At 47.8% G+C, this 270,992-nt stretch overlaps 12 protein-coding genes, 3 long non-coding RNA genes and 1 other non-coding gene across 39 annotated transcripts in view; 6 read left to right on the top strand and 10 right to left on the bottom strand.

Annotated features, from left to right (window-relative positions):
* Window positions 1-1,814: 1,814 nt before the first annotated feature.
* On the bottom strand, window positions 1,815-7,526 carry NPAS4 (neuronal PAS domain protein 4). The gene is made up of 8 exons (XM_028711162.2): window positions 7,188-7,526; window positions 6,620-6,771; window positions 6,171-6,273; window positions 5,259-5,508; window positions 4,934-5,043; window positions 4,678-4,816; window positions 2,575-3,896; window positions 1,815-1,949 (listed from the first exon to the last, which is right to left on the bottom strand). Exons 1-8 carry the CDS (start codon window positions 7,360-7,362, stop codon window positions 1,921-1,923), a joined length of 2,280 nt encoding a protein of 759 aa, XP_028566995.2. The 5' UTR covers window positions 7,363-7,526; the 3' UTR covers window positions 1,815-1,920.
* A 156-nt stretch (window positions 7,527-7,682) lies between these two features.
* LOC114587113 (uncharacterized) lies at window positions 7,683-22,896 on the top strand. The gene is made up of 3 exons (XR_003704220.2): window positions 7,683-8,177; window positions 8,486-8,571; window positions 22,735-22,896. It is a non-coding gene; the product is annotated as an uncharacterized LOC114587113 (long non-coding RNA).
* Window positions 22,897-26,543: 3,647 nt separating this feature from the next.
* Window positions 26,544-40,533, bottom strand: MRPL11 (mitochondrial ribosomal protein L11). 2 transcript variants are annotated; one of them, XM_028709959.2, is made up of 6 exons: window positions 40,430-40,533; window positions 38,035-38,183; window positions 29,735-29,830; window positions 29,245-29,338; window positions 28,235-28,394; window positions 26,544-26,914 (listed from the first exon to the last, which is right to left on the bottom strand). In XM_028709959.2, exons 2-6 carry the CDS (start codon window positions 38,158-38,160, stop codon window positions 26,809-26,811), a joined length of 582 nt encoding a protein of 193 aa, XP_028565792.2. In that variant the 5' UTR covers window positions 38,161-38,183; window positions 40,430-40,533; the 3' UTR covers window positions 26,544-26,808. The 2 variants fall into 2 exon arrangements, with proteins under 2 accessions (XP_028565792.2, XP_028565793.2); XM_028709960.2 differs by having other exon boundaries at window positions 40,441-40,522.
* Window positions 33,111-37,498, top strand: LOC114586468 (transmembrane protein 121-like). Its single transcript, XM_028709958.2, has 2 exons — window positions 33,111-34,243; window positions 35,060-37,498. The coding sequence occupies exons 1-2, from the start codon at window positions 34,162-34,164 to the stop codon at window positions 36,301-36,303; spliced, it is 1,326 nt and encodes a 441-aa protein (XP_028565791.2). The 5' UTR covers window positions 33,111-34,161; the 3' UTR covers window positions 36,304-37,498.
* Window positions 40,534-44,473: 3,940 nt separating the features above from the next.
* LOC144325831 (uncharacterized) lies at window positions 44,474-49,324 on the bottom strand. The gene is made up of 3 exons (XR_013391028.1): window positions 49,045-49,324; window positions 46,269-46,306; window positions 44,474-44,631 (listed from the first exon to the last, which is right to left on the bottom strand). It is a non-coding gene; the product is annotated as an uncharacterized LOC144325831 (long non-coding RNA).
* A 10,466-nt stretch (window positions 49,325-59,790) lies between these two features.
* Window positions 59,791-89,412, bottom strand: GAL3ST3 (galactose-3-O-sulfotransferase 3). 7 transcript variants are annotated; one of them, XM_077919980.1, is made up of 4 exons: window positions 86,859-87,548; window positions 63,999-64,160; window positions 62,865-63,096; window positions 59,791-61,817 (listed from the first exon to the last, which is right to left on the bottom strand). In XM_077919980.1, the coding sequence occupies exons 3-4, from the start codon at window positions 62,948-62,950 to the stop codon at window positions 60,662-60,664; spliced, it is 1,242 nt and encodes a 413-aa protein (XP_077776106.1). In that variant the 5' UTR covers window positions 62,951-63,096; window positions 63,999-64,160; window positions 86,859-87,548; the 3' UTR covers window positions 59,791-60,661. The 7 variants fall into 7 exon arrangements, with proteins under 7 accessions (XP_077776106.1, XP_077776108.1, XP_077776107.1 ...); XM_077919982.1 differs by having other exon boundaries at window positions 63,999-64,114; XM_077919981.1 differs by lacking the exon at window positions 86,859-87,548 and adding an exon at window positions 86,107-86,477.
* A 6,215-nt stretch (window positions 89,413-95,627) lies between these two features.
* On the bottom strand, window positions 95,628-114,746 carry SF3B2 (splicing factor 3b subunit 2). Its single transcript, XM_028709827.2, has 21 exons — window positions 114,552-114,746; window positions 112,325-112,371; window positions 111,921-111,998; window positions 110,680-110,928; window positions 109,759-109,867; window positions 109,054-109,139; window positions 107,651-107,756; window positions 106,728-106,816; window positions 105,292-105,516; window positions 104,772-104,906; window positions 104,347-104,427; window positions 103,116-103,343; window positions 101,939-102,088; window positions 101,443-101,532; window positions 100,304-100,411; window positions 99,689-99,796; window positions 99,400-99,542; window positions 98,766-98,867; window positions 98,369-98,468; window positions 96,688-96,873; window positions 95,628-95,877 (listed from the first exon to the last, which is right to left on the bottom strand). Exons 1-21 carry the CDS (start codon window positions 114,670-114,672, stop codon window positions 95,806-95,808), a joined length of 2,613 nt encoding a protein of 870 aa, XP_028565660.2. The 5' UTR covers window positions 114,673-114,746; the 3' UTR covers window positions 95,628-95,805.
* Window positions 114,747-115,672: 926 nt separating this feature from the next.
* CATSPER1 (cation channel sperm associated 1) lies at window positions 115,673-129,042 on the bottom strand. 4 transcript variants are annotated; one of them, XM_028709828.2, is made up of 12 exons: window positions 127,934-129,042; window positions 124,821-125,045; window positions 124,026-124,139; window positions 123,178-123,337; window positions 122,772-122,863; window positions 122,239-122,382; window positions 121,958-122,021; window positions 120,028-120,100; window positions 119,246-119,303; window positions 118,569-118,659; window positions 117,272-117,386; window positions 115,673-116,553 (listed from the first exon to the last, which is right to left on the bottom strand). In XM_028709828.2, exons 1-12 carry the CDS (start codon window positions 128,232-128,234, stop codon window positions 116,524-116,526), a joined length of 1,467 nt encoding a protein of 488 aa, XP_028565661.2. In that variant the 5' UTR covers window positions 128,235-129,042; the 3' UTR covers window positions 115,673-116,523. The 4 variants fall into 4 exon arrangements, with proteins under 4 accessions (XP_028565661.2, XP_028565662.2, XP_028565665.2 ...); XM_028709829.2 differs by having other exon boundaries at window positions 118,569-118,656; XM_028709832.2 differs by lacking the exon at window positions 127,934-129,042 and adding an exon at window positions 127,150-127,730 and having other exon boundaries at window positions 115,675-116,553.
* A 1,632-nt stretch (window positions 129,043-130,674) lies between these two features.
* TSGA10IP (testis specific 10 interacting protein) lies at window positions 130,675-144,433 on the bottom strand. Of its 2 annotated transcripts, XM_077920257.1 has the most exons (8): window positions 143,809-144,433; window positions 142,030-142,191; window positions 139,179-139,911; window positions 138,097-138,316; window positions 136,744-136,911; window positions 135,224-135,323; window positions 134,453-134,577; window positions 130,675-131,684 (listed from the first exon to the last, which is right to left on the bottom strand). In XM_077920257.1, exons 1-8 carry the CDS (start codon window positions 143,956-143,958, stop codon window positions 131,639-131,641), a joined length of 1,704 nt encoding a protein of 567 aa, XP_077776383.1. In that variant the 5' UTR covers window positions 143,959-144,433; the 3' UTR covers window positions 130,675-131,638. The 2 variants fall into 2 exon arrangements, with proteins under 2 accessions (XP_077776383.1, XP_077776384.1); XM_077920258.1 differs by lacking the exon at window positions 134,453-134,577 and having other exon boundaries at window positions 143,809-144,432.
* A 1,809-nt stretch (window positions 144,434-146,242) lies between these two features.
* Window positions 146,243-152,461, bottom strand: ZDHHC24 (zDHHC palmitoyltransferase 24). Its single transcript, XM_028710186.2, has 4 exons — window positions 152,154-152,461; window positions 150,141-150,418; window positions 148,766-149,078; window positions 146,243-147,789 (listed from the first exon to the last, which is right to left on the bottom strand). The coding sequence occupies exons 1-3, from the start codon at window positions 152,432-152,434 to the stop codon at window positions 148,768-148,770; spliced, it is 870 nt and encodes a 289-aa protein (XP_028566019.2). The 5' UTR covers window positions 152,435-152,461; the 3' UTR covers window positions 146,243-147,789; window positions 148,766-148,767.
* Window positions 152,462-152,883: 422 nt separating this feature from the next.
* On the top strand, window positions 152,884-175,671 carry LOC144325744 (uncharacterized). Its single transcript, XR_013390935.1, has 3 exons — window positions 152,884-153,868; window positions 172,144-172,185; window positions 173,464-175,671. It is a non-coding gene; the product is annotated as an uncharacterized LOC144325744 (long non-coding RNA).
* Window positions 159,363-204,208, bottom strand: CAPN1 (calpain 1). 2 transcript variants are annotated; one of them, XM_028709638.2, is made up of 22 exons: window positions 203,988-204,208; window positions 187,445-187,735; window positions 185,860-185,929; window positions 180,508-180,626; window positions 178,346-178,479; window positions 176,911-177,079; window positions 176,272-176,355; window positions 174,909-174,994; window positions 172,734-172,808; window positions 172,466-172,626; window positions 170,051-170,226; window positions 169,939-169,950; window positions 168,495-168,706; window positions 165,724-165,763; window positions 164,806-164,871; window positions 164,198-164,255; window positions 163,718-163,782; window positions 162,369-162,437; window positions 161,498-161,576; window positions 160,724-160,840; window positions 160,078-160,136; window positions 159,363-159,554 (listed from the first exon to the last, which is right to left on the bottom strand). In XM_028709638.2, exons 2-22 carry the CDS (start codon window positions 187,709-187,711, stop codon window positions 159,528-159,530), a joined length of 2,145 nt encoding a protein of 714 aa, XP_028565471.1. In that variant the 5' UTR covers window positions 187,712-187,735; window positions 203,988-204,208; the 3' UTR covers window positions 159,363-159,527. The 2 variants fall into 2 exon arrangements, with proteins under 2 accessions (XP_028565471.1, XP_028565470.1); XM_028709637.2 differs by lacking the exon at window positions 203,988-204,208 and adding an exon at window positions 190,901-190,989.
* A 2,885-nt stretch (window positions 204,209-207,093) lies between these two features.
* Window positions 207,094-218,343, bottom strand: LOC114586139 (speedy protein 1-A-like). 9 transcript variants are annotated; one of them, XM_077920248.1, is made up of 8 exons: window positions 218,119-218,343; window positions 217,009-217,087; window positions 214,544-214,803; window positions 213,053-213,111; window positions 211,079-211,164; window positions 210,072-210,243; window positions 208,595-208,880; window positions 207,094-207,321 (listed from the first exon to the last, which is right to left on the bottom strand). In XM_077920248.1, exons 3-8 carry the CDS (start codon window positions 214,761-214,763, stop codon window positions 207,248-207,250), a joined length of 897 nt encoding a protein of 298 aa, XP_077776374.1. In that variant the 5' UTR covers window positions 214,764-214,803; window positions 217,009-217,087; window positions 218,119-218,343; the 3' UTR covers window positions 207,094-207,247. The 9 variants fall into 9 exon arrangements, with proteins under 9 accessions (XP_077776374.1, XP_077776376.1, XP_028564983.2 ...); XM_077920250.1 differs by having other exon boundaries at window positions 218,196-218,343; XM_028709150.2 differs by having other exon boundaries at window positions 214,544-214,807; window positions 218,119-218,340.
* A 2,682-nt stretch (window positions 218,344-221,025) lies between these two features.
* SYVN1 (synoviolin 1) lies at window positions 221,026-251,694 on the top strand. 4 transcript variants are annotated; one of them, XM_028709147.2, is made up of 16 exons: window positions 221,026-221,237; window positions 227,913-228,068; window positions 230,603-230,695; window positions 231,907-232,059; window positions 233,512-233,560; window positions 235,910-236,013; window positions 237,638-237,764; window positions 238,731-238,830; window positions 239,921-239,986; window positions 240,181-240,297; window positions 240,906-241,072; window positions 241,331-241,483; window positions 241,678-241,800; window positions 242,603-242,789; window positions 245,075-245,238; window positions 246,589-251,694. In XM_028709147.2, exons 2-16 carry the CDS (start codon window positions 227,937-227,939, stop codon window positions 246,741-246,743), a joined length of 1,890 nt encoding a protein of 629 aa, XP_028564980.2. In that variant the 5' UTR covers window positions 221,026-221,237; window positions 227,913-227,936; the 3' UTR covers window positions 246,744-251,694. The 4 variants fall into 4 exon arrangements, with proteins under 4 accessions (XP_028564980.2, XP_028564981.2, XP_028564979.2 ...); XM_028709148.2 differs by lacking the exon at window positions 221,026-221,237 and adding an exon at window positions 221,246-221,356 and having other exon boundaries at window positions 241,681-241,800; XM_028709146.2 differs by lacking the exon at window positions 221,026-221,237 and adding an exon at window positions 221,246-221,356.
* TRNAE-CUC (transfer RNA glutamic acid (anticodon CUC)) lies at window positions 236,250-236,332 on the top strand. The gene has a single exon. It is a non-coding gene; the product is annotated as a tRNA-Glu (tRNA).
* A 2,087-nt stretch (window positions 251,695-253,781) lies between the features above and the next one.
* LOC114586806 (NACHT, LRR and PYD domains-containing protein 12-like) overlaps window positions 253,782-270,992 on the top strand; it is a 19,740-nt gene continuing 2,529 nt past the window's right edge. Inside the window, exons 1-8 of the mRNA XM_028710625.2 lie at window positions 253,782-253,867; window positions 260,598-260,672; window positions 261,584-261,750; window positions 262,354-262,528; window positions 263,402-263,467; window positions 265,830-267,570; window positions 269,308-269,394; window positions 270,644-270,814. Coding sequence (XP_028566458.2) covers window positions 260,636-260,672; window positions 261,584-261,750; window positions 262,354-262,528; window positions 263,402-263,467; window positions 265,830-267,570; window positions 269,308-269,394; window positions 270,644-270,814 — 2,444 coding nt within the window. The 5' untranslated portion in view covers window positions 253,782-253,867; window positions 260,598-260,635. The remainder of the gene's footprint in view (window positions 253,868-260,597; window positions 260,673-261,583; window positions 261,751-262,353; window positions 262,529-263,401; window positions 263,468-265,829; window positions 267,571-269,307; window positions 269,395-270,643; window positions 270,815-270,992) is intronic.

Raw genomic sequence — 270,992 nt, 5'->3', positions numbered from 1 at the left:
GATACTTAGTCGTAGACAATTCTACGTGGAGTGACAGCCCCACCTCCTATCAAACGATGGGGAAGTGGCACATTTTTAATTTGAAGAAGAAAGAAGAACGAGAAAGAGGAGGAGGAAGCACATATCTCCATGGCCTGACCAACCCATTCTTGTTCAGAACAAAGTCTGGGACAGGATTGTGGAGAAATGAGCAACCTCCCTTACAAAATCATTGGCTTTTTAAAGGAAAAAACAGCTAGATAGTGATCAGTATTTATATCTATAAACATTTATGTTCTGTACCATCATCTAGACCACTATGTCTCCTCTACCACAACACAGACGCTGTTGAAATATAGGACACTGCCTTATACCAAGTCCATCTAGCTTAGTATTGTCTACACTGACTGGCAGCAGACCCCCAGGGTTTCGGGCAGGGATTCTTTCTAATCCCTACCTGGAGATACCAGGAACTGAACCTGGGGCTTCCTGCATGCAAAGCAGATGCTCTACCACGGAGCTACAGCCCCTCCTCACTTGAGGGTGGTCAAAGGAAAGTTTGGGATTCTAAAAAAAATTATTCCAAATAGCTCACACTGTGATCATGTATATTATGGCAGATCCTGCTGTGACAGGAAATGCGTTGGTCCTACGAGAACGGATGGGATCATGTTATATGGGGGGTTGTTGTTGTTATTTTTAAACTGGAACAACAACCAAAGAAAGAATGAAAGAATGAATGAAAGAGGATTTTGCTGAAAGCCAGAAAGAAACATTTAGAGAGGACAGAGACCGTGAGACCCAGATTTCCAATAAAATGATTTAAAATGAATTCAGCTACAAACATCTGCTGCCATCCACAAGATCACCTCTGGATCAACAAGCCTGTACTACCAGGCTGCAAATTTTTAATTTGCCCCGTTGCTCTAGCTGAGAGCAAATAACACATTGTGGTACACAGATTCAGGAGAACAGCCATATTTCCTTCTTGGCAAGGCTCCCATCATCCCCAGCTGGTATACTCATGGATGATGGGAGTTGTGTTCCAGAACATCTGGAGGGCATCAGAGTTGTTTTCGTTATTATAATTTTATTATTATTATTATCAAATGCTACTTGATCTTTGCAATACAGGAAATCTCTGTCAGGTCTGAGACTCAGCCCAACCCGGGAAATGGATGAGATGGGTGCTTAACTGGTAGAGGTGGAACTAGAAATGGCTAGTTCTCTCTGGGCTGTTGCGAGAAACTTAGAAACCTAATAATATCAACAGTCAGAGCAGCAGCAAGAACAACAGCCCCTTTAGAACTGGGCTAGTTGAATTTGAATTTTAAGACTCCTCTGTGAACAGAAATGTGATTTGTAAGACAACAGGAGCGAAGAACAAACAAAGAAACAAAAAAGGAAGTAAAATGTCACATCACCAGCCATTGGCCCTTACTATAGTAGGTTCAAGTACCACCTACACGTTCTGTTCTCTGGGGTGGGGGCAGATTAGAAGAGGAGGAATCCCCATATCACGCGCAAACTGGCTCCGCAAGTGCTTCGTTCCAACTCTGCGTTGAATGGCGATTGGGAGCAGCCTGGCGCTAGGCCCCGCCTTGAATTTCTTAGTAAATTACATACAAGATTACTCACTACGAGTGAATACGGTAACGTATGTAAGTCCACTTACAATGGTCCTTCCCTTAGCTCTGATATCGGTTATCTTAGCTTCGATGTCTCAGAATCAATATATATATGTATATATGTATATTTGCTTTTGTTAATTTTTTTTTGTCAAAAAAACAACAAAAACAACAAAGTCTTTCTTCCAAAAACCCCATCCCGGGATGCTGGGTTGAATACATCCTCTTGCTTCATCATTACGGGTTTCGTCAGAAGAAGGTCCTTGGGATATGACAATATGCCATACTCGGAGAAGTAAGTCACAGACTTATTTCAAAACGAAGGGTCACTTTCGCTTCCATCTGTGGGAGAAGGGAACAAAGGAAAGAGGTGGTTGGTTAGTGGACAGGAAGACCTCCCTCAAGACTATCCTGACATACTTTCAGAATCCTATTTGAAAAGCCCAGGGGCTAGAAACCTGTTTTCAAAATATTCTCAGGGGATGGGATTTTGCACCAAAATAAAATTGTGTAACGTGGTCACAGAAGAACCAGAGTATTGACAGTGCTGACTCCCTGCCCGGCAATTATTGCTCAGTTGTGGCTTTACTTTATTTGACTTTTGCCACAATCTTAGGACTACAGGAAGAGGCCTTTGACATAGTCAAACCATTGGCCTATCATCTAAACCAGGTTTCCCCAAACTTCAATCTCCAGCTATTTTTGGATTACAGCCTCCATCATCCCTGACCACTGGTGCTGCTAGCTAGGGATGGTGGCTGTTGTAGTCCAAAAACAGCTGGAGACCCAAGTTTGGGAAACCCTGGAAACTGATTAGCAGCAGGTCTCCAGGGTTTCAGATGGGAGTCTTTCCAAACTCTACCAGAAGAGACCCCTTTTGCATGCAAAGAAGGTGCTCTGCCAGTGAACTGCAGCCTTTCCCTAAGCTACACAGTTGCCCCCTCCCAAGCCTGATCCCCAGTCTTACCTTCATGGAAGCCTTCTTGCATGTGGCTCTGGAGTTGATACAACTCATCTAACCCATCACAGGGAGAGTTTGAGGCACGTGTCTCAAAGGCTGTTTCATAGGAGGCCAGTTCTTCCAAAAAGCATCGCTCTTCTGGAGGTAGGTCCATGCTGGGAGAGGCAGCCAAGGCCCCTTGGTTACTATCTTCGGTGTCCAAGCCGATTGGACTACTGACATTCCCACCGCAGAACTGGTGGTGAGGGCACCTCACACCCGCCCCACCTTTCTCAAACAGAGAGGTGGACAGGTCTTGGAGAAGGGTCTCGAGAGCATCCTCTTCTAAGAGGTCTTCCTCTGGGCAGGCCAACAAGGAGAAGTCAATGCTCCTCCAGTTCTTGGAAGGCTGGAAGTCCAGGCACAGTTCGGGGCCGGCGCCCAGTGCAGAATCGCCGAGGGTGGCATGGCTGCTCTTGACGAGGTCTCTGGGAGCAACAGAGCTGAAAGCCTCAGCCAGGCTGCTGATCTGCTTTGCTAGCAATTCAATCTCACCCTTCTCTTTTTCAGAATATCTGAAGAATGTCTGTTTGATGGGCGAGGCCTCTGGAGTCAGGATCCCCTCGGGCACCATGGGCACATCGATATAGAGGGGACCTCTGATCTCAGGCAAGGTCATGACGGTACAGTCCCCATTACCAGGGCTGTCCGGGGTAGGTGGTAGCTTCTCATAGAGAGCACTGCATTGGTCCTGGGTGTAGAACAGCTCAGAGGTGGTGGTGGTAGGAACAGTAGTGGCAGGAGCGGCAGCGGGCGGGGTAGTGGTCACAGGAGGCAAGGCAGTAGGGATGGCGCTTGGAGCGTAAGTCTCCTGGGCTCCAAAGAGAAAGGCACAGCCCTGGTGTGGGGTATATGGAGGGGTGCAGGCAAAGTCTTTGGAGGAGGAGCCGCTAAGGTTGTCTCGTCTTAAGGTCTGTTCGTAGTCTGTCGGGAAGACCACGTAGCTGAATGCTGGGCCTTTGTCGAGTAGGCTGAGGCTGGAGCCTGGGGTGGGCTCCTCCACGGAGGAGATATTTCTAGGCTCCGCCACCTCCTGGGGCAGACTGGATGCGCTGGTCTCTGTGAAGGCAGAGGGGCATTCTGCTCCACCAGTGGTGCCGAAGTCAAATGACGGCGCAACAATGGTGCTGGTCGGGGTGCCAGCTACAGGTGTGAAGACTTGGTCAGGGCTGGAAAGTTGCCCCGGAGAGAGGAGGCCTTCCAGGAAAGCTGGTGCACTTCCGAGGACATAGGCCACCTGGGTTTCTTCTGCTGAGAGCTGCTGCTTGAGAGACCAGGCTTCAGAATCACTGTGTAAAGCAAAGGAAGGGGAAGTGAGATGAGCACCCAAGGGGACCCCAGCTTCAACAAAGCAGAGATAACTGCAAATAACTGCACTTGACACATTCACCCCTGTCTCTCTTTTCTTTCTTGCTTTTCTGCTTCTGAAACCCAATGAATTCCTAACGTACAAGTGACAATAACCTTTTAAAAACAAAGGCCTTATTCCCAGCCACCAATTCCTTCTGATCCTGTTTTGCTGCTTGATCCTGAGCACATTTTATTTATTCTACTCCTGTGGCTTATTTTTGTTACTATTCACCCAGAAGCAACTTCCATGGCTTGTACCCAATGTTCGCCATACTCAGAGCCTACCTATTAAAATTAATGGTGCTGAGTAATGTAGGGCCAGTCATTTAAATAGATGGCCTTTAAAAAAAATATAAAGGCAAATTCATTGGGTGCCATTAAGGGACACAAACAGATCGACCATGAGGCACCGTCCATCAGAGAAGCAGTGGCAGTGCTGAATACACCTTGCACTGTTGTGGCCTTTCTTATTCCCAACTTGCTGGGCTTAGTAAAGTCTTTTAACAATCCTAGGCACATCCCCCTTCCCGCCTGTGCTTCCTCGAGGACCAAAAGTTGCCCCTTAGATGGCACATGAACACTCCTGCTTGTGGCCTACAGAAGGCAAGAAGTGATGGAAGGGAAGTCTCAACATTTCTACCCACTACTAAATTGATTACGAAGCAAGGTAGGTCTCAGAGCCACCCACCTACAGCCGGAGACAAGTCTCTTGGTATTTACCTGATTATATAGTTGTGGGAAGTGATAGGAACATCAGCATTCTCCATATGGAGCAGTGAATAGGTCCATATCCAATCCTTGCCATCTTTGGTTTGGAGCCGAACGACCATTTCAGCTTGAGTTTCACTTGTGTCACCCACTGGGGAAAAGGAGCACATCAGAAAAGATTAGATCAATGGTCCCATCCAAGGAAACAGCTCTGCAAATCAGCAAATGTCGTGGGAAACTTGGGGAATAGAAGGGACAAGATACTTACACAGCCTGTAATGCTGGGTTGACGCATGGCTGAGATCTTCTGGATGAATCAGGCTATACCATGACTTGCAAAACAGCTCACTTTTCTCAAAGCCCAAATGGAAGATCACACTAGAAAACAGCAAAGTTGGGAAGAGAGAGATGAGCACTTTGGATTGTAATGGTTTATATTGCTCAACTAAAACAATTCACCACCACCCCTTGCTAGACAGGCAGCTCCCATTGTCAACATTGTGGCTCTCACTAGTCAATTAAAGGCCCTTCCTCAAACTTTTCCAATTCCCTCCAAGGTCCCAAGATTCCCTATTCCTAGAACACGTGCTCACCTTTCAGAGATGTCCACAATGGCCAAGTCTTTTGTGTGGCGACTCTCAAAATAAGTCAAGAAGAAAGAATTCTGGCTGATTCTGGGCTTGGGGTCCAGAGGAGTGCAGAAAGCAGTGAATACAGGATTAGTGGACCAGTAAGAGCCAGGTGGGGGCTGGTGGAACCTCCCTCGGATAAGGACCAGCTTGTTCCCAGAACTTTGCCGCCGGATTGTCTTGGATGTGTTGAAATGGCAGCGGAAAAGTCGGCCTGGAGTTTTTGTAAAAAGTAAAGAAAAGAGCATTGATGAGTTAGAGGAGCCACAGAAATATCCCCCAGTTGGCATAGTCACACTGTTAAGCCACTCTCAAGCCTAAAACATGAGACAGTTCTACTCTCATTGGCTCTGAGGTCCAGGCAAGTTATTGTCATTTCTACATGGCATTGCATTTCTAGGCTTCAATATTGAACTTTTGGGGGGAAGCAATGGGGTCTGAACATTTCTGGATCAAGCCCTGAGCCAGGGATGGGCAACCTGTAGCCCTCCAGTTCTTGATGAACTACAACTCCCATCATTCTCACCATTGGCCATGCTTCTTGAGGCTTATGGGAGTTTGAGTCCAGCAGCATTTGGGGGTGGGGCTTACAGGTTCCCTATCCCTCCTCTAAGACCCAAAGTGCAGGTGCTTGCTCAGCTACTATATGCTCAAAGGCACTCTCACTTCTGCTATTCTTTCACGTGCTCTAGGGCTAAGTGAATATTATGAAAAGAAGGTTTCTTGCTTGAATTAAGTCCTGCTGGGCATCATCTATTCTAGGACTTGCAGGCCAACTTTTAATCTGCCGTCTCTCTACTTTAGAGTCATTGCACAGCTACATTTCCTCCTCCTCCTCACATGTCACTGAGCACAGTTTCACAAAGGGATACCTACTTGTATCTATTGGAGAGGTCAATGCCAGCTGGTTCCTCATCACAAAGTGATCTGCTGGATCAATGATGTCATAGATGCTGTCTCCTTGGGCAACCAAATCCACCTGCAGGATAGAGAATCAGATGAGGTTTAGATATCCGGTTTCATATTAAGCACTATAAAATGCTGCTAGCACCACAAAGTTCCCAGTGTCCAACAGATATTCATGGTCAGATAAATAAGTGATACCATCACATCGGGGAATAATTATGAAGGCTAGAAATTATCAGTTTATACTAAAAAGGGCATAAGAGTAATTTTAGGGCTACCAAGACCTGAAGGAATTAAAAGGAATTTATGTAACTAAATGATTGTTGCTTAACTAAGTACCTATTCCAAGGATTATTCAATCTCCTCATTTTACAGCAAAGGCATTTCCCTTTCCACCCACAAGCTGGTCAGATACATACCATAGAGTGCCCCAGATGTTCAGCAACATTCTCCGACACATAGATGAGTTTGCCTTCTCCAGTGAATGCCAGAAGGAAGCCTGGAAGCGTCTGCATAAAATCTTCCAAGTCCTGGGAAGAAAGCAAGCTCTCCAAGCCTTCTAGAGTTGTTCCTGTTGAGGAAGAAGAGAAGGGAAAATCGGTTATTTTGGTAAGCACACACATAATTTTTATTTAAACAACAGCGACAACCCTTTTAGCTCTTTGCATCAGATTTTTAGCTGCGGCTGAGGCTAGGATTTCAGCACCGGGGACAGCAACTGTTGCTGCCCTGCCTCCGCAAAGCTCGCCCCGGCTGTTTCAGGACCACGGATAGCAGCTCCCCCGTATCTCTTCTCATAAGAGACATTAGTGCTTCAGCACCACGGAGAGGGACCTGTTGAGTCCTACCATCCCGAAGGGGGACGAAGGAAAGACGCTGGACCCAAGACCCAACTTCAGGTGTCCCCGCACCCACCCCGCATCTTTGCGCTTCCTGGATTCCCCCCGAACCTCGGGATCTTTCTGAATCTGTCAGGCAGTTAGTTACCTTTGGAGAAGAAGATGGACTTCCTCGTGTAGATGCACGCCAAGGACATGATGTGGAGGTACGATAGCCGCAGCTTATCCCCTTCCGCGATGGGCAACAGGTCTTTCAGGTTCCTGATCTCCGCATTGATCTGGTCCCGCCGCGCCTTGGAGGCTCCCTTCGTGGACCGATACATCTCGGCTGCCGAAGATCCTTGCGGCTAGCGCTCCTCCGTCTCCTCTCCTCCTCTTCTCTGGTCTCTCTCTCTCTCTGTCTCTCCGGTGTCTGCCTGTGGATCTGTTTGAGAACCACTGCCTGCCTCTCATCTTTTATAGGCTGTCGGGAGTGTGGGCACTGGCATGCTAAGGAAAGTGGGGCGGGAAGATTTGTTCAGATCAATGGAGGGACACGGCTGCAGAGTCCTCCCCCTCCCTTTCTTGGGCTTGGGGGAACCCTACGTCACTGGCTCCTGAATGACGCGGTGAGGAAGGGGGGGAGTGGGGGAGGCAGCCAAAGAAACGCTGCACCGAATTAGGAGATGAAGCAGAGACGTTTCTGTTGGAATCACACCTCGGCAGCGTCTGAGCCCAACGCCTTCTCTCCTCTGTTCCTCCCTTCCCTCCAGCTCAGACTTAGATATTCACTCTGGCGCTGGAGTCTCGCTTTTCTTTCTTCCCTTCTCACGAAAAGGACTTGCTGTCTCAACTCTTTCACAGGCTTTCATTTTATTCTGGCTTTCGAAACTTCCCTTCCATATTTTTTCCTTCCCTTTGTGTTTCTTTCTGGGTTTCCTTTCTCAAAACCATTTGCTATGTATTCTTTCCCCACTCACTCATTCATTGATTTGTTCATCCTTTCTTCCACCTTTCCCTTTTCACACATGCACAAAAAACCCCTCAATGTACCTTTCCAATCTCTTCACTGCTGATCTAAAACAGAAAACCAGGGAGAAAAAGTCAGGTCAAAATCGTGGGCTTAGACCTGAATTGCATGAAAAGCAAGTTCAAAAAGGTGTGTTTGGGTTGGGCTCTCAGCCTGATTGTCTTTCATCTCTCTGTGTGTGTGTGTGTATGTGTGTGTGTGTGTGCACGCACGCTTATTTCTCTGAGTGTGCATTTCGTTTTAGTGTCTTTAAGAAAATGTACCTTATGTGGTCTTTTACTAATTATAATGACAATAATAATACAAACATTGATCTGTGGGGGAATCATTTCAAGCTGTTTTTCTTTTCTTTTCTTGCTCCCCCTGACTTTTTTTTTTCTTTGCCTAACATAATTCTCACTGTTTCGTTTTGGTTTTCTTTCCCATTTTCTTTTTAGTAAAGAAACCTTGTGCTAAGCACACCTTTATATAGGATTTCTCTCCAGGAATTCTGGCTTCTCTCCCATACAGCAATCACTCGTGGGTGAGTTTCTTTTCCTTATCTTTTTTTTTGTTATAAAAAACTTCCTCAACAAATAAATAAGTCAGGTCTTAAATAACACCTTCTTATATGAAGGCCAAAAATAGACTTCGAGAAAGAAAAGAGAGTGGTGCCTTTTTTTGCTTCATGGTTGCCTGAGCAACGGACTGAAAAGTGACAGCTCTCTGTCTCCCATTTTGGGGTGGTTCTTTTTCTTTCTTTCTTTTCCTCCCCCACCCCAAGAGGTAACCTAAATTAGGTACCTTTCTTTTGCATAATCTCTCACTCCATATAAGGAAAAGAAGCTGATATGGTGGGCGGAGAGTAACTCTTTCTAGCCTGGATGCTTTTTCACCTGTTCTGCTCAGGGATAGCGCTTGCAAGCTGTCCTTCCTTGGGGCTGGGTCCTCTGCTTCAGGAAGAAAACCCATTGGGGCCGCGTCTCGAAGGGGTCCCTGTGTTTGTGTGTTTTGTTTAAATCTTCTTCGATTCCGTGCTTTTTGTTTAAAAAAGAGAGAGGAAAGCACAACTGAAACAGGCTCAGTCATGGTGGCTCCAGGAAACAGGATTTTCACTATTATGCAATGATAGCTTTCTGCAATGCAGACAGCCTGTTTATGCAATCCAGTTAACCAGAGACAACAACTCCTGAAAAGTTCTTTCAAACTCTGTTGGATTTTTACATGTTCAATGTATAGTGTGTCTGGAAGGGTGGAGGTGGAGGGTGCATGTTTAATCAGAGGCTGAAATGACCTGAAAGAAATTTCATAAGTATCAGCAAGATCAAAGACCCACTGGCTCCTTCCCTTCCCAGGATAAGTGATCACAGTAGTGATCACTTACCAGTAGATCATTTCCCAGGAGTGACAAGGGGCATTACTTCTCAACTGCAGAGCTGTCTGGAGGGCAGGGTTCCTTAGAGAGCCACGGTCACTTGCGGATAACTTAGGAAACTCCGCTCGCTTGACATTTTTTGGCTGCAAAACAGGAGCTGTTGGCTCGGGTTAGCAGCCCTGGGTGGAAAAATGCTGGATCCCTTGAAATCTGTATGGCAGGGCTGGGGAACCTTTTCCAGCCCAATTCCTTTTGTGTGGCCATATGCCAATGGGAAGCACCAGAGGCAAAATATGGCAGAGCAGCAAACATGAACTCTACCAGGGCACAGTAGACTACCTTCTCTCTACACAAACACACACGCACGCACATACTCCATTTGACACTCCATCCATCCATCCAGGCAGGCAAGAGGAATCAGTGCAAATTTAAGAACACATTACAGCCAGGCCAAAACTCACAAAGGGTGTGTGGAGCTTGATCAGTGAGTCATGTGACCTGGGGAAGGACTGTGACCCAGGGAAAACCCTGATGGCCAGACAGAGAGGACTGGAGGGTCACATTCAGCACCCCCACCTCTGGGCCTAAGGTTCCCCTCCCCTGCTGTATGAGGTGACTTCATCTCCATGGCAGCCTGGATCTCTCCAAGAGCCTTAAGGGCTAAGTATCAACAAGTGGGATGATAACCAGTGGCTTTAGGGCAGTGGCCCAGTAAAGTATATCCCGTGAGAATCATGAATAAAGCACACTTAGGCTTTACTAGGCTGTTGGGGGGGGGGACTCTTCATTCTTCCTTTAATTTGCTAATGTATATACCCAGAAAGTAAACAGCTGCCTTGTTTTGGGGTTGGCCTCATTTTGCTTCCAAACCAATAGGGCAATGTCAGGTGGACAAATGTCTAAGCAGGTACAACAATGGGGACCAGCAACAAAATGTGGCCACGTGAAGTGCTATTGTTTGGGGTTTCAGCCAGCCATGCCTCCTCCAGGTTACTCCATTCCATCCCTTCCCCCAATTCCCCATCCTCTACCCACTCCCTCAACCACCATTCTGTGCCCAGTAAGAGGACTCAGCCCTCTCACTGGGCTTTTGAGTCGTCCCCTTAGAAGGGGGTCCCCCATCTCAAGGAGAGGGGGTTGTCCTTCTGCAAACTTTGGTGTTCTCCCAAGCCTGCTTGAGACCCACGCCTGGAGAAGGAGTTTGCCATTAGTATTGTTGCATGCCACCCCAATGCCCAAGTGGTGCGAAATTCCAGGGGTTGCAGATGCTTACCCAGGGTTCATGTTTACTTTGGAATGAGGGATAGTGGAGACTGTGGTGTCTTTATGATATATGGTTTTCTTTACACATATATACAACCTGATTGAGGGGCTCACAGCATTAACACCCCAAAGGGTCTTGTTTCTTCCATTGCCGCAGCCCTGGATTCAAAGGGGGAAAGTCAAGAATGAAAGAGAAAGCGAGAAAGGAGAGAAAGAGGAGGGGGGAAACAAGGGAAGGGGAAAGCTTTTAAAAAATGGAAAGGAGGAAAGGATATAGGGTATGAATCCACTGTGTTCTTTCAACGTTCTTTTAGATGCATAGTGTTATAAATAGGCCCTGGGAGTCCCCGGCTTTTCACTGTGGGGGTTTTTCTGCCAGCATCCTGTTTCCTCAAGATGGGTCCTTTCCACAGCTCTACGGCTGGGATCCCCTCCTGACGCAGCCCTGAGCTTGAGTGGGAAGGACTTGGGAGAGCAGAGAGAGAGTCTGTGGATGCAGGCAAGGGTGTCAGAGCCCTGGATGAGAGGAAGCAGCGGCTGTCTGCGATGGAAAGGCATCTACTCCTGCAGGAGCAACTGAGCCTCCTGGGTGCTTAACCCACGAGGAATCTAAGGCTGCGCCTGCACACATTTAAAGCACATTCCCCACAAAATAATTATGAGAACTGTACTTTGTTAAGAGTGCTGGGAATTGTAGCTCTGTGGGGGATAAACGACAGTCCTCAGGATTCAGGGATGTGAGGGATGTGCTTTGAACGGATGTATGGTGCATATTCTGGCTGCATTCAGACAGATTTTTTTTTCCTTTTCCCCAATGTTTCCCTATCTGATCATTTCCACATTTTAAGTGATCTTTCATCTTTCACATGGTGCAAAAGTCATTTCTGTACCTATATATCTGCTTAAGCTGCATGTGCAAGTCATATTTGCAATAATTACCCGCATATTTTTTTTATGTAACTGGGCTGTAGGTGCAAGTTATAGGCGCAATAGTCACCTATCAGGTTGATCTCAGCTAACACACTTATGCATTCAGACGGAGCCACTGACTTAGCAGGTGTACCACAGCAGCTGATGGCCCTGAGATTTAACTTGCACCTTGAGACTTCCAAGAATGAGCCCCACAAATACTTTTTATTTTTATTCCCCTGCAATCTGTCCTAAATAGGATCATACCATATATTTCTATAATGCCATTGCAATACTGGCAGGTGTCTATTTTATCCTATTCCTATCAAATCCGTGCACGCTGGGTCAATGTTCAATATGTCCAGTCCATCATGACTCCAAAATCTCTTTCCTGGCTAGTTACCACCAATTCAAACCCCATCAGAGAAGTTGGGGGTCTTTGCTGCATGGTACATCACACTTATAGGGACGTGGGTGGCGCTGTGGGTAAAAGCCTCAGCGCCTAGGGCTTGTCGATCGAAAGGTCGGCGGTTCGAATCCCCGCGGCAGGGTGCGCTCCCGCTGCTCGGTCCCAGCGCCTGCCAACCTAGCAGTTTGAAAGCACCCCCGGGTGCAAGTAGATAAATAGGGATCGCTTACCAGCGGGAAGGTAAACGGCGTTCCGTGTGCTGCGCTGGCTCGCCAGATACAGCTTGTCACGCTGGCCACGTGGCCCGGAAGTGTCTGCGGACAGCGCTGGCCCCCGGCCTCTTGAGTGAGATGGGTGCACAACCCCAGAGTCTGTCAAGACTGGCCCATACAGGCAGGGGTACCTTTACCTTTACATCACACTTAGGAGGAATTCACTCTAGACATTTAAGGCAGAATGGGTATTATTTGTTCACTCACTTTCCACAGGACAGCATCATCCTATTTCTGTCACCCTGAAACTTCTTTCATCTTTTTTTCCTGACCTTCTCCAGTGGGCTCAATATTGACTGCACTGACTGGCAGCGTCTGTCAAGCAGGATCCTTTCAAAGACCTGCAGGGAGATGCCAGGGACTAAACTTGGGTGCTGTGGTTCAAGCCTCTCCAAGCCTTTGACCCAGAAGCCCTACCCTGGGCTGCACATACGAACTGGGTCAGGCGAGGAGGAGCCCCCTCACTGCATGCAAAAAAGGTCCCGGGTTCAACCCCTCCTATCTCCAGGGAGGACTGGGAAACAAAGACTCGGCCTGAAACTCTTGGGAGAGGCTGCCCATCTTCTTTTCCGCTGCTCCGGAGGGAAGGACATGAAGCAACGGATCCAAATCGCAAGAAAGGAAATTCTGCCTAAAGGCATGGCCAAACTTGGCCCTCCAGATGTTTTGGGATTACAATTCCCATCATCCCTGACCACTGGTCCTGTTAGCTAGGGATGATGGGAGTTGTAGTCCCAAAACATCTGGAGGGCCAAGTTTGGCCATGCCTGTAACCTTAGGAATATTGTAACGGTAAGAGATGTTTGACAGTGGGAACGGACTCCCTCGGAAGCCGGCGGACTCTCCTTCAATCGGCGGTTTTAAAGCAGAGGTTGGATGGCCATTTGTCATGGATGCTTTGGCTGAGATTCCTGCACTGCAGAAGGTTGGATTAGATGGCCCGTGGGGTCCCTTCCAGTCCTACAGTTCTATGATTCTACAAGTAGAGAATACTGAGTTAGATAGACCCAAGGGTCTGCTGCCTGGTGGCAAATGCTCCAGCAACCCAGACAGCTGCCCACTCTCACCCTGGCTTGCCTTCTTACTTGCAACCAGCCCAGGGAATGGTCCTGCCTGCCTGCCAGCTTCCTCCTCCTGGGTCTCAATTTCCCCTATTCTGAAATCAGCAGGGAGGAGGATAGGGACAAAGCCTCTCATTGGCTCTAGCGCCACCTACTGACGGGCTCCCTTCCTCCCAACCAGTCCACCACTAGCTCCGACTTTATATTAGGCCACTTCCTATGTTTTAATGCTACAAAGCCCCAAAGACGTATTTTTTTGGGGGGGGGGGATGGTGCTCATATATAACCAGGACTCGGCTTGAGCACAAATGCTGGGTGAAGTTATGCCCGGTGGCAGGGCTGTTTTTCTTTGTCCCCAACCCCAGTTCCGGGTGGGGGTGTGCGCGCGCGGCGGGGGAGGGGGAAAGGAAAGGGGGAAGTCCCAGCAAGGCGGCGGAGAGTCTGCCTAAAAGGGTGGCAGACAAGCAGTCCGATTTGCTAACAGCTTAGCCTAAATCTAAGTGAATCACATAGCATTGTGACAGTGACTCACTGCCCTGCTAGCATCCACTCTGTGGGGTTGGGGAGGGAAAGGGGAGAGGGGTTATGGTGAGGATTTGAGGTGGGGGGGCCGGTCTTACCGATGACTGCAGAGCCACTCACCACCCCATTGCTTGCCAAAGCCTCCCCTCCTCATTCTTTCCCCCCACCCCACATACCTCCCGAGCACCCCTGCTCAGGTCTCTTAAGAACCTTCCTGGGCCTCGCCCCTCCCACCCTTCACCTCTTTGCTGCTAATTTGAGTTCTGAATCAAGAAGCTAAAAACAGCAACCCAGCGGCTAAATATAGCCAGCCTGGAGTGCGCACACACGCTGGCGCTCCTTTGCTTTGCAATTCAGAGCCTGTAATGCACAGTCCCTCTGCTGCAGCGTGTGGGGGCGGCCAACAGCGTCGCTCATCATTGCGAAGACTGCAGTGGGGGGAGAGGGAGGAAGGAGAGAGAGAGAGAGCAAAAGCGGGGGCGGAGGCATCCAAGCTGTACTTTTACCCCAATAAGGGATGATATAAATATCTTTTGGCTCAGAGAGCTGTTTGTAACAGAAATGGCACAGAGGCATTCATATACCCTGCCACCTATAAAGCAGGGGGCGGGGGGGGGGGGGAGAGGTGCTGAGCATGTATGTAAAAGGCAGCCTGCACATCACAGAATCATAGAGTCAGAAGGGACACTGAGGATCATCTACTCCAACCCCTTTGCGATGCGGGAATGTTAAGCTGCCCCATAGGGGATTGCAACTGCAACCTTGGCATTATCGGCACCATGCTCTAACCAACTGAGCTATAGGGCCAAATCATGCTTTGACAGGCTGCACATATATCCTTTTCTTCTTCTTTCTTCTGTGATCACTTGTAGCCGAGTAAGATTGTCTTCCATAAACATGGTTTTAACAGTCAGTCCGTAAGTGACTGTGGAGGCCAATTCTGGATCCACACATCCTTCTACAGTGGGGACACTGGTTTCCAGGCGGGAGTTGATCACGGTGTGGATTTGCCAAGCGTGCCTTTGTCTTAGCATGTTTCTCCCTTGCGTCCTGAGTTCGAGTGTCTTCAAAGCCCATGACACCTTTGGTAAAGGCTGTTCTCCAACTGGAGCGCTCGCAGGCCAGTGTTTCCCATTTTCGGTTGTGCAGTTGTCCCAGTTGTGCAAGCTGTTGGCTGTAGGAGTGCCAGGGATGCTGTACCAGCACTGAACACTGCCCCCCACCACCACGTGCATAGGATTGTAATGCAACCCCAAAGTGTTGCCTTATGCCAAGTCTTGCTATTGGTCTATCTAGCTTAGTATTGCCGACACTGGCTGGCAGTGGACCTGGGGGATTCGGGCAGCAGGCGCTCCCAACACTACCTGGAAATGCCAAGGATCGATCCTGGGCCCCTCTGTGTGTATGCTGTGCTATGGTCTTTGCCCTAAGCAAAAGAAGAAGAAGTAAGTTTCTAGTCCTCAACATCCTGGATGAAGGTCTGATCCAGTTTGGTATTTTCTACTCTGACTGGCAGCGGCTGTTCAGGTTCTTAGGAAGAGAAAGTCTTCCCCACCAACCATTCCCTGACCATCTTTAAAAACAGGAGACGAGGACCGTCTGCATTGAAAGCAGGTGCTTCAGCAATGAACTAAAGACTGCAGTTTCCACTCATAATTTCCCTGCCAATGTTTGTGCCCTGCTCCCATTGGAATGGTCTGAGAGGTAATCCATGGGGGTTCTCCTCTCCCGGGGAGAGGGGCAGAGCGAGTCTGCTAGGAGTCCAGGAGAAGAGGCCTTTCCTTTCTCCAGTGGTGGCGACTGAGCCATTGTTGATACGCCACATTCTGGTGCTAGTCATTGCACAGGCGGTGACAGAGGAGGCCCATAGGGTCATATTATCTAATCCTCTGCCAGATCCTCCAGTGGAGGTTTTTAAGATGAGGATGAATGACCACCTGTCAGGGATTGTTTCGCTGCGATTTCTGCATTGCATGGGGTTGGATCAGAGAACCTTTGGGGTCTGTACAACTGCACAATTCTATGATTCTATGTAAAATCAAGGCTAGAGACATAGCCATGCATTCTCATTAGCTATTACTTAATGGGTTTTTGTTTTTTTTTAAATGTGGTGGTGCTCCCCTCCTTGCATAGCCAAGGAGAGTGTTCAAAACTTAAAATAAATTCAAAAGCAAACACTGTGAAAGGAGGCAGGAGGAGGAGGAGGAGGAGAGATTCCCAGGCCAAGAGTTCGAACCATGCATCCTTGCGCCCAAAGCTGCAGCTGAATATTTCGCTGACAAATTACTGGAGAGCACCAGGGCTTCTTTAATAGTAACAGCAAATGAATTGCCTCCTACCGTAGCACAATGGGGAATAAGAAAAGAAATCTCTCTGCTGAGTGTGTGTATGTGTGTTTGTGTGCCTTCCTTATGTGTGGGAATGGAAGGCAATATTAATTAACAGAAAGGGGATGGGAAGAGGAAAAAGTGGGAAGGCAGTGAAATTAATTATGAGGGGAAATGGGGGATAGAAATTGATTTATAAGCATGGAAGGGAATTGAACTTAGTTATGCAGGAAAGGGTTGTGCAAATGTGTTCTTATTGCTGCTTAGTGAATTGCACCAGTTACAAAGTGAGGAATAAATAATCAAGTTTCTTGGTGAATCATTAAAAGGGTTAATAATACAACTGAGTATAGTACAGAAAAGAGATACTTTTTCATTTCTCCCCTCTTTGGCCACACCCATTTTGACACGCAGCCGCTAGGGGGCTGCCTCTAGGTCCGTGCAACCCTTGAGCCCCCAAAAGGTTAGGCACAGAGTGAAGGTGTTTGAGTGCAACAAGGGCCTTTGCAGCCACAGACCTACATCCACCCATCACCGCAGGGTGGGAGCAGGGTGGAATCACTTCCTGCATATGTGGTGAGAAGCACCACATTGAAAGAAAAAATAACAGTCCCGGGGAATTTTGATAAAGAAAAGAGATTGAGTGAATACATATCATGAGTGTGAATTTGGTGTTAAAATTTGGTGCCCCCCCGAAGCCTGAGGGCCAAATGCAGCCCTCTAGACCTCTCTCTCAAAACTTTGCACAGGCTACATCTGCTCAGCCACATGTTCCCTCCCCAGGCTGCACCCCTCAACACCCCTTACTTTGCACCCTCCTTGAGTGGTTTTGCTGGCTTGAATATATACAAAATTCAAGGTGTGTGTGTGTGAATCCTGCAGGCATGTTAACTTGAATAGGACAATACCTTGGGGGGGGGGGGTTGCCTCCAGACTGTCGACATTTTGCAGGAATCAAGTGCACACTGTAAATTTAAAGTGGATTTATGCACTCTGTTTCTCTAAACCACAGAGCCTAGGGCTTGCCGATCAGAAGGTCGGCGGTTCGAATCCCTGCAACGGAGTGAGCTCCTGTTGCTCGGTCCCTGCCCACCTAGCAGTTTGAAAGCACATCAAAGTGCTGGTAGATAAATAGGTACCACTCCAGCGGGAAGGTAAACAGCGTTTCCGTGCACTGCTCTGGTTTGCCAGAAGTGGCTTAGTCATGCTGGCCACATGACCCAGAAGCTGTACGCCGGCTCCCTCGGCCAATAAAGCGAGATGAGCGCCGCAACCCCAGAGTCGGCCACGACTGGACCTAACGGTCAGGGGTCCCTTTACCTTTAATGCACTCTGTTTCTCTCCCTAATAAATTTACTTTAAACAACAACAACTCAGACTTTTTGCAGTTAGGAAAGTGGCAGAGAAATGCACTGCAAAATGTGGATGGATAAAAAGTGAAGAGGAAGATGTGTAACTACCATGCAAGCAAATGCAGGGCGGTTGCTCATTGTTGCATAAGTGCCCCGTCAATAAATCAGGACGAATGCTCACTAAAGAGCAGGCATCATCTAACCTCTGTGAAAAAGAAACCAGGATGAATAAGCTAGGGTTGCCGTATCCCCCAAAGTGAAAATCCGGACAAAGTTATTGAGCTTTTTTCTGGCAGCCTGTCTGTAGGAGTCTGGAGAGAGCGAGGGGAGCATCGGCAAGGCTGGCACCAAGGGTTGACAACACCGGGCGTCTGCTAGCGCCCATATCCCAATAATGGGCCCTTTGCCCTGGTACTTGGCCCTCTCAAGTTAGCAAACTAAGGAGGAGTAACCCCTGCATCCCCTGTCCATCCCACCCCCCTCTCTCCCTGGGAAGTGGGGTGGATTGGGCCCCAGAGAAATGGGACAGTGAACAGGCAGCAACAGCAGAGAGGAGGTAGAAGAGGCAAGCATCTCATTCCAGGGCCCTGAAAAAGATGGAACTGGCACCACGCACCACATTTACACTGTGGTCATTCTGCTGTGTCCAACACTGGAGAAGATTTTTGCACAGGAGTAGGGAACTTTTTCCAGACTGGGCAACTTTATGAAGCCTACATGCCAGTGGCGGGCAGAGCCAGGAATGCTAATATTAAAAAGGTAAAGGTGCCCCTGCCCTTTCGGGCCAGTCTTGTCAGACTCTGGGGTTGTGCGCCCATCTCACTTAAGAGGCCGGGGGCCAGCGCTGTCCGGAGACACTTCTGGGTCACGTGGCCAGCGTGACATCGCTGCTCTGGCGAGCCAGCGCAGCACACGGAAACGCCGTTTACCTTCCCGCTAGTAAGCGGTCCCTATTTATCTACTTGCACCCGGGAGTGCTTTCGAACTGCTAGGTTGGCAGGCGCTGGGACCGAGCAACGGGAGCACACCCCGCCGCGGGGATTCGAACCGCCGACCTTTCGATCGGCAAGCCCTAGGCGCTGAGGCTTTTACCCACAGCGCCACCCGCGTCCCTAATATTACCTTTATATAAAAGCAGGCTTCTCTACACCACTCACACGCCCCTCCCTGTTCTCCATCCCCACAAGCAAGAGGTGTTCTCAGAACATCCCGGCCAGCCAGGCACAAACATTTGGGGTGCAACATAGGGCCAGGTGAGCGGTGTGGCCTAGCAAAAGCCCCCAGGACCAGATGCAAAGACCTGGGTCCCCCTTTCCCTGCTGCCAGGGAGGAGTCCCCACTCAAGATTGAGCACATCACGCTGATCTTTTACCCTCGACCAGCCCTTAGCAATGGGAACCCAACACTGAAAATATATTTGTGTCTAAGTTATCAGCCTCCTTGCTGCACAGTGATTGGAAGCGGGGGGGGGGGGGGCACAGATCCTGCCACATCTCAAATTTTACACAGCTGCTTCAAGGTTTGAGAGACACCTGAGCAAAGTGTCCTCTCAGTTTATTTGTTTGTTGAGATATATTTCCTCTTTGTTTGGGGAGGAGCACAGGGGAAAGTGGGGGGGGGGGCAAGAGGCATGGCTTCCATCCTATATTGTACATCCCAGTTGCTGAATTGTTCGCTGTTGTTGGACCAATGTGTTTGACGGTGCTCCTCACTGCCTATTTTAATTTCATTATTATTACCGAAGAGGCAACAGCCCTTCTGATCCATTCTGGCAAAGCATCATCGCCGCTGTGCCAGCACTGAGGGAATTGGCTGCTGCAATGTGTATTAATTTAATCTAGGAAACGGGCTGCGGGGCAGGGAGAAAAGGAAATAATAAATTCAGTGATGGGCAAAGAGGAATAGAGGAGGAAGAGGAACATTCCAGGGGTTGACACCTTGTTACATAAAATAGCCCCCTCACTGTACGGCCTTTAATCTGTTGCTTTTAATAACCCAGGAGAACAAGCTATTTATATTCTTCCACCTAGCCAGGACAAAAAAAATATAATGTAAAGTGGAGGGATGGAAGCCATCTAGAAAAAAATATGTGTTTTTCAATCATGTTTTCAACAGGGAGATTGCATACAACATTTGGAGAGAGAAGCAGAGGAGAGAGAAACCAATTATCTGGGCCTATATTTGGGCCACTCGTATGTCCGGATGTGCAAATGGCTATCGTCATGGGGTCCTTTTGCCGAACTGTCTTTGCCCCTCACTACCGCTGGCCTGGTGACCCACATATGAAATCTGTGTCTGATATTGGGAGAAACTGTAAGGCTATCCAATCCAACCCTCTTCCAGAAATCAGGACAGTTCTTCTGTTAGGCCTCGTAACTGCCTAATTTCCAATATGATTTGGGCTCAAATCCCTGCAAGGTGTTGCTGTTGTTTCCCTAATACCAGCTATGTAGAAACCAGGCAGTGTTGCTCAGAAGAGACCGGTGGGGGTGGCATGGCACTCTGCACATGCTTAGTTCAATCCTGTTCTTTCCCATGATCCAATGCCGAGCTTTCGCACATGAAAGATAATAATAATCTGGCTGGATTTCCCAAGATGCAGATCTGATCATCACAATCCGGCCTACCATCAAAATGCACTTACGAGCTGAGTCAGATGAAATACAGGAATAACCCACCAACCCTATGGTCCACAGGAAAAGGCCCAAAAATGTTCCCATTTTTGTGTAGACCCCCCTGTCATGCCCCCTTGTACTTTGCTGTGGTTCTGAAATCTATTTATATTTCATCCCACCTACTCACTTCATTGCCTTCTCCCCCCCCCCCATCTCCTTTTGCAAGGTGGGGGCCAGAAAGAGTGTGAGGAGCGTATTGGAGCTTGATCCCCCGTCTTCATCGAAAATATCTCAGCCGTTGCCATGGTGACCCACCCACGGCTTCACCAAAAAGGACAAGGAGCTTCACAAGAGAGGGAGGGAGGGAGAAGCAGCTTTTTATAGAAAGAAGTATGTGTATCTGATGGGGTGGGGGAAGCAAACCTGGAGAGGGGGGGTTCAGCCCTCCCCCTCCCAAAAGAGTCCAGGGTTCACAGTGTTCCTGTCAACAAGGCCTGTGTATGTTCCCTGTGAGGGGAAAATTTGTGCCCACCGGTGCTGAAAATACACGGCTCCTCTCAACTGATGTAGAATTTTGCACAGAGACCGACTCCCCCCCCCCCAGCTGGGCTGTGGTAGCTTTCAACATCAGCACGGGACAGGCCGAAATCCAACAGGTGCTGCATCTTCCAACTCAGGGAGGAACGTCGCATGTTGCAGCTGCTACCTGTCACATCACTGTTCAGATGGGTTGCCAGTTTGCTGGCAGGTTTGACTTACGTAAGGTGCTTGTGCTAGTATTTGAAGGCCTAAATGACTTCGGGTCCAAATATCAGAAAGACGGCCTCCTTCCCTACAGACCCTGTTGGGTGCTGAGATAAACAAGGTCCCCTTCTTGGGAGCTCCACCACTCACAGAAGTTGGAGGGAAGGTGGCCACAGCCCAGCATTGTCTTGTGACATGTCCTATAGCCTGTGGACTTTAGGTCTTTTTCTCATCTAAAAGGGAAGGCGAACCTAAACAGCTGAGCATGCTCAACTAACTGACTTCTAAGAGAGAGGAAAACATAAAACCAGCAAGAAGAGAGGATATGCAATGGAGTATCTTGGGAAAGGGAATGACTGTCACACTTCTTGCCTCTAACAGTAGAGATGGTGGTCATTAAGTGGGTGCCATTTTTTCAGTACCACCACAGTTCTTTATTCAGGCTGGTTCCCACATCTTACCTTACTTATAGAGCACTCCTATGAAGGAGAGTTCTCCATCTTTCAAGGGAGTTTGTTGCTCTGTAGCTTTGATTACTCAACTAGCAGCTGAATGTATGAATAGCCTCCACTGAAGTTTGAGTTTGGGCTTGAAACCTGAATAAATGTTATTCAAGAGACTTATATCCTGCCTTTTTTCCTCCTTTGTAAATGATATCTAAAGCCGCTGGATTTAGGCTATGTACCCCCTACCCCTTTAAAACACATTCGAAGCACATTATTTCCCTCAAAGAATTCTGGGTACTGTAGTTTACCCGTCACAAACAACCCCTCACAAACTACAGTACCCAGAATTATTTGTGGGCAGAAATGTGCTTTTACGGTACAGCATGCTCACACTCTTAGCACGAAAAACAAATAGGAAGATAAACTATTAAATCATTAAGTCTATGCATTCAGCAGAATGAGTCCATTCAGAACGAACCTGTTCAGATAAAATAAATAAATGGATCCCAACATTGACAACAACAACAAATACTACTACTACTAATAATAATAATTTCAGATATTTAAAATCTAGCATTTTGGAAATAAAGCTCAGCTTTCAGCTCAGTCTTCTCCTCACTGTGCAAGTCTTCCACTAACAGGGAATACAGTACATAACACAGCTGTTATGCAGAGCAGGTGGTCAAAAAGATTATTCCCTTGTAGTCTTCTTTTTTAAATTTAAAATCTCAGGACGGATATACTGCTTTATGCTATCTCACACTCAATGCCCCTGCTTTGCACACCAAGTATTTTTGCCTGGATGGAATGTGTCCTTGAACTCCAATCGTTTTATTTTTATTTATTTTACACAATTTGTATACTACTTAATCGTCAGTACTTCTACTTGGCTTACATAAAATGCAATAATTATGCCATGCAATAATTATGCCTCTTAGCTGCCTGGATGGAGGATAGAGACAGGTATGTGAGTGAAAGTAGCCTACTGCACAAACGTAAAATTCATACCCATTACTCCTCCTACTTCTGCATCTGACCTCACCATTGGCCCCCAGCCAGCCCCCAGAAGGTTGCCAAGAAGGGTATGTGTCCCTCAGGTCCTAAAAGGGTTCTGCAACCCTGCACTACAGACTGCTCCAACCTGGTTTCATTGCAAAGTGAGTATATCTCTATTTTGAGTTCTGGGGCTGGGAGTGGAATAGCTTATATCACTGCAAAACCAACAATAATTGTTGCTTCCCCATCAGGGGAAGGTTCCTAAAACCGCAGCTATCCAACGGCACTGGAACAAATTTAGAAAAATTTCTGACCTCTTCGAATGGTTCCAAGTTCTCACTGCTCAGATAGACTGCTCCTGTTCAGAAGGTGCTGCCTGCTGTCCAATGCCACCTCTTCGATTTTCTCTTTCCCAGCATCCCTAATTGGCTGGTTGGAGCTTTACTGTGAAAGACTGCAAGCAAGGACTGATAAGAAGCTGCAACAAACCCATTCCACCTGGCCTGCTGCCCTTACTAAGCCTCTGAGCGAGCTAATAGCTTTTTCTCTCTCTCCTCGAAGACGTGGTTAATGGTTTCGTTCTGCTAAGAAATGTGATATTGTTTTCTATCAATTCTGAGAATGTCCAACTAAAACAAAAATATCATTAAAAATAAAACAAATGTCTAGTATATTCCAAGATCTCTACTGCCCATTTCATGCCCTCAACTTATGGCAAATGAGAAGCAAGCAAGAGATGGATGGGAATCAAAAGGGAAGAGGAACACAGGTGGAGGATTAGGCAATAAAAGGGAAGGTGATAAAAGACACAAAAAGACGAAATGAAAAATTCAGCAAAGCCTGAACACCATGAGTCTCCACCAAGCCAAATTTAGCCCTCCAACCCCGTATGGGTGAGATAAACATTCTGTTTTAGCCAGTGGAGTACAGTCCATTGGGGTGAATGGAGCAACCACCGACAGCCCCTGCCTTCGCACTTACAACCGGCCCAGGGGGTGCACCTGCATCAGCTTTTTGTTAATCAATTACGTAGGGTGGGGCTTCCCTGCCCTCCCTCCCTTCCCATATTTAATTCAAGTTGGCACCCTTGATCTGCTGCCTGATCCGTCATAACTAGAGGTGGCATGGGCTGAATCCAAGACTGTTTGCATCCGAAGCAGTTGAAATGTGGCCCCTCTCCCAGAAATCTGTACCTCTGTCTCACCCAGTGTGCATCATGCACACACACACAATAATTTGCCCACCTCCCCATCAACTCAAACACAAAAGCTTCTTTCTGTATGCAACTCTCCCTCTCTCCCTCTCTCCTGTTAAGATCCCAAGTTGACCATTCTGTTAGTCAACCCTTGATGACTGGCTCTTGAGTGTGTGGACCACTGTCTGACTCCACAGAGAAATGTTATATTTGACGTCGTCGCCTGGATCAGTGGGTGCCTCATCCATACATAGAACAACGTGCCCATTCATTACTTGATGCTGCAGTCATCAGATGATGGGCCAGGCGCATGGAGAGAGGACCACTTTCAGAGAGCACCCCAGAGAGCAATGATGTGTTGCGTTCATGTCTGATGGCTGGGCAGCCAGGTGGGTTGAGAGGCATTTGAAAGAGAAGCGTGTGTGTGTGTGTGTGTGTGTGTGTGTGTGTGTCCAGTCCTGGGGCCTGGATCAGAAGGTCGCTGGCTGCTGGGCTCTGCGCCTTTAAATCTGGTGGAGAGCTTGCGTGCCGGGAGGGGGAGAGGAGCTGACGCAGCTGCATTCTGCCTTTCGCTGCCAAAATAGGGAAAAGGGCTGAAAATCTTGAAAAGGAAAATAAGCACCACAAGGCAACCGAAGCTCTGGCGTCACTGCCTCTGCTCTTTCCCTCTCCCTCTCCACCGCGCCCCCCCCCCCCTTGCAGCCTGCCTCGCGTTGCCACAGCAACAGCACACAACCAGCATCCAGGGCTGGAAAGCTTTTGAGTGGCAGCTCAGGGATGGGAGGAGGGTTCCCAAGTTTGAATAGCATCCTGTCCTGCTCACTTTGCAATGGAGCTGAGAGAGGCAAGTGGAAAGGCTCCGCTGGAAGCCTGCTGTTTGAACCCGTCGCCAGCCCAAAAACTTCATAGGACCAAAGAAGATAAGACATTTGAGATTCCCTTTTCAGAATCTCAACTATTGCCCACTGTGGGAGCGAGTATGCCACTGAGTATCAGTTCCTTAAGAGTCCCAGGAAGAAAGAGGCTCTGCTACTGTTTTCCATTATTTTAATTCCTGGTGGGTTTGTTTCTTTTCATTCTGCTGTTCATAAAATGCTTATCCTTCATTATTGGTGGCCCCCACTTCTATTTTGCAAGCCACTCTGGATACTTATTGGTAGAAGAACAGGATATAGTTACAAAACAATTGTAGAATCATAGAATCTTAGAGCTAGAAGGCACCCGCAAATGTCATCTACTCCCCCCCCCCCTGCAATGCAGAAATCGCTCAAAGCGTCTTCCATTTCAGGAGGTTGGGGTCCTGTGGATGGGACCCTCTCTCCATTTCCCCAAGAAAGCCCCCAATTTGATCCACTGCCCCAAGCAATGATGCCTACACCTCTCTTTCCGGACACCCTCCTCTGATGCAATCCTCTGCCACCCAAGCAGCCCTAGTAACATGAAGGTGGTGCCCTGAGCAGTATCACTCGTTGCTATGGAAATTCTGGGTACCAGCGAGGGAGATGCAGCCCATCATTCCTGGATGCAAAACAACACAAATGTGTGTGGCTGTTGCAGGATGGCACCCTATTGGGGGGGGGGGCTGGGGCAGGAGCCTTAAAAAAATGCACTGTTCATTATTATTATTTTTAATATGAGAGGTGCTGAGATTTGTGGTAGTTTCCACATATCACCACAGAGGCCTGAATGAAGTGAGAGGGATGCTGGCATGGGTGAATTGAAAGGGCTCAAAAAAGATGAGGTACGGCTCAGCCCTGACACCTGCTGGATACTCTATATAGCAATTTTATTACAACAGTGTTAGGAGAATCCCTTTAAAACCATGGGGAGCAGCCATGGGAAAAGGGTAACTTTTGTTTGGGAAGAAGCCTTAAAGTTTCCAAGCACAATTCAAAATGTTGGTGCTGACCTTTAAAGCCCTAAATGGCCCAGTATACATGAAGGAGCATCTCCATCCCTATTGTTCAGCTGGGGGGTGATGGTCCAGCTCCGAGGGCCTTCTGGAGGTTTCCTCACTGTGAAAAGTGAGGTTATAATGAACCAGGAAGAGGGCTTTCTCGGTAGTGGCGCCCACCCTGTGGAACGCCCTCCAATCAGATGTCAAGCAAATAAACAACTTATGTGACTTTTAGAAGACACCTGAAAGCAGCCCTGTTCAGGGAAGTTTTTTAATGTTTGATGTATCACTCCTTCTTTGAATGACAAGTTATATGTGTCCACATAACCATTTCAACCTGTGGAACTGGCGCTTCTGCAAGTGCCGTGTAATGTTCATTCCCCATCTGCAGGGAATCAGCTCCTCACTATGACAGCACCTGCTCTCTGGAACTCCCTGCCAATTGATATTAGGAAGGCCCCTTTGCTATATTGTTTTCAACACCTGCTAAAAACTCTTTTCTGTAGGCAAGCCCGCCGAGATGTTTAACTTTAGCATGTGATTTTATTTTATTATGTATATTTGTTTTAGACTTTTGCCCCGATACGTTTCTTGATAAATTTTAGGTCAACTTGTTTCGTTCCATCTTCCAAGTTTATTTGTGTTTTTCAAATGAACCTAGATTCATTATTTTTAATGAGCATGTATTTACTCAGAGTTTTTCGTGATTAAGCAGGAAATAGGTCTTGTTACCGTATTTTTCGCCCTATAGAACGCACCTTTTCCCCTCCAAAAATGAAGGGGAAATGTGTGTGCGTCCTATGGGGCGAATGCAGGCTTTCGCTGAAGCCTGGAGAGTGAGAGGCATCGGTGCGCACCAACCCCTCTCGCTCTCCAGGCTTCAGGAAGCTATCCGCAAGCCTTGCGCGCCCAGTGGGAGGTCCCGCCGGGCTCGCAAGGCTTGCGGATAGCAGCCTGTTCTGGGGGCTGGGGTTGAGGGAAGCCTGGGGGGGGATAATTTTTTTTATTCATTTCCCCCCCAAAAAACGAGGTGCATCCTATGGGCCAGTGCGCCCTATAGGGCGAAAAATACGGTAAATAACTTTTCAGGGATCAGAAAGATAACACAGCACAGACATTCGAAGACACAGAAGGAAATTGTGAGATTATTTTTTAAAAAAGAAATCATTTACTGAAAAGGGACTGACAATAATTACAGTGGGAGTTCCAGAGTCAGACCAGCCCTGACCCTCTCGCCTTCCTCCCTGTCTTCTTAAGCAAGGCATCACCAAACCAGTCACTGGGCCGACTTAGCTCCCAGCGCACAGCAGACGGGACAAGTGAGAAGCCGGCGCCATTCGCACTCCAAGCACTCTGGGGATCTGAAGCTCAGTGTGCCCAAACGGAGGGAGGTGGTGCTCATTTCTTCTTTGCAGCTGCCAGTTCAGCTTCTTTTGCTTCGGCCTGAGCTGCCAATAACTCTTCGCGCTCCTTCAGGAAAGCAGCGTATTCCTCTGCATCGAGTCTGGAGGAGAGGGAAGAGGAAAGAGAATTGCACCTCCTTGCTTCACGTCAAGCCTATCTGCCCCATTTCCAGTTCTGCCCCACACCTTTCTCTGCTGCTTCACAGGGTTCGCTGGTCAGGTGGGGCTCACCAGGTGAGGCAGGGCTGCTCGACCAGCTTCCTGGGAGGCAGATCACTGTTGCTTACAGGGAGAGAGAAGGGTGAAGCAGCAGGGAGGTCAGTGCAATGTCCACCTCTCTGCTGCCTCGCCCCTCCTGGGTAAAAAACAGTGACCCACCTACTAGGAAACTCCATCCCACCTGGCAAATTACTTTGGCTGCCCGTTGTATCCTGGTTCCCACCAACAGCCTCTCCTTACGATGGCATCGAGGGTCACCTCCTCGGGACACCAAATTTCAGTTATTGTTTCCCCCCACAATACTCTCTCTTCCCACTACCACCTAAAAAAACCCCCAAAAAACAGGCCAGGAATCAGAGGCTACATTAACACGTGACCGTGATCCATACTTTCTGAATAAGCACCAGCCCATCTGAAGCCACCATTTGTTGTTGGCTTGCTATTTGTTTAGAAGATTGGTCAACCAATCGATCAGAGAGCTCTCCCACTGTAGCTCAAAAGGGGCCAAAATCCACAAACGAATTGAAAAATAAATAGGCACAAAACCATCGTCACCCAAACACAGATGAAATCAGTAAAACCTTTTGAAACAAATAGAGGTAGCTAAGCAAAATGCCTGGGTGGGCTTGCTGGAAAATGTTTGCAGCAGCCGTCCTACCTCACAGGGTTGTTGTGGGGATAAAACTGGGAGGACGAGGACCACGTCCTTGGAGAAAAGGTGAATTATAAATAGAGCAACGACAAAACAATATAGTGAGAGCAACCGCCTAATGTCAATAGGCGCAGAGTTCCACAGCAAATGTGCTGCCACACTAAAGGGTCAAATCCCTGCAAATGTGGACTGGGATGGTGTGGCTTTAGTCAAACTGCAAGTTCTGCAGATTAAAGTGATCCAACTAGGGTGGTGGGGAGATCCCTTAAGTAAACTGGTCCCAAGCTGTTAAGGAAGCAAGAAACTATGACCCCTCTTTTGGGCAGAGCAGGAAGCTGAAGCTTCTCATTTTCCTACTCCTGCCTGCCCCAAGGGTGGGGCAAACTGGGAAGATAACATGGACCAGCCCACTGCTCATTCAATAAACTGAGAAGCCTGGTTTATCATTGTATGCAAACTGCAACCAGAGTCTGCTTGTCTGCTGCCTCGTGGATTCTTCCCAAGGTTTGTGCTCTTCAGCCACTGATTCCCATGGGCACCAGTCACTTACTCTTTCACCACCTTGATGCCCAGCGACCGGGCAGTCCCCATGAGCGACAGGACGACCTTCTCGAGCGGCGTGTCACGGAGCACAAAGTTCGGGTCCTGAGACTTCACCAGGGCGATTTCGTACAAGTGCTTCAGGGTCACCATTCCTGCCACCTCGTGCCCTGCAGCACAGCATAGAGAGGGACTTAAAGCCAGGAAGAGCCAATTGGAGGCTTGCTACCAAAGCCCAAGAGGGGGAAATCCCAGCACTCCTCAAAACTCCCAACGTTTTTAGCCATGTGCGTTATCATGCACATGAGAGAGGGGGGGAAATTCATTTGAACTCAAAATATTCAAACTCCAAGGCTTATGCTTCCCCCCAACACAATTTTGAACCTGTTCTAATGTGGGGCATGTACTTAGTGGGAACTCCAGAGGCTGTGCTAGACTGTCACAGCAAAAACAACAAATGGAAAAAACATCCTGCAGAGCATTAGAAGACTTTATTTTTTAATGGCAGAGGTTTCTATGAAGTAGAACCCACTTCATCAGGTGCATCAACTGTCCCCAAAAGGTTATCCTGTAATAATAAATGTACTTTGGCTTCTTGGTCCCTTATACAGTGGTACCTTGGTTCTCAAACTTAATCTATTCCGGGAGTCCAATTGGCTCCCGAAACCATTCAAAAACCAAGGCGCGGCTTCCAATTGGCTGCAGGAGTTTCCGAAAAACATTTGCAAACCGGAACACTCACTTCTGGGTTTGCAGCGTTAGGGAGCCAATTTGTTCGGCAACTAAGCCATTCGGGAACCAAGGTTCCACTGTACTTAAGTGATTTGAGCCTTGACAAACAGGTGGGAAAACCAATCCCAACCCAGAAGCCACTGGTGACAACATTGCTGGGACGTGGGCTGCTGGTCCGCCCCCTCAGCTCTGGTGCTCAGATGGCTCCTTTCTGCCGTTCTCTCCCAGCACTTTGCCTCTGGACCCTCACCCTACCCAGCAGCTTCCCTCCCTGGTTGTGTCTCTCACCAGGATTTGTTGCTCCCTTTTCTATGCCAGCCGCCGACAGCAGAAAATACGTGGCTGTTGGCTTGTTTATCTGAAGCTCGTACGATCGGTCAGGCTGCAAAAAGGAGTACAGGGAAAAGGGAAGAGAGTTAAGCCAGCCATGCCTCAGAGATCTCTGGCAAAGGCGCAAACACAAAAATGAGGTGCAAACCAGGCGTGGGGCCCTCCAGATGTTCTGGACTACCACATCCATTACTATCAGCAACTCAGTGGTACAGCACATGGCTCAGGAGAGCTACCACCAGTCACTGTATACAACATGGGCCAAGGATCTGGCTCCGTGTAAGACGTCAAAAGTGGTTGGCACACGACCTGGGATCCTCCAGAGCAAGCTGCACACAGAAGTATTTGAACTCTGGGGCACAGGCACTCAAGGTTCAAGACAGACGTCCGCCTGCAAGATGTTTCCAGCCCTGCCTCTACATAAATAGGTAAATTATGTTCTTCTCACCCGTACAATGATGCGTGTGGGCAGAGGGATCCCTTCCTTGATGTCCTTTGTGCGCTCATTGAAATCCTTGCAGAATTGCCCAATGGAGATGCCTCTCTGGAGGGGGACAAGAGACAGGAATCACGCAAAGTGAGATTCAGAAGGAAATTCAGAGGGCAACTAGTCCAACACTTTGAGCAGTGCAGGATCGGGAAGAATTCAGGATGCAACCACAGCATTCCTGGGAGAAGGCGATCCGCTTTCAGCTGAATTGCCTCCTGGAAAGTAAGTGCCCACCATGTTCCCAGGTGGCCTGTTCCAGTACTGAATAGGCTGTATCACATGTAGCTGAAATCTGCTCCCTGGCATTCCCCCCCCCCCAATTGCTTCTAATCCTGCTGTCTGGACCAGAATCAAGTCTGTCCCAACTTGTGAGTGACAGCCCTTCAGCTATTTCAGACGCAGGTGGCGCTGTGGGTAAAACCTCAGCGCCTAGGACTTGCCGATCGCATGGTCGGTGGTTCGAATCCCCGCGGCGGGGTGCGCTCCAGTTGCTCGGTCCCAGCGCCTGCCAACCTAGCAGTTCGAAAGCACCCCCGGGTGCAAGTAGATAAATAGGGACCGCTTACTAGCGGGAAGGTAAACGGCGTTTCCGTGCGCGGCTCTGGCTCGCCAGAGCAGCTTCGTCACGCTGGCCACGTGACCCGGAAGTTTCTGCGGACAGCACTGGCTCCCGGCCTATAGAGTGAGATGAGCGCACAACCCTAGAGTCTGTCAAGACTGGCCCGTATGGGCAGGGGTACCTTTACCTTTACTATTGTGTCTCTACCCAATCTTCCTTTCTCTGGGTGCTAGAAGGATTCCAGGACTCCGCTCCCAAGCCTTTCCCCAGAAGGGGCAAACTCTCCTATAGCTGCCCTGTCTAAGCTTGGTGGGGGAGGTAACAGTGGGGGTGATGGTGGAGGAATCCCTTGTTCAGCCCAAGGGAATGCTTCCAGGGACCATGTGGCCAATAGTGGGCAGGCTCAGAGGGAAAAGAGAGTGGAGGGGGAGGGAATGCAAATTTCACCACTCTACAGTAGGCTAGTTTCTGCTCCAGCGCTGCTCCAGAAAAGAGGTGCAGCACAGCAGCCAATTTCTAAAGAGTGGTGCTGAGTCTCATGCTGCCTGGATGATAATTAACCCTTCTGGTTTGGAACCAGCTGCCTCCTTTAATCCTGGATGGACAGAGTCATTTCTTACACATCTATCCCACTCAAGCTGGCAAAGTTGGAGGGACGAGGGGGCTTTTTCTCAAGTGGCTTCCTCCTGCCTGGGTGCTGAGCACACCCAGACCTGTGGCTGAGTAAGTCACCTGCCCCTGGGACCGAAAAGGCACTCAGCATATGCTCAGAGGCACTCCCCCCCCTCGACGGTTACTTCAATTGTGCCAGACTTGAATGAAGGCTCAAATGAAAACCACTTGGAAACAGTCCCACAGCCCTGGCCCTTTGAATGGGCAAGAAAAACTGAATGACGGCGAAGGCGAATCGAGGGAGTTTTGTGTGTACGTGTGTGTTTAAATCCTCCGTCCAAGAGCAGGCGGGGGGTGGGGAGACGCACACACAGGGATCCTCCTCCTCCTTGAGGGAGAACAGACCGCCTCACCCTGTCTCTGCCTTGCTCTGAGCACATCGGGAGAGGTAGGTAGAAGCACACACTGCCGGATCCCTGCAGGTATTGGAAGAAGGGAGGAGGGGAGGATGCGCCAGAGATCCCCCACCCCCGCCCACGAGCAGTGGGGAGGGGGCCGAACCAGGATATCCTGTGTGCGTTTCCTTTGGCACAAGGAGCAACTGTAGAGCTGAGGAGGGGGAGGGGAGGGGGAGGATGTGAATGGCAAGGACTCAAGAGCCCACCCTCCCTCCCAGCGGCAAAAATAGGATGGCTGAGCAGGGACAGAGTCAAGCACACACACACACAAACAGCTACCATGCACTTGTCCGGCAAATAGGTCCCTCCCCTCGGCACCGACACCCCCAATCTAGAGGACGGAGATCCCTCCGGCATAATGCACAGACAGACACACAGAAACAGACACACACGCACATTTTCTACAAGGCTCCCCTGTCTAATAAAAATCCAAGAATCAGGATACCTCCCTGTTATCTCTGTACACAAAGTGGTTCCCAACTCCTTGGGTGGGTGAATTTCACTCACAACTGGGGAAGACCCCATTCCCTCCCAGTCCTGTCTGGTATGCACCTGAGGATATATGAGCAGCAGAAAGAGTGCCTCTGAGGATGTACAGAGCAGCTCTGTCTCTCTCCTCACTGGGCAAATGGTGCCTCCATGCAGGCCTTGGCTTCTGCACTCCTGCTTGTTCTGAAGCCTCTTCCTACAGCCTTCATGCTCCTGAAAACCTTGGTCTGAGCAAGTTGAGCAGGCAGAGGGGGTCCCAAATCCCAGTGCCTTGTCCTTTCAAGAAGGCTGAGGATTTGTAATTCAGGGGTGGGAGGGAAGAATGTCTCAGTTTTGTGGGGATTACTGGGGGGTGGGGGGAATGGACAGGGAACTGTGTCTGAACTGACCCAGAATAAGATCTTGGGGTTGTAGTGGATAGGTTTGTCTGACTGCAGAGAGGTTTAGTTTTGTGCATCCACTTCTGTTGCTCCACTTCTGCGCTGGTCCAGAGTTAGCATAAAACTGTCCATACTGAGTCATTGCTGTGCTGTGAAGATCTATGTGGTGGCTGTAACCCTGTGGGGAAGATTTGTGGGCCAGGTGTTGGGGGCAGGGTGCTCAAGCTGTCTGGATGCTATGCAGTCTGACCTGGAAATGCTCCCCCCCCCCCTCGTCCTAGATGTCTAAACACATACTCTGCACATGGGCAGGGGCAGCCTCTCCTTAATTGCAACTTCAGCCAGCTTTACTGCTGGCTCAAACTTAAGCCCGTTGGATGTGCTCAGCACAAAATCTCCATGCGGGCATCCAAGTGACAATAAAGTTAAGGAAGGGTTCATTATCAATATTAATTCATAAATAATGCTTCATGCCAGTACTGAAAGAGGCAAGTCCCACGGCTGTGATTACTGTATTAGGGAAAGGGCTGGAAGTAAGACTGATTGCACTGCAATGCCTTTACAGAAATCCATGGTGCAGCCACACGGGGAACAAAAAGGGATAATGCAGAGCTGGGAAAGGTGCAGAAAACAAGGGCAACAAAAATTATCAGGGAGCTGGACAGCAACTGCACTAGGAGGAGATGTTACAACATTTGAGGCTTTTTAGTTTGAAAAAAAGAAATGGTTAAGAGAAAGGTGAGCTGAGGTTTTTAAAAACTGTGACTCATGTGCAGTAGAAAGTTGGTGGAGCGGAATTTGCCTGTTTCACATTAAAACCTGGGATGATCCAGTAAAATTGATTAGCAGTAGATTCAGGACTAAAGAAAAACACACCTTTACACAAATGCAGAATTAACAGGTTGTACCTAATGCTAGTCAGAGACTGTGTCAGCCTGTTGCAGCAAAACCAACAAGTATTGTGGCACCTTAAGAGACCCAACAAATTTATTACAGCAAAGGTTTTCACAAACTCCAGTCCATGAAAGTTAGTGCAATCATAAATTTGTTAGTGTTTAACGTGCCACAATACTCTATTGTTGTTTCTGAATTCGTACTAGCCGCTTGCCACAGAAAGACTATCCAAGCCACTTGCAAAAACTTGAAGAGCATAACATACATTAACCATAAAATAAAAAAGAACAATGCATTACAGTGCAATTACAACAATCTATAAAACAGACCAATAAAACAGCAGCAAAACACATACCATAAATAGACAGCAAAATCTTCAAAAGCCATCAAATGTCTCGGAGAAAAGGTTAAGTTTTTACCTGATGGCGTAAGGATGTTAATGATTGCAGGGAGACCTTCAGAGGAGAAGGGGGAGGCATAATCGAAAAGGCCCCCTCTCAAGTGACATGTGCTCAGACTCTATTAATGTTGGCAGCACATATTATATAGCTTTTTAAAGAATACCCAAAGGGCGTTACACACATTGCCTGGTTGCATTTAATCCTTGCAACAACCCTGAAAAGTAGGCCTGCATTCTTATCCTCATATTGCAGACTGGTGGTGGTGGGGAGACTGAGAAGGGCTTCGCTAAGGCCGCCTAGGAAATTCATGGTCCAGACGTGTTTTGAAGGAGGGGCTTCCTAGTTCAAAGCCCAAACGTCTCAGGTCTGGTTTGGGATGAAGCAAAAGAAGAGGTGGGCTTTCAGGAGAACTGACCAGGGAAAAGGCGATTGGAGGTTTTAAACCAATGGGTCTTTGCAGGTCCCCCCCCCCCCCAACCCGGCTTCAAAGTCCACAGTCATGGAGTTTCCAGTGATCAGATGGGATCAGCAATCTGGCGTTTTAAGACAAAGGCGTTTGCTTCAGCCTTCCGATAACGGATACTGACAGGGCATGAAGAAGGCACCCCCAACTAGGCAGTTCAACTGCGCAGAAGCAAGAGTGACCTTTTCTACAGGCTGGCACGAGTCACAAAGTAAGTGGAGCAAGGCAAGTTTATTTATATGCCCCCTACCCCCATTGCTGTTCTTTGCAGCTCATGGGAATAGGCTTCAGCAACCACCCACAGCCCCAGCCTGACCGCGACACTGAAGCCAGAAGGCCCCTGCAAGCCCGGATGACGCTGGTTTTACCTACACATCCCTAGAAGATTTGCCTCTTCTCATGTATGCCTCCTCTATAGCCTTTTCAGTGGTTGCAAATACCTTTTTTTTTATTCACCTACAGGCTTTTTAATAGTGTTTTCAGTTTGAGCTTTTTTACGCTATCTCTATCATTAACAAAACTGCTGTTCATTTTTAACTGTGTTATTTTCCTCTTTCCTTTTTTTTTTTTTAGCATTGTTTTGTTTATATGCCACCAAGGAAATATTTACTGATGGGCAAATTAAAAATAAAATAGAAACTTAATTAATTAATTAAAAATAGGCCACAACCAAGTCCGCCCCCCCCCCATTTATTTGATTAAATGCATAGTTTTGGAAGCGTTGAAGCTCAGTTTGCTTTGCATGCAAAAGGTCCCAGGATTGATCCCCAGCTTCTCCAGCAGGGCTGGGAGAGAATCCTGTGTGAAACGCTGGAATGTCACTGCCAGTCAGTGCACGCAGTACCAGCTAGACGGGATCACAGGGTCTGACTCATTACAAGACAGTTTCCAATGTTCCAGAGCTCTCTCTTTCTCACCCCTTTCAGATGGGAAAGCAAGCTCCTCAGAAAATGCCCCCCCCCCAACCTTCCTTCTTAATTTCCTTCATTGTATGCTCTCCTCTTTCTCCTCTCCCCCCCCAAAAAAGGCACCATGGAGCAGCAGGCCCCCAACATCCCACACACCTGCGTGGCAGCTGTGGTCATCGTCTGCACCATGGGGGCGATGGATGTCTACCTGGTGGAGCAGAGCACTGGGGCCCGGCGCCTGGGAGTCGGCGCCCTTGCCCTGGCTGGGGACCTCTTCTTTTTGCTTGTGCTGCGCTACGCGACCATGTGGGTAGGCAGCGAGGTGAGGCCGGCCCAGCGAGGCTACGCCATGGTGCTGTGGTTTCTCTTTGCCTTCGCGCTGGAGATCAAGCTCTACTTTGTCTACCAGCACTACGCAACCGAGGGGCGGGCGCCTGACCCGCTGGCCCGGCGCACCCTGACCCTCCTGCTCTCCATCTGCATTCCTGCCCTTTACATGGTCCTTGGAGCCACGGAGCTGGTGGCCCAGGCCTCCGCCAGCTTCCGGAAGAAAGACGAACTGCGCGGGCGCCTCTTTTGGGTGGTGTTGGACCTGCTGGATGTGCTGGAGATCCAGGCCAGCCTGTGGGAGCCGCAGCGGCGGGTGCTCCCCCTGTGGGCTGAGGGCCTGACCTTCTTCTACTGCTATGGCCTCCTGCTGATTCTCCCTTGCGTCTCACTAAATGAGCTGGGGGTGCAGGGCCCACGCCCTGGCGCGCTCTACCCACTCCTGAGTCTGGCCAGCGTCAATGTGGCCACCATCTTCATCCGCGGAGGGCTGTTGCTCCTCTGCCATGACCAGCGCATCTCCTCCATCTTCATGGGGAAGAACTTCTTGGCCATTGCGCTAAAGTGCTGCGCTGCCCTCCAGCACCACAGAAGCACTCGGGGCAGAAGGGAAACAGGCCACAGCCACATCCGAGGCAGCCGAGGCCTTGGACATACTCAGCCAATGGATGAGCAGCTTCGTAGAAACACAGATGAAACACACCATGGGCACCTGACACCTGACAGGGTTTGCAAGTGTGCTCAGGCCACGGCTGGCATGCCCTACGGACACAGCCCAGGTGAACCACTGCAAGCGATGGCTGAAGTCTCCTACAGACAGCCGCAGGCTACAGAAGAACAGTTCCACTGCTGCGTCCAAACCACCAGCCACCAGCTCCACAGACATTGCCACCTTAAAAGCCAAGGGTCAGAGCACTGCAGGCACACTACTCAACTTTCCCCAAGAGCCCCACCAGCCGCCACTGGTCCCTCCACTTCCAGAGGACTCAGAACAGGTCAGCACATACAGCTCAAGTCTGTCTGGGGCGGACTGTGAGATACCTTTTCTGTGATGCTGTCTGGCAAACAGCCTCACTTTTCTCTTGGGTGCCCTCACTGGGAACAGAGGGCCAAAAGGGCACTGGGTGTATCAGCAAGGGTCTAACAACAGAACCTGCATAGGGGGAGGCTGCCTCTACATTTGCTGTGAGAAAGCCACACTTCATTGACACACTTTTTGCAGGGCATCTACACAATCAAAACAACCTCATCTCATGTTTTCCCTATTCAACTTCCTCCCCTCCACCCCAGCTCAGAAAATCCCATTTAAACATAAAAATGGATGCTACACACTATTTTCTCAGGTGTAGATAACCCAGCTGTTGCAGCCTAGACAGGTCAATAATGCCCTGTACAGATTGTGCTCGAGAAATGTCCTTCTCTATGGTCTGCCTCTCCTGTCTAAGAATCACTGCCGTCACTTTAGCTCTTCCCTCTCCAAATATTATTGCCTTTGTATCAGTCCCCACTCCCCTACTTTGCAGTAGGAGAGTGCAGCTAATGGTGGGGTGGGAATACTTAACCTCCCCTCGACCCAATACACACACCATGGCCCCAATAAAAATGGCCTCCTCTGTAATATATGGGACTGGGATACAAGGACTGCTCGCTTGGACTACAGTATTTTGTTTGGATTCCAGAAGTCTGGAATTAGATACTGTTCAGGTTCTGGCTTAAAGCAGAATGGCAATGATCAGCTGCTGCTAAATCATCCACATCTGGAGGCACCTTCAGTCACCTGAGCATAATGGGCACAGAAGAACTAGGATCTGCTCTTATGTCTTGGGTTCCTAATTTTGTTACAGTAATTGATCTGCACCCCATAAGCTCAGAAACAGCAGAGTTAAGTTTTGTCACATGTGTCCTTAGAAATCAAATCTCACAACGTGTGCTTCTTCAAACTACAAAGGAGGTCTGGGAGACACAATCCTGCTGCCGAGGGAGTGGGAAAGTTTTTTCGCTCTTGCAGCCAGCTTCATTTCTATCTTCTATTCTCAAAATTGCCAAAACAGTTTCTTAAAGGAAATCACCACTTCCATGTCCCTTATCCTAAGAAAAGCAGCTTAGCAAAATGACTAACCAAACTACATGGCTGTGATTCACTCTATTTTGCTTACGATTGGATAAGGATTGTATCTGAGCTGGGGGTTCAGCTCCAGAACGTGAAGCAATAAAGAAGAGAGTGCCTCTAAGCATGTCGAGAGTGTTCTTCCCCCCTGCCCACTCTTACCAGTGAACAAGGGCAATCAACTTCTACACACATCTGGGGTTTAACAGCAGGGCCTCCAGAACACATTGCCCAGTGTTTCAAGATTTAGCTGCTAATTTTGTGCGTGTATACATATATACCTCACTGCCATGGTACAGATGGGGGGGGGGGAGATGGGGGGGGGAGAAGGTTCAGAATAATCCCAACAAGTTCATGCAATCGAAGGACTAGGGAGTGGGTTTCCAAGCCAAACAGTATAACTGCTCAGTTGATCCAAGCCTTAGCACTCAATTGCCACCTTCCAGCCAGTTAGCTACACCTTCATTATTTTCATTATGATCAATACCAGTGATTTTAATCAAAGGCAGAGAAGAAAACAGCAAAAACGATTGTTTTTTAAAAGGAGCCAATTTATGTCCCAAATTGTGGCCTGCTTGCAAATGAAACTCCCTTAGTGATCTAGCCTCACACTTCAATTCTGCTAGACCTCCCTTCCTCCTAACCCTCTCCCATGCATACCTGCCCAAGGATAGGTCCTAAGGGTGGTCCAGGAACAGCCTGCCCAGCTCGGATGATCGACCGGATCAAATTTCCAGGGTCCACCTTTTGTACTGCTTTAGAAGCAGCACGGGATATCTTCGACATCGTAATTCAAGTTCTGGCTAGATCTGAATTAGAAAAAGTCAAATTTAATATTATTAAAAAGATTTCTAGACAATGTCATCTTTGGACAGATTACAAAAAAAACACATATAAAACCAAAACCTGTATACCTGAAGGAGCGTCTCCACCCCCATCGTTCAGCCCGGACACTGAGATCCAGCGCTGAGGGCCTTCTGGCAGTTCCCTCATTGCAAGAAGTGAGGCTACAGGGAACCAGACAGAGGGCCTTCTCGGTAGTGGTGCCCGCCCTGTGGAACGCCCTCCTATCAGATGTCAAAGAGATAAATAATTACCTGACATTCAGAAGACATCTTAAGGCAGCCCTTTTCAGGGAAGTTTTTAATATGTAACGCTGTACTGTTTTTAACACTGATTGGGAGCCGCCCAGAGTGGCTGGGGAAACTCAGCCAGATGGGCGAGGTATAAATAATAAATTATTATTATTATTATTATTATTATTATTATTATTATTATTATTATTATTATCAATTTCCAACTAAGTAGAAGTAACAATGGCTTAAAACTATATACAACTCAGGATAAGATAATCTTCCCCAACCTGGTGCCCTCCAAATGTTTTGGACTACAACTTCCATTAGCCCCAGTCGGAATGACCCAAGGTCAGGAATGATGGGAATTGTTACTATTTATTTTTATTATTTATTAAATTTGTATACCGTCCTATACCCACAGGAATCTGGAAGGCTCCAAGCTGGGGAAAGACGAAATAATCAAAGTATCTAAAAACCAGCACATAAGAATCAATACTCTAAAGCCGTGGTTCCCAACGTGGGGCACACGGACCACAGGGGGGCAATTTGATTTTTAAGGGGGGCAAATCAAGAATGAATTATTAACAGTGAATGGCCTTTTAAGCTTCCTACACGTGAACAGGAGTTCACTTTTTGAATAACAAGAATTATATGTCACAGTGGGGAGGGCATCAGGATTTTAGAGATGCTTAGGTGGGGCATGACCAAAAAAAGGGTTGGGAACCACAGCTCTAAAGCATCAGTAATCTTTAACCCAAACTGGAAGAAATGCAATGACAAGTTGGGGTAGCTGGTGTCCCTTGTGACTGAAAGCAGAAAGCAGGCTGACAGGAGGTGGAGCCAGAGCCTATTGGAGCCTATTGTTACATTGGAAATCCAACCACAGGCATTGATCAAAATTCCCCAGGCGCCAGGCACATTTTGCTACTGGTGCAGGTCCAATTACGACTCCATGGAGATTTCTGGGTGCCAGGTTGGCAACCACAGTTTGTAAACCTCTGCCTTAATCCATAGTTAATTTCCATTTCCATTTCCATTGTGTGTGTTTCTCCTTCTTGCATACTGGGACAAGTGAATTGTTGCAAGAGCAAGCCACAGTACAGCAATTTAATTGAGATCATGGAATCGCAGTGTTAGAAGGGACCCCAGGAGTCATCTAGTCCAACACCCTGGCGGACAGACATTCTGTTGTGGCAACCGTAACCTAGGTTTAAGGTGCCATTTGGTACCCAGCTTATACACCTGAGTTTCTAACACTGACTACGAGTGTCCCGTCCCCCCACTTATGTGCAACTGGCTAGCCTGAAAATTGCAGGAGATGGCTCATGAGTCCTCATGGCTCACGAGGAGACCCTTCCTGGAGCCCAAAGAGGACATCAGGAGAGACAAGAGCTGCAGCTGGGCTTTGAGAATCTGCTAGATATATTTTCTGAAAATATAGCTGAAGGAATAGGGTACTTTTTAGGAGGAATTATGGGACGTGGGGGTCTTGGCTCAGTTTCAGGAAGGGAAAGGCTGAAGGTCAGGGGTGAGAAATCATTCAACTGATACCACATTTAGAAAAGTAACCTCTTTGCATTTAGGTGCTATTAAGCCAGAGCAACAACCAGCTTCTGCTTCACAAACATGGGCTAAAGTGCAGCTGGGGATGCACTCCTTCTATATAGTATTTAACCATCAATTCTTATTCCCAGGGAACTCTGACAATTGTAGCCCTACGAGGGGAACAGAGGCCTTCCAACAACTCTCAGCACCCTTACAAGACTCCAGTTCCAATGACTCTTAAAGGGCCATAGCTCAGTGGCAAAGCACAGTCTCTGCGTGCAGAAGCTCCAATCCCTGCAGAGCCGCTGCCAGTCAGTGCAGACAACGCTAGACTACATGGGCGAACGGTCTAAGCCAACTTCCAGGCTCACTCTCCCCGTTGGTCACCCCAAGTTCAACCTCCCCGCATCTTTTTAGCCACTGACCCCTCTTACCTTCCACTCACTCAAAGCGTCTCCTCCGCGGCCCTGGGCGCAGCCATATTGGGTCACGGAGGTCAAAGGCGCGCTGAATTCTGGGAACTCTTCTCCTTCCCCCCCTTCCCTCGCCACCAAGTTGCCCAAAATGGCGTCCGTCCCCATAGCAACCGCAGTCCTCAGCACAGAGCTAAGAAATTAGAGAGGCGCACAACTCGACTTGCAAGTGTCAGAGCAGAAAATAGTTGAAATCAGTTGAGATTTTAACGCAACTGCGATTAGGCATAGCAACAAATGCGTCCCCCTTGTCCCGCCAAAAAAAGAGCAAAAGATGCAATTTTTTACTCAGAAGTAAGCTCCACTGAATATAGTTAGTTAGTTAGTTAGTTAGTTAGTTAGTTAGTTAGTTAGTTAGATGGATAGATAAGCAGAGAGATATACGGTAAATTTCAGTTCAGCTACATGCAAGTCAATGACAGAACATGCAACTTCTACATGCAATTGAGTACTGTACTGGGTTTACCCTGGAGAAGTTCCAGGAGGGGGATATATGGATTGTTGTTGGGGGTTTTTTGCAATCTTCTCAAGGGGTTTTCATATGAGGGATTTTGTTTGGCTGGCAATCCAACCAATGAGCCTCAGCGCTTCTTCTGATCTGCTGTGGACCACATTGCAGGGCTGTCCTAAACTACTATCTCTCTCATCACTGCCTCCCCAAAACCATGTAAGAGGAGTGGGGTGACAGTGGGGTTACTGTACGCTGCTGTCTCAGCCCACCAATTATTATTATTATTTCTTATGCATTCGTTTTCTCAGCCACCCTTCGCAACTTTAAAAATACAGCATAAAAAAACAGCTAAACCACACTACAATCAACAGAACAAGGCAGGTCCTAAAATATCAGGTGTCAAAGGCCAGGGTAAAGTCTTCAGCACATGACACCCCCAAAACAACAACAACAACAACAACAATTGTGCTTGGCAGGAGAGAATTCCACAACTACAATGTGGAGAATGGGTCTAACAGCACCGGACGACACCATAAAGTTATTGGAAGCTACCCTCTCAGCCTCAGCCTGACCCATAACCTCTGCTAGAAGTATAATGCACCTGTCAACCTGAGCCCTCCATCCTGAAACAAAGGGACAGCATATTGAATTTGCATTGGTAAGGCTATTATGAAAATGATGAAAAGGTTTTTTCTAAGTTATCCTTTTTTCTTTTTTCTTTACACAAAAGAAAAAGGCCAGAGTTAGAAAAATCATGAAATGCATTCTTTGCATCTGCCATTTGTTTGAGGGTGGACATGCTAAGTCACAAAGCTACATCAAAATCTTGAATTTATCCATTGATTTCTATAGGAAACTCCCACTTCCACAAAGGAGGGCAATGGCTTCTACGTAGGTTCAAACTAAAGGATATACAACAAAATGTTGCAGCACAGGCCACTCCTATTCAGGGTTCCAGCCAGCCATGCCCTTTTCTATTCCATTCCCGCCAACTCTCTTCAGGGGTCTCTTTTTATCCTCTTTCTACAGCCAGCCAGCCTTCCACGGCCACTGACTATGCTCAGTCCTCATTGGGTTGTTTGGGGGATTTTTGTCCCCTTAAGGTTTTTTTTCCTAATGTTTTTGTACTCTTGTAAATCCTGCAGCTTCCCCAAGCCCCCTCTTGTGCACAGAAAGTGCCGTTTTGCCTACATAACCATTAGTTTTGCCTACATGACAGGTGGCACAGGACCATATTTTAATTCTGAGGGCCACACTCTTTTCTGAGTAACCCTCTAGGGGTCACATTCCAATGGTGGAAGGCAAAAGTTGGCAGAACAGTGAATAGAAATTTTTCTTTTGTACCAGAAGGCTAGTTTTTACCCTTACTCACACACCCCTCTCTATCCCTGATCCAGAAAAAGCAAGAGGACACATTTCAGCCAGACAAAAGTACTTGGGTGTGCAAAGTTGGTCTGGTGCAGGGTTTGGTGTGGGGAGAGTTCTGAGAGGCTTGAGGGAGAGGCTAAATGGGTCACATTCAGCCCACAGGGCTTGAGATTCCTGCTTCTGAGTTATGCTGGAATTATTTGTGGAGCACAGCGATACTGGAGAAAACCACTTGCCAAATCAGCATAATAAAAGGTCACCAGACTTTTTGTGCCATTTGGGAATTAGCTTTATTACTTATATAGTCATGACTAATTTTCAGAGACATCCATCCACAGTTTACATGCAGATTTGGGGAAAATACTGAAACATCTGGATTCATCTTCTCCGCTTCTGACTTTGTTTTTTATATGTGGTGACGGGAATATTGTTTGCCTCTTGAGGGGTACAGAGACATGCAACTTTTTACAGATGTTTTCAGGGTCCTCTAATGAAGAAAACTTAAGCATTGTACCTAGAACAAAAGTTTTTGATACTGACCAGTTATATATATATTTGCATTGTTTTTTGTCAATAAGTATTAAATAAAAGCAAAAACTGTGAAAACAGGAGGCTGGACTAAATGAGTCCTTTTTTTAGTTTTTTATTTATACTTTTCAAATATATACATTTCATTGTTTTTCCAATCCATTTAACATTTCAAATTTTGACTTCCTTCCCCCTCTTTTTGCGGTTCCTTAAATTAATTTTTTTCATACCTTCTGCATATCAAAATCCATTTAATTTACTCATTTAATTATCTAAAGTAAATATATAGTCTTATAAAACTGCAGGTTATTACAATAATCCTGCTAATGTTTCAATCTGTTTACAATTTATCTGTAAATATTCAATAAACCATTTCCATTCTTTTATAAAAAGTTTGTTATCTTGATTTCTTATTCTTCTGGTAAGTTTAGCCATTTCTGCATATTCCATAAGTTTTTGAATCCATTCTTCCTTTACTGGGACTTCTGCTTCTTTCCATTTTGGAGCAAGTAACATTCTTGCTGCTGTAGTAACATACATAAATAAATTTCTATACAATTTAGGTAGTTCTGTCCCTATAATTCCCAAAAGAAAAGCTTCTGGAGTTTTTTAAAATGAAAGTTATTTTGAACATCTTTTTCAATTCATTATATATCATTTCCCTGGGAAATGGACTAGATGAGCCCTTGGCCTCATCCAACAGGACTGTTCATCCATTCTTATGGTGCAGGGAGCTGAACTCTTGGGCTATTACTCATCCAACAGGACAGTTCCAGTGGCGTAGCGTGGGTTGTCAGCACCCGGGGCAAGGCAAGTAATTTGCGCCCCCTGACCTGTGGATTTTAGCACTCGAGTGTGAGCGCGCCCCCCCCCCAAGATGTTGCAGCCGGTGCGGCCGGCCCCCCCTGCACCCCCCCACGCTACGCCACTGGGGCTGGGGGCGAGCGAAGGAGCCAAGGACCCCCCCCCCCCAGAGGCTCAGCAGGAATTTATTAAATTTATTATTTGCGGAGCCCCCGCGGGCCAAGGCAGCTGAAGCCCCCTCCCCTCGGGCGCCTCCCCGCCCCCTCCTCTCCTTGGGCTGTAGGTGGAGCCCGCGCTCCGAGGCGCTCCAGATCCGGGCTTGGCGAGCGCCTCTCCTCCTCCCGGCCGGGTCCGGGGGCTTCCAGCCGCGCTCCGTCCTCGCCCCCCCCCCCCCCCGCGGCTGAGACTTGCGCTGAGAGCCGGAGCCAGCGGCGCCCCCTTCCGCCGGGAGACCCTCACCCGCCCGCCGGCTTCCTCTCGGAGGGTTTTGGGGAGGGCAGGGCGCGTCGAGGCCCCTCGGAGCTCTCCTCCCTTCCAGTCGGCAGAAGCAGCCGCCGCCTGTGGCTGGGCCGAGGGGATGGCGAGGGCGGCGGGGTGTGGAGGCTGCCCGTGCCCGGCCAGGTGTTGGTGGCGGCGTCGGCGCTGCTGCAGCGGCTGCTCCTCCTGCGAGCAGTGAGTGGAGCGCAGCCGCAGCGGCGGCGGGGCGCGCACGCGCGCTAGGGTGCAAGGCTGGCGGTGGCGGCGGGGAGCCCGGCGGAGGAAGGAACTTGTCCCTTCCCTCTGGACTCGCCCCCCCCAGATGTTGCGCCCGGTGCGGCCGGCACCCCTGGCACCCCCCACGCTACGCCACTGGACAGTTCATCCGTTCTTACAGTGCAGGGAGCTGAACTCTTGGGCTATTACTATTATTTTTCTATCTTGTTTTTTCTGCCCTTCTCACTTCAGTCATAAAAGTCGTCTTTATCATGCAGGCTGTCATCTTTGCTTGCTTCCTCTGCGTCAGCCCAGAGATCTGTGGAGAGAAAAGGGTATGGCCATGGATTGAAGCGTCTCCTACAGTGTATTTCAGTATATTCCCTACTTTTGCAGGGCATTGGGGAACCTGCGGCCCTCCATATGTTGCTGGACTACAGCTCCTATAATCCCTGACCATGCTAGCTGAGGCTGAAGGGCACAGGAGACCAGCAACATCTGGAAGGCCAGAAGTTCCTCACCCCTGCTCTGTAGAAATATGCAGTCTCCTAGCAACACAGAGATCACTATTTTTTCCGCAGTTTGGTTGTACTCTTTTAGCTTGAGATGCCCGCGATTGAACCTGGACCTTCTTTATGCAGAGCCTAGATTCTACCACTGACTTTTAGTCCTTCCCTGTTTTGATCCCGGGGCCAATTCCAGACTATCACTATTTGGAAGAGTGGGCTTCTATTGCATACTGGCAAATTCAGTGTTCCTCCACTGAGTACAAGATTCACCCCAAAGCTTGTGCAAGCAATTAGAACTATGGCTGCATACACACGGCATTTTATTCTAGAATCTGTTGAGACTGAGTTGTTCCCCCACCGACATACCCTACACATAATCTAGATCTACTGCATGTTTTTTTGCTCCTTAAAAGTGCTTCTGGAGAAACTGTTTCCACTCCGGCAATGAAAGCTCGTTACAGATTGATTTTGCATTATCCCACAGGGTGTCCATTTGAAAATAGATGAAAACAAATGTAGGCAATGGATAGGGGCAGTTTGTATCCACACTTGCCCAAATACATTGAGGGTGGGTGTATATCAAGATCATAATCTCCTCTTTCTTCTTCATTTACCTAGGCATGTGTAGCAAGGAAAAGGCATGGATAACATAATTGGGGTGTGGGGAGGGCGGAGATTATAATACATTGCTCAGGAAACTGAACCCACCCTTGTGGACATCTAAAATCAATCTAGATTGAAATGAGCAAATTGAGGACAAGCATGAATTATTCCAAATTGAGAAAAACTACATTTTTGTGCTACAAACAGGTTAGTGAGCATGCCGCCTACACCCGGTCTTTATTGAACATTCATTCTGATTCATTTGCGGAGTGTTTACACATCTTCCTTTTAATCATTTGTGCATTCCCTACTTTCCATTGCATTTCCCCAATGCTTTCCTAACTACAAAAATCTATTCTTTTTTTCCCTTTTTTTGAAAAAAGTGTTGTTGCACTATGGTGACAAAACACTTCAATCCACTCTGATCAGGGAAGACGACATTTCCAGTATGTGCTCGAACCATTCCCGCAAAATAGCAACAGCCTGGAGGCATCCTCAGGTTGTGCAATTAAAGTGGATTTGGTGCCCTTGAGCAACAAATCTGCTTGGAAGAAAAACACAAAAAACCACCTCCCAGACTTTTTGTGATGAGTAAAGTGGAAGGAAAATGAACTGGAAAGTGTGGGACAACAATTGTTTGGCACAATGTCATATAACCTCCCAATAAATAAATCAGAATGAACATTCAATAAACAGTGGGTGTTGTATAACCTCCAGACTAAATGTGTGCAAAACGTATCGGGATGAACTATCAATAGACAGGTTGTCTGGAGTGGCATGGTTATTATCCTGAGAGATTCAGTTTTGGCTGCCATTTCTCTGTGCCCAAGAAATTTCCTCTCACCTGGGATCCTTTGAAGATCTGCCTCACTCTGCTGATCCCTGTGGAGAAAGAAAATCAGATCCTGAAAACTGGGGATCCAAATGCAAAAATGCCCCAAACAGGGCTTCACTGCAATACCAGAGTTGTGTCCCACACTGTGCTTCTCCTCCACCCCACCCCACCCTTGCCCCTCTTTGCACTTCCAAGCTGACCTGGCTAGGATTCCAGGTTCCATATAGCTCACAACCCCTCTGTTGCTGCAGTCAGAGGGAATAACCTACTCCTGTTTTGTTTCTTTCAGTGGGTTGTGTTTGCAGACCCTCCAAGTGTCCCTGTTTTCCAGTCGTCCTGGTTTCTGATTTGATCCTGGAATATCCCTCTTTTCCTTAAGTAAAGGTAAAGGTACCCCTGCCCGTATGGGCCAGTCTTGACAGACTCTAGGGTTGTGCGCCCATCTCACTCAAGAGGCCGTGGGCCAGCGCTGTCCGGAGACACTTCCGGGTCACGTGGCCAGCGTGACATCGCTGCTCTGGCGAGCCAGAGCCGCACACGGAAACGCCATTTACCTTCCCGCTAGAAAGCGGTCCCTATTTATCTACTTGCACCCGGGGGTGCTTTCGAACTGCTAGGTTGGCAGGCGCTGGGACCGAACAACGGGAGCGCACCCCGCCGTGGGGATTCGAACCACCGACCTTTCGATCGGCAAGCCCTAGGCACTGAGGCTTTTACCCACAGCGCCACCCGCATCCCCTTCCTCTTTTCCTTAGTACGTCCCTATTTTCATTGGAGTAATGTTGGAGGCAGGGCTGGATTTAGGTTTGATGAGGCCCTAAGCTCCTGAAGGTAATGGGGCCCTTATATGTCCAGCTGTCCTTTTGCCTGCCCTGCATCTTCCAACATTCACCTGGCCTTGGTTTCTAGCATTGTGAGAGAGACTGCATGGATATTGGAACAGCATAACTCCAAGGTCCACTAGGTTCAGTGGGTCTTCCTCACAAGCAAGTGACTCATAAGAGCATTGTCTGGGAGCCGCTAGATGGCGCCTTGTTATCATGGGATAATTGGTATTCGAGGCAATGGAGGATCTGATGACAAAGCGAGGGATGAAAGATGAAAATTCATCAGGCGGATGAATCATCTTCCTTATCAAGAAAGGCACAAATAGCTGGTGGTTTTCGGCTTAGGAAAAGCCATCCATGTAAGAGGAGACAAGCGTCTTCTAAGGTCATGGTGAGGGATGTGGGTAGAGTTAATAAGTCCAGTTCTCTTGCAAAGATGTTTAGATGGACTTCCTTGGAGAGGCAGGTCATCCAGGTGCTATTTAGGAACCTGAGGAGCTGCCTAATCCCAGGGTCAGACTATTTGTCCACATAGGCCAGTATTGGCTACTCAGGCATCCAATTAAATTGATAGGAGGCAGACACATGATGCGTATAAAATAAAGTACAGGCAACTCCTCATTTGCTCAGGGGTTATGTTCCAAGGCACCATACATTGAAGGGAAATCGTGTATATTGGGAACCCCATTGAAAAAGCCTGTAAACGCACTCTAAACCTCTGGAAACCCTTGAAAAACTCTTTAAAAAACCCAAAACTCCACCCAACTCCATCACAATCGCTCCCTCCAAACCTCCTTGTTCAAACTCCAAAACTCCACAGACCTCAAAGGTTGGTGCAAAGGCTCATGGGATTGCTAGATGCCATTTTCACGTTCCTTTAGGGCTGTTTTTGCCCCTTTCCATGCCACTTCCGGGTTTGCTTGTGCGCGGTCACACATGGCTCAAATGCGCATAAATGGGAAGTTGCCTGTTGTGATCTATGATTGCTCCATGGAGAAGGGCTGTAGCTCAGTGGCACAGCACCCACTTTGGGCAGAAGGTCCTAGGTTCCATCCCTGATATCTCCAGGCAAGACTGGGATAGTTCCTTCCCTGAAACCCTGGCAAGCCACTGGCAGTCAATCTAGACGAGGTTTTTCCCAAACTTTGGTCTCCCGCTATCTTTGGACTACAACTCCCATCATCCCTAGTTAGCAGGACAAGTGGTCAGGGATGATGGGACTTCTAGTCCCAAAGCAGCTGGAGACCCATTTGTGGAAAACCTTAATCTACACATCATATATTTATTACAGTGGGAACAGCTGGAGAAGGCAGAAGTCAATATGTTTTGCTATTAAAAAAATATTTGGTCTTGCTCATGATGTTTACCTTCATGCATGCATTGAGTAATGAATAAAAGTTGAGCTTTATCCAAGTCGTTAAATGGTCATAAGATAAATTAGGTCAGTTCTGAACTAGCTTATACTGGCAAAAGGCAGCATTGAGCAGCTTGTCACTCTGTTAAATATTATATGAAGGAAAGCTATTCCTATTTATTTTCAGCACAAGCAAAGCAGAAAAGCAGAAAAAGAATCTGTATATATCCTGAATTATTCTTATTTTATTGTAATGATTTGTGTAATGAACAGTATAACTAAATGTGTTCCTTTACTAAAAGGAAACTTTCTGCAAACACCTCTGTGGATACTGTCTTTAAATGGGATTTTTCCTCCACCAGCATTTGATTATTGTTCATAAAAATATTGGAAATAGTTAATGGAGAACTTCCTGGCTCCTGGGTTTAGGGGCTGCACATTTTATTATTGCAAATAAATATTTTTTATAGTTAAAGAGAAAAAAATCTAGACATTACTGAGCTAGATGAACCAATGGTCTGATTCTGTCTAAGACAGTTTCCAGTCTTCATGTTCCTTAAGATAGGATGGGGCGTAGGTAAAGGAGGAGAACATGATGCCCCACCTTGATTTTGGCTTTTTGGAGAAGGGAGCCAAGGCAGCTTCAATGTCTGTATCAGCTTCACTCTCTTCCACTTCTTCCTCCTCCTCCTCCTCTTCTCCTTCACAAATGGATTCTGTTCCTGCATTCGATAAATGCGTGTGAACTAGGAGAAATTTGACAGGAACAAGGGGGAAGATGGTGAGGGCTATAACCTGACATGGGAAAGTACTCCATATTGGTTGCCAGATTCTCAGTTGTCTCTTTGTTAAAAGGACTTCCTGGGCAGAATTTAAACCAGCCTTCCCCATACTGCTTTGTTTCCAATCAGTGCATGTCCCATAGCTGAAATCCTGCAGCTTTTCACAGCATAAATGTCCTGGGGTGGATTTTTTTGTGTCCCACTTTTTTGTGTTATAACACAAGAGTGCCCCTCCTGCAGTAACAGCAGCAAGAATATTATTGGCCCAAAAATGGAAGCAAGAAGAACTACCAACATTAGAAGAATGGAGGATGAAATTGATGGACTACGCAGAATTAGACAAGCTAACAGGAAGGATCCGAGACCGGCGGGACCAGAGGTTTACCGAAGACTGGACTAAATTTACTGAGTATTTGAAAAGTATTTGTGATGATCAGATTACGTTTGTAGGACTACAAGAAGTTCTGTGAGGAGTAATTTAAGAAATATTGTAAAAATGGAAAGGGAGAAATGATTTGTTAGAAAAGGTAAAGGCAATATTAAGTTAAGAATTTCAGGAGAAATAATAAAGATGGAAGACTATCAGACATGCTGAAGGAAGTCCAAACAAGGACATATGTATAATAATTTGTGTGGTAGGTCTTAAAAATTTTTGTATGCTATAAAATATAAATATAATATAGATAAATATAATATATAAATATAAAAATATTATTATTATTATTATTATTATTATTATTATTATTTATTTTTTTTTAAAGAGTGCCCCTCCTGACGACAAGAAGATTGAGAAAGCATCACGGAACAACGAATAAAGCAGAATGACATGCGGACAGTCCAGTATAAATCCACCACTGATGGGCTAATACATTAATGACACGTCGCAGAAGACACTCAGAAAAAGGGCAGTGGAAATGTCACCATACGTGCAGCCAGCGCTGTGCTTACCTTCCTCCATGAGCTTGACCCCCAGGGGTTGCCCATTCTGCAGACTGGAGGTCTGGCAGCTGCCGCCGTCATCCCTCAAAGAGAAGAAAGAAGAACAGTGATGGGGAAGGAGGGGTCCATCTCCCCACGCAGGATAGGGGAGGAGGGTTTTGCCCACCTTTCACCCCTCTGGAACACTGAGAACTTACTGCTCCGATGTGCTGCAGATCCTGGGTTCCAAAGAGAACTGCTCTGGACCAGTATTGATGCTGGCTACATCCTCTTCTGGGCTCCTGGCTCCCTCCTGGCTTTCTGGGCCTCCCTGCTCTTCACCGCTTCCTCCAGCCCTGTCTGGCTCGCCATAATCTCTGCTGGTTCCTCCTTCCTCCTTATCCTCAATCCAACTTCTTCCCTGGCCATTTCCATCTCCCATTTCCAACTTCACTGCTGCCACCTGAACTTCCAGCTCTGCAGTTGCCTCCCTGTTTTCTTGCACATTTTGAGTCTCCCCCAAAGATCCTGGTGTGTTGCTTCTTTCCCCTGTCCTGCTCTCACCCGCCACATGAATCCTACCCTCCTGTTCTCCCTGCCCAGGCTCCAGTACTTCAGCTCTGCCACTTTCCAGGGGCTCCACTTCATCCTGAGCTGCTGTTTCCCCTGGAGACCCATTGTCCCCGGACATTTTATCCCACCCCAAATCCAGACTTCCTGCAGCTTCGCCCACCTCACTGCCACTGCCTCTTCCCTTTTCCCGTTCCTCCTTTTCCCCAAGGTTTCCATCCTCCTGCCCATCCCGGCCCAATATTTCCTCTTGTCCCAAAAACTTGCTGGGCTCATGGATTATCGCTGTCTCATCCTCTTGCCGCAATCCTGGAAATCTGGAAACAGAGGGGGGGGGGGGAGGTTGTGAGGGCAAGGGCAACGGGCTCAGCTTCATAGGCTCCTTCCAAGGAATGCCAAGGATAGCAAGTTATTGAGCTTCTCCCCACTCCTGACAACTCTCCCGGTGGAGAACCAAGGGTAGCTGAGATTCCAGGGTGGTGGTAAGAATACCTGTTTGGGGGCACCTGGGACAAATCTTCACTTAAAACCGTTGTGGGAGCACCCTGGCACTGTTTCAGCTGCATCCCTTGTTGCCTCAGCAATGCCTTGGAGGCACTTTCAGCCACCCAGTGCTCCAAATCTGCCTCAGCTGTGTCCTGGCCACAGCCACCCGAGCTCATCCCCAGCGGTCCACGCTGACCCCAAGAAGCTGGCGAGAGAAAGAGGGAAAATAGGTTTAAGTTTTACAGCTGACCTGGTGGCAGGACTTTAACTTGAAATTGAGTCTTCAGACTCTGAGCACACAGGCAAGAAATAAAAGCTAAGCGGACTTCTGAGCAAGTGCAAAGTACTTTCCCTGATGGGCAGAAGGTTCTGTTCCCCAGAATTTCCTGGGTGTTGTTAAGAGATAGAATAAACCTGACGCCAGCATCCTTACCTGTTGTGTCTCTAAAAAGCATCGCAGCCTGTGACCTTCCTTGTGGGCTGCAGGCCAGGCTGCGACCGTTCCACCTCACCGACATGTTGTTCAGCTCCTCTCTGGAGCATCCACTGCTGCTGCTTTCTTCCCTCGGGACCTCCCTTGTGATGGTGGTGCTGGCAGCAGGATGGTCCTCTGGCCCCTGGACTATGCTAGTCCTCTGCCATTCCTGGGAAAGGTCTCTCCTCAACCTGGTGGCCTCTCTAGGGATTGTCCAAGGTTGGGAGGACAGAGAAAAGGATCCACCTTGGTCAGGAGATATCAAGACTTCCTCATCCTTCTGGGGTTGCCATGGAGACCGCGAGGAAGACCAGGCCTGACTGCGATGTTCTCTGGAAGTTTGGGAGCTGAGTGTTAAGGAGGGGAAAGGCTGGGCCACGGAATGGCCCCAGCTCTTCCTGTGCTCCCCAAAACCTGACCAGAGTCTCCCATAAGTTTCCGGGGCCCAGGATGGCACCGTTTCAAAGGGGTGAAACGGCAACTGTTCTCTCTGGCGCCCGATTTCAAAAGGGAGCTTCCCATTCCAGTTAGCAGAGTGGGGTCTTGCCAGCAGTTCCTGTGATGCAAAGAGCGAAAGAAAGGCACGTGGGAGCCAGAATGGGAAATATTTCAAATATTCACTCTTCAAATGGTTATTTCCTTATGGTTGCTGGTGGTTTGAAATAAAACAGGGTTTGATTGTTTCTAAATGTATTTTAAAGAGCCCACAGCGAAAAGCTAATAGATAACCGTCAGCATCAGAAGGTGAATGCTATACCTCAAACTTCAGAACTAGAATCTGGATGACAAATATTTATTCCTGAATTTATAAACTGCTCTGCCTTAAGAGAATTCCCCAGTGGTGAACAAAAATGAAACATAAATATTCTTTTTTGACTTTTATTGCAGAAATTATTTCATAAATGTAAAAAGTTGGCAACATTTCAGATTTGAATGGGACCCTCTTCAGATGCAAGGAAATAGGTCTGAAACTTATTGGGGGGGGGGAGGTGCTGGGGCACAATTTTCCCATTCCTAAATGCATATGAAATTTCACTTCAAAATAATATTATTCATTGGGTTTTGGCACAGCGGATTATATAGTTCACAGCAGCCACCTGAGTTAATTTACCTGTCTCACATCAGACCCCTGTGGCTTCTGAAGGCCTCTGCTCAGATGCGGAAGGGATTCTTCATAGTCGCTCTGAAATAAAAAGTAGCTTTGGATCATCTGGGGGTGCCGATTTCTCCACCCCCAATTTTATCCACCAGCACCCCTTAGTTTAACTCTTGGCAGGTGAGGAGAGATTAGAACTTCAGATCAGCCATTTGTTTTCTCCATCATGGGAGCATGAATCTAGCTTGGAAGGTTAATAGTGACCCAGGTGGGTCCTTCAAAAGGATGTTTCTGGGCCGCCTGTTTCGCTCAGGTCGGGCTTGCGGGTTTCCTGTGATGGGCATCTGGCTGACCACTGTAAGAACATGATGCTGGATTAGATGGGCCTTTGGCCTGGTCCAGCAGGCAGGCTCTTCTCATGTTCTTATGATGGCAAAAGTCCTCTTTGTCTAGGATCCAACAGCAACAGCTTACTATCCCCATTCAGGGAGGATGAGGAGTAACAGCCCAAGCCAATGGCAAATAGTCAGCAACATCTGCAGGGCAACAGGTTACTCCTTCCTGCGCTGCATGGAGGTTTAATTTTGGCCGTTGACATACTGCACCTTGATCCAGTTTCTTTTTAAAAGCTACCTTAGATTAGCAGCCATCCCTACCAACTTATGAATATCACCTGTTAGTTATACGTTGCACCCTATAATTCCAAAACCTAAGAATTCAGCAGGCAGATCTCTACCCGCCACTGCATCTGCATGCTGGGGGGAAATTGGGCCTATTAAACGTCTGCCTCTCAAGATGTTGAATGCATGAGAATTGCTAATCCTGCCCTTGCAATATAGCAACACTACACAGAGGAAACCCACTGCTAGCAATTGATGGGGATTCTTCTCCTGTGAATCCGATTTCAAACAACCCCCTTGCCCGTTTTTCTTAGCTACCTTGGCTAAATCGCTTCTCTTCCTCCTCCTCCTCTTCCTCAATGCATCTATCTTGGCCGACAGATCCGCCAACTGGGCCTCCACTTCAGCAAAGTCCTGCAACAGCTGTTTGTTCCGGATCCGTGCTTGGTTCTCATGCATGCATAGCTCAGTCCATAACCTGCATAGTGCAGCCACTTGCGTCTTTGGGCTAGGGGAGAAAAGGAAAATGACTGGCAAGGCACAAAGTGAAGCAGGGTAGCAAAAATAACTTGGAGGGAGGAAATATTATAAGAGGTTGGTCAGGGTGGGGGAAGGTAAGCATCTTGCCATCTGATGCTAAAGAGTGCCATGTATCTCCAGGGCTTAAGGCTTCGTGGGAAGCCCTCAAAAGCACCCTGCTGGTGACCAGGCTTTGCATTACTGGTGAGCTACATTGAGGAAAGTGTTGTTCTGCATAAGCTGGGCAGTCATGTTTTTTTATTAAGATGCAGCTGCAATTGCTCGTGATCTTCCTTATCTCATTGCTGTGCCGCTCAGCACGTAGTGTTGTCTATGAATGAGGGAGAAAAGGAGAGAGAGATGTGGAGACGCAGGAGGAGAGACTGAATAAAAGAACTGAAGAACTGTAAAGTTGCAGGAATCTGGCAACTGGGCTGCATGCTTGCTGTGAACTTTAAGGAAGCAGGAACTGAAAAGCAGAAACCCTCTCTGGGCTCAGAGAGAGAAATTGGGCAAGAAACCGCGATGTCTTTAGTGTGTTTTAGTAACACAGAAGTTCATCCTGACATATGTGTGGAATGTGTTGTATAAGGTATGGAGGTGCTACTAAGTAAAACTCTGCTAAAAGTTTAATGGTCCTCCTCATAGCTTCCCTAGAAAGATGGATACTAGGGCTGGATGATGTATTGCTACACCATCCAAAATCGCTTTGAAGTCCACATTGTGATAACGGTTTCATAATATCTGACATGGTGATATATCACAAATTACAATGTGTGTGCTAGGTAAAAAACCGTGATATGGGAAAAACCGTGAAGCTGGTAATCACTTCTCTCATGATTCCTGCTGCCCCTGTTGCTCTGTACTATAAAATAACAGTTGTAACAATATGTTAAAGGTAAAGGTAAAGGGACCCCGACCATTAGGTCCAGTCGCGGACGACTCTGGGGTTGCGACGCTCATCTCGCTTTACTGGCCGAGGGAGCCGGTGTACAGCTTCCGGGTCATGTGGCCAGCATGACTAAGCCGCTTCTGGCGAACCAGAGCAGTGCATGGAAATGCCGTTTACCTTCCCACCGGAGCGGTACCTATTTATCTACTTGCACTGCGTGCTTTCAAACTGCTAGGTTGGCAGGAGCAGGGACCGAGCAACAGGAGCTCACCCCGTCGCGGGGATTCGAACCGCCAACCTTCTGATCGGCAAGCCCTAGGCTCTGTGGTTTAACCCATAGTGCCACCCGCGTCCCTTTAACAATATGTTAAATGTAAGTAAAAAATGGATCAGTTTTAGACACCTAAGTAGTAGCCATTCCCAGGACACTACTCCATTCACGTCTACATAGTTACATCCTTATTTCAGACATCAGGATGTATCACAATGTTGAAAACCAGGTATCGCTCAGCCCTAATGCATAACTCTCCCTCCACGCCAGTTAAAGAGAATACGATCTAAGTGTGTGCATGTGAAGCAGAATGTTGGGACAGCAATAAGAGATGTACTGTCATGAGCTCCGCAAGTTAACAGTATCAGAGGATGCCTGGGGAATGTCTCTGGAGCCCTGATGTGGGAGCAGTGGACTCCAGGTGTCTGTTGGAGGTTTCCAGCTGTGCCTCCACATCTTCTCAGCCTGGATATTTGTAACATAAAATAAAAATGCAAATACGGCAACATGGCAACCCGACCTGAGTAAGCACTCCATTCCTGGAATGTGTTGCCACTTGGAGAAGTAGGGCAAATACAACACATCCAACGGATGGCTGGAGAGGACATCCTGCAGTTACCATCCAACTAGGAAGTCCACTCTGCTCTATGCCAGAACTGAGCCCTTAATGTGGAGGCACCTGTCCTTTGGCAGCCTTCTATTTCAGTGCTTCTTGGAGACATTCCTCTTTCAACAATGAATGTATTTCCTCCAGTTGGCATCTCTACTGGATATATATATATATATATACACCGTATTTTTCCGTCTATAAGACGCCCCCATGCCCCCTATTTTGGGGGGACTCAGATTTAAGAAAATGGGGGGAGATGGCCCAGAGTATAAGATGCCCCCTAATCTTTGACATTATTTTTTAGGTGAAAAGCCTAGTTTTATACAGTATGTATAAATACGGTATGTATTCACGCCACACCACTTTCTGAGCAGTATCAGATTCCAGGAGTTCCAGGCACTTCCCCAGGCTTCGCGTTTCCTTTTGGAAATGAGGCGCAGCAGACGGTGGAGTCTTTATGATATATGATTTATTTACATGTATATACAACCTGAGCCTAGGATGGGGGGGCTCACAGTACAAACACCCCCAAAGGGTCTTGTTTCTTCCAGAGCTTCAGCCTTGGATTAAAACAGACATCAGACATTGCTCTCCAACTTTCTCTCCAGCTTGCTCCTAGGTCACACATCACGGCAAACTCTCAACTTTCAACTCAGGATTTGCCCTTCTAACTATCTCTCATTTGTTGTCTCGCACAGAGCCCACTTTCCTTTGTTCTCTTAATGGTCCATCTCTCAAGTGATCATCTTAATGCAGGAAACTAGCCTGGCTTATATTTAGAAGGACCTCGGATACAGCTTACCCCCCCCAACTTGTAACAATACATTTGGAGTGGTGTTTTAAATTTTATGTGTTCTTAATTGTATAACACACAAATGCTTAAGCTGCTTTCTGCATATGCAATTGTTCTGTGTATGTTTTTATAGTATGGGGAATCCTTTTGGGTTGCTTCAAGGGAAGAGGTTCATAAAGAAAATAGGATAATAATGTACCTTTAGCACACAGTCTGGCAAGCAGAGAGAACTGAAAAATGAAAGAACAAAAATAGGAACAAAGGAAGCTGCCTTACACAGTCAGACAAGAAGTCCTACCTGGAGACCCTGGGGATTGAACCTGCGACCTTCGGCATGCAAAACAGAGGCTCTGCCAACTGAGCTCCCGCCCTGCTGGATCACAGTTGTTTCTTAACACAAATAAAAAAGCTGAAAGATGCTTTAAGTGCTCCATCCCCAACACTACAAGCTGTAGAAACAAGCTTCTCTAGATTGTAGCAAAAAAGTCACTTCAGCCTAGTCTCTGTTTAGAAGGGCTTTCTGCATCAAATCTCCATTCTGTAGACTGCTAACTATGATCTTTGCAAATTAGCCTACAGCTCTTCGCAAACTAAGAAAAGGCACAATGGAAGTGGTATGCAGTTGGGTGCTGGTTAAAAAAAATTTAGCTTATCCTGGGTCAGACAAAGTCATGTGCCATCAGCCATTTATTGGGGATGGGAAGCAAATTGATCATGGCTTGGTTGAAACAGGGCAGAGAGAAGGGGAGGGACTCAACTGACCTCTGCAGGCTATTTGAAGGGCAGATCCTACCTTTTCCTCTCGGTCTCGGTTTGTGGGGTACGATCCAGTTTGGCATTGAGAGCCTCAGGCCCACAAATTTCTTGTGACCAGTTTCTCATCCTGATGGGGGAATCTTTTGCAGATTGTTAAAACTGATAATAATGTGCTCTCCTCCCCTGTGCTTCTTCAGCCATCTCACTTCCCCACACAAGGTTTCTAACTCGGCCAATCTGCAAGGATGATCTCTGGAGGATTAGCAAATAAATCTTCTTGTTAAGAAGCTGCAGCCTCTCGCCAGCCAAGTCACCGCTGAGTTTCTCTCTTTCTCTCACCCCTGGCAAGGACCAGCTAAAAGCCAGAAAGAGAGAGACCTGTTTGTGTTCTTGCACATAGTCTACGTGGAGATTAAAATATGGAAGCTTCCAGGCTACCTGTCTATTGAACACTCATCCTGATTTGTTTGCAGATATATTAGACAACATTCCCTATTTAATGTGCATTCGTTCTGATGTGCTAGTGGGATGTTGCATCAAAACAAGTCTTCTCCCACACTTTCCAGTCTCCTTCCTTGTTGCAAGAAGTTTGACCTCTCCGGGAAGCAGGTTTGTTGCAGAAGACCTCCCAATCATCTATAATTGTACAGCCTGAATTTACATGTATGCAATTGGATCCCACCCAAAAAAGAACACCTTATGTCTGATCTTTATTGAGCATTTATTCTGGTTTGTTTGCAAGGTGGTTATCTTGATTTGCTAGTGAGGAGTTTATACGCCTTCCTGTTAAAATAATTTGCTCCGCCCACACGTCTCAGTCCATTTCCTCATTACTTTCCTAAACGCAAAAATGCCTGTTTTTAAAAAGTGGGTTTATTGTGCCACAGCAACAGAGTCCCTTAATAACACTTTAATTGCAGAAAATACTGACAGTCTAGGGGGGAAACAGAAGCTACCAAATCATGTTGATGAGATGGCCCTCAAATGTGTTCTCAAGCTATCCCAGGGAAATCAAGGTCACTTCAAGATGACCTGTTCGTTGAGCATTCATTCCGATTTGATTCTTGGGGAGCTTATACAACATGGTGCCAAGCAAGTGTTAAGTTAGCCCACTCTTTCCAGAGCATTTCTCCCCATTTCTTTCCTTATTGCAAAGAGCCCCAAATCTACCTTTAACTGCACCACCCGAATGTGCTGCAACGTGACTGAATCTGACCTGACAATAGTGATGATTTAGAAGTGCTCTTGGTCTCAAGCTGCTGTCGGGAAATGGGAGAGTGGAAGCTGGAAGGACTTTGTGACCAATCCGACAGACACTTTCTTTAAAAAGTACTGCACAGGATTATCCATCCAGGAGAGCAGTTGTTCAACCAACTCCATCTGGGTTAGTGAAGACCCCTTTTGCTCTTCCTGCAAGCTGTATGGAGGTTATCTTGTACTTTTTAATCTTGTGAACTACCCTGAGAACTTCAGAGTGGTAGTTCTGAAGAAGAAGAGCGGTGTGTATACACACACACACACACACACACACACACACACACACACACCTCCTTCCGACAGCTCTCTGCAGAGAAAGGGCCTCCTGCAAATACCATCTCATCAAGAGCTCCATTGCACGTGGTGTTGGAGTCGGGCCTTTAAGGTGGTGGCTCCCTCCCATGAATAGGCAGGCAGGCACCCTCTCTACTGACATTCTGGTGCCTGTTAAAGAACTTCCTATTTCAACAAGCCTTCTAACGTGGATTTTTAAAATCCTAATCAGCATCCATGTTGGCTGTGAAATCATTTCATGCAGAGTTTATTGTGCATGTTTTTATCGCAAAATTGCTCAGAGATACTTCATAGGAAGTGAGTCATGAATGAGATAAATAAATCTATGGGGATGCCTGCTGACACAGTCGCCAACACCTCCTGTGTGAAATCCACACAGAGGGAGGTAGAATTGTAGAGGCCCATCAAGTCTAACCCCCTGCAATGCAGGAATCTTTTGCCCAACATGGGGCTTGAACCCATGACCCTGAGATGAAGAGTCCCGTGCTCTACCAACTGAGCTATCCAGCATCCTAAGGAGGCATCAATTTCCATTTTGATATATGCTCATCACATGCAGCTTGTTTCCGTTCTACTGTTCACCTCCTGACGAAAACCATGTTATTTGTTGTACTTGCTGTGTGAAAATTAATGAAACACATTTTTTTAAAAAAACCCTCAGTTATTTACCTTGCTGTCCTCTGTGGCAGAATTTTACATAATTATGTTGTCACGATGTTATTTCACCCCATTCATTTCAAGGCAAAGGAAATGAAATGCAATTTCGAGGCAGGGGAAAGGAATCAGTTACGTATCATTTGTAAACTGAAAGCTACAACAACCAATGCCAATCATATTCATTGCACTGATTTCCATTCCAAACTTTGGGACAATGAAGCAGGCATTAGGAATTTCAACTCCTCTTTCCCTGGGAATTCTCTGATATCCCCTAAGTGAGGAACCCACCCACTCTATTAAAAAAAAATACAGTATCTCTAAACACGCACACTTAATTCTAACAGCAAAACCAGGTTTTGTTTGTTTGTTTGTTTTATTGGCCTCCATCTCCTCCTTCAAGAAAAACACAGCGAGATCTTCTGTATTACAATGTCACAAGGTCTAGGACATTAAAAATAAAAAAAAATAAAAAAACAAGTTTCTGGAGATGAATCCTGGCAAGTCCCATGAAGGGGGTGGGGCATAGATAGAGACTGATAAAGGTATAAAATTAATTTTGGGCAGGGGAGGGAGAAGATGCCAGGTTGGAGCTCCACGTGGATGGATGTGACAGTGGGGTGCAGGCATGCACTATGGATTTGGGGGAGCAGAACCGGAAGTGGTCGAATTCAGCACTCAGATGTACATAGCAGGGAGGACGAAGAAAATGGTTGTCAGAAGCGGGGAGGGAGACCACCCTCACTGCTTTCTAACAGCAAGGGATGGGGCCCGGATGTGCTCAGCTTCCCCCGAGGTCCAGTTGTAGCATTTCCTCTGGAGCAAGGGAGAAACGAGGCCAGAACGGAACACCCAGTTGGGTTTAAGAAACAAAAATCGGGCTGGTTGCCGAGCGACGGGAATCCACTTGGCTCGCACACACGGCCTCAGGGCGCCTGGAGGAAAGTCCCGCTCACCCAGATCCCAAGGCCCTGAGTTTTAATAGGACTAAGCACAGCCCTAAGTCCCAGAAAAGAGAAACTGAGGGGGAGTCATTGCCAAATCGGACTAGCCATCACCAGCCCCCCTCCACCCTGGCTCTGAAGAAGGCTGAGGCCTAGGCCTAATCTAGTATTGCAAGGGCCCATCACAGGATGCTGAGGTGTTGCCAGGGCGACGGTGGGAAGTTGCTCTTGCCAACTGGGCCTCCGCCTCCTGGGCCTTTCCAGCTGCTGTGGTGGTGGGGCGCTCATGCCGCCTTGGGGACAGGGTGCCGGGGTGGCCTCAGGAGCCCCCGAGGCGGCAGCGGCCGGTGGAGTGCCGCCCTCCTCCGGTTCCTCAGGCTCTGCTTCCTCAGTAGGTAGCGGGAGTACTGCACCTCGGGCATGGCCAGCTTGAGGCACTGTTCGTCCAAGGGGGTACCCGAGCCCGGCAGGTCGTAGCCCACGATGCCCACCTTGGCGCTGGGCTGCCAGGGCCGCAGCTCCTTGTTCTTGATCTGCATGGCCGGGCGCAGCTGGGGCTGGCCCCCGAAGCAGCGGCGCGCCAGGTGTTCGCAGGCCCGGCGGAGGGCGCGCACCTCCTTCTGGACGCAGTCCTGGCCCACGCGCCTCAGCTTCCGCCAGAAGGTGGCATTGAAGTGGTCGTAGAGGCGGGCGTCGAGGGCGTTCCAGGCGTGGACCTGGGCCGCCACGCGGGCCGAGGTGATGTTGAGCTTGGACTCGGGGCTGCGCATGTTCAGCTTGACGTAGAGGATGTCCTCCAGGTCCCAGGCCAGAAGGCGGCGCAGGAGCACCAGGGACTCATCAAAGTACTCGGCCAGCATCACCAGCGAGAAGATGCCCTCCACTTGGCGGATGAACTCCGGCAAGTAGGTGGGGTCTTCGGGGCTGTGCTCAGGGTCACCCCCCAGGTCGTACACCAGCGTGTTGTGCGCGTACATGGCGTATTTCTCGTGGGGGCGGTAGTAGCGGCGAGGGTCGTCGAGGAAGGCTTCCATGGAGCCGTTGGGCACCCTCTTGTAGGCCGGGCAGTACTGGTTGTAGTAGCTGAAGAGAGACTCGAACATGGCCACCGGCTCGCGCAGGATGGTGACGTAGATGGTGTCGTTGGGCATGAGGCGGTGCAGCTCCTCGCGGTTGAAGCGCAGGTGGCTGGCGATGAGCCGCGGCGGCAGCGTGTAAGGGTGCACGAAGCGGGCCGAGAAGTTGCGCGGGTAGCAGAACTGGTGGTCGCAGGTGTGGTGAGGCAGCGCCACCGTCAGGTTGTGGCGCTCGGCAAAGCGGAAGAGCAGGTTCTGCACGGTGGTGCTGGCCGTCTTGTGGGTCTTCAGGAAGGCCACGGCAGTGTGCTTGGGGCGGGGGGGCGACGGGGGCACGCAGCTGAAGGGCGCCGACTTTGGGAACCTGGGCAGCGGGGGACAGAAGCAAGGGGTCTGGTTAGCGGCAGGGGGGTCGAGAGAAATGACAACAAGCCCAGAGATGCTTCCTAGTCTCACACCCAAGCCCTCACGGACCCTCCACCCTCTTCCCCCACTTTTTTTGAGCCCTCCCTTCATTTTAATTCCGCTCCAACACTTTTTTTAAGCTCCGCTCCTTTCTCCTTTCCAATACCCAACCCAAATGTCATCTGCAGGGCCGGCCCAATTATGAGGCATGGTGAAGCAGCTGCCTCAGGTGACAGGTTGGGGACAGCTGGGTGGAGTGGCGGATTCTCATCCTGAGGAGCATGCCATTTTCCACCTCCTGTGCTTGTTTGCCCATCTCCTAGACTGCCACCCCAACCTCCCCGAGCTGCCTCCAAATTTTCTCATTTGCCTCAACCGGTAAGACATCATAGGCCATCTTAAAAGTGGCCACTGCCCATTCCCACACCCACCGACCACTCCCTTCTTTTCTTTCTCATTAGTCTTCGTCTGGAATGGTGCCAGGGGTCAGCATCACTGGGCACCCGCAAATGCCCATGCCCTAATAGGGGCCCCACTCCCAATCTCTTGGGCCTCTTCCTCCTTGCTGTTGGTGTGAGTGAGAGGTAAGAGAAGAGGAGAAGAAGCCTCTCCATACTTTGCCCTCATTCTCTGGGAGGAGGTCTGGATTGGACCCAGAGGGAGAGGTATGCAATTGGGCAGTGGTGGTGGCGGCAGCAGCGGCAGCAAGGAGGTGGTGCACTCAGAATCCCAGATGTTGCTGGACTACAACTCCCATCATCCATAGCTAGCGAGACCAGTGGTCAGGGATGATGGGATCCAAAAACAGCTAGAGATCCAAGTTTGGGAAGCACAGGCTTAGCCAATGGACAGGGATGATGGGAGTTGTAGCCCAGCAATATCTGAAGAACAGTGGCCATGGGCATACCCAGGGAGGACGGGGGGGGGGAGAGCATGTTGCCCAAAGGCTGCCCCCAAACCTAGAACTGGTGCCAACCCCCGCCTTTTCAAAGTCTCCCACGCCTACCAGCCGAGGTGGGCACTTTGGTGCAGGAGCAAAGTGCCTGTGCTGAACGCCAGGAGGAGGAGGATGGCCTTCTTGCGCGACATCATCTCAAGGTTGGAGTGCAGCGGTGCAAAGGGCACAGGCTATGCTGGGGGCCCTTATCCAGGCACAGTGGAGGGGCAAGTCCACCCCGGCATGGAGGCTCAGGGCAGGTAGCAGGCAGAGGCCTCCGGTCTTGCGCAGAAGGGGATACCTGCGAGGGGAAGCACAGCAGTCAGCAACAAGTCCTCTCTCTCTCTGTGCATAAAGGAGTCGTGGCAGATCCAACTCAAACAGAGACACTAAGGTTTCACAGGGGAACTGCTGTAATAGAGCAGATCCCTCTTAGAGCAGATCCACTGAGGAGAAGAAGCAGCAGCAGCAGCAGCTGCTGAGAGGGCTAGACTAATTAATTAAAGAACAGAATGAAGAAAAGTTTCTTGAAGAATGGAAATATTTTGTGCAATATTTGAATATTTGAAAAAGTATTACGGTTATGTTAAAGCATATGCAGGAATTTGAAGTATAGCATCAGATGAGAAATGCCCTTTAATCATTTATCATTAGCATATATAATGGGTAAAATATAAGTAATATAAGGTAAGAATAAGCACCATGGAAGGGTGGATGGGAAGTCAACGGATATGAGAGATTTGTTCTGGTGGTTGTTTAAAAGAATTTGTAAAAATTGAAAAGTTCATTAAAAACTTACAGAGATAATACTAATACTAATAATAACAGCAGCAGCAGCAATAACAACAATAAAATATATTATTATTATTATTATTATTATTATTATTATTATTATTACTACTACTACTACTACTACTACTACTACTACTACTACTACTACGCTGCACATATGACTGCTGGGAGGCTTCCAGCAAAATTTAAAAACATCAGAAAACATCAAACATTCAAAACTTCCCTATACAGAGCTGCCTTCAGATCTCTTTGAAGTTCAGAAGGATGACTAATGTAGGTTTATTCATTTCAATGGGTCTCCTCTGAGTAGAATTTCATGGGAAACACTGGGAGCCATGTGTCTACAGAGTGTGGGGGCCAGGCTCACCCACTGAGAACAAACATGGTAAATAAAATAAATGCTTCACCCACCTGTAAATATCAGATGCTCCAAGTGTCCCTATTTTCCAGGGACAGTCCCAGATTTACAGATGCTGCCCCAGTTTCTGATTTGATCCTGGAATGTCCCACTTTTCCTTAGGACGCCCCTATTTTCATCAGAGAAATGTTGGAGGGTATGGAAATATGTGACCCCTGAGCCAAGGAGATAAGTAAATATGCAGCCTTTAGAAGACATCTGAAAGCAGCCCTGCATAGGGAATTTTTTTTTAATGTTTAATGTTTCGTTATGTTTTTATATACGTTGGAAGCCACCCAGAGTGGCTGGGGCAACACAGTCAGATGGGTGAGGTATAAAATAATTAACAAACAAACAAACAAATAATGGAATAGGACATCCCTGTTTTCATTGGAGAAATGTTGGAGGGTATGAAATATGTACTCTGACATCCAATACAACATTTGGTTCCGAACATTATGCGGTAGCTGAATATCTACAAATGAAGTAAAAAAATAAAATGCCACAAAACACTCTTCCCTCTCCAAGTCCTGCCTTCCCTTCTCAAAAGCCTAATTTTGTCTCTCGTCCTCATTTCCCCCCCAATCCAGACTGTGCTCCCCCTTACAGAGTTATTCCTCTCCCCCAGCCTCCAGAACTATATTCCTCCCCACTTTTTACATGTCCCCTCTGCACTAAAGGGGGGGGGGGAATTAAGCTCCTGAACAAACCCTTAAAAACAAACAAAGCAACAATCTCAGAGATGGTTATCTGAAGATGCCCTGAGTGCCCCTTCTCTCCCCGTCCCCCAATATATCATAAACAGAGGACAAGGGTTTCAAGGTCAGAGAACATGGCATACAGGCAGAGTTGAGCCTCCAAACCTCTTTATTGAGAAATAACCTGCTAGCACAATCCTCGGAGGGGAGGGGGCAGAGAGAGGAAGCTGCCACCAGCTGATCCTTCGACTTACCTGCGTTCAGCAGCTCCAAAAGAGATGTTCATACAAAGCAAACCCCTTTCCCTTCCCACCCAAAGCAAAGCAGCTGTCCTCTCAATTTCACTTTATTTCCTGCTCCCGGGCCCGGTTCCCAGCCCCCTGAGCTATCCCTTACCCTCTCTCTCACATACACACATACACACACTGTCTACAGCTGAATGAAGGAGCATCCAGCAATCTCACCCCCACCAGCACCGAGGAAACCAGAGAAAGCCACCAAGTTCACCTTTCTTCGCACAACAGGAGATTAAGTGTCCCAGGACTGGGATCGTTCCTCTCCCCTCCCCACCCGCCTTGCCGCTCTTTTCTGGACGGACTCCAGCAGCTCCTTGCCATGTCCTGTGGAAAGAGGGCAACACAACTGCTCCTGGGACCTGGGCCTGGAATCGCCAAGCACAGCAAACAGAAGCAGCCCCCACGCCACCCTCTGGCTTTCAGACCTTGGCAGAGAAGCCATTTCACAGCTGAATAAAGGCTAGAGTCCTTCAGGTATTTCAGACCACAATGGCTGATGTAGTCCAAAACAGCTGTAGGGCTCCAGGTTAGCAAAGGCTGGCCTGTAGCATGAAGGAGTTGTTTATTTACTTATCTATTAGACTTATCTGTATTCCTGCACTGCAGGGGGTTAGGCTAGATGACTCTTGGAGGTCCCTTCCAACCCTATGAGTCTGATTTGTTAGTTGCTTGTTACCCAAAGATCTTCAAGCTCCTTAAGGTAAAGGTAAAGGTACCCCTGCCCGTATGGGCCAGTCTTGCCAGACTCTGGGGTTGTGCGCCCATCTCACTCAAGAGGCCGGGGGCCAGCGCTGTCCGGAGACACTTCCGGCTCACGTGGCCAGCGTGACATCGCTGCTCTGGCGAGCCAGAGCCGCACACGGAAACGCCGTTTACCTTCCCGCTAGAAAGCGGTCCCTATTTATCTACTTGCACCCGGGGCTGCTTTCGAACTGCTAGGTTGGCAGGCGCTGGGACCGAGCAACGGGAGCACACCCCGCCACGGGGATTCGAACCACCGACCTTTTGATCGGCAAGCCCTAGGCGCTGAGGCTTTTACCCACAGCACCACCCGTGTCCCTTCAAGCTCCTTACAACACGTTTAAAAATGTAAGCCTTCAGTACATTACGCCACTGAAATAATGCATGCCAGCACCTAGAGATGCTCAGTATGAAGGCAGATCCTGAGGGCTCCCAGTGCTCCTGAACATGCGCAGAGTGCGGTCCCTTCGGCACAGAATAGCCACAAACTTCCTCCCTCTCCAGCACACATTTGGAAGGAGAGCCACTACAGCAAGTGGCAAGTCATTCTACAGAGGCTCAAGCCTGATTTTCAAAATGCACACAGCTCTCAGAGTCCCTCCTCGCTGGCTCAAAATGGAATTGAATTTTGTAGTCTGTTCTGTTGACATATGCAAAATCTTAAGACTTCTTTTTGGAAGGAAGGAAGGAAGGAGACATACTTCTAGCCCTCGTGAAAGTTTGCAATGTTCTCTCTGCCATCATTTAGAAGGCAGAGAATTTAGAAATAAAATACGTATTAGATTTCTACTTATTTCCTACGAGAAATGGGAGGTGTTTTGCCGAGATTCTTCATTAGTAACTTTAAGCATGTGCAAACTGCTTTTTGTTGTTGCTGGGTGGTTACAGAAAAGGGTGCAAGTGGCAAACTTATCTGCAGGGGCTAGAAATAATTTTTTGCAGCAGGGCTTGCCCAGGAGAAATAATATGGACATTTCTGCAGTAATGCTGGACCTGGTGAAGAACACCTGCCCTGCATGCAGAAGGCCTCAAGGTAATTGGATAGGTCAGCTAGTACAGCATAAGACTCTTAATCTCGGGGTTGTGGGTTCAAGCCCACACTGGGCAAAATATTCCTGCATTGCAAGAGGGTTGGACTAGATGACCCTGGTGGTCCCTGCCAACTACAATTCTATGATTCTGTTCCAGTGGCATCTCCAGGTGTGGGCTTGGAAAGACCCCTGTCTGAAACATGGAGAGCTGCTGCCAGTCAGTGTAGGCAGTACTGAGCTAGATAGGGGGGAAATAGCCCTGGTTAAGTATAAGGCAGCTTCTGCTGTAAATGCTGTGTGGTTGTGTCCGTCCTTATTGACTTTCAGGAGGAATTTAAAAGCATTCCTGTTCACTCAGGCATTCGATGGTTGAAAGGTACTGTTCCTGGCAACTCTGACGTCACTGGCTGAGATAATGGGGGTTGTTTGAAACTGTTTTTAGAATGTTTTTTTTAATGATGCTCTCTTAATTATGTGTTTGCTGCCCTGGACTCCTTTGGAAGGGAGATTTAAATAGAAATGAGAAAAAGACGACGACAACGACAAGCTGCATGGCTTGTTTAAAATCACGATGAACTCGCTGACATCCAGTGAGGCTGAATGACAATTCAGGATAGACAAAAGGAAGTCCTCCTTCACAGAGCATGTAGTTAAACTACAGAATTGGCTCTCATAAGATGGAGAGACAGATGACTTGGAAAGAGAGATTAGGCTCATTCATGGAGAATAAGGCTATCTGTGGCTACTAGTCATGAGGGCTATATACAACTTTTCCAGGATCAAGGGCAATGGAAGCTATTCATTACCAAAGGACACAATGGCTAAAAAATTTACCGGGTTCAAAAGCTACCAAAAAGAACTGCTTTGTGTAATCACTCCAAATGATAATGGCCATCCCATTTTTAGAATTGCGTCTCACGTACTCTAATAATAATAATAATAATAATATTTATACCCCAGCCACTCTAGCTAAAGGTGTTGGTTTCATGACAATGAAAATGAAATCCAGTTCAAAGGAGAAATTACTGCAGGAGGAAGACCTGACCCAAGAGAAGGAACTGCAAAAGCACATGAGATACCCCAAGCTCAAATAAAAATTGTGGAGAGAAGTGCACGAGGGGGGCAGGCGTGGGGCAACTCACAGGCTGGCAGGCTGCTATTAACAAGACAGCTATGGCCAGGCCTGGATAGCTTAACCAGAGTTGTCCATGCATTGGTAACCTCAAGGCTGGACTACTGCAATGTGCTCTGTGTGGGGCGGCCCTTGAGGTTGATCCAGAGACTGCAGCTAGCGCAGAATGAGACAGCTGGGTTAATTGTTGGAGAAACTACTGCCAGGATATAGTACCTCATCTGCACTGGCTGACAATCGGCTGCTGGGCTAAATTCAAAGTTCTGGTACTACCATATTTTTCGCCCCATAGGACGCACCGGCCCATAGGACGCACCAAGTTTTTTGGGGGGGAAATAAAGAAAAAAAAATTATTTCCCCCCCAGGCGCTTGTGGGGCAGGCAGCAGGGAGAAGCGCTCTTCTCCCCGCCGCCCGCCTTCAGATCAGGTCCGGGGACAGTGGGAAGACGCGCTCCACCTCCCCACTGTCCCCGGAGCTTGCGGGGCTGGTGGCGGGGTCTCCCCGCCGCCAGCCTCCAAACCACTTCAGGAGACAGCGGGATGGCGGCGTTCTGCCTCCCTCTGTCCAATGACCTTGTGGGGCTGGCGCTGGGGCTCTCCTGAAGCCAGGAGAGCGAGAGGGGTCGGTGCGCACCGACCCCTCTCGCTCTCCAGGCTTCAGCGAAAGCTTGCATTCGCTCCATAGGACGCACACACATTTCCCCTTCATTTTTGGAGGGGGGAAAGTCCTATAGGGCAAAAAATACGGTAATCCAGGCTTCCTCAAACTTGGCCCTCCAAATGTTTGAGACTACAATTCCCATCACCCCTGACCACTGGTCCTGCTAGCTAGGGATCATGGGAGTTGTAGGCCAAAAACATCTGGAGGGGCTAGGTTGAGGAAGCCTGCACTAACCTGCAAGGCCCTCGACAGCTCAGAACCAGGTCACGGGAGAGACCGCCTTAATCCTTATATGCCTAGTAGGTCACTGCAGTCTGCAGAAGAGTTTCTCATTGAAGCTCTAAAATACCAGAAGTCTGGAGCAGGGCTTTCACCGTGGCTGCCCCTGTTCTGTGGAACAACATTTCCATCGAGTTGTGACAGGTGCCTGCCTCCTGTCCTTTCTGGAAGCAACTGAAGACATTTTAGTTTCAACGAGCATTTCCAGCTGGATGGAAGGGTGTTCTCAAACCTATTTTCAGTTTCATTTTTGCACTGTTTTTTAAAACCACTGTAGCTGGTTTTTGTGGTGTGTTTGCAAATCATCTTCATATATTAATGAAATAAGAACGACAAAACCAATAAACTTAAGCAGTAACAATTAATGCTGAAAAGTTTATAATGGGCCTTGCTGGAAAACTATTTCTGGCAAAGAGAGCGAAAGGAGGAGGATTTAAAAGGTATTGGTGGGCAGAACGCCCAGCATGAGGAAAGGCTGACCACAACTGTTTAAAAAAAAGAGTATCCATTTTGTACAAGCAGGCACTGTGGAGAATTAAAGTCTGAAAAAAGTAAACGAGATACTGGAGAGAGGCAGCAAAAGTCAGTGTTTCTGGCATCCGCTGCAAGGGCAGACCAGGGACAAAAAAAAGAAGTCAATGTGGATATAAAAATAAGAAAATTATTCCATTGAAGTTAGACGTAGGAGCCGAAGTCAACGGCAAACCAGCACAAATGAACCATAAAATGTTGGCAGGTGTGTGAGGCGAAGGACAAGATGGCTCCCTCCCCCAGGGCACATACAGGAGCCAACTGGAATGGCAGTGGAATCTTACTCCAACATCTTATCCTGCACTTGAGGGTAGCAAGCTGGCATAGAGGGTACAGGGCCGGCCACGTGGCACTGACATCTCTGGCTACTCCTCATACTCAGCATCCGCTGCCTGAGGCAGCTGCATCATTGTAGGACCAGCCCTGGTGTTCCTGCCACCCCAAATGGGACGTTCAGATGACACCATCGTCCTTTCACAGCCATTGTTCTGTGCATTGCATTTGTCCATCTTTTCTGCTAATGTGGAGGGCCTAAAGATCCAGAACAGCAGTGCAAAAGAAACCCATCTTAGGTGTGGGCATTCCTTTGGGCTTTTACTCCCCAGGTTTAAGTGTGTGTGGTTTTGACAACACTGGAGGCTCTCCTCCAACCACACCTCTTCCCTTCTGGTTGCTCCTCACCTGAGGCCATTTCATTCTGGTCTTCCACCATTGCTGCTGGACCTGCTTTTACCCTCAGTTCTTCTCTGCTGCGTTTATTTCTGAAGAAGAGCTCGTTGCTCAGAACCTTCATGCAGGGAAAGTGGGCAAGCTCCCACTTGTCTTCTCCTGCCCCACAAACATAGCATCAAAATACAGCAGGGTTCGCACATTCCCCCAAGCCCAAATATGATAGGTTCAATGATTTGATTTAGCATGTTTCCCTAACCCAGGCTCATGGGGGTGGGGGTGGTTTTATTTTCTGCTTCAGACAAACCATGAGCTGCAACCAAGGTTTGCTCTACGGCTGGCAAATAATAAATAATAAATTTTATTTATACCGCGCCCTCCCCAGGCTCAGGGCAGCTAACACCAGTAAAATAACAGTAAAAACATAATGGGGGGGAGACCAATTTAAAATACAGGTTAAAATGCAATTTAAAATGCATCCTCATTTTAAAAGTAGCCCATAGATCAAAACCATAAGGGGAGGGAACCATAAGGGTCAGACTGAGTCCAAACCAAAGGCCAGGTGGAACAGCTCTGCCTTGCAGGCCCTGCGGAAAGATGTCAAGTCCTGCAGGCCCCTAGTCTCTTGTGACAAAGCGTTCCACCAAGTCGGGGCCAGTACCGAAAAGGCCCTGGCCCTAGTTGAGACCACTCTAACCAACTTGCGACTTGGGACCTCCAAAGTGTTGTCATTTGTGGACCTTAAGGTCCTCCGCGGGGCATACCAGGAGAGGCGGTCCCGTAGGTACGTGGGTCCTAGGCTGCATAGGAGACTGAGAGGAGATAGGACAGCCATCTTCAAATATCTCAAGGGCTGTCACATGGAAGTTGGAGCAAGCTTGTTTTCTCTTGTTTTGGAGGGTAGGACTTGAACCGATGGATTCAAGTTACAAGAAAGGAGATTCTGACTAAACATCAGGAAGAACTTTCTGACAGTAAGAACTGTTTGACAGTGGAAATGACTCCCTTGGGAGATGGTAGACTCTCCTTCCTTGGAGGATGGATGACCACCTGTCCTAGATGCTTCAGCTGAGATTCCTGCATTGCAGAGCGTTGGACTGGATGACCCTTGGGGTCCTTTCCAACTCTACGATTCTATGACTCTACGATCTTTTCATTTCAAGCAGCTTTCAGTTCATGTGCACTGCATTCTGGATTGCTTCTAAGTGCTCCTTTTTCAAAGCATTTTCTAGTTTAGAGCTCCAGAAGGACTGTGATTTACTAGGGAAGGGTACCCCCCAAAACAAGGCTGTCTATAATAAGTAAAAAGGGACGGTTAGAAGGCTTTCTCCATGGGTCTCAGAGATTGCAACAGGCTACATGTGAAGCAGCAGAGAGCTCAGAGGCTGGCAGGGCCAGACCCATGGCTGCAAAGAGAAAATTTAGATCACACCCATCACCTTGAACTCGGAGCCCAGAAGGCAGCACAGCTAACAAGGGCAGACGGCCTATTTCAACGACCACCAATGCCTCCATGAGAGAGGCTGATCGAAAGGTGGGTGAACCGAATTGACTTCCTTTCTCAATCAAAGTTGTCAGCAGAGAGAGAGAGAGAGAGAGAGAGAGAGAGAGAGAGAGGAGGCTCCTCCTATTGTTATTCACCCTAACCAACTTCCATTTCCACCGGCTGAAAATCCAGAACTAAGGACTGAATGGAATACTTGACAATTAAAAATGTGGAACGTGCCCCCATCTCCTTGAACCCACCACCCACTTGCCCTTTCAGAGCCGAGAGACGCAGCACCTGGCTCCCAGTGCACCAGCCACTAAACCTCTCTGCCCTTCACTGGAATCTAGGCCACAGACTTCATCCGATCGATGAGCACGAGCCTCAGGGGTGAGGTGGAAACTTGACAGCTCCCTGTCCCTCGATAAATCCATGCACAGCTAGAGAGAGTGCCAGAGGGCCAGGGAGGGGGAGTTGGGCGATCAGAGCAGGCGCACGCAAAAGCTAGTTTGCAAAATGCACCCACAGCCCTTTCCTCTCTGAGCCAACCTTTCCTCCTCTCCTCGTCCCAATTCTAAGGGCCCTCCCAGACTGGTGGGTTTCTTGCAGGCATTTCCCACAATGTGTTGCTGGTGGAATAATAGCAATGACAAACCTAGACAGCATCTTAAAAAAGCAGAGACATTACCTTGCTAACAAAGGTCGGTATAGTTAAAGCTATGGTTTTCCCAGTAGTGATGTATGGAAGTGAGAGCTGGACCATAAAGAAGGCTGATCGCCGAAGAATTGATGCTTTTGAATTATGGTGCTGGAGGAGACTCTTGAGAGTCCCATGGACGGCAAGAAGATCAAACCTCTCCATTCTTAAGGAAATCAGCCCTGAGTGCTCACTGGAAGGACAGATCGTGAAGCTGAGGCTCCAGTACTTTGGCCACCTCATGAGAAGAGAAGACTCCCTGGAAAAGACCCTGATGTTGGGAAAGATGGAGGGCACAAGGAGAAGGGGACGACAGAGGACGAGATGGCTGGACAGTGTTCTCAAAGCTACCAGCATGAGTTTGACCAAAATGTGGGAGGCAGTGGAAGACAGGAATGCCTGGCGTGCTCTGGTCCATGGGGTCACAAAGAGTCAGACACAACTAAATGACTAAACAACAACAACAACAGTGGCAGATTTAGACCAGACCATCCACACGGTGTTCAGCTTTGAGAGTCGTTCTGCAATGTAAGCCTATTGTCACTGCATTATTGCTGTCTGAAGGGCCTCTCTTGCACTACAACAGTGCAAAGCAGAACCAAAAAGTCAACGATGCTCCAGAATATTTGCGGTACGAAATGCTGCAAGTTTTTCAGCAGGAGGTAATGAGATATGCACCAATCGCAAACGAAGCCACCCTGAACCTTTTGCACAGATGCAAACAGTATCGAAAGGGGGAATTGCTTATAACCATCCCGATACCACCCTGAGCACAAACAGTTGTGAATGCACAATAAAAAAGGGTTGTCTGGAGGGGGCTTAGGGTTCTGCCAATTTGCTATCCTGAATTTCCAGGAGAGAAACCTAGAAATTCAAACGCAATCGTCGAGGAAAAAAGGCAGGATGGCAGGGAGGCAGCAGCAAAGATGAAAGCTGATTAATTTGCATGTCAGAATTAAGAGGCAGGAAAGGCCTTGTGGGGAGGGGGAGAGAAGAGAGACCGGATTGGAGAAAGAAATCTTTCAAATTCCTGAATGCCGGTTGCCACATTTCAGAGCACCCAGGCAGAAGGAGCTTAGAATTTTTGTTTTTCAAATCTTTGGATGCAGTCCCCAGGCACAGCTACTTGGGAGTTCATTCTCCATCAACCTCAGCCAGGCTCGTTTCTTTGAGACCACTCATTATCTACAGTGGGTCCGAAAGACCTGCGAGGCCCGGGTTCAAATCCTACCTCTGCCAGGGGCTTTGTGCAAGTCACCCACCCTCTCTCAGCCTCAACTCCTGGAAAATGGGGAGACGGTGTCCTTGTGAGTCCCAAATAAAGCAAGGGCTTTTAAAAAGCAGCTAGCAAGTTTGAAAAAATCATTATTGCTAATATTTTTAATAGCCACCGCTGCAACCATCCAGCTAGTCTGTCTTTTAGGCGGCAGCTGGACTTTCCCATTCAGGTGGAAACAAGGAGGACTGGCTACCTGCCTAGTCCCAAGAAGTATCCATTACCTGCCGTCCACCGGCTCTTCCGTGCCAGGTTACCTGGGCTCAGATTACTGCCAATGATTACACAGGACAAGGTTCCAGCAAAGGTGACCTGGTTTTAGAATGCGCTGCAAGAGCCCGTTCACAGTCACCGCCCCGGGCCTCTCAGAGAGGCTGGAGGAAGGTGACAGCAAATCGGGAGGGCCCAATGCCTAGAGATCGACTCTAACCACTGCATACCACTCCCCTTCTACACTGGAACATAAAGGCTACAGCAGGAGTGAGGAACCCTGATTATCGGCTTTGCTGATGGGCTGATGGGAGACGGAGTCCAGCCAAGTTTGTAGAGCTACAGGTTCCCCCGCCCCTGAACTACAGGAATGCTTCTGAACCTCAGTTAATAGCTATTATTCCATTCCTCCCTTCCAGATAGTGGAGTCCGTCACCACCTGCCGGAGGTGGATTGCAAAACGAGACACATATCCCACCCCACTGCTTTAAGAAACTTGTCAGAACTCATTTTTCTCCCACGGCCTCAAAAAGACCCAGGTGTCCTGGCCCCCAGGCCCATATCCTTGCCAAAAACTTACCGGACCCTCATTCTCCTCCCAAGGCCTTGTGGAACCCAGATATCTGACTTAGAAGAGCTACATGAAAGGTCCCACCATCTCCCCCTGTAGGGATCAGACATTTGCCTACAGGGAAATCTCTAACCGGTTTGCATATATCCTAACAGAAAGGGAATCGTTATGACAACTGCTATGCACATTACTCATTCAAAACCAAAGAATACTACTGAAAATTTAATAATAATAATTCCGCATTTTAAGTGACATGACCAAGCAACAAAATACACCCTTAAAAGACGTCCTTTTAATTGTGCATTTATGAGCATTTGTGCTCATGATGGTATCAGGGCACTTTCAGTGCGGTTTTGCACATGCCAAAGTTTGGGGTAAACATACTTGCTTGATTTCCAGTTGGTGCATGCATGTCCAATTGCCTCCTGCTGAAATCCTGTAACATTTTATATTACAGTGGTACCTCGGGTTACAGACGCTTCAGGTTACAGACTCCGCTAACCCAGAAATAGTACCTCGGGTTAAGAACTTTGCTTCAGGATGAGAACAGAAATCATGCTGCGGCGGCACAGTGGCAGTGAGAGCCCCATTAGCTAAAATGGTACCTCAGGTTAAGAACAGTTTCAGGTTAAGAACGGACCTCCAGAACGAATTAAGTTCTTAACCCAAAGTACCACTGTATAGACGTTCCTGTTTATTTCTTTGTCCCTCTTTTTGCACTATAGGGCAAGGGGGGGCCCTCCAGGAGGCAATGGTGTAATAGCCTTGAGTAATCATCACAGAGGGACGCAGATGGCACTGTGGTCTAAACCACTGAGCTTCTTGGACTTGCCAATCAGAAGGTCAGCGGTTTGAATCCCCGTGACGGGGTGAGCTCCCATTGCTTGGTCCTAGCTTCCGCCAACCTAGCAGTTGGAAAGCATGCCAGTGCAAGTAGATAAATAGGTACCACTCCGGTGGGAAGGTAAACGGAGTTTCCGTGTGCTGCTCTGGATTCGCCATGCTGGCCACATGACCCGGAAAAACTGTCTGCGGACAAACGTTGACTCCCTCGGCCAGTAAAGCGAGATGAGCGCTGCAACCCCAAAGTCGTTCGCGACTGGACTTAACTGCCAGGGGTCCTTTACTTTTTTAAGCATCACAGAACCACTAACGCGGTGGAATTGTGGGTGGGTGGTCCAGTTAGAAATCCACCAATGATGCACTATTCCAGGGGTCAGCAAACTTTTTCAGCAGGGGGCCAGTCCACTGTCCCTCAGACCTTGTGGGGGGGCTGAACTATATTTTTTGGGGGGGAGAATGAACGAATTCATATGCCCCACAAATAACCCAGAGATACATTTTTAAAAGGACACATTCTACTCATGTAAAAACACGCAGATTCCCGGACCATCTGCAGGCCAGATTTAGAAGGCGATTGGGCCGGATCCTGCTCCCAGGCCTTAGTTTGCCTACCCATGCACTATTACTTCATCAGTGACATGTTGCAGACGACACCCTCCAAAGACGACAAACCCCAATCCGGAGGGCCCCAAAACACAGCATCAAAATACAGCAGGGTTTGATGATTTGGCTAAGCTGGTTTCCCTAACCCAGGCTCATGGGGTGGTGGTTTTGTTTTCTGCTCCAGACAAACCATGAGCTGCAACCCAGGTTTGCTGTATGCCTGGAAGAGAGGAGACGGAGAGGAGATATGATAGCCCTCTTCAAATATCTCAAGAGCTGTCACATGGAAGAGGGAGCAAGCTTGTTTCCTCCAGCTCTGGAGTGTAGGGCTTGAACCAATGGCTTCAAGTTACAAGAAAGGAGATTCTGAGTAAGAGCTGTTCAATATTCCATACTTCTTTCACTTGGCGGTGAGTCCTGGAGGACTTGCTCCCTGCCGTGACGGAGCTACAGAAACGGAGGCTGCTGAAGAGGTCAGAGACCCAGGTCACTGAGTCTGGGCTTCCACAGCCACCAGCTACCATGAACCACCATTGGCAGGACTGGCAACAACAGCAGCAGATATGTTCTATGCTTACGATAATGTTTTGTTCTCTTGCTAATTATGCTGTTTTAAATGTGCATGTTATATTTGTTTTCTCTTCAAAGGTTTAAGAGCTCCCCCGCCCCCCCCCCCCCCCCGGTTAACTTTGCTGCGATAAATGTGCATTCTGTAGCTGACCTCCATTACAACGCTTTCTTTTGAAACCTTTAAGACAATATTTCAGCTTCCTGTTAATTATGTTGCTTTGAATGTTGACTTCATATTTGACTTTCTTCAGTCATGATTCATTCTGGATTGTTTCACTTGATGTTTCAATGTCGGCTGTAAATTGCTTTGAGCTCTCCCTCCCCCTTCAAAATATAAAATGTAGGGCAGGCAGAAATCCCACAGGTACAGCTTTGCCTGTCAGATCTTCTTCCTGCCAGCAAAATGCTGCAACCCGTCCAGTTGCTGTTGAAACAATGCTGACCCCTGCCAAGGAAACAGGACCTATCCTACGTGATTTTGAGTCTGTAACGTTGCAATTTTCCAAAACGAAGACAATCCCCCCCCCCTCCAAACCCCTGGGAACAGAGAGGATTTGGGACATCGACAGAGCACTGAGATTTTGCTTTACCCTTTCCTTCTTCTGCATGCTCCCAGCTCTTGGGAACAAGAATGAATTATCTATCTTTAGAACCCGCTTTGCCCCCTTGAACTGCTTCTCACAGGAAATGAATATATATATATATATATATATATATATATATATATATATGAATGATGCAACATTCTTATTGTTTCCAGCATGGGTGAGACATCATCCCCAACAGCTGGCCACAGGGAGACACAATTGCCTTCATTCTATAGCGACTGTTTTTCGGTTACTTCATTCAAACAGAAGGCGAAAAAGCACTCTTGACATGGTCAGGGGCACTCCTTTAACCAGAACTTAGACTGAAGCACTGGGGGGGGGGGGGGACGACAACAGATTCCAGAGCCACTCTCTGGGGCAATAATACTATCTCTTTAGGCTCATCCAGGCTTTGTATGGCTGTTGTGTCTGCTTCAGGGAACACCATAAAAAGCAGGGTCCCAGAGGGCTGCAGTCAGGTACAGCTCTCGCTCTCTCCCTACCCCAAACACATGTGCCATCCTGCACCCCTGCATGTTTGTCCTTCGTTCTCACTCCACCCCTCTCAATCCGTTCTCCCATAGCAAATGTCAGGCCAGCTGGGGCTAAACTCAGCGGAAGATGTGAAATCTTGCTATGTTTTCCATCGGTGGCGAGGAAACCTCTGGCTCAGCTGAGTTGGGCTCCCCTCCATCTCAAATGCCACCTTAGGGCTCATTGAGGTCCATCCTTGTCCTGAGGGGAGGAGAGAACTAGCTTTCAGAAAGCCCCACCCCACCCCCATTGCAACTTTGCCATATTATGATAGGGGAAACCTGTGGCCACCCAGATGTTGCCACAGTACAACTCCCATCATCCCTGATGTTATGTACTGAAGTTCTCACCCTGGGCCAGCAGGGGGATACTGTAGATAGTTTTCACTCAGGTCCACATATGCAAATAAGGGATTGAAAGTGACGTTCAGTGATTGGATAGTTACAGAAAGTGGTTACTGTTGCATTCTAGTGGAGCTCTATATAAGCAGGCTGGCTGAACCCTTCAGTTCAGTTCTGTTCTGGCCTGTGAATAAACAAGAGCTGTTTGAAGAATCGCTGTGTCGTCTGATATGTTCACCCACAATTTAACACCTGAGCATTGGCCAGGCTGACGCAGGAAGGGCAAGAGGGAGAGAACTGTCCAAAGAAGGCCATGGAGAGAACCTAAGAAGATTAAGCAGAGCGCAGCTGCTGGATCAGGCCAATGGCCCATCACAGTCTTCTCACAGTGGCCAACAAGATGCCTCAAGGCAGGTCCCAAATGCAAGAGACCTTTCCTCCCCACTTACGATGCCCAGCAACTGATATAAAGAAACCAGAGAGCGAAGGAACAGGTCTCCCTGTTCACTTTTGGATCTGGCCCTTCCCACCACCAGCATGCGGCCCCCAAGACATTATGACACTCAAGGCAATGCCAACCTGGTGCCCTCCAGCTGCTTTGGACTAAAACTCTGGAGGGGCAACAGGGTGGCGATGGCCGCTCAACGTAATGGGCCGCTCAAACAGAAACAGACCCCTGATCAGTGTTCAAAACTCCGATATCTAAGATAGTTGCCAAATGACTCCTTAAACCAAGGTTGCAATCACAAAAACCAACTAGGTTTATCCAACCCATCTTATATAAGTTTCCTGGGCGTTCAGAACAAGACAACATCTCCCTATTACTACAGGATGAGAGCCCAGAAGTCACATATTCAGTTGCCAGATTTTGCGCTGCCATGATAGATACTTGACAAAGAATGGTCTATGCTGCAATTCAATCCTAAACTGAAGGCCCATATTGTTAGATCCGCACTTCTGAAGCCCACCCCATATAGCTGTGTTAACTGATCTTTTAATTTTTCTTCTAAATTTTTACTCACCCATTATCTATGCTTAATTGAGTATTCTATGTATATGTTTAATTCTACGTTTGGTTCTTGCTCCTATTTATTTAATAATTATTAGATTCATACTGTTATGCTATTTATTTATATGTTTTGCTTATGCTAGTCTATGACTGTAATAAACTACTTGAACTTGAACTTGAACACAAAAACGGAATGTCTAGTTGCCATTTTGGGGCAAGGGGGCTCTAAAGTCTTATTTTTCAAATGATGGACTGACTGTGATTGATTCTCATTTAAACATCTGGCTAGTTCAGAGGACAACCTTCAGCTAGGTTAAGAGTTCTGAGAACTTAAAGAAGAAAAGTCCCTTGATCCAGGGACAGTCCACATATATATTGGCCTCTTCCGACCACTTTTTCTTAACGGCTCCTGCTCCTGCTCTGGCTGCACAGAAAAAGCATTTGGGTTCCCGAAATTCATTCCGATTGTGCAGATAAAATATAACTGATAGAATTCTACAGGATTGGGTACTAGTGTGTGAAAACAGTCTAGATCCAACAACCCCCAGGTGGCGGAGACATCAGGTGCCATCCTGGTGCCCAGGCATCATCACTTGGTTGCGAGTGGCCGAAAGCCAAGGGCAAAATGCGCCTGGCTAATTTCGAACACTGCCCCTGGTCCATCCCGTTCCCCTGCTAATGGTAGGTGACCCAAAGCTAGAATGGTTTGAAGACCTCCGGAGAAGAGGAGCCCACCTGCCCTCCTAGCTTTCTAGGCCATCGGTTCCACTGGCAATGGACATTTCTCCTAGAACACAAGATGCAGACCTACCCTTTGGACCAACATCAAGGAACATGCCTTTGTCATCATTGATGGGGCAGCCCTTTGGGTATCTGAGGAGGGCTATCCTGTCCCCCTCTCTGCCTTCCGTTCAGCATGCTGAACACACCCGGCTCCTTCACACCTCCCTCAAGGGACGGCCTTTCCATGCCCATCTCCACATTCACTGCCCTCCTCTGAACCTGGTCCAATATGTCTACGTTCTTTGGAAAGTGCAACACCACAACCTGCCACAGTTTGGTCCTTTGTTCCCTTTATGTTTTGCTTCCTTTGGTTCCGCTGCGGCTTCCTTTGGTTTTGCCCTTCTCCCCAAAAGACAACAATTATTATTTCTAAAAGAAAATAATAATGCTTGATCGTTCCCCTCCCCTCCCCACCTCCAAGCACAGTCAGAGACGCAAAAGAGAGAAGGGCTGAACAACTGAGGAGGTGCATAGCCAGAGAGAGCTCTGCCAAAATTCGCAGGCTGGGAAGAGGGGAGGGGGCCAAAGAGGTATTTTGCATGCAAAGGAGTCAGCGGCAGTGCTGTTGGCTCCAGCTCAACCCAAAATCTGAAGATGACTTCCTGACTAGGCCTTTAAATATACCTGTCATTGTGTTTCTGGCATTTTGAAGTGCTAATTAAAGGTGCTGGACTCCTGCAGAACATCCATTAAGCTGAAGGAATCGGTTGTCTTTAAAAAAAAGAAAGAAAAAAGTTTGATAGCAGGGATGAAAATACAGTGGTACCTTGGGTTACATACGCTTCAGGTTACAGACTCTGCTAACCCAGAAATAGTGCTTTAGGTTAAGAACTTTGCTTCAGGATGAGAACAGAAATCATGCTTCACCGGCGTGGCGGCAGCAGGAGACCCCATTAGCTAAAGTGGTGCTTCAGGTTAAGAACAGTTTCAGGTTAAGAACAGACCTCCGGAACGAATTAAGTACTTAACCCGAGGTACCACTGCAAACTGCAAAAAATAAAAAGTGCTCAACTCTTAAAAGACACCCCCAGGAAAGTAATCAGGTTGGGGCACAGCACGGGGCCTTCTTGAGGTTGGTGCCTTAATCATTTAACTAACAATGCCATGTACACCCACCTCAAACATACTAATGCCTGACTCCACTGCTGAGGGTGTTATTTATATCTCAGCCATGGAATGGAATGAAAGGAAGGAAAAATCACGAAGGAAGAGTATACACGAGTAGCCAACCGTTGCAGGAAGAAGGTCAGGCGGGCCACAACTCAGAATAAGCTCCGGCTTGCCAGAGAGGTTAAAAATGATAATAAAGGTTTCTTCAGCTATGTTTGAAGCAAGAAGAACAAGCAAGTCCCTTGCACGGAGAAATGCTATTGGGTGACAGAGAGAATGCGGAGCTGCTCAACACCTACTATGCCTCTGTCTTCACCCAAAAGGAAAGCAATCCCCAACCTGGAGATAATAGAATAAATAATGCAAAGAGAGAACTGCAACACAAGATGGGAAAATAAGTGGCAAGGGAACTTTAAATGAATTCAAATCTCCAGGGCCTGATGAGCTGCACCCAAGGGTACTAAAGGAACTTGCGGATGTAATCTCAGAGTCTCTGTCTCTAATCTTTGAGAATTCTTGGAGAACAGGTGAGGTCCCTGCAGACTGTGGGCGGGCAAATGTTCTTACCATCTTCAAAAAGGGGGGAGAAGAAGACCTAGGTAACTACCAACTGGTGAGCTTGACATTGATACCAGGAGAGGTCCTAGAACAGATAATTCAACAGTCGATCTGTGAGCGCTTAGAAAAGGATGCTGTGATTACTAAGACCCAGCATGGGTTTCTCAAAAACAAGTCATGCCAGACAAATCTCATTTCGTCTTTTGATAGAGTTACAAGCTTGGTGGATCAGGGGAATGCTGTGGACATAGTGCATCTTGACTTCAGTAAGGCTTTTGACAAAGTCCCCTGTTATATTCTTGCAGAGAAGCTAATAAAATGTGGGTTGCATGAGGTAACTGTTAGGTGGATTTGTAGCTGGTTGACTGACCAAGCCCCCAAAATGCTGACTAACAGTTCCTCGCTATCCTGGAAAAAAGGGACAACTAGAGTGCCAAAGGATTCCGTCCTGAGCCTGTTTTGGTTCCACATCTTTGTACATGACCTTTGAGGAAGGTATTGAAGGAACGCTAATCAAATTTGCAAAAGACACCAAACGGAGAGGGGTAGCCAATGCCACGGAAGACAGAATTGGGATTCAAGATGACCTTAACAGATTGGAGAACTGGGCCAAAACATTTCAATAGGGACAAATGTAAGGTTTTACACTTAGGCAGGAATAACCAGATGCACAAACATAAGATGGGGACACCTGGCTTGCCAGTAGTACATGTGGAAAGGATCTGGGGGTCTTCGTAGGTCACATGATTAACATGAGTCAACAGTGTGATGTAGCAGCAAAAACAGCTAATGCTATCCTAGGCTGCATCAAAATAAATATAGTGTCCCAGTCAAGGGAGGTAATAGTCTTGCTCTGTTCTGCCTTGGTCAAACCACAGCTGGAATACTGTGTCCACCTCTGGGCACCACAATTTAAGAAGGATGTTGACAAGCTGGATGTGTGCAGAGGAGGGCGACCAAGATGATCAAGGGTCTGGAAACTAAGCCTTATGAGGAACAGTTGAAGGAATTGGGTATGTTTAGCCAGGCAAACAGGTGACTGAGAGGAGATATGATAGACTATTGCCATGTTCAGATTCAACCACATACCAGAAAATTTAGGTTGCATAATTATAGCTACCTAGGCGGTCCTGCACAACAAACCCACTTCCCACCCACCCCCCAAAAAATCAGGCTTTTTGTGATAAGGAAAGTGACAAAACACACACACCAAAAAGTGTGGGTTAATATTTGCTTTGATGCAATGCCATCTAACCTCTTTGCAAACAAATCAGGATGAATGCTCAACAAATACATCACTTGGAAGTGCCCAGTGTTAAACCTTTTTAGAGCATTTGCACCAATTTCTTTGCAGAGAGGTTAAATGACAATAAACATCCATCCTGAATGAATTCTAAATTGCTTGCGGGGTGTTTATATGTCTTCCTATTAAGCCTGCGCTTTTCCTAACTGCAAAAAGCCTGCTCATTTTTTCTTGAAGTGGATTTGTTGAACTTGGGAAAACCTAAATTTCTACTACACACCTTATCCCTCCTGCACAATACAGAGTCTGGAGGAGCCCTGAGAGTCTTGTGTGGAAAAAAACTGCAGGTTGTATCCAATGTTAATCCTGCTCAGAGTAGACACATTGAAATCAATGAGCGTTATTAAGTTAGGTCCATTATTTTCAGTAGGTCTGCTCTGAGTGCAACTAAGCTGAATTCAGCGCAAGAGCTCTTTCACACTAGAGGATGTGTGTTGCACTGAGAAGGCACTGGGTTCAGTCTGCAGCATCTCCAGTTAAGGGGATCAAGTAACAGATGATGGGAAGGACCTTTCTCTGTCTGAGATCCCAAAGAGCCGCTGGGAGCAGACAACTTCTCTCCTATGTTCCTATGAATCCAAAGTTGAGTCTCTCAGCTGAAGCATACCAGTAAACCCACAAGAAACTAGGGTTGCCAACTGTTTCTTCCTGTCAAGACCCCCATGAATTTCACATCTGTGTGACAGGCAGAAACTCACAGGTATAGCTTTCATCTGTTTTATGCCCATGCCAGCAAGATGTGGCAGCACCCATTGAATTATTGCCTGCTCTGCGGTTGTTAAAGGATACAGGGCCACAGCAAAAACAAGAGACACCTGTCCTGTATGGTTTCAAGTCTGTACCACTGCCTATCCTAAAGAAAAGTATAATCCCTGGTCAGAGAAGACAAAGCTGGCAGATCATGGAAGCACACAGAGCATAGAAGATGCTTTGTACCTTCCTAGGTTGAAACACAAATCAAAAACTAAGAATGCTGTGAAGGTATGCTTTCAACAGCGAACAGGGTGATCTGAAGGCCAGAGTTGCTAATTGGATTACTAGCCAGATAAGCCTTGTTGAAGGCATTAAATTCTGCCTCCATGCCCAGTCCCCCAAAGGACATAAATCCTATCATTCGTCTGGCCATTCCAGAACCTACCACAGGCTGCATCTGGGCTTGACACAACAGGACAGTCTTTGCCAACTGGATGTTTTGGACCACAGCTCCCATCAGCCCCAACCATTGCACTGAATGGCCACAACTGACTGCAGTTCACTGATTTCAAAGAGTCTGCTCTCTGAGTAGGGCTTAAGTTGACCACAACCCAATCTCTTTCCAGGATCCCTTCCTCCAGACATCCCCACGTTTGGAAACAGGTGCTGCGTCTAAGGCATGCATCAGATTAAGCCTTGGGCAGGCTGCTCATCTGCAATGTCAATTTATACTCCCCAAGGCGGATGGAGGAGGCGGGAAGGGTGTTAAAAACCCTAAAATTTCAGTAAAGAACAGGCTAAGTGCAGGTGTGGCCTGCAGGGGATAGTTTGCAGCTCAACGAAAGAGCACTGGCTCTGCATGCAAAAGGTCCCAGATTCAAGACTCCCTGCGGCTTGAAACTTTGGAGAGCTGCTGCCAGTCACTGTAAGACAAGACTGAGATAGATGGTTGGTCTGACTTAGCAGAAGGCAGCTTCCTATGTCCCAGTATCAGGCAAGTCCAAGCCACATCAGACAAACCTGCCCACAACATGGTAAAGTTAGAATCCAGCCATCCAAGGGGAATCAGTAGCTACACAAGCCAGTTGGGGAAACCTGGAAGAATTCAGGTTGCAGGGGCACCAACTGAGCATCGAAAGACTTGGCATCATCACACACAACGAGGAAGCGCTTCCCAATCAGCCTGAAATAATAATCCAGCCACTAGAAATATTAATCCGGCCGCGGGGAATATTAATCTGCCTCTGGCAAAGAGGAGCAACTGACCCAAATGAAGTCCCTTTTGCCTGTGGGATTATGTGGTGCAATTGGGGTGTGCAGGGGGGGGATAAAGGATAAAGCTTGTGAATGTGAAGGCACAGGAAGTTCCTGCCTTATTCTGATATAATGATAGGGGCACAGGAAGCTGCCCTAGATAGTCAGATGCTTGGTCCATCTAGGTCAGTACTGTCTCTGCACCAACTGGAAGTAGGTCTCCAGGTTTTCAGGCAGGAGACTCTCCCAGCCCAACTCAAAGATGCTAGGGATTGAATTTGGGGCCTCCAACGTGCAAGTCATGCACGCTCCTTTTCCTAAAAGCAAATTGAAGATTCCAGTCCTCATTGTTCTTCATAAAGGGCTAATTTAACTAGGAACATGGGAGGTTGCCATATACTGAGCCAGGCCCCTGTTTTTCCCCACCACCTTCCTTACTGCAAAAAGTCCTATGGGAGGTGGACTAACAGCACCAAATCCACTTCAGTTGCACAACCTGAACTGGGTAGAATATCCAGAACAGCGACTGTATTAACACACCTTGGTATTCAGTGATATAGCACCCCAGGGCACGCGCGCACACACACACGCACACAGAGACAGAATTTAGAAAGCATTTCTTAATGTTTCACTTTTGAATCCACCTTTTCACAGGATTTGTGTTTCCTATAGAATGGTCAGGGCTGATGGGGGCTGGGAGTCCAGCTAAATCTGGAGGGCCGCTAGTTCCTTTCATAGAGAGATATATATATATATTTTTAAATGACCACCAGCAATTAACAAAATGGAACAATCGTAGTGTTACTTATAGACAAGTATACGAAAGGAAAGAAGTAAGTCAGAGCTAGCGCAGCAAGAGGAAATCTCTCATCCATCAGGAAATGCAGCTGAGACCAGAGAGCCACTTCAAAACTGGGCAGCAGGTGGACAGAGGGCTTTATCCCTTGTATTAACAAGAGTAACACACTGAAACAAAAGGCCTGGGAATCTCTAAGGCTGAATTTCTCCCCTAGATCCCCCACACACACACCCGCCCCCCACTGCTAGGTTGGATTTCTCTTGAGAAGCCCCTGCATACTCATGATTTGACACAGAGGTTTCTCAGATTTCTCCAGTGTGTACAGCCACCTCCATTCTGGCAGCTACAAGCAATTTATGACACAGATCGTTCTATGCCAAAGAGTTATTAACTCCAACTCTGAAACGCCCACCCTTTTAAATAAAAAAGTAAATGCAATGGCATTCAGTGTCCTGACTCCTACAGCAAATTTAAGAGGATGTATCCGGTGTGAGGATGTATCGGGTGCACAGACTGGGAATGGGGGTAGTCAGCTAATCCTCCCTCCCTCCCTCCCCAGGAGTCAGCAGTGACTTATCTGGGTTCACAGTTTTGGGTTCTTTTCCACCCACCACGCTAAGGGTAGTGATGTTACCATTTGCACACACAAAAACCACCAATTCACTTGGGCCCATGCATCCGAATCCCGCCCCCCCCCCCCGACCAGCCTCACTGCATCTCCCGTCCACTTCAATGAGGCATGTGCGGGAAGCTCGTTCCCCGGGTGGATCGGGCCCTACAGAGCAGGTTCTCCCCCCCCCCCCCCGCGTCTCCCCCTCCGCCATCCTTCCTGGTCCACCCCAAATCCACCAACTCACCTCTGCCTCTCGGGGCGACAGGGAAGCCTCTGCGCAGGTTTGTGCGTCGAGAAACAGAATCCTAAAAATGTGTCCCCTCCCCCGAACCGCCTCTCAATCCCAGGGAATTCGATTCACAAATCTCTCGCTCCTAACTTATTTTGCAACCGTGGTTGTCCTTCCGAACAGCTTTACAGCTAGGAAGCAATCAGGCTAAAATAGTTTTTATAAAAAATGTAAAAACCAAATCAAGCAAATGAAATCCACAGCGCCCATCTCAAGCATGCTTACTCGAGAGCAAGTCACCTTCCTCTCCAAAGAACCAGATGGCATTTGAAGTATTTGGCTATTTTTTCTAGAGAGGAAGGAGAGATCCTCCTTTCTGTCCCCTTCTCTCCCCCCCCTCCCTGGAGCTTTCCCCTCGGAGGGAAAGATTCTCACACCACCTTGGCTTTCTGCCCGGGTCACCCTGTTCTCACGTTGAGCCACGCCAATGGAAACGCATTGGGATGCGTGCAGAAAGAAAGAAGGAGAGCGCCATGCCCTCGGACCCCCCCCCCACCCCAATAGGAACCACGCCAAAAAGGAGGAGGGGTAAGGAGAAGGGAAAAAGGAAAATCCTTGCATCAAGAAAAGACCCTATGCAATGGCTGGCTGGAAGAGGGGAAAGGGTTCCAGGACGGCGGGGGCCGGATATAGTGCCCCCCTCCCCACGGAAAAGCCAGCTTCTCCACCCGCCCCCGACTGGAGGACACCCCCCGTTCCCGACGCACCTGTCCCCCTCCCGGCGCCCGCGTCGCCGCGGCTCCCGCTCCGGCGCTCCGCCTTGGGGAATGCCTCGGGGGGGCTCGTCCCCCAGCGCCGCATCGCCCGGCCCGGAGCAGCGGCCAAGCCAGCAGCAGCAGCAGCCCTTCCTGGGAGCCGGGCAGAGGGCGCGTTGCGCGCAGCCTACGAGCCGGCGGCGTCCCGGCGCAGCGCCATGATGCGTCTTGGGGAGGCGGAGGACGGGCGCTCGCTCCCCCGACGGCGGCGGAGGCGCGGGGAGAGGAGGACGCGGCGGCGGCGGCAGCAGCAGACCAGCCAGAGGGCGCGTGCGGGCGATGCGGCTCTATACAGTATATACACACACACACATACACACACACCCTGGCACGTGTCGCCGGGTGGAGTGTGTGGATTGGGGGGGGGGGTCGGTTTCCCTAGGCGAAGATCCTGCACGTGCGCGCGCTCCGCGAAGGCGCGTGTTGCGCTTGGCACGCGTGGACGTGCCTGCTGCTGCGCCGCGGGTTGTATCCAACCGAGTTGTGCTCGCAGCAGAGCCGTTGGGATGGCTGGACTGAGGTGAGTCGATGGGTGCCCACTCGGGAGTTTGGCTAACGTGGGCTGCAACCCAGGGTTACGTCTTACGTGTGAATGCCCCCCCCCCCCGGCAGTCGCTTGGCCTTTGCTGGGCGTTATGCTCAGCGCGCGCGCGCTTCTGCGCCTTTTCCTCTTTGTGTGGACACGTGAGGGCGTGCATGATTCCCCGTCTTCAGAGGAAGAGCTCGGCTCACCGGTGCCCAGTTCAGTCTCCTCCTTTCCATTTCGCCCGGCGACTGGTTCCAGTGCCGAAAAATGGGAGAAGGCAAGGCAAGGCAAGAGGGCTTCACTCGGACGCTCTACTTCTGTTGATGCATCCTAAAATAGCATTAGCTTTTTTTGCTGCTGCATCACACTGTTGACTCGTGTCAAGCTTGTGGGCTACAACATCTCTGGCATCCCCACTTAAAAGGATCCAGAGGGCAGGCAATGGGGAAAGGCCTTTCTCTGCCTGGGACATGCTGGGTGGGTATAGGGCTGGGGCAGGGGGCTACCAGTCCCACCTTGGTTTGATGAAGCAGGACTTTTCTTACCCCCTTGTTGTTTAGTCGTTTAGTCGTGTCCGACTCTTCGTGACCCCATGGACCAGAGCACGCCAGGCACCACTGTCCTCCACTACCTCCCGCAGTTTGGTCAAACTCATGCTGGTAACCTCGAGTAGCATGTTGGACGCCTTCCGACCTGAGGGGCTCATCTTCCAGCGTCATAACTTTTATATGCCTGTTGTCTTTGTCCATGGAGTTTTCTTGGCAAGGATACTGGAGTGGCTTGCCGGTTCCTCCTCCAGGTGGATCACGTTTGGTCAAAACTCTCCACTATGACCTGTTCATCTTGTGTGCCCTGCTCGGCGTAGTTCATAGCTTCAATGAATTCTTCAAGCCCCTTCGCCACGGCAAGGCAGTGATCCATGAAGGGGTCTTACCCCCTTACTGAGAAGCAAAGTTCAGCTTACAAGCCTATGCATACAACCTGACGGCTAAACAGGAGCATTTACCAGAGCTCTGGTGCCCTTTCCACATGGCATGAGCATCTTCACGAGAGACACTCTTAGCCAGATGCTCCCAAGGTTCATCTTATAAACCCATTAAACCAGGGCCTTTAGTGTGCTGGTACCTGCCCTTGGGAATGCACCCCCAACACACATCAGGGGGACACCTACAACCATTGGGGCAAGTGGGGCCTTGCCCCACCAACCTCAGTCTGCCTTCTGCCAGATTTCCAACCCCCCCCAACTTGCCTGCCTTCTTACTTACAACCAGTTAGGGTGGCTCTGTCCTGCCATTAACTCTGTCTCCATCTACTGTTGGTCTTCCTGAATTTTGCCCCTGCTAGTCCCAGCCAATGGGCACCAGCCGCTCCTGGTCTTGGCATTTAACAGCCTGCAGAAAACTCACCTGATCTCGCAGCAGGCTTTCCCAGAAGAATGATCTAGCTGTGTTGATGCATTTGTGTTACAAGTATGTGTCTGAACGCACAGGTGTGCCCACCACTCATGTGTATTCATACACACACCGCAAAGATATTTTGCTAGAGTGATGAGGTTTGTCCATTAGGAATATGTGTTTACTCTCACACTTAAACTTCTGGCCACAAAAAGTTCTTACACCAGAGGAATAAAGGAAGCTTGGTTTATTACATGTAATGAAGGTAAAAGGGTTACGTTCCAGGTAAGGCTGGGTGATATATCAACATATCGTCCAAATCCAGTTTGAAGTCCATATTGCAATGTCGGTTTCATAGTTTCTGACCTGGCAATACATGGCGAATGATGATGTGTGCAAAAATTGCAGTGTGGGAGGAAACTGTGACGCCAGCCAGTGCCTCTGCATAGCTCTATCCTTGTTTTATACATGGTGATATATCCGTATTTCGCAATGTTTAGCTGGTGATATATCATGATTGAAAAGTAAATCCCAGCCAGGCGCAGTTCCAGGTTTTCACTCACATTGGCAGAGTGTGCATAAGCCTGCACTGTTATGCCCCCGTCTCATGTCCTGTTCTGGATCCATGCATGGTCACACATTCATGAGTTGCCTGTATAAATGCTGCTTCATGCAGCAAAATTACAATTTGAGCAAGCAACAGATCCTTCAATACAGGCACACTTTGATCCCTGATTATTCTCAAAATCCTACAGAGAATGAAAATTTTGCCGCAGAACTCAATAAATGGAGGGGAGGAAGTGTATACCTGTCCTGAAGGAGAAGCAGGTATGGATTCCTTGATGGCACCAAGTAGAATTCTCCTCGGAGTTTTGAGAGCCATCTAACCTTTGCAAATCTAGGGCTTTTGTACCATTTTTGCCAATGCGTTCAAATAGAGAAGGGAGCGGGGCTTTGAGATGACCAATTCCTATAATTCCAATAGCCCTGTGGTTCTGTTGAATGTATCCCAGAGTTTCCTGCCTTTTCTCCACTTTCCCCATAATTCACAGTGAGCGATGACTAAACTGGCCGCCTTGTCTGCCTCCTGCCTCAAAGTTATCCCACCATTATCTTGACGGCCTCCATTCAAGTGTTAAGTCAATTTTAATGGTAGCTAGGTTAACATGCGCTGATCCTTATACAAACAAGGATGTCTCCTGAATGCCTTGCAGGACCTGTTCTTGAGATTAGACTCATACCAGGGTCAAGACAGTTAATAATGGAGGGTCTCCTGTCATACGAAGTTATGTCAAACTTTTTACTCATGCCGTGATCTACAGTAATAAACCAAAGTTCAGATTGACACACTGCCTATTCACATATTTGATTTGGATATCTTTTTATGGGTCTTGTACATCATTTATGAATGTGATTTGACGGCTCAATAATATAATAAGTTTCCTACAGTGTTGCAGCTCTTGCCACCGCAAGATTGTGCGCCTCCACGATAGGGAGGAGGGTGGACTTTCCTGCCCCCAGCAGCCCAGCTGCCCTTCCTGCCATCTCCTTTCAGCTTAAACCTGACTGCAGCTGCTCTGCTCCTCAAATCTCACGTTTCCCTCCTCGCCCCCTTCCCTTTCCCTTCCCAGAGTGGCTAAGTGGAAATGCTTCTTGAAATGGTTGGAATTTGATATTTTTTAGGAATTCGTTACTGAAAGCCCAAGCTGTAAATGCACAGTGAAGAACACAGTTGCCAAAAGGCAGAGTAAAGTAATACTAACCATCAGGCTCTTTCTATGTCCCAGTGCAGAGACTGGGGACAGCTTCTCCTCTGAGCCACGGCCAGTGGGACAATGGATATAAATTTCACCTATCTACTGTGGACTGGTTTCTTCATCCACTCATGGTCCCCTCTCCACCCTCCATCCAGACAAGCAACAGGCATGGTCAGAGAAACACCTGAAGTGCAAATCAGGACTGGTGAGGGTCTGGGAAGAGTTCTGAGGGCCAGGTGGAAAGACTTGGAGGGCCACATTCAGCCTTCAGCAGTGGCTTAGCATGGGCTGGGGCACAGGGGCAGTTGTCCCAGGTGCAAAATGTAAAGGGGCGCAGATATTTCCTTCACATCCCACCCCCCTGTCTCCTGCCTCTGAAACTTTGCTAACAGTTCCGTGCTGGCTCCTCCTACCCAGGTGGCCAATTGATGGCCCTGCCTTTAAGGCTGGAGCACCCAAGCAGACTTGGCTAGGACTGAACTGGCTCACTACTAGGCCTGGATCGAGTGGGCAGCAGGGCGGGGAAGAAGAGAGGAGCTTCCATGCTTGAAGCTAGAGTGGCTGACATGCCATGCCCGTTCCTGCCTTGCCACTCTGTGCCTTCAGGGGGCTGGAGGTGATTGTGTGCCAGGTGGCCAAAGGCAAGGGGGCAGGAAGGTGGGCTGCGCTAGCCTGTTCCGCTCAGGGGGGTGACCTTCTCAGGAGCTCTCGGCCAAGGGGCCTTGGCAGGTCCCTAGATGGAGGTGCATGGCAAACCCAGGAGCTGCCTTCAGGGCTGACAGGTGACCGAAGCTGCCACTACCACCACTTTTTAGGGGGTGCAATATTGACTTGCCCTGGGCGCTTTCAACCCGTGCTATGCCACTGACTTTCAAGCCTAAGGTTTCCCTCCCCTGACCTACTGTAGCTGATTCTGCTTTCTTTCTCCTCCTTCCCTCAGGTTGAATGCCCCTCTGCTGGCATTTGTGCATTCACATAAAATAGTTATAGCTGGCCACATAAAATGGGTGGGGATCCTATGGACTTTGTCCCCACCTTTTCTGCCTGCAGTTTTTAAACATAATTCCTTACAGCAGGTGTTCTGTTTGCAGACAACCCTGTTGTTCCTTCCATCTTCTTCTTTCGCCAAATACTGTTTCATTGTTAAAAGAAGGTTATTCCCTGACAGAGAAGAGGTGGAGGGGACACAAAGGGTTATACTGAACTAAGCCCTGCTCAGAGTGGACCCAAAGAAAGCAATTGCCACAGATCAACCCTGCCAGTTATGGGGTGAGTCTGTGAGCTTCTTGGGATACTGGGGAGAGTCCTGGACGAGGTGCAGAAGTGTCATAAAAAGAAGAGGTTACCAATTATGGCATTGATATATGTGTCTTTATTAGTCCTTAGTACCATGCTTTATCAAAGGGATGCAGGTGGCACTGTGGGTTAAACTATAGAGCCAAGGACTTGCCGATCAGAAGGTCAGCGGTTCAAATCCCCGCAACAGGGTGAGCTCCTGTTGCTCAGTCCCTGCTCCTGCCAACCTAGCAGTTCGAAAGCAGGTCAAAAGTGCAAGTAGATAAATAGGTACCGCTCCGGCGGGAAGGTAAACGGCGTTTCCGTGCACTGCTCTGGTTCGCCAGAAGCGGCTTAGTCATGCTGGCCACATGGCTTGGAAGCTGTACACCAGTTCCCTCGGCCAATAAAGCGAGATGAGCACCGCAACCCCAGAGTCGGTCATGACTGGACGTAATGGTTAGGGGTCCCTTTATCTTTACCTTTTTACCATGCTTTATCACACTTTTTCTGTATTAAATGGTATAGATCCAGGTAGGTAGCCGTGTTGGTCTGACGCAGTCAAAATAAATTAAAAAATTCATGCACTTAAAAGCTTATACCCAGAACAAACTTAGTTGATCTCTAAGGTGCTACTGGACAATTTTTTAATGTACGCGATATAGAAATGATCCTTTAAGAATAAACCTACATCCCTTCATTTCAATGGGTCTACTTTGAGTTGGACTTAGCTGGCTACATCCCAAAGTGGATAGGGTTGCCCTCATCCAGATGTACAGCCTGCAATTTCTCTCCCTCCCTCCCTCCTGGGAATCAGACACCCCTTCTCTCAATAAGGCCCTTCTCTCCCCCCCCCCCCAAGATGGGGAAAGTCTTGGAGAATTGGAGCAGAAAATGCCACTTCCCCTCCCCTCCCCATCTCCGCCAGCCTCTCCTTTGTCCCAGCAGCCGGACACCCATTGTGTGCTGGGGTGAGGGGGCAGGGGGCTGACCTGTCTAGGAGGGGACAATAGCATGCATGCTGGAACTTGAGAGGTCCCCTTTGTTCCTCCTCGCCTCCCACCCCCAAGCCCCAGCCCTTCCTCCCATCTCCCCCTCCCCTCCCGGGGCGAAGGGCAGAAGCTTGAGCCACAAAGCAGCGATTGTGGCTGCGTCCCATGAGAGCGAGAGCAGAGAAGACAGGCGGATGCTGGCCTTAAAAGCAGCCTGGGACAAGTCTGCCGCTGGCGGAAAACACCCACACAGCTGGCACACAGTGTCATAAAATCAGACAGGGGAGAGAGGTGCAACCACAGCTGGGGCGCTGGCCCTGTCTCAGCCCAGCCAGCACACACATATTTTTGCTTCCAGCTTAGTGTGTCAATTTTGTTTTCGAAAAGCAGGTTCCGGCCAGCATGCCCAATGGTCAGGGATGACGGGCATTGCAGGGGGCTGGACTAGATGTCTCTCAGTGTCTCTTCTACAATTATGATTCTAGTCACCCCCTTTCCATACGTTATTTCTCTTCTACACAGCTGCTGCAAGTACGGCAGCTGTCCTCTTTCTTTACCTGTTTTGAGAGTGTTCAAGAGCATTGGTACCTTTCCATAAGCCTTACAACAATCTCAGAAGGTTGACCAGTCCCCTTCCATGCCGGTGGCTGAGAGAATAAAAGCATTTGGACCCAAGACTGCTCAATGCAGGGCTGCTGAGCCCCCCCCCCACCAGCCAGAGGGCTGGCCAGAAGTTGGATGGCCATCTGTCATAGATGCTTTAGTTGAGATTCCTTGCATTGCAGGGGGTTGGTCTAGATGAATCTCTGGGTCCCTTCCAACTCTACAATGCTCTAAGCCAGGGAATGGGGTGCAGGTATTGAGGGCCACAGCAGTAGCAGAGCACTTGTTTTGCAGCCAAAGCTGCCAGTTTCCAGACACGGCCTGGAGAGTCTTGTCTGAAACCCAGGAGAGATTTTACAATTCGGTGCGGCCAATGCTGGATCAATACGGACCAGTTGTCTTGAGTTGGCATAAACCGGTTTCCTATGTATTTACAAACCACCACCCCCAGGCACCCACTTATGGACCTCTTCAGCTCCATTAAAGGGTGAAGCTGCCTGACCCAGCTTCGCCCCCCCAAACAAGAGATTTCCTGTGGCAAAAGCTTCTGGTGAGCGATGTGAATTTGCTGGCCCCTGGTGGTCACAGTCCAAACTCCCTTCACTGAGAGATCCAGGACTTCTGACAACCGCAGGTACCAGCATCTGCTAGCTAGTCAATTCCTGGTTTCTATCAGACATTTCAAAACGCTTTAGCAGCATGTTTGCATTCACAACAAACCTGAAGGTGTTTGTCATGAGGAGTGTCAGCTGCCTGGGGCTATGGCAAAGGTGGAACCTGGGGCAGAGACCAGAGCGCCTATTTGCTGCACAAGACTGAGAGCATTGCAAAGCTTGGACAACAGACCAGTAGAGAAAGGGCAATATCGTTGTCACGGCCTACCTCCCAGGGCTGTTGTGAGGATAAAATGGAGCGAGGAAGAATCACGCAGGCCACCTTGAACTCCTTGGAGGAAAGGTGGGGTATAAATGTACGATTAATAAAAGAAAATTCCACTTTCTTGTTTTCAAACAGCTCTAAGTTAAGCTCACCTTCCCCCTCGTACAATCACAAAAAGAAAGGAGTGTTCCTGGCACTGAACATTACCTCAAATCCCCTTATATGCACCCGAACACTTAAAGAGACTCACCTTACGTGGGATGTGAATGTGTCCGAGATGGGAAAAGGAGGAAACGACAGCAACGGCAGACATGCAGAGGGTCTTGATAAAAGGTATTAATCCAGGGTTCCCCAACGTGGTGCCTGTGAGCACCCCAGCAACTGACACCCCCAGCCCTTGGCACATGTCAAGGCCCCCACCCCTTGATAAAATAAATATACAGCTTGGTATTTTTTAAAAAACCTCAAAAGTGGTTTACAAAAAAAACCTGTTTAAAATTCTTGTTTCTCGTTTCTACTTTGGGGGGGCTATGGGGTTGCCTGGTTTTTTGTGGCGGTGGGGAAGCGGCCAGATTTTTCAATCAGTTTTCTTTGTTGTTGTTTTTTGGGGTGGCGGACACATTTGCCTGCTCTTGGGGAGGCCCCCGAGTATCAGCAGTGAGGTAGGTATTTTGTGTCCAAGGCAGTTTTAAGATTACCAAATGAGATCCCCTGAAATCAAACAGAAGCTCACAAGCAGCCAGGCAGAGAATTGGGCTGCGCGCGCGCACACACACACACACACACACACAGCAGCAGCAGAAGGGACTACTATGAGCAGGAATGCACAAATCCAGTTATGGAAGCAGCTTGACACAGCATTAGAAGAAGAGCAGCAGTACAAGAGCTCACCCATACTCATGCATTTTACCTTCCATGCTTTAAATGAGTGGAGAGGCAGGGGGAAGTTGGTGGCAGCCCTGGAAAGAGACAGCTTAAAGCTGGCAGGGTAGCTGAGTGCAAGGAATAAAGTGGCGGAGAGATAATGACTCAGTGTGGCACATCTGAATGCTGAGTCTGGAACGGGACTGGGGGCAAGGGATTGTCTTTCCGGAGGTATGAATTTGCAAATAAACAACTGACCTCCTGTTTCAAAGCACTGAGGGGCGGGGGGCCACAGACATGGAGCATACACATACACACCCCGCAAATTTCATGCTGAAGTTTACTTTCCTACCCACGGGACCTTGCAAAGGAAGACGCCCAAATCGCCAGAAATCATTTCACCCTCCTCCACCTAAGTAAACAAAGACCTCCAGAGAGCAACTCTGACTTTATTTACAAAATATTCCACATCTTTATCCAGACGGAAGACACGAGAACAACACGAGAGCCAGTGGGTGCAAAGGAGAAATGGAAGCGGGAGGGAGGGAGGGAGGGAGGGGATTAAAAATGAACGACAAACAGGAACCGCCGAGACATTTCGGAGCTGGGCTAGAACTTGAATTCCTTGTACTTCTTGGCTCCTGCCCTGGTGTCCTGGGGCTGTGCTTTCCGCTTCTTTTGCTGGAGGAGCAGAGAGGGCAGTCACAACATGCTGATAATGCCGGAGAATTTGATTCCACACCCCCCCCCACAAAAACCCCAATGCGAAAAGGCACATGTGCATGCCTGCACACACCCCTCCCCACCCGCTATGCAACTGCATCACCTCTCCCCAACTGCTGTGTGAACTCCACCCGTGCCCCCCCCCCTTCTTCCCTTAGGGCCCTGTAATCTCTTTTCCCCTCCTCTGCCTTTCCTTGGCTTCTTGCTACAAGTTTCTGACGGGGCCTGATGCTTTCGCTGTCCCCCTTCCATCCGCAACACCTGACACACAGACAGGCTCTCTTGGCCCCCACCTCCCTGCCAGCAACCCAGCCTCTGTCCCATCCCTGAACCCCGATTGAATTCCTCTCCCCAAAGCCACCCACAGCCCTTTCACCTCCTTCACAGCAGCCCCATTTTGTCATTCTAGGACAGGGTTTCCCAAACTTGGGTTTTCTGCTGTTTCAGGAATACAACTCCCATCATCCTTAGTGGTCATGGATGATGGGAACTGTAGTCCAAAAACAGCTGGAGACCCAAGTTTGGGAAACCCTGTTCTAGGACATCCCATGAGAGGGATAATAGGGAACCTGCTTGGCATGCAGAAGGGCTTGGGGTCAAACCCCAGCATCTCCTGCTTAAGATCAGATAGCGGGTGCCGGAAAAGGCCCTTCTCTCCCGCAGAGCCACTTCCAGAGTACACAGTGCTGGAGAGAGGCAGGCAAAGAGCCTGGCCTGTGGGAGCTCTCCATGGCTTGGCCAACTGTCCAGGCTGGCAAGTCCCCTCACCTTCTGCTTGGCAGCATGCTCAGCCACCATGTCGCTGAAGTCCTCCTTTTCCACCTGGGCTTGCTGCTCCCGCACGTGCTCCTCGTACTTCTGCGTCATGGCCATGGGGTCCAGCTCCAGCTCCTCAGGGGCCAAGGCCACCTCCACGCCCTGGATCTCTGGCCCGGGACCTTTGCGGCTCATCACCTGCAAGCAAACGCAGGGGAGGGAGGGAGGAGACAGCCAACAGCAGATACTGGTGTAAGGTGTTTGCGGGGTGGTTGGGTCACTATCTCTCGCCTCCCAAACCACATGCAAACACAGAGGGGTGTTGCAGGCAGCCCACCTCTCAGCTGCGGAAGCAGAGAGTTGCCTGCAAAAGCCTTGCTTTGGAATAAGTCCATCCACAGAGCTGCATCCACAGGAAGGCGGGCAAGCCAACACAGGGGACTCCCTAACTGAAGGTATCACTCAGGAGCAACTGCCCGATTCCTGTTCACATGTGGTTTGTGGACCAGCACTCGTTTGTCTCTCTTCGCACACACGCCATGTTGTGTGTGTGCATCCATACATCTCTCTCACTGAAGTCCCACTTTTCCACCTGCGACTCTGGTATCCAAGTAATTTCTGCTTCACAGGAGACCCGCTGAAATTAATGGACCTAAGTTGCCATCCATGTCAATGGGTCTACTCTGAAAGTAACTGTGTGTGTGTCTTACATGCAGAGAACCAAGCTCCACCAATGCAACGTTGTCCCTACGAACAATTCTTGAGGAGGTGGTCTGATCTCCCACTTCCTTTGATTTAACTCTCTTTTCAAGCAAGAAGGAACAGGAATTAAAACATTTGAAGCAAGGGTCCTTTAAGCTTAAAGTGACACATGTCTGTAAGGACCTACAAGGCAGTAATTTTAATTTATTATTATTTTTGTTCTCTTGCCCCTGCAGAGTGACGCAGTGGTCAAACTTTGCTCCAGGACAGTTGTTAACTTTCCTTCTCTCCGTCCCCAGCCTAGTATATCTGAAGCAGAAGCCAGGTGGCTGCCCCTCCAAGCCTGCTCTGCTCACCTATGCCTAAAACTGAATTTGCTTGCTTTAAGAACACATACACTGCACACCTTGTTCCAAAAATGGGTTTCAGGCCAGCGTACATACAAAATGAAAACCCACAAGGCAGCATTTGAAAGCATAAATCAATGGAACAAAAATAAAAAAATAAGGGGGGGGGGGAATGCAGCAGCCCAAGATGCCTGCGCATATTTTTAAAAAGTTTTTAACCATGAAGTCTACAGTGCTGGCTCCAGGTGTCCCTCAACTAAGAGAGCATTGCAGGGTTGAGGGGCCACCACAGAGTAGGCACTCTCTCTTGAAGAGTCAGCAGAATCCTCTCCTACAGGGAGAATGCACAGAAGGGTCTTGATGATCAACCTCTGATGTTTGAGGTAGTGTGTCTGCAGATACTGGGAATCACAATGGAGGGAGGCTGCTGCTGCATTCAGGTTCTGTTTTTAGGCTTGCAGGTGGCATCTTGCTGGCTACTGCAAGAACAGGACGGAGGACTAGATGAGCCTTTGGCCAGATCCTGCTGCCAGGCCCTTCCTACATCCTTAAAACACATGAGGTTGATATGGGAGGTGCTCCTTCAGCTATTTGGGCCCCAAACATCCTGCAGAAGGCAGAACTTAAAGCCAGCCTCTTCTTACCGTCGCCATGTCATAGATGTGAGTGGAGCCCATCATGGCCCCGCCGACTGTCGCAGTCCTCTTCTCTGGCAGAACGGTGAAGAGCTGGGGTGTCTCGCTGCTATTGAGGAGAACATGAGGGAGAGAGGAAACGCTCAGCATCATGGGAAAGGGCAGAGAGAAGGTGGATGGGCACAGATTAGCCAGGAAGAATCTTACCACACGTGGTGGAGACAAAGCTCTGGGCCAGTGCTAACAGGTTCTTCCACAAAGGAGGGGAACCTTTGGCTTGTGGGCCAATCGTGGCCTTCCAGGCTCCCCTGTTTGACCCATGATTTGAGCAAGCCACGCCCACCTGCTCCCAAAGCACCCAACAACCCCCGGGAGGCGGCTGAGGAAAGAAGAAGCCAACACTTACCCATCCATGGCCTCCTCGATCTTCTTCTTACGCAGTTCAATGAGTTCAGGCGTCTCCATGCCAGCGGGGACCGAGGAGAAGCCCCCAGGCGTGATCAGACCACTGGAGAAAGATCAGAAGGGGTGGTCAAAGGCCAAGCCAAATTCGACCAGCCATCCCCCTCCCATGAATGAACAAGCGATGGTCTCAAAACAACTCTAGTCCCAGAGATCCACTCTGTCTCTGCAGGGGTGTCTGTGTGTCCTGGGCAAGACGGGCCCAGCTCCTCCTCCACTAATGCCCATTTGCTTGCCCTTGGCCTCTGCCCGAGTCAACCTTCCATAAATAACCTTGGTGGCCTCCATAAGCTTTGGACTACAGCTCCCAATAACCCCAACCAGCGTGGCTTAGAGAAAAATGCAAGCTAAGTGGAGGAATGTGGTGCCACTTCCTCATCACCAGCGACAGAACCAGGGGGCGCAGGGCTGGTTGGGGGAGCAGTGGACCCTCTTGGCAGGGACGTGGGTGCCAGGCAGGTGCCCAGCAATGGCAGACACTGATACTTGCTCAGCGAAAGCATGGCAAGAGGGAGCATCAGGCACTTAAAATCAGAGATCTGTAGAGCCGGAAGGGACCCAGAATCACAGCTACTTGCCTGTCTGCTGGAGTGATGAAACCCGTCTCGTCTGGTTTCTCTTCATCACTCTCCTCGTCTTCTTCCTCCTCAGAGGATTCTTCATCGGAGGGCTCCAGTTCTCCCCACGGTGTCCGGTCGATCTCTTCCTCCTCTGTCTTGGTCTAATGGCGAGGGAGAGAAAACGTGATCCCGTCACCTCCCAGGCCAGTAGATCCAAACACAACACAGAGTAAGGGCTCTGGACAAGCGGTCAAACCCCACAGGCGGCGACCCTGGCCGCCAAGCAAGTGAGGCTCCCGGTGCCTACCTGGAATTCAGCCGCGTTGGTCCCAAAGACATCTCCGTAGAGGGGCTTCCCAGTCTCATCCACTGGGGGCTTTCCCCAGCCCCCAGCGTGGTACCCGAATGAGCATCCCTGGAGAAAAAAGGAGCGGGGGGGAGTCAGTCATTCAGCAGTGGACAGGAGGAGCTGTGAAGCATTCTGTGGGCTCCGCCCCCCCATCCCAAAGCTCGTGCGGTGTTACTTTGTGGTGTGAGGGACTTCCAAGCCCCAGCTTGGGTAGCTCAGTTGGTCAGAGCGTGGTGCTGATAATGCCAATGTTGCAGGTTTGATCCCTGTAAGGGATAGCTGCATATTGTTGCATTGAAGGGGGTTGGACTAGGCCAGGGTTTCTAGCTGTTTTTGGACTACAACTCCCATCATACTTAGCTAGCAGGACCAGTGGTCAGGGATGATGGGAATTGTAGTCTAAGAACAGCTGGAAACCCAAGTTTGGGAAACCCCGGACTAGGTGATCCTCAGGACCCCTTCCAACTATGACCCCTCATCAATACTCGCATACCATTTGGTGCCATTTGGCCATCTGTTTTCTAGCAAGTGAGAAAAAGCCAAGGTGGCAACGAAGGAAATGACTCTGCTCACCTCTGGGATCGGGGAATTCAAGCCCGGAATCTTCAGGTTGGGATAGGAGGGGGGCGGACCGTAGCGCTGCATGGCAATCAGCCAGGGAGGAGGGACTTTGTGTGCGTTCTTGTTGGCGGCGGGGAAGAAAAAAGACATTCATCAGTCACAGAAGCCTCTCCGCTTGCATTACCCTAACCCCCCAGCTCCCCTTCCCCGCTATTTCATGCACTCTGCTTTCCATTCTCACAGCCCTCCCCCTCCTCCCGCGGGGTTGCATTCAATGCTAGTCCTACTCAGAGAAGACCCCGGCTTCATCAATTTCAATCGGCCTATTCTGGGAAGGAAACAATCCACAATCTCCTACCCAAATACATGGCCCCAAATTTTATTACCTGTCAACAAAACGAAACCAGGAGACGCTAAGATCCTGAGGGGGTGGGATGTCTGAATAGTTAGGAAGTAAATAACACACTCAGTTCTGATAGTTCTACTCAGAGGAGGCCCACTGAAATTAATGTGCATGAGTAACACTGGGTCTATTAATGCTAGTATGTCTAGCACTATTATTATCATCATCATCATCATTATCATATTACCCCGCCCATCTGGCTGGGTTTTCCCAGCCACTCTGGGTGGCTTACAGAATATATAAAACATAACAAAGCAACAAACATTAAAAACTTCCCTATACAGGGCTGCCTTCAGATGCCTTCTGAAAGTTGTATAGTTCTTTATCTCCTTGACATCTGCAGGGAGGGTGTTCCACAGGGCAGGTGCCACTACCGAGAAGGCCCTCTTCCTGGTTCCCTGTAACTTCCCTTCTCGCAGTGAGGGAACCAACAAAAGACCCTCGGAGCTGGATCTCAGTGTCTGGGCTAAGTGATGGGGGTGGAGATGCTCCTTCAGGTATACTGGGCCAAGGCCGTTTAGGGTTTTAAAGTTGGGTGCAACCAGCTTAATTTACACTTCCTGAAAATAGCTTCACTCCTGAATTTGCTAAAATGGGGATCTGGAGGATGTAGGTGCCTCGGAAACCTGGTGAGCCGGCAGCCCGCATTCTGCCCACCTTTCCTCCAATTCCGCCTTCCATGAGAGCCTATCCTCATGTCAGCCCTGGTGGCTGGGAGGGCCACTGGGCTTAGCCTTCTGCCACTCACCGGCCCAACGGGCATGCCCAGCGCAATGCGCAACTCGTCGGACAGGTCCCCAGGCTTCTTCTCCTTCAGCCGCGTCTCAAACTCCTTACCCTGGCAGGGAAGAGGAGATGAAATCAGAAAGGGGTTGGGTCCTCCAAATGGCTTCCCTCCCTCCCTCCCTCCCTCCTACCCACCCAACCCTTTCCAGAGGGAAGACTTGTCCAGACAACATGGCGCCCCAGGGGGACTGGTGTTTGTTGGGGCTGGAGAGGTGGAAAACAGGGAAGCCGGGAGGGGGTGGTGTCAAACCAACTCAAGCCTTGTCCTTATCCTCCATCCCTGCAGAGTTCTACCAGGGCAGCGCTGCGATGCAGGAGCAGGGCAAGGCTGACAGCTGGTACCACCCGCTGAGCTGGCTCTAACTAAGGAGACAGGCAGGTGGGGGCTGGCAGAGGTCGGAGGGGCAGTGTCCCATTCGCCCTCATGGGCCTGCCTCCACCGAGGGCTCCTCTGCTACCTCGTAATACAGGTCGCCATGGATGGTCAGCTTGGGTTTGGTCTGCCACTTGAAGAAGGCGTCGTGCAGCTTCTGGTAATCGATATCGATTTTGCCCATCTTGGGACGAACTTTCTCCCTCATCTTGGACTTCATGGTCTTCTGCTCCTCCTAGGAGGCGGTGGAACAGGAAAGAAGTAGGTTACAAAACGGAGGCCTACATGTACCCTGTCTTTGCCAGGATGTATGAAATTTGGCCAAGGGTCGCAGGTCGCCCAAAGGCTACAGGGTAATGCCAGGTTTAACCATCTCCCTGAAACTGCTGGGAAATCTGGTTAGCACCAAGTTCAAAGTGTGCAGGCCACAATTCCAGGGAGATGTAGGCTTCAGCTTCCTAAGGATCTCACAGTGGTAGCCAATGTTTGTCGTATTCAAAACAGACTCACTGAAAGCAACCAACACGACCAATGGAGGCTGATTAATCTCAGTGGCTCTGCTTTAAGTAAAATTTCATTGGATACAACCCTCAGCTGCCGCCCAATGGCAGAGGCATCTAAAAGGGGCAGACAAGGATCCAGTTCACTGGCCAGATCTAGTTCCCCACTGCTAGAGTACAGTGGTACCTTGGTTTACAAACTTAGTCCGTTCTTAAAACAAGGCGTGCTGCTTTCCCATAACAGCGGGGGACTCAATTTACAAATGGAACACAACTCAACAGGAAGCGAAACATTATCCCAAGGCAAAGTTCACAAACCAAAACACCTACTTCCAGGTTTGCAGCGTTCTTAATCCAAGCTGTTCATAAACTAAGCTGTTCTTAAACCAAGGTACCACTGTACTGGGGTCATGGGTCCCCCTGCCCATTTTGCTGCCCAGTGTCAAAGAAAGGCCCCTGCCCAGCTCCCTGTGCAAAAGCAGACCAGGCGGGCAACAGGACGGCTTCCTCTCTGCCCCCGATGGCAGCTGGCTAGGTCAGGAGAGCGGCTCATGTGTGGCCCAGAGCTCTGTTCTGCAACTCCTTGCCCGAGGCAGCTACCCGCTCTGCCTAACAGTTGGGCTGGTCTTGTGCACACGCAGATGGTGCAAAAGCGAAGGGCAGTCTAAGCAACTCCCCCCCCCCCACAGCAAGCACTTGGACACTCCTGTGAATTTCAGGGCCCTGCCTGTGTTTTTGGAGGGGAGGGGGACACAGACTGACCTTTTCCTGCAGAGCCTCTCTCATCTCCTGGATGCCCGTGCGCTTGATGAACTCGGGGAGCTCAAAGGGCGGCTTCTCGATGCCCCTCTTGCCTTGCAGATATTTGCGTTTGAAGCACCAGTGCCGGGGGACAGGGACAGAGTTGCGCGTGGCCTTCAGGTGGACGAGCAGCTTGGGGTCCTGGGCTGTCACGTCGTGCATCTCCACCACGTCAGGACGGGCCACGAGCTGCGGGGAGGACAGGGCTGAATTGGGGCCAACTCTTCCTGCCCTGTCAAAGCGAACCCTTCCTATCTCGCCATGCAAGTTGCGCTTCTCACTCCCAACTCCACATGAGCACATGGTGTTAATCCCGCAGCAGAGGCAAGGCTGCACCTTGAGCCACAGCAGCCTCTCTAGATCCACAAATCACAGCCACTTAGGAGTAGTGACGTTAAATTCGCGAGAATAATCTTTTGCAGAATATTCTCAAGAATATTCTCGATTAATGAGAATATTAGAGAATTTTCATTTAAAATAAGAGAATATTCATTTAATGCATTGAAAATGATATAATAAGTCAATATACATGTTTATTCATGGGTAAACTTGTTCAGATGGCAACCAAAAACTGTACAGATACTTTTATTCAATGGGGCAATGCAGTGAGTTCACATTCTTTGATTTTTTGCACCAAACATGAAACTGAAAATTCAACGTGAATGACTCACGTTAAGCACTAAGCCTGCAACTAACCGTATATTTACCATCAACTTTGAATTCTAATTATGTCGTGTATGTATGAAATGTAGCATTTAAAGTAAAAGGAATAAAAAAAACAAAACCTCAGGTCCGCTACATGAGTGCGTTCTTTAAATGTGGGTTGTAAAACTGGTTCTTACATTAGAATTTAGTTTGTGGAGAATATTCTCCGGAGAATTTTCTCGAGAATATACTCCGGAGAATGTTCTCACCTCACCTCACCAGTCAGGAGACCCTTCACGTGTCACACACCATAGCTCCCGGAAGAGTTACATCTCTGTTTTGGGCCAGCTCTCAAATGCATCAGCAATAGGCAGAAATTGGGGGGCGGGCAGGAGGAAGGTGGAAGAACCAATGAGGGGACAGCCTCCTGGGATGGAAAGGCAGACTTCCAAATCCTTTTAAAGAGGGAATCAACTGTACCAGTGTCCCTCCCCCTGTTACCCTCCAAACAGACATGCACGTGCACACCACACACCAACAATCATACCTGTTTGAGCTCAGCCACCGTAAAGCGATTCATCCGCCGAAGCTTCTTCTTGGACAGTTTGGGAGCCTCTGGCTTCTTCTCCTGCACACAGTAGGGAGGGGGCAGTCCGTCATTTCCTCTTATTGTTAACTTGCACTTTATTTCAAGTACTGTGACTTCCACAGCACTCCCCCCCAACCCCCACCGTCCGCCTTGCAGACTCCCAAAAGCTCAAAAGGAAGGAGGAGCTGCGTGAAGGAAGGATTCCCCCCCCCGGGAACCTGACAGTCAGAGGCAGACTGCCTCTGAACTTGGAGGTTTCACTCTTCAGTAATTAAGGGACACCTGTCCATTTGCATCACGGGGTCTGGCAAGCAGTTCTTAGGAACCGAGGGTCCCAGGCAGGTGAGGAGAGAGAATTTCTGCCCACCCTGAGATGCACTCACCTGCTCATCATCTGAGCTGTCGTCACTGTCTTTCCTCTCTTCCTCAAAGCCCTTCTTCTTGGGGAGAGCTGAACTGGCCACCTTGTCTGCTTTCTCTGGTTCCTTCTCTTTGTCCTTTTTAACATCATCGGTCAGCTGTGGCAAGGGAAGAGCAAAAGGTGAGGCAGGGACTCCCCGTTCCTCCTTCTTAGAACTAAGCACACACACAGGGAATTTCCCCATAAAAAAGCAATTTCAATTTGTTACAGTCATATCCCATATACAGTGGTACCTCCGGTTGTGGATGGGATTCGTTCCGGAGGTCCAGCCGGATCCCAAGGTTTTCACAACTGGAGAGACCACTTCTGCGCACACACACGTGGCGGTAGAGTGCTTCTGCGCATGCGGCAAACCCCCGAAAAATACTTCCGGGTTTGCCGCTTACGCATTCCAAAGTTTTTGTAGCCAGAGGGATACATAAGCAGAGGTACCACTGTAAATGCAGGGGACGAGATCAGGAAATCCCAGGCCCTCCTCATACCTTGAATGCCTCAAAGATCCTCTTGAAGAAAATGAAGTTGGGGTCATAGATCTCTGGCTCCTCTGTGACATACTCAATTTCCACTGGGCCATCGCCCCCAGACTCCTCCCCACGCCCCTTGGCATCCTGGGAAGGTGGGCTCTCTTTCGGGGACGTGCCCTCCTGCTGCTGCTGCTGCTGCTGCTGTTTCTTCTTCTTCTTCCGGTTTCGCCGCTTGCGGTTTTTCTGTCAAGCAGACCAAATGCGCTTACTTAGATTTAACAAGATTTACATACTACTAAGCTGCTTAAAATAAGATACTAGTAAGAACCCACAAATAAAATAATTAGACTTAAAACAACCCAAATATACATAATAAAATTGTACGTCTGGGTAGGCTTGTCTAAACAAAAATGATTTTAGCAGGCGTCAATAATGGTACAACACTAATATCAATAAGCAGGGAGTTCCAGACAGTAAGTGTTGCCACACTATATTGGCATACTGCAGCAACTTTAATGTTTTGTTTTTTAACTTTCAGGATCAATTAGCCTCCTGAGGCCATTTAGAAGAAGTCAAACAAAAGTAAAATCACAAATTATTAATACTCAAGAAAGCATTAAAGCAGCAGCAGATAAAACAGCACCATAATGGAATCAAAAAGGTCTTGTGAGGGTCTCCTAAAGGCCAACAAGGAGGGTGTCAAATGCATTTCCCTTGGGGCAGACATCCCAAAGATACGGGGCCAACACAGGACACATTTCCTCTGATAGGGCAACATCACTGCCTCCAAGGCAGCCCAGTTCTTAGGAACCGGCTCTTTCTACCACCTGGGGGGAAACATCCTCTGCTCATGCTCTAAAGCAGCGGTTCTCAACCTGTGGGTCCCCAGATGTTGTTGGACTGCAACTCCCATTATCCCTGAGCTCTGGCCTTGCTAGCTAGGGGTGATGGGAGTTGTAGTTCAACAACATCTGGGGATCCACAGGTTGAGAAAGGCTGCTCTAAAGTCTCACTTGACTGACCCTTTCCCCACCCCCTTTTTATACAGCTGCCAGAACACACCACACATCGGTAAGCTTCTGCTCGCCTTAATAGGCCAGGACAGCTCAGCTTTGCAGAGGAGCCGAAGGCTTACAGAAAACGGAGGCTGCCACTGGCTGCAGTTCAGGGGTGGCCAACTTGCCCTGACCACTGGTCGTGTTAGCCAGAGCTGGCGGGAGTAGTTCAGAGGTGGCGAATCTGTGGCTCTCTACATTAGTGGTTCTTTAGCCTTTTGAGACTCCTTTGAGAATCTGATGAAAGCTATGGATCTCCCCCACCCCACAGAAAAATGCACATGAACACACACACACACACACAAAAGTTTGCATATGACATATTGCATTTGGTGGGGATTGTGCATGTGTGTGCCCCATTCACAGGCCTCCAGAGTTTTAAGACCCCTGCCTCCTCACCTCTTTCTTTGACAGAGCCAAAGCATCCTCTTCAGCATCTGAAGCGGAGATACCAGCCAACACCCTCAGGTCAGTCTCCATGTCATCATCTATGGAAAAGCACAAGTGTGAGCGAATGAGTAGCAAAGAAGATACAGGAAGCCAGGCCTAATAATCTCTTGCAGAAAGCATGCTTGCTGGCAAGTCCACCCCTCAGTCAGCCATGATCTGCCACAATCTGCTCTTCGGCTGCCTTTACTGCCATTCCGCAAAGTGCAGAAAGAAGGCACAGAATGTGATGTGGGTCTCAGAACCCAGCTTGAGAGGGCCCAGAGCGTGTGAGTCACAAGTTCAGTGGCCAGCTCCTACAGAGCGCTTGGCCTCCTCCAGTTGATGCGACATCACACATGCATGACGTGCTTCGGGACCCCTCAGTCTTGGGGCAACCTGACACCTCTGGTTAGAACTAAAATTTCAACTCCTATATTGGTCATGTGACCGCATGGAACACACACACAAGTTCACCTAGAGCAGGGCTAGAGAACCTCAGACCCAGGGGTTAAATGCAGCCCTCCAGACCTCTCTGCCGGGCCCTTGGGGCTCTCCATGGGCCACACCCACAACTGGCCTTGCTCCACAGCCTCGAGTGTTTCTGCCTGGCTGGAATGTGTCCTTGAACTCTGATAATGCTTCACATTTGCCTAAATGAAGGATCATAGAGTGGGATTTGTGAGTGCTTGCAGAAACCAGTCTACTGCGGGAAGTTAAAATTCACATTAGTTGTTCTGCCCCTTTTTGCCTCTGGCCCTGCCCACCACTGGCATGTGCCCCCGCCCCAGAAGGTTACCCAGGAGAGAATGCAACCCTTGGGCTGAAAAAGGTTCCACAGCCCTGACTGTGTGTCTCAATTTCAACTTTAACCTTTGCCTCAGGTGACCCAGTACCTGTAGCGCTTGGCACAGCTGTGAGCTCCTCCTGGCGAATCTCCTTCAGCTGGAGGATCTTCTCCAGGGCTTGAGGGATTTTGGGACCCACGCCGGACTCATCAACCTGGAAGGCGAAACAAAGTTTCTTAGACAAAAGTGGCCTCATTCTGTTTCCAAATGCAGATCTTTCAGCTTTTGTCTAATCCTGAGTTTGTTTTCATTCAAGCTGCGCCTCTCAAGAACACAGGCTGCACCAGGCAGCACACTCCCAGCACCGCCCATATCTGACTGCTTGAACCTTCCTCCCATCTGAAGCCAACCTAGGGCAAGAATGCCTATTCCCCAACTCACAACCTCCCACAAGATAGCCACCAACTTTGTTGTTGTTTAGTCGTGTCCGACTCTTTGTGACCCCATGGACCAGGCACTCCTGTCTTCCATTGCCTCCCGCAGTTTGGTCAAACTCATTTTAGTAGCTTCGAGAACACTGTCCAACCATCTCGTCCTCTACCATCCCCTTCTCTTTGTGCCCTCCATCTTTCCCAACATCAGGGTCTTTTCCAGGGAGTCTTCTCTTTTCATGAGGTTGCCAAAGTTTCAGGATCTGTCCTTCCAGGGAGCACTCAGGGCTGATTTCCTTGATCTTCTTGCAATCCATGGGACTCTCAAGAGTCTCCTCCAGCACCATAATTCAAAAGCATCAATTCTTCGGTGATCAGCCTTCTTTATGGTCCAGCTCTCACTTCCATACATCACTACTGGGAAAACCATAGCTTTAACTATACGGACCTTTGTCGGCAAGGAGATGTCTCTGCTTTTTAAGATGCTGTCTAGGTTTGTCATTGCTTTCCTCCCAAGAAGCAGGCATCTTTTAATTTCGTGGCTGCTGTCACCATCTGCAGTGATCATGGAGCCCAAGAAAGTGAAATCTCTCATTGCCTCCATTTCTTCCCCTTCTATTTGCCAGGAGGTGATGCGACCAGTGGCCATGATCTTCGGTTTTTTCTATGTTGAGCTTTCACCCTCATTAAAAGGTTCTTTAATTCCTCCTCACTTTCTGCCATCAAGGTTGTGTCATCTGGATGGCTTTAAAAGAGGATTAGGCAAATTCAGGGAGAAGAGGGCTATCAAAGGCTACTGGTCACAAAAGCTATGCTCTGTCTTCCATATTTGGAGGCAGCAATGCTTCTGAATACCAGTTGCTGGAAACCACAGGAGAGGAGAGGGTTCTTGTGTTTGGATCCTGCTTGCTGCTTTCCCATGGGCTGGCTGCTGGGAGGTCAGGATGCCGGACTAGACGGACCACTGCCCTGATCAAGCAGGCTCATCTTAACTCGCTCAATTTCTCCCGTTCCCCAAAGCAGTTTCCCTGCCACCCTGCCAAGCCTACCACCCCCCACATCTGCAACAACCAGTCTTACCTCACGGCTGTCCTCTCCAGGAGGAGGTGGGGGGCCACGGGGTCTTGGACCAGGTGGTCCAATGGGCGAGCCCACAGGGGGGTTCCCTAGGAAAAGATTGGCAAATGAACTCCCAACGGGAAAGCAAAGCAGCAACAGCCACCGTCAATGTGCCACCTCCCTACCTGTCAGAAGAATCTGCATACTTTGACATCACTTGAAAAGCTTTCACACCCATTCAGAACCCCAGAGTTAACATTTTGAGCTGTTATGGGGAGGGTTTCATTTTGATTCTCTCAAGATTCCCTGCCTGGCATTTTTAGCAAACAGCTTCAAAGATTTGCTATTCCTTCAGTTCAACAAGTTACTGTGCAAGCAATTTGGGGCCTGCTTTTCACTGAGAGGAGTACAGACTCAGAGGGATAACCCTTGCCAATACACCTCTTTTTAAGGTGAGCATAAATACTTATCTTCATAAATAAGAAAGGGGGAAAAAAGAAAGAAAGATAGATTCTGGGCTCCCCTCCCATGACACCATATAATATGCTGTTCCTTGAAATACGATTAAGTGGGAATGGATTCCTAACCAAAGAGTATGTGAATGACACAGAGTGAGTGAGGTCTGACACTCTTCCTCCCTGAATGATTCTGGCAGGACTGCCTGGCGCTGCTTGCCCTCTTTGCATAAATGGGCCAGAGTTCCCTCTCTGATGCAAAGGGACTTACCTCTTGGGAGCCCCTGAGGTCTTGGCCCCAAGTCTGGAGCAGCCCGAGGTACAGAGGGGGCCAGCTTAGACATCTCTTGCTGGCGCTCCTGTTCCATAAGGACAGCAGCCTGAGACGGGAAGAGAAACAACACAGATTCTAACATAGGAAGCTTTTTATAATAAATCACACAATTGATTCATCATGCTTAGGCATGTCTACATCGACTGATGTCTCCAGGATTTCAAACAGAATATAGTTATAAATTAGCCTCTTGCATATGTACCATAAGTATGTATACAAACTCAATGAGAGGTGTGAGTTTGCTTTTGCCATGTTACCTCATTTATATTAGGTCTAATTTGAGTCAAGCAAACTCTCATCTCCTCACCAACACAAAAAAGCCTTTTTCTTTTCTGATCTTTCATAATCTGTTGGAGTTGAAAAATCCCTGTTCACAACTGTGGAAGAATAGCCAATGCTTTTGCTCGCCTTTTGAAAATATATCTATCCATATTCTGCAAATAACTATAAATATTTTGATATTATACTATACACTTAAATGTTTCTTTGATTGTTCCTTAAATCTTCCCACTTGCCATTCTCTCCTGCCACATCCTTTGAGAACCACTGATCTAAAGGGAGAGGTGAGTAGGAACATTCAGTTCACAGTATAAAACAGGGATGGGACCCTCCAGCTGTTGTAGGACTACAGATCCCAACATCCATGACCACTGACCACAAGGGCTGGTGCTGATGGAGGCTGGAGTCCGACATCTGGAGGACCACAGGCTCCCCATCTCTGGTCTCACTCTTGCGCTCCCTCTCTCTCACACACAAACGCACAGGCTACAAACATGTTCTGCAGCACAGCAGAGTTCATGTTGCCGGGAGCTGCTGCATTACGAGACACAAACACAGAGGAACAGAGCAAGCCATTACCTGCTTGACCCTCTCCTCCTGCTGGATCAACATGGCTGCTTGCTGCTGAGCCAGCTTCAGCCGTTCTTCCTCAGGTAACACAGAGGGATCCACCGCCTGCATACGGAGAGGTGGGCCCAGGCCAGGGGGTGGAGGAGGCGGCCCCACCGCCATGGGGAAGTTGAGGCCCATGCCAGGGGGCGGAGGAGGCGGTGGTGGCTGCATTGGCGGCATCCCCATGGGAGGGGGTGGCAGAGGCATCCCGGGATGCTGCAAGACAAGAGAGAAGAAGGCAGCTGTGGGAGACGTTGGAAGCACGCTTGGCTCAGGTTTTTAAGGATTCCTGTGTGACACAACCACCCATGAACAGAATGACAAGAGGAGTTAAAGATCCAGATGTATGGGATGGGGGAGACCTCGCTTGGAAGCAGTATGTATGAAAAGATCTAAATGTCTTTGTGGCTCTCAAGCTGGACATGAGCCAGGAAGGTGATGCATCTGCTGAAAAAGCAAATACATTTTACGGCTACATGAACTCAAGCATAGCATTGTGGCAGGTTCCACGCTATTCTGCATTGGTCAGGCTGCATCAAGAGCAGGTGGGGGGAACCCTCTGGCCCTCCAGATGTTCCTAAACTACAACTCTTATCATCCCTGACCATTGGTGGGGCTGATGGGAGTTGTAGTTCAGCAACATCTGGCAGAAAAAGGGCTCCACATGTATGATCTAGACTAGAGAGTCCTATAGATGTCCATAGTTTTGGATGCAACATTTTAAGAGGTAATCTAACAAACTGAAGTGCAATCAGAAGAGGGTGATCTGAAGGGGGGCATCTGGGATATAATGTTTTGTGGGAGGAGGATTATTGCTTTGTTTTTGTTTTATTATGCACTTTGTGTTCTCATTTTGTAATTTTAAGTTGTGAATCACCCTGTGATCTTCAGATGAAGGGTAGTATACAAATTTAGTAATAATGATAATGATAATAATTGGTATGTCAAGTTTTAATTTTGATGTATAATTTCTGATCATATGTTTCAGTTTGACTACAACCAGTATTCAGTTGCCCTATTAAACTTGGGTCTTTCACAGCCCTGCTACCTGACATTTTTAAAACAAACATACCGGAGATGAACCTGAGAGTGAACCCAAGACCTGTTTCATTCAAAGCACATGGGCTGCCTCTGAGCTTATGGCCTCTCTTGAAGCCACTGAAGTCTCATAACAGCGGCCAAAGAGGTTTCCTGGATATATCACTCACCTGTCCTGGCATGGGGGGCAAACCCGGCTTATCTCCATCATCTCCTCGCAGAACTGGCCTGTTGAGCACTATCCCAGTCTGTAAAGAAGGAGATGGAACAGTAGTTGAGGCAACCATCAACATCATCGTAAAATTTATTGCCTGCCCCTCGCCACAAGGTCCCAGGGCATGTTACAAAGGACACCCATCTGCACTGTGAGAGAAAGAAGAGGGCATGGGAAGCAGGCATAGACAACAGCAGGGCCTTCTTCAGTCTGACTGCCCTCCCCATCCCCTGGCCAACTTTAAATGTTTGGGGGATGTTGGAGAGAGGGTACAAGCCAATCCTTCAGGCAGCTTAATGCATTCTTATCCTCAAGTGTTCTGGATGGTCACATTTGTAGCCACAAGGAATACGGTCTCACCTGAAGTGTGTAAGTCTGCAAGCGTTCTACCAGCTCCTCGCGGCCACCTGGAATGACAGAGAGACGTTGAGGGCATTCTGGGGTTACTCTATGTCACATGGGGTAAGATGACAGGATTGGAGTTTAGGGCCAACAGTCCTGCACCAACTCTCCTCAAGCTCATCTCTGACCACCCCCCCAACCATTCCCAACATCCTGACCATATTGTACCAACAAAACAACTCCCCCATCATCTTCCATTCACCTTCAATAGGGAAAATCCCCAGACTCTCACACATACCCTTCTTTCTGCAGGTCAAGAGCACAGCCTTGACATTATTAATTATAGCATCCAGGCATCCATTTCAACAGACAACACTGGGCTACATGGACAATAAACCATTACACAGGAAGCTCCTGCAGCCAACTGGAAGCCACGGAAGCCCCATTGGATGTTCAGCTTCCAAAAACAGTTCGCAAACTGGAACATTCACTTCTGAGTTTGCGGCATTCAGGAGCCAAAATGTTCGAGAACTAAGCTGTTCAAAAACCAAGGTACAACTGCACACAGAGATGAAGCCTGAATACAACTTCTCTGCTGTATTAGGCCCCCAAATCTGGTACTTGGCAAATACACTGTTCTCTTCACCTGCAGCCCCTGGAAAGCTGGATTTTGGTGTGGAGGGCCCAAGTCAACACTATTTCACATATGCCACAAATGTAAAAACTACAACCTGAACCTGAACCTCCTCTAACTACCCCACAAAGCAGGGTTGAGGAACTCAGACCCATGTGACCCTCTAGGCCTCTCTATCTGGCCCTTGTGATTCTCCCTAGGTCACTACCACTCTCCTTGGCCCTGCTCTAACCCTTCCTCCAGTTATTCTGCCTGGTTAAACTATGTTATTGAATGTCTCAATTGCCTGGAGTGAAGTACATATAGTGTAGTGCTTCAAGTGTAGGACTAGGGTCTGGGAAACCAAGCGTCAAATCACCATTCACCCTCCAAAGACACCCAACTTCCTGCTGTTCTCTGGCCCCAAGGATTCACTGCCAGCTTCATAGGTAAAGGTAAAGGTACCCCTGCCCGTACGGGCCAGTCTTGTCAGACTCTAGGGTTGTGCGCTCATCTCACTTAAGAGGCCGGGAGCCAGCGTTGTCCACAGACACTTCCGGGTCATGTGACCAGCGTGACATAGCTGCTCTGGCGAGCCTGCACCAGCGCAGCACACGGAACGCCGTTTACCTTCCCGCTATAAAGTGGTACCTATTTATCTACTTGCACTTAAGAGTGTTTTCAAACTGCTAGGTGGGCAGGAGCTGGGACCGAAGACGGGAGCTCACCCCGCCGCGGGGATTCGAACTGCCGACCATACGATCGGCAAGTCCTAGGCGCTGAGGTTTTACCCACAGCGCCACCCGCGTTCCCCAACCTCATCCACTAAAATCCCTTATTCTTCTCCCTCTCTTCCTGTTCCAATACATTTCTGCTCCCCTGCAATAATAACTCACTGATCTTGGAAGCCAAACTAACCAGCTCTAAAGTCTCTAATCCCACTATGGATACATAAAAGGAATTTTCAGAACAGGTAAACATCATCACACCAAATTATTTTGGAAATAACAACTCAGGCCTCACCTACATTACTCAACCCATAAAAGGTGTCCCCCCCCCTTTAAAAGTGCAGTCCATGAGGAACATACAAAGATGAACCACAACTCCATAGCAGAGCCCATGCTTTAAATGCAAAAATCTGACACTCAGCTCTACTTCCCCACTGTCACCAAAGCTCCTAAGAGCCCTTTCGCATCCTCCTCCCATTACTCCCTTCTTCCTAGAGTGTAGCTCAGCACTTCGCATGCACAAGACTCCAGGTTCAAATCCCCGGTGGCAAATGGTCAGAGCAGTTCAATACTGGGCCAATTGCGTGAACCAGCCTCAGCCTAACCTGTCTCACAGGGATGTTATAAGGATGAAATGGGGGGGGGGGGGGAGAGAACCATGTACGCCGCCTTGAGCTCCTTGGCGGGGGGGAAAGATGGGGTATAAATAAATGTGACAAAGCTGAAATAAATATAAGGCCACTGCCCCGTTCGCCCGCCCACTGCACCTTCCCCGCTCTCCTCCTGCTGCTTCCACACTACGAGGGTCCTTCCAGATCACGGCAAAGGCCTGCAGGATCCTGTTCCCCCCACCGGCAGGCTGTAAGCGCCCCCCCCCGCCCCGCCACAAGCAGGGCCTGCTCACCCTGCGTGGGAGCCCCGATCTCGGCCAGCTTGGCCTGCAGCTCGTTGGGGGACCAGGCCGCGTATCCTGGCAACGGCATCTCCCCTGCCTTGGGGGGCTCCGAATGCACCTCGGACGCCATCTTGCCTTTTCCCCGCCGCGCTCACGCGAACTCCGACAAGCGCACACAACGCAGAGCTCCCAGCTGAGACCGCGCGGCCACCATACGCGCTACGGTGGCGGCGCCTCCCGCCCAATCAGCGGCAGCTACGACAGAACGGCGCGGGCCCAATGAGGAAGCTTTGCGAGGGCGCAAGCCGCGGCGAGTATAGAGAAGCGGCCAATCACAGGACGGGGATGCCGCGTTCTATTCAGAAGCGGGAGGGTTAAATCGCGTTGGGTTCTGGGCTATGTAGTTTAGCTGAGCTTCGATGTCTCTAGTTGTGGCCTTTTTTATGTGTGTATGTTTCTGGCGCACTCAAAGCACAGCCTTTGATAATTTGAACGTTTAGTACCCTCTGCTTGCTCACTGGCCATATTTATTAAGTATCACACAGAGATTTCTGTCTTTTGTCCAAGGGTCTCAAGGCTGTAGTACACAACACACTGTTTTGAACGCATGACAGTATCCAAATGAAAGTGAGTTTGCACACTCTAAAAACATTTCTCCAGCACTGTGGGAAGCACAAGTTAAATACAAGCTTCATCTTCACAGGGAACAATCAACATGTAAAAATAATAATAGGAGGCAATGTCTCTTTGGAACACCAAGAGATCACAATGAAAGTTAGCTGCAGGGGTGCAGTCACTGATGAACGTTTGTCGGTTGGTCTGTTTGTCGATTTGTTGTTAAATTTGTGTCCCACCTTTTCCGTCAAGTGGTGCTCAAGGAAGCTGACAGTGAAATCAAGTAAAATACAAAATAAGAAAAACAAGCAGGTTAAGCAAATCAAAAAGCACAAAGTGGTGGCCAAACTGCAGCATGCACAATGGACTTAACAGCCAGCTTGTGAAGCTAAAGACGTGTCTGAATAAAAATGTTTTTGTCCATTGGTGAAAATTCATCATTTCACACCCACACCATACATTTAGAACATCCACACCATACATTTAGAACATCCATAATAATAATAATAATAATAATAATATCTTTATTGTCATTGCCCCCTCTCGGGGACAACGAAATTACTTGGCTGCTCCATCCACCCAGGTAGGGCACTCCACACAAAATCAAAACAACTATAAAAACACTAATTAAAACAATACAGTATAATACAGCAAGGAAGATTAGATGACTTTCAAAGTCCAGGCTTCCCATTCAGGGCCGAGATCGCTCTGGAGAAGAAGCTGTTCTTAAGACGGCTCGTTCTTGTCTTCATCGTCCTGTATCTCCGTCCCGACGGCAGGAGCTCGAAGAGACAGTGACCAGGATGCGATGGATCTTTTACTATGTCCAGTGCCTTCCTATGGCACTTTGTGGCATAAATCTGTTCTAAGGTGGAGAGTGGGCAGCCAACAATGCTCTCTGCTGCCTTAACAACTCTGCACAACCCCAACCTGTCCTGGGTAGTACAGCTTCTGTACTAGGGTGCTGAGAACTATAATTCTGTGAGAGGTAAACGTCACTTCCCATTACCCTCCCTTTTATGGGGAAAAAGCACAACTGTTAAAGTGGTACAAAATATGATTTAAATATATGGTGTGAGTCTAACCTTAAAATATGCCTTCCTGGCTAAGGAGTCCCAGAGCTTGAGGAGCTTCCTACACTCCTCTGAGGGGCAAAGTCAAGCATTCAAAACAGATTCTGCAACTTATTTATGTCAAACCCAGCAAATATAGTTGTGCTCAACAGAGAGATGAAAAGTCATTTAATAAACATAACACAATGTATAAAACAAGTGAGAAATTAATAAAACGCCAAGCTATGTTGACCCTTTAACTGAAGCTTCCAGGAGCAGGTGAAGTCTAGTTTGGGAACACCATGAAAACATCTTCATTTGGAAAGGTAATCATGTTCAGCTGTCTGTAAATGGAGGTTAAAAAAAGGAGTCAGATCCTATTATTATTTATTACACTTTATCCCACTCATTCCAGCATGGTATAATGGTTAGGGTGTAGGACTAAGGTTTGAGAAACCAGGATTAAAATCCTCACTCAAGGCACTTGCTCAAAATTCATAATGTGCCCACTGGTGCAAAAAAGTTTGGCAACTTTTGGTCTATGCTCTCAGTGCAAAGGTGGGAAGTTGTTGCCCTTCAGATGTTGTTAGACTAACTCCCATCATTCCCAGTTCATTGGCCATGCTGGCTGGGGCTGATGGGAGCTGGAGTCCCATAACATCTGGAGGGCCCACACATATCTCCCGTCCCTGTGTTAGGAAATGGATATATTTCATTCTCTCCAGCTCCACTGAAGAGTACAAAGAGGTTAAGCTTGATTTCATTGAGCTCCTTTGAGGAAAGAAAGAGCATCTCTTCATTGGAGTCAAGCCTGAGAAAAAGAGATTAAATTCAGTGGACTCTCCTACCCAGTGCTTTTTGTCCTGGCGGCATGTGCTGGTACGCAGTACTGTCACCTTCATTTTTCAAATTAGAGCCCCACACCTCCTTCCTGAAGCCTGGAAACCTGCTGCCCGGCTTAGGGAGGGAGGGACGATACTCTGGCAGGGCCCAAGAGCCCTTCTATTGCATGCTGAATACAGGCACCTTTTTTTCTAGGGGAAAAAAAAACACTGTTCCTACCTCAAAGAAAGTGTCTAAGATCTTGTCAGTGGTGGATGCCTGAGACTGGAACTGCTGTTGGTTTGTCTCAATTGCTGTCATTAGTCGAAAGTAGAAGTAGAGATATTCCCACTCTCTAGACAAAGAAGGAAAAATCATTGGGGGTACCAAACAGCTTGGGACATAAGTACTGATAAGAGCATCTCCCCCAGTGCAGTATTAACTATTTCAAGCCCTATAATCAGTGGAGGAGGCCCTGTTGGAGCAAGTGCTGCCTGGCTGGTGCTCACTTGCGGCAGCATCTTCTCAGAGGCGATTCCCTACTTGTGGAATGCTCTTCCTGGTGAGATGCATCTGTCTCCCTCATAATTAACATTTAGGAGGGATGTTAAACTGTTACATTTCACCCAGGCATTTCATAACTGAAAGATACCGTTCCTGGCAACATTGTAATTATTAGCTGGAACTGTTTTTAAATGTTGTTTAGATATTCTTGGGACGCGGGTGGCGCTGTGGGTTAAACCACAGAGCCTAGGACTTGCTGATCAGAAGGTCGGCGGTTCGAATCCCCACGATGGGGTGAGCTCCCGTTGCTCGGTCCCTGCTCCTGCCAACCTAGCAGTTCAAAAGCACATCAAAGTGCAAGTAGATAAATAGGTACCACTCCAGCAGGAAGGTAAACAGTGTTTCCATGCACTGCTCTGGTTAGCCAGAAGCGGCTTAGTCATGCTGGCCACATGACCCGGAAGCTGTCTGCGGACAAACGCCGGCTCCCTCGGCCTATAGAGCGAGATGAGCGCCGCAACCCCCGAGTCGGTCACGACTGGACTTAATGGTCAGGGGTCCCTTTACCTTTACCTTAGATATTCTTAACATTTTTATTCTAATGTTTATTCTACTGCTAAATTATTTTTTTCCGCCGCTTTTGGTTGTCTAAGGGGAAGGTCTTCCTTATTACTACAGTGGTACCTCTAGTAACAAACTTAATTCGTTCCAGAGGTCTGTTCTTAACCTGAAACTGTTCTTAACTAGAGACGTGCTTTTGCTAATGGGGCCTCTCGCTGCTGCTGCACCGCCGGCACACAATTTCCGTTCTCATCCTGGGGCAAAGCTCTCAACTCGAGGTAACTCTTCCAGGTTAGCGGAGTTTGTAACCTGAAGCGTTTGCAACCTGAGGGGTTTGTAACTGAAGGTACCACTGTACTGATATTTGTAAGCCTCTGTGGAACTCAGTTTTCTTCTCTTCCGCTGAAGAGCAAACTAAAAAAAATGTTGCAAGTAGATACGTTTTCATCTATTGGCTGCTGCGCTTCCTCACCTGTCCATCAACTCAAGGCTGCCATATTTTCCCATGACTGTCCGTCGGAATAATTCCTCCTCCTTTTCCTCTTTTGCTTGGGGCTTATCTGCTGTAGGGCAAAAGAAGACTTGCCAGCATGCATAGCTTGGCTTCAATGTTAAGAATCACCTCCCTCCCTCTGAACTTGAGGTTGTAATCAGTGTTCATCCTACTCAGAGCATATCCATTGAATTGAATGGACATAACTAACTTAGGCTCATTCATTTCGGGTTCAGTTGATGAGCGGGGCACACAAAGAAGCCTGCATTTTGCAAGCACTGGCTGCTTGAAGGATAAATCTCTTTTGCAGATGATGCCTTCAAAAAAAAAGACCAGCTGCTTGCTTTGGCTATGCATGCCTGCTCACTCAGCCAAACTGAGCCAAACCCCGCCCCGGTTCACCAGCACAGCAAGGGCAGCTAATGTGATGTCAGCTGATTGGCAAACAGGCATGGTTTGTGGGTGGGGAATGGCCTTGTGGGTCAAACTGGACCACACTCAAGGAGCAGGTGTGGCCTGGAGGGAAAGTCCGAGGGGCTGATAGAAATATTTGGAGGGCAACATTCAGGCCTAAGGTTCGTCACCCCACATTAAAGGTTCTAAGCTTGAGCCCAGTCTCAAAGCCTGCTGCCCATCTCCCCAAACACTCTTGTCACCTGCTGCTTTGCCAAAAACATCATCTGCGATACTGCTCTCCTTCAGTTCGACCCACTTCTGTCAATTGGAGAAAGAAATACAACTCAGTGACTGGCACGCTCATCCTGGCAGCCCCAGCCCCAGCTATTCCCTGTCAACCCCCAGTCTGCATGGGCATAGCCAGGGGGGAGGGGCGGCAGCTGCCCCCTCCCAAATCAAGTAAATAAATATTTTACTAAAAGTATATATTGTAGAAAGGACGCGGGTGGCGCTGTGGGTTAAACCACAGAGCCTAGGACTTGACGATCAGAAGGCCGGTGGTTCGAATCCCCGCAACGGGGTGAGCTCCCGTTGCTCCGTCCCAGCTCCTGCCAACCTAGCAGTTTGAAAGCACGCCATGTGCAAATAGATAAATAGGTACCGCTCTGGCGGGAAGGTAAACGGTGTTTCCACGTGCTGCTCTGGTTCACCAGAAGCAGCTTAGTCATGCTGGCCACATGATCCGGAAGCTGTCTGCAGACAAACCCCGGCTCCCTCGGCCTATAGAGCGAGATGAGCACGCAACCCCAGAGTCGGTCACGACTGGACCTAATGGTCAGGGTTCCCTTTACCTTTACCTTTTATATATTGTAGAAAGATTTTGACAATTTTTTCTGAGCACTTGAGACCAAAAGAAAGTTTAAAACTGTTGAGACATTTCATTCCGAATCTACTAGGCAGTACCAGACAGAGGATGATGACAGGTGGGTGTCCAGCCCCACCCATCATGAATCCTGGGTACACCAATGGGAGCTGTGCTGACCTTTTGCCTCTTGAGCTCTTGACGCTTCACCAAAGCCATCTGAAAGTTGTCGACCAGGACCGCAATCACCAGGCTGCAAGAGAAAGGGAGAGAGGGCAGCAACGGGGCTGTGACTGTTCTATATTCCACAATTTACCAATTGCTTCCTCAAAGAGAAATAGAAATGTACATAAAACCACCACTTTCATAAAAGTTAAAACAATCCCATATACAAAACCAATTAAAAATACATTGCATATACAGTGGTGCCCCGCAAGACGAATGCCTCGCAAGACGAAAAACTCGCTAGACGAAAGGGTTTTCCGTTTTTTGAGTTGTTCCGCAAGACGAATTTCCCTATGGGCTTGCTTCGCAAGATGAAATGTCTTGCGAGTTCTTACGAGCTTGTTTCCTTTTTCTTAAAGCCGCTAAGCCGTTAATAGCCACTAAGCCGTCTTGCGAGGCACCACTGTATAGGAACGATTTCAAATCCAATACAGAGCCCAACTGCTTCACAAGGCTTTAACAGCAATCGTTGTTATTCAGAGCCGGCCCACCCATGAGACTGGGTGAGGCAGTTGCCTCAGGCGGCAGTTGGGACATGGAGCAGATCCAGTGCACCGCTTGCCTCCTCCTCTTCTGCAGTCCTCGTGCTGCCACCGCCACCGCCACTGCCTCCTCTTCCTCTACTGCCACCTGCTCCTCTCTGGCCTCCTTTTACTCCTCCACTGCCTTCAGGGCACCAGGACTTCCCTGGGCGGGCTGCTTCCAGTCGCCTCAGGCGGTAGAGGAGGCAGTGGCAGGGTAGCAACATTTTCTGCTGTGCCTCAAGCAGCAAAAATGTCCTGGGCTGGCCCTGTAGTTATTTAGTCTTTTCTTGGTTGTCTCGGGGTTTTAAGAAGAAGAAGAAGAGTTTGGATTTGATATCCCGCTTTATCACTACCCTAAGGAGTCTCAAAGCGGCTAACAATCTCCTTTCCCTTCCTCCCCCACAACAAACACTCTGTGAGGTGAGTGGGGCTGAGAGACTTCAGAGAAGTGTGACTGGCCCAAGGTCACCCAGCAGCTGCATGTGGAGGAGCGGGGAAGCGAACCCGGTTCACCATATTACGAGTCCACCGCTCTTAACCACTACACCCCACTGGCTCTCTTTAAGAGCACTTATCGCTGCATTTAGTTTATCTAAAACTTTTTACCTTCGGTTTAAGCTTTTACCTTGCTGTGCTTTTTGGAATCCACCCCACATCCGTTCTGGTGTGATCAGCCAGAGTTCAATGTATTTAGTAAACAGTTAATCCCGTTAAGAGTGTCTGGCTAAGACCAAAGAATCCCAAGTTCAAATGTGCTCAGTTGTGAAGCTCGCCAGGAGTATGGCAGATTTCCCCGCCCAGTTTGGTAAACTTATCAACCCAATGGTCTCAAAGCAGGTGTCAGGAGGACAGCTCAGGCACCCAAATCCCACCCCCCCGAAACCAGACGCAAGGTCGTATCCAAGCAGATCCTCCTCCACTGTCACAGGAAGAACTAAATATACCACAGCAGGGGCACCAGGTCCTGGGGGCGTGTTCTTTTGGTGCTCCCCCCCAATATTTTGGGGGGACAGGCCTCCCCCAGTGTCCAAGAATTGAAGAGGCGAAGCACAGAGCAGAGAGTGGTGAGGCTACAGTGGCTCACATACACAGAATTGCCCTCTCGCAAGCTGACATCTCTGTGCCAGAAAGAACCTCAGGCCGGTCCTTCCATATATATATATATATGCCTAACAGGGATATTGTGAGGATAAAATTCCAGGGTGGTGGTGGTGTGGGCGGACAGTGAACAATGTATACTACCTTGAGCACCTTGAAGGAAAAGCATAATATAATAAATGTAATAAATCAACAAACCGTCCCTTGACCTCCCATCCAAGGTCCTCTCCAGTAAGTCAAAAGCCTGAGGAGCCTATACTAACTTGAGAAGCAAGAAGTACTCCACAAGGATGTAGATGATCAGGAAGATGATGATGTACCAGGCACCTGGAAAGAAATACACATGGGGCCTGTGGGTGATAATGCTGCCTAGGGGTGGGCTTTTCAGGAAATCTCCACGTTTAACATATTAGCATGGATCCTCCCCCCCCCCCAATTATTGTCTTGCTCTTCAATCTTGACACGAGGTTGGGTGGGTTGGGGTTTTTTTAACCGATTGTGCTAAGTTCTATGTACCCCCCTGACAAGCATCCTCTTCCCTCACCTGCTTCTTGACAGGTAAGGTAGATGAGGGACCAGTCATCCAAAGTGAAGAGCTGGAAAAGTGTGAAGATGCTGTTGAAGAGGTCTCCAAAGTGTTTTTCGTCAGCTTCATGGAACATGTCACGCAGCACCACGGAAGACATGACTGACGGGTGGAAGGCGGGGCTAAGGAACGAAACAAGGAGCCTTGGAAATGCAGGATGGCGGGAGAACGCCATCCCTTTGCCTCTTCCAAGGATTTGTAATTAACCTGTGGAATTCACTCGTCATAGGATGACATGGCAGAAATCAGTGACAGTAAAATTTTGGGGAGCGGAAGAAGGCAGGTCTCAGTGTTGCCCTTGTTAGAGCTCAGCAGGGAGGAGGAGGAGGAGGAGGAGGATGGGGACAAAACTCGAATTAATGGCCTCTGTCTCTCATTGGCTCTGGCGCCACCTACTGCTGGCCTCCCTGCCTTCTCCCCTACCAGTCCCAATGGGCACCAAGTGCACCTGGATTCTTCCCTCTCCATTCTGCTCTTTCCTGGGAGGATACAGAGGAAAGAGAACATGAGGAGAATAATGGCTCCGATGGACTCGCAGGAAAGCAAAAAGGTGCTTGTGACTTCCTTGAGGTTCTGCATCACTCTACGTGGAAAAGCAAATAAAGAAACAGAGAGTTAGGTAGGGTTGTAAGGTCAGTCGCTGTCAACCCTTCTGTCCCGCACCCCACCTTCTAAAACCTAGGAAGTTGCTATGGATTCCTCCAGATGACCCATTTATTGAGCAAATTACAGTTCCAAATATTCTTTGTGCACAGTGAGAGAAGAATGCTTTCAAGGTACAGGGCGGGAGGGTCCTGGTATGTGCTGGAAGCCCCCTTGCAAAATATTGACTATCTGGAGGCGCTAGGAGCTCTTCCATTCCCCTTCCCTCCCCCAGCTAGAAATTTTGGCGCTAACCGGAGGGTGAGCAGGAAGCGGATGGCGCGGATAGCACGGACAGCCTTGCAGATTTTGAGGACCCGGAAGAGCGTGAGTTTGTTGCCGCGGTTGCCTTGTCTGGAGGAGATGAGCAAGGGGAGCAGAAAATCCAGCACCGTCATGCACATAATGAAGAAATCTGGCAAAGGGAAGAAGAGGAAACATAGAAATTAAGGCAGACCCACATGAAATGGTGCTTCAGACTTGTCAGCTGAGCAACATTAAGCTTATACAACTAGTGTAACATTATGGGCATTCCAGAGAAAACAACAACACCTTAGTTTAGTACAGTACTTTGCTTAGTACAGTGGTATCTCGGGTTACATACGCTTCAGGTTACAGACTCCGCTAACCCAGAAATAGTACCTTGGGTTAAGAACTTTGCTTCAGGATGAGAACAGAAATTGTGCTCCGGTGGAGCGGCAGCAGCGGGAGGCCCTATTAGCTTAAGTGGTACTTCAGGTTAAGAACTGTTTCAGGATAAGAACAGACCTCCGGAACGAATTAAGTACTTAACCTGAGGTACCACTGTACCAACCTTCTCATTATTTGAGAAGGGTCCGCTGTTAGTTCTGCACATGTTGCTATTCTCAGGCAGTCTGCTAATTAAATAATTTGCCCTGGAATCCCTTGGTATCAGCCAGGGCTTTTTCTCTCAGCTTGAACTTGCCGAAACTCAGTTCCGGAACCTCTCCAGTGAGTGCCAGTGCCATGATAAGAGAACAAGGGAGGCGTCCATGGTGGGTTCCAGCACCTCTTTTTCTAGAAACATAGACTGGCATCAGCACCTGTTCATACCCCCTCGACCACACTGCAGAAAGACCCACCAATGTCATTCCATGGGTCACGGAAATATTCGCAGCCCAACGCAATGAGCTTGAGGACGGCCTCTAACACGTAGACAGAAAGGAAGGCGGGATCCATGGCAGAAAAGAACCATTCTGGCAAGAGAGGAGAGAAAGAGAGAACCATTGATTGTGGGAAAGCCACTCTCCTCCATGATGAAAGCTGTTGTGATCTGTGGAGATGCCCACCACTGAAGAAGGTGAATTGCCTAAGTGGGGAGTGGGGGCAGTAGTCCCTGGTTGAATCTACACAGGAGATAAAGGTGTGGGTACAGGACCACAGATAATGCCCCTAAAGCAGTGGTTCTCAACCTGTAGGTCCCCAGATGTTGTTGGACTACAACTCCCATCATCCCTGAGCTCTGGCCTTGCTAGCTAGGGGTGATGGGAGTTGTAGTTCAACAACATCTGGGGACCCACAAGTTGAGAAAGGGTGCCCTAAAGGCAAGGCCAAACTCTGAAGTGGTCTCAGCAAGGTTCTGAAGCAACTGGCTGGTTTCTATTGGGGATAGGTAGTCCCTGACTAGTGTTGCTTCCTGAAAGGGTCAGTGCCTTATTCTGCAGATATAAGGCCCTTGGGTCAATATGGCTTCCAGCTGTGGGGATCTCTCCTGAGGGCCAGCCGTCAATCTGGGAGCAGAAGTTCTCCTTGGGACAGGACTGAAGCCCCTGGCCTTATTGAAACCAGAGCATGCTCTGGTTACTATCCAGCATTCAGAAGAAGTCTACAGAGCAGGATTATTTATGAGGCAAGAAACACCTCTCCTGTGGGCTGACCTCCCCGAATTTCAACCACCGCAAACGTTTGAGCCACCAGCAATACGGTGTTGATGGCAACCACCGAGCAGATTATGAAGTCAAAGATGAAAGACTGAGTCAAGTCGTAGATGATCTTCCTCAGCAAGACGAGGTGCGGGTAGATCTTCTGCCAGGCATACACCACCATCTCTGTAATCGTCATTCGCCTGTGCTTCCTCTTGCGACGCTGGCGGGCCGGCTTTGCTAGAGAGTTAGAGAGGAAGGAAGAATCGTTTGAGGGTGAGGGCAGGGGAGGCAGCCATTCCCCTCACCCAGTTTCTCAGAACACATGAGGTTGTCCTCTGCAACAAAGGCTTGGATAGCTCAGTTGGATAGAGCGTGGTGCTGACAATGCCAAGGTTGCAGGTTCAATCCTTGTATGCAACAGCGGCACATTCCTGCATTGCAGAGGGTTGGACTAGATGATCCTCAGGGTACCTTCCAGCTCTACACTTCTATGATTCCAAGGGACGTTGGAGAATCCAGAAGAGAAAGGGAATGGAGGTCAGATTTGCTATGTTTGCTTATTCATCCCTTGCCCAGAACAGAAATTATCCAGTCAGTATTATTGGTAATGGACTAATGTAATGATAATGAGAGTGATTTTGTAATTAAATGATGTAAATGTTCACCATAACAAGCAGCAATGCGGATAATTCAGTTTTTGTCAGAAGCCAAACTGCAGTGTACAGAATCATAGAAGTGTAGTTGGAAGGGACCACAAGGGTCATCTAGTCCAACCCCCCTGCAATGCAGGAATCTCTCTGCCCAACATGGGGGTTGAACCCTCAACCATGAGATCAAGAACATGGGTAGGCAACCTAAGGCCCATGGGCCACAAGCAGCCCATGAGGGTCGTTTAAACGGCCCATGAGCTGCTCCCGTATTGAGTCGCCTGCTAAACCAGCGCAGCACAGGAACTCGCTTCTGCAGTGCCAGAAATCACATCTGTGCAGACACCAGAAATCACGCGCACACACAATCTGGCCTACGGAGGGATCTCCACTGGAGTGAACCGGCCCAGGTGAGGTAAACCTTGCCAACCCCTGATCAAGAGTTTCATGCTGTTGCAGCACGACAGCCTTGGTCCGGTATACCTCAAGGAGCGTCTCCACTCCCATCGTTCTGCCCGGACACTGAGGTCCAGCACCGAGGGCCCTGCGAGAAGCCAAGTTACAGGGAACCAGGCGGAGGGCCTTCTCGGTAGTGGCACCCGCCCTGTGGAACGCCCTCCCACCAGATGTCAAAGAGAAAAACAACTACCAGACTTTTAGAAGACATCTGAAGGCAGCCCTGTTTAGGGAAGCTTTTAATATCTGAAGGACTATTGTATTTTAATATTTTGTTGGAAGCCGCCCAGAGTGGCTGAGAAAACCCAGCCAGATGGGCGGGGTATAAATAATAAATTATTATTATTATTATTATTATACCAACTGAGCTTTCCCGGTGAATGTAACAAATTGTGGGTGGGAAAGAAATAAATCCCTTTTTACATACCTCCCTACAGCACCCATGTTGGGGACTAAGTCCCACAGTTCCAAGTACAGTAATCATTCCTGGAATTAGGCTGAGCTCCTCCTCCTCCAGAGGAAACCATGTTAAGTACAGTGATTTAATTTACTGAAATTGGGAATGCTTAAATGTATGAATGTGTGTTTAATTCTGGAATGTTTCCCAGTAACTCTCATGTGACTGGTTAATTCTGTTCACATGGGAGACATCTTATTACATTATCGATTTTGTTTTGTGTGTGTGACTGACTTGACTGTAATGGCTGCATCTCTGTGAACACTGAAGAAAAGAGAGAACTCTCTAAATGCAACACACCCTCCAACACTTCTCTGATGAAAATCGGGACATCCTATTATTATTATACCCCACCCACCTGCCTGGGTTGCCCCTACCACTCTAGGCGGCTTCCAACATATATAAAAACATAATAAAACATTGAACATTTAAAAACTTCCCTATGCAGGGCTGCCTTCAGAAGTCTTCTAAAGGTTGCGTAGTTATTTACCTCCTTGGCTTGGGAGGTTGCATAACTCCATACGCTCCAACATTTCTCCAGTGAAAATAGGGACGTCCCAAGGAAATGAGGACATTCCAGGATCAAATTTGAAACCGGGATGGCTTCTGTAAATCCAGGGCTGTCCCTGGAAAATAGGGACACTTGGAGGGTCTGATATGCAATAGAGGAGAAGAGTGCTAATGTTTCTCTCTGAATGTATGTGTCAAAAAGAAGTACAGAATCTGATGTTCTCCCAAAGAAGCAGTAAGGAGAAGTCGGCTGGAAAGAGAAAGTGGAAACCTCTTGGAAGGAGCTGCATGGGTTAGCTGGGTAATGTACAGAAGGCTGAGTGCAAGGATTGGAAAGACAGAGAGACAGAGTTAGTCTGAATGTTTACGGAAGAATCTTCAACTACCGTATTTACTCGAATCTAATGTTCACTTTTTTGGCCAAATTATGTTGCAAATACTAAGGTGCGCGTTAGATTCAATGGCACATTTACATTCACCAATAGATAGATAGATAGATAGATAGATAGATAGATAGATAGATAGATAGATAGATAGACAGACAGACAGACAGATATAACCATCCATCCATCTACATTTGGTTTCAAGGTTCTGAAAATTGAGGTGCACATTAGATTTGATGGCGCGTTAGACTCAAATAAATATGGTAAGGGGACAAAACAAGTCCCATGCTTGGATAAGTATGTGAACGTAAATATATTCTTCTTTAGCTACGTGTTCTGCAAGTAAAAGCTTTGAATATTTTAAACCTTGTTTTAATTTCAATAAAAGAGTCAGTCTTGCACATGATTTGGCTTCCTAGCGGCAATTTAGCTACTCTGCCAACAGACCAATCTCCATGTAAACTTCCCCTCCAACCATCCTGCCAGGGTTTTTGGGAGCTAAGGATCTGGAGCTCTGACTAGAAAAGGCTCCTGACAGAGACAGCCCTGAGCTCGATGGCCAGGGGTCTGGTTCAGTATAAAGCACATGGCCATCTAAAAATGGTCCGGGGGGTGGGAAGTTCTGCTGCACCTATGTAAAGTCAAATTGTACCCCTGGAATCGCCCCCTCACTTTTGACTCTTATCCCTCCAGGTGCATTCTTGGAACTTCTCCTTGACCTGCTGCTCTGATTGCTGAATCTTCTCCGGTATTGTCTAGACCCTTTCAAGGAGGGTGAAATGGAGGTGACGGCCAGGACCATGGAAGGCTCTGGGCGGGCTGAGGGTGAATACCCAGGCCCAAGGCTGGAAGTCCCAGGCATTCCTGTGCCTGCACCCTGGGCTTGCCCCGGCTCCTGGGTCGGGACCTGCAGCATTTTCTCCATCTGAGGCACAGAGGACATGGCAGGCACGGTGAGGTACCGGTGATCCATGGTGGCGAACTGAAGGAGCCCTCGTGGCTCAGACGCGCCTGCCTAGAAATGTCCTCCCAGTCGGCTTCTCCAGTCTGGGCTGTGGCGAACCTGGAACACGGAAGGCCCCAGGCTTCCGAATGGGGAGCATTGGCAGCTCTTTGTGATGCCATCGTGAGGCAAGGCAAAGCATGCCAAGGCAGTCAGAGGCGGTGGTGTTAGCAGACAGTCTATGGAGCCTAAGGCCCAGGCCGCAGATCTCCTGCCCCTCTCCACATTTTATTTTTAATTTTTTTTCCAACTGACCTTTTCTATATCCGGACAGATACCATGTAAGAAACCAGAACCAATAACAGAAAAGCAAACCAATCCCTCTGCAAAAAGTGTTTGATTTGCTTCTAGAAACTGGTTGGCAACACAGTACTGTACTCATAATCCTCCAACATGCTGGAGACCCAGATCGGGGCGCTCCTTTTTTTTGGTCCCGAATTCTCACACGTGCGTGTGAACACAAGGCCAAAAGACGCTTGTTTTTTTGTTTCGTGAAAACGGGGGCTTCAAAGCAGAGGCGCCGGCAACTCCTAGGGGCGCAGGTCCCTTTGTGCCCCCCACCCACCTAATAAAAGCCACGTTTGGACTTCATTTTGCAAGGGATTTGTAACAGGGTTGCTGGAGGGCGAGAGAGCTGGGATTGGGCACAAACCTTCAACCTTGTTTCTTACAGCCCTTGAGACTGGAGTAAGTCCTAGAGCTCTGCTAGGACAAGAGAGGGAGCGGCTCCTGGCTACTTATCATATTTTAGAATTAAACCAGGAGTGCTTAATTCAGATGACTTGGAGGGTAAAGCTCCCCACCTATAATAATTATTATTGTTGTTGTCGTTGTCAGTGTTTGATTTTTTTTTAGGGAAGGAAAGCTGTCGGTACACACAATAAAGTTGTTAAAGTAAGCACAACACTTTTAACATTTTGGGGTGGGGGGGAAGGTGCCAGTACTGTGTACTCTTGAGTACCCTCAGAAAAAAAGAAATGGATGTTGTTGTTGTTAATCCACCCTTTACCACAAGGTACCAGGGCAGGTTATAATTAAAACACAATATTGAAAAGCAATTTAAAGCAGCTTAGGTTGATCTCTTCTGTGAACTGCCCTGAGACCTCCGGGTATAGGGTGGTATATAAAGAATAATAATAATAATAATAATAATAATAATAATAATAATAATATTCCTTCCAGTAGCACCTTAAAGACCAACTAAGTTAGTTCTTGGTATGAGCTTTCGTGTGCATGCACACTTCTTCAGATACCAAGTGTGCATGCACACGAAAGCTCATACCAAGAACTAACTTAGTTGGTCTTTAAGGTGCTACTGGAAGGAATTTTTTTGTTTTGACTATGGCAGACCAACACGGCTACCTATCTGTAATAATAATAATGTCACAGAAATAAGGCAGGTCCAAAAAATATGCTCAAGCAGGCAAATGCATAATTTTGCAGCCAGCCGCTGTTGCTTTGGTGTGAGCAGGAAGGCACCCAGATGCCTACAAACTTGGGCTTGGGGAGAGTTGGGTTCAAGTCCCTTTTTAGCTTTAAGAATTCAGAGTAGCCCTGGACCAGTCGCAGTTTCTGAGACCAGTCAACCTCACAGAGCTGTTTTGGGGATAAAAAGTGGGGTGATGGGTGGGGGAATAACCCTTCATCAGCACTAGGTACCTCTATTGCTAAGATTGGGCGCAGGTTTTATCTGCCCCCCAATATGTTATTCAAGTTGGCACCACTGCTTCAAAGCGTGGCATTGCCTGACATCATAGGGATGCCAGGGGACTGACAGGTGGCTCCTCCAGCTGGCCTGCCAGGGTTGGGGGAGCTAAGGATTTGGGGCCCTGACTAGAAAAGGCTCCCCACTCCTGATGCAGACAGCCCTGGGCTCCCTGTCCAGTGGTCCAATTCAGTATAAAGCAGATCCTAGAAAAAGCAGCAATGCTGGCTCCCCCCATTTTGAAGGAAGTTAAGTAATAATACACTTGGCTGTCAAAAAATGGGTCAGGTGGGGAGGCCCGCCACACTAACATTAAGTCTAAATGCACCCCTGGAATTGCCCCCTCACTTTTGACTCTCGGTCCTGTGTGTACGGTTTTGGATCCTTGCATTGACCTCCTGCTGGTCCTGCTGCCCCTGCTGAATCTCCTGGGCCCTTTCAAGAAGGGCGACATGGAGGTGACGGCCAGGACCATGGAAGGCTCTGGGCGGGCTGAGGGTGAATACCCAGGCCCAAGGCTGGAAGTCCCAGGCATTCCTGTGCCTGCACCCTGGGCTTGGCCCTGCTCCTGGGTCGGGACCTGCAGCATTTTCTCCATCTGAGGCACAGAGGACATGGCAGGCACGGTGAGGTAATTCATGGTGGCGAATTGAAGGAGCCCTCGTGGCTCAGACGCGCCGGCCTAGAAATGTCCTCCCAGTCTGGGCTGTGGCGAACCTGGAACACGGAAGGCTCCAGGCTTCCAAATGGGGAGCCTTGGCAGCTCTTTGTGATGCCATTGTGAGGCAAGGCAAAGCATGCCAAGGCAGTCAGAAGCGGTGGTGTTAGCAGACAGTCTATGGAGCCTAAGGCCCAGGCCGCAGATCTCCTGCCCCTCTCCACATTTTATTTTTACCTTTTTCCCCCAAACTGACCATGTAGGGAATCATAACCAATAACAGAAAAGCAAACCAATGCCAGTGTGGTGGTGTGGTTAAGAGCGGTGGACTCGTAATCTGGTGAACCGGGTTCGCTTCCCCGCTCCTCCACAGGCAGCTGCTGGGTGATCTTGGGCTGGTCACGCTTCTCTGAAGTCTCTCAGCCCCACTCACCTCACAGAGTGTTTGTTGTGGGGGAGGAAGGGAAAGGAGAATGTTAGCCGCTTTGAGACTCCTTTGGGTAGTGATAAAGCGGGACATCAAATCCAAACTCTACAAGAAGGCGGGGAAAGTTTCAAAAACTGGTTGGCAACACAGTCCTGTACTCATACCCTCCAACATCATGGGGACCAAAATCGGGATGCTCCATTTTTGGTCCCAAGCTCTTGCGCCTGCGTGCGAGCACGAAACTAAATGATGCTCGTTTTGTGATCTCGCAAGACAAAACACAAGCGGCTTTCATTCTGGCACTCTGGCATGAGTGCTCCATCCACTTTTGCCCCTGGCCCTACTCACCACAGGCATGTGGCCCCTGGAATGTTACCTAGAAAAGGATTCCCCACCTTTCATCACCACCAAGCACCATTTTCAGCTGCCCAGGTCAACCCCCTCATAGAGCAGGCTGAGTCTTTCTCGTCTCCAAAGCTAGTTTTATTTCTAGGTGCCTCGTGACTACAGGTCCAGAAGGTGCAGATCTTGCTGCAAAGTTCCCTCTCTCTTTCTCTTTCTTCTCTGCCTGCCAGGCTTTGCTTTCAGGTCGATTCTGGGAGATCTTCCGGAGATTCTGTCCTCCTACGCCTGAAACACACCACAGGTCTGAGAAGGTCCTGGGCAAGGCATCAGGTGTGCATTGCCAGAAAATAAAAAAAAAAACCCAAGATGAAAGCGGGTGCTGATACACATAAAATTTGCATCTGCTAATTTTGTAGGTAACAACTCGCATGCAGAAATAATTTCTGTAGTGTGAACAGAAACACAATACACCTCGCCATAGTGGGGAATAGGACAGTGAGCAGGTGAACTGTGTGCCTGCTCATGAGAACAAAAAAGGCCAGCTGCTGGATCAAGCCAATGGCCCTTCTAACCCAACACTCTGTTCTTGCAATGTCCAACCAGATGCTGACTACAGTGGACCCTCTGGATACGAATTTAATTCATTCCGGGGGTCTGTGACACCCTGAAAAATCCATATCCAGAGGCGCTGCTTTTGCGCGCACACATGGTGCGCAGAGCACTTCTGCGCATGCGCGAGCAGCGAAACCCAGAAAAATACTTCCGGGTTTGCCGCTTTTGCAACCCAAAGTTTATGTTACTCAAGAGTAATGTAACCCGAGGGTTTACTGGAGGGAGGCCAGAACTGCTGTCCAGGTACTAACGTTTGATGGGCAACCTTTCAAGGCCCCAGCTTTTTCAACCAACCTTGGCTTAAAGCATGGACTGTTTTTAATCCAGACATCAACTGTGCAACTTTTCCAACAGAGGGGAGAGAGGGCTGTCCTCTGCAAAGCAGGACACATGGCCTCCTGAAAGAAGGGCTTTCCAGGGACCTCCATGCATGCACACACACCAATCCACTCCCCATGCCTGCACACCCCTCGCGTACCCCTGCACACCTAGGCGGTGGCGTAGCGCGGGGTGGGGGGTGGCGACACAGTGGTAGTTGCCCTGGGCGCAAAATTGTTAGGGGCGCCAAATGTCGACACCCGGTGCTGCCTCAATATAGCTGCACACTTCTGACACCCAGCTCCATTGAAAATGTCTACTCCATGTGAACCAGGAAGTAATCTCTCCAGACAACAGAGTGACTCTTCTTATCTCTGCAGCTGCAATCTCCTGGGTGATGCAGATGCCGTTAGGCAGTTGAATGTGCATGTGTAGTACTCTATCTGTTTCCCTCCCTCCCAACCCCACTCTGTGCGGCCCCCAGGCACTGGCAACCCTCGCTACGCCACTGTACCCAGGCCACCCAAATAAGCTTTGCAGGTGGCAGCGGGCAAGGATCCCTTTGCCTTACCCCATGGCATGCGTGCTGCAAAGCAAAAGCTGAGGCGGCAGCCACCCCACTGTCTTCTCTCCATAATCCTCTGGGCCTTTACAGGACACAGGCCCATGTAAAATCTGTAAATCAATAGCTGGCAATTGACATTGGCCCCAGTGGGCACACCAGCATTTCATAGAACCATAGAACTATAGAGTTGGATGGGACCCCAAGGATCTTCTAGTCCAGCCCCCTGCAATGCAGGAGTGGCAGCCAAAGAATCCCTGACAACCGAGCCTCCGTTTAAAAACCTCCGATGGAGGAGAGCCCACCGCCTTCCAGGGGAGTCCATTCCACTGTCAAATAGCTCTTCCTATCAGAAAGTTCTTCCAGAGGTTTAGTCGGAATTTCATTTCTTGTAACTTGAAGCCATTGCTTCGAGTTCTGCTCTTTCTTGGTGCCCAATAAACAACCTGGAGATTAAATGGAGCTCCCGATTCTTTCTTTGCAAGCGGAGTGCACTGACAGTGAGTCCGCCTGGGAGCGGCTGCGCTAGGGAGTCCCAGCAGGCCATCCCAGGTGCAAAAGCTCCTCTTCTTTCAGAACCCACTGCTTTGCAGTGGGTTGCCCTAGATGCAGTGGCGTAGCATGGGGGGTGCCAGGGGTGCCGGCCGCACCGGGCGCAACATCTGGGGAGGGGCGCGAGTCCAGAGGGAAGGGACAAGTTCCTTCCTCCGCCGGGCTCCCCGCCGCCACCGCCAGCCTTGCGCCCTAGCGCGCGCGCGCCCCCCACCGCCGCTGCGGTTGCGCTCCACTCACTGCTCGCAGGAGGAGCAGCTGCTGCAGCAGCGCCGCCACCGACGCCTGGCCGGCCACGGGCAGCCTCCGCACCCCGCCGCCGCCGCCATCCCCTCGGCCCAGCCACAGGCGGCGGCTGCTTCTGCCGACTGGAAGGGAGGAGAGCTCCGAGGGGCCTCGACGCGCCCTGCCCTCCCCAAAACCCTCCGAGAGGAAGCCCCCGGCTGGGAGGAGGAGAGGCGCTCGCCAAGCCTGGATCTGGAGCGCCTCAGAGCGCGGGCTCCACCTACAGCCCAAGGAGAGGAGGGGGCGGGGAGGCGCCCGAGGGGAGGGGGCTTCGGCTGCCTTGGCCCGCGGGGGCTCCGCAAATAATAAATTTAATAAATTCCTGCTGAACCTTTGGGGGGGGGGTCCTTGGCTCCTTTGCTCGCCCCCAGCCCCAGTGGCGTAGTGTGGGGGGTGCAGGGGGGCCCGGCCGCACCGTCCGCAACATCTGGGGGGGCGCGCTCGCACTCGAGTGCTAAAATCCACGGGTTAGGGGGTACAAATTACTTGCCTTGCCCCGGGTGCTGACAACCCACGCTACGCCACTGCCTAGATGACCCTTGAGATCCCTGCCAATTCTACAATTCTATGATTCTAACACAGGGCTAGAGCTCTTGCTTGGCATGCAGAAAAGACCCCGTGTCCATAATGATTTCCAAATGAACAAGGGGGAAATGTCTGTTTTCACTCGGGACGAAGGAGAAGGCCTCCGGCCAGCCACCCTCTTCCTCTCAACCTTCCTTACATGGCTTTGCCCGAGGACTTGCGAGCAGATTGCCGCACCGCATGCTTCCACAGCATTTCTTCGTCGATCCCCAGCGCAGCCAGAACCTGGGAGAAACGGCGCTCCACAGCCTGGCGGGCGTTGGCCTGGCAGGGAGAGAGGCTTGAGTGGAGACACAGACAGGCCAAAGGCAGCGTAGTTAAAAAAAAACACCCGTACAAATGGCCCTACTGCCAGATGCTGTGCTCTCTCGCTCTCTCTGCTGCCATTTTGCTGGCTCTGCCAGAACAAAGGCAGCAAGTCTTTTCCTTTACAGTTTGAAGGCCAGGAGGCAACTTGGATCGCCTTGCAAGGAACTGATCTTTCAGTGTGGCCAGCACCTACCCTCTGGAAGTCCCTGCCCATTGACATTTGTTCTGTTTATAGCCAGCTCTTCCTCCCAAAGGTGCCCATGGCAGCAAACACAGCGAAGCAGGCGAGGCCTTGTTGGCACTGATCTGTGGCAGGGCCTTTTCGGTGGCAGCTCCTGTTTGCGAAATGCCCTCCGTGGCGAGGTGTGCCCGTCTAAGAACGTTCCTGCTTACGTAGGGCTGAAAGATACTGTTCCCGGGAACCCTGAGACCAGTGCTTGAAATAATATTTCTAGAATTATTATTTTGCTTTGAGGTTTTCCACATTGATAAATCAAGGCCGAGTGGACAACTCAAACTTGCACTGAACTGGATATTCAAGCTGCTATGCTATAGAACCCATTGCTTCCCCTCCCCTCCAGCCCCCCGGCCCCCGTTTCACCTGCATGACTCTCTCAAACAAGAAAGGTCTGCTCTCCACGCGGTCTTGCATCTCCTGCAGCTGCAATGTGTACTCTTCCATGCGCTGCTTCTCCTGCCTCCTGCACACCAAAGGGAGAGGTTGGTAGGCTTTTGCTGTATTGTCCCTCTACCCCAACCTGTAAATAACCAGGCCTGCTTCCCCTGTAAGGAAGTAGAACACCTGCTTTGTGTGAATCATAGAGTTGGAATGGACCATGAGAGTCATCTAGGCCAGCCCCCTGCAATGCAGGAATCTTTTGGGCTTGAACCCATGACCCTCAGATTATAAATCTGATGCTCTACCAACTGAGCTATCTGGGCAACCCAGGTTCGATCCTCCCCAATGGCATCTCTAGATTTTAAAAGTCAGGTAGCGGCAGAAAGGAGGAGGAAGCTGTTGCCTGGAAGAATATTCCAGGAATGTGGCCCTCCAGGCTTTTCTGCCTGGCCCTCAGGATCCTCCTGAAGCCACACCCCTCACCCAAGCCACACCCCTCAGCAGCTCTCCTCTGTTGCCCTCCTTAAGTACTTTCCTCCAGCAGGAATGTGCCCTTGAACAACCCATAATATTCCCAAAAACCTCTGTCATGCTCAAGAGCAGAATTGCTCCTTCCAGCCTTATGAAGATTGCTGGGTAATAATTTTGGCAGTCCTCGATACAACCCTAGTTGGCAGCCGAGCGCAAGCCAGAAAACAGGCTGTGTACACCTTTAAAGCACATCCACCCGCCTCAAGAATCCTGGGCACTGTAGCTCTGTGAGGGGTAAGCTACAGTTCCCAGGGTTCTTTGGGGACGGCGAATGTGCTCCAAATGTGTTTTTTGTGGGATGTAATCCATTGGAGTAGTCAAATACAACATTCCTTGTTTCCCTAGAGTGGACACAGGCAGGGGGATGTTACGCCAGCCAGTATAACTTCCTGTTCCACTGGTCTGGAGTGTCCTCCCCCTGCATGTGACCAGAAAGATGGGCATGACCCTGGCTGACTCCATAAAAGTGGAGTCACACAGCCATCTTTCTCTTGATGCCATTTTCTTCTCTTAATGTATTTTGCTGTCTGCTGGCTCTCAGCCAGCAGTACATGGGTTCAGTCTCCATATGCAATGGACTCACACTTTGTTCTGTAATTTCAAGATAAAGCCTGCCTTCAGGGATTATACTGTGAACTGAATGTGAGTAAACTTCTTGTTACTTTTAAGACTCTGTGTCTTGATTCTTTTAAGAGAGATCAAAGGGGACTTGCCAGGAAAAATCCAATCTGGGCAAGCGAGACTAGATTGCTTAACTAAAGAGATTCAAACGAATCTGCAAACTAGCTTACTGCTATATTGGGGGAATCTGCTCTGCTGCATGACTCACTAGCGTGGAAGGATAATATTTAATCAATATATCCTTTCCTACTATCCTTAAGAGTCCCACACTTTCAAGGTATGGTGCGTATGCAGCCCCTGTTCTGCCCCACAGCCCAGAGGGACTTTGCAGAAACCTCACGGCATGTTACCTGAGCATCTCCCGTTTTCTCTGCAATGACACGGAGGGGTGGTCCATGGTCTGGTACGTCGCCAAGCACTTGGCCACTTCCCGCTGCACTTGCTGCTCCTTCGCCCTGCGCAGCTCGGCTCGCCGCTTCTCCTTCCGTTCCTGCCTCTCCCACTCCAGCAAGAGCATCCTAATAAAAAGAGGCCAACTTCAGGCATGGGAAAACCTCTGGAAGTGAGGGTGAAGGGGTCTGCCAGGCAGGCTGGCGTTGTGTTCCAGTGCAGGCCAGGAATGTAGGTTGGCTAAAGGGGATTGAAGGGCTCTGTCGCCCGAGTGCAGCAAAGCCACTTTTAGAAAAAGAGGCCGACTTTTTAGCGGTGGGAGGAAAGCGATGGGGAAATGGATTGCAAAGGGTGAGGGCAACAAATAATGAAGATGTGTAAACCGTTCTGCAAGCAAACTGGGATGAGTGCCGTACTGGATGAATGCTGACTGTGGTATAATCCTATCAGTAAAGACTGGATGAATGAACACTCAGTAAAGACAGGATGAGCAATTCTGTCTATTGCAGTCTCTCATTTTTCCTACCTGAAGTTCCGTTCTCCATTTTTCCACATCAGTTTGTGATTTTTGTTTTAAAAAAGGGGTCCTCGTGAAGATTCACCAGCGTTTTAGTATGATTTCCCCCCTTAATATAGACATACAGTCGTACCTCGGAAGTTGAACGGAATCCGTTCCAGAAGTCTGTTCGACTTCCAAAATGTTTAGAAACCAAGGCTTCAGGAATCTCCTGCAGCCAATCGGAACCCGCGTTGGACGTTTGGGTTCCAAAAAACGTCCACCATCCAGAATACTCACTTCCGGGTTTGCGGCATTTGGGAGCCAAAACATTCGACTCGCAAGGCGTTTGACTTCCGAGGTACAACTGTACCTGCTTGCAGTTTTGCTTAATATACACATTTTTGCAAAGCAATTCTCCCCGATAAATCACAATTTTGTCTTATTTTCACCAAGATGGACATTTTTATGCACACTGTATGTTAGTGTGTGCATTTCTGTACACATTACTTGGCTGCAGAAGTGAATTGCAAAATTTAGGGAAGTGAGTATTTCAAAGGTGGGGGGGGGGGCGGGGAGTGTTGTTTCAGAAATGGTGAATTAGGTTCCTCTTTAAACACAAAATTAATTTAATTTCTCCTCCATCCCCAGCTTTCACTTAGCAACAGTCAGCATTTGGGGTTCTTTGTTTTAATGTTTAGCTGAAAATTTTGCAGCCTACCCCCAAGCAACCCCCTGGCCTTTCTCATTGGACTGCGGGAAATAATAGCACAAAGACTTTGGAACTGCCACCCCCCTCCCCAGGTGCCCTGCTTACCTGTTAGCCTCTTGCCGCTTGTCAGAGGTCTTGGTGTGCATCACTGGAGCAACCATGGGGGGACCAAAGTCCGGGCAAGAATGGGCCCTCCAGTGAACCCCATACAACCGCCGGACCTCGTAATACGGGTCTTCTGGGTCTTGCTTGTCCTCTTCTCCAGAGAATTGCTGGGAGCTACCCATGGAGTGAAGCCGGAAAGGCTTACAGATGGTCAGCTTTGCTGGGCGGAGGAGAGCAAAGAGGCATTAACGTGACCTGTCCCAACCCGCCTGCCCGCATATCATCACTTCGCAGCATATTAATTGATTAATTTAAAATATTTTTTATTAAAACTACAAGAGAAATAGAAACAAACATCCAAACAGGAACTGCACTGTTTACAAGGATACATCGGATTACGAGTAAACTTTAAATGACAACGATTGCTCTAATAATCCAGTCTGTAGAAAAAAAGGAGAAAAAGCAAAGAAAGGAAAACAGAGAGTGGAGAAGAGAGAAAAGAAAGAGAGGCCAGCACACATTAGGAGGAAAGGCAGGTTATAAATGTAATAATAGTAATAATAATAATGTTATAAGAATTTTAAGGTCTCAAATATAGACTAAATGTTCATAAATGCACACATATCTAATTACATGAACCATGTGTCTGAAATGGTATAGGAGATCAATCTTGAAGCCGTTTTGAATCTCTCAGTTACGTCAAATATTCCTTTGCAGCAATTTCAAAAGTCTATATATGGGCTTGCGCACCATTGTTCAGAGTTCTCCTCCCTCCTGCGTGTGGTGAGTGGGGACCCTGTTGCAACAGTTCCCTGAATAAAGATCAGGCTTGCTAGCCGCTTTGCTTTTCAATTTACTCTAGTTGGTTGTTATTTCTCCTACCAATAGGGAACCCACTTAAGGACTCTAGATGAGCTCTGGAATACCCCATAAGGGGAAAGGAGCAGGTTCCCCCCCCCCCTTTATAATAACAACAACAACTCACTTGACCAACTGAGTTGGACTTAGTTGGATACCATCCTTAATGTTGACCTTATGCCACCCCTCACCTTCCCCATTATCAATGAATGACTGCTCCCCACCTTGATCCTTCCTCTGCTCCAGTTGCTCTTGGAAGCGCCTCTGGAGACTCTTGAAATTGGGGATCCTGCGGTTGATGGTGGGCTGGAAGGTCAGCTGCTCTTCCCTGTCGGTCTGGGCCCGGCCCTTGGCTCTCCTCGCCTCCCTCTGGGGACCAGGCTCCTCGGGCTCTGTAGCCAGGCAGAGGAGCTCCGCTCGGAGTTTCTCTTCCAGCCGCTTGAGCGAGAAGCGCTTGTTGCTCCTGGGGCCCTGATCCTCCAGGCTCAGCAGCTCCTGGGTGAGCTGCAGCCAGCGGTGGCGCTCCTGGCGCATCTGCCGTTTCCGAGCCTCCTGCCGGGAGTCCATCTTCCAGTAGAGAGGCAAGAGGGAGCTCCCGGGAGCCAGGCCCACCCGGCGGTGGCACTTCTGGCACGTGGGCCAGGGATCCTCAGGGACGCCATTCGAGGGCTTGGGGTCTTTCGAGCAATGGCCGCCTTTAGGGCTGCCGGCTCTCGGGTTCCCCGGCTCTGGCGTGCAGGGAGGCTCACGGAAGGTGGTGACAGAAGTCTGAGGGGACCTCTTCTTCTTGGGCTTCTCCAGGAGCCGGTCTTGGTACATGGCCTGGCCGTTGACAGAGATGCTCTCCCACATCCAGTGGAAGGGAAAGGAACCCGGTCGAGATTGCTTGGCAGATGCGGGAACTGGTGTAGGGCTTGGCGAGGCATTGCTGACATCTGGAGTGGGAGGTACTGGGTGCTGCCTAGGGGGGAAGCAGCAACACTCAGGTTGGACACAAACCTGGTCTCCCCACCTCCCAGTTTTGGAACCCTGCTTCCCAACTTTGATTTGGATAATCAAAACACTTCCAGACCAGCAGCTTTTAGTGCATGGGTAGGCAAACTAAGGCCCGGGGACAGGATCCGGCCCAATCACCTTCTAAATCCAGCCCACCGACGGTCCGGGAATCAGCGTGTTTTTACATGAGTAGAATGTATCCTTTTATTTAAAATGCATTGCTGGGTTATTTGTGGGGCCTGTCTGGTGTTTTTACATGAGTAAAATGTGTGCTTTTATTTAAAATGCATCTCCGGATTATTTTTGGGGCATAGGAATTCGTTCATTCCCCCCCCCCCAAAAAAAATATAGTCCGGCCCTGCACAAGGTCTGAGGGACAGTGGACCGGCCCCCTGCTGAAAAAGTTTGCTGACCCCTGTTTTAGCGCTAGCCATTTATTGCTCCTCCAGTGTAAAACGGCACACAGAATCGCAACTGGTTTTTCACTGGCATTCTCTTTTGGGGGGCACATCCTGCTACTTTCCAATCACACTAGTGGGTGTCACACAACCACGGAAGCAGGTCCTATTGAAGGACTTTGGCTCAGTGGCAAAGAGAGTTTAAAAGAACTGCAGTACAATTGCAGCATCTGATGCACATTTCACTCGTGAACCTGGATAGCTCAGTTGGTTGGAGCATGGTGCTGATAATGCCAAATTTGCAAGTTCGATCCCTGTATGGGACAGCTGCATATTCCTGCGTTGCAAGCGGTTGGACTAGATGACCCACAGGGTCCCTTCCAACTCTCCAATTCTATTATTCTATGTCATGGAATGGTTGGGTGCAGAGGAATGGTGGGAAAACCAGCAGGGGAACCACTCTGAGAAGAAGCCTCACAGCCTGTAGCGTGATGATGGGACGATGCTGAGCGGTTGGAGGGAGAGGAATGGGAAGAGGAGCTGCCGGAAGCTGGAGAGGTAACAGGGCTGAGTGAGCAGGGAGAGTCTGTGGCAGAGAGAAGACCAGAATCAGAGGCAGAAACAGAAGCCAGGGAGGAGGGAGGTGATAAGACAGAGATGAGTCCTGCTGAAGAAGGATCACAGGTGTCTCCCCCTCCTGATGTGACAATCTCCCTTCCCCACTTGTTTCCCAGAACCCAGAGAGGCATGAAAAGGGCGGAGGAGAGGTAGGTTGGCTGCCTGCAGCCGCAGTCTCAGATTGCTTGGAAAAAGCCCTGCAGTGGAAGGGAAGGCTGTGAGGAGGCATAGTCTCGGCAACTGGTTTTCATGGAGGAAGACCACTGGGAATGTGCTGCTCTGACTATTAGGCCTGACACTCAACCCCAAGTCTTGGGGGATCATGTTTTTGCTAATAAAGTTAACTCCATCTTTGAACTGTGTAAATTGTAAAAATGCTCCTTTCAAAACTTGACCATTCTGCAAGACCTCAGACTGGGCAGGTTGTTTATTTTAAAATTATAAGCACAAACAGATCCTGCTCCGAATGAGGTGCATTCCCTACTTAGGATTCCTCCAAAGAATCCTGGGAACTGTAGCTTATTAAAGGCGTTGAGAGTTGTTAGAAGACCCCTCACATCACCCTTCACCAACTACTGTTGCGAGATTCTTTGGGGGAAGCCACAATTGTTATATTAGTATAAAAAGGTAAAGGTAAAGAGACCCCTGACAGTTAAGTCCAGTCTCAGACAACTCTGGGGTTGTGGCGCTCATGTCGCTTTACAGGCCAAGGGAGCCGGCATTGTCCGCAGTTTTTCCGGGTTGTGTGGCCAGCATGACTAAGCCACTTCTGGCGCAACGAAACACTGACACCAGAGCAGCGCACGGAAACGGCGTTTACCTTCCTGCTGGAGTGGTACCTATTTATCTACTTGGACTTTTTTTTGGCATGCTTTCAAACTGCTAGGTTGGCAGGAGCTGGGACCGAGCAATGGGAGCTCACCCAGTCGCGGGGATTCGAAACGCCAACCTTCTGATCGACAAGCCCAAGAGGCTCAGTGGTTTAGATCATCGCTTATAGCAGTACAGGAATACTTTAAATGTGTGCTGTGGATGGGACCCCCCTAAAGCCCACGGCAACAACTTGCCTGCTCAGTTCTTGCTCTGGGTCTATGTCTGAGATGCTGTTGGCATTTGGGACTGTTTCCTCAGGCTCCCAGCAGGGCTTCCTTGCGGGGTGAGGGCCTCTCTTCTTTGCCCGCTTCATGCAGATCAGCATCCCATCACCAGCATCCAGGTAGTCCTCCTGAGTCACACAGAGACATTTTATAGGACCAAGGCTGGCTCCAGAGACATGGATTTGGGCACCAGGACCCTGAGCCCAGCAGAGGGACCACCGTCTAAACCAAACCACACTTTCCACTTTGCACAGAGATCGGTTGGAACATAAGAGATCCCTCAGTTTGCTCTTCCAGGTTGGGGTGAGGAGCCAAGAATGTCATGCCTGAGGGCACACCCGAAATCCTAGGAGCCAGGAAACACTGGTAAAATGCAGTGTTTTTCCAGTGGCGGTTTTACCACTGCTTTACCACTAGAATGACTGCAGTGATTCTAGTGGTACCATCCGGGCAGGACTTTGGGGCAGATGCCCAGGACCCCACTCAGCAAAATGAGGCCTCCTAAATACAGCAGTAGGATATATCATTTTACAGGGTGGAACTTACTTCTTGTTAACTTCTTCAGTGAGGAGCCTTAAAAATACCTTTTTGGGTGTGAGGAATTCAAATCTGTTATTATTTTTGTGATTGGACAACATTTAGCTTGGCAAGTCTACATTTTATGAAGAAGCATAGAATAAATTGCTTTAGGAAAACCAATGAATTTTAATTTTACCTTCTGAAATGTCAGTCATGCTAAATAATAATAATAAATAAAAACAATATTAATATATAATATACAACTGCAAGTACTTGGCAATCATTTGTCATGATTTCCATGCAATTTCACACACATTTTACGTACCAATCCAAACTAAATTAAATCAATATAACCAAGCAATATATTTTGAATTCCCAAGCCATGTTACAACTTTTTAGTGCCTCTCCTTTTGGGAATTGGTAAGCTGACAAATTCAGCATGCCCTAATTGCAGCAGGGACTGCCTTACCACATTTCAAAGTAAATTAAGCAATGTGCATCGTGCCTTTGCTTTGAACTGTGCGATTTACTGACTGGCACACTGTGAATCTGAGGCTTAAAAATATATTTAGGCATGCGTGTTCACTTGCATTCTGCACCCTTTCCCTCCCTGCCATACAACTTCTGGTACAAGTTACGAAATCAACTCCAAGGGGAACAATGATTCCCGTGCAGACCGACTGAGAATTTCCCATCATTCACCTGGGCCCCATCACTCTCTGGCTAGGACCAGACAATCCTCTGGCTTCCAAGGGCCACAAGCAGCAATGGGTGGGTGTCTGGGCGCTGCATGCCAGTGGCATGGCCGCACCTGGCAGTTGGTGTGGCCTTGGTGGACACATTCACATTACTTCTCTCTGGTTTTCAAAGGCTTACACGTCCCTGTGAGGCAGACCCCCCCCCCAGTAGCAAGGGAAACACGCTTGGAAAGTATATGAGGTACACAGAAGCATTTTGGCCATGCTGATATTGCTGAAGTAAGACATCTATAATCCCAGGCCATTGGCCATGCTTGCTAGGGCTGATGGGTGTTGTAGTTTAACCACGAAGACCAAATTTTCTTCACACCAAATATCACTGGCTGGAGAAACCGTGACTTCACCTTTCTTTGTACAGTGCCTAAGGAAGGAGCATATTAAAACAGTGCTAATCTTGTTGTCTTGTGTGTGAGAAGTATGGCCTCCACGTATGGGAGCAAGAAACCCCCGTATCCCTCTCCGAGCTACCTGCTGTGGAGGGGAGCTCTCCGAGATCAGCCCCAAAAGCCGCACCTGCCCCTTTGGCTCATAGATGGTGCCGGCGATCCGGTTAATGGGGTCCACTGAGGGCTTGACACAGGCATTGGTTAGCACCGAGTGGCGATGAGGGTTCAACATGGTGCCCACGACAACATGGAAGGGGACGCATCAGCTTTCCAGTTACCACAGCAACCGGCCTATTTCCAGAACAGCCTGAGTGGCAAGCTTCCGGAACAATGCGTGGCTCTCCCCAGCCAGGGGTTTTCATTTTTATTTATTTCATAAAAGTTATACACCGCTTGATTGTAAAAAAACACAAAACAAAAACCACTTCAGAGGGGTTTACAAAAGATAAAACAGTTCCAGACTTACAGAAGCTGTCCCAGTTTCTGATTTGATCCCAGAATGTCCTGGTTTTCTTTAAGATGTCCCTACTTTCATCAGCAAAATGTTGAAGGGTATGGTAAGTAAAGGTAAAGGTACCCCTGCCCGTACGGGCCAGTCTTGACAGACTCTAGGGTTGTGCGCCCATCTCACTCAAGAGGCCGGGGGCCAGCGCTGTCCGGAGACACTTCCGGGTCATGTGGCCAGCGTGACATCGCTGCTCTGGCGAGCCAGCACAGCACACGGAAACGCCGTTTACCTTCCCCGCCAGTAAGCGGTCCCTATTTATCTACTTGCACCCGGGGGTGCTTTTGAACTGCTAGGTTGGCAGGCGCTGGGACCGAGCAACGGGAGCGCACCCCGCCACGGGGATTCGAACCGCCGACCTTTCGATCGGCAAGCCCTAGGCGCTGAGGCTTTTTACCCACAGCGCCACCCGCGTCCCCGAAGGGTATGGTAGGACGTCCCTATTTTCATCAGAGGGTATGGAGTTTTGTGACCTCTAAGTCAAGAAGATAAGTACCTATACAACCTTTAGAAGACATCTGAAGGCAGCCCTTTATAAGGTCGTTTTTTAATATTTAATGCTGGAGCAACCCAGTCTGATGGGCAGGGTATAAGTAATAAAATAATAAATAAAAATAATAAATAAATAAGGAATAGGATGTCCCTATTTTCATCGGGGCGCGGGTGGCGCTGTGGGTAAAACCTCAGCGCCTAGGACTTGCCGATCGCATGGTCGGCGGTTCGAATCCCCGCGGCGGGGTGCGCTCCCGTTGCTCGGTCCCAGCGCCTGCCAACCTAGCAGTTCGAAAGCACCCCCGGGTGCAAGTAGATAAATAGGGACCGCTTACTAGCGGGAAGGTAACGGCGTTTCCGTGTGTGGCTCTGGCTTGCCAGAGCAGCTTCGTCACGCTGGCCACGTAACCCGGAAGTGTCTCCGGACAGCGCTGGCTCCCGGCCTCTTGAGTGAGATGAGCGCACAACCCTAGAGTCTGTCAAGACTGGTCCGTGTGGGCAGGGGTACCTTTACCTTTATTTTCATCGGAGAAATGTTGGAGGGTATGCTACTCTATAACATACAGAAATTAAAATACTAAAACACATAACTTTTTAAGCATCTGGGTAGGTTTGTCTAAACAGGAATGATTTTAGCAGAAAGAGTAAAGTGAAGGTGCCTGCTTGATCTCAATCAGCAGGGAGTTCCAGTGGGTGCTGTGACACTAAATGATCCGAGTTCTTACAAATGCAGAACAGGTATTATGTGGCACTTGTAGTAGGCCAATTCCACCAATCAAAGCGGTCAACTGGGCATATGTGAGGTAAGGCAATCTCGCAGGTAAACTGGTCCCAAGTTGTTAAACGCTTTATATAGTGATAATAACACATTGAACTTGGCTTAGTAGCAAATCGGCAAGTAGCACAGATCTCTTGAGCACAGGCGTTCTAGGCTGACAAGGCCTCACTCCTGGCTGCAGCCGTGCTGCGGCATTCTGCACGACCTGCAGCTTCCAGATCAAGCGCAAGGGAAGCTCCCACATGGAGCGCATTGCGGTAATCCAGTCTTGAAGTAACCAACACATGAATTATTATGGCAAAGCTTTCCTGGTCTATGGCAACCCATGTTGGGCTTTCATTTAAAGCTTGCCTTTCCACCCCAGAGCCTGTTTGCAACAGCCTTCGAGCGACTTGATGTGGCAGAAGTAATATACCGGGGTTCTTGGCTTCCACACCATCTGAGAAGCATTGTTCTCAATCACTGTAATGTAGCTGGCCACTTCTGGAAACAGTGTGTGGAGTTAGATTGGGGGTGGAGAACCCGAGCCCCCTCCCCCCGATGCTGCTGTACTACAACTCCCATCATTCCTGACATTAGCCATGCTGGCTGGAGCTGATGGGAGTTATAGAATCCAACATCTGAAAGGCAACAGGTTCCCATCTCTGAGCTTAGATGAACCTTTCAATCAAGGCAATGCCATTTGAGAGTGTGTGTTTATGTATTTATATATATAAAAAATTTACTGTAGTCACAAGATAATTGTGTTGTCATTTTAAATAGCATTTTAATGTAAAAAGGTGCATTTACATCTAAAGGTAGGCCCAATGTCAGATGAAAAGCTGAAACAGAAGAGAATAGCAGCTTTCCCCAAACTAAGCCAAGGAACTCACAGCTAAAACAGGATTAAAACCCACATCTCCATTACTCATGGCCACAAGGAAAGGTGGGCATCTCAAGAGCCCGGCATTCTTGCCCTCCTCTCTGGGGGGCTGTTTGCACTGGTGGCTGATTTACTATTGAAAGTACCTAGAAATTAAAACCACCTACAAGCAGTGTGGACTGACAACTTTTCTGGAATGCAGCTCGAATTTCCATCATTGCCTTTCCGCTGTCCTCTCAAAACTGTTGCGACTCAGGGAAGCAGAATAGATCCATAAGAAGGAACAGTACTGTTTCTGTCTAATGCTGCCAACCTACAATGCCTGCTCAGCATCAAATGAGATGCCTTAAGCCTCCAAACCACCATCTCCTGCAAAGAATGCCCTGACACTCCACCTCTCAGGGCACTGGGAGTGCCTCCATCATCCAGAAGCTCAATGGTAGAGCCCTGTTTTGCATGCATAAGATCCCAGGTTCAATCCTCAGCAGCTGCAGCTGAAGCATCCATGTAGCTGGTCTGGAAAGTGCCACTATCCGTCAGAGCCGTCACTACTAGGCTAGGTGAATCAACTCTCCGACTCCAAATAAGGCCGTTTAATACACCCTACATTACTGGAAACATTATTGGAAAACAGGCCAGGAATCCTGTCTCTTTGATCCTCCAGCCCCATCTTGTGGGCTTACAGCAGTGCAGACCTCCAGGCAGGCAACATTTTGTAAGGATTCCGTGGGTAATACTGCCAAAGCACAAAAGCAGAGTGTAGATGTGGAAGGATCCTAAGCATTGCAAGGCGGCTGGCAGAATTCTAAAGGAAAGGGATAAATATCATCAGAATTCCTTCACTCCTCTCTTGCTCGCTTTTGGCAGAAGCAAGTTCCCTATGTCAATGAGATACCGACCTCACAAATGCCAAGAAGAGAGTGACAGGTAAAGCCTTTGCACCTATCACAAACTTTTGTGTTTCCACCGCAATTCGTGCCTAGTTTTTCTTAGCTTCTCCCTGTGCCTTCCAGCTTGAGAGTAAGGAAGGGGGCATGACATTTCACAGCTGTGGAGTGAAATAAGCTGGTGGAAAAGCACCACGCAGATCTGAAAGGCAGTGAATAAATTTGGTCCCAGCAACCTCAGCCGCCAGATGGAACTTAGCCCAGCAGGATGGCTAAGCTCCCATGGAGACTTCCTTCCAGACCACTGAAATGAGCCGTTTGGGGCCCCTCAAAAGCATCCCCAGTGTGCCAAAAGCCACCAAATCAGATGGAAGTATATGTCACCAGAACCCCAAAAGGAAAAAGCTATTGATGACAGGGGAGCAAAACGTGTGAGAATTCATCTCTCAGTTCATCTGCTTTTGAGCAGAGCAGAGGTGTAGCTAATCGCTCTCCCCTCACAGGGGCTCGACTCCCCTTGCAAAACACAGAATGGAAACCTGGAAGGAGAGAAAGAGAGAGAGAGAGAGAGATTGTCATGGACTGCTATCAGGCTGCAGTAGAAAGAAAGAGAAACAGGGCTACCATCAGTTCTGTTGGGAAATGCAGTAATCCCTGGCTCTTCCCCTCCTTGGACTCTTTCCATTCCAGATGGTCATTTTGAGAACCTTGTAAGTGAAATAACTAACAACAACTAAGAAATAGTGTACAGTTTTTCTTTTTTCCTCTCCCACCCCCACCCCCCCCCCCCCCGCTTTTTCTTTTATGTCAAGACTACCTTGAGCTTGAAGACAAGGGCTATCATATTATTAATCTTTTCAATCTACTCTGGGAGCCTTTCTCAGCTGAAGAGCAGGTTAAAATGCTTCAGATTAACAAAAAGTAACCAGAATGGATGAGTAGTGTGTGGGTCATTATTAGCATTCCTTCAAAGTAGTCATAAGTGACCATTTTTCTGCAGATAATATTTTACTGTATCTCTGCTGCTCCTGTAAATTGCACAAGAAACGCTCTTTTTGGAGTCAAGGTGGGGGAGAGAGCAAGTGTGTGGCTACATCAAATACTGGAGAAAGAAGATTTGAGAAAAGTAGCCTTGTGTGTTATGAGCTTCCAAGACTCACAGGCCTTGCAGCGATTGCACCTTGGGACTGCTGCCATTTCCTAAAATTTTAACACACCCCACCATTAGCAAATAAACCAGGGTCCACTGGCTTACAAAGTTCCCCCCAAACCTGCCTTACAATAACCCTGTAAGGATTACAACCAAGTAAGTTATGTGCAGTGGTTTGAACATGCGAAAGCGCTGGACAAACCTCTGGTCTATGGGGTCATGAAGAGTCGGGCACGACTAAACAACAACAACAAGCATTATTATTGTTAAAAGAAATTATTTTGCCCACTGATTGCTTTTTTCTGGTCATCCTTGCATAAGAAGTGCATGTTATACATAGCCCCAACCTGCACCCTGGAACCCACCTTTAGAGGTCACGGGATTTGGGGAGTGGCTCAGATCGGGGGCACTTAGTTCGGAAGGTGATCCCGTCCCCCGGCAAAGGGGAAGCAATGAAAGGCATGAACCACACCAGGTGTCCCTGATCCCCCAGCACTTCCCGAAGGTTGTCTTTCCAGCCCAAGTCGTACTGACGATCTCCTTCGAACCATTCGTTGGTCGTCTGCCCACGCAGGGCCAGCAGGCTGTGAAAGAGCAGGAAGCCCGTGCAGAAGAGGAAGCCAACAATGCAGACGTCAGTCACAAAAGCAAAGATGAAGATTGTGATGTTCACCTGCCCTACAAGAGAGATCCAAGTGCTACGTTAGTTACCAAAAGGAGAGAGAGGAAGATGGGATCCCAGGACCCCTCCATCTGCTTTGCTGGAAAACCAGCAACTTTTGGCTCTGCCTCTCATCAAAATCTTTCCATTTCACCTTCTCTAAGAAATGCCTCTGTTTGCTCCCCACTTCCCAATGCCCTTTCCCTTTGTGCCATGGCTTGTATATCGTAAGCCTGACGGCAGGGATGCCTTATCTTTAGAGGAAGGGACCTTGCTGAGTGGTAAAGTATCTGTTTTGAATGCAGAAGGTCCCAGGACAGGTAGAATCATAGAATTGTGGAGTTGGAAGGGACCACAAGAGCCATCTAGTCCAACCCTCTGCAATGCAGGAATCTTTTGCCCAATGTGGGGCTCGAACCCATGACCCTGATATTGAGTATCTCATCCTCTATCAATTGAGGTAAGCCTGGGCTTGAATTAAACCCTCTCCACAGATACAGGCATCCCCCCACTTGTGCACCTACAACCACGTATAGTGGCACCGGGAAATAATTAAGTAATTTAATTCATACCAGGAAATGGAAGAAAAGAGCTGGAGAGTCCTCATGGCTCGTGAGGAGACCCTCCCCAGAGCTTGAAGAGGACAGGTAAAGGCAGCGGAAGCCCCAAAGAGACCAGAGGCACAGTGAGGCACAGTTTAGGCTGTTCAGCCTCTCTGCCTAACAGCTGATGCATGCGTTAGCACAGCAGCAACCTTTCCGCGCATCCTCCAGCCTTCTGCAAGCCCCAGAGCTTCAATTCCAGTTGTGGATATTTTTTGTACAGTATTTTTGATCTGGATTGGAGAGAGAGAGGCACCAAGGGTCTTTCAAGGGTGTTTAGGGGGCACTCCCCACATACACGATTTTCCTGTATGCGTGCGGGGCGCTGGAACGTCACCCCCGCGTAAGAGGGGAGTCGCCTGTACTCTCAAAAGCAGGGCTGGTACTATTAAGAGTGGTGCAGAGGCCTATTTCGTCGGTTTCCAGCATGCAACTGTAGGGCTGTGATGGAGTCTGTACTGCGCCAATGAATCTTACCCATCAGTAACATAAGCCAGGGAAGTAGTAGCAGCAGCATTGCCTGGACAGAGGTGCCCTCCTGGAGCAGTGATAGGACCACATCAGCATTGATCACGCAGCCGTACAGCAAGGCGACAGAGCCATGTAGCAGCAGGCAAAGGAAGTAGCGGTAGTTCTGGTATCCCAAGCACTGGCCAAGCAAAGTGCAATGGTGGTCGCGCCGCAGGATGCAAACGTTGCAGGAGAAACAGTGGCTGCAGCGGGGAGGCACGTGAGATTGGCAGGAGTAGCAGTAACTGAAAGAGAGAGAGTGAGGAGCGACGGTGAGGTTTCTACTGGGCTCATCTTACTCCACTCACTCAGCCCAGTGGCAGAGGACATGATTTGCATGCAAACGGTCCCATGTTCAATCTCTGGCATCTGGAGGGGGGGGGGGAACCTCACTTAAATCCCAGATGAACCATTGCCCAACAGTTTGCTTAAAACTGGGTTAATCTAGTGGTTTGACTTGGCATAAGGCAGTTTCCAATGTTGCTTTTTTAATCTTAGAAACTCTGGTCAAGTGCCTTTTGGCAGTTTGGTCCCTCAAGGAAAAGCCAGCTCCAACCATTGGTCGCAAAAGGAGCAACTGTGGGGACAGTGCTTCTCTCCTCCATTGCAGGAAAGGCTTCCCTGGGACTGTCGAGCAGCCAGAGGATTAAAGGCTGCTAGGTTGTGGGCACAGATATGTGAGGGAGTATTCTTTCAACCAGTTATAAGTCACCCTGAGCAACTGATTGAAAGGTGGAGCATAAAACTGATAAAACAAACAAATAAATACATTGAACAATAAATACATTTTTTTAAAAAGGCAGTATGCCTTCTCCCCAACCATAAATTAAGTTCTACTAAATTCAATGGGGGTTACAGTACTCCCATTTATTTCTACCTGATATGCTTTTATTTGTTTATATGTTAATTTCTACATTGCCCTATTAAGAACAAAACCTTCTCAAGGCAGCATACTTAATAAAATCAACCTAAGAGACGAAATTCAAAGATAAACAAAGAGGCAAATATCAGAAGAACATAAAAATAGGTCACATGACAGGGTAAGCTCTTGTAAATAATATGCTTTAACCTGGCATCTAAAATCAGGCACAGAAACCTCCCTAGCATACAAATGCAATGAACTGCACAATGTAAGTGCTGCTGCAGTAAATACCCATTTCCTTGTGGCCACTGAGGAATTCATTTACAATATTCCTCTTTCGTTTGTACAGCATACTCATTCATTTTTTAATCTTACATATTAAATCCATTTCTCTAAATTCCCCTTGGTATTTCTCTCTCTCTAACACTTGCCTCCATCATCTTAACGAAGCAGGGTCTTGCTTACAAAAAAACAAAAACAAAAAACCTGTGCTGCAAGCCTGCAATACATTTAGAAATGCTAGTACCTGCCAGGTAAGACATCTGGTTCAGTACTGTTTACTCTGGCAGAGCATCTAACACAGAGTTGTCTACCCTGAAATTCTCAGGGGCCTTTCCCATTATCTGCTACCTGGTTCCCTTTTTAAGTAATGGCCCCAGAGATGGGACCTCCTGCCTGACAGCTGTGATTTCTCCTCAATTCCTTTCCCTTTAAGGTACCCCAAGCTTTTAGCTAGGCCTCACGGGTGCTGTTGCTCTCCTCAGGGCTTTTCCTCCTCTGACAAAAAAGAGCTTTGAAAAAATAAAATCCAATGAGAAGAGTGCCTCTGAGCATGTCAGGCCAAGGCGCTTTCCCTAGCCCAGGCTTCCTCAAACTCGACCATCCAGATGTTTTTGGCCTACAACTCCCATGATCCCTAGCTAGCAGGACCAGTAGTCAGGGATGCTGGCAACTGTAGTCTCAAAACATCTGGAAGGCCAAGGTTGAGGAAGCCTGCCCTAGCCTAACAAAAAACGCCTTCCCAGTCCTTTTCCCGCCACTTCCCCAAGCCCCGCCTCCACACTCCCACGCCCTTCTCTGATTGGCTGCCGTCCGCCGAAGCCCCCCCCCCAACTCACTCCCATCCTTGCCCCGCCCCCGCCAGCATAACGCCGCGCGTGCTGGGCGAGGCGGTGACGAAACGGCGCGCGTTCTCGAGCACGTTCCCCAGCAGGAAAAGCAGCGATGCCAGCGACACAAATGGGAATGCTTCCGTCCTAGGGGCCTCGCTCCCGCTCTCGCGGCCGCCTCCGCGTTGCCGAAGCAGCAGCACCGCGACCACCTCCAGGGCGAGCGCGCCCACCAGCGCCGCCCCCACGCACACGGGCAGCACCCTCCGCTCCCAACCGCTGCCGGCCATAGCGGCGCATGCGCGACGCCGGAGGAAGTCTTCGCCAATCCAAAGAGCGAGCGGGCTCTGGGGACCGCCTTTAGGAGTGTGATTGGCGAGCCGCCTAGCCAATCCATCCGCCACGTGAGGCGGCCCTCGCGCTGTGTTTACCTCACAGCGATTCCTGTCAGTGGGGCGCTTGATTGACTTACGCTGCAATGTGAATATAGTCGCCTGTTTAATAAATATTTAGCAAGTCTGCTCAGAAGCCCCACTGAGTCAAAACACTAGCAACTTAAGCTGCTGCACACCATACATCTAAGGGCCTCTACCCTAAGGTTACCAGATTTTTTTCAATAAATCCGGGGACACTTAAAAAAATAAATTATTTAAAAAATAAATAAGAAAAAAAGTTATTTTTAAAAAATTAAGAAAAAAAGTCAACACCACAGATCAAGGTTTTTGAAACTGAGCTGGCGAGTAGGTCCTCCAGTGGGCGGACGGCACCCAGTGGGGACTCCGAGATACAGCCGATTCTCCTGCTTTCGCTGCGGGGCTGCCCCAAAGCTCCCAGCCGCCGCCGGCTGAAGTGATCCAGCGCTTCCTGCCTCTGCCAGATCAAACTCAGAGCTTTTGCACGAACACACCCACCCCCGCACTGCTGCTTTCTCTTTCTCTCGCCCCCATCACTCCTCCTCTCCTCCCCAAAGCCGTGCAGCCGCAAGCAGCTCAAATGGAGTGGGAAATGGCCAGTGGTGGCAGATCGAGCCTTTAGATTATCTCCACATTTGGTATTTAGCTGTCTCTAATCCGCTTTTATTTGCCAGAAGCCCCCCTCCCCTCCCACCAGTTTGGGCGGGTGGTGGCGGGTGCGGCGAGGAGACAGAAGAAGCCGGGTGGTGAAGAATATATATGTGTTCCTCCCCCACTATATATTTTGGCCGCTTCTATACACGTTTATATGATAAGCTGAGCCCAGGGGTGGGTAGAAAAGAGATTTGGAGGAGATTTGGAGGAAGAGGTGGAGGCGGCTTCAGTTCAGAGCTAGTGGAGAGTCCGTGTCAGGACATCGCAATCCGCAGTCACACACAGAGAGAGGTGCATGGACGAAAGCGAGCTGGCAATACAATTCACTGGGATTTTTCTTTTAAGAGCGATTTCACTCGCCTCCCCCCCCCCTCCTTTTCCTCTCTCTCTTCCTCTCTCCCCATTGCTTTCAGCGCGACCAGCTTTGCTCTTGATCTCCGTTCACGGGGCGGCAGCAGCAGCGTCAAGGAGAGAGGAAAAGCAAGGAGGGCGGAAAGCGAAGCTTGAAGAAGGTTTGGAACTGGATCCTGCTAAAGGCCAGGATGCCATCCAGGGAGATGTAAATGAGGCGGACGAGGCCGACGGAGAGAAAGGGGGCTTTTCTATCCGATTTTCCCTCTTGCGCGTGTGTCTGTGCTAATATATGGCGGCAACCAGGTAATGGAAACGATCGACTGATTTGGCTTTCTTCGTAGCTCCCCTCCTCCTCTGAGCAGTGGTTGAGTGGCCTGCATTAAGACAGTCTTGAGAAGTGTTGGTTAAAGCAGACAGCTGATTTAAAAAAATTAGAAAATAAGGCACTCATTTCTGCACCACTGCTCTTGTATAGTAAAAGCATCTCTTTCCTATCCGTCCCAAATTTGTTTTAATGTATTTCACTTTATCTATAATTGCACTACATAAATGGCTTTTCCGTTCTTAATTAATTTTCTCTATGCAGGGAAGTTTTTTAAAAGATTTGAACGTTGATGTTCTCATGTCCTCTAAGAAATTGATGTATGGGGCATGGAAGTATTTCAGGAGTAGCTTAAGTTACATGGTTGCTTTCTTTATGCATTAACCTGCCTTTCATGGCCCATTTCTGTCCTTAAAGACACCCAGTTTGGTTTTAAGCTACATCTTCAGCCCTTTGAGGACACTGGTACAGACTATTGTTGTTGTTGTTGTTTAGTCGTGTCCGACTCTTTGTGACCCCATGGACCAGAGCACGCCAGGCACTCCTGTCTTCCACTGCCTCCCGCAGATTGGTCAAACTCATGCTGGTAGCTTCGAGAACACTGTCCAACCATCTCATTCTCTGCCATCCCCTTCTCCTTGTGCCCTCAATCTTTCTCAACATCAGGGTCTTTTCCAGGGAGTCTTCTCTTCTCATGAGGTGGCCAAAGTATTGGAGCCTCAGCTTCAGGATCTGTCCTTCCAGTGACTATAGGTAAAGGGACCCCTGACCATTAGGTCCAGTCGTGGCCGACTCTGGGGTTGCGGCACTCATCTCGCTTTACTTACTTCCAGTAAGATGGCGACGGAGATAGCAGCATAGTCAGGTTCGCCTGCCTTCAATTAAGATTTTAAGTAGGTTTTTTTTTAGCCTTCCTGGACTCTAATTTAATTTAATTTTCTATGAATTTTCCAAGAAAATGCCCCCTTCTCGCTGAAACTCTGCCAGAATATGCCCCTTTGCTCCCTGAAACTCTCCCACAATATGCCTCCTTGCTCTCTGAAATTCTCCCACAATATGCCCCTCCCCCCCGAAACGTTCTAGGAGAGTTTCAGGGGGCAAGGGGGCATATTCTGGGAAAGTTTCAGGGGGCAAGAGGGCATATTCTGGGAAAGTTTCAGGGGGCAAGAGGGCATATTCTGGGAAAGTTTCCGGGGGCAAGGGGGCATATTCTGGGAGAGTTTCCGGGGGCAAGGGGGCATATTCTGGGAGAGTTTCCGGGGGCAAGGGGGCATATTCTGGGAGAGTTTCCGGGGGCAAGGGGGCATATTCTGGGAGAGTTTCCGGGGGCAAGGGGGCATATTCTGGGAGAGTTTCCGGGGGCAAGGGGGCATATTCTGGGAGAGTTTCAGGGGGCAAGGGGGCATATTCTGGGAGAGTTTCAGGGGGCAAGGGGGCATATTCTGGGAAAGTTTCAGAGGACAAGGGGGCATATTCTGGGGAAGTTTCTGGGGGCAACGGGGCATGTTCTAGCCAAGCTTCAGGTAGCAACGGGGCATGTTCTGGCCAACTTTCAGGAAGCATAGTCTGGCCAAATTTCAGGGGGAATGGGGCATATTCTGGGAAAGTTTCAGTGGGGAAGGGGGCATATTCTGGGAAAGTTTCAGTGGGGAAGAGGGCATATTCCCGGGCGGGCTGAATGGAAAGGAAGCAGAGGAGTGGAGCAATTTCTTAGGGGGGCTCAGGGGGGATGGGGATATCTTCAGGGGAGACCAGCAGGGAGGAGGACATAGTCTGGTTCGAGGATGAGGGGGACTTATCCCAGGGCAGAGCTAAGGAGGAAGACAGCTGCTTTTGGGGTGGCTATGAGCGGAGCAAGGAGAAAGAGGGTGCTCATAGGATCTTGCAATGCACTTCACTCCTTGGCGCGATTTCCTGTGTATAGCAGAAGGAACAAAGAAAAAAACCCACACCTTTTGAGTATTTCTGCAGCTAAAATCTCTGGAGCTAGAAGCATGTGTAGGCACTTCCTATCAGTTGATGTCAAACCAGCGTACCACCGTGATGCAGTATGAAAGGACACTTTCTATTGTGGACCAGTAGAAGGAGATCATCAGATTTTGATTGACATTGTTCTTTTGCAATACTCTGAGGGGATGGAGTCTCTGTTGGGCTTTCTTAACCACCTGGGCTGTATTGATTTTCCAAGTAAGGTCTTCACTGAGATAAATTCCTAGGAATTTAAAGGAAGAGACTCTCTTCACACAGCCCTCCCTGAGGTACAGCGGGGCTAGTTCTCTCTTCCTCCAAAAGTCTCAACACCATCTCCTTTGTCTTGCTGATATTAATGAAAACCTCTAAGTGGTTTACAGCATATTAAATAAATAAAACAATAAAGCAATAACCCATTGATGTTCCTTATGAGGAGCCTCTTTCTAGGGCTGGCGAATCTGGGCCCTGCCCCCTAGGCCAGGTGGAAAGGGCCTTGCAGGGAGCGGCCTTCACGCCTCACAGCCGGGCGAAGGTTGTGGTTTAAGGTTTAAGGCTCACCCTATTCTTCCGACTGTAAATTATTCTAACTTATTTCAAGGTTGCATTTTTATATTGTTGTAACCTCCCCTCGAACCGTGTGGTGAAGGAATGAAACTTAACAAAAAAACAGCCCAAACCAATAGGGACTCAAGCATCTTGCTTTAATAATAGCACTTCTTCTTTCCTTTTTTTGGCAATAAAACAAGTCTGTTTCTACAATACAAAACAAAAAGATTAAACAGTAGTACCCAGTTGCATCATAGGAGTGTAAAATAATCCCTGATAACGGAATCTTCTGGCACAATTACAGAAGCAAACATCACCTCAGAAGTCTCCCATTTGGGCACCTCAAGGGAGACGTGAAACGGCCTCGGAGGGGAGTGAGGGGGCTTCTGCAGCACCTCAGGCGGCTTTCTGGGAGCAAGTGTGAAGTGGGTGGGGGAGACGAGTAAAGGGCATTCAGCTGCCGCAGCCTGGAGACCCCAATTCACCCCAAACCGGCCTCTGGGTGAGGAGAATTCTGCCCCTCAGGCCTTGAGGTCAGGCATTGGAATGCTCATAGAAGCTTCCAGAGACAGGAAGCAGCCTGCCCAACTGTTGGCCAAACAGGATTGCCAATCATTTTGTGCCTGACCTTGTTTGCCATTTCCATGAGTCAGTTCCTTATCCAGATCGTACCTATGGGACCGCCTCTCCTGGTATGCCCCACGGAGGACCTTAAGGTCCATAAATAGCAACACCCTAGAGGTCCGGGGCCCTAAGGAAGTTAGATAAGCCTCAACCAGAGCCAGGGCCTTTTCAACACTGGCTCCGGCCTGGTGGAACGCTCCTGCCTCATGAGACCAGGGCCCTGTGGGATCTGATTTCTTTCCGCAGGGCCTGTAAGACAGAGTTGTTCCACCTGGCCTTTGGCTTGGAGCCAGTTTGATTCCCTCCCCCTCTTTCTTTTCCCTTTCTCCTCCTGTGTAGAGGCTGCATCCTAATGTTTTAATGTTGTATTTTAATCTTGTTTTTTTAAATTGTATTTTAATCAGCTTGGTTTTTATTATTGGTTGTTAGCCGCCCTGAGCCCAGTCTTGGCTGGGGAGAGCGGGGTATAAATAAAATTTATCATCATCCTGGGGATGGCAGACCCGTAGCCCTCCAGGCGTTGCAGGGTTATCAGTTTCCCATTCAAGAAAGGCACCCTCTAGGCAGGACAACAGTCAGAGAGGAGCAAGGCTGGCACAGGCAACTTCTCGAGATGTCAGTGATGTGAAGCTGTGGATGCCAAAAGGCAGGCACCAGTGAGGAAAAGGGGGCCCCTCGGGCGAGTGGAAAATATGGGGCTGGAGAAAAGGGATGAAGTCCTTGCAGCCAGATACAGATTGGAAGATAGGAAGCCACCCTATGGCGGAGCCAGGCCATTGAACCATGTAGTTCTCTTTCCTCTCCCTACCTGGAGATGCTGAGGATTGAACTGCAGAACATGCCACTGAAAGGCAGTCCTCTCCTTAAAAATAAGATTTCAGTCCAATTGCTTCTGAATAAAGGGTTGATAAAAGCAGGGAGATCAGAAGCGGCTTTACACCAAACCAGACATTTGGTTTAGCTAGCTCTGTACTGTCTACACTGACTGGCAGCTGCTCTCCAGGATTCCAGACTGTGTTCTCTCCTCTGTCTACCTGGAGATGCCAGGGATTGAAAGCTCAGGCTTCCCCCATGTAGACACAGGCCTTTGCCCATCTGAAGAAGGAGCAACGCAAAGTCCCCTGTCAGGTCTCAGTCCATACTTGCCAAACTTTGTATTTGCCAAAAAACAAAAAAAAAAAAAAAAAAAAAAAAAAACAGAGGCCAAAACAGTTACAGAAGTGGGAATATTTCTTTGGCACTGATGCAAATATCAAATATGTTTCAAAAACATAGAAGGCATCTCACTTCTAGAAGGCAAATAGTGAAATACCAGTGGGCAAATCTGAGGCCAAATGCACACTGCACATTTAAAGCAATCATTATAACACCCCCCCCCCAATAATCCTGGGAACTATAGTTTGTCGAGAGTGCTGAGAGTACTACAGTTCCCAGAATTCCCTGGGAAGAGGGACTGATTGTAAAACTACTCTGGGAATGGTAGCTCTGTGAGGGGGAGAGGGGTCTCATAACAGCACCCTCGACAAACTACAGCTCCCGGGATTCTTTGGGGGAAGCCATGGCTGTTCAATGTGTTTCAAGAGTGCTTTAAACATATAGTGCAAATACGGCCTGAGTGTAAGAAATATGGCAAATGAGTCGAAGGAAGTGTGGCCAACAGAGGGCTGAGATTTCCCAGCAAGCAGTGCTATGTTGCAGAGTGGGCATCCACCAGACGGCTATAGAAGCAAACTGGGAGGACTGAGCAGACATCCAGCAATAGGGACAAAGAAGGCAAGACATCCCTTTTTTAAAATTAAGGCATCAGGGCTCCCCCCCGCTCCCGCCGTGTGCCTTAGGATTTTTGCCCACTATTTCAAAACAATACTTCTGTGGGACCAGCTCTCTGGCTGCCCCCCTTATCCTGAACATACATCTTAAGACAATAAAACCAAAAATTTGAGAGGAGGCCAACATCAGGACAAAGCCCTAAAAACTAACCAAAGCCAACAGCCACTGAAAAACTGGCCATCAAGAGGCAAGAGTTTTCCCAGAATGCACTGCCCACTCAGGGCTTTTCCACAGAGCCACCGTTGCTGCTAATGTTGGTGCTGTGATAAGCCCCCATTTTAAAGACAAGGAGCCTGAGGTCAAGTCAGGAAGGCCTCTTTTGTGCCAAGCTGTGCGGCAAGAGTCTCGCTATGGATCGTTATTCAAAGCAAGAAGCAGCTTTGGAGGCAGCGCAGGATCTGAACAGCTTCCGAGGTCACAGGTGATGACCAGGCACGGCGGCAGGGAGCCAAGAGAGTCCACCTTGGCACGTGAGGCAAATGTGAAGTGCTGTGTGTGTGTGTGTGTGTTTAAGCACGTGTCTGTTTCTTTATTTGAGGTGGAAGCAGTGAAAAAGCAAGAAGCGACCACATTGTGATGCAAGGCACTTGCAGGTAAAAAGAACGAAAGCACAAAAGATGTCCGAGGAGAAGGGCCAGACAGCCGTGCAGGGATGGTGCTGTTTCTTCTTCAGGCAAACATGGTTAGTTGTATCCACTGCAGTGCAGGAGAGAGAGATAAAAAGAGGAATAGAGGAGAAATTCAGTTCAGGTCACCGTCAAAAGCAAATCTACCTAATTCACACTTTCTGAAACAATGCATAAACTGAAACATAGACCCATCCTTCAAAATCTGCTCCTCTACAAATTTTGCAAGTAATGCATACAAAAATGCATACATAGGCTGCAATAAAATGCACAATCACATTGGGGAAGACTGCATGTAAGTTAATGTAAGTTAAGGATAAATTATCACAAAAATGCTGGTGGGTTTTCAGGAGGATTAAAAACATAGTTATTCAGAAACCCCAAATGTCATAATCGTTCCTCATAGGAAAACGCGTTCCACCCCCTCAATAATTTTTGTTGCCATTCACCGCACCTTTTCCAGATTTACAATATCCTTTTTGAAGTTCCAGGACCAGAACAGCACACGGTATCCCGAGTGTGATCTCACCAGACATTTGTATCACAGCATTATGACACTGGCAGTTTATTTTCAACGATCAGAGAGGCATTACCTTAACCAAGTCAAAGGTGACGATTCCATCCTTGTCTGAGTCCAGTGCTTGGAAAAACCCTGAAGAGAGAGATTGTGGGGTGAGTGGCAGAGTTGAGGGTGGGAATTAAATCAAGATATTTCACTGCAGGACTTCTCTGGGTGGGAAACAAACCCAGATCAACCCTGTTGACTTCAGGGACAGGCTCCAAAGAACTGCGCCAGGAGGATGGCATGCCCAAAGATGCACCAGGCTCCTGGCCTGCTTCCTCCTTACCCATTTCAAGCTGCTTTGGAAAGAATTTAAGAGCAGCATGGGCAACATATTGCAACTGCATGGAAATTTAAAATGTTGCTGGTGGTTTGCAAAGCCTTTAGGCACGCCTAAAGAAACCCTCTAGCCCTGGAGTTAGAGCACTGGGGCATGCAAAGCCAACACCTTTCTAAACTCGCAAGGCCAACACTGCAGTCCCCTGCTACTCCTTTGCCTCCTTTGACTTCTAGGAGAACCCCAAAGAGGGAAGAAGTGGTGCAGACAATACAGCTTCCATCAGTCCTCAATAGCTATGGCGTCCTGGGGGCTTTGCCCATGCCCTCCATAGACAGACTAAAACAACCTAGTCACACATCAAAATACAAAACGACCACGCTACGAAAAGGGCACTCACGGAACATGGTTTCAAGTCGCACTAAGCAGCAGACAAAATTGTCAAAATCAATGGCCAGATCAGGTTCAGCGTAGCGGGTGATGATTAGCTCGTACAGTTTCTTGTTCAGCTTGAAGCCTGGGCGAGAGAAAGAAAGAGCAAACACACTGCATTCAGAAGCTGGGCGGCTTTCTTAAAAACACAACAGTGTCTCCCGCTTTTGAGGCAAGCCGAGGGACTGTGAGCAATTCAGACAGTCGTGTGCTTTGAAATCCAGCAGTTTAGATTAGACCTTGGTGGGGAACCTGTGGCCCTCCAGACTTTGCAGGATTCCAACTCCCATCACCACTAAACTATGGCCATACCAGCTGGGGCTGATGGGAGTTGAGAGTTGAAGAACACCTGTAATACAAAACTTATATGGCAGCTGTATCTCCACTATCCCACCTGGCTGGGTGCTGAGCAGGAAAGACAAGAGTCACAAGGGTCTTTCTCACAGGACCTGCATTGCCCATTTGTCTACATCATTCATGCACAGCTTCCAGTTACAATTAATGAGGAAAGGGCAAAGGAACTGGATATGTTAAAGAAGACAAGAAGGGTCCTGTTAGATCAGGCCAAAGGCTCATCTTACTCCAACATTCTGTTCCCACAGTGGCCAACCACCCAGGATCCCCGGCTGTTAGCTGGGCTTCTTGATTCTGATTGATGACTTGGTTTTAATTCCACCTTGAGGACTAGTTCAGTTGAGAGGCTGCCTAGAAAACTGAATGCAATTAAAAAGGGGAGGATCACCTGCAGCCTCCAGAGCCATCCGCATCTCGTAGGCACTCATGCTCCCCGACTTGTCCAAATCGAACTTCCTAAAGACTGCCTTAAAAGATAACAAAGAGAAAAGGAGATAAGATGCCCCCCCAAAAGGTGTCAACAGTGAACCCAGCAGCTGAGCCCCAAGAATCTAAGGTGTCCAGAGGAAAAAATAAATTATGAGTTCCAAGGCTCCAGTAGGAACCCATCAATTCATAGTCTAACCACTAGAGGGAGATCCAGAAAGGATCACTAAACTGCAAACTCTCCAGACTTAAGTCCCATCTAGAGAGAAAGATTTCAGAACCGGATTCAAAATTCCTTAACATGCTCAAATTATGATACTGGACATCAACATTCACATTTCAGAATCAAATGGATGTCAAATTACAAAGTTTGATTGTTTGGGCTCTCTCATTTTCAGCCTACTCCATAGATATATTCCAATTTTTTGAACAGTCAATATCTGCAAAATATTGTTTGCATATCAGAAAACAATTAAGCAGAATTCCCCAGCTTTCCCCTGCAAATAACAAAAATAATTTTAATTCCATTTAGCTATCCTGGTTTGCAGGGGGTGGGGAATCATGTAACCAAGAGAATATTTGTGAAATATTTGGACTGGAGAGTCTTGTGCACCAAATTTTAAACCATGGGGAATCTGTGGACCTCTAGCTGTTGTTGGATTATAGCTCCCATCATTCCTGACTACTGTCTATGCAGTCTGAGACTGATGGGAGCTGGACTCCACAATATCTGGGTGGGCAGAGGTCCCCACCATTTACCCACCCCACTGTAGCTACGTTTGTGTGGGGTTTTTTTTTACCCATAAATGGCTTTGATGACACTGTGAGCTTACCAAATAGCTCCTGATTTTGGTCCAAAGGATGTTGAACTCCACCAATCCAAGTTTCCCATTTCCATCTCTCTGATCAAGGAAGCGGATGTTAAGGAGACACTGCTGTCAAAATGCCACCATCGCCTCCTTCCACCATCACCTCCCCTTCCCCCCCAATACCATACTCCCAAAAAATTAGTTTGTTGAACGCTTGCAGGCATATAGCTTAGGCAGAGGTTAAACTACGTCCAGCCTTCACATAGCATTCATTTTGATTCATTTGGGGGAAGGTTACAAGACAATCAACATGTGTCCCGATTCACTTGCGAGGCACTGTGTCTGTCTTCCCACAAATCGTTCATTCATGCCACGCTTTTCAATCCGGAGCTCCAGTGGCTGCCAATACACTACTGGGCCACATTCAAGGTTTTTGCATTAATTTACAAGGCCCTGAGTAACTTGGGTTCAGGATAGTTTAAGGGTTTCCTGACCTGTTATATCCTTGTCTGATCACTGATCATCTTTGGGGGAGTCTCTGCTGCTGGTCCCCCACACGAGGACTGTTAGAAGCCATGCATGGAGTGTTGTGGGTTCAAGCCTGCATAAGTCCTTCCTGATTGAGATTAGATGGGCCCCCTCTTTGCTGAATCTCCAGTGCATGACAAAGACTTATCCCAGTAGGCATTTTAAGGCAGTGTTTTGTTTTATGGTGAATTTTCATCACTTTATTCTCTGTTAGGTTCATTTTTATGTGCACCACTTAGAAACACTAATGATTATGTGCCCACTTGACCTCTTCGACTGATGGAATTGCGACTTTTGCAGGTGCCCCATAATACCCACTCTGCATCTGGAAGAACTTGATCATTTAGTGTGGCAGTGCTGACACTTTGGAACTCCCTGCCAATTGATAACAGGCAGGTCCCCTCACTGTGCCTTGAACAGACATTTGTATTTAGACAAGCCTCACCATATGTTTAGAAAGTTTATGTGTTTTTAATTTGTTTTAGTCTATTTTATTGTGGTTTTAATTTTCTGTTTGTTTTAAATTATGGTTGTAACTTTTGTTAGTGATAATTTTATTGTTTGATCTTTTTTGTAAATCACTTTGAAGTTTTTTTCTTCTACAAACAAGCTGTATATAAATTTTGCGCAGTAAGTATTATATAAACATCTTTAAATAATTTTAAAAGTCTGTTTTGTTTTGTTTTTATAAAAGTGGATTTATTGCATTAGGGCAAAAGAGCATTATAATCTACTTTAATTAAGCGCAAACCTAAATTGATGGCACATGCTCCTCTCCTGCAAAATACTGAGAACCTGGAGCCGCCTTAAAATACACAGACCCCGAAACCAAAAAGGAAGGATACATCCATGAGGTTCACCATACTCCGACAGGACTCCAAACTGAACCCTTTCGTCCGAAGGTCTTTATCTGCAGTGAAAAGAAAAGAAGGGACAATTTGAGCTTTTCCTTTTACACCCCACAAACGCACGCAGCAAAAAGATGATGGAAATCGTTCAAAGGGACACTCAACAGTAGCACAAGGAAGCCACAAACCCTGGAACTATATGGCAGGTTTGTTACAAGTCCATGTGCAGGAAGATGGCGTGTTGCTGGTGTTCAAACATTTTAAATGGTGAAATCTGGCAACGCTTTTGTTGCCAAAGGGCCCGGGCAACACAAAGCTTTGCCAAATTAGTTTTATTCTCTGTTGAATACAACACTCAGCATTTGTTGTACGCACATGCACACATTCCCTGACTTTCTGCACGACAAATGTTTTGCTATTTTAATTTCTTTTTTTAAAAAAAAGATGAAGAGGGAATGAGTTAGTATCGGTGCTTACGTTTCCCTATGATTCTGTTGAGGATAGTCTGCAGTTCACGAACGCTGATTTCCATATCCTGCAAGGAAGGGCGGAAAAGAGGAGGACAAAAAGATTCATTGTTATTTTAAGCCCACCTCTGAGCCACTCTTAAAAGAGGCGATTCCTGGAGAGGCCTGAAGTCAAGCCCTTTGCTCAGAACTGGAACCTGTTTCCCCATCACAGCTCCAGGCACCTTTGCATATGCAAGCTAAGTGCTCTGCTGCTCAGCTAGGACAAAGGTGGGGAACTTAATGTTCCTTAACCCCCCCTCCACCTACCACTGGCCAACTTTGACAGGTGGGTGAGGTGAGCACCAAGCATCAGCTGATCAGCAGGGCCTGCCAATCCTCCATTTGGCAAGAAGTCACCTTTCACCTGCTCCACACCTGCACAGCTTGGTCAAAATAGTAAGGAAACACTTTACCAGGCTGGAAAACTGCACTGCAAAATTCTGTGAAGGGCTGATTTCAAAGGCTGCCTGAATTTCGGTCCACGTATTGTTTTGGATGGTGCATGTTGGGAAAGTTCCCCTTTAAATGGGGAATGGATCTAATTTAACCCGCCCCCCTCGCATTTGACACACTTACCGCCCCCGCCAGCTGCCTAAAGAGTTGCTTGAAGCTATCATCAATCTCGCTTTCTGAAAGCACTTTCTGGGGAAGGGAGAGACAGAGGAACGGTCAGACAGGCAGGTTAGGGTTAGAAAGTCTAAATATGCAAAGTTCTTTGGGATCGGAAGCATAGAAAAGTGACAGGCTGCTCTTTTTATTTAAAAAAAAACACCACTCACAAAAAGCTTCACCGTCACTTCAAGAATTATCTTGGCTACCCCTCTGAAATCTGTAGCTGAAGGCCATATGTGATGAGTCTATTCTAAGGGCTGCATGCATTGGCCAGTATCTGTGGGGAGATTTCCACCACCACCTCGTAAAAAATGGAAAACTGCTGGACAAATTACTGCGCCCCAGCACTAGCTGAGAACGTAAGATGAGCCTTGCTGGCTCTGGCCATAAGGGGACAATCTGGTTCAGCATCCACTTCTTACAGTGGCCAAACAGATGTCCATGGGAAGCTCTGAATGCAACCACAACTCTCCCCACTCGTGACTTCCACCAATGAGCGCATACTGAATTCAGAGAGAAAGATGTGCCCATGACAGAAGAGGGGATCCTTCTTGAATGTAAAAAATCTGGTGGCAGTTGTTACATAATTCCTCTACACCAGTGGTTCCCCAACTTTTTGTTTTCTCCAAGGACTGCTTGAAAATTGCTGAGGATCTCGGAGGACCACTTAGCTATTCTTCTACCTCTTGGAGCAATGGTGCTAGGTGCTGCATGGTTTTTAACTGAATTTTTGCAGACATGCTGCGGATCACTTGAACGAAGCTGGTAGACTATCAGAGGTCCAAAGGCCAGCTTGGGAAGTTCTGCTCTGGAATACAAGCAGGAATTTCCTCTAAGTCGCCCTTTGAAAGGGGTCCATATTTGTCGCTGGATGATTCCTACCTCATCTGGGAGGTTCGCCTGGATTTCATCATCCATTTCCCTGCAGAAAGGCAATAAAAATAAAAATGAGAACTCAGGGGAAACATAAAGAAGCTCAAGGCAATTATCCAGACACTAGTAAACATAGCAGAACAAGCATTATGAAACCGGGGTGGTGAGAAGCACTCTGAAGCCAAGGGAGAGGCAGTAGAGAGTTAAAGTCAAGGGTTTACATCTGCTTTTGTTTCCAAAGTCTGGCTCGTGTGTTGCGACAGCAGCAGAATTCCAACAAAACTGGAAGTTGCCAATGTTAACTTATTGGCCCATAATGGAAATCAACCCAGTTGAAAACGACTTGATGTTTGCTGCTGCTATTGCTTTCAGTCTACAAATGATAACGAACTAATGTTCCCCGCCGCAAACCACCACCATCTGCACTGTGATTCCTTTGCACTGAAATGAATGGGATGGAATAAAGTAATGACAACGCAAGTTATGTAAGCTACATAATCTCGCCACAATGGACAGCAAAGAACGACGTTATAATTTTTGGCACAAGATGAACTGCTGCAGAACAGCAATATCGCTGTGTGTGTCAAACACAGGGCGGAATGGAAAGCAATGCATTCTACATCCCTACCTCTGACTTGGAGGACTCCATCTTAGGAGCTCCAGTCCATCTAGAGTCTCCCCTGCTCTATGAGAGTAAAAAAGCTGCTGAGCGGGGGTGGGCCCCTTTAAGAGAAGTGGTGCTTTTCGGTAAAAGGCAAAGCTTACAGCTCCTACCTAAGGCTCAGCCTAAGGCTGGCTGTTGCTGAAGCAGCCTCAATGATCCACTCTCTCAGCCCTGGGCAAGGTCTGGGCTAGGATGAGGTCAGCACCTGTATCCCAACAGGCAGTGCCAATCCCAATAGGAAAGAGGCAAAAGCTCAGAAGGTCCTAAGTCCAGCTTCCCACACCTGTCTGGTTAAGAAGGGTTTAAAGGTAAAGGGACCGCTGACCATTAGGTCCAATCGTGGCCGACTCTGGGGTTGCGGCATTCATCTCGCTTTATTGGCCAAGGGAGCCGGCGTAAGCTTCCGGGTCATGTGGCCAGCAGGACTAAGCCGCTTCTGGCGAACCAGAGCAGCGCACGGAAACGCCTTCTAATCGATAAGTCCTAGGCTCTGTGGTTTAACCCACAGCGCCACCCACGTCCCTAAGAAGGGATTAGGTGGTAGGTAAATTGGGGGGGGGGGGTGGACCTGAGACCATGGAAAGGCAGAGAAGACCATGCTTGTTCGAAGCTTCCACGGAGACCAGAATACATCCAGTTTTCATTGAGCATTTGCTCTGATCTGTTTGCAGGCGTGTTCTATTACAACAAGCATTCAATCCTGATATGGTGCTTCCAGATCTTCCCATTAGTTTTTCTTTCATCCCATTCAGTTCAGGCAACTCCCTATTTATGTGGGGGTTACATTCTGAGGCGCAGCGTGTTTAAGTGAAATTGCATAAATTGGGAACACCATTGGAAAAGCCTGCAAACACCCTTCAAACCTCTGGAAAGTATCAAAAAACCATTTTTAAAAACAAAAAAACCCAACAAACCCCACCACAGTTGCTCCTTCCAAACCTCCTTGCTCAAACTCCAACTCTCCACAGGCCTCAAAGCTTGGTGCTAAGGCTCCTGGGATTGCCAGATATTATTTTCACGTGTTTTTATGCTCTTTTAGGCATGCTTTTGCCCCTTTTTGTGCTACTTCAGCGTTTGTGGCAATGCGCGCAATCACACTCAGGGCTGGATTTAGGTTTGATGAGGCCCTAAGCTACTGAAGGTAATGGAGCCCTTTTTACGTCCAGCTGACCTTTGTCAACAACAAATTGTCGCTGTTTTTTATCTTGAATATCTGCTATATGGTAATTTATGGACCTAATGGGTATCTAAAGCCATTTGCACATAACAAAATATGTATTTTATCCATGTAATTCTTGAACTGAAATGCAATTAATTGGGGGGGGGGCAAGAAAGTGGGGCCCTAAGCTATAGCTTGTTTAGCTTATATGTAAATCTGGCACTGATCACACATGGCTCAAATGCACATAAATGTGGAGTTGCCTGTCACTTTCCCAACTACAATAAATATGCTTAAAAAGAAGAACTGGATTTGTTGTGTCAGGGAAACCAGAGCGTTCTCACCATCTTTTATGCCTGACAACAAACCCTAACTATTGGATTCTTTTGCCCCATCTTTTTGTGCCTGCCAAACAGCTGTGTTATGCTTATGATAATATTTTATTCTCTTGTTAATTATGCTGTTTTAAATGTGCAATTTATATTTGACTTCACTTAGCAATGTGGTGTTTTTTAAAAATGTTTAAGTTTTTTTTGTTAACTTTGTGTTAAATATGTATTCTGTAGCTGACCTCCTTTGTAATGTTTTATTTTGAAGTCTTTAAGATAATATTTTAGTTTTCTGTTAATTATGTAGCTTTGACTGTATACTCTACATTTGACTTTCTTCAGATTGTTTTATTGATGTTTCAATATTCTGTAAACCGCTTTGAGATTTTTCTTATAAATATAAAGCGGTATAGAAATGAAATAAATTATTATTATTATTATTATTATTATTATTATTATTATTATTATTATTATTACCACTCAAATCTAAATGTCGATTTCAGTAGGTCTGAGTAGTTAGACAGTGCTGCAAAAGGACACTATACAACACTCCAAAACCCATTTCAAACAGTCGAACGATTGCCCACCCTCTGCCAAACGAATGACAAAGATCACCAGCAACACATACACTGTCCCGGCTTTGTTCTCTGCGAAGAACCGGAGCACGAAGTCCCCTTCCTTGTTGGGCTCAAAGGTGGAAGGCACCACGATATACTCCCCTGGCGGCAGCTTGAAGCGGGTGCTGACCTCGCGCAGGTTGATGAACTGCTCGGATCGCGCCCGCGAGGAGTTCGAGAGGAAGAAGTCGCGCTTCAGGTGTACGGAGGTCTGCCCCCTGAACTGCCAGAGAGGAGAAGGCACGAGTTGAGCAAGTGCTTCACCTGTTGAACCCTCCTCTTGGAATAGGGAACGGCCGTGGCCAGGGCCGGATTTAGGTTTGATGAGGCCCTAAGCTACTGAAGGTAATGGGGCCCTTTATATGTCCAGCTGTCCTTTGTCCAATTGTCACTGTTAGAAATGAGCAAACCAGTGATATTTCAGGGAGCAGGCTAGCAGGTGGGGCCCATTTCTTACATCACAGGAGCCTATACAACACAAAACACTGTTGCTGTGTTATTTTATGTGTTTTATATCTTCTATTTTGGAAATGTACATCCAGTTTTTTTCCTTTAATTTTTTGGGGGCCCCCCAAGAGAGTGGGGCCCTAAACTATAGCTTGTTTAGCATCTATGTAAATCCAGCACTGGATAGCTCAGTGGAATAGCTCCTGCCTTGCAGGCATGAAGGTCCCAGGTTCAAACCATGGCAGCTCTGGTAAACGGCAGCTTTCTACATCCCTGTTTAAATTGGCCCCTTCTTTAAATCAAGCGGACTGGGATCTTACTTTCTTTTTAGAGGAAGGACTGCAGCTCAGCAGCCGTAGCACCTGCCTCTCATACCAAAGGTCCCAGCAGCTCCTGATAAGCTTGTCTGAAAACCCGGAGAGCAGCTGCCAATCAGTGTAGACAATACTTAGCTAAAGGGACCAGCGATCTAACATACTAGAAGTCCTCCATACCCACTTAAATTATGCCTTTATTCAGAAGTAATGAGGACTGGGATCTTTCTTCCAAGCACTTGCCTTGACTGCAAAGGGCGCCTGCTTCAATCCCTGCCATTTCCAGACAGGGTGGAAAAGACTCCTGGCCTGAAACCCTGGACAGCCGCTGCCGGTCAGTGTAGGAAACATTGAGCTAGATGGACTCAGTTGGCCTGACCTGGGATAAAGCAATTTGCTACACCCCTACATATTTTGTTCCTTATGTTGAGGACTAGAATCTTAGGTGTCCCCCCCCCCCTTTTAGCAGAAGATCTGCAGCAAAGCAGTGGAGTGCAAGCTTTGCATGCAGAAGGCCTGAGGTTCAATCCCTGGCAACTACAGGCAGCAGTGGGAAAGACTGGAACTCTGGAAAGCCACTGGCAGACAATACAGACCCCCGTGGCCTGGCTTCTGGTCCTATGTTCTTACAGGACAGGAGATGCACTTACAGGGGCTTCCCATACTTACAGGAGTTGCTCTTTGGCATACATACCTCAGGAGGCACCTGCAGGAGACAAAAGGAAGAGGGGCAGTGAATTCCAAAAGAAGGCAGAGGAAGGGCTCCACACCCCGAGGGGCAGCTCTCCCAAGCCCTCGGGCAGTACCTCGTAGACGGCAAAGCCGATGGTCTCCATGTCCTTGCCAAATCGCCTCTCCCGGCGCCGGTGCTTCTGCATCAGAGACAGGAGGAAACTGCAGCCCGGCTCCCTCCTGTCCTCGTCGTCATCGTGGTCCACCTCTTCCAAGCGGATTTTGAACTGGGGGTTAATCCAGAAGGTTGCTGAAGGAGAAAGAAAGAAAGAGGAGACTGTGGGGTGCAAGGGTTTTGGGGAGATGGCAGTCAAATTCAACAAATGCATATTATCGCGAGTTAGTCAGTTTAGGGGCAAACGGACACAGAGCTGTATTGCTAGATAGGCAGACTCAGAGCATAGCAATGTAAATGGTAGAGAGAGTTCTGTGTGATGTCATTTCCCGTTTCCAGTAGCAGGAAGAAACGAGAAATATAAGCCCGTCTCCTTCCTGTCACACTCTCTTTCTTTCTGCAGCCTGCAATGAATGCACATATGGCTGTTCCTGCTCCAACTCAGGCTCACACCTGAAGCTGGTTGGGCTGTAAAATGCAAGTATTTTACCTGCATAGGGTTTTTTAATAACAAATCTTATTAATTTTTCAGTTTATACATCTCAAAATAAACGTTTTACATAATACCATGTAACAATTGACTTCCCTCCTTCCCTTTTTGTGGTTCATTTTACTTATCTATCATTCATGCATATTTTATTATAGTCAATCTAATCGTTTCTCCATTTTACATCCTTTAAATATTTACCATACTGTTGAATTTATCTAAATGCTGCCAGCGTTTTCAATTGTACACAATTATTTTCTAAATATTCAGCAAAAAGATTCCACTCCTCTTTGAATAAAGATTCTTCTTGCTCTCTTATTCTATAAGTTAAACCTGCTGCTTCTGCAAATTCTATCATCTTAAGTTGCCAATCTTCCTTACTAGGGATCTTGCTCACTTTCCATCTATGAGCCAGCAAAATTTGAGCCGCCGTGGTTATTTACATAAATATTTTTTTCTGACAACTGGGAACTTCAGACTAAAGTATTCCTAACTAAAAGGCCCGAGGTTTTTTTGGGAATGTTGTTTTAAACATTTTTTTTTTTACTCACTGCAGATCATTTTCCAATAGCCTTTAACCTTTTTACATGTCTACCACATCTGAAAAAAATGTTCCTTCCATTTCTCTGCATTTGCAGCACAGATCTGATCCAACTTTGTACATCTTGACCAATCTAAAAGGTAAAGGTAAAGGTACCCCTGCCCGTACGGGCCAGTCTTGACAGACTCTAGGGTTGTGCGCCCATCTCACTTAAGAGGCCGGGGGCCAGCGCTGTCCGGAGACACTTCCGGGTCACGTGGCCAGTGTGACAAGCTGCATCTGGCGAGCCAGCACAGCACACGGAAACGCTGTTTACCTTCCCGCTAGTAAGCGGTCCCTATTTATCTACTTGCACCCGGGGGTGCTTTCGAACTGCTAGGTTGGCAGGCGCTGGGACCGAACGACGGGAGCGCACCCCGCCGCGGGGATTCGAACCGCCGACCTTTCGATCGGCAAGCCCTAGGCGCTGAGGTTTTACCCACAGTGCCACCCGCGTCCCTCTTGACCAATCTACTTGGGGTTAAATACTATCTATGCATCATTTTTTATATACTGTATTTTTCTGTGTATAACACGCCCCCGTGTATAAGATGACCCCTATTTTTTGGGACTCCAAATTAAGGAAATGGGGGGAAATTGCCCAGAATTATTGAGCTTTCTTTGGGGGGGATGGCCGACAATCGCTCACCTGTGTCTTATACACAGAAAAGTAAGGTAATTCTCTTTCCAAGTATAACATGCGATAAATTTCTAATCATTCTTCCAGAGTCTCTCCCAGAGGTTTAGGTCTATGTTATGCCCTATATCCATTGCCCAGCGTGTCATTTGAAGTTTTGACTAACTCGTCTTTCATTTCCCATTCTTATAATAAGTTATACATTTTTGACAATAATTTATCCTTGTTCCACAATAATTCTCTTTCAAACTGTGAGCTTCGATCCGGAAACCCATTTTTAAAATCTAATTTAAACATATCATATATTTGATGATACTGTAACCAATCCTTACTCCTTCCATTGCATAGTTCTACTGCTGCCTTTGCCGTGAACCAGTCCAAGACTATTGAGTAAGTAAACACTATTTTTAAGCTTACTTTACAAGTTGTTGCCTGATTCTCTGTTATGCGGGCTAACATAGGGGAAGCCAGCTTATTTCATAAGCTGGATGTGCTTAAAAGAGAAGGCTTTGCAGACTAATTTCCAAAGCTTCTGCAAAGGATGGGATTTTAAAACTCTTTTTAACCCCCCTCCCCCAGGAGACTGGAGGGGCCAATTGTAATTAGGATATCCTCTCCTACCTACTAAAACCCATCCCACACGACTCACGTCACGTGTTATGTGAGTTACCTGGGTAGTTCCTGCAGCCGCCAGCTGTGCTCCCCCGCCGCCAGGTCCCGTCGTAGAGCGTCGTGTTCCACTTCCGGAACTTGCGCGACTTCAGCGCATCTGGCGTGAGGTTGCAAATCTCAAGGCGGGAGAATTCCCGGAGGAAGTCCTGGAAGGACATCCTAGGAGAAGGAGACAGGTCGCGAATTCAGATCACGCGCACGCTCGTTGGTGGCGTGTGTGCGTCTTTAGAAATGCGATTCCTAAGACAAATGAAAAGGGCGCCTACCAGAATTCTCCATCTTCCATTTTAATTCTCAGCTGCTGCCCTATAGATGGATCCACGGCGTTCCATTCCCCAGAGCTGTAAAGAAAAAGAGAAGAAAATGTGCTGCCTGTTACAGAGAGAGATTCCAAAAGAAGTAGAAAATGCAGATTCTTCTCTTTTCCCCCTTTTATAATTTTTATTAAATTTTGTTTTATATTTTAGAATATTCATTTAAACAACCTTAAAATATCAGTGACTTCCCTTCTTCCCTTTCCATGGTTCATTTGCATAACATAAATCGCTGCATATTTTATATATACTAAACCACTCAGTATTCCATTATTACATCCATCAGAACTTATTTACACTGTTGAATTTATCTCAATGCTGCCCATGTTTTCAAATATACACAATTTCCCCCCGTATATTCAATAAACATTTCCCAATCTTCTTTAAACGTATGTTCTTCTCGTTCTCTTATTCTATATTTTAGGTCCACAAGCTGTGCATATTCCATCAATTTAAATTGCCATTCTTCTTTAGTTGGGACTTCGCTCGTTTTCCATTTGGGGGCTAACAAACAGGCTGCAGTTGTTGTATACATAAATAACCTTTTTTTGACACCTGGGAATTTCCATCTGAATTACCCCCAACAGAAAAGGAATCTTGTTTTTTGGGGGAAAGTACTTTTAAACATTCTTTTTCCAATTCATTATGAATTATTTCCCAATACTCTTTTACCCTTTTACAGGTCCACAACATATGATAGAACATACCCTCAGTCTCATTGCATCTAAGAAGAAAATGCAGTCTTCTCAACCAGCCCATAAGAGCGCTGCTGGGTCTGTTGGAAGGCCTGCCTAATCAAGTGGCAAGCCAGAGGGCTACTGGAAGCCCACAAGGAAGACTTGAATGCCACAGCTCACATTCACTCTCCAGCAACTGATTTCCAGAGGAATACTTCCTCTGATGGCCCTCACAATTATAGCCAGTGACAGCCTTATCCTCCAAAAAATTGCCTAATCCTGTGTCAACGGCTTCTTTATTTCTGTCCTGAATCTCCCATGACTCAGTTTCAATGGAAGGTCTAAAAATGTCTTGCTATCTGGACAGAAAAAATAATAATAATGAAAGTTTCAGGCAGCAGAAGACTGTCTGGATCTCTTATTGAAATCAATGGAAAGTTTAATCAATATGTGCCTTAATGGGTTGCCTGTAAAATGGGCATATTTCAGGTTTTCTGAAATCTGAAACAGCCAGTTATTTGCAAGGGTAACAGAATGTCTAAAATGTTCACCTTGCCTTGTGGATGAAAAGCACAAGAGTTACAGGCTGTAGAAGAGAAGCTGGATCTCCTACTGAATTCAGTGGGAGGAAACCCAGTGAATGAAATTGAAATGAATGGGGGGCAATCAAACAAATGTTTTGAGACTGCAAGTCCCATCATCCCTGACCACTGGTCCTGCTAGCTAGGGATCATGGGAGTTGTAGGCCAAAAACATCTGGAGGGCAGAGGTTGACAAAGCCTGCTCCAGATGTTGCTCTAATCAACCCTAGCAGGAATGGCCAACAGCCAAGGATGATGGGAGTTCAGCAACATCTGGAGGTCCAAATTTTCTTCACACCTGCTGTAGCCCTAGTAACTCTCATAGATTTGTCACCAAAAAATTCACTCTGGTTTCCAAACACAACAAGCACTCTGGTTCCCTTTGCCACTTTGCTTGGCAAACTCGCTTCCTGCACACACCAACTTTGGGGCACAGGGGCTCTTCTTTTTCAAGCGCCTAAACCTTGCGCCTCCTTCATTTCTGTCTGTGATAGTTAGAACGCTGGACTGGAGAGTCCTGGATTCAAATCCTGGTCCAGCTACAAAGCTTACTAGATGACCCCGGGCTGGTTCCTGTCTCTCAACCTAACCTTACTTTGCAGAGTTGTCCTGATGCGACGCCGGGAAGATCGTGCGTGCCACCCTGAGCTCTTTGCAGTGGGATTAAAACGGTATATAGAGAAGACAGGCCTTCTGTCCCCACAGCTCTATGGCCCAGGAGGAGGGGAAGTGGAACCCAGATATTCTCATCCCCATGAAAACAAAGGAAGCTCGTCGACAGAAGGAGGGAACTTGCTATGGCCACCCTGGTGACTTTCTCCCCCTTTCTGAAGCATGCATAGAAAATTCCTCCAGGGTTTCCTTCTTACTTGTCACTCCAAGCTCCAGTCCACTCCACCTCCCCCCACGGGTTTCGCATCCGTATCAGGTTAACTCTCTGCCCTCGGTAGTTGATCTGTGGGAGCAGAGAGATAATGAGAGATGGCCGTTAAGAGATTGTCACAGAGGAAGGAAAGAACAAGGCTGCACTTGACTTGACCACATTATTGACCCAGCCCTGTTTTCAAACAGTCCGAATAGCTTCCCAGTGGCAATGAGTTCCAGGTGGCTTCTGTGGGAAAATGACAATGCCCCTGTGACTCTGGACAAATAGAAACAATAGAGCATGTGCTTCTCCAGTGCCTATATTATAGAGACATTCATATTAGCCTCATCTCCCCACTACTCCATAAGTACCCAGGGCACACAGAACAATTCTATACCTCCCTGCTGCTATCAAGATACCGACCCTGCTACAACATACGACATTGTCAGGTTCTGAATAGCAGCGTTCAAAATTCGTCAGATGATGACCTGTGCCACAAACTAGATTTAAGGAACACCCATATCAGAGCGCTCTGTAAATGGATAGCCATAGCCTTTTATATACTAACCTTTTATGCTCTTCCACATTCGTTTAATGCTCCAGTCCTAACCTTTCTTTTAGCCTCGTTTAGATTCTTGTATCTTTTACATATACCTTCTGTTTTAATAATTTTAGCTTTCCAAAACATTTTTCAGATTTTAAATGATTGTTCCCCATCCTACTTATGCTGGTCCACGACTGTAATAAAGATCTGATTGATTGATTGATTGATTGATTGATTTTTGTTGTTGTTTGGAGGATTCTTTTCTGGCAACCTCTCTGTTATTAAACTTTCCTATATAGATGATCCTCAGTTCTTTTATCTATTTCCCCTCTGCAGGAATAGAGTTCCTCTTTATGTCAGAAATGGGGAATTTCAGGCCTAGGGCCTCTCTATCTGGCCTTGTTTCACACCCAGGTGGGTACAGGCCCCTGGACTCTGAGAATGCCTCTTGCTTCCCTGCAAGAGGGTCGAAAGGGGTGTGTTAGGGCCTGTGTAGAAACCAGCCTACCTGTACAAACGTAAAATCTGCCATTGTTGCCCCACCCACTTTTGCCTCAGACATGTGGCCCTCAGAAAGTTGCCAAGAAGGCAATGCGGCCCTCATAAGGAAGAAGGGTCCCTGCCCTCGCTTTAGGCCTTCTCTCTTGACTTCTTAAAATAGTGAGACTGAGGGCAGGGGCCACCTTATAATTGTTTTGTTTAAGGTGCCCTGAGAGTTTGGGGTTTTTTTTGGGGGGGGGGTTGCTAAAAGGGGTCTGGACATAAATACTGTAAATAAAAAGGAAAACAAACGAGCGCCGAATAGTAGAAACGCAACAATCACCTGCTCAGCTCCAGTGACGGAATAGGCGTGGCCTTTCACCAGCTTCTTAAAAGTGACAGCCTCCATGTCAAAAGCACTTGTGATCTGAAAAAACGGGGGTCAAAGAAGAGTAAAAATCTAAGTGACAACCTTCAAAGGGCCTCCAAGGACGTAAGACTTTGCTGGAAGGGGATGGAGCAGCCAACACACAGCACTGTATTGGATATTATGGAAGATTATATAAATATATATATCCTTTGTTGAAAGATAAAAAGTACTTAATTGCAAGTGCACAGGGTAAGATAAGATATATATAGAGAAAAATAGCATCCACGTAGAAAAAAGCCCAGAACCAACTCCCCCCCCCCCCAAAAAAAAACTTTTATACATCACAAAAACCTGTGATTGTAGTTCACCAGCCACTTAGCAGTATACCTGTTCCTCTGGCAAAATGTTTCATGCCACCGGTAAACTGCTGTGCAAAAAAAATGCACAAGCAGGCTGCTAGTAATTGTGCAATCTGTTGCATGGCGAGTTTTCGCTAGCACGGCTGTTGCACTGGAGTCTTCTGTTGCACAACAGGAAAGCTCACCTGCCCACTAGTGCAACAGCTCTTGCACTAGTGGACTAGAGTGGTGGATGCAGCCCCAAGGTACTCACATCAATGGAGCAACCCATGAGAGACCCCCTCTCCAGGGCCTTTAAGATGATCTGGAAGAGGTCGCTGGGCGGCTTTCGTAGGTCATACCACTCAGTGACGCCTCCCGTGAAGTCTTCGAACCCTTCTGAGGTGCTCCCTCCCGAAAGAGCCTCGTAGCAGCCGTTCACCCTACGGTGGAAGCAGCAGGGCATCAAGAAGGCGCTTCGTAGTGAATCAGAACATTGCTGCATCAATCTAGCTCAGTATTGTCTGCACTGACTGGCAGCAGCTCTCCAGGGTCCCAGGCAGTGAGTCTCTCCCAACCCTACCTGGAGTTGCTGGGAATCATAGGATCACAGAGCTGGAAAGGACCCCCAGGACTCATCTAGTCCACCCCACTCAGACTAAACCCAGGACAATCTGCAAGCAAAGTACCTGATCTACCACTGAGCCACCCGAATCTCTGAACCTAAGCTGGGTAAGGCCAACTTATACGCGGACCTGTTTCCCCCCCCCCCCAAATGCTTTTTATTGATTTTCACAAACATAAATAAAACTTAAAACTTTTACATTCAACATTTTGTGTCATCTTATTTATCCTGCGCAATTTTGCGCCCGGACTTCCCTCCTACCCTGCTTCGGTTTTCCGAATTTACATCTTCTCTTACAGATTATTATTTACCCTCTATTCACATCACAGGATTTATATTAACCCTGCTACAGTTTTTAAACTTCTGCAATTAATTCGTATGTACGCAACAAATTTACTCTACTCCTCTTCAAACTTTGTCACTTTTTGGTCTCGAATTTTATAGGTCATTTTTGCCAATTCTGCATACTCAAATAATTTTGTCTGCCACTCCAATAAAATTGGGATCTCCTGGGATTTCCACTTTTGGGCCACGAGAATCCTAGCAGCAGTCGTGGCATACTGAAATAGTTTACGATCTTTTTTCCTCACTTCATCTCCTATTATACCTAATAAAAAAGCCTCTGGTTTCTTTGGGAATGTGTATTTGAAAAGTTTTTTTCAACTCATTATATATCAAATCCCAAAACTTTTTCATCTTTTCGCATGTCCACCACATGTGGTAAAATTTGCCGTCCTTTAGTTTGCACTTGGACCTGTTTTAATTGTTATACATGTGGAACTGTTCTAAACTGTTCTTGCACTTTTCTTCTTTTACAGTTCAAATGATTTAGTTCTTTTATAGTTGTTTGTTTCACTGTTGTAACCTGCTCTGGGACTTTCTGGTAAAGGGTTAGTAAGAAATCTAAAATAAGGAGGGGGGTATCCTATTTGTTCCCATTTCACAACTGGGAAAACTGAGGCTGACTCACCCTCAGGTCACAGAGTTTGCCCTTGGCAGAGGTGGGACAAACACAAGTCTTTGGTACCAAATCTTTAGCCACCATCCCCCTGTCGACCCCAAACCAAGAGATTTAGATGCTTACTTGGCATAAGCTTTCTCGAGCAGGGCACTCCAGAATTCGTTGCCTTCTGCGGAGTGGACAAACACAAGCTTGCCATCTTTGGTTGGGAGGAGGTCATCCACCACCACGTCGACCCACTCGCCAAATTGCCAGATCTGAACCAAGCGCAAAACAGGCAAGACAAAGGTGAAAACTTTTCAACCTGGAGATGCCAGGAATTAAACCTGGTCCCTGCTGCATGTGCCCTTGATGACTCAGCGGTGGGTAAGAATGGAGGCAGGGAGGAGAGAAGATGGTTGCTGTTTGCGTTTTAGATGAGAACGTACTTAATCTGTACTTCTCATCAAACCATTATGTGAGCCCAAACACAATGAGATTTACATTTCTCTGAATTTTACAACGGTAGTTCTGCAACTGAACAACTCATTTACAAAAATACATATGATAGGGGAGAGTGTTTAGAAAAACACATACTCTAGTGAAAACAGCATATAAAAAAACAAGTATTCTATAAGGGGGGAATTGCTTGCAAAACAGTCAAAATGGCATACAAAAATGTGCATTTCAGAATAAATTTACATTGAAATGCTGATGAATTTTCACAATACTTTAAAAAAAATAATGAGAACTGAATTTAAAACTGGAAAAACAAGAAACTGAAACTGACAGATCTGGGGGGTTTTTTCTTAGCAGTTGTGCTCTACACATGCTCAGAGAAAGCCATCATTAGTCCACATGTTCCAAGGTCAAGGTCCAGCATTCTGCATGAGTTCTGGTCCTGACACCTTGCTCAAGTTACATTATTCCTTGCAGGCCCACCTAGTCCAGCTTTCTTTCTGCGGACTAACAAACCCAGTTCCACTAAAGGGCAGGAGGGGAGAGAGAGTCTGCAAGTGCGATTGATTAGGAAAGCTACAGCTGTCTCCCTGCAGGCACAGATCCGCAGACTGAGCAAACACCAGGCTGTGCTCTGAATGGGAGGCACCGGGCAGCTTTCTTCCCCACTATGCACCACGCCCTTGCCACCCCCACAAACAAAGAACCTTGAAATACCAAGGCGAATCATCACCTGCGAGGTCGGATTCCACATCAGGGTGGAGTCCTCAGGTGTGGAAGACTTAAAATAAGCAGCATAGCCACCTCAGCTGGCAACAGACCAAGCCAGGCGTTGGATGGGGTGGAGCTGGGCAGAATGCCTTGAATGGCGTTTGTGCGTTTAAGGAGCTGGCTTTGGGCTAAGTGAGGGAGCCTGGAGATAACTGTAAAAACAGACTTTTTATTCTCACTCTCCTAGAATAAAAAGTCCATTTTTAAACTGATCGCCAGGCTCCCTCAGTTAGCAGAAAGCCAGGGATTATTATTACAGTGGTACCTCGGGTTACATATGCTTCAGGTTACATACGCTTCAGGTTACACACTCCGCTAACCCAGAAATAGTGCTTCAGGTTAAGAACTTTGCTTCAGGATAAGAACAGAAATTGTGCGGCGGCGGCGCAGCGGCAGCAGGAGGCCCCATTAGCTAAAGTGGTGCTTCAGGTTAAGAACAGTTTCAGGTTAAGAACGGACCTCCGGAACGAATTAAATACTTAACCCGAGGTACCACTGCATTTGTAAAGGGAATGTCTGTATGAGTTAATACCTTATTATCCCTTTGGAGCTATACTTCATCTTTGTCCTTCCAGGCTATGGTTTACATTTTTGATTCATTGGGGCTTCCCTCCCCCCTTTTTGTTATGCTTGCATTTTTTTTTGTTAAATCAATTTTACACACACACACACACACACACACACCGTTTTGCACTATGGAAAGTGACAGGAAAATGCACAGAAAAGAGTGGGATGAACGAGTGATTAACTGGAAAGGTGTAAACACCCCACAAGGAAAATCAGAGTGATCGGAGCACAAATACTTATTGTCGCATAAACAACTTGCAAAATAAATAAATCAGAATGAATGCTCATAAAGACTGGATACGATCTAACCTCGGTATGAGCATTCTGCTAGCAAATCAGGGAAGAATACTAAAATAAACACCAGAGAGATCTGGAGGACACAAAGAATTTCTCTGTTGCTTCGCAAGCAGGGCTAGTCTACGTTCCTACAAAATACATCCAATTTAAAAACACACAGAGAGAGACACAGTGCTTTGAGTAACAAGGTTCGCAGCAAGGCAGGTGCTCACCTGGAAGTGGAAGATGCCAGCGTACCCATTCTGGAAGCTCTGCCCATGGGGGACAACGCGGTGCAGAAGAGGGTCATTCAGGGTGAGGGAGGCAATGGCCGCCAGGAGCCAGCAGTCACCTGGATGGAGAGGCAAAGGGATAGCCAGCCAGTTAAAACAAAAACAACTGTTATTTATATATAGTGGTACCTCTGCTTATGTACTTAATTTGTTCTGGAGGTCCGTTCTTAACCTGAAACTGTTCTTAACCTGAAGCACCACTTTAGCTAATGGGGCCTCCCTGCTGCCGCCGCGCCGCCGCCATGTAATTTCTGTTCTCATCCTGAAGCAAAGTTCTTAACCCGAGGTACTATTTCTGGGTTAGCGGAGTATGTAACCTGAAGCGTATGTAACCTGAGGTACCAGTGTGTGTGTGTGTATAAAATTATTTGGCGAGGCTGTTACATCCAACATTAGGGATACTCAGAGTAGGCCATGACATGACTAAGGCCCCATCTGCACTATGCATCATGCCACTCTGAGCAGATGTGGCTTCCCCCAAAGCATCCTGGGAAGTGTAGTTTCATAAAGGATGCTGAAAGTTGTGAGGAGACTTTGTTTTGGAGGCATCCTGAGAGCCCCCTCATTTCAGGGAGAATCTGCTGCCCCAGAAGCTCCAAGTGGAGAGAACTTTTTCTTTTGTATTCTCCTTTCACGACCAATACATACATTTCCCCCCCTCGCACCCTCCCCAAAACTGCCAGTTCCTTTCATCCCTCCTCTCCGGACCTGTAACAGTTCTCCTGTCTTATTTCCTTCCTTTCTTTTCCCATTTTATTTATTTGAACAAATATTCACCTTTCATTATTTCACCTCCTAATTCCTCTCAGCATCTCCTCTGGCCCTTTCCCCTCAGGGGAGGGAGGCCTCCCTTCCCTCACCCTCCCCGGAACTTTCCGGTCTGCCAGCCATCATCACTCAGCGGACCAGGAGCTTCTGGTGCTATGGCACAGCTAGGGCCACCTGAAACTAGTTTGAGAAACACTGCCTTAGCCCAAGTGGACTACCAGCTGCCTGCCCGGTTCCTGATCTCTGGGTGGGTGGGTGGGGTGCTTTCTCCAGTGTTTGAAATTAGCCAGGTGCCAGGCGCATTTTGCACCTAGCCTCCGACCACTTGTGACCAAGTGAGGATGCCTGGGCGCCAGGATGGCACCTGATGTCTTGGGATCATTGGATCTGGACTGCTTTCATGCACAAATACCTCACCCTGTAGAATTCTATCAGTTACAGTGGTGCCTCGCAAGACGAAATTAATTCGTTCCACGAGTTTTGTCGTCTTGCGATTTTTTTCGTCTTGTGAAGCACGGTGTCGGGAAAGTTTTGGAAAAGCTTCAAAAATCACCAAAGTCTTAAAAAACCTCAAAAAAGGCTATCACACCGCGTTCTATGAGTTGCTCCTCGAAGTCAAGTCGCAACTGTATTAACGGTGTTAAGAAAAAGGAAACAAACTTGCAAGACGTTTCCGTCTTGCGAAGCAAGCCCATAGGGAAAATCGTCTTGCGAAGCAACTCAAAAAAACAAAAACCCTTTCGTCTTGCGAGTTTTTTGTCTTGCGAGGTATTTGTCTTGCGAGGTACCACTGTATATTTAATCTGCATAATCGGAATGAATTTCAGGAACCAAGTTCCTTTGTCTGTGCAGTCAGAGCAGGAGCAGTCGTCATTAAGAAAAAGAGGTTGGAATTGGCCAATATACTGTACAGTGGTGCCTCGCAAGACGAAATTAATTCGTTCCGCAATTCTCTTCGTCTTGCGAGTTTTTCGTCTTGCGATGCACGGTTTCCCATAGGAATGCATTGAAAATCAATTAATGCGTTCCTAGGGAAACCGCCTTCAGACCAGGTCCGGGGACAGTCTGTCCCCCGACCTCTTCTGAAGGCTGGGGGGGGGGGGGGACAAGGGTTTTTTTCCCACTGCCAGCCTTCAGAAGGCTGTTCTGAAGGCTGGCGGTGGGAAGAAAAGCCCTTCTTCCCACCTCCCGCCCTGCAAGCTCCGGGGACAGGAGGTCTTTGCTGCCGAACGCCAGCATTTTAAAAGCCCCTGCTGTCCCGGGGCGATTTTAAAATGCTGGCGGGCGGGAGCGAAGTCTCCGCTGCCCCGGGGAGATTTTAAAATGCTGGGGGTCGGCAGCGAACGCTTCGCTCCCGCCCGCCAGCATTTTAAGATCGCCCGGGGCAGCGGAGAAGTCTCCGCTGTCCCGGGAAGGCAGGCGGGGGGAGCAAAGACTTTTGCCACCGCCTGCCTTCAGAAGAGGTCCAGGACCTCGTTCCGATGCCCGGCGGCAGGGTGCGAGGTTCCCGCCCCACCGCCCGGCATCGGGGCATCGTTCCGATGCCCGGCGGCGGGGGGAGAGGTTCCCGCCCCACAGCCCTGCTTCGGAGCAGCGTTCCGAAGCGGGGCGGCTGGGGCAGGTGTTCCCTGGACCTCTTTTGAAGGAAGCGGCTGCGGAGAGAAGCGATCTCCCCGCAGCCGCTTGCTTCAAAAGGGGTCCGGGACCTCTTTTGAAGCAAGCGGCTGCGGAGAAAAGCGATCTCCCCGCAGCCGCTTGCTTCAAAAGAGGTCCGGGACCTCTTTTGAAGCAAGCGGCTGCGTAGAGAAGCGATCTCCCCGCAGCCGCTTGCTTCAAAAGGGGTCCGGGACCTCTTTTGAAGCAAGCGGCTGCGGAGAAAAGCGATCTCCCCGCAGCCGCTTGCTTCAAAAGGGGTCCGGGACCTCTTTTGAAGGAAGCGGCTGCGGAGAAAAGCGATCTCCCCGCAGCCGCTTGCTTCAAAAGGGGTCCGGGACCTCTTTTGAAGCAAGCGGCTGCGGAGAAAAGCGATCTCCCCGCAGCCGCTTGCTTCAAAAGGGGTCCGGGACCTCTTTTGAAAGAAGCGGCTGCGGAGAAAAGCGATCTCCCCGCAGCCGCTTGCTTCAAAAGGGGTCCGGGACCTCTTTTGAAGGAAGCGGCTGCGGAGAAAAGCGATCTCCCCGCAGCCGCTTGCTTCAAAAGAGGTCCGGGACCTCTTTTGAAGCAAGCGGCTGCGTAGAGAAGCGATCTCCCCGCAGCCGCTTGCTTCAAAAGAGGTCCGGGACCTCTTTTGAAGCAAGCGGCTGCGTAGAGAAGCGATCTCCCCGCAGCCGCTTGCTTCAAAAGGGGTCCGGGACCTCTTTTGAAGGAAGCGGCTGCGGAGAAAAGCGATCTCCCCGCAGCCGCTTGCTTCAAAAGAGGTCCGGGACCTCTTTTGAAGCAAGCGGCTGCGTAGAGAAGCGATCTCCCCGCAGCCGCTTGCTTCAAAAGAGGTCCGGGACCTCTTTTGAAGCAAGCGGCTGCGTAGAGAAGCGATCTCCCCGCAGCCGCTTGCTTCAAAAGGGGTCCGGGACCTCTTTTGAAGGAAGCGGCTGCGGAGAAAAGCGATCTCCCCGCAGCCGCTTGCTTCAAAAGAGGTCCGGGGGCAGCGGGAAGCGCTTCCCGCTGCCCCCGGACCTCTTTTGAAGCAAGGGGCGGTGGGGAGAAGCGATCTCCCCGCCGCCCCTTGCTTCAAAAGAGAAGACCCGCTGTCCCCGGGGCAAGCTTCGTTTTGCGAAGCAAGCCCATAGGGAAATTCGTCTTGCGAGGCAACTCGAAAACGAAAAAACCTTTCGTTTTGCGAGTTTTTCGTCTCGCGAGGCGTTCGTCTTGCGGGGTACCACTGTACTTTTCTGTGTATAAGGCTAGTGTTTTTTTTTACCAAAAATAATGTTAAGGGGGGGTAGTCTTATACACGGGGGCAATCTCCTCCCATTTTCTTAATTTTGAGTCCCCCAAAATAGGGGTGGGTGTGTTATACACGGTGGCGTGTTATACATGGAAGAATATGGTATATATGTGGACTGTCCCTGGATCAAAGGACATTTCTTCTTTAAGTTCTCAAAGCTCTTAACCTAGGCTCAAGGTTGTCATCTGAACTAGACGTTTAACTAAGAATCCATCACAGTTAGCCCGTCATTTGAAAAATAAGACTTTAGAGCTGTTTTGCCCCAAAATGGCAACAAAACATTCCGCTTTGGTGACTGCAACCTTGGTTTAAAGAGCCATTTGGTGCCTAGCTTATATACCTGAGTTTTTGACAAACACTGTTTCCTCCACCCCACAAACTTAGTTGTTACTCTGAAATGCAAACTTGTTTTGGAGTAAGCGCAGACACCAGTCTGCTGTCTTTGAGCCCTGAAGCTGGCGCTCTGCCCTGGGGAGGGGTGCAGGCCGCGCAGAGGAGACCACGCCTGCCTGCAGGGCTCTGATCAGATAAATGGTGTGTGGTGCGAGAGAGGGAGGAGAAGAAACACTGAGGAGGGTGTGTTTCCTGCAGCTGTCGGGAAGTTTCCCTCGATGACCGTGACCTGACAGTTTCAAAACAGCCAAGCCAAAAAGAAAACAGCCAGGCAGGAATGGTACGAAGGCCAGAGGGAGTGAGGGAGTCACGTCATATGCTCAGGGGGCTCTGCGGCTGCTGTTGCACAATCAGGACACACCCGGAAAGGCTCCAGCGTCCTTTCAAAATTGTACTTCTCGTCGTAACAGAAAACAAGCCATGCCGATAAAACACAGAAAAAGAGCAAAGGGCCAGCAGGAAAACAACGACCTGAAATTGCATCAAAACCTTCCAAGTTATCAGTAGATTTTGTCTACCTGAAGAAAACACAAAAGCTGTCCGTCCGTCCCCCCATTTCCAACATATAAATTTGAGCAACTTTTTTTTATTTGACATGGGTGGTATCTTGGGCATAGCCAAGATTTCAGGGGGGGGGGGCGAGCGTACACCTGTCACCATCCTCTGTCTGACTCCGTCTAGCAGATTTGGAATGAAATGTCTCAACAAACATCATTTTAAATTACTTTCTTTTGATCCCAAGTGGTCATAAAAATCTGTCATAATCTTTCCACAAATTTCTACTTTTAGTTAAGCGTTTTTATTTGTTTGTTTGTTTGTTTGATTGATTGATTTACTTGATTATGGGTGTGGGCAGCTGCCCCACCTGCTCCCCCGGCTACGCCCATGGGTGGTGTCCAACTAACTCCCACCCTAGAATACACCCACTGAAATAAACAGACATGGCTAAGGGCTTCCCATGGACACCTGGCTGCAAAAACTGGAAGGGCACCCTTTGGCCTGATCCAGCAGCCAAGCTCTTCCTAGGATCTCCTCTACAACAAAGAGGGGAGGGAGGTGGGAAAGAACCAAGGGTGCGTGAGAGAGGAGACCTGGCTGCAGTGACCCCCAACCTCTCCCTGCTTTTGGGGGTGCTTAGCACCCATCTCTGGCAGATAACCTCAGAGCCTCGGGTGAACCCTCCTTACCCAGAGCTCCTTGGCAGACATCTGTGCGGGTCGCCCCGTCCACAATGAAGAGAGGGTTGCGGCACAGTTCCTGAAATACACAAGAGGGAGGCGGGCTGTTTGTTGTTGTTGCTGCTGCTGCTGCTGCTGTTGCTCTTAAATGCCTAAGAGGAAAAGCCTGCTCTATCAGGCCAAAGGTAAAGGTACCCCTGACCATTAGGTCCAGTTGTGGACGACTCTGGGGTTGCGGCGCTCATCTCGCTTTATTGGCCGAGGGAGCCGGTGTACAGCTTCCGGGTCATGTGGCCAGCATGACTAAGCCGCTTCTGGCGAACCAGAGCAGTGCACGGAAATGCTGTTTACCTTCCTGCCAGAGTGGTACCTATTTATCTACTTGCACTTTGACGTGATTCGAACTGCTAGGTTGGCAGGAGCAGGGACCGAGCAACGGGAGCTCACCCCGTCATGGGGATTCGAACCGCTGACCTTCTGACCGGCAAGTCCTAGGCCACAGTGCCACCCGCGTCCCATCAGGCCAAAAGGAGGCCCCAAATTTAGTCCAGCATCTTGTTCTCGCAGTGGCCACCCAGATGCCTCTGGGAAACCTGCAAGCAGGACCTGAGCTCAAAGAGCACCTTGTTCTCCTGCAGTTTCCAGCAACTGGTATTCAGAAGCATTGCATTATGATTTGCCTCTACCTGGGAAAGGGGAAAAGGAACTGCAGGGTGAGGGGCCAGCCAGCTGGCTGCCTAATACCAAAGTTGCACCAGCTCTTTATCTTGTTTACCTTTTAGACAACTATCAGGCAGGGAGGGCTTTTGATCATCAGGGCCGTGTGTACTCCGCACATTAAGTAAAAAGTGAAACTCTTTTCCCCGAGGAAAGCTCAGCTCTGTAGCCTGCCTTAAAAATGCAGGTTAAACCTATATGCATATTCTCTTACGTTCTCCATAATTAATTCCACTGTTTTGCTTTTACCACTTTGCTTAATTCATTCTGGCATGAAGCCTTGAGTACTGGGAGTCCTATTTGGCTTCGGGGAGATCAGCAGACATTACTATGCAAACACAGGTACTGAGTCAGCCTAATCAAGCTCAGTGTTGTCTGCACTGACCGCCAGTAGCTCTCCAGATTTTCAGGTGGGCGCCTTTCCTTGCTTTACCTGGAGATGCTGAGTAAAGGCACCCAGTCAGCCAGACGCTCCACTATTGAATCCACACTATCTAACATGTAATCTCCATACCCCATAAGGGCTAGAAACTTGAGTGTAAAAAGGAGGTTCTCAGGAAGCTAAATTTTCAGACTGGTAACACAACTCTGCGGCTTTCCTGTGTTCCCAAATAACTGAAGCTTACCTACACAGAACTACTACACCCATTTTCTAGATGGGCTAAACCAAGCATAGGCAAACTCGGCCCTCCAGATGTTTAGGGACTACAAGTCCCATGATCCCTAGCTAACAGGACCAATGGTCAGGGATTATGGGAATTGTAGTCCCAAAAACATATGGAGGGCCGAGTTTGGGCTAAACTGATGCCAACAGCAAGACGTAACTCGAGGTCAAAGATATTCTGGGTTGCAACCTGCGCCATTTCTTGAGTCTCACCGTAGGCCGTTTCCACTTGACTCCATACGTCTTGGAGGAATTCGGCCCAAGCTCCTTGAAACCCAGGGAAGAGGCTGTGGCAGGGAAGGTGTCATCCCTGAAAAGGGCTCCACTCTGCAAGCACTCGTTGCGAAGCCTCTCGTAATCCTGGTTCAGGTACTTGATTGCATTCTCGTTTTTACCCAAGCCCAGGTCTTTGGCCCGCTGCTTCTGGACCTGAGCGGAGACCCCCGTGCAATAGATAGGCACAATGACCTCTTCCGACATCTCGGGCAATTGGGTGAAGCCCTCCTGAAACAGATAAAGAGGGCATTAAAGACACAGAACTTTGGCTCAGTGGTAGAGCATCTGCTTGGCATGTAGAAGGCTCAATCCTCAGCATCTCCAGGTAAGGCTGGGAGAAAGTCCCTGCCTGAAACTCTGGACAGTCGCTGCCAGTTTGTTTAGACAGTGCCAAGCTAGCTAGACCAAAGGTCTGAATCAGTGTAAAGCATATTCCTAGGTTCCTAGACAGAAACGTGGATATTTCTCAGAGCAGTGGTTTGTCTTGGATCTTCAGCAAGTAAATGGAGAAATAGTGTGCGTTTTTTGGTGTTTCCGTAAAAAAGAAAGCGCAACAACTTTCGGGTTTTCCTTTAGAAAGCGCAACAATTTTGGGGGGTGCCCTGGTTTTTACTTTTTGAAATACGGCAATCCTAGAAAATGGAAGCTTTAGTATCATTATCATTATTTATTATATTTGTTAATTACTTTATATACACACAGTGCCTCAAAATGACTTAAGAATAAAGTAAAATACAGACAAAGTACACTAGAAGCCAAATTAATAAAACAAAACACTGCACAATATGATTACGTTATTTGGATGGAAGGGGACATCCTTCTGGAATCCTTTGGATTGTAGAGCTGCCTGTGAAAATAACTTTCCTTTTGAAGAAAATGGTCCAAAATCGGCTGAAATTTGTTCTTTTTACTTCTGCAAGCCCCACAGAAGGACTGCAACTCAGTGGCAGAGGACCTGCTTTGCCTGCAGAAGGTCCCGAGTTCAATTCTTGGCACCTCCAGTTTAAAAAAGGATCAGGGAGCAGGTGTTGGGGAAGACCATTTTCTGCTCAGCTGAGCAATCCAAACCCCTGGAAACCCTGAAGAGCTGCTGCCAGTTAGTGCAGACAATGTTGGGTTAGGTAGACAAATAGTCTGATCTTATCTAAGGCAGCTTCCTATGTCCCAAGTAAACCATGAGGGCTAGAATCTCACATCACACATTTAATAAACTCTTATGCTACTTTAAGCATCATGACATCATCATCATCATCTTCATCATATTTATACCCTGACCATCTGGCTGGGTTTCCCCAGCCACTCTGGGTGGTTCCCAACAGAATATTAAAAACACGATAAAACATCAAATACTAAAAACTTTGCTGCCTTCAGATGTCTTCTAAAAGTCAGACAGTTGTTTATTTCCTTGACTTCTGATGGGAGGGCATTCCACAGGGCAGGTGCCACTGCCGAGAAGGCCCTCTGCCTGGTTCCCTGTAACCTCACTTCTCGCAGTGAGGGAACCGCCAGAAGGCCCTTGGCACTGGACCTCAGTGTCTGGGCTGAATGATGGGGTGTATTAATTCAGAGTATTATTATTATTATTATTATCTCATCCACATCATCACCGTCTCCCCCAAAGAGTGCTGGGAACTGTAGTTTGTTCACAGCATTAACCTCACAGAGCTCAAACTTCCAGCAACTTTAACAAACAACTATTTCTAGGTTTGTCCATGACTGCTCACCTGGTATAAGAGTGCTTCAGGTGTATCAGGTGTTGAGGTCACCTGACTTCCTTTTTTAGAGGAAGGGTTGTAGCTTAGTGGTAGAAGGAGCACAGGTCAAATCCCTAGCATAGCTGGGAAGACCCTTGTCCGAACCTTGGAGGGCTGTTGCCAGTCGGACACCCTTGCCTGCAGATGGAGCCTTTTTCTGCAAAAAGTTACAAGCTTTGCCGCTGAGTCACAGGCCTTCCTCCCAAGTTGCACTCGTCTGGAGCACAGCGGTTGCCGAAGGAATGCAAGGGGCGGGGGATGCAGAAGGCAGCAGTCTGGAGACCAATTTCCCCAAGACTCCCATCATGCTTGCTTTTAAAGAAAAGCAAGTTTCAGCTTCCTAGCTCTTATGGCTGTGAAGACAAGCTTGAACACAATAAGAGCTCTGCTGGATCAGGCCCAAGCCAAGCTAATCCTGCATCCTGCTGTCACAGCGGCCCAACAGATGCCTGCAGGAAGCCCCCAAGCATGATGCCCCAAGCAGAAGAACACTCTTCACAGTTTCCAGCAACTAGCTTTCAGAAGCCTACTGCCTCCAGCGATGGAAGCAGGGCATCACCAACAGGGATAATAGACACTGATAGCCTTATCTTTCATGATTTGAAGTTGGAAGGGACCCTGAGGGCCATCTAAGTCCAACCCCCGGCAATGCAAGCATCTCAACACATGGTCTCCCATCCAATTTGAAACCATACCAGACCCTGCTTAGCTTTGCAAACGTGCGAGCCAATCTATTGCTGCACCACCAATCCTCTTTTAAAGCCATCCAAGTTGGTGGCCATCGCTGCCTCCTGGGGGAGCAAATTTCAACTGTGTGAAGTCTCCCCCCTTTTTTTGCCTGTCCTGATTCTTTCAATGCTCAGCTTCACCCATGAGTTCTAGTGTTAGAACTCCCAGTGCTTTTTTTTCTAAAAAAATGTTTAGGGGTACTCTCATTTTGACTCAAGAAAACCACCATTTTATAGTTCAAATCAGGAAAAATAAATACAGTAAATGGTCGCTTGCCTCTTCTTTATGCTAAGAAGTCCCAAATGCTGCACACTTTCCTTGAAAGAGGCATGCTGGCAATGCCTCGTGTCATCTCAGAAGCCAGGGGTTAGGGTAGGAGGCTTTGAAATCATGCAAAGGAACTGCAATTATACTAATCTGTTGCATTTGCATAATCCATGCGGGTTGTGGCATCCAGCTTCTCTAGGAGCAGAATTTGGGTTAGGTAGACATAGAGGTGTGCTTTAAAAAAATATAAACAAACATGGAGTGCAGATAAGGAAAGAGGAGAAAATTGGTCCAGGTTGCATTTCAAGGCCAAACGACTCAATTCACAGGTTTCAAAAAACCAAACTCAAGCTGTCCTATGAATTTTGCATTTATCTGAATTTTGCAACGCAAAAGTGTGTTACTAACATGCATTTTGCGCATTGAAATGCACATATCAACAAAGATAACTTAAACAACGCATTAATATTTGAAGAAACTCCTCTGCAAAAAAAAAAAAAGGGGGTGTGTTAGGGAAGAGTGCTTTAAAATGCTGATGAATTTCCATGAGGATCTTTCGAATAATAATTGCAAACCGATATAGAAATGTGGAGAACTGTAAGGCTGTAAAAAACGAGAAACCGAAACTGAGGGATCCACTCACCCCTACAGACTGCCAACGCTTGCAAAATGCCATCTGTCCTACCCATGGCATTCCAGCTCCAAGCAGTCAGAAGCCCAAAATGGTATCAGCAACTGTATCAGAGCCTCTCTTTCTCTGTGTGTGCCTCTTTCTCTCTGCACAGCTACATCTGCTGAACAGCAAGACAGATCACCTTCCCTTGCGCCAGTTCTGCTGGCTGTTCATTTGTAGAGAGGAATGTCAGGGTTTATGTACATATCCTTGCCTGGAATGGGGACTCTCAGACCTGGAAGCCTCGGATCGTATCCAAAGTTAATCCCACTCAGAGGAGATCCATTGAATTTAGTGGACGTGACAAACTTAGGCCTTTAAAAAACGTATTTAGTCCTTACTGTTAATACAGTAAGTAGACAGACAGACAGACAAGGATGAAGTATCCCAAACTATTATTCTATTATTATTATTACTACTGCTGCTATTTTTTTAAAAAAGAAAACGACAACAACAATGCTGTAGAGGGCATATGTCATTTAGGAATTTCCACCTCAGGAATGTAAATATTTTCGGTTGTGCCTGGAAGACAGGTTCTGGAGTTCAGCCCAGCTTTGGGGAAGGTTTAGCACACATTTGCAGAAAAAGGTGTGTGGGGTGAGGGATGAACACAAAGTTTAAAGCAAATGTGATGATAGATCTATTGCAAAAAGAACAGATATTTGGTGAATGCTGTTCGTCAGGAAAGGCCCCTCCAAAGAAATCCATTTTCTTCACTGACTTACTAATACTTTACGCCAGCAAAATTGTCTCTTCGGACTAGGGATAAATGAATCTCTCATTTCTTGTTTTCAGTTTTCGAATCTCAAATTCAGTTCTCCATATTTCTCTGGTAATTTGGTTGTGCTTTTTAAAATTCTTATGGAAATTTGTCAGGGTTTCAGTGCCAATTTCTCCTAATAAACTGATGGCTGTATCTAGACCAACTGAAAAAATTGGGTTGTATCCAGCAAAGAGTAGATACAGTGAAATTGTATTTCACTGTATCTATTCTTTGTTGGATACAACCCAATTTTTTGTGTGCTGTTTTGACTAACATACACATTTTTATTTTTTATTTTGCTAGCAATTTTATCAGTTTTACTAATATATGCATTCTTATGCACACTTTCCTCTAATAAGCACATTTTTGCAAACACTGGTTGGTGGGAGAACTGCACTGCAAATTTCAGAGAAATGCACATTTTGAAGGATAACAATCTCTCGGTTCATGCATTGGTTCAACAAGTGTGAATTAGGTTGTTTCTTCTTAAAATGGAAACAAGATCCAATTCCCCCCCCCCCCCAATCCCTACTCTGGAGTCTAGCAAAATATCCTTCTTCCTCTGCTTTGCTGGTACAGTTGTACTTCAGAAGTCGAACAGAATCCATTCCGGAAGTCCATTTGGTTTCCAAAACGTTCTACTTCCAAAGCACGGCTTCTCATCAGAAGCCCTGTCGGACGTTCGGCTTCCAAACGAACGTTCGAAAACAGGAACACTCACTTCCGGTTTTCAATCTTCTGGGAGCTGGAACGTTCAACTCCCAAGGTGTTTGGGAGCCGAAGTACGACTGTAATTCCTAATTCATAGATATGGGATTTTAAAAATATTTTATTTGTTGCAATCTTGAATGCAGGGTGTGTGTGAGTTGGGTAAAACAGTGTGGAGGGCTGGCTTTCGCTAGGTCTGGGGAGGTTTACAGAGTTTGTGCATGTGCAGAAGATTAACCCAACACGAGTCAATTAGATGAGACATTTGGCATGCACATAAAGACATCCACCCACCCCACCCTTAGCAAGGTGAGCCTGGGAGCACCATACCCTCCAGCCACGTTTATGACCCGAGGCGTGCAGAAAGTGGACAGAGAAAAAATTTTCTATGTTTCTCATAATGCTGAAACTCCAGGACATCCATGGAAGCCGGTTCAGGAGGACAGACAAAAGGAAAGTCCTTCTTCACACAGCACATAGCTGAAACTATGGAACTCACTTCCACAGGAGGCAATGGGGCACCAACTTAAGTAAAGGTAAAGGGACCCCTGACCATTAGGTCCAGTCGTGGCCGACTCTGGGGTTGCGGCGCTCATCTCGCTTTACTGGCCGAGGGAGCTGGTGTACAGCTTCCAAGCCATGTGGCTTGGACTAAGCATGACTAAGCCGCTTCTGGTGAACCAGAGCAGCGCATGGAAACGCCGTTTACCTTCCCGCCAGAGCGGTACCTATTTATCTACTTGCACTTTGACGTGCTTTCGAATTGCTAGGTTGGCAGGAGCAGGGACCGAGCAACGGGAGCTCACCCCGTCGTGGAATTCGAACCGCCAACCTTCTGATCGGCAAGTCATAGACTCTGTGGTTTAACCCACAGCGCCACCCGCGTCCGAGGACTGGACAAACTGAGCCTCCAAGTTCAGAGGCAAGTGCACTGCCAAATACCAGAGGCTTTGGAATAAACAGCAAGGGTGGATGGTCACATCTCATGCGCTTCCAGGAGCCATGAGGCTGTCCACTCTTGAGAAAGGAATCCCAGACCAGAGAGATGGCCTCCTCCACTTTCTATTCTTTATAATTTCCTTTCTATAAGTTTTCAACAAATAAACAATCCGACAACATTTCAAATTTAGCAATCATTCCACCTACGACTTCCCTTCCCTCCATGGTTCCCTCAAAATTTCAATTTATGCTGCATATTATAGTTACTCTAGACCTTCACCTTACCTCAACAGGCTTCCTCAACCTCGGCCCTCCAGATGTTTTGAGTCTACAATTCCCATCATCCCTGACCACTGGTCCTGCTAGCTAGGGATCATGGGAGTTGTAGGCCAAAAACATCTGGAGGGCCGAGTTTGAGGAAGCCTGCCTCACAATAAAAACCAAAAAGTTTGCCTCCACTGCTCTCTTACTCAAATCCTATTTGCATTCTAACATTTTTTTTACACTGCATTTTTAAGTATTCTGCAAACGTTTTCCAATCTTCTTTAAAACCAGTCTCTTTCTGGTGGTCTGATCTGACAACACCATTTCTACACTTTCGTGAGTGGGACAGTGACTGAGTGAATTAATGAATAAATAGATAGATAATTCCTGGCAAGGCTAATAGGTGTTCAGCCAGCATCCACCTGCTGGCCTTCATACTTACAGGCAGGCCTGTCACCTTCCTTCTCTTCTGTCTCCGTTTTGCAGACAGGGAGGAAAATGGAGACAAAACTAGAATTAATTGCCGCTGCCTCTTGTTGGCTTTGGCTCTGCCTCTGGCTTCTCCTCCTGTGGGGCTCCCCTCCTCCTGCCCACCCATCCCAGTCCCAATGGGCAGTGCCCGCAAAATGCTAATAGGGCTGCCATTATTTTTCAAGCCAGAGGACCAAGGCAACAATGGGTGGAAGAGATTGCAGAGAAAGGGAATCTTATAAACCTGTCAGCCGTTAATACCTTCCCCCTTCTATTTGCATTAATATCATGACTGGTCTTTCAGGTAAAGCCAGGCACAGAGATAACCCCGCTCCTAGTGAGTCACCCTCGCCGCAACTCTCTCCTTTGTACGTACTTTTGCGCCTGGCGCACTGTGCTCAAAAGCCACACCCGAGCAAGAAATTAATGTGTTTAGACTTGCGAAAGGTATTATCAGGAGGAGAAAAGGTGAGCAAAACACAAGAATCAACAAGACCCGTTTGCTCAGAATTTGAGAGCTTTTGTCCCCCCCCAAAAAAAAAAACAGTAGAAAACCCTGGGGCGGTGTTTGAAGACTGTGGCTTCAAAGATCACAACTACTGAAGTTGTGATGGGCAGTGGATATGCTTCCAGTTGCATTCAGTGCTAGTCCTGCTCAAAGTAGACCCACAGAAAATAACGGAAATGACTAATGTAGAGCCATTCATTTCAATTAATCTGAGTAAGATTAGCACCAGATATAATCCTTTGGTTTGGCAGACAAAGAGCTCTGTATAGTTCAAAGGTTTGTCCATTGGCTCTGGCTTCTGCTGGGCTCCTTGAATTTCACCTCGCCAGTCCTCAATGGGGAACAGCCATCACTGATCTTGTCAATATTGTAAAACCACTGGTTGCTCCAGAAAAACACACCAGCTCCCCAATTTGGCACCTCCCCTTCTCCATGGGGGGGGCATGTTATCTGTTTATCAAACATGCTAATCTGAGGATTTGAAGCTGTATAGCAACAGTTCTCAGGTCAGACACGGAACAGAACAACAGACCTATTTAATTAATAAATTGGGTGTTGCTGGAGATGTCAGCCATGCTTGCTGGGGCAGATGGAAGATATTGTTCAGCAACACCTTGAGAGTCAAAGTTATATCACCCCTCCTCTAAATAATTGCACGGGCAGCACCTATCCCTGAAGGGAACTTTAGTAAATCCGCCTCTAGGTTCTCAGGGGGGTGAAATGTTAAAACTTCTATGCCTGTTTACTCAGAAGCAAGTCTTCGGTTCAATAGGACTTGATTCTAAGCAAAGGTATACAGGACTGCAGACTTAGAAGGATCTCAAGTACAAAAGGATGAGAATGGGCAGCTGCTTCCTTTATACAACAAGGGCTGGGGGATCTGGTGTCCTCCAAGACACTATTGGACTCTCAGGTCCCATCAGCCCCAGCCAACCATGGCCGTTGGTCAGGGATGATGGGAGTTGTAGTCTAGCAACAACTGGAGGGCCATGGGTCCTACATCCATGTTGCAAAGCAGGGTTTCTCAAACCTAGGTCTCCAGCTGCTTCTGGACTACAATTCCCATCATCCCTGACCACTGGTCCTGCTATCTAGGGATGATGGGCTTTGTAGTCTCCAAAAACAGAGCACATCCTGCTCTGGGATCCTCCTGTCTCGCAAGTCAAGGGATAAGTGCCAAAGCTGGGAACGTTAAGTCCCACAGACGCCTCGAGCCAGGGAGCAGATCCAACCAACCCCCCCACAGCTGAGTAAATAGTGCCAATTTGCAAGTGAAATTAATAATTTGGAAAGTGAAGGCTGGCTGTAAACTGGCAACCATCCCAGACTGGGGACCAACCATGAGTATGTCACACGTCTAGGGAGGGCGAGGGCTATAGAGCGTCTGCTTTGTATGCGAAAGATCCCAGTCGCTATCTCTGCCATCTCCAAGTGGGGCTGGGAGATACTTCCTTCTTGAAACCCTGCAGAGACTCTGCATGCACAGCAGATATAGGGGCAACCACTTTTCGCTTCTTAGGGCGAAACCAGATATAGTAGTTTTGCTTTTACACTTGGAAGAAATTGATCTTTTAGCGTGGCAGCACTCTTTCTTTGGAATTCCCTATCAGCAATCAAGAAAGGTGCCTTCGCTGCAATCTTTTGGGCACCTGCTAAAATACTTTTGTTCAGGGAAACCTACCCTGATGCATAGAAGCCAGCTAATGGTTTAATCTGCTCTTAACTGAACTGTTGATATTAATTACATTTTTTGAACTTTTTTTTTTAAATCTGTTTTTAACTTTTTCTTTTATTGACAATTTTGATGTTTTCCTTTTCTGTTTGCAAAGTGCTTAGAGGTTTTATTTACAACCAAGCAGTATGTAGGGATGCGGGTGGCATTGTGGGTTAAACCACAGAGCCTAGGACTTGCCGATCAGAAGGTTGGTGGTTTGAATCCCTGTGACAGGGTGAGCTCCCATTGCTCGGTCCCTGCTCCTGCCAACCTAGCAGTTCGAAAGCACGTCATGTGCAAGTAGATAAATAGGGACCGCTCCGGCGGGAAGGTAAATGGCATTTCCGTGTGCTGCTCTGCTGGCCACATGACCCGGAAGCTATCTGTGGACAAACGCCTGCTCCCTCGGCCTATAGACCGAGATGAGCGCGCAACCCCAGAGTCGGTCACGACTGGACCTAATGGTCAGGGTTCCCTTTAAGCAGTATGTACATAGTGTTAAATGAAATAAAATGAATAAATTAAATCACTGTACAGCAAGAGGACTGCGGGCTTTGCACTTCCCGAGCTGTGATACTGACAAAATTACATTTTGTCATATTGCCACCAATAGGAGAGGTGTGTGGTTTTTTTTAAATGGTATGTATTTTTATATTTTTATATTGTAAACAGATGTCACTAAAGGACTGTAAAGCACTACATCTGTAGCACCGCTGTTCAATTATTCATATCAAGGCCTTGTTTCTAACCACCATCAAGACAAAACACAAACCTGCCCTCATTTGCTTTAAGCCTAGAGACATATGGAAAGAGATCCTCTCCATTTCCCCACAAATAAGATTATGCATGGCTTTATATACATTACCACCAACAGATTACTGGGAAGGAAAAAGCTTGTTAATTTCCGCCCCCTACTAAACTGGAAACCTCCTTCTTAAGCCTGGCCTGGGGTAGATATAACCGTGGTTCACTGGGTTTATTGTGCCTTGATGACATCCAAGGTTAGCCTGAGGCTGTGTTTCAGTGGCTCAAGAAGGCTCCTCACCTCTGAAGGCCCTTTGCGTCGTTTCCCCCCTCAGGGAAAGGATTGGTGACAACAAGGGACTCTGACACCCTCACTCTGACACAAGGATGACAGAATATTCTCCTAGCCTAGAGAGATCCAGCTGCTCTGTCACTGCCCATTTTTCCAGCAGACACCAAAAACTGCAAGACTTTGAATTCCTGAAATTTATTCTGGTTGTGCAGATCATATAGAATTATATAGGATATGCTGCAAGTGGCCAATAGCTAGGTGCAAAATGTGCTTGGCAAAATTTTGAAGGCTGCTCCATTGCTGCTAACGCAGTGGTTTAACTTCACCCCTGGAGGTGCACTCTATTGTCTCTTAAGAAAGACGGGTACCAACAAATCCCACATTTTCCAATGCAATTCCTCATAAACTTTTCCAGTGCTTTTTTTCTTTAAAAAATATATGTTTAGGGGTACTCTCATTTTCCTACTCGTATTGAAATACTGCCCCTCAATGAGGCCAAACTTAGATTCACAAAATGTTTAGGGGTATGCATACCTCTGTGTCCCCCCAGGGGGAAAAAAAGCACTGAACTTTTCTAAGTTCAGAAAGTCCCGGTTTTGTTTCTGAAGTGGATTTGTTGAGCCAGGGCAACAGGCAAAGGTGATGTGTTGCCTCTACAGGGTGCCTTCTCCAGGCTAAAGCATACCCAACTCTGTCAACCCCATGCTGCCAGACCTGATCTCCGGCCTCCTCACACCATCTTTCCCACCTTCTTCTGGACCAGCCTTTGCCAAGCCAATGTTTGGGATTACAGCTCCTACCAGCCCCAGACAGCACACCTGTATGATGTCAGAGTGGATGGGACTATAGCCACGCTAATTGGGGATGATGCGAGTTGTGATCAAAGACATATGGAAGGTCGGTGACAGTCTGGACACATTCCAGTTTGACAATACAGTGGTACCTCGGGTTACAGACGCTTCAGGTTACAGACGCTTCAGGTTACAGACTCTGCTAACCCAGTAATAGTACCTCGGCTTAAGAACTTTGCTTCAGGATAAGAACAGAAATCATGCGGCAGCAGCGTGGCAGCAGCGAGAGGCCCCATTAGCTAAAGCTACCTTAGGTTAAGAACAGTTTCAGGTTAAGAACGGACCTCCAGAATGAATTAAGTTCTTAACCCGAGGTACCACTGTACCCTCCTTAAACTGCTGTGCCCAGAACAGCGAATCGTATTCCTGGTGAGGTCTGAGAAAAGCAGAACACCACGCCACTGTTTCCTTGATGCGGATATAATGCTTAACTATAATTAATGCAAACTTCTCTTCCTGGTTTCCTAAGAACTCTTAACCACAGCACAGCAGAGGCCTGCCCAACTTGCAAGGCATCAGCCTAAGCGCAGGCCTTCGTGGTGGTCCACCAGGAGATCAATCTTGTTTTGACTGCTTGCTTCAGACACTTGACAAGGCCGCTGTTCAGGTGGGCCTTCAGCTGTGTGGGTGAACATCAAAAGAGCTCCGTAAGGTTAAGCCTAAGGCCCAGGTGCCCATGGAAATCCTGCAAACAGAACCTCTACACAACTGCAGCTCCCTCACCTGCTGTGCCCACCAGCTGTTCTTCAGAGGCACAGTGCTTCTGACAACCGGAGGTAGAGCTCTATAGTATGAAACTATCTGAACGAAATTAAGAATCATCAAAGTGGGGTGAGGGAGAGAGAGAGAGGGAGAGATGGAAACAAAGCTGAACAGAAACAAAGATTCTTCGCTTTTTGTAAGTCATTGCAACAAATGTCAGAGTTCAAGAAGAGTAAGCGTTGCGAGTAGGTCTACAAAAAGTTTCTGCGTCTACCCAAGTCCTTGCTAATTCCCCCCACCGTCGTCAGTCGTCTGTGAGCAGAAAGAAAAACCGCTGTGGATACTCAGGAAAAGAGGCAAACATGTTTTTTCCAAACAATGACATAATAAAATGACCACAACACGCATTCTGCTGCTTTTTCACAGGGGAACAAGTTCAATGTACTCTGTGGTGGTAAGCGACAGAGGAAAGGAGCTTGATAATATAACTCAGTTGTTTAGAGCCTACTAAGTTTCCTCCTTCTTTGAGAGTTGATACAGCTCTCACTTTCTCTCTCTCACCATCAAAAACCTGGCAACAGAACAGGAGACTCAAACGAAGGGGGAGACTCTCCTGCTACAAGCGGGGAAATTTCATGCTCTTTCTAGTTTTGCTATGCTGGAGGCAAAATACTGCCTTTATGAGGGCACAGAAGAGTCATTCTTTCATATTCAGAAAGTTGCCTTGGTGCATCTAGTTGAGTGTTGTCTACACAGACTGGCAGCAGCAGCAGCAGCTCTCCAGGGTTTCAGACAGAGGGCACCACTAGTCATGCCTGGGGATTGAACAAGGGGCCTCCTGGATGCTTCGCCACTGAGTTCTTAGAATCACAGAATTGTAGAGTTGGAAGGGACCCCGAGGGTCATCTAGCCCAACCCCCTGCAATGCAGGAATCTTTGGCCCAAGGTGGGGCTCAAACCCACGACCTGGAGATTTAAGAGTCTCATGCCCTACCAACTGAGCCACCTATGGCCCTTCCTTCCCATTCGCCTGCTTTGTAAGTTCAATGGCTGAGTCTCCTGGCTACAAGAGGGCCACTAAGACTTGCTAGTAAGATGGAGTGAAGAAAGCCAGTGGTCAAAACCTCATGTGACCAGGAGAAAGAAGATCAGGGTTCAAATCCTCATTTGGCCTGCCCATATCAATTGCACATTCCACTATGTCCTAAAAAAGGCTCTGTCAGCAGAAGTTCCATCTTCTACACCACTATGCAAGGTGCAAGATCCCGGTCTACTTTTCCCACCTGCTACAACAATCTACTGCATTTCCTCTTATTATCATAGAATTGTAGAATTTTAGAGTTGAATGGGACCACGAGGGTCATCTAGTCCAACCCCCTGCAATGCAGGAATCTTTTGCCCAATGTGGTGCTCGAACCCACGACCCAGAGCATCATGCTTTGCAGCATTCAAACACTGCCTTATGCCAAGTGAGATCCATTGGGTCTGTCTAGCTCAATAGCTCACGAAGAGTCGGACACGACTAAACGACTAAACAACAACAGCTCAATACTGTCTACACCAGGGGTCGGCAAACTACGGCCTGTGGGCTGGATCCGGCCCAGTTGCCCTCAAGATCCAGGCCGCAAACGGCGTAGGTTTTTGTTTGTTTCCTTTTTTCGGCCGCCATTTCCCCCCCTGCGCCGCCATTTCTCCCCCATCTCCCTCTCACACATTGCGGCAGCGCCTCCTCCCTCCCTCCTGCGAGCAAAGGCGGGCGCCAGTCACGGCCAATCGCCTGCAAAGCTGTTTGAGGCCCTGGCCAATGGGCAGGCAGTGGCTGCGTGTGATCAGCGGCTGCCCAGTCATCGGGCCTCTGCTACCGGCGGGAAGGCTCCGGACTGAGGGAAGGCCTCTGGAGCCTTCCCTCAGTCCAGCGCTTACTCCGCTGCTGGCGCGGCAGCAATCGGGCTTTCGCTACCGGCAGGAGGGCCCCCATCCCACCGGTGGGAGGTGCTGGCAGCAGGAGGCCTAGCAGGCCGCAACACAGTACCAAACTCAGGTGAGGACCTCCCCATCCAAACAATGACTATCATCAGTGGATGTTAGGGAAAAAATTAATTTTAATTTTTATCATATACAATACTGTCTGGCCTAATGGAATGTGTCCTTTTAAAATGCATTGGTGGGTTATTTGTGAGACCTGCCTGGTGTGCATAGGAATCCGTTCATCCCCCCCACCCCAAATATAGTCCGGCCCCCCAGAAGGTCTGAGAGGCAGTGGACTGGCCCCCGGCTGAAAAAGTTTGCTGACTCCTGGTCTACACATTGATTGGCAGCAGCTCTCTGGGGCTGCAGGCAGGAGAGATGCCGCTGCTGAGGATCGAACCTGGCACCTTCTGCATGCAAAGCAGGTGATCTTCCACTTAAGTACGGCCCCTTCCAAAAGTAGCAACAAGAAAGGGAAGCCAGCCCACTGTGTTTCTATATTGTGCTGCAGAGAAAGGGGCTCTCTTGCCTTTGGCCTGGCTGGTGGAAGAGTGAGGGAGCCAACCATCCCTCCTTCAACAGCTTACTTGGGAATGCTTTCCCTGCTGGCTGTAAAAGTCAAGGCACTTCCCTTCCTACACAGCTAGCATGGAAACAAACAAACAAACAGACCCAATACTAATCACAGGCTTATCTACAGGGTTGCCGCCTGGTGAGGGTTAAAGAGGAGATCTTAAATTGAAAGTTATTTCCCTGGAAGGCTGCTGGTGAAGAAGGCAGGGAAGCTTCCTTATACAGTGGTACCTCGGGTTAAGTACTTAATTCATTCCGGAGGTCCGTTCTTAACCTGAAACTGTTCTTAACCTGAAGCACCACTTTAGCTAATGGGGCCTCCCGGAGCATGATTTCTGTTCTCATCCTGAAGCAAAGTTCTTAACCCGAGGTACTATTTCTGGGTTAGCGGAGTCTGTAACCTGAAGCGCATGTAACCCGAGGTACCACTGTACTGAGTCAGTGTGTTGGCCCATCTATTGACCTTTGTTTCTTAATGGCTCCTGCTCCTGCTCTGGCTGCACAGAAAAAGCATTTGGGTTCCTGAAATTCATTCCAATTGCACAGATAACATAAAACTGATTGAATACTTCAGAACCAGTGGCGTAGCGTGGGGGGTGCAGGGGGGGCCGGCCGCACCGGGCGCAACATCTGGGGTTAGGGCAAATCCATAGGTTAGGGGGCGCAAATCCACGGGTTAGGGGGCGCAAATCCACGGGTTAGGGGGCGCAAATTACTTGCCTTGCCCCGGGTGCTGACAACCCACGCTACGCCACTGTTCAGAACGGGGTATTCCTGTGTGAAAGCAACCCAGATTCAATGATCCCCAGTTGTCAGGCGCCCTCCTGGTGCCCAGGCATCTTCTCATGGTTGCAAGTGGTTGAAAGCCAGGTGCAAAATGCGCCTGGCTAATTTCGAACACTAGTGAGGAACCCATGCTCCCTCTAAATCCCCTCTTCCATTGGCAGAAGAGCCCCACCAAAGATCCACCCAAGCTAAGATCCTGTTCCCAACAGTGGCCAGAGGGTTCTCAGAAGCCCACAAGCCAAGCATGATGGCAACACCCACCAACTAAGAACACCAGAAAAGCCGGGCTGCCAGATGAGGTCCAGCATCTTGTTCTTAGAGCAGCCAACCATAGAATAGAATTGTAGCGTTGGAAGGGACCCGAGGCTCACCTAGTCAAACCCCCTGCAATGCAGGAAGTTAGATGCCCAAGGAAAGCCTGAAAACAGGACCTGATGGCTACAGCAACTCTCCCCTCTTGCGATCCCCAGTGACTGGTGTTCAGAAACACTGCCTTTGGAACTGGGAGTTCCACTGGAATTACGTAATACCTTTTTTAAACAACTGGAAGCCACTGTTACATCCTTCTGCCGGTAAATTCTCCAAGGTGATTCCATGTGGTGTGGAAAGTACTTAATTTCGCCACACTCCTGACTGCAGTGCTTCTCCAACTGTTGCTAGGCTATGAGAGTGTCACCTTCCTCAAGTACCCCCCTCCCCGCCCCAAATGTAATATCTCTTTATCTGTTCTTTGCTGTACTGCTCTCAGCTCCATCTACAATGGGAATTAATACAGACCTTGCTAACCGAGTTGGCCGTAAGCAAAAAAGGAAACTAGCTTCGTACTGAGTCAGGCCAGTTATCTATCTATCTAGCTCCAGCCTGTCTGCACTGACTGGCAGCAGCTCCCTTTCTGGGGAGCCTGCCCCCCCCCTGCATGCAGAACCAAGCTCAGCTTTGTAACTTAAGAGCACATACGGCAGTAGAAGACCACTTCTGAAGGCAGCACCAGGTTTTATTGGTTTTAATAGCAGTAATTATTTCCAAAACATTTTAGACAAAGGAGCTTGGAACATAGCCATTAACCCCCTTTTCAAGGTTAGCATTTCCTAGCTCAGCCACAACCAAGAGATTTGTGCCTGCAAAACTCTTGTTCCTGCAGAGACAGACTAGTCCTGCCACCCTTCTGAATGTGTTAAGTTAAGCTGCATATATATTTTTCTACCCACGTTGGAAATGTCTATAATTTTTAAGAATCTGATTTCTCCTCTGGAATTCTGCATGTGTTGCAGGGTCTGGCTCTCTTTCCTAAGAGATGAGGAAAAGAAACCTCTCTGCACATGCTCAGAGGTGACGTCTTCCCCACTCTTAACGTCACACTGGATCTCGCCGAAAAGAGTTTCCTTGGCAGAGACTCTTGGCCGCGATTAAGCCCTTCTTCTTTGGGGTGGCGGCGCAAAGAGGTTGCTAAACTTACGCACCTCCTTCCTTTCGGGGAAACGAAACTGGAGCTCTGTATTCCTTATCACCCCCCACTGCAACAATTCGGGTCAGTTGGAAGCGGTGCAGAAAAGGACCTGATCCGCCAGGGCGGAGGAAACTCCGTCCCGCAGGAGGGCTGGAGTTGTGCAAGAGGCGGAGGCGCTTTATTAAATAATAGCAGAAATGCAACTCCTTCCCCTTCGCCCCCACCCGACCCGCGCTCTCAGCTGCTTCCAAGCCTCCAGCGCCCGCACTTAAAATAGCCCCCTCCCAAGCCCACTACAGCTCCCCAAAGCTGTTCATTTCATTTTACCTGTGCCTAGATCGTTGCCTCGGCCTGGCTCCGCGTCAAGGCAACCTTTTGCAAGCCGAAGAAGCGCAGACAGGAACCGGGGGGTGGGAGGGGGAAGCCCAGGCAGGCAGGCAGGCGAGCGTAGCTTCACCCCCCTCCCCGCCCTCTGCAACCCGCCCAGAGTCCCGCTATCGCTGCCAATTCGCAGAGCAGCGACTCCTCCCTGCCAAACTCCTCCTTCCATAAAAATGGGCGTTTGCCCAGGGCCAGGAGCGTGAAGCAAGACGCACAAACACACACGCCAGCAAAGGGAAGCCTGGAGGCGGGCAGGAGAGATGGGGGGAAGGAGGAGGCCCGATTCGGGGAAAGGAGGGGCCATGCCAGCTTGGGAAGGAAGTTTTGAGCGGGCCGGCCTGCTCCTATTCTCCCTTACAGCCGCTTGGCTTCCAGCAAAACAGGGCGGCGGCAGCTTTCTCGGCTCGCTCGCTGCATCCTTCTCTGCATTGCAACGGCGGGGCCGAAGGGAGCGCACAGAGACGCGCTCAGGCATCGCCCCTCTTAGGGTGACTCCGGAACGTCTCTGCAGCTGAGATTCAGGGTACCCCACCAGGTGGCCCTTCCGGGTGTTTGGGGAATCCATCTCCCATCAGCCCCCAACTAGCATAGCCCGTTTGACCAGGGAGCGTAGTTCCAGAACACTTGGAGGAACAACCAGGCGGACACAGTGCTGAAAGGCTCTGGCCATTGGGGGGAAGGCGTTTCGGACCAGTGGGAGATCGCGTGCGTTCCCTGCAAAAGGTCCCAGGTGCACTCCCTGCAGCATCTCCCGTTACGACAGGTGTGGCGACCCTTTGGTCCTCAAGATGTCTCAGGACCAAAAAACCGTGAAAGCCAACGGGCTTGGCCAATGGCAAGGGATGGTGGGAGTTGCAGCTCAGCAACATCGGGGGGGGGGGGGCAAAGGTTCCCCACACCTGCGGGAGGGGTCTCGGAGGGACCCCTGCCTGAAACTCTGGAGAGCCACTGCCAGTCAGTGTAGACAACATTGAACTAGATGGGCAGACACAGATGGACAGAAGGCTGTTCCTAATAGCAGAGCATGTGCTGATGTGTATGTAGATAGCTAGAGAAAGGCTTACTCCATCTCTTAAAGTCAGAAATCTGTGGCAAAGATGAGTCATTTTTTTAAAGTCAGGTTTTCTGAGGTTGGTAGAAATTAAAAAGGCAAACACAGCACAACAGGGGGGATACAGTTCGTACTAGAGAAGTGAGGGCAATGGACCCTGAAAAAATGGTGCAGAATTAGATCTTATCAACTAGGGAAGGTTAATGGGCTGTTCTTTTTCAAAGGTACAGACCAGCCTAAGAGTAGAATGTGTTGTGAGCTGGGGGTGGTTAGGCTGTATTCCATGAGTCCCTTTCTAATTCCTGGATCTGGCAGAGATTAAATTGCTGGAATAGTCAGGGCAGCTTCTTGGTGAGGCAATGGCCTAAGTATGGGTCCTTAAGGTAACAAAGGAAGTGGCTCTGTGCCAGAGAGCAAACAGGTGCTCCCCCTCCAACTGGCTGGTGGTTAGAAGGGCAAAGGCCAGAGTTGTGTGTGCAAACTAGCAGCTAGCGGCAGGCAGAAAGCCTGTGAGGGAGAGAATGCCTGGCTTCTGCGAGGATCCAAGGCTGTGGCTATGGGAGCAGACCTTCTTGGGGTGTTAATGCTGTGAACCCCTCCATTGTAGGCTCAGGTTGTATATAGGTGTAAATAAATCATATATCATAAAACCACCAGAGTCTCCGCTGTTCCTCGTGCCAAGGCAGGCTTCCTCACTCAGCCCACCAGATGTTTTTGGCCTACAACTCCCATGATCCCTAGCTAGCAGGACCAATGGTCAGGGATGATGGGAATTGTAGCCTCAAAACATTTGGAGGGCGGAGTTTGAGGAAGCCTGTTCCAAGTGATACGGAAGGGGGGGGCATGTTTTCTTCACCCCTTCCGCAGGTCACCAGAGGATCCGAGGCGGTGACCTCAAGGGCACCCGGCCCTACATGGACCCCTCAGCCCCCACACTGTTACACAAGCACCAATTTTCTTGCTTTCGGCGCCAATTTACTCCCTTTCTCTAGGACTCCATGACACCTCCTCTGTCCTCCATAATCCCTCAAGCGAGGTGTCACATACACTCAGGAAGACCCTAATCCTGTCAAATCACTCTGCCAAGCCTTTCCTCCGGGCAGTGCCAGGTGGCAGACTATGCATACCTGGACTATTGTCCTTTCATCACCGGTACTCAGGATGTACTTATCTGTGCATATGTCCAGCTCTGCATATTCCCCCCTCCCTCCTCCCTATGTTAATCCTGCGTAACCCAACCTCTTCTTAATGTATTAATGATGTAACCGTGATGTATTGATGATGATTTTGCACTGTATTCTGGGGCATGGAGGGAAGTTTTAAAAGTTCGTGTCACCCCATCCTCGGGGTTCAATCTCGCCTTGAACCTGTTGCGCAATAAACTTGGATCTTCTGCACCTTGCTCCTGTCTCTGGCTGCGCTCATTTTCCTCCGCAGGGACCCGCGGACTTAGTCCGACGAGCTGGGTGGCAGAGCAGCCTCGCACCCAGATTTTACCGTAACACAAGGAAACCAAACCCTGGGCAAGGTGTCTGGAACCCCCTGTAATCTCACACCACTCAATATATTGGGGTAGCATGCTATCTGTATATCTAGTTAAATTACACAGTACCTTTTTTTTTTTAAAAAAAAGGGGTGGGAACCAAATATTTATAATAAAAAAATATTTCAGCAGAACTGGTACCTTAAATAAGTCAAGCCATGAAAGGGGGCAGGGGTACAAAGAGAAGAATAAACTAAGTAGGTCACCCTTGACCGCTCCATTCCTTGCTAGCAAAAGGCAAGGGTGTAAACCTTCAAAAAGTAATTTCTAATGGCTCACAATTGGTAAACTTTATCTATGGCCTTTTAATTGTGTTTTTGGGAAGGGGCTTTATTGGTTTTTGTTATGTTATGTATTTGGTATCCTTATTTTGTATTTTTATTTTGTAAACAGCCCTGTGGTCTTCAGGTGAAGGGTGGTATATAAATCTAAATTAATAATAATAATAATACAAGTCATACTGAATAGCTTTTTTTAATACACAAGCAGGCATTGCTGTGTATTTATGAACGTGAAGATAAAGTGCTTAATAAATAGATCACTGCAGATGTAGAATAAGAACATCCAAATAATGCCACTCCAAAGAGAAAAATATTGCAGAGAGGGTTGTCTTCAGCCTTCGGACGCTATCAGATATTGGCAGTCTTTGGGTGTTCCTTCCGCCTCCATCACAGGTTCCTGTAGGCCTGCCCAAAAAAAGATTCAGACTGAAACTATGCCTTTGGGAGTTTAGCAGTTATATTTTATAAATATTGATTAGAAAGTTATGAATCCCTTAAGGACAGAAGCCTTCTGTCAGGGGTAGGGGCAGGCTGCAGAGCCCATAGAATAAAGCAAGCTATAAATCAAGTGCTTTAAAAGGGTTCACAAAGTTATTAAATCCCCATTTGAAGGGATAGCCATCTTCCCAACAACACTACATCAGCCAATCCACACTAAATTCTGGTGCCGTACAGAGTGCATGTACACCAAGCAGAGTGCTGAGCATATCAGCAATTCCAGATTACTTCTGTGTGAGAATGTTGCAAGATAACCCCTAAAGAGAAACATTCTTTCCTTACTCCCAGTTGGTAGTTGGGCCTGAACGGAAGTAGACAATAATAATAATCTACCGAGTCTGTAAGTGTGCATATTTTCACTGTTTAACACACTCATTCTTTAATAGGAGGCGGCAGGGGAGAGAGATTTGCCAACAGGACACAACAGGGGTGCTCATTTACCAAGCAGTAACTTGCCACAGTGGGGTATGCATTCACTCTTAACTGAAGGTACTAGTGGTCAGCTCACCACATGTTGGGAGAATTTTGCCACACCTGCACCCAGATGTCTGGGAAAACAGGAGTGTGGTTAAACTTTCTTTAGCACCCGATGAGAAAAACCAGCTCAGGAGCAACTGCAGCTCAAAAGCTGTTCCAGTACATTTTCAGTGTAAACATGTCTTAAAGCAGCCTTCCCCCAGTGTGGGTGTTTTGGATTACAACTGCTGCACTTGTTGCTGGGTGCAGCGGCGTAGCGTGGGTTGTCAGCACCCGGGGCAAGGCACGTAATTTGCGCCCCCTAACCTGTGGATTTGCCCCCCTAACCCATGGATTTGCCCTAACCCCAGATGTTGCACCCGGTGCGGCCGGCACCCCCTGCACCCCCCACGCTACGCCACTGGCTGGGTGTTGGTGAAGGCTGCTTTAAGGCTCTACTACGCATGTCCTCTGGGACTGGGACAGTTGGAAGGTATCAAACCCACATTGTAAACATAGGAAGTTGCACCATCTTTCTGTAATCTTATCAGACTCATGGCTTTCTATGAATTTAATATTTGCTTTTTCAGATTCAAATCTCAGCCTGCACCCCACAACCACAAGGGGAGGGGGGAACAATTTGCCAACACTTTCCCAAGCAGGAATGAATGCCGTATATTAAGAGACTCCAAAAAGCCGAAAGTTGGGCACCGTTAGTACTTACTCTGCATGCTGTAGTCAGTCATCAGCAAAGGGAAGCCGCTCAAACTCTGCTTCGGTGCTGTGGAGGGCAGCAAGTCACTGGCAGGAATACTGCTAGCAAGAGGTGTCATTATTCCAGCATCTTCTTTTTCCAGATCAAACACACAGAGAAGGCAGACTGGGGGCGTAACGCCAGGGCCTCTAGGGAATAAGTCTTCTTCATTTTTCAGGTAACTCCTCAGCGCCCCACTGTGGTGAATGGCTCGTTCACGGGACCAGACCCAGTGTGTGGGCTCCTTTAACATTATCTAGAAAAAAGGAAGCCTGAATCATCCCAAAAGAGAACTATGTTCGGAAAACTTTGGGGAAAGAGAACCAAACATTTTGTGCCATGTAACCTGCCATATAGCATAGAGTCAAATCTCTGGTCCATTTAACTCAGTATGGCCAGTGAGAGGGTGTGGCCTGGAGGGTCAAATTCAGTCCTCAAACCTGAGGTCATCGCTGATTGTTAACAGCTCTCCAGGGTTTTATTCTTACAAGCAGGGCTTTTTTTCCAGGGGAAACTCGCCAGAACTCAGTTCCGGCACCTCAGGTGGGTACCATTGCCATTCTAAGAGAAAGAGGGAGGCGTTCATGGTGCGTTCTGGCACCACTTTTTTCTAAAAATATAACACTGATTAGAAGTATTGTCTACATGCACACGCCACTGCCCATACCTTCATTTCTGAAGACCTATTAACATGATCACCAGAAAAGGACATTAGCCTGCTGCTTTTTTGGTGGTCATCCTGCAATTGTGGAATAATGTTCCATACAATGTTAGGCATGGCTTATGCCTGGATAGTTTTATACAGACTTTATTAACAATTTTTTTTTTGTCTTGACTGTAGAGCCGAATTGCAGCTAGGGATCTGATTGTAGCTGCATACCCATTACAACTTTAAAGCACTTTTTTAAAAAAAGTCTGGGCATTGTAGCCCCACGGAGCTACAATCCTCAGCAAACTAGAGTGCCCACAATTATGTGAGGAGAAAGTTCATTCTTTGAATGTGCTTTAAAGGTAATGTGTATACACAGCCTATGTCACCCGGTCATGGTAAATACATTATGCTGCAATTTTGATGTTTGATTGTTACTTTTAATTATATGGGATTCTTTTACTGAGTTGTTTTAAGATCTTGTTGTTGTATTTCATGGGAACTGCCTTGGGGAGAATTTTGTTCTTGAAAGGCGGTACAGAAGTTTGCTAAATTAAATAAAAATACAAGAAACTTTCCCATTCGTACCTGAGATGCCAAGGACTGAACCTTGTGACTTTTGAATTTCCTTCAGCCATATCGTTTCTCCCCCGCATCCCAAGGAAACAAATTCCAGTAGATCCCCCAGCAGGATGAGAGGATTATTCTGCTCTCCCTGCCACCACTAGTGCACCCAACTTCATTTATCTTAACACACCAACGCCAAGAACACTGCAAGTCAAGTGATATGCAGCTAACCTCGTCACAGCAGCGTCTGCTAACAAATGCTCTGTACTTCATTTTGGCCCAAAAGCCATCCCGCATTTTCAGGAACTGTGGGAAAAGCTTCCTCCAGTTGTCACCAAGTGCCCAAGGGAAGATCTCATATTTGTAGTCCTCTGTGTCTTCTTCCATGTCATTTGCTAGGTACCTGTAATCAGGAAAAAGTGGTGTGGGGGGTAGTGGAAAGCCTCCAGAATTCCTTCACAAAGCAATGGACGGTCTTCAAGCAGCAGAAGGAGTTCACCAGAGAAGTTATGTTCCAGCTTATAATAAAGTTTCAAAAACTATGGGGTCAAAAGTTGCTCACCATAGCCGATAGCTTTCCTCTCCACCATCAAGGGTGGCCATGTGTTCTACAAATAACAGCCCTCTATCTGAAGTGTTGTCTGGTTCAACTCACAAAAAAGCCCAAGAAAAGAGAGTAGGAGGAACCTTGAAGTTGCCCCTCAACAATTAGCACCTGTATAACAGGTTAAGATTGCAGTCTTGGGGCCTAGATGCACATGACACTAATTGGGCTGCCCTTGATCATGTTCTTCAACAACCTCATTTGCAAAGAAAAAAGAAAAAAAATATCACCTGCCATCATCACCTTTAGGAAAAACAAAAGGTCTACTTGCTTACAACAGGAGTTTTCTCTAAACCTGTTTGCACTTTGGGGACAGGTGATTTTTGCTGCAACTGTACTGATGGAATTTGGGTGAGAAGGAAAGTTTAGCTCCCCTCTCCCCATTATTACAGTTTCCAGTTAGAAACAGGGGTCCTCTGCACCTGTAACTAAATTGTGACTGGGAGAAACGCAATTAGTTCCACATGTTGTTAACTTACAGTGAACAACACTTTGTAAGAGGTGTTCTGCTGCACTAATAAATATGATGAATAGCGAGTATTTGGTGACATGGACTAAACTCCTAGCCTAATAAACATTACAGGTCACCTCCCCACACGACCGAACCAATAGAAGAGCACCAAAATAAACTTACAGAGCTATGAAGAGATTAGTCCGTGTGTATTCCTCCGTATGCAGGCCAGCACGTTTGAAGTACATCATAGTCATAGCTATAAGATACTGAATAAGACAGCTTAGCTTTAATAAAGTCTATAGCAGACCACAATAATAATTTAAGAGATGTGAAAGGAAGGCAAAAGCATTAAGAGGGTAGAAAAGTCAGCTACAAGACATTCCTCCAACAAGAAGCAAAGAATCAACATTATGCCCTGCTTTGTTGGTTGGTTACTACACAGGAAGGTTTTATCCAGAGTTCAGTCAGAGGTTTGTGGTTGTTGTTTTTTCACTTTACCAATCTTGATTGCAAATGGGCCTATCGCTATGATACTGTCTGAATGAAATTTAACTCCTGAGTTAAAAAGCAGTTCTTTATACAGCCTCCCACAACCTGGTATCCACTAGATGCTCTTGACCATAACTTCCATCAGCCCCAGCCTGCCATGATTGGTTGGTGCTAATAGGAATTGCAGTTGAAAACACCTGGAGGCACCAGGTTTTTTTGGGGGGGGGCAGGGAGGCTACAGATAGTGAAGCGGGCAGTTTTGAAAATGGATTATATTTATTTATTGAATTCCTATATCCCACCCTTTAGCATCAAAACAATATCAGGCTAGATGACATACTAAAACACAGATAAACTAATCAGATTAAAAAACAAAACAAAAACACTACCATTACAGTCTACAATTAAACATGTAAATTGTCCCATCTGTCACACCATTAAAATGGTTACTACTACTACTAATGTGTAAGTCATGTGGAAAAGATGTGTCTTCTGCTGGCAGCAAAAATTAAATAGTGATGACGCCTGCATGACTTTGGGGTTGAGGGAGGCTGTTCTGCACCCAGGGCACTACCCCAACAAAGGCTCTATTCTGAAACCCCAAATTATGTTTGACAATGGTACAAGCACAAGAAAATCTGTGGTGGGCCTCAAATAGTAAGCAGGTGTGCTCCTTCAAACAGCTGGGCCCAAAGCCATTTACCGGTAAATCTTTGTAAGTCAAAGCCAGCATCTTGACTTAGGTTCAGTAGTCAATGGACAGCCAGTGCAGATTTTTAAGGACCAGTATTGCACAGCTGCACTAGTCAATACCTTGGGGTCTGTAATTCTCACTAGGTGCAATCTCTAAATTGTTTTTACAGGCATCCCCATGTACAGGACTAAATGGGAGGTTATTGGGGCATGGACACCTGTGGCTAGGCTCTCTCTATCCAGGAACAGCTGTAGCAACCCACCACCAAAGCCACTTGAGTCTCTAGAAATTGTAGCGTCAAGGAGTACCTGCAGACTATACACCCAATGTATCTGGCGGAACTGCAAGCCTGTTCAGAGTAGCCTGCTCACCTATTTTCTGAACCTAGGAAGCAGCAATCACCTCAAAAATTTTGGGAATTCAGCTTCAGTTTATTGGTCTTCATCCAGCCTGTCACTGTCTCAAGACACTGATTAAGTACCTCTACAGCTTCTCCAAATTCAGACAGCACAAAGACAGAGCTGGGCATCAGCATACAGATGATGCTTTGCCCCCTAAATCACTGTTCCCAATGGCTTAATATGCATGTTTAAAAGTATGAGATATGAGAGTTGCTTTTGGTGGAAACTGGGATGCAAGCCATGTGGAGCGGATTGCTTGAATATTTGTTTCAGAGGTGAGTAGATCTGCTGCCTGCTGTATGGCAGCTCATTTACTTCCACTACACTCCTGCTTGAATATATGTAAATAAAGCAATTAGTACAAAAATGCTAGTAACTTAACAGTATTCTTCTAGTAACTGCATTGATTGCTCCCCTCCAGCACTCTCACTGAAAGAAGCAAACCAGAAATGTTGTCATGAAATTTCCCTCTTTGCTTCGGCATTCATATACCGTAATTAAAAATGTGAATGCCATGCTGTAATACTGAAAGTGTAGGGTGGAGGACTTGGGAGGGGGGGGGAAACCTACCTTATCTGAGATCCTGTAGCATGTATCCATTGAAAGGAATTCTTGTATCAAACTATCCTCTGATGAGAAAAGAAAGCAAAACATGTTTTAATCCATATAATTATTTGTGGGCTATCTAAAGCTTTTATAACCAACTGCCTCATGCAGCTTCAATGTATATTTATGGTACCTGAGAAGCACTGTTTATTGTTACATTCAGTCAAGCAGCCATTCTGAGCAATCGACTTTCAAAGCTTAACTACATTATAGACTAAAAGTAGACAGTTTTCATCTTGCTGAGAACTGCACCAAAGGGCAAGAAGTATCTAATGAAGCTCATGAACAGGACAATTTGTAGGAGTCGTTGGGAAGTTTTGGGGGAAAGCTGATGGTATTTTCCCTACTGGCTGCATTTGCACATTAACAGAAAGCTATGGTTTTGTTTAAGTATGGTTTGTTGAACAAACCATGAGCTCTCTTGCATAGACAAGCATGCTGCAAACTGATTCTCCAATGCTTTTTTTGTTTTCCATCTGCCCTGGCCTTTCATCTTTGTAGCTTGGGGTGTGCTGGCTGAGCCATAACATCTGATTTCAGACATAACAGCAAACCAAAGTTAAAACAACCAGGGTTTCTCAGCACAGTGTGACACCAGAAGACAAACTATGGGGTGCCTCCAGACTACCAGTATTTTGTGTAAGGGATTTTAGGTTTACACAATTAAAATGGACTAAAAGAACTCCATCACCCTAGTAGAACAAATTCACTTTTAAAAAGAGAATGATTTTTTTGCAGTTAGGAAAGTGAGAAACATATTGAGGCAAGCAAATGATTAACAAGATGTATAAACACAAGCAAATCAGGATGCATGTTCAGTAAAGAGTAGATAGAATTTAACTTCATTGTACAGTGGTGCCCCGCAAGACGAATGCCTCGCAAGACGAAAAACCCGCTAGACGAAAGGGTTTTCCGTTTTTCGATGCGCTTTGCAAGACGATTTTCCCTATGGGCTTGCTTCGCAAGACGGAAACGTCTTGCGAGTCTTGCGATTTTTTTCGCTTTCCCCCCCTTTTTCTAAGCCGCTAATAGCCTTCTAGCCGCTAAGCCGCTAAGCCTTTAATAGCCGCTAAGCCGCTAATAGCCCTTTAGCCGCTAAGCCGCTAATAGGGTTGCTTCGCAAGACGAAAAAACTGCTAGACGAAGAGACTCGCGGAACGGATTATTTTCGTCTTGCGAGGCACCACTGTAAAAGCTTTGTGCAAATAAATTGGTATGCATGTCCAAGCAGCAGCTCACCTGGAAGAGTCCATGGTTAGTCTGCTGGGAGACAGTCAAACGCACACCATTTTGCCTAAACAAGTAATGACTTAGCATTGTCTGCAATTCAGGCTATTGACCAAGAACTGGGCAACGTTTTTACTATACCCATTTAAAATTTGGCAGAGCTGCTAGGGACAAGAAAGTCTGCATGCTACCAATCTCTGAACAGGACTGTGGGGTCAGGTATCTCACCCAGGAGATTGAAGAAGGCCTCTTGTTCTTCTCTGTGTAGAAGCAAAGGTGGTTGCTGTGAAGTTTTCAAGGCTGCTGTGGTATTCTCTCTCTCAGGCCCCTGTGCATCACTGCTGAGTACCCCAACACCATGTGTGATGCGCTGTCGTCGTCTTGTGCTCCCTGGCTTCACCCCTGTGGTGACCTCAGGAGGGACACAAGTGCTCTGGTTGTCCCGCATTTTTCTTCTCAAATTGGAACAACAGAGGCTCAAAAAGAACCTTTCTGGGGAGGAAATGGTTTAGATTCCAAGTTACCAATGAACATAAAATGCTATCTTCCCTCCACTAAGAATCTGGGACAATTATGCATTATAGGACATGTTATAAGAAAAAAACAGCTTCCTTTCCCTTATGGGGTATTCTGGAGCCCGTACAGAGTCCTTAAGTGGGTTCCGTCTCGTTAGGAGAAAATAACAGAGGCCAACCAGGGTATATTGAGAAGCAAAGCCTGATCGTTATTGCAAAGAAATAAACTGTTGCAACAGGGTCCCCACTCACCACACGCAGGAAGGAGGAGAACCCAGAACAATGGTGTGCAAGCCCTTATATAGACTTTTGAAATTGCCCACCCTGTAGCCCAAGACCAAGCCCACAAAACATCATACATACATCACAGAAGGAGGCTGTCTGCCAAGATACCTGATAATGGTCACTGATTGCATTACCTAGGCAGCCTGACCATTCTTTTGTGATGGTAAATACTTTAGTTCCTGAATCCAGGTCACAGGCTCACCCTATTCATACATAAATACATCCTTAAGACAGGATTTGTAAGCAAAAAGATAATGGGAAGGCTTTCCCCCACTTGCCTCCCTTACTGCAGGGGATATATTTAAGGTCAATTTGGGAGAGCGATGGCTTCAGGATTGCTCTCCTGTACTATTTATACTTGTACATTTATGAACATTTATTTTATATTTGAGACCTTAGAATTCTTATAATAGGCACGAGGACTGAAAATCTTCCCAGATGGGATGTCACACACCCTTTTCTGTATAAACGGTATACAAGTCGTAAATTCCTGTTAAAAGCTTGCAAATAGTTCAAGAGAACTGGAAAAACCAGAGGCTGAAGAGGACATGTGTTCCCATTTGGGCTGTCTCCCCAATGCTTTGGGCTGAGAATACACATACAAGCAAGAACTAGGAAGACTTAAGTCATTAAAACACAGTCGCTAATTCCCCGAGATACTAGCAGGTTGTATCACAGAAAAGGCTGGGTTTTTTTATTTATTTCAATGTACGGTAAATCATTTCCCAAAATTGCATCCCAAAACAATTTACAGTATTTCATACATTAGAAGTACCCTGTGCAACTTTTTCCAATGCAAGCTTTGAGCCCGGTTTTTATCACTCCTGGAGTTTAGAACACACATGTGACATGGGCACTAGGAATTGTAGCTCTGTAAGGGGTAAACTACAGTTCCAGGGTTCTTTGGAAGAAGCCATGTGCTTTCTGCTCAGCCATGGTCTGCAGCACAGGGCAGAAGCAACTGCTGCCAGCCACACTCTATTCTGTCTAAAGTAACATTCCTGCTTATATCACCCACATACCCAGAGGTTTAACCTGAGCCCCAGCTAGTGGGCCAACATCCACACTCATTTCTGGAATTTATTATGAATACAGGGACTCAAGGACTCAACACCACTTTGATATTGAGAGTAGTGATTAGTAAACCAACCCTATCTGGTTCAGCTCCGTCAAAATGGAGGAAGCAAAATCCAATGATGTACCTAGCCATGACCTAACGTACCTCACTGCACTGGACAAGGCAATATTTAGAAGTTGGCAGCAGTAGTGCTGCTGGGCCACAGGCATACATAGAAGCCACTGTGTCCAACTTAGTGCACAGGTTCTAGATCCGGAGGATAACCAGTTACCTAGTTGCCTAAAGTAATCTTCATACATACTCAGAGGTACTCCTGTTGCTACTACCACCAAATGTTTCTGGAATGGCACTCCAGATTTACAAGTAATTAGGAAGAGAGGAAGCTCAGGATTTAATCTCTTGACTGCACCAAACCTTTTAGTAACACCTGTAGGTGCTGCAGCATCCAGGTTACCAGACTTCCTGCATGACACACACACTGTTTATTATGTTTTTAAGGGGCTTGAAGGCTTTCTTTAGCTGTAACAGACTGGCATGGCTATCTTGCTAGAATTACTTCTTATCCACTGATTACCCCCCACTTTGTGGGAGTGATAAACAAGCCATACTGCCAATGGCAGGGAGAGAAAAAAATAGCACCACTTCTTAAAAATGTGTGACCAACAAATTATTGAACTCCACTGGGACTATTATTGGCGGGGAAACCCAGATTTCAACCACTTTCACCACATTTTCTTTCTATTTGAAGATGGGGTAAGTGGAGAGAAAGAAAAAGGCAATATTGCAAAACAAAAATCAAAACCCTTCCAGATTACCATTGTTATGTTCTTTCACTGAAGTCTGTCACACAGGTGATTGGAGTTTCCCAAGTACTTTAAGAGGAGCAAACAAGACCTATCGATAAAAAACAGGTAGCATACATTGGTGCTGAAGATAGAGCCCCAATTTCTGATGGGTCAAGTATTGGTACATGTAACCTACTGATTTGAAACACAGTGAAGAAGCACTTCATTCTTGTAAACACTGAATCAGCCACAAATTTAAGTAATGGGCTTAAAATTTAAAAAGGGGCACCACCCAAAATTAAATGGGTGGCAAAGTCTATTAGCAGGGAAGCAAGGATTTTGCTGAACTCATTAAAATATAAATATATTGTGATTAAAAACCAGGGGAATCAAAGGAATAGTAAATAGTTCAGAGCAATACACACACTGTACACAAACACATATATCTAGCATTTCCAAATGTTAAAAAATTCAAGCAGACTCTAGTCCGCAAGCCATTAAAAATGGTTAGGCCTTCAAGATACCACAAGCCTATCTACTGTTTTTGCAGCAAGAGACTAACACAACTTTCTATGGGAATACATCATCCTGCTACACACAATTATATTACACATTTTGAACTGCAGATTGGGATGAGGGGGAGCAGCTCCTTCACTACCTCCATTTTCCTCTCCCCACCCAAATCCTTCCTTTAGCTCAACCTCCTGCCCAAAGACAAAATGCCAAGAAATTAAAGCTTTTGGTCTCAGTTTGTGGACCTTTTAAGTTTGCCCCCAATTGAAAACAAACCAAAACCAGACATATATGGCCTTTGTAATGGATTTCCTTCCCACTCTAATTAAACCAACATGAGCTTCCATGGTTTTATTTCGCGGCTTATTTTACAAACAACCCTGTAAGGAAGCTCGCTTGAGGGGGTATGCGGCATGTGCCCTCTGGGGGAACTAAAATGCCAAAAAGAGGAGGAACGACCAACTTCTCTTCTGGGGAACTCAAGGGCGAGTTGACTTTGAGGGAAACACACCCAAGAAAAAGAAAGTGGAGACACCCCCCCCCCGCTTCTCTCCAAAAAGCCCCTTCCCTCAAAACACATTTTCCCGCCTTTTTCTCTGCCTCGCCTCCCTTCCCCCACCCTTGCACCTGAACAGAGCAAACCACCCAGCTCGCAAAAAGCCACAGGTGGGCGGAGCACCACGCTAAACGCCGTTTCACCTCACCCCACCGCCCGCGCGCGGCTTTTTTTATAGGCTCCGCCGGGGATCCTGCTAACCCAATCGCCGCCCGCGGGACGGACGGAGGGAGGAACAAAGGCTATTGAACATCCAGTCCCCGCGTGCCCTTTCGCGAAGCTGTCCGTCAAAGGTTCGAGCCTCCTTGACGGGCAGTAAATCACTTCGCGAGGGTTCTGTGCGCGCGCGGGGGCGCGCTTATTGGCGGCGGGGGGGGGGGGTGTTTTGCGAGGCGGATGGAACGCGGCAGGGTTTACTTCTGAGTAACAGGCATAAATAAGGCTGCGCTCTTGCGCCCGCTTGCCTGGGCGTTAGGCTCCACTGAGATCAAACGACTGCCGCATGCTTCTACAGCGCCCTGCAGGACTGCGCTGCGTAACGGGGGTTAATTTGGGGGCTTTTCTAGTAGCACAGGTGGCGGCGAACCCTTCCTAGCAATCACTAGGGGCTGCGGCTAATAATGGGGTTGGTTTTTTAATTAACAAAATTAAAATAAACATATATACCTTTAATTGTTTTGGGAAAATGTGCATTTTGTAGTGTGTGTGTTCAAATGTTTTTTTAAAAAAGGTATATTTGTTTATTTTACTTTTGTTAATCAAAACACACACACACACATTTATATTTCTCAGTGCAGTAAACATGCACTAACTCAGCTACATTGGTAAAGATAAAGCGTTTTATCTGCGTTATAACACTGTGACACCAGATGGCGATGTGGAGTCCCGTCTTTCGCCAACGGGATGCCCCTGTAGGAAACTTACAACGCGTTTAACTGAATCGCTTCTTTGACGTGTTGCCTACCCAGCTGTAGATTGGTAAAGAAAGAGCATTTTATATATGTTTGTGCATTGTAACACACGGCGACACCAAGATGGCGCTGTGGAATTCCGTTTTTGCCAATGCGGTTTTCTCGTGTAAAGTTTACAACGCCTTTTTCCTGAAACGCTTCTTCACTGGGTCTAGAGATCCAGCCATGGTTTCCAATGTTGTGCCAACACAACAAACCTGTGAGGTAGGCTGGGCAGAGCGTGGCTGACTCAAGCCCCCTCCGCCCATTTTATAAAGCAACCCTGTGGAGATAGGTAGGAAGACCGTGACTGGCTCAAGGGCCCCCTCAATTTTCTTCTCTGAAAAAATGTGTAAAGTAGACCAAGCAGAGATCAGCTGCCCTCCTTGCACGTCATAGAATTTCAGAGATCAGAAGGGACCACCAGCAACTGAGCTATCCCAGGCACACCCACATTCTCCTCACAGCAAACCTCATTCCCTTTGGGCAGGGGTCTGCAACCCGCGGCTCTGGAGCCGCATGTGGCTCTTTTACACCTTTGCCGTGGCTCCGGGGTGGATACTAGCGAGGGGAGGAGGCGCATTGTGCGCCCCGACACTCCCCACTGTGGCGGGCGCTGTACTGGCTGTGATGTCGCATGGGGGCGGTGCGTGCGTTAGTCACGCACCGTCCCGACGTCACTTTCCCGCCCGCCCGCTACATTGTAAGGGGCATGTATGCTGGTCACTGCATTGTAAGGGGCATGTACGCAGGTCACTGCATTGAAAGGGGGCATGTACGCTGGTCACTGTTTTGAAGGGGAGTGAAGAACACACACATACAAAAAGGTAGCTTGTTAATTTAACGTTTATTTCTATGAGGAGGAGTAATTCTGAGGGGTCAAACAAAGAAATAATAAAAAAGTGACAAAAAAGTTATTTTTATAATGACGAGGATGACATTGGGCCCTCATTATTAATTATTATTTACATCAGGCACTGATTATGATTTATGGTACACTGGGGCCCTGATTAATTTTCTATGTCGCAATGGTTTTGCGGCTCCCAGTTTTTTTTTCTTTGGAAACGGGTCCAAGTGGCTCTTTTTGTCTTAAAGGTTGCAGACCCCTGCCTTTGGGTAAGCGCCCGGAACCCCCAGAATCTCGCACTGCTCAGAGGTTTGCAACAATATTCACAGACAGACCACCTTCTGAAATACACAAAGGGTTGAGGCAGGCTATTTTCAATTACAGGTAGGTCTTGGAGAGATCCCTGCCTCAAACTATGGAGAGCCACTGCCTGTCAGTGTAAACAGTACTGTGCCAGATGGGACAATGGCCTAACTCACTAGATTATTCTGCATGATCATGTTATAATATTGATTGATTGGATCGTTGTACTAATCGCAAAAAGTAGCCCGATTAAAAAGTGACAGAAAATTGCACTGGAAAGCACAGGATAGCAACCACTAGCTGGCAAAATTGTACAGCCTTGAACATATCAGATATTGGACATAGTTTCCTGTGCATATTAGATAACAGCTGGTCTGGAAGCTGCCACTCTCAGCCTCACCTACCTCACAGGACTGTTGTGAGGGTCAAACAGGGTGGAAGTATTACATATATTGCCTTGAGCTCCTTGGGAGAGGAGGGATATATGTGTAATGAAATCACTAGTTGCAACCTCCTAAAAATGGAGGATCAAAATCAATGAAATCCAGGTGTTACATTTGTGGCGGAGATTTAACTTGATTACCAACCCCCTCAAAATCATTCATTTTCTCTAATGTTCACACAACAATCTTATGTAGGAGCAGCCTGAGGCAGAAGAACTAAAGCGACGTGGCTAAGGTATGATTTGAACCCATGACTTAAGTTCTAACTACTCCCCCTCCCCCACTTTTTCTTAGACCGCCTTCCCGCTTAGCAACGGCTGTTCCATCCCAATTGGCCCCGCTGGGAACATTTATTTGATTGGAGGAGACTCCAGACTTTGGACCAATCACCGGGAGCCACGGGACTCTCTTTCGCCTGTCCGGTGCTGGAGGACAACACCGAGCGGATCTGTTTGGATTGTACCATGTGAAGACTGGAAGGAGGGGGGGAGACTGCGAGGAATTAAAGGACTACCCTCTTCGATATGAACCTCTCTCGAAATACAAGTTTTAATCACTCGACGAGAATGAATCTACGACTCTCCGGTCGGGAGGCTGTGAAATAGAGCGGGGTCGGGGAGAAAGTAGATGGCTGAGGAAAGCGTTTGGTAGGTCCCGAGCGGAAGTGAGGTATCAGCTGAGCGTCGGGGCTTCCGGTTAGGCAGAGAAGAGAGGAGTTGGTGCTGGTTGAGGAGGGCGCAGAGGCTTCCGGGGCTGCCGGGATTAGGTGAGTCGTTAGGGTAGCGGGAGAAGGTCGCGGGTGGCTGTCAATAGAGAGTGGAGGGAGGTGGGCCTAGGCCCAGGCAGGGCTGGGAGGCAGCTGTCATGGTTCTCGGACGCAGGCGAGGCCTTCCCCCTCCCCCCCCCCCAGCCCTGGCACCAGCCTCCAGGTGAAGCTACGTGGAAGGGTTGCAGTTCAGCAGCCTAAACCAGGAACGGGGAGATCTGACCCTGCTGACGTGGCTGGACTCCTGCAGCTGCCACCATCTCTGGCCATTGGTCCTGCTAGCTGGGGCTGTTGGGGGTTGCAGCCCAGCAGGGTCTGAAAGGCCACAGCCCCCTCTTCCCCAGTCCCTGCTGCTAAGCGTATTCGCAGCCAGTGTTAGAAACTGAGATATGAAAGCTAGGAGCTGAATGGCACCTTAAACCTAGGTTATGGGTGCAACAACAGAATGTCTAGGTGAACTCTTTTTTTATCGCAAAAATACAAAGCTGGAAATGAGTGAACTGCACCTAAAATATTATGTTCATTTTTCACGTGCTCTGGTCCTTCCCCTGCCCACCCACCCCTAATATTCTTAAGAGAGTCTCTTCTCCAGTCTTCAGAGAATAGCGCAAAGTGGGAGGCAAAAAAAGTTCCTCCTTTCCTTCCACTCTGCAGTTTTAATCTGAAATCATGGGCGCAGTACTGCACCCAGAGCTTGGAAATTGCTTGCGCTAATGAAATTCCCTATCACAAAATGCACCTAGAACAACGTGCGTTTCAAACACTGTTCCCAGCATGTGGAAGGCCCCATGATTCACTCCTCTGCCTGAAACCTTGGAAAGCTGCTGCAAAATCCAGACATTACTGAGCTAGATAGACAGAAGGGCCTGATAAACAGGCAGCTTCCTGGATGCTTCAAGGAGGTGGGCAAGTTAAGGAACACACATAGGAGACAGTTTAAACTTATTGTGGATGTGGCTTGTTAACTACATAGTCAAGTATGTATTGTAGACGGGTACTGCCACATGTGTTGGAGAGAAGTAAGACATGGTGAATTGAATTTGCCTGCTACTGTTTCTTACAGGTTTCCATTGTAAAACAACAAAGTTCTGTGGTTTATCCTTTCTGCCACCCTCCCCACTGGGTGTGCCCTCTTCCAAGATACTGCCTCCTACCCAAACAGACATTTAGCTGTTTTGGTTTCTTTCCAATGAAGTTTTTTGTTTTGCTGAAATACAGAATGAAATCTTGGAGTTCTTCTGAGCATGCTGACAACTTCCCTTTGGTTTCTGCAAAAACTGTAATTTGGCTCACACCAGCTTAGTTTGCTTAAGAAGTAATTGGTGTTACTTTACCTTGCTGTCATTTACTTATGTAATGTTTAAAACCTTGTGTGTATATAAATGCAGGTATAAACCGAAAATAGTGTTTTGATTTAAACTTTTTTTTATACACTCAAGGTGATATACAGCATGTGGTAATACTTAATATTTATATAGGATTTTCTAGCTGTAAGCTTTACACCAACTTTATAAAGTAAGCCAGTATTAGTATGGGTACACATTGTGGCTGAGATAAAGTGTTTTTGCAAGAACCAATGAGGAGTTCATGGCAGATGTGAAATTTGAACTGAGGACATCTTGATTTGTAGCTTGGTCTCTCAGCTGATAAAGTATAGTTGTACCTTGATTGTTGAATGCCTTGCGACTCGAATGTTTTGGCTTCCAAACACCTCAAACCCGGAAATGAGTGTTCCAGTTTGCTAACGTTCTTTGGAACTCGAATGTCCAGTGTAGCTTCCACAGCTTCCGATTGAGTGCAGGAAATTCCTGCAGCCAATTGGAAGCTGAGCCTTGGTTTTTAAAGGTTTTTGGAAGTCGAACGGACTTCTGGAACGGATTCCGTTTGAGAACCAAGGTATGACTGTACATCTGTTTTCAGTTGATGTGCTTTACTAATATAATCATAAAAACAGTGACAGCAGAAAGGAGAGAGGAACTGAGGCAGGACAAGCAGCAGTGGAATCTGCAGTTGTTTCTGTTTCATGTATTTCAGTTTAGTTACAGTAGAGTATGGTGACAAAGGAGTCTCCAAAGGTTTCATCGAAAAGGTGGGCTTTGAAGTGATGTTTGAAGGAAGTAGGAGAGGTGGCCATGCATGGAGGTGTTCTGGGATGCAGAGAAAGAGAAAGGGAGAAAGAGTCAAGTCATTTGAAGGGAGCAAGCCACCTTCTGATGGCTGAGGTTGGTGGATCCAGCGGAAGGACAGTTACAGTTGGGATATAAGAGCAGGCAGATTAGGTGGGTAAGGTCTTGGAAGACTTTGAAATTAAGGATGAGAAGCTTGTGCAGAATCTGCAAGTGGACAAGAAGCAAGTGGACTGTGCTTACCTATTTAAACATTTTTGCTGCATCTATCTATTCTGAAGGTTCAAAACAGTTGATAATCATCCTAAAATAATTAAATGAGATGGACCAGTGCAGTCCAGCTAGAAAAAGAAAACTATCTAACATGCACAAACGATAAACGAACACTGACCCCAAAGGCCTCCTTAAATAGCACAGTTCCTGCTCTCAGGCTTGCACTGAAAAAAGGCAATACAAAAAAGGAATAGAAAAAAAGAGGCAAGGAAGCAAGCTCAAATTCTTAATGTTGTACAGTTCTTAATAATAACCATAATGTTGGAATGTAAACAGACTGTTTATAAGCTTTGGTGGGCCTCTGAGAAATAGTATGGCAACTAGACTTTTTTGGAAGTGGCTGCAATGTAAGTGGAATGGCCTTGCAAGGTGGGGCCATGGCCTTCTGGGGCTTAGCTGGGATTTGCCAGCTTCTTATCATTCCCATCATGGTAAATAGATAAAGGGAGACCTGTTGATACTGTCAACCCTAGAGCAAGCAGCCCTTACAGTTCAGTAAGTTCTGAAAGCATCAGGGTGGGTGGGGAGCAGTGCAGTCTGGTGAAAACAGCAAGTGGAGGTGGCAGTTCCTCGCTGCAGCTTATCTCCCTCACAGCACAGCTGGAAAAGGAAAATTGATCAAAGGAGGATTTCAGTGTTAGGATTCCAAAATAGAATAGCTTCCTGTATGGCAGTGATCTGAGTGCTGGTCTGATTCAGCAGGATGAGTACATATTGGGGTGATCATTATATAGTGTTTAAGGGTGCTCAAAACATTTCATGTATATTTCTGTACTCCTTACAAGAACTCTGTACGGTAATTCAGTTTTTTAAAATAAACACACACACACACAACCTGCACTCTAAGGAACAGGGTGATCAGCTGAGACAATAATCTTGGTCTAGGTGTTCTGTGACAGGAGTGAGATTTATGCTAAGGTCTTCCTAATTCATGCTTTTGGCTGCGATCCTATGCAGGAATCCTATTTGAGAATAAGCCCCACTAAACTTGATGGAGTTTATTTCTGAGCAGACAAAAAATCATGAAAGGTGTGGAGAAAATGGGTAGACATTTTTGTCCCTCTCATCATGTTAGAATTTGTTGAGGATTATACAGCGAAGTGGATTGACAAAAGATCCAGACCAGGTGGAAAGTCAAGACCTCATACTCTGCACATATAATCAGTTTGTGGTACTTGTTGCCACAATAGGCAGTGTTGACTTTTTAAAGTGATTAGGCAAATTCTTGAAAGGGAGCAGGCAGTGTCTGTCCATGACTTTGATGACTTGATGTTACCTGAGTGAATGAAGATACCTTTGAGTTCTGTATGCTGGGGACAGACATGGGAGGCCTGTTGCCTTCATGCCGTGCTTGTTGGCTGGAGACATCTGAAGAAACCACCTTGAAACCAGGGTATTGCACCAGGTGAACCCTTGACTGGATGCAATAGGGCCCCTCTTATGTTCTTGATACATTCCTGTGTACTCCTATCCAACATCCTATTCTCTCAGCAAAGATCACTGTCTGAGCTCATTGTTTGTTTGTGTCTACTGCATACATTGAACTTTCTGTGACAGTTCCCTTTGAAAAAGCACAACTTCACAGAAGGAGTCACCAATCAGTTACTGATATCTGTTAAATTGGGTGTGAGTCTAGCACCTGGAGGGCCACAGGTTCCTCCAGCCCTGCTTGAAATATATAACTAATCTGAAGTGGGTGGGGGTTGATATGTCTGGGTTGAGTTTCCTTCTTCCAAGAACCATCTTACATAGATTATTAATTCTGCTTCCAGGCTTGGCCTTCATTTCAAATTGCAGCACAGAATCCTCTTTTGCCTCTCCATCTGAAGGTGCCAACCTTTAAGCTTTCCCTTGCTTCTGTGATGTAAACACAGGTTACCGTAGCTCAGCTACCTTTTCCCTCTTGCTATGATGACCCATAGGGCAAATTACCCCATTGTTACTACCCAGTCTGTTGGAGGGTGACAAAACTTTGTCTTCAACACAGTTACCAGGTGTGTGAAATGAGAGGGAGGTATTGGTATCTCCTAAGATAATGACACACTATCCTAATAAGACTCTATATACTGATAGCTCTTGCCTTCCCTCTCTTCAGCCGAATGTTTTCCAACTGGTCAGGCCAGATGACAGGGGAAAGAATGAAGAACACAACAGGTTTTCATTACTTTGTGAAAGGGTGTGAGGGGGAGTTCTCTAGATTTATGGCAGAAAATAGCCAGAGTGGTGTAATAGCTGGAGTTAACACAGAGCAGGGAGACGGGGGTTTAAATTCTCACACAGCCATACAGCTCACTCAGCTCATGGAGTCAGCAACCACATCTTAGCTTGACTCTCGGGGTTGTTGTGAGATTGGGGAGTGGGATGTGCGTGTGCTGAAAATCTAAGAAAGCTGCACATTCTGATACGGAAAAAGTTTTGTTTCCAAAAGGCTCATGTTCTAGAATGTGCTAAACCAATCTGCTCCTTTAGGGTTATTCTTTCCCAGATTTCTGATCTTTACTCCAGCAGCTTTTGGCGCTTGGAGCTATCGGAACAGCCACAGTTAGAGATGTGTAACCGCCAGACAACCTTTATAGTGAGCATTCAACCTGATTTGTTTACAGAGAAATTAGATGACAAGTGTTAATCCTCCTATCACTTTCCTTAATTTAAATAGTCTGATCTTTTGAGGGAAGGGAGTTTGTTTCACAGGAGCCCTGTGCAATTCAAATGAACTTCTGGACTCTTGTGCAGTGAGTAGGTAAAGTCCTGGCGGGTTGTGCTCTGCATTTTCAGCTTTGAGCACAAAACCATGTCGGATCAATCCTCTGCTTTTCCTTCAGTGGGCAGCCTGGTTTATACACATTAAAAATAACCTGCAGGCTTCCAAAGTGAAATTCCATGGTGTCTGCCTTTGTGGCTAGCTGTAAATATTTCTGGATCAAGTTTGGTTGCCCGGTTATATTCCAGGCTTTGCTGCTGGAAGTATCAGTTGGACTCTTTGGCAAGCAACCTTTTAATCAGCAAATAATCTTCTCTGTAGGTACACCGAAGCCCTTATAACTAAGCTGCTACATTACAGTGTATGCCATGTCAGTTTTGATCCTGCAAAATTTGTTTCAGCCTCACTTCACAACTGCCACATTTCCTGGTTAGCATAACTCAATGCAGGCCTCACGCAAGTGGAGACTATAATGGGACACAGAATTCAGCATGTAAAGCAGGGGTTCTCCTCCTTGTAGTCCTCCAGGTGGTGTTGGACTGCAGCTCCCACTGCCTCTGACCATTGGCCCATGCTTGTTGGGTTTCCTCATTCCTGATCTATTGTTATTTTTCTGTAGCAAAACCAGGTTTCCAACCCTCATGGCTTCCAAGATAGGAAGCATCTGGGCAGTGTTTGTTAAAGTCATAGAAGCTGGAGGAGACAGTGGGGTGCAGGACTTGGTTTTGGGGAGAGGAGATAGATGTTCCTGTGCTCTGCGTATCAGTGGGTTTGAATCGGTAGTAGAAGCAAAATCCACAACTCGCGTCCCTTTGCTTAACCCTGCTACCTTCAGGGCGGGGTTTTCCTTCTGTCAAAGTTAAGAGTTTAATTCCAGTCTTGCACATTCATCCACATGTGTTCCAAGTATAGAAAGCATTTTATAAGCCAGCTAGCCAACCCCATGCCCATGTTGCTAATTGGTGACTCTTTCATATACGGTGGACACTCAGGTTGCGAACGTGATCCGTGTGGGATGCACGTTCGCAACCTGCAGCGTTTGCAACCCGGAGCATTCGCAACCCGGGTTGTGATTCGGCGTATGCGCAACCGCCAAAACCTGGAAGTAGCCCGTTCCAGTACTTCTGGGTTTTGGCGGCCCACAACCCGAAAAAATGCAACCTGAAGTGGCTGTAACCTGAGGTATGACTTTATAAAAAAGCGTTTCTGTCCAGTTGTCATGAGGCAGCTCTTGCAAGCCCTAGGTAATTGGCTACTTGCAATGCCATAGTGTAGTACGTGTCAGCAGAGGGTTTGGGCACAGTATTTCTCGTAAGGCTTCTGAGAATAGCAACATGGATGCACCAGGCCGTTACTATGCAAATTGGGTGGCTTGTCCTGTTTTGCCTTATTCACAAGCTGAGGCAAGCAATGGCCCAGTCTTTTGTCTTCAACCATTTTTTCTCCTCTTACACAGGCTGCTGGACGCTGGGCTGGGGAGATGTTCCGAACAGCCATCATGATGGCTGCCAGCCTGGCCTTGACCTCTGCAGTGGTGGCGCACGCCTATTATCTTAAGCACCAGTTCTACCCGACGGTTGTGTACCTGACGAAGTCCAGTCCCAGCATGGCGGTGAGTCTGCCTGCCCCAATTGCTGCAGGGAGGTGGGCATAATATCAGGTTTGATCGCATGGCTGTGGCTTTAAAGGGTCTCCATTTGAAAAAGGAAAGGTCCTTTGAGGAAAAGTGGAATGAAGAAGAAGAAGAAGAAGAGTTTGGATTTGATATCCCGCCTTTCACTCCCTTTAAGGAGTCTCAAAGCGGCTAACATTCTCCTTTCCCTTCCTCCCCCACAACAAACACTCTGTGAGGTGAGTGGGGCTGAGAGACTTCAGAGAAGTGTGACTAGCCCAAGGTCACCCAGCAGCTGCATGTGGAGGAGCAGAGACGCGAACCCGGTTCCCCAGATAACGAGACTACCTCTCTTAACCACTACACCATACTGGTGAACTGGAGAAAAGGCAGAGAAGACATAAAAGCACACTACAGATACCATTGCTGAGTTTAATCTTTGAAGTTTGTACAGTGGGAGGAATAATCAGTGCATTCAAGGATGCTTAGCCAGCATCTTTTCAAACCCTGGGCCTCTGGCATATGATCATCGTGGCTTTCTGAAACCAAACTTTGGTTCATATAATATGTGAACCTGCTCCCTCTGTGCAGCGCCCCAGAACCCAGAAAATAATTTCAAAAAGGACCTAAATAACATGAACCATAGTTCAAGTCTAGCTAGCAAACCTGGATCTTTAAGGAGCCACAAGCAACAGTCCTGAGTTTGCGTGGCACAGGAAGCCAAGCTTAGGAGTGGCCTCTGTTTGTTTTTCTTTCTTTGTGCTAGCAGTTGAGGCAGTGCACAACAGCCCAAGGTTATTGCGCCATGTGAATGCTGCCTTGTTCTCTGCTGCTCAGTAAATGCAGGACTAGCTCAAAGGGGCTTAAGTTATAAAGTGGTAGATTATGGTTGAACATTAGGAGAAGCTTTGTAGTGAGGAGAGCAGTTTGATATGCAGTTTGTCCCTTTTCCATTATGTGCAGTTTTTATTTTTATTTAGATTGTAAGCTTGTGGGTAGGGACTGCCTTGTTTTGATTGTATGTAAGCAGCTCTTGGAGTCTTTGCGGCAGAAGAGCAAGAAGCAGATTCCCTGAATAAATAAGTTATGTCAAGGGGTTCTCCTTTGCTGGACATATTCAAGCAGAGGCTAGACGGCACTTAGGACAATTGAGGATGTAGTAGGTTTTTGAACTTCTGGCATCAAGCAAAGCGCTGATCCAGATGACCTCACAAGAGTTCCTTCCTGCCTGAGACTCTGGAACTCCTGCTGTCCAGGACTGTCTACCTTGGCTGCTTAGGTCAGCTGCAGGGAACCCATTTGGTTCAGTAGGCCAGATCTTTCTTACCCTCTGCCCTGCCCCCTGTGACCCAGCTTTGTCCCACCCACCTGTCAGTCATTTGATGTCATAATATAGTCAGGTGGTTGCTCCCACCCACCTGTCAAAAGTTTGCTCACAGGTGTGTTTGGGGGGTTGGGATTGGAGAGATACTGAGCAGGATTGAACTCCTTGCTCATCAGATGACATGTTGGGAGTTTGTTCTTGCTTTCTGATGTCACATATGACATTGGGTATGGAGCAGATGAGTGTGGTTTGGGCGAATGGCCCAGTGAACCAAATGGAGAGGCCTGGCAGGGAAAATCTGACCCAGGCTAGAGGTTCTGCACCCCTGGCCTAGACTGACTCAGGTTACATGACCCAGGCTAAAGCAATACCCAGTACAGGAACTGGGAATGAGGAGGAAAGGCTGCTTTCTCTTTCTGTGGTGGTATTCTGTGGTGACTGAGTTCACAATAAAGTTTTCTAAATGCAATTACTGCACTGTTGCCCCATCCCAGCCCTCAGTGGAGTTTGGCAGAGTAAAATCTTCAGACTAAGCTCGTGGCGATGGAACTGTGGTATGAAAGTAACAATGACAGTTCAAACCCTTTTACTGTTAAGTTTGCACCAAAGCAACATGTTGATTCCAGGTGTTCTTCTTGCCCTGCCAGGGTCCCCTCAAAAAATGGTCTCATCAAAGCTGTCATCTGCATTTCAAGGGAAGTCTTCAATGTAAAGCCTTATTTAGACCTACATGTGTAAGGAATAGAAGAACCCAAACAATCTGCATATAATAGAGGTTTTCTGAGATCCAGGCGTAGGGCATCTGAAATATAGAGCTCACAAAATATTTCTGCATCACATAGTAAAATTAACCAGTTTTGAATCTGGGGCTTATGCCCCAGATCAAATTCATGTGTCCTTTGCCAACCAGGAGCCTGGAATGCTTCTATCTGCAGTTGTAGGTTTCTTCATTGGGGTTTCCTGTTACATACATGCATAAAAGAATAATTTGGTTTGGGAGATTAGGAGGAGATGCTGAGGAACCAGAAAGAGATCAAAAGATATTCCCCCACCACGGAGCTCAGCAACACAGTCTATCCTGTTAGCTTCTGAGGGGAGGATTGTGGGCAGCAATGAATGACACCTTTAAGTTTTGTCTGGCCTGCACAGGGATGTTTGCTAAAAATGATTTCCCACTCTGCCATTTTTTCTCTCCTCCTTGCTATGTCAGGTGCTGTACATTCAAGCTTTCGTCCTGGTGTTCCTATTAGGCAAATTCATGGGCAAAGTGTTTTTTGGACAGCTCCGAGCAGCGGAAATGGAGGTGAGCCTTGTTGGGTGCATGGTTGTTGTGGGCCTTGTGGGAGGGCACACATGAAATGCTTAAACTAAGAGCCAGAAACCCCTTTGCTCAATCGGCATCATCCTGTGATCACAGAGGAGAAAATAGGTTTGGCTTACAATGGGGGATCTGTATCAATCATCTCTAAAGGGTGCTGTAAGCTTGCGGGGAAGGATTTTGGCATCATTTCCTAGAGTTAAGTTGTAAATAACTTGCATTTCTTTACCAGCTAATGTGTCCTGAGTTCTTTAAGCTTTGGCTGTAGTGGCACAGCAGAGAGGATTTTTGAGTACAATGAGGAGAGAGACGAGATGTTCAGTTACATTGCAATCAAACGTTCTGAATGATAGATCTTTAATTCCTGAGCCTTTGTACATTTTGGTAGCCGGAAGGCCTAGAAACACCATTTTGTTCACATGGAACTGGAGAATTTCACATCTGTGCCCAGGCCCCTGGCTTCCCTGCCAGCTGGCTAGATTTCTACCTGTGTTGTTTAACTACGGACCCACAGGTATCAACGCTGTCAGTAAGCCTAGCTGGGGAACCTTTCTCAGCCCAAGGGCTGCCTCCCCTCATTAGCAGCCTTCTGGGGGCCACATACTAGTAGAAGGAAGGACCAAAGGTAAAAAGCCCTTTTTATAAGGGAATTTTTAGCCCACCCACCATCATACAACCCCAGGGAAGTTTTTAATGTGTGATTTTACTGTATTTTTGGTTTCTGTGGAAGTCGCCCAGAGTGGCTGGGGAAACCCAGCCAGATGGGCGGGGTACAAATAATAAATTATTATATTATTATTACACTAAAATAAAAACCAATTTATTAAAGCAGATAAAATAAATGGTCAGAGAGAGACAATCTCAATTCCACAGTTGCAGCAGTGATGGGATTTCTAACGCACGCAACCCCCCAAATGGCAGCAGTGTTAGCTAGGAATCCAGGCAAGCAAGATATGTTATCACAATTCAAGAGCAATTTTCAGTGAGGCAAAAACACTTGAGGAGGGCATAGAGCAGGCTGCTGAAGGGTGTGATCTGGGGACAGTTGGAAGAGAGGCCCCAGAGGCCTGAGGGTTCCCACCCTTACTTTGGAAGCATAGCAAGGAGGGTGCCTCTTCTGGAGACGACTGCATTTGTGGGGGACAGATGGGGCCCAGGATTAGAGAGAGCTCCTTAAATCAATCTCTCTCACACAGCATCTGCTTGAGCGGTCATGGTATGCAGTGACCGAGACCTGCCTTGCCTTCACAGTCTTCAGGGATGACTTCAGCCCCCGTTTTGTGGCCCTCTTCACTCTCCTCCTCTTCCTCAAGTGCTTCCACTGGCTGGCTGAGGACCGTGTGGACTTTGTGAGTATGGTGGCCCCAAGGTGCACCACCTGGAGGAAGGGGTAGGGTGGGCGGAAACGGTTCTTGCCGGTCAGACGCACGGTGGCAGTGGGAGAAATAAAATGGTTTCCTGAACAGTTCAAGCAGCAGCCCAGTTTGGCGGTTCTTGTATGGTGGCTCAAAAGCAAGGCTGATGTGCATTCCTAGGAACACCTGGGGCTTTGATAGTTTTAGGTATATTACGCTTGTATATCTTAAAGCATTTTTCGATCAAAGTAAAAATACAATAATAAAATCACATAAACATTATTTAAAAACAAATTTAACAGTACAATCATATCATTGGAGCTGCTCAAAATGCCTAGGAGTGGGGGCGGATCACCTATTTGCCTGGTGCCAAAACAGTGACAAAATTGGGTGCCAGGGGGGCCTCCTTGGGGAGAGCATTCCTTTAAAAATTGGGCTACTGTGAAGAAGGCCCCAGTCTCTTGTCCCCACCCTCTGGACTAGGATTTCTGAGAAGCTTCTCAGCTTACCTACCACTAGTTTTCTTCCAATGGCACCAGGGGGTTGGTGAACCACTTCTCAGTTCATGGAAGGCAATGGTGGAGGCCAAAAGGCTTGCATTATCTCTGCATCCGAGAAGGAGAAGGGAAGAGAGGAGGACGTCAACCCCAGGCTTGCTGTACCTTGTTCCTGCTGGTGCATGCCACACACTAAGTCAGCCTAAGTCCACCTGGTGCTTTCCAGGTGATTTGGACGTATGCCGGCTGGGTTGATGGGAGTTGTAGTCCAAAACTTCTGGAGGTCACCAGGTTGGCAAAGCTTGTGAATCATGGCTTAGCATGGCATGTGACACAGTAAGGGTGAAAGGAAGAGCGGATGTTGCAAATGTGTGACGCTTATCAAAGTAACTCTGCACAGAGGTTTCTGAAGTTGGGCAAAATGGTGGCTCTTCCCATCAGCCTCACACACCAACCCAGGCCAAGCTATGTTAATAGCAGGGTTATTCCAATGCATTGGATTCTCGGCACTAGAATCTCTTGTTAACAACCAGTCTTGAGCAGGGATTGGAGGGGGGGATTTGTAAGATTCCAACACTAGTTTTAAGTCAGGGATGGGGAACCTTTGGCCCTCCAGATGCTGTTAGTCTCAACATCCCTGACTGTTGGCTATGTGAGGTGCGGTTGATGACAGGTGCAGTCCCAACAAGATCTGGAGGGCCACAAGTTCCCCATTTCTACTTTAAGTGCTTCCACCTTCAGACATTTCTTTTCTACAGGGATCCTTGTGAATTCTGGACATTTGCCCAGAATGCAGAACAGCCATGCTCCAACCTGAGTTCCAAGATGTGTCGGCAAAGCACATGTTCGATATAGAGGCATACATGAGTTTGGCCAGTCAATAAAAGTTGCTGCTTATCTTGGGTGATAAGACCACTTAATCTTGCTCCTTTCTCCCCTGTCTCTCTAGATGGAGAGGAGCCCAAACATTTCCTGGCTCTTCCATTTTCGCATTGTCTGTAAGTACCTGCCTTCCTTTCAAGGCTTTCCTCTTCCACTGCCCGGCTGCTTCCAGTCCTTTCTCAATGAAAGAGGGACATACCTGCAGTTGCCCCAAATCTAGCCCATTTTCTTGCAAAGGTTGTTGCCCACCCACCTGTGCTGAGTACAAGTGTAGGATTGGTTAACGATCCAGCTTCCTGAGGCAGAGAGAGAGGAATGAATATGCAATTACTTCACAGGAAGAATATGGCAATTATTTCGATTGCGTGTGATTTGGCTTAGTTCCAATTTGTTTTGGGGTGGGGTGGGGTGCATTCCAAAAGCGCCCTGGGAAAAGATGTGGTTTTCTTCCATTAAAGAGGGGAGCATATTGCCCTGAGGTGTTTTGGGAGGCCATGCCAGGCAGGAGGGGCAACAAGAGAGGGCAGCGTTGTTTCAGGGAGCAACAGGCCTTTGGAGGGGGAAGTTGGTGGCGATATATTGGAATAGAAGAGGAGGGAAATAACTGGCGAGGAGTGAGGCCATAACAAGCTCTGCAAGAGAAGGGCAAAAAGTTTGTGCTGGATCTGGAAATCGGTGGGAAGCAGGCATAGGGATTTAAGGCTGACCAGCTGCGGATATCTCCAGGACTTCCAAACAGGCAAATTTGTACAAACCAGACAGCGTAGTTCAGGGCTTGCATTCAGAAATGGGAAGTCATTCCTGGTGTTTTATTCATCTATTTGGTTTTATTTTTAGATGCTTTTAAAATGTTCAATAAACAGGGCAGTTTGCACTAAAAACACCCAAAACAGTTAACATGCAAATTAGACAGGTCCAGGCAGTCAAATAGGTACGTTTAAAAAGAAAGAATCTAAATTCTTAAGGCGAAGTACCTTAAGGCGGCAGCAGGATGTGGAGGTTTCATAGCTGATTTGCTGAGCTGAAACAGGAGTTCTTGCCTAAGAAAACTCATTCATGTGCTCTGCCAAGAGTTTGGCGGGATGAGCATTTTCCAACTGTTAGACCCTTAGGCCTGATGAGAAGAGGGTTGAGCTCATCTTCCACAGCTGAGCCTCAGCTAAAACTTTGCCCTGGTGAAGGCTTTGCTGAAAATGCTTCACACCACTTCTGCTGGCAGAGCAGCAGCTGGTCAGCTTGTAAGGCTTTTGTGGCTTTGCGCAAGGGTGGAATAATTAGTAGGGAGGATGGCGGAAGGGGAGCCTGAGTAAAAGGAGCTTCCCCATCAGACGCTTTGTGGTGTGGAGGGTGAGGGCGGATTGGCATTCGGCACAGCTTTAAGCACTTCCTTTGGGGGGCTCTGCAAAGGAAGCAGTTGGTTAAGGAGGACAACTCCAGATGACATTTGCATGCAGGGACTGCAGGAAATGTTATTTCATACTGGCATTTGCATATAGCTCACTTGGGTGCTCTGACACAAAGCCCTACGTGGCCACTGTCTGTGGGACTTCCCATTGTCTCAACCTGCTCAAGCTGAAATGCAAATGATTAAGTGGTATATATAAATGCCTTAAACAAATAAGTGAAGAACAAGGGAGCCAAGGAAGAACGCTTGAGCTGCTGGAGAAGGGCTTGGGGAACCTGAAGCCTTCCAGATGTTGAGGGCCTGCCATCTCCCTTCAGCCACAGCCAGCATGGTCAGGGGCCAGGGATGATGGAAATTGTAGTTCAACACTGTCTGGAAGGTCACATGTGTCCCCATGCCTGTGCTGGAGTCGTTGGTGCACAGCTGTTTATTGCTGTGGTGGGATTCCTGGAGTTCTGGGCTGACTTCTGCTGTAACTGCTCTTCTGTTGGGAATGCCTTGGGGTTTTCTCTTAGGATGCTGTGAAGTGTAATCCCCCTTTGGCAGGCTTTTGTAAATGTTGGAGATAAATGGCAGCAAAGTAGAAGATGTACAGTCTGTGGTGCTTCAATTAAAGCTGAGGTGCCTGCCAAAAAATAAAATAAAATAAAAGACAGTGACCATTTGCAAGCACAGTAATTGGTGCTGAAATGAGCAGGGGCTTAGCACAGCTGAGTAAATCAACACCCACAGTGGGTCAGCAAACCATTTCTCTATTCAGCATCTGATGAACTGAACTTTTTGGTAAACTACATTTCAGCTGCTTGACACCAGATATTCTCTTCAAAGTTTGTTTTCAAGGGTGGGCCACCATGAGGTCAATATCAGCGTGTTCTAGCAGGTTGAATGTTCTCCTACTGGCTTCTGAATATCACCATTTCAGAAAGCTTATGCCGTAGTACATTTGCTAGTCCTTTCCTTTAGGTGTCACAAAACTGTGTGGGGTTTTTGATGCAACAGGCTAATCTGGCTAGCCTTCTAGAAATGGCAAATCACTCTTTCTCTCTCTCCCTCTTTTTAGCTCTGATGCTGCTCCTGGGCATTCTGGATTTCCTGTTTGTCAGCCATGCCTACCACAGCATCCTCACCCGGGGAGCCTCCGTCCAGCTGGTCTTTGGCTTTGAGGTGATTGGAGTGCGCTTTGCGCTTTGCATGGAAGTCATTGCTCACAGTAGCTAGCAGAGGTTTCTGACAGCCTTTGATGACACAGACCGCAGATTGCAAAGAGGAGAGCAGACCAGCAGCTGTGAATGACCCTGGGAAGCAGAGCACTGGGTGGGGTGGGGAGATGTAGCCATAGATTTCAGCAATTCAGAAACTCCTTTTCTCATGCAAGTCAATAGAGCAGCTCTTGTTCAATAGCCTGGTGTGAAGAACTAAGCTCAGTCAGTAGAGCATGAGACTCTCAATCTCAGGGTCGTGGGTTCGAGCCCCACCTCGGGCAAAAGATTCCTGCATTGCAGGGGGTTGGACTAGATGACCCTCATGGTCCCTTCCAACTCTACAATTCTGTGAGTCTAAGAAGACGAAAGAATCTACAGTCATGGAGATGTGTATGTTCATGGGTGGGACACACTTGCCATACACCAGCTGCCACTGTATACATTCTGAGCGAAGGAGTGTTTTTAGAGTTGGAGTAAAGACAGACTTAATTCAGATTAAAAACAAGAAAACGGACAGTGATTTAGATTGCTTTTAAGGAGGTAATTTCTAAATGAGTAGGGATTTAAAATTCAAAGCAAGGAGCTTTGCTGGATTCCAGAGAGAACTGTGTCAGAGTTTGAGGGGGATCTGTGGAAGCTGGTCCATTAGTTCCCACAGGGCAGCGGCCCACGAACCTAAGCCACCACCCACCTGCTTGCTTTCCTGCTTACAGCCAGTCCAGGGAGTGGCCCTGCCTGTTGGATTCCTCCTCCTTAGTCCCAGGGTTGCCCTTGCAGAACTCAGGTGGGGATGAGGAGGATTGGGAGAAAGGTAGAATGAGTTGCCCCAACCTGTCAGCAGCTCTGACTCCAGCTCCTCTTGGGCTCCCTGCCAGTCCCAAGGAACATCAGCCTCTACTGGAGGGGATGCATTGTAGATCCTCTTCATGCTGATACTTTGGCTGTTGCCTGCTGTGTTGAGCGTCTTTTATTATGCTGAAAGCATAGGAAGGTATTTGCCACCCCTGTGACGCTGCCCATCCTTTCAGAGAGAATCATACAATCATAGAACTGTAGAGTTGGAAGGGACCCCGAGGGCCATCTAGTCCAACCCCCTGCAATGCAGGAATCTCAACACGTGGTCCCCCATCCAATTGGAAACCACACTGGACCCTGCTTAGGTTTGCAAATATGCTAGCAATTTTATTGCTTCACCGAAGTCTCATGGAAGGCTGTTGCTTCATGAATGCATCCCAGTTAATCCCCATAGCCAGAAACAAAGAACTGCAGGAAGGGTGAGGTATGTGTCGCAGGTTGGAATTGCATTGCTTGTTGGTTTAACTTAATGGCTTGATGTGAGTTCCTTGGCACTGCCAGCTTTGGATATGGTGTGCCTGGCTTGACATGGCTGCCCCCATGTTGCCCTCAGGGCGGATTGAACCTTGAAGCATTGATGTCTTTGGGGAGCAGGAAAGAGGACTCCCGATCCATGAGCTGCTTTGGTTTTCTCTGGGAAGCGACGGCAGGATTAGGGAGATGTTTGCCAACCAATGCCTCGTTCTGCCAGTTGACTTGGTCCTCTCTCTCTTGCTGCTCCTTTCCCACAGTATGCTATCCTCATGACGATGGTGCTCACCATCTTCATCAAATACATCCTGCACTCCATCGACCTCCAGAGCGAGAACCCTTGGGACAACAAGGCCGTCTACATGCTCTATACAGAGCTCTTCACAGGTGAAGGGGGAAGGCCTGTGGGTCTGTGGCAGAACACCTGCTTTTCATGCAGGAGGCCCCAGACAGGGATGGGAACGGCCCCTGCCTGAGACCCCGGAGAGCCTCTGCCAGTTGTTGTAATACTGAGCTAGATGATCCCAGGGTCTGATAATGTAAATCTTGTCATGTTGCAAGCCGCCTTGAGCACTGTTTTAACTATGGAAAGGCGGCATACAAATAAAATGATAAATGAATGACAGAACGATCAAATATAAAGCGGCTTCCTAGGTAAGAGGGGCTCCTGGCCAAAGAAAGCAGACAATGGGCTCCTGCCTTAGAGTTACTTTTCTGCCCTGTGGCGATCCTTGGTGGGGCTTGGCCGGGTGGGCACAAAGCAGCCTCTCTGCACATGCCAGCCATAAAAGTAGTAGTAATAATTCGATTATTTGTATGCTGTAGCCACTCTGGTTGGCTTCCAGTAAAATATAAAAACACAATCAAATATCAAACATTAAAAACTGCTTTCAGGGCTGCCTTCCGATGTCTACAGAAGGTCATATAATTGGTTATCTGTTTGACATCTCATGGGAGGGTGTTCCACAGGGTGGGCGCCACTAACAAGAAGGCCCTCTTCTTGTTCCCTGTAGCTTCACTTCTCACAGTGAGGGAACTTCTAGAAGACCCTCAGAACTGGACCTCAGTGTCCTGGCTGAGCAATGCTGAGTGGAGACGCTCCTTTAGGGCCGAGGCCATGTAGGGCTTTAAAGATCTACCTTCTCCTGGAACTAGTGGCAACTCCTCGTGGAGAAATCAAGGCAATATTTTTTTTGGGGGGGCGGTTAGATTTGTGACAGCTGAGCCAATTCCCTGGTGAGAAGAGGACATGGAGCATCTGTGGTTTGGTTGCCGGGAAGGATTTGCCTCTTGGCAACGTGAAGGTTTACGTGCTGGCTTGACCCCCTCTTTCTTCCTCCACCTCTTCTGCAGGATTCATCAAGGTCCTCTTGTACATGGCCTTCATGACCATCATGATCAAAGTGCACACCTTCCCGCTGTTTGCCATCCGACCCATGTACCTGGCTATGAGGTGAGATGTGGTTGGCATCGTCGTATGCGCGGGCTTGCGAATGCATGTGTCAGTCTGCTTGTAGGGATACACATGTGTAGGAAATAAGTCCTCTGGCTTGAAAATAGCCGGAGTCTTGGGAGAGGGGAGGCACTTTGGGCCAATGCCATTTGAAGAGAGATAACGTTCATGCTTACTGTCTGTCGCATCTGTGGAAGCAATGAGGATGGTGCCCTTAGATCACCTGCTAGTGCTTTTTGCCTCTTTCATATCCCACCTTTTCTCCACAGAGCTCAAGGTAGCAGACATCAATCCCCCCCACTCCCCATGTCACATGGGGTTAGACCTCGGAGGCAACAACTGGCCCCAAGGTCACTCAGCAAGCTTCATAACCAAGAAGATGGCTTGAGCCCTGATTTCCCACGTCCTAGTCCCATACTCTAACTACACCACACTGGCTTATGAAAGCACCATTTTACAATTTTTTTAAAAAATATTTAGAGAATAAACCAACATCAAGAAACTCGCCTTTCTCATCAGCTGGGGAAGATGCTTGTTTCTCTTGAGTACAGCATCATATGCACCTGGAACAGCTAAAGCAAGGCTGAATTTTATTAAAACAAAAGCACTTGTTTGCTGGTGTGTTCCCAAACCACCTGTAGTTTATTACTGCTAGATTATGATTTTTATAGTGCAGTCTATGTACGTGGCATTTTATATTGAGCAGGTTTGACAGACCTGTGCCCCATGTGGCTGAAACTGATACAGGGAAACAGTTAAGGGGGGGTGGAGATGGAGGCAGCTAGGGAAAGAACACACAGTGATTTCAGTCTGCATGTGTTTTGGCTCAATTACATTAAATAATAGGGACTAGGAGGATGAGGGAGCAGCATCAGCAAATGAAGCAGGAGAAGGGAAGCCCAGGGGAAAGGATTTAGAGCCATAACATTCAGAGCAGCTATCTTGGACAAAATCAGGAGTCAGACACACAGGTTTTCAGTAACTAGGCAAGATGTTAACCCAAGGGTGTCCTGTCCAGTATTCTCTTAAGATGTTTTGGTAAGACTTTTCAAATCAGTGATAGACTTGATTCTCATTTATGTACATCCAGGCAGTTCAAGAAAGCTGTGACAGATGCAATCATGTCCCGCCGAGCTATTCGCAACATGAACACCCTGTGAGTATTCATTGGGAATGGGGTGAGGGCTGTAGAAAGTGGTTCTCCTTTCCAAGTTTGGGTTGCTGAGGTGAGGGGGCAGGGCAGAGCTTTCATGGTTTGCCGGAGCCTTAAATAAAACTCAATAAACTGGACCTTGTGAAAGGCAGGGAAGAAGGTCCATGATCTTCTGCAATCCTTTTCCTCCTCCCCAGGTACCCTGATGCCACTCCAGAAGAACTGCAGGCCATGGACAACGTGTGCATTATCTGCCGGGAAGAGATGGTAATGGGTGCAAAACGCCTGCCTTGCAACCACATATTCCACACCAGGTAGGAGCCTGGCTGATACTGTACTGTAGAAGCTTGAATGTATGAGATGGGTTTTATGCAGCACTGAGACAGTTCAGCTGGTACTGTTAAGCCTAGGACTGGTGGTCACTGTCCAGGGTCCCGAGCACAGAAGGTAGACAAGCGAGGAGGGCCTGACCTTGTTGGCGCTGAGCCTTGAGCGCACAGGATAGCATCAGTGGGGGAACCCTTGCCGTTCTGCTGGAGGAGGATGGGGGAATGCTTGCCAGTGGTATTCTGGGGAGTGCATTTGCAAACCCTGAATAAGTCAGTGGCTGGTGCCTGCCTGCTCCATTCATTGTGTGCTGTATCTTAGGGTAATGGAGCGACCAGGCCTAGTGAATGAACCCTCCACCCCTGATCAGGGGCACAGAAAGCAGCTTGTGGTCCTTGTAGCTGGGACCTCTTTTTAAAAATTGCACTGTTAGACTTTTTGTGTTATTTGATGCTTTCCCCCCTCCTGCGCTTCCTCTTGATTGGAGGATGCAGCTTGGGCCTGCCCAAAGGAGAGCTTTCAGCAGGTAGAGTGCTAAGCCAATAGTTGCGGCCCAGCCACTCGCTCCAACCAGCTTGCCTCTCCCTTTCCACAGCTGCCTGCGATCCTGGTTCCAGCGCCAGCAGACCTGTCCCACGTGCAGGATGGACGTCCTCCGAGCCTCCCTCCCCACTCAGTCGCAGACGCCCCCTGAGCAACAGGAGGGAGGGCAGCAGCCGCCGCAGCAGCATCAGACTCCACTGATCCCTCAGCCGCCAAACTGTAAGTCTGAGCTGCAGGGCGAGTCATCTCAGGCTGGTTCCCAGGAATTAACCCCAGTATACTCCTGGCACCAAGTGACCCCTGAGGAACACCAGAGAACAGGTGGTGCTCTGGGGTTCCCACAGGCGCCACAGTAATGTGGGGAGCTCAGCGCTGTAGCTCCCACAACCGGGGTTGTGAAAGACCCTTGGTGTTCCTTTTGCAAGGTGGCTCCTAATCTTTTTGAGTTTATCTCTCTCTTATTATTATTTCCTGCAGTTCCCCAAGGCATCCTGCCCCCTTTCCCTCCAGGGATGTTCCCTCTGTGGCCGCCCATGGGCCCCTTCCCTCCAGTGCCTGGCGTCCAGCCCCCCAACAATGCAGACAACGCTTCAGCAGCCACTCCCTCCACCTCAGGAACACAAACGTCAGGTGAGGCGTCCCCTGAAGGACCACAAGTTCCTTGTCCCTGCTATAGGGAGCATCCCTTGAACTGTGCTCCTTGGGCTCCCTGAGTCAAGTATGTTGGCTCCCACTGAGTGCAGCCCAGGAAGAGGAATAGACTTGTGTGAACTTGCTTTAAGCTTGTGGGGCAACCATGAGGTTTACGTTGCCATCTTCCCCAGCAGGCGCCTCGAGGCCCAGTGGCGATTCAACATCCGGATCAGACACCGCGGCCCCTGCAGGGACGGTGCCTGGTTTTGCCTTCCCTCCGCCTTGGATGGGGATGCCGTTCCCACCTCTCTTTGGTGAGTCTCAGAAACCCAAACACAGACCCTCCTCGTGTGTGTGCATCTCTGTGGATGGCAGCCTGGCTGGGCAGAGGAGGCAGGCCATACCAGTGGCTGCTTCTGTGTGCCACAACATTAGCCTCGCTTTTTGCTTATAACAGTGGGATTTTGGGTAATTGTTAAATTTAAATTTAATTTAAAACGCTTGTTAAGTGCTATACAGAAATGCAGAATAAAAACCAGTAGAAAAGCATGAGGACAGAAAATCTAGTAATAACAGGATCCGAGCAGCAACTGTAATCATAAAAAATTTGGTATATACACGTTGGCACAATTTTGTTACTATATTAAGAAACATTTGTCTGTTTGTCGTTTCTGATTCCATTGTGGCAGAGGGAAGTGCATTCCGTGGTGCTGGGCCAATGGCAAAAAATGTCTGTTTTCTGGTCATTAACCTGTGATCCTGTGTAGGGTGTGGTGCCATGAATAAGAGTTGAGTCCTATGCTATTTTTCTAGAAAAAGAGGTGCTGGAACTCAACACAAACACCTCCCTTTTCTCTTACAATGGGAATGGTGCTGGAATTGAGTTCCAGCTGGAAAAAAAAGAAAAGCCCTGGTTGTATCCAACATTAGTCCACTCAGAGAAGACCTATTGAAATGAATGGGCATAACATTGGACACCGACCATCATTTTCACAGATGATCTGAATGGTATTAGCTGTCTGTGTGCTCTAGGGTCTGGCTCCTTGTCCTGCCGATCTCTCTCTCTTTCGCTCTGCGTCTTGTCTCATACGCACAGTGTTCTTCCTTCTCCTAAAGGTTTCCCTCCGATGCCGGTACCACCATCTGGGTTTGCTGGGCTGACAGAGGAAGAGCTGCGGGCCATGGAAGGCCATGAGCGGCAGCATTTGGAAGCCCGTCTCCAGTGCCTGCAGAACATCCACACACTCCTTGACGCTGCCATGCTGCAGATCAACCAGTATCTCACTGTGTTGGCAACGATCGGGTAATCTCCCTGGTTCTCTCCCTGCTCCCCAACAACGTTTTGCTGCAGCAGGTCTTGATTCTGCAACTGAACTGCCTTGAGACAAGCCTTCGTTTCCTTAAAGTAGGCGGGCGTTGCATTGAATTGGAGCAGTTACTGTATTTAGAGGTCAACAGGCTGGTTGTGTGTCCTGGTGCGTGGGTGGCTTTTGGTGGTCATAAACTAGAACAAGCCTAGTTTGTCCCTGCAGATGTTGCTGAACTACAATTCCCATCATCCCAACAAGCATGGGCATATGGACTGGGGTGATGGGGATTGTAGTTCAGCAACATCTCAAGGGCCAGAGGTTCCGCTCATCTGCCCCTGAACTACCCTAACTTCATTTCCTACTTGGATATTCTCTCTCTACAACAACAACAACAACAACAACAACAACAACAACAACAACAACAAATTTATTTACACCCCTCCCATCCAGCTGGGTTTCTCCAGCCACTCTGGGCGGCTGCCAACAGATTAAAAACAGAATAAAACATCAAATATTAAAAACTTCCCTAAACAGGGCTGCTTTCAGATGTCTTCTAAAGTCTGCCCGCAAGGGTGAGACTGCTTGAATTCCACAGGAAAGGGAAAGTCTTAAGAGTGTTGGATTACAGTGGTGCCCCGCAAGACGAACGCCTCGCAAGACGGAAAACCCGCTAGACGAAAGGGTTTTCCATTTTGGAGGCGCTTTGCAAAACAAATTTCCCTATGGGCTTCCTTCGCAAGACGAAAGCCCATAGGGAAATCTGCGGGACAGCGGGGAAGCGCAGCGTGTCTTCCCCACTGTCCTCGGACCTCCTCCGAAGGCTGGCGGCGGGCGGAGAGACCTCCTCCCGCCGCCAGCCTTCATTTCTCCGCTATCCCGGACGGCTTTTGAAGGCAGGCGGGGGGGGAGCAAAGACTTTTGCCCCCCGCCGGCCTTCAGAAGAGGTCCAGGACCTCTTCTGAAGGCCGGCGGGGGGCAAAAGTCTTTGCTCCCCCCTGCCTGCCTTCCCGGGAGAGCGGAGAAACGCAGCGCGTTTCTCCGCTGTCCCGGACGGCTTTTGAAGGCAGGCGGGGGGGGGGAGCATAGACTTTCGCACCCCGCCCGCCTTCAGAAGAGGTCCTGGACCTCTTCTGAAGGCTGGCGGGGGGCAAAAGTCTTTGTCCCCCCTGCCTGCCTTCCCGGGGGCTTTTAAATCGCCCCGGGACAGCGGAGAAGTCCCCCGCCGTCCCGGGGCTTTTTAAAATGCTGGCGGGCGGCAGCGGAGGCTTCGCTCCCGCCCGCCAGCATTTTAAGATCGCCCCGGGCAGCGGAGACGTCCCCCGCTGTCCCGGGGTTTTTTAAAATGCTGGGGGTGGGAAGAAAAGCCCTTGGTCCCCCCCCCCAGCCTTCAGAAGAGGTCGGGGGACAGACTGTCCCCGGACCTGGTCTGAAGTTGGTTTCGATAGGAACGCATTAATTGATTTTCAATGCATTCCTATGGGAAACCGTGCTTCGCAAGACGAAAAACTCGCAAGAAGAAAAAACTTGCGGAACGAATTAATTTCGTCTTGCAAGGCACCACTGTAGCTTCAAGAGTTCAGCTTCCTACAAAGCCAGAAGGCTGACTAAATGAGAGCCAAGGATTGGGGATGCTGCCCCTTCTCCATGAGTAGCAATAGCAGAATAGATTGTGCAACTTAAGTAGAAGTGGAACCACCACTGACTTTGGCTATGATCTGAAGAATTTGTGCCTGAGCTTGCTTTTCCCTCCTCCCTTCCATTCCTTTTTCCTCTGGCAGCATGTCTTTTAGATGGTGAGCCTGAAGGCAGGGACGATGTCTGTTTTCCGATCTGAGAGCCTTTTTGACTAAGAGGGCAGGGTATAAACATTGCTAGTAATAGAAGTATAATGTGTATTCCGATATTATTATGATGAACCAGATTATTTATACAGGCCTCAACTTTTGACTTCTCTTGTTGCATAAACTTGCATTTTCTAGCTCTCCCCCCAGGCTTATGGTAGTATGTAAGCTGTTAGTTTCCTCTTAGTCTTTTCTTCAGCCACTGATGTGCAGACTGTGTTGTGTGCATCTGATGGCAATCTGTTGTTCCTAGTTGATTTTTTTTAACCATTTGGTTTCCTACATCTATAAAATGAGAATTGAAGTGGGAAAGCGGTATCATGTCCAAGCCCAGCTAGTACGTCACAGGTTGCCTGTGTGTGTGTGGATGAGTGTATGATCTTGACACAGTTCTTGCATTTTGCCTGCTGGATCTCTTACCTCTCTGTCTCTCGCAGGACACCCCGAACTGCGCAGCCACCAAGTGCCCCAGCTGCTTCAGCACCCCCTTCGGAGACCCCCAGCCCTGTCCCTGGCACAAGTGAACCCGCCACCACCACTTTCCAGTCTGCAGACAGCACCTCTTCACCTGCAGAAGAGAGAGACGTGGCAGATCAAGCAGGTAGCCAGAGTCAATTGGAGCTGAGATGTTGCTTTTGAAAGTGGGATACAGTTGCGGGCAGCATGCCAGGATCCCCAGCTTTATTAGCTTAAAATCAGCAGAGCATGAGACTCTTAATCATGTGTTTGAACCCCACATTGGGCAAAAGATTTCCACATTGCAGGGGGTTGGACTAGATGACCCTAAGGTCCCTTCCAACTGTGATTCCAACTACAATCTGTGATTCTATGATTCTAACACATTTTACTTCTTTGAAGCTGCTGGGTTTTGGATTCCTGGCTACTGGTTCTCTTTAGCATGCTGCTGATGCTAATGAAATGTTTAGTGGGGGTATCACAGAAGTAACATAGCCCCCACTTTCTGCATTTTGACAGTCAGGACTTGGTCAGCCTTGGGGAATGCGGTGTTTACTGAGTTCAAGTGCACCAAGGGTGACTTAGAAAAGATTTGGCCAGGGGGGTAAGGATGGAAAGAATTGCCCTGATCAGTGGACAGGGGAGCCTGTTTCAGATGCAGGTATGGGTGTAGAATGAATGGCTTTTATTTTAAAATGGAATAATATTTGCTTGTTTAAAACATTTGTATCCTGCTATTCCTCCAACAGAGTCCAGGGAACATAGCAAATAATAAATGTTACAGCCCTGCCATAAATAATAAAAAAGTAAAGGTACCCCTGCCCGTACGGGCCAGTCTTGCCAGACTCTAGGGTTGTGCGCCCATCTCACTCTATAGGCCGGGGGCCAGCGCTGTCCGCAGACACTTCCGGGTCACGTGGCCAGCGTGACAAGCTGCATCTGGCGAGCCAGCGCAGCACACGGAACGCCGTTTACCTTCCCGCTAGTAAGCGGTCCCTATTTATCTACTTGCACCCGGGGGTGCTTTCGAACTGCTAGGTTGGCAGGCGCTGGGACCGAGCAATGGGAGCGCACCCCGCTGCGGGGATTCGAACCGCCGACCTTTCGATCAGCAAGTCCTAGGTGCTGAGGCTTTAACCCACAGCGCCACCTGCGTCCCCACGCCATAAATAATATAAGACTATAAAATAAGACAACAAAAACAGCAATGAAGTTAGGAGGAGAATGGAAATAGACAACCCCTAAAACAAATTGTACTACAACAATTTCCAGCTGAGTTGAAACAACAAGTATTTGATTTACTTAATTTTTTGTGTAAACTGCTTTGAGGGTTTGTTTTTTGCATTCAAGCAGTATATAAATTTTGTAAGACACACACACAACACACTTTGAACTAAAAAGACTAGAAACTTGATGCTGAGGAACGCTACCTCCTTGTGTGTTTGTGCCAGTTTTGGCACAGACCCCCAACATTGTGGTGTTTCTCCCTCCCCAGATCTGTCCCCAGCAGCAGCCGGTGCCAAGGCCTACACAGAGCCATCTGGCCAGGAGCAGGATGGAGCTCAATCTTCCCCAGAGGAACCAGACACTGCAGAGCTGCGCAGGCGCCGACTTCAAAAACTGGAATTCCCTCCTTCCTCCTCCCATTGATGTCCCTGCTGCCCCCTCCCAGCCTGTGCTATTTCTTTCCCTTTTCCAAAAAAAGAAAAAAGACGAAGAAAAGCAACATGCGGTGAGAGAAAGGAGACCTGGATGCCTTTTACTTGCGCTACTGAGTGCTGATGCGATACACAGCCGCCTCTGGGGAGGGGGGGGCACACTTTTCTGCAGGACCGGAGAGGGTGGGAGGGGGACGCACCTCCAAAACTTGACTCTGCCTTGATTTCTAACTCTTAAAAGAAAGCGACTGTCCATCCTACAACATAGACCAGTCTTATTCTGACCCCCTCGCAGAAGGACAGCAATGCCTCTAGTTCCCGAGTCTGTCTCGTCTCAGCCAGACGGACTCTTACACCACGGGAGCAGCCTGAGGAAGGCCCTCCTTCCCTTTTGCACACCTTTTGCACACCTGGCTGAAAGGGTTTCCCCATCAACAGTTTTGGAGGGTGGCTTCTCCTGCGGGCAGTTTGTTTTTGTTTGTTTAGTTCTCCATTTCTGACTCTGCGGCGGGATTTTTAGGTGGGTCCTTCGCTGGATATTTCTGAGCAAAGCAGCCTTTTCAATTTTGGGGTGGGGGCATGGAGGCCAACTGAATGGAACATATGCTTGACATTTTTGTAGATGCTTTTTCACAGTAGCTGTTTTAAGGCCACAGCATCCCACCACAAGGTCTTTTTTACCCTCCCAAACAAACACACACACCCCCTGGGGAAACGGCAGGTCACCTCAATGCTTAATTTTGCTGGCTCTCTCTGAGCTCAGGTTGAGAGGAGGCATATTCTTGGCAGCAGAGAGTGCGAGTCTGTAGCGATTGCTCTCCCCTCTGTGGGCATACGGCTTGCGATTTTAAAACTATTTCGTACTCCCTTACCTGACTTTTAAACAAGGATTCCTCCAAGCAGCAGTAGATGGAGAGGAGGTCCTGGGGTCCTGCTGTGAGAGGGTTACAGGGGAAGATGGGATGTGCCCTCCGAGGTGGCCACCCGTCTACCTTGCCCCTCTGCTGCTTCAAAGGGCTAGAACCAGGTGTTAGTTGACTTTCGGCTGCAGCCTGTGTGGGCCTTGAAACGCCTAATCCAGAGTCCCAAGTTCTGAGCACGCACAATATGTGGCAGGCTGTGGGTGTAATCCTGAGAAAGTTAGAACAAATGTAAGCACCATAGGACATCTGAGAGCATCTGAAAGCACGTTGGTTAAGTAGAACGTCAGCCACCGAGTCCTCCCAGTGGTGGTTTGCGTTTCCAGTTCTGGCACCCTCTTCCTCTGCTTCCATTAATTCCAGGTTTGCCTGCTCTTCTTTGCAGCCCCTGCTCACTCTCTCTTTTCCAAATGCTCAGACCCAGCAAATGCTTATTTGAGAGTCGCCACAGGCAACAGGCCCTCCCCTTCCTCAGCTCCTGAAGCTGCCGGCATTGGGCAACAGGCCTTTTGAGATGTTCCTGCCTGTGTCTGTCGGGCTTCATTTCTGGGAATAACAACGCCTCCTTTCTGGCGTCTTCACAATAATGTCCATCAGCTTGTGGATCCCAGCTACGCTTAATCAAGCTGTCTGAAAGGCGGCAGGGAGAGGAGCGGAGCCTGTGATGGGGCTTCCCTTCCCAAAGGCAGGGCCCCCATGTTACCTGAGCAGCTATTCTAAGAGTGGGGTTAAGGGGCTGGAGGCGATTGCCTGCTTCTGCATCACAGTGCACTCATCTCCAGCTTTGCAGTGGGGTTGGTGGGGACAAGACTCTTGAGTGTGATGCTTTCTCCCTTGCTTTAAAAGAACAGGCCGTTTTCAGAAACTAATTGAGAAAAGCAGTGTGTGCTTTTTCCCTGCACTTGGGACCCCCATGCTGTAAACAGTCTGAAGCTGTCAGGCTCCCTCTGGGGTCCCTGCTCCCCTGCAGGGTGGAAAACACTGTCCTGTCCCTGAGATGGTGCCAAGGGTCTCCGCCCCTTCTCACTGAAACACCCCATGCTCCCAGCAAAATGCTGAATTGTTCAGCTCATGGAATATGAAATCCCACCTCCTGGCAAGATGCCTGCTTAATTCTGTTTTCATTCCTGGGACACCACCTGTAGGACCATCTATATTTGATGCTAGACTGCCTCAGATTTCTTCTTTTTCAGAGAAACTGGGCCACCTTCCTGTAACTTCCAAGTTGTTTTGGGGTCTGAGTTGTCCCACTTCAAGACAGGTTAGGGCATTGTGACATGCAGTATTCACGTTTCTTACTCGACAGAAGAGGAAGAAACCAATCAGTTTAGATTTGAGGTGGTGGTTGTGGGAAGAGTCTATGGGAAGGGTGGCTTAAAGTATTGATTTCAATAAAAGACTTTGATCACGGCTCCTGTTAGCTTCATCTTTCCAAATTTTGGAAAAGCCTTCTGAGGGTGGTTCTCCCTTTGTCCTCTCTGCTCAGTAAAACGAAGGTGGATTTACAGAATTGGCAGATAGGAGAAAGTTAGCACGTGCCACGCTTTGTAATAAGGTGTCCTAAATCTGACACAGTGGGCACATCTCTGCAAACTACCTGCCCTTTTGAGGAAGGCAAGAAGCAATGACTGACAAGTGACTTTCTCCTGTCCACACCTCCCCTGCGAATCCAATTTTGTAACATTGGGAGGAGAACATGGCTCCCGTCTCCTTTTGGAATGTGCATTGGCAGTATGTGGCTAATGTTAAGAAAGTTGGCATACATCCCCCAGGAGGTAGAATGTTATGCTCTAATTATAGCATTGAAAGACTATCTGTAGTAGAGCAGTTTTGCACATGGACCCTTGAACAGCCTTTCTGTTTCAGGAAGCTCTACATGTGCAAATAATAATAATAATCCTGAATCAAGTACATATCACCATCTTGGAAAATGTCCAGTGACCTTGTCTTAATGCCTGGCGAGAGTTTTTTTGGGTGGGAGAGCTTGCTGTGGGTAGCACAAGGCAGCCAGGTTGAAATCTCACCCTTCAAATTCCTTCCTGCTCTTTCTATGCTGTGTCCTGCTAACCCAGGGCTCTGTTATCCATACCCCCCCCCATTTCCCACATTGTGCTGTGGCCTTTCTGCCAGTACCCTTCCTGATACTTTGACTTTTCAAGGAACCCATATTACAATGCTTTGGAGGTGTGTTACATGTAAGCCCAGAGATAGGGAACCTGCCAACTTTCCATGTCTCATTGGACTTCCAACTCCCATCAGCCAAAGCCGGCAGTCAGGGATGATGTGAGTTGTAATACAGCAACTTTTGGAGGATTGCCGGTTCCTCACTGGGGTATAATTCCTAGAGCCTATTCTCTTAAGGGGGCAGGCAGGATTGATGGTCTGACCCCATCAGTTTGGATTCTGCCAGGGGGTGCAGTTGGTGGCTCTCCCTTCCATTTGCTATGCGGGTTTTGCCCAGGCCTAGGAATGAACCTGAGATCAAATAATGCCATTGTATAGCACTTTGAAGCAAGCTCGGCCACCTGCTTTTTCAGTGAGTGAATGCCATCGCTCAGGTGTGCAATGGATGTGTTCCCTTCTGCAGCAGGAAAGGGAAAATTTAGAGGAGCAAAAAACCAAGACACACACACGAGTGACAGCACCTGTAATTCAGGTGTGGGGAACCTTTCGCGCTCAAGATCAGTGTTTCCCAAACTTGGGTCTCCAGCTGTTTTTGGACTGCAACGCCCATCATCCCTAGCTTGCAAAGACCAGTGGTTGGGGATGATGGGAACACTAGTTCAAAAACAGCTGGAGAACCCAAGTTTGGAAAACGCCGATCTAGATGTTGCTGATGTCCCTGCAAGCAGGTGGTGACTGAGAGGATGGAAACTCTTACTCAGCAACATCTGGAAGGCCAAAATTCTCCAACACCTGCTGTAAACAGAAGAAAAGTTGGCAGAAAGGGTAGAAGTAGGGGAGAGAGGTGTGCTTGCGATTGCTGTGTCTTGCCAGTGGATTTTCCTTGCTCCTGGCAGTGCACACAGCCCGTCATGGAGGCTGCGATTTGAAATGGAGGATTTGTTTCCACACAAGTGACCCCCTGAAGACCAACAGGCATGCAGAACCTGTGATGTCGCTGGACTCCCCATCTCTCTGATCAATGGGAGGTGGAGCCCAGCAACACCCAGAGGACCGCAGGCTCCCCTATCCCTGACTTAAAAGGAGGCTTTGGGTTTTTGTGGCCTGTTTGCAGCTGCTCAGCATATTATTACCCATATGATTCCCTCCCCTCCCTTTTTTTAAAAAAAGCTTTTGATTTTGTGTACAAAACGAGAGCCAAGTGGCCTTTTCCCCCACACCTCCAAAAACACATTTGAAAGTGGCCAGATTGTGTTACCTTCCTCACAGCCTCTTCTGCAACTTTCATGGGTTTTGGAACAGATAATTACATGCATTTTAACAAAGCAGCCTCCCAGGTTTGACTTCTGCATTCCGGGTCTTAACCAAATGAGATGGCTAGTCAAAGGGATAGCGGAAATCCTACAGCTGCTGGATTCCCCCTTTACATAAATAGTGGGAGTGGGAGCAGGAAATGGTATTTTGTAAAAGCGATTGCCATTTTGTTGTTGTTTACATGTCATATTCATTGGGTTTTATCCAATGCCCATCATGGCTATGAATGGATCAGCCCGAGTATGACCTGGATTAAACCTGTAATATGTCATTTAAGAAGAAAAATCTGTTTTCAAATTGTGTCACCTGGGAGAAGGGAATTGCTTTGGGAAGAATCTATACCTCTGTTCTCATTTCTTATTTTTAACATCAGTGGTGTTCAGTTGGCTCAGGGTCCTTTTGAATGCCGCAAATAATAATTACTATTTTTGTCAAACTTGGCTCCTTTAGGAGTTGATATGAACGCTGTGTGTTAACATGGAGGTGAAGGAGGTTTGGATAATTATTTAATTTTTTTGTAAATATTGTATAATTTTTAATAGCTTGAACCGTGTATATACGTCAAATAAAAACTTGCATTAAAAATGGTGTGTTATCTGTAATTCTGTTGTGCAGAGAAAGTAGCTGAGAAAGGGTTTTTCTCTACCTCCCGATACCAAGAGCTGAAGGCTGGAAGACTTGGGATAGACAAAAGGAAGTCAACCCATGGCTTGCATGGTTTTGAAACAGCATTAGGCAAATTCATGAAGGATAAGGTTCCCTGTGGCTGCTAGCCACAATGGCTGTGTGCTACCTCCATGGACAGGCTTCTTTTTCCTTGGCGACCACTCGTAGCTGAGTAAGATTGCCTTCCATGAACACAGTTTTAACAGTGAGTCTGTGCCTGTGGAGGGCAATTCTGAATCCACATGTCCGTCTACAGTGGGGACAGAGGTTTCTGGACGGGAGTTGATCATGGGAAGGTTTGCCAAGCGTGTCTTCATCTTAGCACCTTTCTCCCTTTCGTCCCGAGTTCCAGCGTCTTGAAAGCCCGTGACACCTTTGGTAAAGGCTGTTCTCAAATTGGAGCACTCGCAGGCCAGTGTTTCCCAGTTATCGGTGTTTATACTGCATTTTTTAGATTTGCCTTGAGAGAGTCTTTGAACCTCTCTTGTTGACCACCAGCATTACACTTTCCATTTTTAAGTTTGGAATAGAGTAGTTGCTTTGGAAGACTATAATCAGCCATCCACACATGACCAGTCCAACAAAGTTGATGTTGAAAAATCATTGCTTCAAAACTGGTGATCTTTCTTCCAGTACACTGGCATTAGTTCACCTGTCTTCCCAAGTGATGTGTAAATTTTTTCAGAGACACCGTTGATGGAATCTTTTGAGGAGTTGGAGATGGCGTTTATAAGTGGTCAACGTTTCACAAGCATACAGCAAGGTTGGTAGTACAATAGTTTTGTAAACAAGTATTTTGATTTCCCTGCGAATATCAAACACACTGCACTTCAATTGGGAGAAAGCTGCACTCGCATAGCTTAGGTGATGCTGGATTTCGGCATCTATGTCGGCCCTTGTGGAAAGATAACTGCCCAGGTAGGAGAAGACCTGCCTGCAGACTGATGGTGAGAACCAACTGCAAGTTGTTAGATTCCACAGGCCTTTCGCCTGATCCAGGAGGTTTATTTTTATTTTATTTATTTTATTTATGTGCCGCCCTTCATCAAAAGATCTCAGGGCGGTTCACAAGATAAAAAATACAAAATAAAAGCACAAATAGTTAAAACAACAAAACAACAACCTCATAAGAGGTGCAATCAAAGCACCTGTGGCAGCTTTTTTTAAAAAAAAAAAATGCTGATTTTTTTATGTTACTTCTACTTCAGTCAGTTATTTAAATGGGCAGTTGCCCAAAACACTTGTGGGTGCGGCACCATGATTTTAAGTCTGAGGGCCACATTCTCTTCTGGGCAAACACCCAAGGGCCACATATCATGGGTGGGCCAAAAGTAGATTTGTTTATTCTTGTACAGGAAGCTTGCTTCTAAAGACTCTCTCCCACTCTACTTAAGAACCGCCTGCTATTCTATGGTATACAACAAATAACTTCTAGGAGATGTGACCGTAGTTTATTGTATTTGCAGTGCCTGATGTTTTTGTGGTTATTGCTGCTCTTTTTGTTCCCTTTGTGAATGGTGCCATGGCCTTTGGCTAGTGCAATAAAGTTTATGATGATGAAGAAGTGCATATTGCAGTGGGTTCAGTGAGAGGGTGCGCCCTGGGGAACTTTGCGAGGGCAAGATAAAGAGGCTTTGGAGGGGGGGCAGGTCTCATTATGCTCCCAGGGCCTGAGGAATCCTCCCCACTGGCTTACCGCGTGGCGATTACTCGGAAGCAATTATCCACTTCACTTTTGCACAGGTTTGCAGCCCTAACCCCCCCCCCCCGAAATCTAGGACTGCTATTTGCAACCTGAAATAAGAGGAAACGTGAACCCAGGAACTACCGGTACTCGACAGCTGTCTGTGTTTGCTGTCTGAAAGCCACCTCCCAGCGATCTACTGAAAGTGAAAGCAGAACGAGAAGTTTCTCGCATGAAATGGCGCCTGTTTTTTCCTGTCGGCTGTGAAGACGGAGCAGCAGCAGCAGCGACCCAGGCCGCGGTGATCTGAGCATGCACAGATCCCCACTTGCCTCGGCTCTCTCCGGCCCTCCATCAAAGTCAGCTTCCAGAAGACCAGCAAGGCTGAAGATCAGTGTAATCGGGCAGGTGAGTTCTCTCCGCCCGGTGAGCTGAAGTTCATGGTCCCAGCTGAGGACTCTGGGGGACTTCCTGACATTTGGAATCTGGCCGGCAATTAAAAGATGAGGGTCACCGAGCATACACAGAGTGCATTCTCCCTCCAACACAGAGCGTTCATTGTCCAGAGTTGTTGTTGTCGTCGTCGTTAGTCCCTCCTTCAGTCTTCTCTCCCGCCCCACAAAAATGTACAGTATCAGCAGCCTGGGACCAGGTGCTTTGAGAGACAGCCTGTCCCCAAGGGCGTAGCCAAGATTTTGATTGTGGGGGGTGGGGGGTGGGAGGACTTGGTTTGGGGGGCAGGACTTTTGTTAGAGGGGGCAGAAGCTACGTGATTGGTCCATTAGTTAAGTATTTCTATTGTTTTGCTTGATTTAAGGGGTGTGTGGAGTTGCCGCCCCCCCCGCTACGCCCTTCCCTGTCCCCGCATAGTGTTACTGAACTGCAGTTCACATCAATTCTGACTGCTGGCTATGCTTGCTGGGGCTGATGGGAGTTGTAGTTCCGCAGTATCTGGCAGGCCAAAGGTGACTCATACCTGACTTAGATCATCTGGGGGTATATTTTGCTCATGGGACTGGACCCTACAGAATATCACAGTGCTGGGTCCCGATGCTCTGTGGAACGTGCCACATGTGAAAAAAAGCAACCTCTACCTGTTGCTTCAGAAGTCATGTTTTTGAACCGGCTTCCCCACCTGACCCATCAGATGAGACCCCATTTCTCTGTTTTTCTCTCTTTTTATAAAGCGTTTTTTTACTGTTATTATGGGCACCACAGTTCAAGAAGGACATTGACAAACTGGAACGTGTCCAGAAGAGGGCAACCAAAATGGTCAAAGGCCTGAAAACGATGCCTTATGAGGAACGGCTAAGGGAGCTGGGCATGTTTAGCCTGGAGAAGAGGAGGTTAAGGGGTGATATGATAGCCATGTTCAAATATATAAAAGGATGTCATATAGAGGAGGGAGAAAGGTTGTTTTCTGCTGCTCCAGAGAAGCGGACACATAGCAATGGATCCAAACTACAAGAAAGAAGATTCCACCTAAACATTAGGAAGAACTTCCTGACAGTAAGAGCTGTTTGACAGTGGAATTTGCTGCCAAGGAGTGTGGTGGAGTCTCCTTCTTTGGAGGTCTTTAAGCAGAGGCTTGACAACCATATGTCAGGAGTGCTCTGATGGTGTTTCCTGCTTGGCAGGGGGTTGGACTTGATGGCCCTTGTGGTCTCTTCCAACTCTATGATTCTATGATTCTTCTATGATTCTATGATGCTGTTTTCTTGCTTTCGTTACTGCTTAGAGCAGTGGTTTTCCCCCCTTTCTTTTTACTTTTAAAATATTTTATTCATTTTTATCTTTAACAATTATCATCACAAATAAAACATACTCATATACGGATAGGATTCTCTGAATCCTGGGGCCTCCCTCCAGCCCTCCATGGTTTCCATCGTTGTTATTTTCCAACTACACCTTGTAATGTTCTCCATATTTTCTTAATACTCGGTTCTCACCATAGTTCTTGCTACATTGCAAGTGTTTCTTAGAATCCTGCCAAAGTTTTTAATTGTTTACAGTGTTCTTTTAAGTAACTTACAGATTTTCCCCATTCTTTACTAAATTCATTATCTTCTTGATCTCTGATCTTCCCGGTCATTTTCGCCATCTCAGCATTTCAAACAGTGGGGTGCAACTCACTTCCAGGTGGGTCTGAGCGCCACAGGCTGCACCCAGGTCTTTCTTGCATGCCTGCCTTGCCCCCTGGCTGTGCCATAGCCTTTTGGTTGGTCCAGTACAGTTCCACACATGGGTGTAGCCAGGATTTAGTTTGGGGTGGGGCAGAACTAAGCTATCTGTGATTGGTCAGTTAGCTAACTATTTTTATTTATTTACTTGATGTGGGGGGCAGCTGCCCCCATGGCTCCAGAAGCTCCTCACATCCTCCCCACAGATGGCAGGGACACAGAAAGATTTTGGGGGAGGAAGGTCTCCCTCCTTTGAGGGGGAAGGGCCTGGGGAGGTATTAAGGAAACTGTGAGGTAAAAGATTAATATTTATTGCTATAATAATTACTGCTGCTGCATAAAGTGGAATTAAAAAGGATTAGAGAGGAAAATATCCATATAGGAGGAAGAAGTGAGTGTAAAAGAACCATGGAGGCAGGATGAAAGAAATTGGTTTTGGGGGGCTGGGGTATAAAGTTCAAGTTGTGTATGAAAGGAGAATGGGAGAAGAAATTACAGGTGATGAGCAGTGGTTTTTTTTCTAGAAAAATAGGTTCCGGCACTCACCATGAAGTTGCTACAGTAAGTGCCACACTTTTTCACAACAAAAAGAGGTGCTGGTACTATGTGCCCTTGAGTACCCCCTGAAGAAAAAACACACACTGGCGACAAGTATAAATACTTTGAGAGGCACAGGGGGGGGGGGAGTGGAAAATATAAAAGAAATAACACACGCATTTAGAGCCTCTAAGATCAGCGACTTGAGGAAGTTATATTTCCCACAGTAAATGTATGTAATTAGCTGAAGGAAAGCTGAGTTGTTAAACTCCTTGCTGCAAAGAAAGTGCTGTGGGAAAGAATGAAATATTTCCCCATTGTCCTCAATTCCCTCCGCACTTGCCGTTCTCTCTTGCCACACCAGTGCGCCGTTCCACACCCTGTGAGAATCACTAGTATAGCGCCTTGGCAGCAGTCATGCCAACTTGAATAAAATATGGGGGGCCCCAGGTAAGCCCAGTGCACAGTCCCACCATTTGAATGGCAATGCCCATTCACTTTGGACAGCCCAGACCCCTCAAATATTTTATGGGGGTGGTGGAGGCAAAGGGACCTAGGAATTGGCTCCTATGTTATGCAGTGAGATGCTTGGCCAGTCATTCTTGGTTTTAAAAACCGGAAGTGTTAACAAACAAGACCCCCATTTTCACCTGTGAAAAGCTGAGCGCCATGTGCTTGCAACATGAAAAGGAAGAAGGAGCCCCGATTAGTACTACAGTGGTACCTCAGGTTAAGTACTTAATTCGTTCTGGAGGTCCGTTCTTAACCTGAAACTGTTCTTTTTTTTTTTTTTTATAATATATTTATTAAAATTTTCACATAAAACATACATCAGAAATAACACAATTCATCATTGTCAATTTAACATCTCTCAGTTGTTGCATAGGACTCCCCCACACCTCCCGCATACACTTGCATCATTATTAAATTAATTTCAAACAAATTATCATTTTGCTCATAGTCTTAGTTTTGATTAGCATATAATTCATCCTTAAGTCTAATTTAGTGATAGACAATTGTTTTCTACTCTGGCATCCGGTTCAACACTCAGCCAAATTACAATATTTTTGTAAATAAATCTTGAATTTCTTCCAGTCTTCTTCCATCCTTTCTTCTCCCTGGTCTCGGATTCTGCCGGTCATCTCGGCTAGCTGCATATAGTCCATCAGCTGCATCTGCCATTCTTCCACAGTGGGTAGCTTCTGAGTTTTCCAGTTCTTGGCAATCAATATTCTTGCTGCTGTTGTTGCATACATAAAGAATGTTCTGTCCTTTTTTAACACACTCTGGTCGACGATACCCAAGAGAAAGGCCTCTGGTTTCTTAGTAAAGGTGTATTTAAACACCCTTTTTAATTCATTATATATTGTCTCCCAAAAGGCCTTCACTCTAGGGCAGGTCCACCAGAGGTGAAAAAATGTTCCTTCATTTTCCTTACATTTCCAACATTTACTATCAGACGAATGGTATATTTTAGCTAATTTAACAGGGGTCATGTACCATCTATACATCATTTTCATCACATTTTCCTTCAACGCATTACATGCAGTGAAGTTCAGCCCAGAGGTCCACAACCTTTCCCAATCTTCAAACATAATATTGTGCCCGATGTCCTGAGCCCATTTTATCATTGTTGATTTTACCATTTCGTCTTGTGTGTTCCATTTCAGCAGCAAGTTATACATTTTTGAAAGTACTTTAGTCTTAGGTTCTAGCAGTTCAGTTTCTAACTTTGACTTTTCCACTTGGAATCCTAACTTTTTGTCATTTTTAAACACTTCTTTAATCTGAGCATAGTGTAACCAGTCTCTCACTTTATCTCTCATCTTTTCTAAACTCTGCAATTTCCAGTTGTCCCCATCCTTTTCTATTATCTCCCAATATTTTGGCCAATTGGCCTCCATATTGACTCTTTTTCGAGCCTTGGCCTCCAGGGGTGACAGCCACCTCGGAGTTTTGTTCTCCAATAAGTCTTTGTATTTTGTCCAGACATTAAAAACTGATTTTCTGACAATATGATTCTTAAAGGCCTTATTTATCTTAGCTTTGTCATACCATAAATAAGCATGCCATCCAAACGCATTATTAAAACCTTCCAAGTCCAAGACATCCGTATCTTCAAGAAGTAACCAATCTTTTAGCCAGCAGAACGCTGCAGCTTCATAATACAACTTTAGGTCTGGCAGGGCAAAGCCCCCTCTTTCTTTCGCATCTGTTAGTATTTTGAATTTAATTCTGGGCTTTTTGCCCTGCCAGACAAATTTAGAAATATCTTTCTGCCACTTCCGAAAACACTCTGTCTTGTCTACAATCTGTAGTGTCTGAAACAAAAATAACATTTTTGGCAGTACATTCATCTTGATGGCAGCTATTCGGCCTAACAAAGAAAGTTTTAGTCTTGACCAACTATCCAAGTCTCTCTTAATTTCTGACCAACATTTTTCATAGTTATCTTTAAAAAGACTCAGATTTTTTGCTGTTATGTTTACCCCCAAGTATTTGACTTTCTTAACCATGTTCAGTTCTGTCTCTTTCTGAAGCTGTTCCAACTCAGTATCTGTCAAGTTCTTCCCCAAAACCTTAGTTTTTTGCTTATTCAACTTAAATCCTGCCACTCGACCAAAGTTTTGAATCAGTTGTAATACTCTTTTCATACTAGATTCCGGCTCCTGTAATGTCAAGACTAGGTCATCTGCAAAAGCTTTAAGTTTATATTGTTTCGCTCCGACCTGGATCCCTTCCACCAACCGGTCCCCCCTAATCATATTCAGGAGCACTTCCAGAACCGAGATAAACAGTAATGGGGAAATCGGGCAGCCTTGTCGTGTACCTTTTTCAATTTTGAACCCTTCTGTAACCACATTGTTAACTATCAGTTTAGCCTTTTGTTCTGAGTATATTGCCTCAATCCCATTCTCAAACCCCCGTCCCACTCCCATTTCTTTTAAATTCCCCTTCATAAATTTCCAGGATATGTTGTCAAAGGCCTTCTCCGCGTCTATGAAAATTAGAACTGCTTTAGTGTTTATGTTTGTTTGCAAAAGTTCCAATATGTCTATAATGTTCCTTGTGTTTGCAAACATGTGTCTACCCGGGAGAAAGCCTGCCTGGTCTTTATGGATTATCTCACTTAAAACTTTCTTAAATCTTCGTGCCAAAACATCTACAAATATTTTGTAATCCACATTTAAAAGGGAGATGGGACGGTAGTTCTTAAATTGTGTCTTTTCAGTTTCCGACTTTGGTATCAATGTGATAAATGCTTCTTTCCACGATTCAGGCGCCTTCTTCCCCTCCATTATTTCATTGCTGACCTCCAATAATGGTTGTATCAAGTAATCCTTCAATATCTTGTAGTAGTTAGAGGTCAGTCCATCTGGCCCTGGTGATTTGCCCTGTTTCAAACTCTGGATGGCCTGCTCAATCTCTTGTCGTGTTATTTTGCTATTCAAAATTGTTCTATTTTCTTCTGACAGCTTTGCTAATCCATTTTTCTCCAGAAATTGTGTGATCTCTGTTTCATCTTGTGGCCCTTGAGTGTATAACTTTTTAAAATACCTCTGGAAGCACTTTCTGATCTCTCCCGGGTTCTGAATGTTCCTTCCTTCAACCTCTAAGTTTGTTACTGTATTCAGTCTTTGTCTCCTTTTCAACTGCCAAGCTAGCAGTTTCCCACATTTATTAGCCGACTCAAAAGTTTTTTGTTTCATTGTTTTGATCTTCCATTCTATTTCCTGATTTATCAGTTTAGAATATTGTGCCTGATGAAGTTTGATTTCTCTCAGAATCGGTTGAGATTTTGGGTCAGATCTTAACTTCTTCTCCAACTCTTTGATTCTTTCCAGAATTTTGTCTTTCTTTTCATTTTGCAATCTTTTCTTTAAAGAATTCTGTTGAATCAAGAACCCTCTCATCACAGCTTTACTTGCATCCCAGATAGTTCTTTTTTCCACCGTGGTACTCAGATTAATCTCGAAGTAGTCCTTTAAAGTTTTTTGGGCCTTCTTTACGATTCTTTGGTCTCTAAACAGGCCATCATTCATCTTCCATCTAAAGGAGCCGGTTGGGATCAGTGTCATATCCATTCTCAAAGCGTTATGGTCGGAGCATGTTTTGGGGCAGATTTCCACCTTCCTCACCTTAGGTGCCAGACTTCTAGTTATCCATATTTGGTCGATTCGTGTCCAGGTCAGTCGTGTCCAGGTCAGTTCTTAACCTGAAGCACCACTTTAGCTAATGGGGCCTACTGCTGCTGCCACACCGCCAGAGCACAATTTCTGTTCTCATCCTGAAGCAAAGTTCTTAACCCGAGGTACTATTTCTGGGTTAGCGGAGTCTGTAACCTGAAGCGTATGTAACCCGAGGTATCACTGTATTCCAACATTGATTTCCCCCCCCCTTTTTCATTGTCTCCCTTTCAGTCTTTAGCGAGTGGCATCATAGCAAGGTGGAATCCAAAATGGCTGCAAACTGCAGAGGTGTTGTAATAACCGAAGGTAAGCTTGTGTCTGTGAGTGACAGGTGGACTGCTGTCATCAGCAGCAGACTGGCAGTTGGGATTAAGGAATCACACCGAGTCAGACCATAGCACTGTAGAGCTGGAAGGGACCACGAGGGTCATCTAGCTCAGCCCCCGGCAACGCAGCGATCCTGCCCACAGCCGGTCTGTGTAGCTCAGTACACTGGCTGGCAGATAGGGGACAGTCCTAGCCCTAACCTGGAGATTGCCAGAGAGACCTGAGACCTTTTGCATGCAAAGCAGATGTTGTACCGTTGAGCTGTGGCATTTCCCCTGATATATATACATGGTTCAGCAACCCAACATATGAGTTGCAAAAGACATTATTTTAATTATGTAGAAATCTAGTACCAGTTCCACTATTTGAGACTATATAGTTCTGATTAATCTTTTCAAGAAAGGGCACTTGAGTGAAAAAGCCCTTGAAAAGTTGCAGAAAAGTTTGCTTGTTGTTCAGTGCCTTGATATTTTAGGATATGGAGGAGGGAAAAACTATGTGTGTGTGTGTACACAGTGGTACCTCCTTTTTTGAGCGTCTCAGAACGTTTCGGTTTTCGAACGCCAAAAACCTAGAAGTAGTTGCTTCTGTTTTCGAACGCTCCTCAGAAGTCAAACGGCTTTCACTGCGTGTTTTTCAGTTTTTCCAGTTGAACCTGTAAGCCAGCCCTTTGCGCCTCGGTTTTCAAACGTTTCGGAAGTTGAACGGTCTTCCGGAACTTATTACGTTTGAGAACCGAGGTACCACTGTATATAAAATGTACTGGTGTCTATGTGGCTAAACCACCACATTTCTAGGCTTCCAGGAGTGTTTCTCTGAGGATTCCAACCCCACGAAAGGAACTTCTGAGTCTTGGCTGCGTTCATGGCTGCTGTGCTGTCTCTTTTCAGGGGACCTGCAACGCTTCATCAAACACTTAGAGGCTTTCGCAGAAGGCCAGCTAAGGAGAGTCACAGAGTATTTCCACCCGGACTTGATCTACGTCATCGAAAATGACATCGCCCTGGTGGTCCAGGAACTGAGGAGCAGGAAGGTCATTACACCTGAGCAAGCCCAGGTAACAATGCTTTGCAGGTCCTTAAAAAAAATGTATGGTATGGCGGGGGCTGCAGTTCTAAGGGAACGGTGGATCCTCGAGAACACAATCCCAAATGCAAGGAGTGTTTGAGGGGATTTTGGCCAATGCAACCCCCATCCTGCTCTGGCCTAAGGAGGGAGCTGTGGGGCAGAATAGCCACAGTTACCCAGAAGCCTCTAAATGGCAGTCGGCCATAGAAGACCGTCGTATTGAGAAAGACACATTCTGCAAACGGCTAGGGAGGCTGGAGTCTGGGGTTAGTGTTGCATTCCATTTTTTTCTTTTAAAGTTCAGACAAATTCATGGAGATGGAGAACTGTTGGCAGCCATTGGCCATGGGAGCTTAATAGAACTTCCATTTCAATGGCAGTATACCTGAATATCAGTTGATAGGAACAAACAGCAGAGGAGAAGGGCTGCCAGCTTCATAAACTAACTGCAGGCTTACCTGAAGCATTTGGCTTGGCCCTAAGGTGAACAGGACGCCGGCATAGCTGGGCCCTTGATCTGAGTGAGAAGACTGCTGTATTTCCCCCCCTGCTAGCTAGCTAGCTAAACTCCTGTCTTCTTTGTTTTGTTTAGATCTATGAAAAAATAGAGAGGCACGAGGATTCAACCGCAGCAGCAGAGAAACTAGTTGCTGACCTTGCCAGTAACAAGGCTTTGGCAATAGGGCTTTGGAAGAGTCTCTGCGCTCTGAGGTGCCACTGGTCCCATCCCAACCTTGAGGTGATGGTGGGGGAAATCACACGCAAAGGTAATATATTGTCCCCTGCTCCCTGAGTAGTGAGAATTTTCTTTTTCTTTTGTTTTTAAGGTTATTAAGGTGTTACTGTAATGGGACACGGGTGGGGCTGTGGGTTAAACCACAGAGCCTAGGACTTGCCAATCAGAAGGTCAGCGGTTCAAATCCCCGTGCCGGGGTGAGCTCCCGTTGCTCGATCCCTGCTCCTGCCAACCTAGCAGTTAAAAAGCACATCAAAGTGCAAGTAGATAAATAGGTACCGCTCCGGCGGAAAGGTAAACGGCGTTTCTGTGCGCTGCTCTGGTTCGCCAGAAGCGGCTTAGTCATGCTGGCCACATGACCCAGAAGCTGTACGCCGGCTCCCTCGGCCAATAAAGCGAGATGAGCACTGCAACCCCAGAGTCGGCCACGACTGGACCTAATGGTCAGGGGTCCCTTTACCTTTACTATTGATATATAAAGTCTTTAACAACTCGGGGCCAGTTTGCCTGAGCTTGCCTTTCCCCACGTACGCTCACTCAACTGCTTCAGTCAGTGGAATTGGCAGTCCTAACAGCTGCTGTGTACAGTCAAACCTCTTCTCACATCCGCCTCCACTTGTGTCCATTTTGCCCAACGTCCACGGCAAACCCAGAAGTAACCAGCGGGTTTGTCGCCATTTGCGCATGCGCAGGAGCGGACAATCGCTGCCTGCGCGCAATGGCGCCTCTCCTAGCGACCCATTTCGACCTCAGGACGGACCTCCAGAATGGGGTATAAATTATTATTATTATTATTATTATTATTATTATTATTATTATTCAACTGTCAGCGTTGTATATGCCATGTGGCTTAGACGATGCCAAATTCCATTTCCAACTGTTTTGCTTTTTCTCTTTTTTGAAGATCAAGCGCTACTCAAGGAGATTCTCCTAAATGAAACCGGACACAACCTTGCCCCGGAAATGAAAGGTACCTGATAGCAAATAAAAATAGTCCACCAACACTTCAACACTTCCTGTTTTCCATTGAACCAATGCAAGGGAATCAGATTTTGGTCAGGCATGGGGCACTCGGTGAGCAGCTCCCCCTGCAACCTGAAAGAAGTGGAACATGCCAACTCAGTGTTTTCTTAAGCTGCATCTGATCTTGGATGTTCTGGGCAGAGTGGTGGGCCTTGCTTACCTTGGAGTCAGCACCGCAAAGCACCATGGAAATCTCAGGGTTGTGCAGTTATTCCTTTCTGCATTGTGGTCCTACTTTATACAGCCGTACCTTGGTTTTCAGGACAGAATGCATTCCGGAAGTCCGTTTGACTTCTGAAATGTTTGGAAACCAAGGCACGGCTTCCAATTGGCTGTAGGAGTGTCCTGCAGCCAGTCGGAATCCACGCCAGACATTCAGCTTCCGAGGCAAAGTTTGCAAACCGGAACACCTACTTCCGGGTTTGCGACATTCAAGTTCTGAGTTGTTTGTGAAGTAAGCTGTTCGAAAACCAAGGTGTGACTGTATAAGGAAGCATTGAAATGGGATGTGCAACTCAACTCTTGTCTTTTTCTGTCTGTGTGAGATGGTAACTGGCAGTTAAACCTGTCCACACATAGAAGGGGAGGTTATTTACCTCTTAATAGTCATTTAATTGATCTCTATTCATATGGGAGGGGGAAAATATTTGTATTTGCTTTAATTTTGCTCTTGTTTTCAATACAGCAAATCCTTTTCTTACACAAGGGTTCAGTTTTGGGTGGCCACACGTTAATACAAAAATTCATAAAGCCAGGGCCCCCTGCAAGTTGGGGGGCTGCTTGGCCGCCTTCCCAAAGCCCAGTAAGCGCTTGCCCAGCTTTGGGAAGGAGGTGGGAGGAATCTAGAACCCTACCAGAACCCTCCTGCCTCCTTCCCAAGATCAGTCGCAGCTTTGCACAGGTGGTGGTGAAATAAATGGAGACTAGGTTTCCACTGCAATCATGGCCTGAGACTGCATAAGAAAAATAAGCATAAAACAAGGCTTGCCGTAACTCAGGGTGAAGCTTGTGGCCCTCCATCCCATTTTATCATCACGGTAATAGTATGTGGTAAATATGGCAAGAGAGAAAGTGAGAGAAAGAGAGTCTAGCACAGGACAGGTGTCTACCAGCTCCATCTGGTACGCCGGCTGAGACCCTACCTGCCCACAGACTGTTTTGCCAGAGTGGTGCATGCTCTAGTTATCTCCCGCTTGAACTACTGCAATGCGCTCTATGTGGGGCTACCTTTGAAGGTGACCCGGAAACTACAACTAATCCAGAATGCGGCAGCTAGACTGGTGACTGGGAGTGGCCACCGAGACCACATAACACCGGTCTTGAAAGACCTACATTGGCTCCCAGTACATTTCCGAGCACAATTCAAAATGTTGGTGCTGACCTTTAAAGCCCTAAACAGTCTCGGCCCAGTATACCTGAAGGAGCATCTCCACCCCCATCCTTCAGCGTGGACACTGAGGTCCAGCTCTGAGGGCCTTCTTGCAGTTCCCTCACTGCAAGAAGTTAGGTTACAGGGAACCAGGCAGAGGGCCTTCTCGGCAGTGGTGCCCGCCCTGTGGAACACCCTCTGACCAGATGTCAAAGAGAAAAACAAATACCAGACTTTTAGAAGATATCTGAAGGCAGCCCTGTTTGGAGAAGTTTTTAATGTTTGATGTTTTATCATGTTTTTAATATTCTGTTAGGAGCTGCCCAGAGTGGCTGGGGAAACCCAGCCAGATGGGTGGGGTATAAATAAACAACAATTAGCACAAAACACCCAGGAAGCTACATGGATAAGTAGGGATTTGAACCTGGCTCTCCGTGGTCTAAATGCAAGGTTCTGTTGGTTTTGCTTTACTGGGCCAAAGTGGACATAATGATGAACCATGGCTTATTGTGACAGGAGTGACCTACCGAAAGCCATGCGCTTACATGCCTCTTTCTCCCTTCCCCTCTTTCCAAGGATCTCAGTTTTGCTTATGTTTTTGATTAACATTTTGTCTGTACCCTGAGCTGTGTTTAATCGTTACTAGTGTTTGTGGCAAATAGCCCAGTTCCATAACAACCCGTGCTTTTCAAGTTGCCCTGTTACAAACCATAGTTAAGATTAACCACAGTTTCTTGGATGTGGTGAAAGAGCAAGCTGAGGGAGCAGAACGAAGGTTTATGGCGATTTTCAAACCAGCTCACTGGCTCTCAGCCAGTGTAAGGTTCATCTACCAATAGCTGGAGATGCTACAATCCAGGAAGTCTTTGCCTATTTGATCTCCTGTTCTGCTAGGCTGGGCCTAATTCAGTGAACCCTGCAATCTTTTTCTTCTGTCCAGCTTGTCAGGATGAACACAGACGTATTCTGTTGGAACAGACCAAGTTGCTGAAAGAAACCGGCCAAAGAACGCGGTCCGAGGGGCAAAGTTTCCCCATCCTCAACCGCTATGTGGATATAAAAATAGTCGCTGATGTCTACTTCAGGAGACAAACGTTTCAAGAACATGAGGCACTGGCTGCTGCTGGAGAGCTGAACGAATATCGCCTCCGCCACAAGATGCAGGTGGAGCTGGAGCGAATCACCCCAGACCGGCTTTTCCGTTGGTGCTATCGATCAGGCCGCACGCCCCACTTTGTGATGGTGAGCGGTGTAGCCGGGGTTGGCAAGAGCACCCTAGCGCAGAAGTTTGTCTTTGACTGGGCCACTGGAAAACACTACCAGAAATTCACTTTTGTTTTCTTCTTCAAATTCCGAGACCTCAACGCGGTGGGGGAAAAGACCAGCCTAGAAAGCCTGATCCAACGGGAGTACCCCTATTTACACTCTAAGCTTGACACAATTCTACAAGAGCCCCAAAAATTGCTGTTCATATTTGACGGTTTGGACGAGAGCAATAGTAACCTTGACTTGGGCAGGAACGCAGAATTTTGTGCCCAACCAGGAGATGTGAAACCGGTGGGGGTGATTGTGGCCAGCCTGCTGAAAGAGAAGCTTCTGAAGGGCTGTTCCGTCCTCCTAACCAGCCGCCCAAGCAATCTTGCCCGTTTGGAGAGAGGGGTCCTCCACAGAGTGGCCAGTATTGTGGGCTTCCTCTCCCAGGAAAGAGAAAAGTACTTCCACAACTTCTTTGGAGAAGCTGCGGTGGCCAAGGAGGCTTTGGCCCTTGTCAGGGAGAGCCAGGTTCTGTACACCCTCTGTTACAATCCTTCTTACTGCTGGATTACTTGCACAGCCTTGCAGCCTTGCTTCACCTCTGAGGCCGGACAGACACATCCCCTTCCCAAAACGGTAACTCAGCTCTTCGTAAGCTACATCAGGCATGTGATGGTCAATCACACCAGGGAGCTCCCTGAGCGTGAAAGGGCACGGAAGATGATGATACAACTTGGCTGGCTGGCTGAGTATGGCCTCCAGCATCGCACTCTTCTGTTTGATCAGGCGCAACTGGAAGCGTTTAATGTGGATTCATCTCCCCTCGTCAAAACGTTCCTGGTGGAAAACATACAAAGTGCCACTTCACCTCCTGTCGTCACCTATTCTTTTGTCCACCTCACTGTCCAAGAGTTTTTTGCTGCCCTCGTCCATTATTTAGACTTCAAGGAGGGCAATTTTGGATACATAATGGCAGCAGTCCAAGAAGCCCAAGGTGGGGAGTATGAAATTTTTCTTCGCTTCCTCTCTGGCTTGTCTCAGTTTGCAACCAGGGCACCGTTGGAGTCTCTTCTGGGGAAGTTCTCACCACAGACTGCTAGGCAAGTCATTGACTGGATCCTGAAGACGGACTGCAGTGATTTCCTCCAAATGGAAAGGCCTCTTGATGGGAAAAAGAGGACCTTGAATTTCTTCAATTTGCTTTTCGAGGCACACAACAAGCTCCTTGTGTGTGAGGCATTGGGAGGTGATGGTGATGCCTCCATGGACTTTTCGGAACTGTATCTGATGCCTGTGGACTGTGTCATCCTTGCTTATGTGCTGAGTTGCTGCGGTAAGATTGACCTCCTGAATCTTGATACATGCTTCATTCAGAACGAGGGACTGCAGAGGCTCAGCCTTGAGCTGCACAGAATCAGAGAACTGAGGTAAGCAGCTGAAATGCAATTCACAGCTGATGTCAAATTATAAGTACAGTTGTACCTCAGATCCCAAACGCCTTGGGAGACGAATGTTTCAGCTCCCAAACAATCAAAAAGCGGAAGTGAGTGTTTCAGTTTTCGAACGTTCTTTTGGAAGCCGAACGTCCGACGGGGCTTCTGCGGCTTCCGATTGGCTGCAGGAGCTTCCTGCAACCAATCAGAAGCTGCGTTTTGGAAGTTGAACATTTCGGAAGTCAAACGGACTTCCGGAACGGATTCTGTTCGACTTCCGAGGTATGACTGTACTTTCAAGGTTTGATCAAACATTCCAAACCATTGATGGAGCAGCGTTCACATTGAATTTATTCTTTGGATCTTTCTAAATCTGCCCAGCCCAGCCCCCCCCCCCAAATTGAAACAGCCCCTGCAGAAGGATTGGGGCCCATGGTTCCAACTGCTTTAAATGGGTATGTTGCAGACTTCACGACGAGTGTTATTTAGTATTCAGGCATCTGCCACAGAACCAGGCTAGGCCTTGGGCATCTGAATGTACCTGAGACCTGACAAGGAGTCTTCCTATCCAAAGGTCCCTGCGGTCAGTGACTAGAGCCAAGGGTTGGCACAGGAGCGGGAGACTGAAGCCAGTACAGTGGATGCTCGGGTTGCGAATGTGATCTGTGCGGAATGCATGTTCGCAACCCGCGTCTGCGCATGCACGGGTTGCGATTTGGCGCTTCTGCTCATGCTCAAAGCGCGATATAGCGCTTCTGCGCATGAGCAACTGCCGAAACCTGGAAGTAACCCGTTCCGGTACTTCCAGGTTTTGGCAGTCCGCAACCCAAAAAAACACAACCTGAAGCGGCTGTAACCCAAGGTATGACTGTGTTGGGATCAAAATCGGCAAAAGTTTCTGCCTTTTCTACAAGGCAGCAGATGCAGAGACAGGCAGGCTCCAAGTATTCATATGAGGCCTTGCCAGTTCAGAAGCTTCATACAGTCTGCCAGTTGCAAAGGTTGAAGGTGGTTAGGGGAAGCTATGACTCTTAAAGTGGACTAATAGTTATGCAAATGTATTGTGTGGATGTGGCCCTTGCCTACCTCCCTCTCTGTCCTTTCCCCATGAAGGCAGATGATGTCTGTTAGCTTGGGGGCAGGGGAAGGAGCGGGGTGGAAACCATCCAACTATAAAGGTAAAGGTAAAGGTACCCCTGCCCGTACGGGTCAGTCTTGACAGACTCTAGGGTTGTGCGCCCATCTCACTCAAGAGGCCGGGGGCCAGTGCTGTCCGGAGAGACTTCCGGGTCACGTGGCCAGCGTGACATCGCTGCTCTGGCTAGCCAGAGCCACACACGGAAACGCCGTTTACCTTCCCGCTAGTAAGCGGTCCCTATTTATCTACTTGCACCCGGGGGTGCTTTCGAACTGCTAGGTTGGCAGGCGCTGGGACCGAACAACGGGAGCGCACCCCGCCGCGGGGATTCGAACCGCCGACCTTTCGATCGGCAAGCCCTAGGCGCTGAGGCTTTTACCCACAGCGCCACCCGTGTCCCTTCTACCATCCAAGTATAGCAGGTCCCAATTTTGATGAAAAAGCCTCCCAAAGCAGCTTCCAAATTATCAGTGAGAGGACAGTCCCTTCCTTCAGTCCCACAATATAAAGCATGTGACACAAGGAGGGGGGCAAGGTCTAGAGTGACTACTAAATGCTTTTTGCATTCCTATAAATTCTTTCTCCTTTCACAGGCTTTGCAATAACGATCTGAGCAATCCATCCACAAAGGAGCTTGTTTCTATCTTGAAACATAAAGAGTGTCGACTGGAAATCCTGAGGTATGTTTGTTGCAGCTAATGGGCTATTCCTTACCAAATCCTCACTGGGTCTCCACTGGAAGAGCCGGAAGGTATTTGGGGAAGGGCATCCTTTAGCAACGCGGGTGGCGCTGTGGGTTAAACCACAGAGCCTAGGACTTGCCAATCTGAGCTCCCGTTGCTCAGTCCCTGCTCCTGCCAACCTAGCAGTTCAAAAGCACGTCAAAGTGCAAGTAGATAAATAGGTACCGCTCCGGCGGGAAGGTAAACGGTGTTTCCGTGCACTGCTCTGGTTCGCCAGAAGCGGCTTAGTCATGCTGGCCACATGATCCGGAAGCTGTACGCCGGCTCCCTCGGCCAATAAAGCAAGATGAGCGCCGCAACCCCAGAGTCGGTCACGACTGGACCTAATGGTCAGGGGTCCCTTTACCTTTATCCTTTAGCAAATGTTCCTGACTCAAAACTAAATTGGAAACATTTTGCTCTCGTGCCCTTTGAATTCTGATTCCTTTCACAATCTGTTCTGTTGTGAGTTGTGGGCGGTTTTTTTAGATAACAGAGGTGGGTGAATGTGTAAGCTTCGGTTTCTCTTAGTTTCTCACAGGGTGGATTTGATTTAAATCAAATTGATTTAAATCACGATTTAAATCACTAGTCAGTAAGACTTGATTTTATAGAAAGTTCTTTATAGCAAGTTATGCCAACTGGATTGATGTCACGATCTACAAGAATAAACCATAGAAAAAGTTCAGATTGGCAGTCATCATTACAACGATCTTTGTCAAAGCCCAGCAGTATTCCACATTTATTTATTTGTTATCAAGACTTGCCACTTGCCACTCAACGCTTCACTACTTATTTAATAATACATTTTCATGAAACAGAAAAGTATAGGCGATCAGGTACTTCTGGAGGCATGAAAGAGAGAAAGAAGCAACAGCAACGTTGGGCAGGCACTGAACTGTTTCCCACAAGCCACAACCTCCTGCCCCACACCTGATAACATAAGGGGCAGGTATATAGATATAGCTGTATGGGGGGGGGGGGAATAGGTCACTTCTACCTAGCTGTCAGAACTGCCCACCAGGGTGGGGTGGGGGAGTTCAGGATCCAGCCTTGCAGAATCCAGAGGTATTTGGTCCCTAGTAAATGAGTTTAGGAGTCCAGCCTTTAAAACAGAAGAAGAATTGAGCAGTTCAGAGACACAAACTCCATGTGTGTACATATTTTCCATCTTCTCTTCTTCATTTCCTCCCTTTGCTCTTCCCAGCTTGGCAAAGAATGCGCTTACTGGACAATGCTGTAAAGACCTGAGTTTGGCCCTCTTGGAGAATCGGACCCTTTTAAATCTTGACCTGTCCAAGAACAAGCTGCAGGATCAGGGCCTCTCTGACTTACTGAAGGTGTTCAGAAGTCCGGAGAGCAGGATACAGAAACTAGTGTAAGTGTCAAAACAACCACCTCAAGCTATGCAGAGTATTTTAAAAGATTTGCAGGTCACCTGTACATTTCCAGAGGCTTTGCTTCAACCTTTCTAAGATGTTTATTAAGAAAATATATGAGCACCCTTCCTGTCAGGTACTGAAGGTGATGTTCCTAACCCCTAAGCCAAACAATAA

Source organism: Podarcis muralis, chromosome 16, assembly GCF_964188315.1.
Source record: "Podarcis muralis chromosome 16, rPodMur119.hap1.1, whole genome shotgun sequence".
Lineage (NCBI taxonomy): Eukaryota > Metazoa > Chordata > Lepidosauria > Squamata > Lacertidae > Podarcis > Podarcis muralis.
The sequence above is the reverse complement of the archived record's forward strand: the minus strand, read 5'-3'. Positions and strand labels throughout refer to the sequence as shown.

Coding starts and splice junctions, on each gene's coding strand:
- GAL3ST3 (XM_077919985.1), bottom strand. CDS start 62,950: ATGATGTCGCGCAAGAAGGCCATCCTCCTCCTCCTGGCGTTCAGCACA. Junction 61,818..62,864: donor CAAAGTGCCCACCTCGGCTG/GTAGGCGTGGGA, acceptor CCCGCTGCCCAG/GTTCCCAAAGTCGGCGCCCT.
- ZDHHC24 (XM_028710186.2), bottom strand. CDS start 152,434: ATGGCCGGCAGCGGTTGGGAGCGGAGGGTGCTGCCCGTGTGCGTGGGG. Junction 150,419..152,153: donor GGGGCGGGGCAAGGATGGGA/GTGAGTTGGGGG, acceptor TCTCTCTTTCAG/TTACTGCTACTCCTGCCAAT. Junction 149,079..150,140: donor CTGGCTTATGTTACTGATGG/GTAAGATTCATT, acceptor TCTCTCTTGTAG/GGCAGGTGAACATCACAATC.
- LOC114586468 (XM_028709958.2), top strand. CDS start 34,162: ATGAAGAAGGCACCCCCAACTAGGCAGTTCAACTGCGCAGAAGCAAGA. Junction 34,244..35,059: donor AGGCTGGCACGAGTCACAAA/GTAAGTGGAGCA, acceptor CCCCCAAAAAAG/GCACCATGGAGCAGCAGGCC.
- SF3B2 (XM_028709827.2), bottom strand. CDS start 114,672: ATGGCGTCCGAGGTGCATTCGGAGCCCCCCAAGGCAGGGGAGATGCCG. Junction 106,817..107,650: donor AGCTGTGCCAAGCGCTACAG/GTACTGGGTCAC, acceptor GCTTTTCCATAG/ATGATGACATGGAGACTGAC. Junction 99,797..100,303: donor TGAATTCCCCGATCCCAGAG/GTGAGCAGAGTC, acceptor TTTTTTCTCCAG/GGATGCTCATTCGGGTACCA.
- LOC114586139 (XM_077920248.1), bottom strand. CDS start 214,763: ATGCGGGACAACCAGAGCACTTGTGTCCCTCCTGAGGTCACCACAGGG. Junction 208,881..210,071: donor GCAGACGCTGCTGTGACGAG/GTTAGCTGCATA, acceptor CCTTTTTTCTAG/ATAATGTTAAAGGAGCCCAC. Junction 207,322..208,594: donor GACTGACTACAGCATGCAGA/GTAAGTACTAAC, acceptor TTTTTTGGGCAG/GCCTACAGGAACCTGTGATG.
- CATSPER1 (XM_028709828.2), bottom strand. CDS start 128,234: ATGGATCACCGGTACCTCACCGTGCCTGCCATGTCCTCTGTGCCTCAG. Junction 125,046..127,933: donor TGGAGGGATAAGAGTCAAAA/GTGAGGGGGCGA, acceptor CTAACTCTCTAG/CAAAGCCGGCCCGCCAGCGT. Junction 118,660..119,245: donor TGTTTTTGGCAAAGCAGCAG/GTGACAAGAGTG, acceptor TTTGCCCTACAG/CAGATAAGCCCCAAGCAAAA.
- SYVN1 (XM_028709147.2), top strand. CDS start 227,937: ATGTTCCGAACAGCCATCATGATGGCTGCCAGCCTGGCCTTGACCTCT. Junction 240,298..240,905: donor AACCACATATTCCACACCAG/GTAGGAGCCTGG, acceptor CCCTTTCCACAG/CTGCCTGCGATCCTGGTTCC. Junction 242,790..245,074: donor ACTGTGTTGGCAACGATCGG/GTAATCTCCCTG, acceptor TGTCTCTCGCAG/GACACCCCGAACTGCGCAGC.
- CAPN1 (XM_028709637.2), bottom strand. CDS start 190,951: ATGCCATGGGTAGGACAGATGGCATTTTGCAAGCGTTGGCAGTCTGTA. Junction 172,809..174,908: donor ACTGGAGCTTGGAGTGACAA/GTAAGAAGGAAA, acceptor TTTTCTTTACAG/CTCTGGGGAATGGAACGCCG. Junction 162,438..163,717: donor GTATGGTGAACCTCATGGAT/GTATCCTTCCTT, acceptor TTCCTTGATCAG/AGAGATGGAAATGGGAAACT.
- NPAS4 (XM_028711162.2), bottom strand. CDS start 7,362: ATGTATCGGTCCACGAAGGGAGCCTCCAAGGCGCGGCGGGACCAGATC. Junction 6,274..6,619: donor AACATCTGGGGCACTCTATG/GTATGTATCTGA, acceptor TCTATCCTGCAG/GTGGATTTGGTTGCCCAAGG. Junction 5,509..6,170: donor GACCTCTCCAATAGATACAA/GTAGGTATCCCT, acceptor CAAAAACTCCAG/GCCGACTTTTCCGCTGCCAT.
- MRPL11 (XM_028709959.2), bottom strand. CDS start 38,160: ATGTCGAAGATATCCCGTGCTGCTTCTAAAGCAGTACAAAAGGTGGAC. Junction 28,395..29,244: donor AAAGGGAGCAACAAATCCTG/GTGAGAGACACA, acceptor GCTGTGCTGCAG/GGCACGAGGTGGCAGGAATG. Junction 26,915..28,234: donor GGCATCAAGGTGGTGAAAGA/GTAAGTGACTGG, acceptor CCTCTCCTCCAG/ACTCGATGCAGAGGAATACG.
- TSGA10IP (XM_077920257.1), bottom strand. CDS start 143,958: ATGTTGAACCCTCATCGCCACTCGGTGCTAACCAATGCCTGTGTCAAG. Junction 136,912..138,096: donor AAGCGGCAAGAGGCTAACAG/GTAAGCAGGGCA, acceptor TCTTTTTATTAG/GATGCTCTTGCTGGAGTGGG. Junction 135,324..136,743: donor AGAAAACGGGAGATGCTCAG/GTAACATGCCGT, acceptor TTTGGTGTGCAG/GAGGCAGGAGAAGCAGCGCA.